Source organism: Muntiacus reevesi, chromosome 2, assembly GCF_963930625.1.
Source record: "Muntiacus reevesi chromosome 2, mMunRee1.1, whole genome shotgun sequence".
Classification (NCBI taxonomy): domain Eukaryota; kingdom Metazoa; phylum Chordata; class Mammalia; order Artiodactyla; family Cervidae; genus Muntiacus; species Muntiacus reevesi.
The window spans coordinates 186,609,359-186,891,785 of NC_089250.1; the positions used below are offsets into that span (position 1 = coordinate 186,609,359).

At 50.6% G+C, this 282,427-nt stretch overlaps 8 protein-coding genes across 15 annotated transcripts in view; 4 read left to right on the plus strand and 4 right to left on the minus strand.

The window, feature by feature from the left end:
- Positions 1 to 22,061: 22,061 nt before the first annotated feature.
- Positions 22,062 to 36,450, minus strand: TMEM114 (transmembrane protein 114). 2 transcript variants are annotated; one of them, XM_065920285.1, is made up of 4 exons: positions 36,231 to 36,450; positions 35,855 to 35,935; positions 23,890 to 24,027; positions 22,062 to 22,294 (listed from the first exon to the last, which is right to left on the minus strand). In XM_065920285.1, exons 1-4 carry the CDS (start codon positions 36,448 to 36,450, stop codon positions 22,062 to 22,064), a joined length of 672 nt encoding a protein of 223 aa, XP_065776357.1. The 2 variants fall into 2 exon arrangements, with proteins under 2 accessions (XP_065776357.1, XP_065776358.1); XM_065920286.1 differs by lacking the exon at positions 23,890 to 24,027.
- Positions 36,451 to 71,367: 34,917 nt separating this feature from the next.
- On the plus strand, positions 71,368 to 89,577 carry METTL22 (methyltransferase 22, Kin17 lysine). 5 transcript variants are annotated; one of them, XM_065924303.1, is made up of 12 exons: positions 71,393 to 71,465; positions 75,377 to 75,438; positions 75,527 to 75,669; positions 77,260 to 77,604; positions 80,827 to 80,984; positions 81,074 to 81,218; positions 84,970 to 85,041; positions 86,072 to 86,125; positions 87,017 to 87,097; positions 87,286 to 87,388; positions 88,190 to 88,358; positions 89,467 to 89,577. In XM_065924303.1, exons 2-12 carry the CDS (start codon positions 75,404 to 75,406, stop codon positions 89,542 to 89,544), a joined length of 1,383 nt encoding a protein of 460 aa, XP_065780375.1. In that variant the 5' UTR covers positions 71,393 to 71,465; positions 75,377 to 75,403; the 3' UTR covers positions 89,545 to 89,577. The 5 variants fall into 5 exon arrangements, with proteins under 5 accessions (XP_065780377.1, XP_065780375.1, XP_065780376.1 ...); XM_065924307.1 differs by having other exon boundaries at positions 71,395 to 71,465; positions 80,944 to 80,984; XM_065924305.1 differs by lacking the exon at positions 75,377 to 75,438 and having other exon boundaries at positions 71,368 to 71,465.
- A 14,287-nt stretch (positions 89,578 to 103,864) lies between these two features.
- Positions 103,865 to 190,616, plus strand: ABAT (4-aminobutyrate aminotransferase). 2 transcript variants are annotated; one of them, XR_010661626.1, is made up of 17 exons: positions 103,865 to 103,998; positions 148,583 to 148,697; positions 155,524 to 155,621; positions 157,396 to 157,425; positions 159,669 to 159,786; positions 162,679 to 162,728; positions 170,510 to 170,590; positions 171,165 to 171,257; positions 171,723 to 171,785; positions 172,755 to 172,818; positions 173,820 to 173,968; positions 176,501 to 176,638; positions 178,215 to 178,382; positions 179,855 to 180,001; positions 184,263 to 184,374; positions 186,065 to 186,283; positions 190,185 to 190,616. XR_010661626.1 is itself a non-coding variant. In XM_065924315.1 (16 exons), exons 2-16 carry the CDS (start codon positions 148,628 to 148,630, stop codon positions 186,184 to 186,186), a joined length of 1,503 nt encoding a protein of 500 aa, XP_065780387.1. In that variant the 5' UTR covers positions 103,865 to 103,998; positions 148,583 to 148,627; the 3' UTR covers positions 186,187 to 189,309. The 2 variants fall into 2 exon arrangements, 1 of the variants encoding a protein (XP_065780387.1); XM_065924315.1 differs by lacking the exon at positions 190,185 to 190,616 and having other exon boundaries at positions 186,065 to 189,309.
- A 6,026-nt stretch (positions 190,617 to 196,642) lies between these two features.
- On the minus strand, positions 196,643 to 199,242 carry TMEM186 (transmembrane protein 186). Its single transcript, XM_065924316.1, has 2 exons — positions 199,212 to 199,242; positions 196,643 to 198,071 (listed from the first exon to the last, which is right to left on the minus strand). Exons 1-2 carry the CDS (start codon positions 199,212 to 199,214, stop codon positions 197,436 to 197,438), a joined length of 639 nt encoding a protein of 212 aa, XP_065780388.1. The 5' UTR covers positions 199,215 to 199,242; the 3' UTR covers positions 196,643 to 197,435.
- Positions 199,243 to 199,387: 145 nt separating this feature from the next.
- Positions 199,388 to 224,139, plus strand: PMM2 (phosphomannomutase 2). Its single transcript, XM_065924308.1, has 8 exons — positions 199,388 to 199,542; positions 205,251 to 205,362; positions 207,575 to 207,651; positions 208,307 to 208,398; positions 211,355 to 211,454; positions 211,566 to 211,641; positions 213,577 to 213,692; positions 222,665 to 224,139. Exons 1-8 carry the CDS (start codon positions 199,456 to 199,458, stop codon positions 222,764 to 222,766), a joined length of 762 nt encoding a protein of 253 aa, XP_065780380.1. The 5' UTR covers positions 199,388 to 199,455; the 3' UTR covers positions 222,767 to 224,139.
- A 2,014-nt stretch (positions 224,140 to 226,153) lies between these two features.
- Positions 226,154 to 238,936, minus strand: CARHSP1 (calcium regulated heat stable protein 1). The gene is made up of 4 exons (XM_065924310.1): positions 238,801 to 238,936; positions 230,908 to 231,072; positions 230,122 to 230,244; positions 226,154 to 228,329 (listed from the first exon to the last, which is right to left on the minus strand). The coding sequence occupies exons 2-4, from the start codon at positions 231,063 to 231,065 to the stop codon at positions 228,167 to 228,169; spliced, it is 444 nt and encodes a 147-aa protein (XP_065780382.1). The 5' UTR covers positions 231,066 to 231,072; positions 238,801 to 238,936; the 3' UTR covers positions 226,154 to 228,166.
- A 6,290-nt stretch (positions 238,937 to 245,226) lies between these two features.
- On the plus strand, positions 245,227 to 254,836 carry LITAFD (LITAF domain containing). Its single transcript, XM_065919281.1, has 5 exons — positions 245,227 to 245,322; positions 249,187 to 249,225; positions 249,315 to 249,438; positions 254,381 to 254,522; positions 254,728 to 254,836. Exons 1-5 carry the CDS (start codon positions 245,227 to 245,229, stop codon positions 254,834 to 254,836), a joined length of 510 nt encoding a protein of 169 aa, XP_065775353.1.
- A 7,515-nt stretch (positions 254,837 to 262,351) lies between these two features.
- USP7 (ubiquitin specific peptidase 7) overlaps positions 262,352 to 282,427 on the minus strand; it is a 52,139-nt gene continuing 32,063 nt past the window's right edge. For both annotated transcript variants that reach the window (XM_065924311.1, XM_065924312.1), the window contains 26 exons: positions 281,648 to 281,756; positions 280,705 to 280,835; positions 280,217 to 280,271; positions 279,248 to 279,328; positions 279,058 to 279,148; positions 276,823 to 276,905; positions 275,006 to 275,115; positions 273,516 to 273,672; positions 272,661 to 272,805; positions 272,285 to 272,415; positions 271,506 to 271,640; positions 271,131 to 271,232; positions 270,868 to 270,973; positions 270,056 to 270,148; positions 269,899 to 269,966; positions 269,504 to 269,604; positions 268,470 to 268,623; positions 267,809 to 267,876; positions 267,294 to 267,402; positions 267,123 to 267,200; positions 266,091 to 266,191; positions 265,162 to 265,261; positions 264,422 to 264,541; positions 264,224 to 264,295; positions 264,012 to 264,102; positions 262,352 to 263,683 (listed from right to left, as the gene is read on the minus strand). In XM_065924311.1, coding sequence (XP_065780383.1) covers positions 263,577 to 263,683; positions 264,012 to 264,102; positions 264,224 to 264,295; positions 264,422 to 264,541; positions 265,162 to 265,261; positions 266,091 to 266,191; positions 267,123 to 267,200; positions 267,294 to 267,402; positions 267,809 to 267,876; positions 268,470 to 268,623; positions 269,504 to 269,604; positions 269,899 to 269,966; positions 270,056 to 270,148; positions 270,868 to 270,973; positions 271,131 to 271,232; positions 271,506 to 271,640; positions 272,285 to 272,415; positions 272,661 to 272,805; positions 273,516 to 273,672; positions 275,006 to 275,115; positions 276,823 to 276,905; positions 279,058 to 279,148; positions 279,248 to 279,328; positions 280,217 to 280,271; positions 280,705 to 280,835; positions 281,648 to 281,756 — 2,698 coding nt within the window. In that variant the 3' untranslated portion in view covers positions 262,352 to 263,576. The remainder of the gene's footprint in view (positions 263,684 to 264,011; positions 264,103 to 264,223; positions 264,296 to 264,421; positions 264,542 to 265,161; positions 265,262 to 266,090; positions 266,192 to 267,122; positions 267,201 to 267,293; positions 267,403 to 267,808; positions 267,877 to 268,469; positions 268,624 to 269,503; positions 269,605 to 269,898; positions 269,967 to 270,055; positions 270,149 to 270,867; positions 270,974 to 271,130; positions 271,233 to 271,505; positions 271,641 to 272,284; positions 272,416 to 272,660; positions 272,806 to 273,515; positions 273,673 to 275,005; positions 275,116 to 276,822; positions 276,906 to 279,057; positions 279,149 to 279,247; positions 279,329 to 280,216; positions 280,272 to 280,704; positions 280,836 to 281,647; positions 281,757 to 282,427) is intronic.

Sequence of the window (282,427 nt, forward strand, 5' to 3'; positions counted from 1 at the left end):
GAGAAGACTCTTGAGCGTCCCTTGAACTGCAAGGAGATCCAACCAGTCCATCCTAAAGAAATGAGTCCTGAATATTCATTGAGGGACTGATGCTGAAGCTGAAGCTCCAATACTTTGGCCACCTGATGTGAAAAGCTGACTCATTTGAAAAGACCCTGATGCTGGGAAAGATTGAAGGCAGGAGGAGAAGGGGATGACAGAGGATGAGATAGTTGGATGGCATGAGTTTGAGTAAACTCCGGGAGTTGGTGATGGACAAGGGAGGCCTGGAGTGCTGCAGTCCATGAGGTCGAAAAGAGTCGGACAGGAGTGAGCAACTGAGCTGAACTGAGAGTCAGCAACACTAGCTGCTAATAGGCTGGTGTAAACTAAGGGGTTTCACAGTTGGGAACAGCGGTTAAGATGGGAGGGGGATGCCTGGCCTGGACAGGTATGATTAAGCAGGTTTTCAGGGGCCAGGCAATTGCAAAGAGCATGACAAGGGTGAGAGAGATAAGCTCTAGTTTCTAGTATTGTTGTAAATCCCCACTTCCAAGACTACGTGACCCACATGATCCAGACTTTGCAAAGAGCAAGCTGAATTACAGAAGCAGAACAAGCAGGAGGTTATGTAAAATTTTAACTTTTTCTCTTCAGTAGGAATTCTTAACTCATATCAAAGTAAATAAATGCTTCTAATTGTATAACCTCTGTCACCAGTCAGTATATGTAAACATATATACCTATTAAGAGCCAAACTTCCTGTGATCACTCTATGTTTATATAGTCATATGAGAAACTGAATACACAAACAGACAATGGCCAAACCATATTTAAAGGGGAATTCTACTCTCCTCAGTACTCTGTAATGAGGTATATGGGAGAAACAAGAGAGCAGATATATGTATATGAATAACTGATTCACTTTGCTGTATACCTGAAAACTAATGCAATATTGTAAATCAAATATACTTCAATAACAGGACTTCCCCGATGGTCCAGTTGTTAAGATTCTGTACTTCCGAAGTGGGGGGCACAGGTTCAATCCCTGGTGAGGGTGCTAAGAGCCCACATGCCAAACAATGGGGCCCAAAAAAAAGCCTATAATAAAAATTAAAAATAAAATAAATAGAATTCTGACCCAGAGTCTACAGCAACCAGCCCATTCCATTATCTACACTAATCTGGCCAGGAAGCCAGCCTGCTCTCTATAAGTACATACATTCTATAGGTCAGGCTGTAGGAAGTTGGACCACTATCTCTAGCAACCAGTCCAGAAAGGCAAAACTTTGTAATACTTGGCCTCAAATGATCAGGAGTTGATTAATAACTGACATCTTCCCTAATTGTTGTCCATTCTGGCAACATGGGACTAACCAGAGAAGGTTAGATACACCCCTAACCATGCACATAAGATGCCCCACTTTTTAAAGAATTTTTTTAAATATTTACTTATTTGACCGCACCAGGTCTTAGCTGCAGAACTCGGGATCTTAGCTGGGGCATCTGGAATCTACATCCCTGACTAGGGATCAAACCCCAGGCCCCCTGCATTGGAAGCCTGGAGTCTTAGCCACTGGATGACCAGAGAAGTTCCAGTACATCACTTCTAAGTGGCTCATCCTCAACCTCCCCGTTCCAACATCCTCCAATCAGGGCACACCTGAAGCCTCCCCCTTTTTCTCCTGAAGGAGGAAGCAGAACAGGCTCTATCTTGAAAGCAGGACTCCATCTTGGGCCGGACTGTGGACTTTGAGCTATTTGCCCAGTGTCTATGGAGACGACATACCGACTGGAAAACCGGGCCCCCAGTAGGAAGAGACCCGGGGCTCTCCATCGCCTAAAAGAATACCCTAATTATCTGTGTAACCAAATAGAATCATACATTTCATTATGCTTATTGGGGTATGACCACAGGCCTATAGATAATTGTCCACTGTTAACAACCTAGGCTTAAGGCATATGAATCACGGGATAACTTTGATTGTATCTTTTTCCTTTGTTCAGACTAGTTTCAGGTAAACTTATATACTTAGGGTATATAAGGTTTTCACAAAAACTGGTCAAGGTCCTTGGCTAAGAGGAGACTGACTCTGCCTTGGGCCCGCCGGTGTAATAACTGCACTCCACTATCTGCACTGTTCTTCTGAGTGAGTTTGTTTCCCAGAACGCCTGGCTACAGCACTCCTACAAAGCTTTCCCTCTCCTCTGCCTGCCTTTGAGCCTCTGCCAAAACACAAAGGAGTTGCCCACCATCCCTTGTGTTTTGCCAAGCTCCGAATAAATAGCCTTTTCTGGTTCTCATCTTGTTGGTCTTTGTTTGTTTCCTCTGTTAGCCGGAGGAGCCAGAGGACAGCCATAGACAACTGAGCCCTGGGGAAAAGTGTCAGTCACTAAGACGTATCTGACTGTTTGCAACCCCGTGGACTGTAACCTGCCAGGCTCCTCTGTCCATGGACTTCTCCAGGCAAGAATACTGGAGCAGGGAGCCATTCTCTTCTGCAGGGAATCTTCCCAACTCTGGGATGGAACCTGGGTCTTCTGCACTGCAGGCAGATTCTTTATCATCTGAGTGACCAGGGAAGCCCTTACGGGTGGGGTGGTATCTAACAAGCATTTCATGAAAAGAGTTACACTTGTAAGACCCATGAGAGTATTTTTCCAGACTGTGTACAGACTGTGTACAATGATGGCTGTGCACATGTGTTCCCCGGCCCTTCTTTGTAATTTATGTTAAAGGACATGGGGCCTTGGGGATGGCAACTATGTTGGCAAGGGGAAGCCCTCTAGTAATTTTTGAGCTGAGACATGTATGATCGGTGAGTTAAAAGCACCATCTTAGCAGCTGTGTGGAGGATGAAGAATAAGAAAGAATAGGATGAGTCGACCAGGGTTTCTTTAAGGAGATAGAATGAGAACTCCAGACGAATCCTGTCTCCAGGGCACCTTTCCTTGTCCTGCAGTGCATTGGAGAGCCTGGAGCGCCAGGCTTTCATTCCTGATCAGAAAGAGTGGGGTCATTGTCTCCCCAGGCTTTCCCATTGTCTTAGGGTCTTGAGTGAAGCTACATGGAGCCCCAGGCCATAGTCATGGTTATTTAATTAGCAGGGTAGATTTTCAACAGGAAGTCAGGGGCATATTCACAGCTGAGAATCCCCTCTTAATTGCTGGGTGTGGGAGGCCCATCATTCCTTTGATGGGAGTGAGGCTTGCTCTTTTGACCTCCAATATCCTGCCTTGCTGGGGCCATGGAAGTGATTCCAGGCTTGGTGATTGGAAACCCAGGAATGAGACTCCGGCCCGAACATTTGGCGAGACTTCTTAAATTTCTTGAGAATGGGAAATGCACACTCCACACTCTCAGAGATGCTGCAAGCAAGACCTCCAGAAAACCCTGCATAAAACTCCATCTGCATGTGCTCAGTCGTGTCCAACTCTGCAACCCCATGGACTGTGGCCCGCCAAGTTCCTCTGTCCATGGGTTTCTCCAGGAAACAATACTGGGGTGAGTTGCCATTTTAACCCTGATCTCCCAGTAAGGTCAGATGCCCCCAAGTTTGATCCAAGCCTCAGCGGTTAGGAACGGCAAGATCCTGAGGATGCAAGCACCTCACCACTCCACCCCTCCACTTCCTCATTTATAAGATGTTGCAACGTGAGCATCTGCCTCTCAGAGTGAGATAGTGGATCTGAAGGACTTGGTGGCCTGGCCCACAGCAGATGCTGGTGACAGTTATGACACACACGTCTCAAGTTCCAGGTGACACTTTATGGCATCCTGAAGTTGAAGTCAGCAATTCCCAAATGCCAGCCCCTCAGGCACAAGAAGATCCACAGCAGCTCTTCATGACCTTTTATTCCCCATCACCTCCCCCAAAGAGTTTCAGACTTCTTTTCTTAATTGCTACCCCTCCCGTGAAATTTTAATAGCACAGATACACTGTACATTTATGGACTATAGTTCTTTGGAGAGGCAAAAACCATGAATTTTTTCACCTTTAAGAGCCAATTTTTCTCAGCAGAGATGAAATCTTAAATGCCTCTTTGACTCTTCTCCGTGGCCAGAGGGAAGTTAGCTAAGATTCACTGTATCGATACGTGTGCAAAGCATATACACACATGTATGGATGACGGTAGCTTTATTTTCATTAATAGATATGATAATGTAAAATATTTACATTTTGCATAGAAGAAGGACTGCTGCTGCTCCTGCTGCTGCTAAGTCGATTTAGTAATGTCCGACTCTGCAACCCCATAGACGGCAGCCCACCAGGCTCCTCTGTCCCTGGGATTCTCCAGGCAAGAATACTGGAGTGGGTTGCCATTTCCTTCTCCAAAGGACTAGTGTTAAATAAAACACCTCCTAATTTAAAAATTAAAAATGTCAACTTTCGCTCCTGTTAGGATTGCTTGGGGACTTCCCTGGTGGTCCAGTGGTTAAGACTCTGAGCTCCCAAAGCAGGAGGCCCAGTTCCACCCTGATCCGGGAATAAGATACCACTTGCTGCAACTAAAGATCCCGAGTGCCACAAATGAGACCCAGCACAGCCAAATAAATGCACATTTTTTAAAGAGAAGTTACGTACTGTGTGACTCCACTCATGTCAGTGTCAGGTGAGGGTATGCTCCTCGGTTCGGTCTCATCACAACAAAGACTTGGAGCGAGGGCATTAAAGCCCTCTGCGCGACACAGCTCTCAGGCCTTGGACAGACCATATCATAGCTCTCAGGTCACGAACAGACCGTGTTACAGCTCTTAGACAAATCAGTGTTACAGCTCCGTGTTATAGTTCAATTTTATTTAGAAAATAGCAGGAAAATCCATCCTCAAGACGTGAGGGCATGTAGACCCAAAGACATGAAGAGAAGAGAGTGGGGGAGCACCCCAGCAAGCAGGAGAGAGAGAGAGACCCCCGGCCCTTTGGCTCCTCTTTTTATATGTCTTTTCCTCCCCCCTGGGCCTGCCCTATGTAAATTGGGCTAGCCAGGGGTGCTGTTTGTTCTACCTGAGGTCCTCACTCTGGTCCTAGGACCTTCCTTTGTTCTATTTTCGAGGGCTTTTCCTTTTCTTGTCTTTTAGCCCCCACCATTCTGGACTCCTGTTTCCTATTCTAACTGCCTAACATCATCGTCCCTAAATGACAAAACTCTGGGATGGAAAATGGGACCCACATGGGGCAGTGGTGGGTAGCAGCCCCACCAACTCAAAAAGGGTAGCATAAGGGCGTTTGTTTGTGACCGGGGGAACGTTCTGCATCTGAATTCTAGTGGGGATGCAGGAATCTATATGTAGGAAGAAACCGCACAGAACTGCGCATCAGGGGCTTCCCTGGTGGCTCAGACAGTGAAGAATCTGCCTCCAATGCAGGAGACTCGGGTTCAGTCACTGGATGGGAAAGATCTCCTGGAGAAGGGAATGGCAACCTACTCTGGTATTCTTACCTGGAGAATTCCATGGACAGAGGAGCCTGGTGGGCTCCATGGGGAGTCCATGTGGTCACAAAGAGTTGTACAGGACTGCATGACTAACAAACACTTTCTCACACACACACACACACACACACGCAGAAGTGAAGTTTGTACTCCCTCTTGAATTGCACCAACGTCAACTTCCCAAGCCTAACATTGCGCCTCTAACAGGGTGTCACCCCTGCAATTCATGGGACTCTGCACTATTTTTGCAACTTCCTGTGAATCTATAATTATTAAAAAATACAAAGTAAAAGCCCCAGCAAAAGACGATGGCCACTATCTCAGGCTTCTCTGGAGCTCTCCAAGTCTGAGACTTGAAGGGGAATCCTCGCTGGGCCGGCACCAGCCCCTGCCCTTCCTGCAGCCCTGAGTCAAGGCTGACACAGCTCTCAGCCAGCTGCGCTGTGAGTCCAAAGCGCCTTTGATCCCTCTCTCTCCATCTCTCATCACTTATGCCGCCTGTGTTTCACACTCCCTGACTGATCTCCATTCTTTCATCCGGGCCCTTTGATGACTTAGCTCTGGTCACTCGCTAATCCAGCCAAGCTTCCTGCCTCCCACCAGGTTTTCTTCCATCTTCTCATCATCTCCTTTGTTACTGGCCCTTTGATGGGCTAAGAGGCCATGACCAAAAAGACCAGGGCACTGCGGGACTACTGACCACAGTTGGGGCCTCCCTCCAGCCTGAGGAACGTTAAGCTGACCCCCAGGGCTTTGGCTTACAGATTCCGCATTCCCAACCAAGACTTATGATTTAATGGGCACCATTCCATAATACTTTGAAATTGGAGTGCTGGGAAAATTCGGCAACAGGTGGTCCCTTCTGTGGGTACTTGTGGCCAGAGAACTCATCCAGGAGCATTAAAGAGGCTGATGAGTTTAAAGAATCAGGAGGTGGGGATTCACACAGTTTCATCACCACTTGCCAACAAGTGGTTACCTCTCCTGGAGACAGAAATAACTTGGTCTGGACCTACAGATGTGCTCCAAGCAGCTGATAAGACAAAGGTGGGAACGGGATCTGCAAACAGGACAGCACTCTGCAGATCAAATTTATGAGTTACTACACCAGGGACTTTCTTGGTGGTCCAGCGGCTAAGACTGTGCTTCCAGTTCAGGGGGCCTGGGTTCAGTCCCTCGTCAGGGAACTAGATCCCGCATGCTGCCACTAAAAGAACCCACAGGCCACAGGGAAAGATCCAAGATGCTGTGTCCTGCAATTAAGACCTGGCACAGTCAAATAAATATTTCCTTAAAAATTAAAAAAAATCAAAGCTAGTACCCTAGTTTCATCTTCTTTCTCTTCTGAGAACAGTTCTTTGCAGTTGCCTCACTGCAGTTCCATCAATGTCTGTCTGTCATTAGACAAACCGAAGATGTCCCACCTGAAGGCAAGGAAGCCGGAGTATCTACAAGCTCCACCCTGTTGTAGGTTGAGAGATGCTCCCAGGGGTCCTAACTCCCCCATGCTTTTACAGCCTAATCCAGGCATTAGGCAAGCAGACATCTGAGGACAGAGAGAGGGTCGTGGATACTAGATACAGAAAACCATCGGTCCAGAAGGAAATGGTGTCAGCCAAAACGAGACGAGTGGGCCCTGACGGTCTCTGCTGTAAACACAATATTCCAGAGTGCTGTTCTATGTGGCCTCCCCAGTGGCTCAGCGGTGAAGCATCTGCCTGCAGTGCCGGCGACAAGGGAGATGTGGGTTTGACCCCTGGATCAGGAAGATCCCCTGGAGGAGTAAATGGCAACCCACTCCACTATTCTTGCCTGTATGATCCCATGGACAGAGGAGCCTGGTGGGCTACAGTCCAGGGGTCACAAAGAGTCAGACACAACTGAGTGACTGAGCAGGACCACGACTGTTCTATGTATCTAGTGCTGCCTAACAAATCACCCCGAGACAGAGTGATCTATCACCATGACCACGTTTGTTTTGCCCGTGAATCTACAAGTCAGCAGGGCTCGATGCAGAGAACTAGTCACTGCTCCACTCAGCCTCAGCTGGTGGTACAGCTTAGAGGATGGGATTTGGAATCCTCTGGACGGTCACTCCATCACACGTCCAGGGGTTGATGCTGGCTGTTGCCAGGACCACAGCAGGGGCCAGAGCTGGATCACTGCAGATGGTCCCTCCACGTGGCTGCCTGGGCTTCCTCACAACATGGCAGCTCAGTTTCAAGGGCACGGAGAAGCCAGGAGAGGGGGAAACTGGGCAGAAACTGCACTGTCTTTTATGACCGAGCCTCAGAAGTCAAGCAACAGTACTTCTAGTGCCTGTTGGTTGGGGGCAAGACATGAGGCTAGCCCGTATCTAAGAGAAGAGGGGGACTCCCTGGTGGTCCAGTGGTTAAGCGTTCACCTTCCAATGTTGGGGATCAACGTTTGATCCCTGGTCCAGAAGCTAAGAGCCCACAGGCTGCAGAGTAACTAAGCCCACATCACAGCTAGAGAAAGCACGCATACTGCAATTAAGACCCAGTACAGCAGCCAAAACTTTTTTTTTAATTTTTTAAGAGAAAAAGAATCAGATTTCACACTTTCAGAGACTCTGCAGATGTATTTTAGAGCCACCACACTATACACTTCCATTCAGTTTTACAAACCCTGAGCATTTCCTCTCTGTCAAGCATTTTGCTAGATACCAAGGTGACAGAAATGGGCAATTCATTTGGAAAAGAGATTTTAAAAAGAACTCTGGAGTCAAAGTGTTTGGGTTCATTCCCGTACTTATCTCAATAGTAGTTTTATAATTTGCATGAATTTTTGATTAATGCTAATTTATTCAGTAATGATTCAGAAATACGTACGTTGTTCAAGAATGCTTTTGTGCTCAGGAGCCAGCGCTTATGGTGGGGCAGGTTGAGCACTGCACAAAAGCACCTCCCCCCTCCCCAAGGAACCAAGGTGGGGAAGAAATCCAAATTGCACCTGCTCATCAGACCATGTCCTGCTGCTGGGCTGGTTTGTAAAAGGGTGTTTTCTAGTTCCATGTGCTATACCATTCACCCCTACCTGGAGGGGGAATCTTTTATTTATTTACTCAAAGGTGCCAAAAAAATAGAACATAAATGACAGAAGCAATATTATAAAAAATTCAATAAAGATTTTTTAAAAAAGAAATTCCAAACATTAAAATATTAATAGATGTCATCACTGAGTAGTGAAGTACAGGAGGCTTTTATTCACTTTCTGTTGCTTGTGTGTGTGTTTCAAATTTTCTATAATGAACACATACTATTGTTGTGAAGAAAAAAGTAATAATAAATTCTTTAAGTCATCTGACTAGACCCACTGGACTGTACCTGTCAAGCTGTCCAGGGAATGGAGCAGAAAAATCCCCTTGAACTTGGATCTGACCCTAGATGCCATATTTGAGAGCCTAATTTGTGACCCTGAACACACTATTTCTTTCCTCTGGGAAAGTTTCTTTTTCATCTGTGAATGGGTGAACAACAACCCCCATCCTGGCTATTTTCTGGAACACCTAAAATCTCAAAAGAGATCTCAGAAGTGAGCAAGGTTTGGAAACGATAAGATGCTCTACAAATAGGAAGAACATTTCAACCCAAATACCCTCAAAATAAAGGCTAGGTCCAGCAGGAGCCCACGAGGATCAGAACTAGGGTGAGACAATGAGCCACGGGCCCTGGGTGCAAAATCTAAGACCCCCTCAACGACTCGCTCATCTGGATAAATAACGCTGCCGTGTCCTGCTTTTTTTAAAAAAAAAACTTTAAGCTTTTTATTTTGTATTGGACCACAGCCAATTCACAATGCCGTGATAGTTTCAGGGGGACAGCAAAGGGACTCAGCCGTACACATACATGTATCCATTCTCCCCCAAACCCCCTTCCATCCAGGCTGGCACAGAACATTGAGCAGAGTTCCCTGTGCTATACAGTAGGTTCTTGTTGGTTACCCATTTTAAATATAACAGTGTGAACATGTCCATCCCAAACTCCCTAACTACCCCTTCCCCCATCCGAACTTCCCCTATAAGTTCGTTCTCAGTTTATGAGTGTCTGTTTCGTAAGTTCATTTGTACCATTTCTTTTGAGATTCTACATATAAGGGCTGTCACATGATATTTCTCCTTCTCTGACGTCACTGCTGTGACAATATCTAAGCCCGTCCATGTTGCTGCAAATGACATTATTTCTTTCTTTTTAATGGCTGAGTAATATTCCATTGTATATATGTACCACATCTTCTTTATCCTTTCCTCTGTCAATGGACATTCAGGTTGCTTCCATGTCTTGGCTGTTGAAAATGGTGCTGCAATGAACATTGGGTGCACTGCTTTTTTAAGCCTCCAAACACCCAAAGTGAAGAGAGTAGCAACATCTTCAAATGAAGATGGGATCTGACTCAGCACCTCCACCAACCCTCACTCTCCTCACCCTGGTCTCGACCCTGAGACCTGGACTCTAGAGCAGAAGTGATTGGAGGTTTAGCGTCCAGGAGAGGAGGGGCCTGAACTCCAGGTCATCCTCCAGGTTTGGAGGTCGAGGCTGAGCCAGGGTCCAAATCTCCCAGCCTTTAACCAGGAGTATTTTCCACCAAGCCAAGTGGTGTCCCCGCTGCCAGGATGATGCTTGAGGAAGATGTGTGTATGTGTATGTGTCCCCTGTTCCCCACCATCAATACTAAAATCAACCCGAACAAGCAGGTGGCTTTCTCCAGAAAAGCCATGAGGCTTAAGGAACAGCTTTACCGCTGCCCCTGTTTCTCTACATTCTCATCCACATGTTGGGAACTTGGTGTTTCAATTCAAAGCTGAGCTTGAAGAGAGTGAAGCCCCTTTCAGAAGAAATAGCAAGCCCTAAGACGGCTTCACAGGTATCCTCTCTCCAGGACGATGAGAGATGCATTGGAGAGGGTTTCCATCCTCGACTCGCTCCCTTGGTGGAGGGTCGGGCCCTGCAAACAGCTGTTGCTGAGTTGCCTGCGGAACCTGCCCACTGCTGAACCCAGAAGGCTTCTGCGTCCTGGCTTCTCCTCTTGCCCTTCATCACAGCACTTGTCTCCCTCTGTAATTATGTGTGTGACATTTGATTAATATCTGTCTCCCCCACCCCACCCCAAGCCCAGGCTTCCTGCAGGCCAGGGTCTGCCTCCCTCCTGCTCACTGCTCCTCCCCCAGGGGGAGCGCGGAGTAAGGTTCCTGGACATATTTGCTGAAAGTATGAAACATGGAGTTAATTAAACCCGTGAACTAAGGCAAAGGCCGAGGTCTGGAAATGAGCAGAATACTAAGAACAGCAACCCCAGTTTACACTTTCAAATAAGAAGCCCGGTCTTAAGCTCTGTGCGGTGGAAACGCGTGTAATCGCCACAACTATCTCGAAGGCAGGTACCGCTCAGAGCTCTGTCTTAGGGCTGAGGAAGTGGAGACACGAGAGGCTTAAGCCGTTGGCCCATCACACTCTGTGGTCCCTCCCCGGCCACAGAGTCCAAGCAGAAATGTGAGGCTCATGGCAGGTGAACAGAGGGAGGTGGGAGTAGCAGACCACACCCTGATCTGCCTTCTTCCAGGCTTGTCCCTCCTCCCTCCCCCCAGTCCCTCCTTCTTGATGAGTCTGGTGGCCTCTGCTGGAATGCCCCATTGGAGCTGGGTCACAGACTCAGCGGGCCTCTCCTCTCTCACACCACACTGACCCTCTGAGCATCTCAAGGAGTGCAAAGGTTTACACCACCCTCGAGATACAGACTCTCCAAAGCACTGGACTGAGTAGTTCTCACCTGGAGCCACTCTGCCCCACCCCCCAGGGGACATCTGGCAATGTCTGGAGACATCTGTGATCGTCACGCCTGAGAAAGGGGTGTAACTGACATCTCCTGGGCAGAGTCCTAGACAGCGTATTAAAAAGCGGAGACATTACTTTGTCAACAAAGGTCCGTGTAGTCAAAGCTATGGCTTTTCCAGTAGTCATGTATAGATGTGAGAGTTGGACTATAAAGAAAGCTGAGTGCCAAAGAATTGATAATTTTGAACTGTGGTGTTGGAGAAGACTCTTGAGAGTCCCTTGGTCAGCAAGGAGATCCAACCAGTCCATCCTAAAGGAGATCAGTCCTGGGTGTTCATTAGAAGGACTGATGCTGAAGCTGAAACTCCAATCCTTTGACCACCTGATGCAAAGAACTGACTTACTGGAAAAGACTCTGATGGTGGGAAAGATTGAGGGCGGGAGGAGAAGGGGAATGACAGAGGATGAGATGGTTGGATGGCATCACCAGCTCAATGGACATGAGTTTGTGTAAACTCCAGGAGTTGGTGATGGACAGGGAGGCCTGGCGTGCTGCAGTCCATGGGGTCGCAAAGAGTCAGACACGACTGAGCGACTAAACTGAACTGAACTGGGTAGAGTTCAGAGGTCGGGCACCCCATCAATGCACAGGGTGGCCCCCACAACACACAGTGACCTGACCTCAGACGTCACTAGGGCTGAGGCTGGGAAGTCCCAGCCGATCTGACCCACTGTGCTGAGAAATATCCCCAGGAATTCCCTGGCAATCCAGTGGTTGGGACTCTGCATGCCCAATGCAGGGGGCACAGGTGTGGTCCCTGGTCCGGAACTAAGGTTCCACAGGCAGCAAAACACAGCCAAAAATAATAACAATTTGGAAAAAGCAATGTGCACTTTTGTGTGCTGGCATGTCTGACTCTTTGCGACCCCATGGACTGTAGCCTGCCAGGCTTCTCTGTCCCTGGGATTCTCCAGGCAAGAATGCTGGAGTGGGATACCAAGGGATCTTCCTGACCCAGGGATAGAATCCACATCTCTGCGTTGGCAGGTGGATTCTTTTTTTTTTTCTTTAATATTTATTATTTATTCGGCTGCTCCGTGTCTTACTTGTGGCATATGAGGTCTGTAGCTGTGTCATGCAAAACTCTTACTTGTGGCATGTGGGATCTAGTTTCCTGACCAGGGATTGAACCCGGGTCCCCTGGCATTGGGAGCTCAGAGTCTTAGCTACTGCACCGGCAGGGAAGTCCTGGGGCGGTGGATTCCTTACTACTGCATCACCTGGGGAGCCCTTTCAAAGCAATATATAATTAAATTTTTTTAAAAAAGGATTCCCACCTGCCTCCTGGGTGGGCCCACTTGGATGTCCCCTGGGGTCTCAGTGTCCTCCAGAGCGAAGTCATAGTTTGCACCTCTCCCCCAGCATCACCAGTCGGGTGGCCTTCCAGCATTTTCCAGTTCTGGAAACGCCAGTTCTGCTCACGTTACTATCCCATCTGGGAAACTGTTATCATCTGGGCACATCGGGCACCCACTTCAGAAACCCCATCACCTAAACGCCAGCTCTGAATTCTTCTTGCCTTCCCATCACCTCCGCCCACCTGAGCCCCCACGCTCCCTGCACCGCACCAGCCTGTCTGCTGGCCTCCCTGCAGCTTCACCACCACCCGCTCCGGCCCATCACCCACGCAATGAGCAGAGAGATCCTTCTCAAGCTTGAAAGTGTCGCCTCTGGGACCTCCCTGGAGGTTCAGGGGTGAAGACTCTGCTTTTCCAATGCAGCGAGCACGGGTTCAATCCCTGGTCGGGGAACAGAGTTCCCATATGCCACACGACTTGGCTGAAATATAAAAAATAAAAATATCACCTCCTCCATAAAAATCCCCATTTAGTACAGCATTTCCTTTTGGAGTGATGATAATGTTCTAGAATGAGACGGTGATGCTTGAATAACATTGTGAAGGTACTAAATGTCCCTGAATTGTGTGTTTTAAAATGTTTAGACTTTACACTGTAGATATTGTACCACAACTTCTAAAAAAACCTCCCCCTTGACCTCTGGGCTCCTCTCTGTGGCTTCCACAATCTGGCCTCTGCCTTTCCCTCTAGCCTTCTTTCTTGCTAAGCACTCAGATCAGTCACTGGGCTTTGCTGGGGACTGGAGCAGGGCGCGGGGGAAGTGGGGGCTTGCAAGCCTGAGATCTTGCAAGCGGAAACAGTGAAGCAGTGAGATTAAGGAAGCAAATTAGACTTCCCTGGTGGTCCAGTGGTTAGCACTTCATGTTCCCACTGCTGAGAGCCTGGATTCAATCCCCGGTCGGGGAACTAAGATTCCACAAGCAGTGCAGTGCGGCCAAAAACAGTAATAAAATAAATTAAAATTTTCAAAAATTCAAAAAAAAAATTAGAAGTTTCCCTGGTGGTCCAACGGTTAAGAATTCACCTGCCGATGCAGGAGACACAGGTTTGATCCTTGGTCCAGGAAGATTCCACATGCCAAGGGGCAACTAAGCCCGAGACTAGAGAGAGCTGCTGCTCAAAGACCACAAGAGATTAAAAAAAAAAAAAATGATGGTTGCTGGTTTTAGCTGCTGCTTTTGGGGTGACGTGTTATCAAGCAAGAAACAGGCAGCTGGTCAGCCAGCCTCGACCCGTGTCCAGAGCCAGCTCTCGCAGAGGTGCACACTCGGGCCATCATTTCCCCTCCGGAAGCCTCAGTCTAATTCCCCTGGTGGCTCAGATGGTAAAACTTCTGCCTGCAACACGGAAGACCTGGGTTGGATCCCTGGACCAGAAAGATCCCCTGGAGAAGGAAATGGCACCCCACTCCAGTATTCTTGCCTGGAGAATCCCATGGACCGAAGAGCCTAGTGGGCTACAGTCCATGGGGTCACAAAGAGTCGGACACGACTGAGCGACTTCACTTTAGCCTCAGTCTGCTTGTCACAGAAGAGAAAAAAACAGCACCTGCCTCCCAGGTGTCTTCAGACAGAAGAGAAAGTACGCACAGCACATGACAAGCATTACTAGTGTAGCAGCGGTTACTATTCTGATGCGTTCTTTAAAGTAATGATTTGGCTACACCGGGCCGTAGCTGCAGCATGTAAATCTCTAGTGGCAGCACGTGGGATCTAGTTCCCCAACCAGGGATGGAACCCCAGGCCCCCTGCATTGCAAGTGCAGAGTCTTAGCCGCTGGACCACCAGGCAAGTCCCTATTCTGATTTTTAGAACAACCCAGGTTATAGTGCCTGCATTCATTTCCCAAGACCACCATGACAAAGGACCCTAAGCAAAAAAGCAACAGAAAGTTATTCTCTCACAGTTCTAGAGGCCGGACGTCTAAGACCAAGGTACCAGGGGACTTCCCTGGCAGCCCAACTTTCACTGCCGGGGCCCAGCTTCAGTCCCTGATGGGGGAACTAAGATCCTGCAAGCTGAGTGGCATGACCAAAAAAAAAATTTTTTAATGAAAAAAAAATAAGAGCAAGGGTCAGGAGGACCATGCTCCATCTGAAGACTCCAGGGCGGGAGCCTTCCGGCCTTGTCCAGTCTCTGGAGGCTCCAGGAGTGCCTTGGCTTACGGCAGCATCACTGTCCACCTGGTCTCCCATCTGTGTGTCTGTGGCTTCCTATGGCGTCTCATGCCTGTCAGTGCAGGAGACAAAAGAGACTCGGGTTTGATCCCCGGGTTGGGAAGATCCCCTGGAGGAGGAAATGGCAACCCACTCCTGTATTCTTGCCTGGAGAATCCCATGGACCTGGTGGGCTACAGTTCATAGGGTCCCATAGAGTCAGAGATGACCAAAGTGACTTAGCACGCACACACACATGGCTTCTTTAAAAGACACCAGTCACTGGATTTACCCTAATCCAGTGTGACCTCATCTTAACTAATTACATCTGCAAAGACTCTCTTTCCAAATAAGGTCATGTTCACAGGCACTAGAGTTACAAGTTTTGGGGTATAACCTCGAACCCATGTGTGTGTGTGCACGTACGTGTCTGTTCACATCCGACTCTTTTTCGACCTCATGGACTGTAGCCCACCAGACTCCTCGGTCCATGGGATTGCCCAGGCAAGAACACTGGAGTGGGTTGCCACTTTCTCCTCCAGGGGATCTTCCCGACCCAGGGATCGAACCTGCATCTCGTGCATTGGCGGGCAGGCTCCTTACCACCGAGCCACTTGGAAAGCCCTTGAACCCACAGCGTGGTCCCTTTGCAGGTAGGCGACTACCGGAACACACAGCTCAGCTCTCAGGGCCTCATGGGTGAAAGGTGAAGGTCAGGTGTGGACATCAGACAGTCTAGGACACCAGCTGGTTCCATGGTGCAGAATCAGGACCACATCCTCGGTGAGGAGGAAAACCGACAGCTGGCTCCAGGAATCACAGGTGAGGCCTCAGCTCACCTCTCGGGCTCCCGCAGGCTGCTGCTTCCAGGCAAGGGCTCAACAACCCAGGAAGGCGCAGGGGGGAGCAAGCCCCATGAAGGAACAGGGAGGCAGGGCACGGCGACTCAGCTCTCCCAGCGCATAAATATTTTATCAGTCATCCCAGGCTTGTTCCTCCTCTGGGGCTCCGAGTATTCCATTAAATTAAGCATTTCTAATTGAGGAAATAGAAAGGAACACGGAAAAAATGCCAATGTTCTGAGAAAATCCCCATGTCCTCCTGATGGGGAGAGGTCTGCTCCCGAAGCTGTGGTTGGAATACAGGCAACTTAAGCTGGTTGCTGATGAAACGGCAGGATCTCCAGGGACAGTTGGATCAGGTGCCCTTGGGGTGGAGGGGTCCTCAGGAGGGTGGAGGCGGAGGCAGAAGCCCGTGGCTCAGTTCAGTGATCAGACCCGGGTTTGGTTCCCAGTCCCGGCCCATGACCTTGGAGTGTCCTTGGCCTCGCTGAGCTTCTGCAGGTGTGCATCTGACGGTGGGAACCACGGAGGACGACCACCACCCCCAAGTCCCACCCTTTGCAGAACAGCAGCGGGGGTCAGATGGGAGCCAGGAGCTCAGGAAGCTCTCAAGTGCTCCCAGGTGTAAGACAGTCACACCTGCTGGGTGACCCACCCTCGATGGTGCTCCCAGGAAGCTTCCAGAAGAGGCCAGAGCAGATGACCCGTGATTGAGCCCAGGGACATCTGAGCAGCCGAGAGGTGATGTGCTCCCTCTCCACTGGCCAGTCCTCCCGAGAAAAGCTCAGACCCGCCAGGGAGGTGAGAAATGGAGACCCGAACACCAGAAGGGACTTTCCCAAGTCACAGGTCCGGGAAGCAAAAGAGCGCGTTCCCAGGAGCAGAGCCCCCAGACTCTCGCTCCCGGAACCATGCTTTCTCCCTGCCAGCCTCAGCCCCACTTACAGAGTCTCTTGTCCCCTGGCTGGGTCCCCGCTTGTGAGAGAGGGTGACGGGGTAACGGCTGCCAGAGAGCCAGTAGGATAGGGGATGCCATTCCCCTAGGCGGGACTTCCTCGACCCAAAAGTCACATCCACACCTAGGGTTTCGCAGGACCTCGTGACAACCTGTTTGGCTGACTGGTGCGTTCCCACAGTGCCTGGCTGAGGACTTGGCATGAAACGGCTCTCAGGAGAAACTTGTGGAATTGAACTGGATGAAATGGGCTTGGGAGGATGATCCGTGTGTCCATTTTACAGACAAGAAGGCTGAGGCCTGGAGGGAGCCAGGGACTTCCCCAAAACCACACCCCTGAGCTGGAAGAGGTGCATCGGCTGTTCCTGGCCTTTCTCAGACCTGACACTTCAGAGCTCCCCAGTCTCAGCTGGGCTTTCTGCCTTTTTCTGAACCTCCCTCAGTCTCTTCCTGTTTCTCCCTCTTCTTTCTCTCTGGACTTGGCTCCTTCCTTCTCTGCCTGCTCTGCCTCCAGTCCGCTCCTCTCTGCCTCTCTCTGCACGCCTGCAAGCTCAGCTGTGTCCGACTCTGTGCAACCCCATGGACTGGAGCCCGCCAGGCTCCTCTGTCCTTGGGATTTCCCAGGCAAGGATACTGAAGTGAGTTGTCATTCCCTCTCCAGGGGATCTGCCCAACCCGGGGATGAACCTGCATCTCTTACATCTCCTGCATTGGCAGGCAGGTTCTTTACCACGGCGCCGCCTGGGAAGCCCCCTCTCTGTCACTACCTCTGTCTTTATCTCTTTAAGGGTGTTGATATGTTTCTCTGAGCCTCGTGTGTGTGTGTATGTGTCCGTCTGTCATTCTGTCCTTCTCTCTCCCTCTCCCTTCCCCTATCCTCCAGATGCTCCAGGGGCTGGGGTTGCCGGGGTGGTGGCAGGGGGGTGGTCCCAGTTGTAAATATTTGGGAAAGCGCAGGCTTCCTAGGTGGCACTAGTGGTAAAGAACCGGCCTGACAATGAACCACCCTGAGTCCAAGCCCCGCCTCCCCCTTGAACACCCTCATCGCCCGGGATGACGGGAGAAGCCCCTCCTCCGACCGCCCTCCGCCCCCAGACCAAAGGCGCTTCCGCAGGGGTTCTCACCCCACCCCTGCACGACACAGTCTCCCAGGGAATTTTTTTTTTAATACCAGTGCCTGGGCCCACTTTCGAAGTTTGGCTTCCTTTTGGCTCAGCTGTTAGACGTTCGGTTTTATTTTAAAGCCCCCAAATGATGCTAATGTGAAGCCTGTGGTGAGAACCGCTGTGTTAGAGCCGACGCACCTCTGCCCCCCCCCGACAGCAATGGAGGGGCTTCCTTGGTGATCCAGCGGTTAAGACTCAGCGCTTCCACTGCAGGGGGCATGGGTTCGATCCCTGGTCGGGGAACTAAGACCCTGCGTGCTGCACCATATAGCCAAAACATTGAAAATATATTCAAAATAGGGGTGGGATGAAATGGAATGCGATGAGATAGGACAGAATCCCAAAGACAGCTCAACCATGAAGAACCTCCTTATCATGGACCAGGGGGAACCCTCAGCCCACTTCCTCTGCCTCCTCCTCATCTCCCTAACTTCATCTCCTACCACCATCCCCCAACACGCCTTCCTTCCCTCCCTCAAACAGCTAAGCCTGTTCCCACCTCAGGGCCTTTGCACGTGCTGACACCTGCCTGGTCGACTGTTTCCCCACATGGAAGGCTCCTCTTTTGGGTCTCTGCACAAATGCCACCTCCTCCCAGAGGCCCTTCCTGACTGTCCTTCCGAGAGTAGCCCCTCCCAGCACCTTCCATCTCATGACCCTGTTTTCTTCACCGTGTGAGTTTCTCATATGCGCTGCTGGTTCACACGTGCGCCGTCGGTTTCCATGTAACTGCAGGGATCTTGTCATCCACGCCCACAGACGTGTTCTCAGACCCCAACAAAGATTTTGGCAGGTAACAGGTGTTTGGTAAGTGTTTATTGAATGAATGAGATTCTTTACAACTATGTGGTCAGTTCCTTGAGAACACACGTGCCCTCTCTTTGTAATTATTCCTTTTCGTTCCCATAGCTGGGTTTCTCACACTCGGCGCTTTTACAGGTGGGACTAGATCTTTCTTTTGGGGGGGGGGGGGGTGGTCGTCATGCCCTTTGGAAGTTGATCAATGGCCCTGACCTCCACCCACTGGAGGCCAGTAGCACCCGTCCCCAGTAATTACAACCAGAAATGTCTCCAGACACCCCCAAAGGCCCCAAGTGGAGAGGGAGAGGCGAATCTCCCCCAGTTAAGAACCCCTGCCCTGCAGTGTTTAACCCAGTGAAAGGCTGAGAACAAATATCCTTGGTCTGATTTGAATATCAAGTCCAGCCTCTGGTGCAGTTCCCTGATGTGACCAGCAGGCGGCAGCAGAGACCGTCCTCTCACCACCACAGTTTGCTCTCGCTTTTTGAAAATTTTTTCATCTTTCTCCCCAGACTAGAACCTGATTTTTCGAAATGCACTCACCCACTGCCACGGGGCCTTGTGACCAATCCACTTTATTTGCACTTTTTCAGACTAGACAGAAAGGGAAGCAGCAGCAGTGATTTGAACTCAGAAGTACATTGGAATCAGGTAGATGTGAATTTCAGTCCCAATTGTACCCCCTTTCTCTCCTTAGCTCCGGGGCTTCCCTGGTAGCTCAGCTGGTAAAGAATCCGCCTGCAATGCAGGAGACCCTAGTTCAGTTCCTGGGTTGGGAAGATCCGCTGGAGAAGGGATAGGCTACCCACTCCAGAATTCTTGGGTTTCCCTGGTGGCTAGGGAGACCTGGGTTCGATCCCTGGGATGAATCCCCTGGAGAAGGGAAAGGCTACCCACTCCAGTATTCTGGCCTGGAGAATTCCATGGACTGTATAGTCCATGGGATCACAACGAGTAGGACACGACGTGTGACCGTCACTCTCTCCTTAGCTTAGTCCATCTGTACCTCAGTTCTGACCTGTACGCACTTTGCACATCTCCATAGTCATTACCAACAGCCATATATTTCACCTGCCTCTGTCCTCAACCGTGTGGCAACTCAGACAGCAAGGGCTCGCTCTGGTTGGGTCACCGCCCCTAGCTCCTAGCATAAACGGCCGGCCCTCAGAGGTTTGTTGAATGACTGATTGATGGGTTCACTGGACAATGCAGGTGCATAGTAAACGATGACTCAATGGGTGTCAGCCGTGATGATGACCAGGCCCTACTAAGGATGATGACTTCATGATGATGGGCATGCTACAGTGAGGGGGAAGGACGGCACAGTGAAGGCAGTGACATCATGGCAAAAGGAATGATGTCATGGTGAGGATGATGATGTTATGCAGTTGATCTTAATGTTCTCATCTTATGGTCCACACCAGTGGTCCCCAAACCTGAACCATCTGCCCTTCCTGAGGAGTTTCTCTAACAGTTATTTTATTTTGTTTTTAGCCATGCCATGCAGCAGGTGGGATCTTAGTTCCAAGACCAGGGATCGAACACGCACCCCCTACGTTGGAAGCACAGAGTCTTACTGGACCGCAAGGGAAGTCCCTCCTGGGGAGTTTCTTAAACCTGCATCTCCCCAGGCCCTCCGCACATCACATGACTCAGAATCTTACAAGAGCAGGTTCTCAACCTTAACTGATGTTGAGTCATCAGAAGAGGTCTTAACAATCATCAACGCCTGGGCTGCCCCCCTGGAGACCATCAGCGCAGAGGTTTAGCCCCGGGATCAGGGGGTTAAGATGCCCTCGTGATGTTAATGGGCAGCAAGGCGACAGCCAGTCCTGACGCTTAACAAACTCTCCAGGTCAGTGTCAAACAAAGGGTGGTCCCAGCCCAGGAGTGTCTGCATCACCTGAAAACTGCTTCGAAATGAGCCCCCACCCAGACCTACCGACTCAGAGACCCCGGCCAAGTGGGTCTGAACTCCCAGACATGTGAGCAGCACTGCCCCAGGGGAGTTCAGACACGCAGCCACTCTGGGGGCCCCCATCCCCACGGGCCAGAATATCAGGATGAAAGAGGGATGGAATTTTCTGGAGGAGGGAGGAAGAGTTATGATTAGTCCCCAGAGATCACCCTAGCCATTGACCAACTCCTCGGGGACCTCTCAGCTCCCTATTCCAGAATGAACCTCCCCACCACGCGAGAAAAAGTCAAACTACAGTGATTTTCACCCCAAAGGAGCCGAGTCTTCTCTGAAGAGCATTCAGCGCCAATGGGGCCACGTAGGTGGGCACAGCCTCCCAACCAGACCCACTGGGGCCACGCCAAGAAAACGCCTTCCACCTCCAGTCACAGAACTGCTATGGGGTGTTGTTATTTCACAGAAGAGCTGTCAAATGTCCCCAGGACCTGGCCTGTGACAGCAGCCCTCCCATGCTTGCAGAAGCAACCCACAATCCCCACTGCTTTAGAGGAGACTCTGTGTGTGTGTGTGTGTGTGTGTGTGTGTGTGTGTGCGCGCGCGCATGCATGCTAAGTCACTTCAGTCGTGTCTGACTCTTCGCGACCCTATGGACTGTAGCCTGCCTGGCTCCTCTGTCCATGGGATTCTCCAGGTAAGAATACTGGAATGGGTTGCCATGCACTCCTCCAGGGGATCTCCCTGACTCAGGGATGGAACCCAGGTCTCCCGAATTGCAGGCAGGAGAATCATCATACCAATGAAACCTGTTCTGCTGAAGGCTCAGGATGGGACCAGGTGAGCATGAGCCTGGCTGGGGTAGGTAAGGCAGGACACGTCCACCACCTGGATGTTGAGGAGCCCGTGTCTTTGCGGTCTTCCCCCCGGTTTCCCACAGGGGCCTCCTGGCAGGTCCCAGGTCACGGGGAAGCCTGAAGCCCAGTGTCTGAGATGCAGCAACCTCCACACACACGAGCCTCACTGGGGTAAGTAAGGCAGGACACGTCCACCACCTGGATGTTGAGGAGCCAGTGTCTTTTCAGTCTTCCCCCAGTTTCCCACGGGGGTCTCCAGGCAGGTCCCAGGTCACGGGGAAGCCTGAAGCCCAGTGTCTGAGATGCAGCAACCTCTACACACACGATCCAGGTCGCAGCCAGTCAGCCTGAACCGCCCAGAAAAGCTGCGATGTCGGAGAATATGCCTCTAGCTCGCTGTGTGTTTTTCCAACACTTACCTAACCTCTCTGGTCCTCCATTTCCTTAACAGAGAAGAGAGACTCATCCAAAGGGCAGGTGTGAGGATGCAGTGAAGCCAGGGAAGTGCACGGAGGCTGCAGTGATGCAGGGGGCGCTTTTGTGGATCCTCCAGAGTCCACAGACACACACGTGCCTGGACACAGCATCCCCCACGCCAGGCGGCACTAACGTGACCGCCAGACGCGGGGCTCAGCCCACAGCGGCTCTCTGGTGGTAGCCTCGGACCAGGAGGGAGCCGCAGCCCGCCAGGACGGTGTCCCCGAGCACCGGACCCTCGAGCCGGAGCCGCCCCCCACCCCGGCCCCCCGTTCAGATGGCCTGGTCCTGCCGCCGTCTCAGGCTAAGCACGCGGGCCGCCACCAGGAAAGTGGCCCCGGTGAGCAGCTCGGCGACGCAGCTGACCCAGCCCAGGGCCAGGGACCAGCCGAAGCGGATGTCCACCTGGGCCAGCAGAGTCTTCTCCTGCAGGAGACACAGCGCCTCCCGGAAGGCCGCGGCCGAGTAGGCGATGTAGACGCTGATGCCAGCGAGGGTCACCAGGGCTGCGGAGGGGACGGAGGAGAGCAGATGGACCCCCACACGCAGCACCACCCCTCCTTCCCACTGCGGCCCGTCCTCTGTCCCCGCCCCTCCTGCCGCGGGTAACTCCTCCCCATCCATCTTACGTATAAGTGTGGTGGAGGGGGGTGTCCTCTGTCCAGGGGATGTCCCAGGCAAGAATACTGGAGTGGGTTGCCATGGCCTCCTCCTGGGGATCTTCCCCACCCAGGGATGGAACCTGCATCTCCCTCAAATTGGCAGGCGGATTCTTTACCACTGAGCCCCCTGGGAAGCCCCCATCCATCTCAGCTCCGGTCAATTCCCGGACCTCCCCCCCCCCCCCTGCCGCCCGCCCAGAGCTGGCCAAACCACCCCCTCCCACGGTTGCACAGCGCCTCATGGCGCTCCATCACTGCCCAGGTCAGAACTGGAATTTTGCATCTGTTTGTGAACCAGCTAATGTCCATCTGCCCCTGTGTGAGTCCCAAGGGGTCCGCGCTGGATTCCCCAGCACCCAGAACAGCACCCTGCACACGGCAGGTCCCCATCCCCATGTGATTAGGACCCGCTGTCCAGTCTCATCGCTGGCCCCAGGTAGCTGTTTAAACACATTAACCTCAATCTACATCTCAGTTCCATGTTGGCGCCTGCCACGTGCAAGTGCTTATTGCCTGGTTTCGTGGCAAATCAGAGATGGAGACTTCTCCTGGGGAGGCGCATTTGGAGAATTCATCACTGGGCAAACTATCAAGGCCGATATTCTTGATAATATAACAGTGGGTGGGAGGGAGCTTTATGGTATTCTCACCTCCAGGCACTGCTTCTGCTGTTCCCTCCATGGATTCCGAGTGTGTCTGTCACCCCTGTTCCTGTTTTGTGTTTGGGTTTATGTGACGGTGCAGGGTGTTTAGCTGCAGCATGCGGGGTCTAGTTCCCTGAGCAGGGGCAGAAGGCAGGTCCCCTGCATGGAGAGCACGAAGTCTTAGCCGCTGGACCACCAGGGAAGTCCCTGTTCTTGTTCTTTTTTTAAGGACCATTTCAAATGACCCAGGAAAATTCCCTACTGGCCCAGTGGTTAGGACTCCGCACTTTTACTGCCAAGGGCTCAGATTCAATTCTTAGTCAGGGAACAAAGACCCCACAAGCCATGCAGCGTAGCCAGTAAATAAGTAAATAAGCAGGAGGCTATAAAACTACCAGCTAAGTGCTAGATCCCATCTTTGAAACCCAGCCATTGCCGACTTGCGTGATTTTAATCAATCAAAGCAAAGCAATGTCTATCAGGATGGCAGGTGTGCATGAGACAGCACGTCTCCCGCCAGCCTGTGACCCTGACCCTGAAGCGCTCAGGACTCAGCTTCTTTTGTGAAACAGTGAAAACGATTCTCAGAACCTGCTCTCACCCCCAGGCTTCTCTCCTGGGACCTCAGACCCAGAGACCTTGGGCAGGAAACCCGTTCACCCCTTCCAGCTAGGAGATCACAGCGGGGCAAACCGAGCCCCAGAGGTGATGCGGTCTTCCCCACCCTCCTTCCTTCTGGGGGACCGTGTGCGGCCCCTTCTGGGACCCAGGGCCCCATGCCGGGCAGGCACCTACCTCCAAAGAGGAAGAGGGTCCCCGTGAGCACAAGGAGGCAGGAGGCTCGCAGGAGGAAGCTCAGAAAGCCCGTCATGCCCCCGAAAACCATGAGGATCAGGCTGAGTGGCAGCAGAATCACGAACGTCCCGTGCATGGCTTAGGAGAGACAGAAGGAGGCAGTTACTAACATCCTTCAATCAATCAGCAAACACCCACAGAGCACTTCCTGTGACCAGCACCCAAACGGTGGAGGGAGGCGAGGAAATCGCCACTAATACTGCCGATAGTGATGATGATATGGGCTTCCTGGTGGCTCAAGGGTAAAGAATCTGCCTGCTAATGTGGGAGACACAGGTTTGATCCCTGATCTGGGAAGATCCCACATGTGCTACAACTATTGAGCCTGTGCTCTGGAGCCCGGAAACTGCAACTACTGAAGCCCGTGCTCTGAAACAAGAAAAGTCCTGGAACCACAACTAGAGAAAAGTCCGAGCAGCAACAAAGACCCGGCACAGCCTGAATAAATAACAAAATTATAAAGAATCGTCATGATAATAATACGATTAATGTGCTGCTGCTAAGTCGCTTCAGTCGCGTCAGACTCTTTGCAACCCTATGGACTGTAGCCCACCAGGCTCCTCTGTCCTTGGGATTCTCCTGGCAAGAATACTGGAGTGGGTTGCCATGCCCTCCTCCAGGGCATCTCCTGGCCCAAGGATCGAACCTGCGTCTCATGCCCCCTCACTGACAGGCAGGTTCTTTACCACTAGCGCCACCTGGGAAGCCATGAAGCTCAGATATGCCAGGCTTTCTGCTGCGTAAGTACCGTCTCATTTAAATCCCATGCACCCCATAAGTTAGTATTGTCCTTGTTCGTTCGCTTGTTCACTCAGCACACGTGTTATCGAGTACGGGCTGGGTGCCAGGCTCTGTTCCTAGATTTGCAGATGCATAGGCGAATTCACCAAGACTTTTGCCGTGTGGGGTCAGCAGTGAACAAGTAAGTGACGAAGTTGAGAAATGGTGACAAATGCACGGGGAACGGCGTGAACGCCGAGAAGTGGGCAGGGCAGTGGCTCTACTGAGAAAGTGACGTCAGAGCAAAGACCTGAAGGAAGGGGGCAGGGCAGAGGCGCTACTGAGGAAGTGACGTCAGAGAAAGACCTGAAGGAAAGGGGCAGGGCAGCGGCTCTACTGAGGAAGTGACGTCAGAGAAAGCCCTGAAGGAAGGGGGCAGGGCAGCGGCTCTACTGAGGAAGTGACGTCAGAGAAAGAGCTGAAGGAAGGGGGCAGGACAGCGGCTCTACTGAGGAAGTGACGTCAGAGAAAGCCCTGAAGGCGGTGAGGGAGGCCGCCATGTAGGAGGGGCAGGAACTGAGGGACCACAGGGGAGGATGGAGCAGGGGGGGTCAGAGATGGGACGGGGTGTGCCCGCTGGGGCCTCCTCGGGGAGAGCCACGAGGGTGGCTGCGGGTGAGGGAGAATGAGGACGTGGGGAGGGGAGAGCGTTCACAGCAGCTCGAGTGGGGCTCAGGGCTCTGGAGCCATCGGGAAGATTTTTAATTTCCGAATAAGAGGGCTTCTCTGGTGCCTCAGACAGTAAAGAATCCGCCTGCAACGTGGGAGACCTGGGTTCGGTCCCCGGGTTGGGAAGATCCGCTGGAGGAGGGCATGGCCACCCACTCCAGTATTCTTGCCTGGAGAATCCCATGGACAGAGCAGCCTGGCGGGCTACAGTCCATGGGGTCACACAGAGCCGGACAGGACTGAGCGACTAAGCGCAGCGCTGAGTGAGACGGAGGCCACCAGACGGTCTTGAGGCCTAAGAGACACGGAGTTTAACTTCAGTGTCTACAGATCGCTCTGGCCGCTATATTGAGAGTAGCCAGCAGAGGGGTGTAGTGGGTTGAAAGAAGGCTCCCAAGTTCACCTCCAGACTTCATTTTCTGGGGCTCCAAAATCACTGCAGATGGTGACTGCAGCCGTGAACCTAAAAGACGCTTGCTCCTTGGAAGCAAAGCTATGACCAGCCTAGACAGAGTATTAAAAAGCAGAGATATCACTTTGCTGACAAAGGTCCGTCTAGTCAAGGCTATGGTTTTTCCGGTAGTCATGTATGGATGTGAGGGTTGGACCAGCAGAGAACACCGCCAGAGAAGATGCAGGAGTTCACATCCGGGAGGGTCTGCCCCAGCCATGCCCCCCACTCCCTTCCCAGTCACTGGAGGCTGAAGAGTGACAGGTAGTGGGGGCGGGGACTGAGCAGGAGAGAGGAGGGGGAAGCCAGAGAAAGAACCACTCGGAAAAGTGCCACCAGCATCCATCCCCTCCCCGTCCTCTGTCCCCAAACGGTATGTCTTGTGAGTACCTTCATTCCGCAGAAGCTCCGTTTTCACGTCTCTGACGTGGACGGTGCGCTGTATTATTACCATAAGGACAGTGTGCGTGGAGGAAATGCAGAAGCCCATAGAGCCCGGGTTAAATACACCATGACCCCACCAACCATAAAGATGATGAAGGTAATCATCCGGTCTGCCTTCCCCTGTGATCACACCCCTTGGTCTGCAAGCCCCTAAATGCCACCAGCCTTGGCGAGTCAAGGAGACAAGGCTCATCTCCTTCCTGGGGCTGTCACTCGACAAAACGTGATTCCAGGGGACGGGGACCTGGGGTCTTTCCTCCTTCACTCCCTCCCTCTTTTCCTTCCTTTCTTTCTCAAGGAAAGATCTTGGGCAAGGAACCACAACAGCTGGTGTGAAAACCGGGTTCTGTTAAGGCCTGTCAGCTGTATGGCACTGCCTCCAGATGCTGGCTGAGAAATGAAATCATTTCTCATTTAGAAATTAATGAGGTTTCCCGGAGTTGGTTCGTCCCCGCAGCCCCACGTGTGAGCTCCCCAGACACGCTGCCGGCTGAGTTCCTGTACATGTTCAATTAAATATCTGGACGAGAACAGGGCTCCCCCTGGGAGAGTTTTAACATTTCCTGCTGAAATTTTGGTTTAGTACTTTTTTTCCTATGTGCCTTGGTCTTTTGTTAGTTTTTTATTTTCAGGACTGCTGTCTGGGGACATAAATATTGATTCTGAGTTCTGTTCTACTTGGAAAGGTCCCCATCTCCAGGTTCATCTCATTCGGAAACAAATGTACCTCATTCGGAAACAGATGTCTATGGGCCCCACAGAGCCTGGGGATCAGCAGGGGACAAGGTCTCTGGCCTCACGGACATCACAGTCCAGGAAGGAGACAGACTCTCAGGAAAATAAAGGGTATGATTACAGACTGAGTGTCACAAAGGACATGAGCGTGATGATGAGGAAAAAAACAAGGTGGCCACGTCTATAGCTGAGACGGCTGTTTTAATTTCCTAGAACTGACATCATAAATTACTACAAACTAGGTGTCATGTATGGATGTGAGAGTTGAACCATAAAGAAGGCTGAGCACTGAAGAAATGATGCTTTCAAACTGTGGTACTGGAGAAGACTCTTGAGAGTCCCTTGGACAGCAAGGAGATCCAACCAGTCCATCCTAAAGGAAATCATCCCTGAATATTCATTGGAAGGACTGAAGCTGAAGCTCCAATACTTTGGCCACCTGATGAGAAGAGCTGACTCATTGGAACAGAACCTGATGCTGGGAAAGATTGAAGGCAAAAGGAGAAGGGGGTGGCAGGGGATGAGATGGTTAGATAGCATCACCGACTCAATGGATATGAGTTTGAGCAAACTCTGGGAGATAGTAAAGGACAGAGGAGCCTGGCGTGCTGCAGTCCATGGGGTCAAAAAGAGTCAGATATGACTTAGAAACTGAGCAACAACAGCACATGTCTTAAAAGCAGGAGGAATTTATTCTCTCACATCTAGGTGTCAGCAGGAACTTGGTCCCTGCAGAGGCTCCGGAGGAGACTCCTTCCTGCCTCTTCCAACCTCTGGTGGTTGCTGGCAAGGCTTGGCATTCCTTGGCTGGTGGCAACATCCTTCTGCTGTCCACCTCCATCTTCCTAGGACCTTCTCTTCTCTCCTCTGCAATTCTCCTTTTCTTACGAGGACACTTGTCATAGGATGTAGGTTAGTCCACAATGATCTTGAGAGCCTTAACTATAGTGGCAAAGATACTTTTTCCAAATGAGGTCCCATTCCTGGGTACTGGACTCTGTTAGGACATGGACACATTCTTCTGGAGGGTGATACCCTTCAATCCACTACAGTGTTGGGACTTCCCCGGTGGTCCAGTGGCTAAGACCCCGCACTTCCAATGCAGGAGCCTGAGTTTGATCCCTGGTCTAGGAAATAAGATTCCATGTGCTGCGTGGCAAAAACAAAAGAATCAATGAACCCAATCTGCTACAGTGTTTACAGTAGGAGCACAACACAGGAGAGCTAAGATTACCATCTAGAATTAATCATGGGCTTCCCTGGTGACTCAGTGGTAAAGAGTCTACCTGCCAATGCAGGAGACACGGGCTTGATCCCTGATCCAGGAAGATCCCACATGCCACAGAGTAGCTACAGCCTGGGAGCCTCAACTACTGAAGTCCAAGCACCCTAGAGCCCATGCTCCACAACAAGAGAAGCCACCGCAATGAGCAGCCCTCATGCCGAAACTAGAGCAAAGCCCTGAGCAGCACTGAAGACCCAGAAAAGCCATAAATAAATAAAATTATTTAAAATAATAATTCTGTTGGAGGACGTCGTTGGAAGACGACAAAGATGCAGTCCCGATCTTCCACGGAGCCACATTCTGGTGACAACAGATTCGAAAATTCACAAAAAATATAAAAATCCACTTCCTTACCAGGTATAATAGGACTGAATATCTCTGAGGATCTTGTGGAGTCTCCAAGTCACACTGACAAGGTTTGAAACTGAAGATAGTGACGTTTTCCCCTTTGGGAAATGGTTCCTGAGACTTTCTTCTTTTGCTAGTGCTTCTGATGTTGGAGAAAGATACCTCTCTGCTCTCTTAGCTTCTGCAATGGCTCAGTGGTTAAAAAAAATTAAAAAAAAAAAAAATCTGCCTGCAATGCAGGAGACACAGGCTAGACCTCTGGGTTGGGAAAATTCCCTGGAGAAGGGCATGGCAGCCCACTCCAGTATTCTTGCCTGGAGAATCCCATGGACAGAGGAGCCTGGTGGGCTACAGTCCATGAGTCACAAAGAGTCGGACACGACTGAGCACGCACACACCTCTCTGCTCTCTATGACAGAAAGACTATTACTTCTTTAACTACCCCAGGGCTTTCTGACCTCGTAAGCATTCCGGAAGCCTGCTCTGTCCATCAAGCTATTCTCTGAACAGTGCGATAATGGATCCTTCACGCAGTTATTCTTAGCATGAACATCTTGGCTTTTCTCTGGGGTTGCTTTTCCTTTGCAACAAAGCATTTCTGAATAAAATAAATCTCTTGCACCTGGGTACCTATTTGCTCTTGATGAAAAAAATGACCTGTCAATATTATTAGCATTATTAATTCTACATGGTAATCTTAGTTCTCAAGTGTTGAGCTCCTATGCGGGCAGTGGACAAGAGCGGGACTCCAGACCCAAGAAAGAGGCTAGGAATTTTCCTTCCGGTTTCAGCACACTCACATTATACCGAAATTACCCTCGGTGTAGCATCATTCTAAGAGAGTAGAAACTGCCTGTGTTCAAATCCCAGATCAACCAGTTACTGGGAAAACTTTGGTCACTTACCCAACCTCCCCGTGCCTTGGTTTCCTCATTTGAAAAGTGAGGAGGATAAATCACAGTACCTGCCTCATGGGACTGTTGTGGAGATTAAATGGATTGAAACATGTGAAGACCTCAGGACAGGGTGTGGCACACAGCACCTGCTCTTTAAGCACTGACTGTTATTCTTACTGCTCTTCAACCACTCCATAGAAAGGGGTCCCCACCTCCCTTTATTCCATGCCCCTGTTTTATTTCCTTTGTTACACCTACTATTATTTGAAACCACTTTATGTTTATTTAATCACTGGTCACCAGGTGTTTATTATCTGCCTCCTGCACTAGACACTAAGCTGTATGTGGAAAGCACCCCACCAGTCTCACCATGTTTTATCCCCAAGCATTAAGTCAAAAAAAAAAAAAAGAGTGTGCAATGATTAGCCCCATTTTAGGGCAGGAGGAAAAGGGGACGACAGAGGACAAGATGGTTGGATGGCATCACTGACTCCATGGACATGAGTTTGAGCAAACTCTGAGAGACAGTGAAGGACAGGGAAGCCTGGAGTGCTGCAGTCCATGGGGTCACAAAGAGCTGGACACGACTTTGCTGCTGAGTAACAACAACAAAGCCCCATTTTACAGATGAGAAGCCTGAGGCTCAGGGAGGTAACATGACTTACAAGGAGACAACAACTCCCCTCCTGTTTTAGGTAACCTAAGCTGGACTCTTAACCATCTCTGAGTGACTAAAACAACTATGCTGGACGCTTTGCTTATATGATCTCATTTCATCCCAAAGCAGCCCATTTATTTTTTAAATTTATTTTTCATTGCAGTAGAGTTGAATTACAATGTTACGTTAATTACTGCTGTACTGCAAAGTGACTCAGTTACACATATATATACATTCTTTTTCATATTCTTTTCCATTATAGTTTATTACAGGCTATTTAATATAGTTCCCTGTGCTATACAGTAGGACCTTGTTGTTTATAAAACAGCCCATTTATGGAAGCCTCTGATTGACCAGAAGTCACACAACTGGTAAGGGGGACCTTATCTATGATGAGGTTGACCCCACCCCATCGTGTTTAGAGAGGCACATGACTCAGCCTGGCCAATCAGCACACTCCTTGCCCTCGGTCACACTGATTGGCTCAGTCCTGGGCATGTGATCCGATCTGATCCAGTGAGAGACCCACCTGGAGTTGCAGAATGACTGGGCAGCAGTCTCCTCCTATTTTGGTTGCTGAGACAGGAGAGGATTTAGTTGAAAGCAGAACCCAGACAGAGGCAAAGCCCAGAGAGAAGATGAAAGAAATTGTTTAACTCTTTAGATCCTGGGAGGCTTGAGCTTTTCATTTCCATGGACCAGGAATTCCGCATTTTATTTCAACTAGTATGATTTGGGAGCTTCCCTGGAGGCTTAGCGGTAAAGAATCTACCTGCAATGCAGAAGCCACAGGAGATTTGGGTTCGATCCCTGGGTCGGGAAGATCCCTGGAGGAGGGCATGGCAACCCACTCCAGTATTCTTGCCTGGAGAATCCCATGGACAGAGGAGCCTGGTGGACTACAGTCCATAGGATCACAAAGAGTCAGACACAACTAAAGCGACTTAGCATGCATGTACATTATGATTTGAGTTTCCATCACTTACTTTCAAAAGGCTGATAAAGCTAGCCTGAGTGGCTCTAAACTGTGGCTCTTTTATCTAAACTGTGCTGGGACTTCCCTGGCAGTCCAGTGGTTAAGACGCTGAGCTTCCAATGCAAAGGGCAAAGGTTCAATCCCTGGTCAGGGAACTAATATCCCACATTCCATACAGCAGGGCCAAGAAAATATTTTTAAAATATAAAAGTAATAATAATAAACTGTGCTGAATTTGAAGACTGCCTCTCTTTGCCAAAAAGAATCCCAGTCCCTAGCCAGGGAACCAGACCCTTGACATCCCCAGAGCTAATCATGAAGATAAAATATCCAAGCAAGGTGAAGTTTTACTGGGTACAGATGCAAGCTGCCCGCGTGGGTTTTCTTGGAGAAAAAAATCAATGGTTCTTCCCATACACCCTCAGGGGGGTCTGTCTAGAAGGCTGACTCACAGAACATGCTGCGTGTCACTTGGCCTCTGTCCTCTGTGACTTTTCTTCAGGTCCAAAAAGGAACACAGCCTCTTTGTGTAATAAAAGAAATTGGCCAACATTCAAAACTCTTTCTGGGGATAAAGAGATTCTGGGGAAAAGCTGTGTCTGGGGGTGATTTTCAGTGAGCATGAGGTCTGAAGGGCCAGCCTCCTCTCTGATGGTACAATGGTAGTAAGAGCAGCTAACACTCGGTACACTTACAGGGCCAGACACTGCGTGAGGCTCTTTAAATACACTCTCTCATTTCATCCTCGACTGTTCTTATAAGGAGAGATGAGAGCTATTTTCAGTTTGCCCATGAGGGAACTGAGACTCAGGGAGGTCGAGGAATTTGCCCAAAGCCATCATGGACAGATGTGAGAGTTGGACCATAAAGAAGGCTGAGTGCTGAAGAATTTATGCTTTCGAATTGTAGTGCTGGAGAGGACTCCTGAGAGTCCCTTGGACAGCAAGGAGATGAAACCAGTCAATTCTAAAGAAAATGAACCCTGATTACTCATTGGAAGGACTGACATTGAAGCTGAAGCTCCAATACTCTGACCACCTGATGTGAAGAGCTGACTCATTGGAAAAGACCCTGATGCTGGGAAAGATTGAGGGCAGGAGAAGGGATGACAGAGGATGAGATGGTTGGATGGCATCATCGACTCAATGGACATGAGTTTGAGCAAACTCTGGGAGATAGTGAAGGACAGGGAAGCCTGGCATGGTCCAGGCCATGGGGTCGTAAATAGTCAACACGACTGAGCATCTAAACGACAATGACATGCCTAGCTGGCGGCTGAAGCTGGGGCTTAGGCCTGGGGCAGAGGGTGAAAAGATGCACAGACTGTGGACGTGGGTTTTGCCTGTTTCTCAAAACCCTGGACCACGCAGGGCTGCAGCATTATCAAGTTTCACGGAGCGGCCAGACCAGTGCTGACTGGTTAGCCATCCAGTCTACCCGTTGATATGATAAGTAGGCTGAAGGCCAGCATCCAGCCCAGCACAGGGCCACAGATGTGACTGCATCTAAGAGAGGCTGGAAGGACAGGTACAGAGGACTAGTGTTTATTGAGCTTTTAGTACGTGTCTAGCACATTTACATCAAGTCATTCTTTGATGCAACAGGGAGATCACATAAGAACCAGGCAGTAAGCGGGGTGCCAGGTAAAAGTCTATTTTTTCATCCAGCTAGTTCGTGGGATCCTGACCCCACACCCCTTTAGGGTTTGGTTATTCTCATTTGGATAAATGTGGAAACTGAGGTTCAGGCAGGTTAAGACACCAAACCCGGGATCACAGAGGGTCCTGGTAAAGGTCTAAGCTGGGCTTAGACATCCAGCCCTCAGTTTATGACAAAACTTCTTGATTATTCTTTTCCCCTCCCCCATGGGAAAACCCTCTTGTTTACTTGATTAAACAAATAAACAAAAATAAGCTGGGGCTTCCCTGCTGGTCCAGCGACTAAGACTCTGCACTCCCAATGCAGGGGGCCAGGGTTCAATCCCTGGTCAGGGAACTAGATCCTGCATGCCACAACTAAAAGTTCACGTGTTGCAACTAAAGATCCTGCATGCCACAACTAAAAAGATCCCTCATGCCACAGTGAAGACCCAAGACCCTACGTGTCACGACTAAGACCAGGTGCAGCCAAATAAATACATTTTTAAATTTGAAATAAATAAATAGGCTGCATAGGCATAATTTTCACATGCAGAGGGACATCCAACTTTGTTTTAAAGCAGTAGTAACTGACACAGCACCTCCTGGTTACATTCTCCAGCCTTCTCCGTGGACCAGAGCGATTCATTCAGAAGCCTGCTAGCTAACACATGACAGGAGTTTTTGAATGGGAATTCCTGATGATGCTTGAAATGCTCTGAGAACACCCAGAGGTCTTCCTGGTACAACTTGGAGCTGAGAACAGAGTTCGTGATAATCCCTTCCTTTCCTCCACACCCACCCCCCTCACATTCCACGCATCTAGCGGATATTTCCCTCAGGGGGACTTCACGAAGTGGTGTGCTGGTCATGGTTTAGTCGCTAAGTCGTGTCTGACTCTTGTGAGTCCATGGACTGTAGCCTGCTGGGCTCCTCTGTCCATGGAATTCTCCAGGCAAGAATACTGGAGTGAGCTGCCATTTCCTTCTCCAGGGGATCTTCCCAACCCAGGAATCGAATCCGGGTCTCCTGCATTGCGGGCACATTCTTTACCAACTGAGCTAAGAGGGCAGCCCATGGTGTGCTGGAGCTGGATTATATCAGAGTTGTTGTTCTGTCGCTAAGTCCTGTCTTACTCTTTGTGACCCCAGGGACTGGAGCACAGTAGGCTCCTCTGTCCACCATCTCCCAGAGTTTGCTCCAATTCATAACCATTGAGAATCAGTTAACTGTTAAGTTTTCAGAAATATGCAGAGCCAGTTGACATCATGTTGCCAGCTTGAAACTGACCAAAGTGGGAATATTTACTCCACAGAGGTTGGCAAATGCCACAAATCAAGATGCTCCCTTCCCACAGCAAGCCAATTGTTAAGCATTTTCCAGCACACCAGTGGACCTCACAGAAGCAATCTGGTTCACTCATGTACTCATTTATTCATTCAACAAACACTGACTGGGTTCCACCTCTAAAAAATAGTTTGCATTCACTCTCACACCTGCTCAGCCAATCTTAGCTCATGGGCTACTCTGTGCCAATGCTGTGTGTGCTAAGTCACTTCAGTCGTGTCCGACTCTGCAACCCTATGGACTGTGGCCTGCCCAGCTCCTCTGTTCATGAGATTCTCCAGCCAAGAGTACCGGAGTGGGTTGCCATGCCCTCCTCCAGGGGATCTTCCCCACCCAGGGATCGAACCTGCATCTCCTGCATTGGCAAGCGGGTTCTTTACTGCTAGCACCACCTGGGAAGCCCAGGCTCTGTGCTAAATATTGAGATTCCAGCTGTGGCAAGAGAGACATGGTCCCTGCTGGCATGGAGCTCAGTGTCTAGTGAGGGGGTCAGCTTTTAACTCTAAAAATGTCACACAACCTGTACTACGAGTCAGAACTGACCAAGACAAGCTGGCAGGATGGGAGCAGGGAGACTCCAAGTGGAGGCAATGGCATGTGCAAAGTCCCTGTGGCGGGAGGAAATGTGGCACCTTCCAGGAACTGGTGCATGGCCAACACAGCCAGAGAGGAAAGAGCAAAGGGGAGACTGGGGCGGGAGAGGGGCCCTGGCAGCCCTGGTGGGCCATGCCAGGGACTGGTCTTTATTCTAAGAGTTCCATCCCCAACCCTCAGTAAGTCTATCAAAAGCTGCCCATACTTTTCAAGGTCTGTGGAACTCAGTCCTCATTTCCTCATCATTTCCTTTCTATGGTACCTCTCTTTAGGCATGTTTCCTCTGTGGAAAAGTAAAGACTAAGATGGAGATGACAAGAACTTTGTAGGAAGGCTGTGGGGATTCAATGAAACCCGAAACGGAAAGCGTTCAGCTGCGGGTCTGGCCGCCTGTGAACTGAACCACGACTCTGATTTTCCCTCCTCCCTCCAGTGTTTATTCAACCCCATTTGCTTGCCCGAATTCTGTCCTCAAATCCCGCCGCCTTTTCTGACTTCGGAGCACCGTGCCAGGCTCTGGGAAGTCAGCCAGGAACAACAGACACGTGGCCCCTGGGGATGGGGAGCTGTCCTTTGCCTCCTGGTTTTCATCTCTCGGATCTTTCAGCCAATATTGGCTGCATCCTTGGTGCTGCCAAGTGCTTGTCCTGAACAGCGAGGAGGCAGCGACGGCTGATCACGGGGTGTGCCGGCAGCTCCCCAGGCTGGTTACGGGGTCTCCTCGGGCTCGGGTCATCCTCCCCCGTGCTGCGCGCCACTCTGAAATGGAACTGCGCACTTCCCCCTCGGTCTCGCCAGCTAGCCTGTGCGCCCCCTGAGCGCTCGGCCTGGGGCTTGGAGCGCAGCTCACCGAAAGCCTGCCGCCAACGTCTGTCGAATGAATCCCCCACCACACAACTTCACGCGTGGAGCCAGAGGGCCCCGCCTCCTTCTCCCAAACCCCTTCCCCGGCTCCTGCCCGTGTCAGAGGACACCTCGGCCGCCCTCTCCTCCGCAGGGCCCCCGGCCCCTGTTTGGATAAAAGCTCCCAAACTGGCGTCCAGCCCCGGTTCCGCCCCCGCCTCACCCCCCCGCCCCGGACTCACTGAGAAGTTGTCGGCTCGAGTCGCTGACGGTCACGTTCCCCTGCCAGAATGGGTTCATCAGCGGCGCGCACGGGCTCTGGACTGGGTGGGGCAGAGGAATCGGTGGGTTGGGGGGGGGGGGTGCCCGGGGGTTCAGACCCGGCCCGCCCCTTCGTCCCCACGTCCCTCCTGGATATCCCACCCGGGGGGTGTGGGAGTGCGGAGCAGCGGCGGACTGAGCCGGGCACCTCTGAGAGGGGCTATGGCAGCCCCAGAACCCCGGGTCACTCCCGTCCGGCCCCGGACCTCGCGTTTCGCGGTCTCCGGGGCTTGAGAGCCCAGTGCGTGCCAAGCAACAGGTCCGGCCACGGCCCGGACTCCCCGGGTGCCCCCTTACCTCGGCAGGTTCGCCAGAGGCCGGAGTGCGAGCTCAGAGGCTCGAGCTGGCTGCGATTGGCGGCCCCCGCCGGGCCCCGCGCCCCGGGGCCGCCCCGCTCCAGGCGCTCGGTGTCGATGATGTACCAGAAGTCAGTGCCGATGGCCGCCCCCAGGAGCACGAAGCTGAGCGCCCCGGTCAACGCCGCCGCGCCGGCCAGCGCGCGCAGGTGAACCCGCATGGCCGAGCCGCGACCCCGCCCGCCGCCCGCAGCTCCCTGCGCCCGCAGCTCGCGCGCCCGGGTTCTGGGAGCCAGAACTGGGTCCTCGGGACCTCGATCCCTCCCTCCGCCCCTGGCTCCGCCCCTCAGCCCCTCACCTGCGCGCTGGGACCTGCACTGCCTCCCCGCTCAGACCCCATCCCGCTCTAAAACCCCACCTCGATCTACACGCGCTGCCCAGCGCACCCCTTCGCCCTCGCTCCTCAACTGTTCGCAGACCCTCCTCGCTCCTATCCGCTCCCGCACTCTCCACGCATCCCAGCCGTTCCCCGCTCTGCCCGGCCTCTGCCGTTCCTCTCAGCCCTCCCCGCCACCTTACTGCCCACCCCCAGCTCAGGGAGTTTGCCCTCCGACGCCCTTCCCACAGCTCCGGGCTCAGTCGGGGAGCGCTCCTCTTCTATGCACAGCGCAGGGGCGTCAGCACAGGGCAAAGGGCAGGGTGGTGCGGGGGCGGGGGCGGGGGCGGGGGCGGAAGGCAGTCTTCCCCCAAACGGGGTGAGGGGGTAGGGGTAGAGGCGGGGGGAGTAGGAAGGACAGCTAGCACCTGTCCTGTTTGCAGATCATCCTCAATAGCCTCTCCCTCCAGCTTCAACCACTCTTTCTCCAAAATCTCCCCCTTCAGTTGATTTTTCTAGGCTGGCTACAGAGAAAAAAGATAGATCAGTTTTTTTATATAAAAGTTCTTTAATGGATAACCAACAAGGTCCTACTGCATAGTACGGGGAACTATATTCAGTATCCTATGATAAACCATAATGAAAAAGAACATTTAAAGAAGAATGTGTGTGTAACTGAATCATTTTGCTGTAGAGCAGAAATTAAGAAAACATTGCACGTGGAAGCAACAGAGGACTGGATAAAGAAGTTTGGTATATATATATATATGATGGAATATTACTCAGTCATGAAAAGGAATGCATTTGAGTCAGTTCTAATGAGGTGGATGAACCTAGAGCCTATTATACCGAGTGAAGTAAGTCAGGGAGAAAAACAAATATTGTATATTAATGCATATATATGGAATCTAAAAAAGATGGTACTGATGAACCTATTTGCAAGGCAGCATTGTCCATGGGGGTGGCAAAGAGTTGGACACGACTAACACTTAGTGGAGACACAGACATAGAGAACAGACTTGGACACAGTGGGGGAAGGAGAGGGTGGGATGAATTGAGAGAGTAGCATGGAAACAGATATTAATACATTACCAAAGGCAAAGTTAGAAAGCCAGTGGAAATTTGCTCTGTGATGCAGGGAGCACAAATCCTGTGCTCCGTGACAACCTAGAGGGGTGGGATGGGGTGGGAGGTGGGAGGAAGGCTCATGAGGGAGGGCACCTGTGTATCCCTGTGGTTAATTCACATTGATGTATGGTAGAAACCAACATGATATTGTAAAGCGACTAGACTCTGATTAAAAATAAATAAAATTTTGAAAAGGCCACATTGTAAATCAACTATCCGTCAATAAAAGAGAGTCTGGTTTCTAGTCTAGGCTCCTGGTCAGTTTTGAAAAGAGTAAGTGAAATGTTGTAATTTACATTTTTTAACATCTCACTCTCCCTACCGATTGTGGAGCAGAGACTGTAGGGAGATAGCACAGGAAGCAAGGAAGCCAGTTAGGAGCAACTTAACCAGAGAAGCACAAGAAATGTTTGGATGTTCAGGCCATGGTGGTGGCAGCCGGGAGTAGGTGGAGAAGTGAATAGATTATTTTTTTAATTGAGAGTGGTTGACTTGATAGGATGTGGTGATAGACTAAGGCTGACAACTACTCTTTTCCTTGTTTAATCGTCTCTACCAACACCGTCCTACTCTTCATCACTAGCATCCTCATCTCCATTAGCAGCGGCAGCACCCTGAACAGAGCCATCACCAGCAAGAACACGTGCTCCCCTTGATTTTACCACACCATTCTGCTCTGTGACCCCTTCAACCACCATCTGAGTAAGACTGATATCTCCCAGTAACCATCTCCTGAGTTATCCCAGGTAGCATAGTGGTAAAGAATCCACCTGCCAATGAAGGAGATGCATGAGACGCGGGTCTGATCCCTGGGTCGGGAGCATCCCCTGGAGAAGGAAGTGGCAATCCACTCCAGTATTCTTGCTTGGAAAATTCCATGGACAGAGGAGCCTGGTGGGCTACAGTCCATGGGGTCAGGGACTCGGACATGACTGAGCATGAACACACACAGTTAACCATCCCCACTAAAGATTTCACCTTCCACTCTATCATGTTACTATCGTTGTCTTCAATCACACCATCATCCAAAGAGTCCTCAACTGTTCCATCGACATTTGGGAGCCTAACTGAAGGTACAATTCAACGAGGTGGGTCCCAGGACCCCCTAATAACATCTTTACAGTTTAATCTCTTCTCTCTCCATTTCTCTACATCTTTCAGTTGTTGTCCTCTCCTGGCTTCATTCTTATTCAGATTCTCATTGGTTGGAACCCCAGAAGCTACTTTTTTCATCACTTAGCAATCCCAACAAAAAGAACAAATGTCTTTCTCAGTGGTGCAGGTCAGATTTCCGGGACCCCCATCTCTGATCCAATCTCTAGGAATGACAGGAGTAGAAGGCACCGCCTGGCCAAGCCTGGATCAATCACCCTCCTGCTCCTGGAACCAAGGGAGGGCGAATCGGTCCCATCCTCACCATTTGAGTTAAGAGGTGTCCTGGCTGCCAGATGCAGCAAATAAAAACAGAGGTACCCAGTTAGTTACATCTGAGGCCTTCCCAGGGACACCAGAGGTAAAGAATCCACCTGCCAATGCAGGAGACTTAAGAGATGTGTGTTTGGTCTCTGAGTCAGGAAGATTCCCTGGAGGAGGAAATGACAACCCACTCTGTAGTATTCTTGCCTGAAGAATCCCACGGACAGAGGAGCCTGGCGGGTTGCAGTCCATGGGGCCACAAAGAGTCGGACACACCTGAGCGTGCATGCACACACACACACACAGAGTTACATTTGAATTTCAGATGAATAATAAAATTTTAGTATAAATATGTTCCATGTAGTATGTGGGAGACCCTTATATTTTAAAATTGTTGTTGGACTTCCCTGGTGGTCCAGTGGTAAAGAATCCACCTGCTGATGCAGGGGACACAGGTTCGATCCCTGATCCAGGAAGATCCCACATGCCGTGGGGCAACTAAGCCTGAGAGCCACGACTGCTGAAGCCTGCGCGCCCTGGAGCCTGTGCTTCACAAGAGAAGGCACCACAGTGAGAGGCCCACGCCCTGCAACTAGAGGGTAGCCACATCCACCACAATTAGAGAAAGCCCGTGCGCAGCAACGAAGACTCAGAGAAGCCATTAATTATTTTAAAAAGAAAATAGAACTGCTGTTGCTATTTAATCTGAAGTTCAAATTTAACTGAGCATCCTGTCTTTTCTCTGGCAAACATAGCCGGCTCCCCAAAGGACAGTGAAAGTCGCTCAGTCGTGTCCAACTCTTTGCGGCCCCATGGACCACACACTCCATGAATTCTCCAGGCCAGAATACTGGAGTGTCCCCAAAGGACAACCAAGGCGCTATGACCACAGCCAGGAGAAGGGGCGGTGGCAGGGTGGATGGTACCCCCTCCACCTGGTACGGGCACTTTCCTTCACTGGGTCCCATGTCCCTCATCTCCATAAGGAGACCTTCTTCCATGCCCCATTGCAAAGATGACCTTGTTAGGCTTTGATCATTCTATTTTTTCCTGAGGATTTTGATAGAATCTACCTGAATCATGCTCAGTCACTGTAAAATGAACAGAAAGTAATGTTTTTCAATGAATCTGGGGCAGGGTGGGGGGTGGGCACATCAAACAACGGATGCTATGATTACACAGCCAGTCGGCTGAAGAGGCAGGATAAAACCGGAAGGCTTCCGAGGCAGAAACCAAACAAAGCACCACCTTTAGTATCAAAGCCATACACTGAACCCCAAGCTGGTAGAGAACGGCTTTGCACAGGGGTTCAGGAGGCTGGTCTGAGTCTTAAATCAGCATCCGTGTGAGCCCCGAGAAGTTGCCTCTCTGAGCTTCAGGTTGTTTTCTTTTTTCTCAGCTGTAAAAAGTGGGTAATCATACCCACCAGTCCCAGGAGGGCACTACGAGGGTGTCAGGATGGTGGGTGTAAAAGTACTTTGTGACCACGCTTCCAGTTAAGAATCCAACCTGCCAACGCAGGGGACACGGGTTCAATCCCTCGTCTGGTAAGATCTCACATGCCTTGGGGCAACTAACACAACGACTAAAGCCCGTGCACCCTAGAACCCATGCTCCACGATGAGAGAAGCCACTGCAATGCAGCTAGAGGGTAGCCCCTGTCGCCGCAACTAGAGAAAGCCCACGCAACAACAAAAACCCAATGTAACCAAAAATGAATGAATGAGAGAAAGAAAGTCTGTTTTCAAAAAAAAAAAAAAAGGACTTTGTGACGTAGGCAGAGTCATACCAATATTATTATTAGAAGATGTGAGAGACACTTTGAGAAGCAGAAAGGAGTGCATTTCAGACGTGCAAAGAACAAATATTTAAAAGAAACAGAAGGGCAGAAGGGAAGGAGGGAGGAAGTCAGGATGCTGGAAAGAAGGGTTTCCTTTCATTTGAAGCATCTAGTGTCATGGAAAAGCCAATATTTTTTTAATCTGTGAGATCTGGATTTGTGCAAGTGTATAGCCCTGAGAGTAGGGAAAACCACTAGACCATTCAGGTATGACCTAAATCAAATCCCTCATGACTATACAGTGGAAGTGAGAAATCGATTTAAGGGACTAGATCTGATAGACAGAGAGCCTGATGAACTATGGACGGAGGTTCGTGACATTGTACAGGAGACAGGGATCAAGACCATCCCCATGGAAAAGAAATGCAAAAAGGCAAAATGGTTATCTGAGGAGGCCTTACAAATAGCTGTGAAAAGAAGAGAAGAGAAAAGGAAAGATATTCCCATTTGAATGCAGAGTTCCAAAGAATAGCCAGGAGAGAGAAGATCAGCGATCAATGCAAAGAAATCGAGGAAAACAACAGAATGGGAAAGACTAAAGATCTCTTCAAGAAAATTAGAGATACCAAGGGAACATTTCATGCAAAAATGGGCTCAATAAAGGACAGAAATGGTATGGACCTAACAGAAGCAGAAGATATTAAAAAGAGGTGGCAAGAATACACAAAAGAACTGTACAAAAAAGATCTTCATGACCCAGATAATCACAATGGTGTGATCACTCACCTAGAGCCAGACATCCTGGAATGTGAAGTCAAGTGGGCCTTAGAAAGCATCGCTACTAACAAAGCTAGTGGATGTGATGGAATTCCAGTTGAGCTATTTCAAATCCTGAAAGATGATGCTGTGAAAGTGCTGCATTCAATATGCCAGCAAATTTGGAAAACTCAGCAGTGGCCACAGGACTGGAAAAGGTCCGTTTTCATTCCAATCCCAAAGAAAGGCAATCCCAAAGAATGCTCAAACTATCACACAATTGCACTCATCTCACACACTAGTAAAGTAATGCTCAAAATTCTCCAAACCAGGCTTCAGCAATACGTGGACTGAGAACTTCCAGATGTTCAAGCTGGTTTTAGAAAAGGCAGAGGAACCGGAGATCAAATTGTCAATATCCGCTGGATCATCGAAAAAGCAAGAGAATTCCAGAAAAACATTTATTTCTGCTTTATTGACTACGCCAAAGCCTTCGACTGTGTGGATCACAATAAACTGTGGAAAATTCTGAAGGAGATGGGAATAGCTGACCTTCCTCTTGAGAAATCTGTATGCAGGTAGGAACAGTTAGAACTGGACATGGAACAATAGACTGGTTCCAAACAGGAAAAGGAGTACATCAAGGCTGTATGTTGTCACCCTGTTTATTTAACTTATATGCAGAGTACATCATGAGAAACGCTGGGCTGGAGGAAGCACAAGCTGGAATCAAGATTGCTGGGAGAAATATCAATAACCTCAGATATGCAGATGACACCACCCTTATGGCAGAAAGTGAAGAGGAACTAAAAAGCCTCTTGATGAAAGTGAAAGAGGAGAGTGAAAAACTTGGCTTAAAGGTCAACATTCAGAAAACTAAGATTATGTCATCTGGTCCCATCATCTCATGGGAAATAGATGGGGAGACAGTGGAAACAGTGTCAGACTTTATTTTGGGGGGCTCCAAAATCACTGCAGATGGTGACTGCAGCCATGAAATTAAAAGACGCTTACTCCTTGGAAGGAAAGTTATGACCAACCTAGATAGCATATTAAAAAGCAGAGACATTACTTTGCCAACAAAGGTCCGTCTAGTCAAGGCTATGGTTTTTCCAGTGGTCATATATGGATGTGAGAGTTGGACTGTGAAGAAAGCTGAGCACCAAAAAATTTATGCCTTTGAACTGTGGTATTGGAGAAGACTCTTCAGAGTCCCTTGGACTGCAAGGAGATCCAACCAGTCCATCCTAGAGGAGAAAAGTCCTGGGTGCTCATTGGAAGGACTGATGCTGAAGCTGAAGCTCCAATACTTTGGCCACCTCATGCGAAGAGTTGACTCATTGGAAAAGACCCTGATGCTGGGAGGGATTGGGGGCAGGAGGAGAAGGGGATGACAGAGGATGAGATGACTGGATGGCATCACCGACTCAATGGGCATGAGTTTGAGTAAGCTCTGGGAATTTGTGATGGACAGGGAGGACTGGCGTGCTGCAATTCACGGGGTCGCAAAGAGTCGGACACGACTGAGCGGCTGAACTGAACTGTAGCCCTGAAGCCCTGCCTGCCTCGCCAGCCTCACACACCTGGACCTCGAACACATGAAGTTTGTTCCTGCCTCTGAGACTTTGCACGTGCTGTTCCCTTTAACTGAAATACTCTTCTCCCCACTTTTTAAAAAATATCTCAACTTAAAAATTACCTCTTTGGAAGTGAAAGTGTTAGTCGCTCAGCCGTGTCCACCTCTTTGCCACCCCATGGATTGTAACCCGCCAGGCTTCTCTGTCCATGGAAATCTCCAGGCCAGAATACTGGAGTGGGTTGCCATTCCCTTCTCCAGGGGATCTTCCCAATCCAGGGACAGAACCCAAGTTTCCGGCATTGCAGGCAGATTCTTTACCATCTAAGCCACTGGGGAAACCTGCTCTTTGGAAAGGGCTTACCTAATCCCCAAGTTAGTTTAAAAGCTCTCAGGATATGATGATTTATGATGATTCGGGTAGGGTTAATGCCCATTGTAGCTCCTTAGGCTCTCAACCATTTAGTGCATGCCTACAGCATCCACCTGTGTCTTTCCACGTAGGGACTTCTCTCCCCAGGTGAGAAGGCTGGAATTGTTGGAGAGTGAAGACCCCCAGAACACCAAGCATGAAAGAAGTTGGAGGATAAACAGCTTCAGCTATCTCCCTCCTTCAGGGAGGGAAAAGCTCTGAGGCCTGTTTTACTCCATCCCCCAGAGTTTCCCAGCAGGAGTGAACCCAGCCGCCCACGGCAGCGACCTCTTCAATTGAGAGCCTTCCTTCTTCACCTTAATTCCCTACTCTTGCACCAGTGTGTCCTAGGATCAACCCCCCAAAAAATTGCTAGTCTCAAATCCTTATCTGAGTCTACTTCAAAAGAAACCCACACTAAAACACATGATATCTTGGCAACAACTCTGTCCGCAGAGTAATTAATGGTTTTTGAGCAATGGAGTTGTTTTCTACCATCTGCTCTTTGGACATCCAGGCAGGATGGTGGATACTATAGGATGGCTCATCCAACACCAATCTGACCCATCTCCCCCTTCACTTTTCTAGGTACCTTCTAGCCAGTGGTGGCCATGTGACAGACATAATCCTAACCAATGACTTAGAAGCAGAGTCTGTTGGGAAACAAAAAAAGACCAGGCCCTGGAAGGAGAAGGCTTTTGATCCACTTGGGATAAAGATGTAATGTCTGGAAGCACAACAGCCATCTTGCAACCATGAGGCTAAACCTCCTAGTGAGTGGCGAAAACAAAAGATACAGAGTCTGAGGCTCTGATAGCATCACTGAACAGCTGCCCCATCCTTGAATTGCCTACCTCGGGAATTCTTATTAGAAGATAAAACTAAGCCCCAATCTGTTTAAGCCACCCTCTCAGGACTGTCTGTGTTTGCAGATGAATTCCTTGTGAACCTCTGCAGACACAGATTATGTTGGTCCTATCCCAAGTACATCACTGGCTTTTAGGTTAGTGCATGATACACAGTAGATGTGTAATAAAGATTTGTTGATTCAATAAATGAAAAGTCTTCCCAAAAGTCTCTTCTTGCAAGCACAGAGCTTATTTTGTGTGGCAAACTCATAAGGAACCAACTTGAGGTTTTAGACATATAGCCAAGATATTGGTACAGTTACTAAGATCACTACACTAAAAGGAAATGGCCTCTGTCTATTAAGTCTCATGAGGTCATGATGTTGTTAGGAGTCATTTGACTCCATGCACCTGACCTGTGCATAACCGTTTAAGTGTAAAACCTCAATCTGCCCACTAGAAACTTCCGGAGGGGCTGGTTGCCACTCTTCATATCCTATATGATGTAATTAACTTTGAATGAAAAGGGATCAGTAATGCATTGGTCTAATTTTCCTATCACATGTCTGGCATGATACCAAGAGATGAAGGCTAAGCAGCTCTTTTTCCATTTCAGAGAATCTCTTCCCAAATTGGAATAAAAATCCCTCAGCCAGAGAGAAACCGCCTCTGGGAGCAATGTGGTAGGGAAAGATCTAGGACCATGAGCCAATGCACCTGGATTCCAGCACCACCACGAGCCTGCTGAGAGATCTGGACTGGCTGCTTCCCCTCTCTGAGCCTCAGTTTCCTCATCTGTAAAAGAGGCTAGCACAAGTGCTCTTCTGGGAATCTATTCCTGCAACAGCTTACATGCTGCATCGCCACACTGTGGAAGGCATCACCGTGCACGCATGCACGCTTATGTGCTTGTTCAGTCATGTCTGAGTCTTTGTGACCCCATGGAATGTAGCCCACCAGGCTCCTCTGTCCATAAGATTTCCCAGGCAAGAGTACTAGAGTAGGTTAACATTTTCCTTCTCCAGGGGATCTTCCTCACCCGGGGATCGAACCCAAGTCCCTTGCATCTCCTGCATTGGCAGGGGGATTATTTACCACTGTGCTACCTGGGAAGCCCATGTATATAAGCAACCTTCTCCAGCATTCTTGCCTGGGAAATCCCATGGACAGAGGAGCCTAGCAGGTTATAATCCATGGGGTTGCAAAGAGTTGGGCATGACTTAGCAACTAAACCACAAGTAGATATACAAATTTGTAAAAGCCTAGGCCGGACTTGCCCAGGCTTGAACAACAGGAATTTTCCAGGCAATAATACATTTTAGGCATTCTAAGGCTAAACTGCAGGACACCTGGCTATTCTTTCTACCCTGTTCCCCAGACCAACAGCTACACATGCAACGTGGGGGGAAGAACTGGGTAGCTGATGTCCACAGGCATGCCAGGCCACTTGCCCCTGCAGTTTCTCATCATTCACACAGAAACAGTAGGTTAGCTAGAAGCTTCAACAGTTCAGCTGACGGGACTTCCCTGGCAGTCCAAGACTTCGCCTTCCAATGCAGGGGGTGCAGGTCCGATTCCCCCGCCAGAAGCTAAGATTCCCACATGCTTCATGGCCAAAAAAACTCCAAACCATAAAACAGAAGCAATATTGTAACAAATTCAATAAAGACTTAACTGAACATCCTGTGTGACTCAACTAAGACCCAGTGCAAGCTAATAAATAAATATTTCCAAAAAGAAAGTAAGCCAGAGGACTTCCCTGGTGGTTACCCAGCTGGTAAAGAATCCACCTACTCAATAAAGACAATGATCCACACAAAAAAAAATCTTTAAAAAATAATAATAATAAAGCGAGCACATTCAGGGACTTCCCTGGTGGTTCATTGGCTAAGACTCCATGTTCCCAATCAGGGTTTCATCCCTGTTCAGGCGACTAGACCTTACATGCTGCAACGAAGACCAAAGATCCCAGGTGACACAACTGAGACCAGTGCAACCTAATAAATAAATATTTCCAAAAAAAAAAAAAAAAAGAAAGGTAAGCAGGGGACTTCCCTTGTGGTAGCTCAGCTGGTAAAGAATCCACCTGCAATGCAAGAGACCCCGGTTCAATTCCTGGGTCAGGAAGATCCACTGGAGAAGGGCCAGGCTACCCACTCTGGTATTCTTGAGTTTCCCTGGTGGCTCAGCTGGTAAAGAAGCTGCCTGCAATGTGGGAGATCTGGGTTCGATCCCTGGGTTGGGAAGATCCCCTGGAGAAGGGAAAGGCTGCCCACTCCAGTGTTCTGGCCCGGGGAATTCCATGGACTGTATACTGAGTGACTTTTACTTTCCCGGGTGGTAGAGTGGATAAGAATCCACCTTGCAATGCCGTGGACACGGGTTCGATCTCTCTTTCGGGAAGATCCCACACGCCACCGAGCAACTGAAGCCCACGGGCCACAAGTACTGAGCCTGCGCTGTAGACAGCCCACCAGCCACAGTTACTGGGCCCCCGTGCTGCCAGCTGCTGAAGCCCACAGGCCGAGGGACTGTGCTCTGCAACAGGCGAAGCCCCTGCAATGAGAAGCCCACGCACAATGAAGAGCAGCCCCCTCAGTTCTCTATTCTCCCTCCCTGCTTCCATTCTTCCCCCTGTCTCTGGGGTTTTGTTCAGAAACACCTTTCCAATGTTAAGAAATCTCTCTTTTCTACAACAACCGAGGGAAATGAGGTGTCTAGACACAGGCCAGACGAGCCTGGCCTTACCCAACCTCGGCCACGACTTAAAGTCTGAGTAGAATCCCCCAGAGAATGTGTAGGCAGGGACTCCTGGGAGGGGCTGGACCGGGAAGGTGTGGAAATGTTCAGTATAAAAACTGTGTGTAACTTTTCTTCTTGGAGAAAAGGGGAAAAATTAAAGTTCTATTTTATCCAAGAGCTGGAGAAACCTCTATGAACCTTCCATGTGCGTTTCTTTCTAATTTTTTTTCTATGAATAAAATCGTGATAATAGCATTGATTAAGCTTTCTTTGGGGGCAGGGCCTTGCTCCAAGAGTTCTACACGATTTGCCCCAGTTGTCACGGCAGTTCTATGAGCTAGGTGCTGTACCATCCACAGTTAACAGGCAGGAAAATCCAGACAAAGAGAGGTTAAGCAATAAAATGATAAACAGAGCCAGGATGGTGGACAAAAATTACGAGCTTTGAGAGCAGACCACCAGGAGTTCTTTTCTTTTTCTCTAACTTTATGTATTCTTTGTGCAGGTAATATCGACACAAGTTGTGAAATATACAGGTTTTAAAATGCAAAAGGTCTAGGTACTTCCCTGGCAGTCCAGTGTCTAAGACTCCACGCTCACAATGCTGGGGGCTCGGGTTCGATCCCTGGTCAGAGAACTAGATCCCACATGCATGCATGCTCAGTCCCTAAATTGAGTCCGACTCTTTGCAACCCTATGGAATGAAGCCTGTGAGGCTCCCCTGTCCATGGGATTTTCCAGGCAAGGACACTGAAGTGGGTTGCCATTTCCGTCACCACATCTTCCCCACCCAGGGACTGAACCCTGCACTGGCAGGCAGATTCTTTATACCACTGAGCAACCTGAGCTTCCCCTAGCACCCAAAAGCCTCACCTGAGAGTTTGCATGCTGCAACTAAAGATCCCACATGCTGCCACGAAGATCAAAGATTCGAGTGCCACGATAAGACCTGGGGCGGCCAAATAAATAAATATCTTTTAATTCAAATGTTGTAGAATGCCATATCTGAAACACCTCCTTCCCTCTCCTCACTCCAGTCACCAGGTTCCCCTCCCCAGAGGGAAACCACACTTAGCAATTTCTTTGTATGTTTCCAGAGATGTACTGTGCAAGCAAATACGGTTTTGGACACATGTTTACCCGTGTGTGTCTGGGCACGCCATTTCATTTTGCACAAACTGGCAGTCTACTCTATACCTTGCTTTGTTAATTTAACCAGTTATCTCACAGGTCATGCATCAGGCAAGGGTGGGTTCTAAGTTATCACATGCATAATAGCTCTGAGAAGATATTTAACTAGTTCTTCCTGAAATAACACAGGTAAAAACATTTAGCTGGAGCCTTACCCATAGTAAGCACTCATGATATATGACCTAATTATTAGAATTTTAATCATGCTACATGCAGAGTTTTCTCTTCAACTGTCATTACATCATTCAGTTGGACATGATTTGCAAAAATATAAACCTCAATCTGCACCTTGCACTAGATAGAAAAATTAATTCCAAAGGGCTCATAGGCCTAAGTGCAAAAACTAAAGCTATAAAACTACATGGGGACTTCCCTGGTGGTCCAGTGGCTGAGAATCTACCTTCTAATGCAGGGGATGTGGGTCTGACTCCTGATTGGGGAACTAAGATCTCACACGCCACCGGGCAACTACTGAGCCCATGTCCTGCGACGAGGGTCTTGAGTGCTGCAACTGAGCCCCGGCACAGCTGAAAATAAATAAATATTAAAAAAAAAAAAAAAAAAAACTAGAGGAGGACATAGGAGGAAATCCTTGTGGCCTTGGAGTAAGCAAGATTTCCTAGGCAAAACACAAAGAACACAATTCACAAAAGAAAGAAGTGATGGTCCCCAGTGAGCCCACCTTCATGTAATTCCCCTCTTTGTGACTGTGGGTGAGACATGGGACTTGTGTCTAACCAGCAGAATGCAGCAAAGGTGGCAGGACATCATTTCTGTGGTTATAAGAGGCTGTGATGATCTTGCTGGCATGCTTTCTCTGTTTGCCTTCTCATCCTGCACGTTTCATGTTGCAAAGGCCCACATGGCCAGCAGCTATACATGGCCCTCCAGCTAAAGAGAAAATGAGACCCTTAGCAAACAGCTCTTGAGGAATTCAGTCCTGCCAACAACCCGAGTGAGCTTGGAATCAGACCCTATCTTGGTTGAGCTTTCAACTGAGACCCCAGTCCCAGCCAACAACTTGACTGTAGGCTTAGAAAGACTGAAGCAGGACTTCCCTGGTGGTTCAGTGGTTGAGAATCTGCCTGTCAATGCAGGGGACACAGGTTCAACCCCTGGTCTGGGAAGATGCCACATGCCACAGGGCAACCAAATCCATGCATGACATTTACTGAGCCGGAGCTCTAGAGCCCAAGTGCCCAGGAGCCTGTGCCCAGGAATAAGAGGAGCCCTCACTCACTGCAACTAGAGACAGCTCGAGTGCAGCAACAAAGACCTCGCTCAGCTCAAATAAATAAAAAGATTTAAAAAAAAAAAAAAAAAAGACTAAAGCAGAGGCCCTAACCTATCTACGCCTGGGCTCCTGATCCACAGAAATGGTGAGATAATAGAGATGCGCTCTTTAAGCCACTAAATTGGTGGTGATTTGTTACATGGCAACAGAAAACGAATACAATTGTCATGTTTCTGAAGAGCAGCCAGGGGCTGTGTGTTGAGGACCTTAACAAGGGCATACTCCTGATCCTGAATTTCCACTTTGAGAAGCAATTGCTCCAAAAGGTACATTCAAAGATGCTCATCACAGAGTTCCCTAGTCTGAGAAAACTATCTGATGTTTCATGAGGACCTGCTGTTACAGAGTCCAGGCTCGCTCTGCTTGCCACACGACAGGCCAATTAACCAAGACACGAGGTGTTGAGGCAAGGAAAATGACTTTATTTTGAAAGCCTGCTGACTGAGAAGACGGAAGACTAATGTCTCAAAATAACCATCTTAAGGGATCTGGATGCCATTAATCTTGCAAATGTCTCCTAGAATGGCCAGTCTCAGGGAGGGGATGTGTTGATTGCTTCCTTCCTGTAGCCATCCGCAGGTGGACAGGATCCCAGACAAAGGCATTTTGGTAACCTTCAGGCAGAGGGGCAGGGTTCCCTGAGGCAGGCTGTTGTGTATGGACAGTATACTTTTAGTGAACGGAAGCAAAGGTTAAAGTAAAAGAGACAGATCCAGCATGGAGTCCGTTCTTCTCTGTAACACTAATATGATGTGCCAGGTGCTCTGTATGTTTTACTTACTTAAGTCTCCCAACAGTCTTATTCTTACAACATTATACCTACTTTGAAAGTGAAAGTATTAGTCACTCAGTTGTGTCCAACTCTTTGTGACTCCATAGACTGTAGCCCACCAGGCTCCTCTGTCCATGGAATTCTCCAGGCAAGAATACTGGAGTGGGTAGCCATTCCCTTCTCCAGGGGATCATCCCAACCCAAGGATGGAACCTGGGTCTCCTGCATTGCAGGCAGATTCTTTACCGTCTGAGCCACCAAGTCAGAACACATTTACTTTACATACTAGCAGATGAGGTCTCCAAGAGACGAAGTGACTCACCAGAAACAAATCAGATAATGTTCATCCAATTCTTAGCACTGTGTCTGGTCAAAGGGTAAGTGCTCAGTAAATCTCACACTGTTTGTCCTCATTCAGTTTCAAGTTGCAGAAACCTAACTCAAAGGAGTCTAAACTCAGGGACTTTCCTTCTGGTCCAGTGGCTAAGACTCCAAGCTCTGAATGCAGGGGACCTGAGTTTAACCCCTGGATGGGGAACTAGATCCCATTTGCAGCAACTAAGACCTGGCACAGCCAACTTAATTAATCAAAATAAATATTAAAAAATATATTTTTTTAAATAAGAGTCTAAGCTCAAAAGAGCTCCTATAATTGGGGAGGTCTGGGTGGTTGGCTCCAGGCATGGCTGTATCCAGGAGCTGGAAGGATCTCTATCAGCAGGACTCTGAATCTTTACCGATCTGTGAGTGCTGCTTCCTTCTGCTTTTCAGGCCCTGTCCACCTGCTTCCTCCTGGCCTGACAACCCTAGGAGAACAAAAGCATCCATCTCCCCAAATCCACAGGCTAATCTGAAAGGAGAATCTGATTGGCCTGATTTGGTTCACATGCCCCTTGCTAGAATTACATCACCAGGAGGTTGGCGCTCTATGACTGGCCATCCAAAGTCACATGACCATCTTCCAGGGACAGGAATGTCATGATTAACAGTTCCACCCAGAACCCAGGTCCATAGAGAGATTAAGGAAGGAGTGTTGGGGACAGAGTGAGCATAGCTACCTCCATGTAGCAATTGTGACTGCAGCGTGGATAGTGAGGGAAGACTGGGGTCAGAACACCACCACTCTGCTTTGGACCTCACGTCCCTTCTATTATGTACGTCTCATCTCCAACCTCCCCACTTTAACCTTTTCACACTTCATTCTGTCAACTGGCCTGAAAAACACCTCCTCTGCCTGACAGTGTGCAGCGAAGAAGCGGCTCGTAAAAGAGCCTTGGTGAAGGGAAGCTGACTGGACGCAAAGGTCAGAGCAGGCGGGGTTGACTTGCCCACTGGTCCTTGCACGTCGGGGCTCCAGGGCTACCAGCATTGTCAGAGAGCTCAGGAGAGGGTCTCTAGAAGGCTGAGGGTCTTCTCCGTGTCCCTGCTGTTGCTGTTTAGTCATTGAGTTGGGTCTGACTCTTTGCAACCCCATGGACTGCAGCCCCACAGGCTCCTCTGTCCCTGGGATTCTCCAGGCAAGAATACTGGAGTGGGTTGCCATTTCCTCCTCCAGGGGATCTTCCAGACCCAAGGATCGAACTCGAGTCTTTTGGGTCTCCTGCATTGGCAGGTAAATTCTTAACTGCTGAGCTACCAGAGAAGCCCTTTCCACGTCCCTACCCAGATGATTAACAAAGCTATCACAAATCAGCAAACATTTACTGAGTGCTTGTTGTGTCCCAGGCCCTGTTAGAAATACTGTACCCACAGTGACTCCATCCTCGCAAAAACCCTATGAGGAATGTGCTAGCATTATTCCCACTTTACAGGTAGAGAAACTGAGGCACATAGAGGAAGCGAGGTAATTTGCCCAGAACCAACACTTCTAACCCTGCAATCCTGCTGCAAAGAGAAGTGAGGTGTTCAGAGGCCACTAGAAAGACGGCCATATTCCCCAGAAAGCTCTACTTTAAGTCAGGAGTCTTTTCATAGGCATTACCAATGATGCTCCTTTCTGACTCTTCACAGGGGGCTGGGGGAGGGGGTTCCCTGTCTGACCCTGGACATCATGTCCTAACACATGATTGTAGGTAAGGAAGATGCTGAATGGGATGCTTGCTCCTTGAAAAGCTATGACAAGCCGAGACAGTCGATTAAAAAGCAGAAACATCACTTAGCCAACAAAAGCCTGCATAGTCGAAGCCATGGTTTTTCCAGTAGTATGGATGTGAGAGTTGGACCATAAAGAAGGCTGAGCACCGAAGAACTGATGCTTTCGAATTGTGGTGCTGGGGAAGACTCTTGAGAGTCCCTTGGACTGCAAGGTCAGATCAGTCAGTCCTGAAGGAAATCAACTCTGACTATTCATTGGAAGGACTGACAGTGATGCTCCAATACTTTGGCCACCTGATGTGGAGAGATGACTCAATGGAAAATATCCTGACACTGGAAAATATTGAGGGCAGGTGGAAAGGGGGGCAACAGAGAACGGGATGATTGGATGGCATCACCGAATCAATGGACATGAGTTTGAGCAAACTCTGGGAGATAGTGAAGGACAGGGAAGACTAGCGTGCTGCCGTCCATGGGGTCGCAAAGAGTTGGACACAACTGAGCGACTGAACAACAACAAAATCTGCGCTAAACTCAAAGGCATCCTGCTCTCTGCTCGCCAGGACGCTTCACAGCAGAAGGACTTCTGAGGGCCATGATGAGAGTTCCTTGGTGGCGATCTGGGTGAGAATGTTACAGGAAAAAACAGAAATGAGTGAACAGTCTTTGGCATATACCAGCCAAACAGGCCTGCAGGAGTTAAACACGGTTGGCTAGTCTTTAGCTATCACTGCTAACGCTTGCAGCTAGACTTGTCCTTCACAAGGCTAACCAAAGCTAAATACTCTCAGACTCCTGTGAATTGTACTCTGCACCTGGCATTGTTCACCTCCTACACTCTCTGGTAGCATTCTGCATTTCAAAAAGAAGGTCAAGGGCCGATAACTTCAGGGACACTAGACCCAGCTGCTCAACCACCTGATGCCAGCTTTGGCAGTAAATCTGCAGAAGAAAAGAAATGCAAGACCTTCATTGCCAGAAGCCCCGGATATAAAACCTCTCCCCGCTTCCCACCGAGGGGCACAGTTCTTTAGGCACTAGCCTGCTCTAGTCCCTCTCTGCCTGGCAAAGGATAAAGCTACTCTTCGCTCGTTCCTTTGAAATTCTGCCTCCCTTTTGCTTTCAGGCATCGGTGCACAGTGAGCCAAGATTCTGGCAGCAAACCCTGCTGTTGTATCATGCGAGAGGCCACACAGGTAAACGGGTGGGCCTGGCTGTTTGCCAATAAAACTTTATGCACAAAAGCCAGGCTGGATTTGGCCTGAGACCAGAGTTCTGTGTGAACTCTTCAGGGACTGAAGAGAGACAAGTGTATTTATTGAGCAAATACTATAAACCGTGGACCAAACTGGGCTGTTGCCTTTAATCCCTGGAACCACTCTGTCATGTGGGTGGGCTACTTGTCCCCATTTTACAGATGGAAGAAACTGAGGCTCCAAGACATCAATAACTTGCCCACATTCATGTAGCTTTTTAGCAAAAGAGGACTTGAATCCAAGACTTCAAAGCCTGGGCCTTGGGGCCCATGGGGCACTGCCTCCCCTGGGGATGGCTGTGGATTCTGAGACCACGTACAAGCCCCTGTGCCCTTGTCTTTTGAAGTAAAATGCTGATTCAAGAGTTAATGACTGGGAAACATGAAGAGGTAAGAAACAAAGAATAGCTGTTGGCGCCGGGGGACTGGTAACAATTTAGACTCTAATTCTGCCCCTTAGTGGAATCACAGAGCTCCCCATTCCCTGAAAGCTACAGATAAAAGCCTGACACACATTCCTGAGTTGCTTTTGCAGGAAGCCGACTCCCTCCGGATGGAAACTGCTGACCACAAGAACATAGACCCTAGACTGCTTGCAGCCAGAAGGCTGATGATGCTTGAAGCTTCACCTTGATGCCAACCAATCCGAGAAATGTCCGCAGGCTGATCACGCCCCGCTCCTTGAACACTACACAACTCCTCACTCCCCACTCCAGGGGAGGTCACAAGGTCTTCAGCGCATTAGCCCGCTATGGCCCCCTTTGGCAGCAAAAGCAATGAAAGCTACTCTTTCTGCTACACCCAAAAATCTTGTCGCCACGTTTATTTTTTTTTTTAACTTTTGTTTATTCTTGGCTGTGCTGGGTCTTCATTGCTGCATATGGGCCTTCTCTAGTTGCAGTGAGTGAGGGCTACTTTTTGTTGCAGCGTGCAGGCTTCTCACTGCGGTGACTTCCCTTGTTGTGGAGCACGGGCTCTAGGGCATGTGGACTTCAGTAGCTGAGGCTCTCAGGATCTATATACTGGGCTTTGTAGTTGTGGCTTATGGGCTCAGCTGCTCCAAAGTATGTGGAATCTTCCTGGACCAGGGATCAAATCCACATCTCCTGTGTTGGCAGGTGGATTCTTTACCACTGAGCCACCAGGGAAGTCCCTGTCTCCAAGTTTCTATTTGGCACCAAGGAACAGAGGCCAAGTTTGGGCAACAGTTCCCATACGCCATCCCAGGTCCCTTGTGGGTACCCGCCCGATACCCGCCATAGCATCCCAGCCTCTGGATCCCACTTTATCCCAGACAACGTGAAGCACCTCCTGCTTGCCTTCCTGCCAGCCCACCTTCCCAGAACCACCCCTGCCTCCCAAGCTCTCTTGTTCTTTCCTTCTCCACTGAGCTCAGTGCTGCCCTGAACTGCAACACGTTTTCCCAACTGGGAACGAAGAAATCGAAATTTTTGTTTTTGCGCAGAAGCTGCCCTTTTCAACCGTGGCTAAAATTCCCCCACAGAACAGGAAGAATAGCCATGGTCATGCCAAACGTCAATACTTATTGAGCTGGTACCACAGCCAGAAGCTGGCTGGAGAGAAGAGGGGCAGACCACAGCACAGCCACCTCTAGGAGCTGACAGAAGGAAGCCCAGGGCCCCCTACGGGAGCACAGAGTCCCCTTAACTCAGCCCGGCGAGAGGATGGGGAGGGATGGAGAGCTCCAAGGATGAGGAGGTACTGATTAACGGCCAAGGCGCAAGGGAGGGCATTCTGGGTACCCAGAGTGAGAGCGTGGTCTTTGCAAAACCACCAGCACCCTGATATGCCTGGCACAGCCGGAGTGGGAAGGGACTGCTCGGTGGGCATGTGGGGTTTGAGGCTGCCCAGCACCCTTCTCCTTCAGACAATGGTACCCTAGCTTTTCTTAGGGGAACTAACTGCTCCATTGCGCAGTCTTAGGGGACCGTCAATCAAGGTGCCCTGTTCACTCAGGGCAAGGTAGACCAATCAGATGCTCCTCTTTCTGAAATCTGCATTGTGAATACAGAACTTGATGAAGGAAAGTGCTTGAGGCTACAATTACCCCCATTTCTAAGGTAACGCCTTGAAGCAGGACCCTTTGCTTAAGTTCTAAATTTCCCGAGCTCTCTGGATCCTGCCCCTCTGAAGGGCTGACCTTCCCAGCTTTTCCATTTGTTTGATGCTAGAGTCCCCAAGCACATGGTCACACTTTTTAGTGTATTTCTGCCATTGCTGGTTTCCAGGGCTTCCAACCAAGCCATCAAGCAGAGGTATAGGGCTGGGACTTCCCTGGCGGTCTAGAGGTTAAGACTCCATGCTTCCAATGTGGGGGAGGGGGGCGGCTCATGGGTTTGATCCTTGACCAGGGAATTGGGATCCCACATGCTGTGTGGCGCAGCCCAAAATTTTAAAAATAAAAAAGAAGAGGTACAGGGCTATGGGTTTCCCAAGTGGCTCAGTGGTAAAGAATCCGCCTGCCAGGCAGGAGATGCAGGTTTAATCTCTGGGTCGGGAAGATCCCCTGGAGAAGGAAATGGCAACCCACTCCAGTATTCTTGCCTGGAGGATCCCATGGACAGAGGAGCCTGGTGGGCTAGAGTTCATGGGGTTGCAAAGGGTCGGACACAACCAAGCACGCGCACACACACACAAGGCTATTCGAGGTCAAATGCCCCAGGAAAGCAGCAGTGGGTCAGACACTAGAGGAGCGGGTCTGCCGTCACAAGGTCATCTTGGATCATCTCTTGGGGCCCTACATCCAAAGGTTCTTGTAAGAAGAAGAGGAGATGTAGGCACAGAACAGAAGGCCACACAAAGACGGAGGCAGGGACTCGAGTGATTCGTCTACAAAGCAAGGAACGCCCAGGGCTGTCGGCTGGAAGACAGGCGTGGGGTAGATCTTTCCCAGGGGACTTCAGCAGAAGCCTGGCCCTGCCAACACCTTGCTTCTGGACTTCTAGCCTCTGGAATGAAAGAGAAAGAGAGAGAGAGAGAGAGAGAGAGAGAGAGAGAGTGTGTGTGTGTGTGTGTGTGAGTGCGTGCGTTTAGTCGATAAGTCATGTACAACTCTTGCAACCCCACGGACTGTAGTCTACCAGGCTCCTCTGTCCATGGTATTTTCCAGGCAAGAATACTAGAGAGGGTTGACATTTCCTCCTCCAGGGGATCTTCCTGACCCAGGGATCAAAGCCGGGTCTCCTGCATTGACAGGTAGGTCCTTTACTGCTGACACACTGGGGAAGCCCAATCATGAGAGAAACTCCTTCTGTTGTTCTAGGTCACCTAGTTTGTGCTCCTTTCTTAGAAGGGCCCTTGGAAACGCCTGCCCTTGCCTCAAGGAGAGAGAAAGATTGCCACGTGACTTCTGCTGCGGGGTTCCCTGTGGGGTCCGGCTGAGGATGGCGTCCCGCCTGACCTCGCTCTCCTGCTGGCGTTCTCGCCTTCCCTGTCCTGTCTCCATCACTCCCTTTCCAGTTTCTCCCGGAAACACTTCCTTGATAAATCACTTGCCCGTGAATTCTCATCTCGGGGGCTGCTTCTAGGAGAACCTGATCTAAGAGGGGGAGGAGGGGCAAGGATGAGACTGGCACTGAGGCTGCCTGACTCCAGAAAGCTGGAAGCACATTTTAGAAGATTCACTTGACTTTTCCGAACCACTGTTCAGGGTTGGACTGAAACGGAGCAGGACCCTATGGTCCTTGCCCTGTCCCCCCATACCATGTCCTCTGCCTCCCTTCTGTCTGTGCAAAAACTTTAATCAAAGGGTACGTTTAATCAGAGAAGTGAGAGATTCAGAAACAAAGGAAAACAGTCAAAATAAAAAAGGAAACTAAATAATAATGGTGTAGTCATTAAACATAGTCAAGGACCTTTAGTTCTTTCTCAAGGGCTATAGACAATATTCTGAGTCACATCCTGCGAGTTGTCCTATAGTTACTAAAATACCAGGTAGAGAAGTTAACTACATAGTGAGTAGACTGTACCCAGGACATGAGCTGCCACAATTCTGAGAATTAACCGCAAAGAAATGGGAACAAATAGACTCTGGAACTGAAGATTAACTGTACCTAAAACAACAGATCAGTCCTGGGTGTTCATTGGAGGGACTGATGTTGAAGCTGAAACTCCAATACTTTGGCCACCTGATGTGGAAAGCTGACTCATTTGAAAAGACCCTGATACTGGGAAAGGCTGAGGGCAGGAGGAGAAGGGGACGACAGAGGATGAGATGGTTGGATGGCATCATGGACACAATGGACAAGGGTTTGGGTGGACTCCAGGAGCTGGTGATTGATGGACAGGGAGGCCTGGCGTACTGCAGTTCATGGGGTTGCAAAGAGTTAGACACGACTGAGCAACTGAACTGAACTGAAAACAACCAAGATGATGCTGGTCAGATCACCAATGACCAATCTGAGGATGACTGTCAGATTCTGCATGTCTATAAAAGCTCATGCCCCACTAGTTGCCAGGGGAGGGAAAGTCAGCCTTTGGACAGATGTCCACCACCCTCTGCCCCCCCCACCCCTGCCAGATAGTGGCCGGCATCTGAAATAAAGCCTTTCCACCAACCTGGCCTGTTTATTGGCTTGTGAACGGTAAGCAGCCAGACTCCATACACTGGGCCAGCCCCCAGGAACTGAGTGACTATGTCTCTCTGAGCCTCAGTTTGCTGGTCTGCAAAACAGGGCCAGTCTTGGTGTCTCCCTCTTAAGGTAGCTTGGAGAACAGGAGATGATGCGTGTAAGCATGCAGCAAGCCTCCGAGCCAGGGTGCTGTGTTCCTCACTGCTTCATGGGTCCAGGGTGGGTGTGTCCAGCCGAGTGCAAGTTCCCAGGCGAGGGCACCTGCATCCAACACAGGCTCTTGAAGGAGGCCCTGGGAGACATGGACCTTCCACGAGCGCTCTGCCACTCTGTATTGATTAGATTTGGTTCGCCAAATGTTCCCGAGATAAAAGGATCTGATGATGGTGAGCCATATGATCAAAGCGGCTCTGTGAGATCTAAAGGCTCAAGGAGTGTCATCAGCTAAAAAAGAGAAATTTCGAGTTGGAGAAAGCAGGGGAGAAAGATGACAAAGGCTGGGAACAGAATCAAAGGGGTCCATCTGCAACCTGACTCTCCAACAACTCTCCACTCCTGTTCTGGGGGCAGGGGTGCTACCTGAGGGTGGTGGTGGGGGGAGCACTGCAGGGGAGAAGGCATTAAATCAGCCTGTCCTGGTTCTCCCAGAAGGAAGCCAATGCTCAGAGCAGTCACTCAAAGTCTCACAGGTCTACTGGAGTACAGAGCCCAGAATCTCAACCCCTGCCTCCCTTAAGCTGCCCGAGACCCCTGCTGACCCCAATTCTGTGTTTTTCCCCTAACCCCCAGCCTATTCCCTATCCGCCAAGTCTGGCATTTCAAACCAAAACATGTTCTAGGAAGTCCTTATTCAATATAGCCATGACCCCCAGAGGACTCTCAGAAAAGAGAGACTTCCCTGGTGGTCCAGTGATTAAGACTTCACCTTCCAGTGCAGGAGCTGCTTGTTCAATACTGGATCAGGAAACTAAGAACCCATGCCTCCGGCCAAAAAACCAAAACATAACACAGAAGCAATATTGCTACAGACTCAATAAAGACTTTAAAATGGTTCCACATTTTTTAAAAAAAATCTTAAAAACAAAAAAACAAGAAGAGAGCATGTCTCTAAGAGAGGAGCCATGGGCATCCATCAAAGTCACCTGAATGTTGAGACCATGACTGCCCACCTGTGCGTCAGATTTCAAGGCACTGGGAGAAAAAGGAACTGCAGTTCAGATGCAGAGGTTCCTGGGGCTACAGATTAGGGGTGGCGGAAGCAGTTTGCAGGGGACATACTGAATCTAAATCTCTGTAACTTTCCATTCAATTTTGCTGTGAACTGCTCCCCAAAAAATAACATGCATTTTCTTCATGTTTTAAGAAAAGAAGGATGGGGAGAGAAAGAAAAGGAAAGGAATGGACGCTGGGCCCATGACTTAACCTCTCTGACCTCTTTGTAAAATGAGAACAACACTTCTCTCATAGAGTTGTTGTGAGAATTAAAAGAGATTTAAAAATGTGAGATGCCTGGCACAGCCTCCATTGGTTCGGGAATTACTAACCAGGACATGGCTTGGAGTTCCAGATTTGTTGCCCCTCAGCTAGCAAAGATCAATTCCTGCCCAAACTTGAAGGAAACAGATATACATTAAATAAGATGAAATAGGAACCAGAGAGGAGACCCACCGAAAGAGGCTGTTGGGGCAGAGACAGTTGAAAAGCAGCTCTAGGGCTTCCCTGGTGGTCCAGTGGTTAAGAACCCGCCTGCTGATGCAGGGGACACAGGTTTGATCCCCAGCCGGGGCAGATCCCACAAGTTGGGCAGAAACTAAGCCTGTGCGCCATAACTACTGACCCCGAACTGCAAGAGCCATGCTCTGCAACAAGAGAAGCTACCACAATGAGAAGCCCGTTTACCGGAACAAGAGAGCAGCCGCCCGTGCGCTGCAACTTGAGAAAGCCCACGTGCAGCAATGAAGACCCAGTGCAGATAAAAATAAGTAAATAAAATGCTAAAATTATAAGAAAAAGAAAAGCAGCTACAAGATAATTTTTTAAAGGGAAGAAGGAAGAAAGGAAAGAAAGAAGCTAATCCTTCCCTGGGTCGGGGGGATGGTATATTAGGTTCCCCCCCACCCCCCAATACTGCCCCCGCTATTCAGAGGATGTACCCCCACTAACTAGACCCCACTGATTCCACTGCTTTGCTACCTACAATAAAGGCCAAGATGTAGCGATCAGATACCTCGTGAGGAGACGGCCACAACCAGAAGAGGGAGGGAGCCTTGCAGGGAAGAGAAGATGCCATTCAGGGTCTTCCCCCAGCATCCTGGGTCCTGGGGTAACCTAGGGGGAAAAGGAAACAGAGCAGGCATGTGACCCTTGGAAATATTCATTACTCTTGGAAATATTCATTACTCTCCCAAAGTCAGACACGGGAAGAGAACAGGGTGACTTCTTAAGCTGATCTCAAAAAAAGAATATTTTGATCCACTCAGACGGGGATTTTCTTTTCCCCGCCACGCACAGGGAATTGGTGGAGCGTCAGAAGGCAGCTTCTCTGAAGCTACATCCTCCCATGACACGCGGGGGCAACAGAGCCTCCAGAGGCGCTCCGGAGGTCCCCAACCACTCTTCATCCTGCGTAGCGCCGCTTATTGCACGCCAGGTGCTCAGGATAACAATGAGCCAGGCAGGCCAGGTCCTGCTGTCTCACATCTTACATTCTAGTGCAAGAGACAGATGATAAACAAGGAGAAATTAAATAGCAGGTCATTCTGGAGTGCCACATGCTTAGAAGAAAATAAAACAGGTGTGCAATAGAGTTACTTGAGTGGATGGTTGGTGTTGTTTAGCTACTCAGTCATGTCCAACTCTTTGCGATCCCATGGACTGTAGCCCGCCAGGGCTGTCAGAGGACCCCGTGGCTGTCCTCTGTCCATGGGATTTCCCAGGCAAGAATACTGGAGTAGGTTGCCATTTCCTCCTCCAGGGGATTTTCCTGACCCAGGGATCAAACCTGCATCTCCTGAGTCTCCTGCATTGGCAGGTGGATTGTTTGCTACCGAGCTACCTGAGAATATGGAACTGAAGGTTAATTGTACTTAAAACGATCAAGATGATGCTGGTCAGACCACCACAGAACCAATTTCAAGATGACTGTCAGAGCTCATTGTGCCATTTCTATAAGTACCCCCTCCTTCTGTCTATAAAAGCTCTTGCCCACTGGTTGTTGGGGGTATTGGGGTGGGGGAGTCAGCCTTTGGACAGGTGTCTGCCCTCCTCCCAGTTGCCAGTATCCAAAATAAAGCAAACTTTCCTTTCCACCAACCTGGCCTCTTTATTAGCTGTTGAGTGGCGAGCAGCCAGACCCCCACTTTTGGTTACAGGAGGGCGCAGATGGGCACAGGGTTTGTTTGAGGGTGATGCTCCTTTTCTGGAATTAGACAGTGGTGCTGGCTGTGCAATGGTGTGAATACACAAAATCCACCCACTTGTACACTTTAAAATAGTGACTTTGATGGTATATAAGTCATCTCTTGGGCTTCCCAGGTGGCTCAGTGGTAAAGAATCTGCCTGCCAACCAAGCAGGAGACATGGGTTCGATCCCTAGGCCAGGAAGATTCCCTGGAGAAGGAGACAGCAACCCACTCCAATATTCTTGCCTGGAGAATAGATGGGCAGAGGAGCCTGGTGGGCTACGGTTCATGGGGTCGCAGAGTTGGACACGACGGAGCAACTAAACAGCAGAAGCAGCAGCCTGTTATATCCTGGTTCATTCTAGCTGCTATCACAGCACATTTCAGCCTGGGCAGCTTGAAAACAACAGGAATTTCCTCCTCACTGCTCTGGAGGCCGGAAGTCTGAGAGCAACGTGCCAGTCTGGTCAGGTCAGTGTGTCTATCTTATCCCTCAACTGTCTTTTCCCCAAGGGTTTTAACATCCACTGATGGTTCTCATCTGGATCGGTCACTATTAAGGTGACTTTTAAGAGTGACTTTCTATTACTATTCATCCTTCTGTCTACAGTTTCTCAGTGAAGCTTTCCATCCATGCCCTCCCTTTAAAAAGTCTTTGAGGACTTCCCTGGTTGCTCAGAAGGTAAAGCGCCTGCCTTCAATGGGTTCGATCCCTGGGTGGGGAAGATCCCATGGAGAAGGAAATGGCAACCCATTCCAATATTCTTGCCTGGAAAACCCTATGGTTGGAGAAGCCTGGTGGGCTACAGTCCATGGAGTCACAAAGAGTCGGACAGGACTGCACAACTTCACTTTAGCTATTCATCGTATAGTATCCAGTTTTTAAAAATAATAATAATAAATTTTTAAAAATAAAAAGTCTTTTAGCTTCACTATGAATTCATGGATTTTTTAAATATTTATTTATTTTGGCTGTGCTGGGTCCTAATTGTGGCATGCAGGATCTTTAGTTGCAGCATGAGGGATCTTTTTTTTTTTTTCAGTTTCAGCATACAAACTCTTAGTTGCAACATGTGAAAACTAGTTCCCTGACCAGGGATCAAACCTAGGCCCCCTGCACTGGGATCAAGGAGTCTTAGCCACTGAACCACTAGGGAAGTTCATTCATGGATTTTTCTTTTTTTACTAAAGTAAAATTCATTTAAATACATCGTTCTAAAGTGTACAGTATAGGTACTTATCTGAACCCTGGCCCAGTGATGAAGAATCCACCTTGCAAAGCAGGGGATGAAGGTTCAATCCCTGGTCCAGGAACTAAGATCCCACGTGCTCCGGAGCCATTAAGCCAGAGAGCCACAACTACTGAGACCGTAGTAGCTGAACTACAACGAGAGAGTCCGTGCACCACAGCCAAAGATCCCACATGCTGCAACTGAGACCTGATGCAGCCAAATGAACTTTTTAAAAAATAGAGTGTACAGTTCAGTGGCATTTAGTACATTTACAATGTTGTACAGTCACTCTATCTGGTTTCAAGCCATTTTCATCACTCCCAAAGGAGTGACCCATTAAGCAGTCCCTCTCCACTTTTTCCCTCTCCCCCGTCCTCGGTGGCCATTAGTCTGTCTATTGTCTCTGTGGATTTGCCTTTTCTGGATGCTTCATTATACTTGGAATCATATAGTATATGTGTGGTCTTTTGTGTCTGCCACAGTTTACCGAGCGTCACTGTCCATCCACATCGTAACACATATCAACACTTTCATTTTAAGGCTGGATAATTTCCCACTATATGGAGAGACCACATTTTTTTTTTTTTTTTTTTTTTTTTTTTAATATTATTTTATTAGTTGGAGGCCAATCACTTTACAACATTTCAGTGGGTTTTGTCATACATTGACATGAATCAGCCATATAGTTACATGTATTCCCCATCCCGATCCCCCCTCCCACCTCCCTCCCCACCCGACTCCTCAGGGTCCTCCCAGTGCACCAGGCCCGAGCACCTGACTCATGTATCCCACCTGGGCTGGTGGTCCGTTTCACCATAGATAATATACATGCTGTTCTTTCAAAACATCCCACCCTCACGTTCTCCCCCAGAGTTCAAAAGTCTGTTCTGTATTTCTGTGTCTCTTTTTCTGTTTTGCATATAGGGTTATCGCCACCATCTATCTAAATTCCGTATATATGTGTTAGTATACTGTAATGTTCTTTATCTTTCTGACTTACTTCACTCTGTATAATGGGCTCCAGTTTCATCCATCTCATTAGAACTGATTCAAATGAATTCTTTTTAACGGCTGAGTAATATTCCATGGTGTATATGTACCACAGCTTCCTTATCCATTCATCTGCTGATGGGCATCTAGGTTGCTTCCATGTCCTGGCTATTATAAACAGTGCTGCAATGAACATTGGAGAGACCACATTTTATTTTTCCATTTTTCAGCCGATGGAAATGTAGGTTGTTTCTTTTTGCTACTATGAATAGTGACCTACCAACACTCATGTACAAGCATTGGCCAGAATGTTTGTTATCACGCCAGGAGGGCCTTCACCACAATCATGCTGGCACCCTGATCTCAGACTGCCCGCCTCCAGAATGGCCATTGTTTATAAACCACCCAGTGTATGGTATGCTGTTACTCAGTTTCAACAGACTGAGACACGTTTGTTTGAGTGCCTGTTTACACGGATTGCTTTTATTCAGTGTCACGTTTCCTTCTCGCCAATATATATTCGCAGAGGCCCCTGTGTTCAGCCACTCAGTCGTGTCTGTTTCCACGTTCTATTTCACTTCTTCTCACAGCAGCGCTTCAAGGTAGGTGGTGTTATCATCTGTGTTTGAGAACTTAGAAACGTAAGTTTCAAAGAAGTAACTTGCCCGAGTGCCTAGCATGTGAAAAGCTCTCCACCGTCAGGCATCAAATGAGTGTCTATGATTACTCAGTGGCCCAGCTGGCATTTGAACCCAGCTCATTGCACACCAAGGTCACCTAGGTGCCTCTCTACAGAGCCAGGAACCAGAGGGGCGTTCACTGTGCCTGTGTAGCAGCTGCTGCCAGAAGCTGGTGGGAGGTGGGGTGGGGTTGGGGACAGAATTATAATCACCTGCTCTCAGCAGATCCAGGGGAAGCGCTGTCTCTCCAGGAGGACAAAATCTAGGGCCGATGGGGAAAATGTATCAAGCGTTTGGTAAATGCATGACCTTTGGAAACGTGGTGACTCTGAATACCCAGGCTAATAATGATCACCTAATAGCAATTTCCTGCAAGCTGGTTTCTTTCCGCACATCTGGCAGTCCGTCCGCTTTCCTCCGTTGCATACATGATCTGTCATTAGCCCAGGCGGTGCGGGTGATGTGCACTCCAGGATATGGGAGTTAGCACAGTAACCCTTGCATCGCCAAGCCTAGGGGAGCCTCTCCAAAGGAAAAGACATGCCTGGGATGCCAGAAAGGGCTTTCTCACTCTAAGGCTCCATCCAACAGACTCACGGGGATGTTTCGGAGACCTGAGAGTCTGCACCCCAGCTCTGCCACCCAGTGACCAGCATTTTGAGCAAGGCACCTCACCTGTCCGAGCTTCAGGGGTGGTTGTGTGTGTAACTGAGACTCAGGGGCATGGGGGGCCACCTCTCCCTAACCTGCAAAGCTCTGCAGAGAAGGGCAGCGTCTCCTTCCCGCTTATTCTAAGCATCTGCGGCTGTGTCACAAGTGAAGGTAAAAGTGTTAGTCGCTCAGTGATGTCTGACTCTTTGCGATCCTCTGAACTGTAGTCCACCAGGCTCCTCTGTCCATGGGATCCTCCAGGCAAGAATACTGGAGTGGGCTGCCATTCTCTTCTCCAGGGGATCTTCCCGACCCAGGGATTGAACCCCGGTCTCCTGCATTACCGGCAGATTCTTTACAGTCTGAGCCAACAGGGAAGTGCTGTGTTGCAAACTACCCCCAAATATAGTGGCATGATGCCCCCAGGGGTCCCCAACCTCCAGGATCTAATCCCTGACACTTTGAGATGGAGTTGATGTAATAATAATAGACATAAGTGCATAATAAATATAATGGGCTTGAATCATCCAGAAACCATCCTCCCAGTCCGTGGAAAAACTGTCTTCCATGAAACCAGTCCCTGGTGCCAAAGATGGTGAGGACCACACAGACCATAAGAACATTTCTGTTACGTTTATGGATTCTGTGGGTCGGGATTCAGACAGAGCAACATGGGGCTGGCTTTTCTCTGCCCCGCGATGTCTAGCAAGAGGACCCTGATAGCTGAGGTGACTCACAGCTGGGAGCTGAAAAACAAGGTCTTCAAGCATCCTTTCCAAGACATTTCCCACTGGGAGTCAAATTATGTCCCCTGCCCCCCACTCAAAAATATGTTCAAGTCCTAACCCCAAACCTGTGAATGTGACCTTATTTGTTAATAGGGTCTTTGAAGGGTGAGCAAGTAATTATGAGGTCACACTGAATTTTGTTGTTGTTGTTGTTTAGTTGCTCAGTCCTGTCTGACTCTTTGTGACCCCATGGATGGTAGACCGCCAGACTCCTCTATCCATGGGATTCTCCACGCAAGAATGCTGGAGTGGGTTGCCATTTCCTTCTCCAGGGGATTGTCCCAACCCAGAGATTGACCCATGTCTCCTGTACTGACAGGAGGGTTCTTTGCCACTGAGCCACCAAGGAAGCCCCATAATGAATTAGGAGGCCCTGATCCAACAACTGGTGTCCTCAGAAGAAAAGATGTAGAACAGACACATGGGTAATACGGCCATGTGAAGATAGAAGAAACCGTGTGATTGCATCTGCAAGTCAGGGGTCACCAGGAGTCACCAGAAGCTGGGAGAGAGGCAAGAAAGGCATTATAGACTGAATGTGTTCCCCCCAGATTCATATGTGGAAGCTCTAACCCCCAACATGGCTGTATTGGGAGATGGGGCCTCTAAGGAGGTAATTAAGGTTAAATGAGATCATAAGGATGGGGCCCTGATTTCATAGGATTAATGTCCTTATAAGAAGAGACAGCAGGACTTCCCCAGTGGTCCAGTGGTTAAGACTACCCTTCCAATGCAGGGGGGTTTGCGTTCGATCCTCAGTTGGGGAGCTAAGATGACACATGCCTTGTGGCCAAAAACCCCAAACATAACACAGATAAAAATGGTCCACATCAAAAAAAAAAAAAAAAAAAAGGAAGAAGAGAGACACCAGAGAGCTTTCCCCCTTTCTCTCTCCTCACACACTCAGAGAAGAAGTCATGTGAGGACACAGTGAACAGGTTGCTGTCTGCAACCCAAGGGGAGATTCCTCACCAGAACCCAGCCATAATGGCACCTTCATCTTGGACTTCTGGCCTCCAGAGCTGTTAGAAAACAGATTTCTGTTGTTTAAGCCACTCAGTCTATGCTATTTTGTTACGGAAGTTCAAGCTAACACATGACGATTCTTCCCGAAAGACTTCAGGGAGAACTCAGCCCTACTGACACCTTGATTTTGGACTTCTGGCCTCCAGGACTGTGAAAAAATAAATGCATTTTGCTTTAAGCCACTAAATTTGTGAAAACTTGTTACAGCACCCATAAATATTAATACATTTCCATTTGCAGGGCCTGGCTGGATGGTGAACAATCAATCAAGCTGAACCTATTCACCAAAGGGTCTCACCTGCCCCCTTAAGGTGTCTGGCATGTTTACCACCTGAATGAACCACAGACAATATAAGAAATAATATAGTAGACCTTCATACAATGCAGGGGTTGGGGGAACCAAGCTTCCGCACAATAAAAAATTCAAATATAACTTTACAGTCTGCAGATTGAAACAACCATGGATTGTGTCATACCACAGTACTTATTAAGTGAAAAAAAAATGCTTCTCTAAGTTGACATATGATGCACAGTTCAAACCCATGTTGTTCAAGGATCAACTGTAATAGTCTAAAAGTACTGTGGCTATATCTTGAGTGCTCACAGCGTGCCAAGGATGATGCTAACTGCTTTACAAGCATCATCCAATTTTTCCCATGCAGATATGGACAAATTCAGTATGAGTTGCTGATGAAAACTAGCAGCTGCTCCTGCCTCCAAGGCACTCACAACCTGGTGGGGGAGTCACGAGCGCTCTGATGGGGAGAGCGGAGAGGACTGGGCAGGCCCAGAGACTCGTCAACATGAACTGGAGAAGGAGGAATCAGGAAAGTCTACCTGGAAGAGGTGACCCACAAGCAGGGTTTCCACTCTGCCATAACTTAGTGTAGGGCCCTTGGGGCAGATCTCTTTTGGACTTCATGAATGGGGAAGGGACAAAGTATCAGGGGCCAAGGACTTCCCAGCTTCCTGCTTAAGGAAGGGTCCCAATAACTGCTCTATAACACTTCCCCTTACATTCCACTGCCTTAATCCCATTGGTTTAACCCCATGACTTCACTCTACTGCAAGGGAGGCTGGGAAATAGTTTTTAATTTAGAGGACTTTCCTGGTGGTGCTAGTGGTTAAGACTCCATGCTTTCACTGCAGGGGGCATAGGTTCAATCCCTGGTCGGGGGACTAAGGTACCACATGCGGCCTGGCGTGGCCAAAAAAAAAGGATGAGAAGGAAAAAATAACACAAAAAAACTGACGGAGAGGCATGTGCCCAGCAAAATATTATACAACTACAGGAAAAGATGAGAATGGATACTGTCCATGCCTCAGGGAGCAAAGGTTAACAGGATCCAGAGAGAAGAGTTTGAACTTGACCCTGAGGATTGTTAGGAATCCTGCAATGATGGGAATTCCCTCAACATCACAGTGAGGGACCCAGACCCCCAGCAGCTCTCCAGCTCCCTAACACATCCCATCCCTCTTTCTTTCTCTCTTTCATTCGACAAATTGAACTTTCTGAGCAGCTCCAATATGCCAGGAGTGCCTGGGTGGGGAGAGATGGTTATTTTAAATCGAATAGTCAGGGAAGATCTCGCTGAGAAGAGGATGCCTGATCACAAGTCCAAAGGAGGTGAGGGAATGGGGCAGGGCAGATGGGTGTCCTGGGGAGATGTACCCTCAGTGAGCAGAACAGTCAGTGCAAAGCACTTGAAAGGGAACATGACTGATCAGGGTGGCTGGAAGGGAGCAGAGTTGGGTGTGAGATGGGAAATGAATGACCGAGAGAATCCTGGCCTCCCTTCCTGCCCAAGGTAGGGGCCTCCAGGGGTTTGAACAGAAGACAGATGTGATCTGACTTTTGTTTTTAGAAGATGACTCTGCCTGCTTTGGGGGCTTCCTGGTGGCTCAGGAGATAAAGAATCCACCTGCAATGCAGGAGACCCGGATTCAGTCCCTCGGTTGGGAAGATCCCCTGGAGAAGGGAATGGCAACCCACTCCAGTTTTCTTGCTTGGAGAATCCCCATGGACAGAGGAGTCTGGAGGGCTACCCAGTCCATGGGGTCACAGAGAGTGGAACATGATCGAGTGGCTAACACTTCTGCTTTCTGCCTGCTCTATTCTCACAAGTTTTTAAATAAAACAATTCCAGAGCTGTCTACACCATCTTCCTCAGTGACCTTCTAGCACCCAGACATTCCCTGAGAACCCAAACAAGACTAGAACAAGGTCCCAAGATGCACAGACAACTCTCCGCGTACTGTCCCAGGGAGTTCAGGAAACAATGTTTCCCTTGAGAATATTTATTTATGTTGCTTGGTCACTCCATTGATGCCATGCCCAGTTTTATCCATAAAACTTATGTTAATGCTCTGTAAGTGAAGTAAAAGTGTTACTTGCTCAGTCGTGTCCAACTCTTTGCAACCCCATGGACTGTAGTCCGTCAGACTCCTCTCCCTGGGATTTCCCAAGCAAGAATACTGGGGTGGGTTGCCATGCCCTTTTTCAGGAGACCTTCCCCCCCAGGGATGGAACCCGGGTCTCCTGAATTGCAGGCAGAATCTTTACCATCTGAGACGGGGGGAAGCCCATGAATTACGCATGTGTGCACTCTTTACATCTGCAGTCCTATGTGCTTGGAAATCTACTCGATGTACAACGGCTGTATCGGATTTCATTTCCTATTAAATGCCAGTTAACACGGAGGTTCTTAATTCACCTGATGTTGGAGACCTGATGAGTGAATGAATGAGTGAAATGAGTACCAGCTATTATATTAATGAGTACTAAGAGCAAGATGACACCACACTTATGGCAGAAAGCGAAGAAGAACTAAGGAGCCTCTTGATGAAAGTGAAAGAGAGTGAAAAAGTTGGCTTAAAGCTCAACATTCAGAAAACTAAGATCATGGCATCTGGTCCCATCACTTCATGGCAAATAGATGAGGAAACAGTGGAAACAGCGACAGACAATTTTGGGGGGCTCCAAAATCACTGTATATGGTGACTGCATCCATGAAATTAAAAGATGCTTGCTCCTTGGAAGAAAAGTTATGACCAACCTAGACAGCATATTAAAAAGCAGAGACATTACTTTGCCAACAAAGGTCCGTCTAGTCAAAGCTATGATTTTTCCAATAGTCATGTATGGATGTGAGAGTTGGACTATAAAGAAAGCTGAGCGCCGAAGAATTGATGCTTTTGAACTGCAGTGTTGGGGAAAACTCTTCAGTGTCCCTTGGACTGCAAGGATATCTAACCAGTCCATCCTAAAGGAAATCAGTCCTGAATATTCATTGGAAAGACTGATGCTGAAGCTGAAACTCCAATACTTTGGCCACCTGATGCAAAGAACTGACTTATTTGAAAAGACGCCGATGCTGGCAAAGATCGAAGGTGACAGGAGAAGGGGACGACAGAGGATGAGATGATTGAATGGCATCACCGACTCAGTGGACATGAGTTTGGGTAAACTCCGGGAGCTGGTAATGGACAGGGAGGCCTGGCGTGCTACAGTCCATAGGGTCGCAAAGAGTCGGAAACGACTGAGTGACTGAACTGAACTGAAAAGCAGGATAACAATAATTAACAAATACCTTGCATAGGTTTCTTGCATAAAGAATTCTGTGGACAGAGGAGCCTGGTGGGCTGCCATCTATGGGGTCGCACAGAGTCGAACACGACTGAAGCGACTTAGCATGCATGCTTGCCTTGGAGAAGGATATGGCAACCCACTCCAGTGTTCTTGCCTGGAGAATCCCCAGGACAGAGGAACCTGGTGGGCTGCGGTTTATGGGGTCGCACAGAGTCGGACACGGCTGTAGCGACTTAGCAGCAACAGCTGCTCTAGGTTAACAGCGCAGGTTCTAGAGCCGTATTCGCCGGTTCGAATCCAAGCCTCGCCACTTAGCTGGGTGACCTTGAGCGAGTTATGTCACGGCTTCTTCACTCGCATCCAACCCAGGCCAGCTACCATCTCGCCAAACCCGGGCAGGTGAGAGCAAACCTGTGCAGGTGAGAGCAAACCTCTGCAGGCGAGAAACGTGCTTCTTCCGGGCCGCCCCTGACAGCAACGCTGGCGCGCATGCGCGATTCGGCAGGTGGGCGTGGCCACGAAGCGACGCAAGGAAGTCTTACGCGCAGGGGGTGGGGCCGCGCCTGCGCAGGCCGCCCCACCATGGCGGCCGCCTGAGCACAGTGGTGAGACGCTCTGGGGGCACCTCGGGTTGCGGCAGGCGGCGGGTAAGCCCTTTGGAGGAGCGGCGGCATGGGAAACGATGCAGGTGGCCTTCCGGCACCGAACCTGGCCTTGAAGCGCCAGCTCCCCCACGGACTTGAAGCCTAAGCCACTCAGTCTCTTTTTCCCTAAGCGAGGATGTGGGGGGAGGAGTCCCTGCCTGCCTGTGGGTTTCCGTCTGGGGTCCAAGAAGCCCCATGGGTTTCGGATTAAGAAGGGACGACGATGCCCGAGTTGTGACTCCTGGTTGAGAGGGCGCGCGTAGCCCGCCGGCTGGAGTCCTCAGAGGCGGCGTGACAGAGGGAACGAAGAGCCCTAAGGACCAAGGACCCTGGAGCCCCTGACTCTGACCCGCGCCGTGGCCGGGGCCAAGTCTCAGCTCCCTAGCCCTGGCCCTTGGCTCCGGAATCGCGCCCAGTTCCCGTCGTTGATGACTAGGTGACACCTGGCAGAGAGAGAGCCTGGGAGGCAGGCAGGTGTTCCAACCCCCCCAGATCCCGGCAAACTGCTTTTAGCGGTCACCCTTGACAGGGTTAGGATGACAGCGTCGGCGTCTGGCCCCCATAGCCTAGAAGAACCAAGGACACTTGTCAGCAACTCCTGTGAGAAGAATCTGCAGCACGAAGGAGGGGGCGGAGGTCCTATCTGCAGCTGGGGTGTCCTTTCCCACCTCCCCAATCAGGAGAGGGGACTGAAGCCCATCCAACCCCAGAATTCACAGACCAAGACCATGAGTCAGCTGTTCCTAAGTAGAGATACTGACTATTGCCTTTTCCCATCTTCCAGCACATCCTTTAATAATTATTCTTATCAATGCTATAATGATGAAAGTGAAAGTGAGAGTCACTCAGTCCTGTCTTAACTCTTTGCAACCCTGTGGACTGTAGCCCCACCAAGTTCCTCTGTCCTTGTATTTCTTCAGGCAAGAATACTGGAGTGGGTAGCCATTCCCTTCTCTAGGGGATCTTCCTGACCCAGGGATCAAACCCTCCTCTCTTGCCTCTCCTGCACTGACAGGCAGGTTCTTTACCAGCTGAGGCACCGGGGAAGTTGAGCAGTTACTATGTCTTGAACCCTGAGAGTGATCATTGTCTCGTTTAATGCTCATGTAGACCCTGAGACGGGTCCAAGGTGCCCCTATAATTCCCAGAGATCTGGTTCTAGGAAAAGCCCCTTAAAGGGAATCCCCTTTACCTAGTACTTCATTGTAGAGTGTGTTTCCTAGTAGGCTGGGGCAGGTTGGTTTTCAAAATAGGAATTTCAAGGAATCTAGATTGTACCACCTGAAAGCGCCCAATCTCATCTGATCTCAGAAGCTAAGCAGGGTTGGGCCTGTTTGGCACTTGGACGGGAGAAATTTCAACTGCAGGTTAAAGGAGCTTATTTTTTTGTCTATATTTAAAAGTATTGGTGTATAACTGCAATGTTACATCTTTTAGTCGTCAGGGAGCCAAATCTGCCTTTAAAATGTTTGGTCATGGTTGGCCTGCACTGTGTTTAGAGTAGATCCCCTTCGTGGATCCATCCTAATTTTTCCAGTCCTCATTGTTTGAGGGCTTTTGCCTGTGAGGCAACAACTCTCCCCACCCCCAGCATTTCTCCTCCATCACTTTCTACACCATGAAATCTTGCATCCATTTATCAGATTCACAGCTTCACCTCACAACCCACTAACTTGGTGCAGGTTTATCGCGTCAGATAGAAAAGCCAGCGTGGAGTGACTCTTTTACAGTAAACGTTTGTGTTGGTACTTTTGCTTCCCCGTGGCAAGTGCTTAAATGTAGGAACTCAGTTATGTGGACTCAGATTATAGACCATGGTGGCTTATGACGATCCCATTTTCCAGCTGAAGGAATGGAGGCCCAAGAGGTTTCATGATATTTGTGGGGCACACCGCTAGTGCACACATCTACCCAGATAGGAGTGGTTCCTGTAGGGGGTCAGGGATTGTGGCAGGTTTGTGTCAAACACCTGAAACCAACCCCATGACAAGAAAATTGTGGGGTTTATTTACAATTGCTCTGCACCAAGGACTCTGCTCAGTGCATGACACACACCCTCCACATCCTGCTGCCCCCACCCCGCAAGCTGAGAATATAGCTGAAGAAACTGATCCAGAGAGGTGAAGTGATTTTCTCAGGGTCACAGTGAGGAGGTTGGAGACAAGCTTTAACACCCGCTCCGCCCAGCATCACAGCCCTAGGCTCTGTCCACATGCTGCTGCTGTCTGATGCTTTTTGCTGAGGTGGAACATTTGATGGAGGAAGAGCCTTCCTGTTTTTCTTTTTTTTTTTTTTTTTTTTTTTGGCCATGCCTAATGGCATGTGGGATCTTAGTTCCCTGACCAGGGATCAAACTCACCCCCTGCATTAGAAGTGCAGAGTCTTAACCTCTGGACTGCCAGGGAAGTCGCAAGCCTTCCTGTTTTGTTTTGTTTTGTTTTTCCCACATTTTAGAAAAGTTTATTTTTGTGTGTGTATGTTGGTTTCTGCCAAACATCAACATGAATCAGCCACAGGTGTACTTATGTCCCCTCCCTCTTGAAGCTCCCTCCCACCTTCCTCCCCACCCCGCTCCTCTAAGTTGTTCCCAAGCCCCAGTTTAAGTTCCCTGAGTCCATACAACAAATTCCCATTGACTGTCTGTTTTACACATGGTAATGTAAGTTTCCATGTTAACTCTCTATACATTCCACCCTCTCCTTCCTCCCTTCCCCACCCTCCCCGTGTCCATAAGTCTGTTCTCTATGTCTGTGTCTCCATTGCTGCCCTGCAAATAATTTCATCACTACCATCTTTCTAGATTCCATATATATGCATTAGCATATAATTTTTTTTTTCCTGACTTCACTCTGTATAATAGGCTCTAGGTTCATCCACCTCATTAGAACTGACTCAAATGTGTTCATTTTTATGGCTGAGTAGTATTCCATTGTGTATATGTACCACAACTTCTTTATCCATTCATCTGTCGTTGGACATCTAGGTTGCCTGCATGTTTTAGCTATTGTAAATAGTGCTGCAGTGAACACTGGGGTACGTGTGTCTTTTTCAGTTTTGGTTTCCTAAGAGTATATGCCTAGGAGTGGGATTGCTGGGTCATGTGGTGGTTTTATTTCTAGTTTTTTAAGGAATCTTCATATGTCTTCCATAGTCCAAGCCTTCCTGTTTTTAACCACTTTGCCTCCAGCATGGTTTTCCAAATTTTAGTTATTGTTGGGTCACCTTCATAATTCTTCAAAACCTATATATCACCTGTACAATGATTCCTTTAGTTGATTTTGCTTTAAATCCACTCACTTTTTTTAAAGTTTAAAAAGAAGATTTTAAAACAAATGATATGTGGGCAGCTGGAGTCAGTTTCTAGGAAGAGAAAAGATTATAGGGAAAAAACTACTCAGTGTGACGTGTAAATTGTGATTAAATACTGTTTTAAGAAAAACTAGCGGCCAGAGACAAATTGGGTGACTAATGGAGAAAACTGACCATGAACTGGGTTTTAAATGATATAAAGGAATTGTTAGTTATCTTAGGTCTGCTAATGGTCTTTTGGTTATGTAGGAGCATGTTCTTACGAGACAGACAGATGCTGAAGAATTATTTAGAGTTAAAAATGTCATGATGTCTGGAAGGTGCTCAGTTCAGGGGAGAAAAAAAACCTAGATAGATTGATCATGTATGATAGTGTGCATGATCATTGAATCTAAGCAGTGGGTATATGGCTGTTTATTACACTGTGCCCTCAACTTGCTAGTATTTGAAATTCTTCACAACAAAAAGGTTGGAAAAAATAAAAAGGGTAGGAAAACTGTTTTCAGTATAAATGGAAATTTGGATCCCTTGCCACATATAAAAGGTTACTGTGAAAGTCAACACAGTGCTAAACAGAGTAACAGCTCTGTTTATTATCTCGCCAGGGCTCTGAGACATTCACCTGCAGGATTATGAAAGGACTGAAAAGAGAAGCCATTCTTCCAGGGTGACCGGGAGCACTCTGCCCCCGGGGTGGGTCGCTCGCACCGCTCCTTCCGGGACCTGCTGTCTGAGGACTTGCTTTCGCCCCTCAGGTGCTGCCGTCCATGGTCACCGGCTCCCGCGCCCGCCATGGACGAGATCACCTTCAGAAGCGACACTGTGCTGTCAGACGTCCACCTGTACACCCCGAACCAGCGGCGCCTCATGGTGCGGCTGAACGGCATGGGGCAGCCGGGTAAGCTGCCGCAGCCCGGGAACCCACTGTGTTCTGTGTTCTCACCAAAAGGATAAAAGGACGGGGAGGACCAGCTTGTCTGACTTAACCCTCGCAGCACTTCTTAGGAGCCCCTATCTCACAGAGCAAGCACCACCCCCCCCAAGCCCCTGCCGTGTGCCAGGCTGGATGCGATGCTGGGAAAGTGGAGGGGATGGGCTGAACTCTGCCCTCGGGGAGCCCACAGACCAGTCGGGGAGACGTGGCCCTCTCCCAGGCTGGCTCCTCCCACCAGGGCCCCCTGGTTTTCTTCCCACACACCCTCCCCCACTCCTCTAGCCCAAGGGATCTTTTCTTTCTTTCTTTTTAATATTTGTTTTTATTTAATCATTTGACTGCACCAGTCTAAGTTGCAGCACACAGGATCTTTGCTCTTCTCTGCTGCATGCGGGACCTAGTTCCCTGACCAGGGATCAAACCGGGACCCTCTACACTCAGAGTGCAGAATCTTAGCTGCTGGATCACCAAGGAAGTGCCCCAGGGGATCTTATGAAAAGTACAGATCACACCACTGCCCAGATTCAGACCCTCCGGTGGCTTCCCGTGCTCTCAGAATGAAACCAGAGTCCTCACCTTGGCCTTTGAGGCTCAGCCTGGCCCCTGCCCAAGTGTCCACACCTCTCTCGCCTGCCATCAATGCCCAGCAGCCACTTCTGGGTCCTTTCTGTCCCTCCCACCAGGCACACACCTTCCTCTCTGAGCACCTTTGCGCCTGCTCTTCACTCTGTCCAGAACATTCTCCCCTCCCTCCCTTGCCACCCTCCCCAGCTCCTGTCACCCTGTGCTTGCTTATTTTTCTGTCGCAATTAGTTACTCTCGCTTTCCCTCCTGTCCCCGTTTGGATTCCAGGATTCAGGAAACTGGCTCAGAACAGAGGAGCTACTTGGCCCGGGGGTCAGACAGCAGGGGCAAAGAGAACTCTGGCCCGGGACTGTCCACTCAAGTCCTGGCACCCCCTTCCTCCAGCCTGGCACCGTACTCTTACCGAAACTTGTCCCAGTGACTCTCTGGGCCCCAGGTGGTGAGGGCCCCGGCATCCGTGTCCCAGCCTCCGGACCTCAAGGCAGGACAGAGTTGCAAGGAGGGCAGTGGCCCAGGGGTCGGGGAGACTGGATTTGGATCCTGCCTCAGCCACACCCACAGCTGTGTGACCTTGGTCAGCTCACTTAACTTGTGAGCCTCAGTTTCCACGTCTGTAAAATGGAGCAACACTGTTGGGTTCATGGCTGCTGTGAGGAGTAAATGAGAGCACGTGAGCTGAGTGCCTGCAGTGTAGGTCAGAATGTGGCCTCTCTGAGACCACAGCTTCACAGCCGAATCACATGGGGCTTTTCTGCTGCCGTCACAATGTCTCCACCTGGCCCTTTTCTTTTCCACTGTGGTTTATTATGTGACAGTAAACATCGTTCCCTCTGCTCTGTGGTAGGACCTTATTTGCCTCCCCGCCTCTCCCCACCCCGCCCAGCCTTTAAAACTCTTTCCAGGTGGAAATTGAGGAAAGGAAATAGGAAAGGAGACAGTGTAGAAATACTCTGTGTGTTTCGCTTTCAGTCTTCCTGTCCCAGTTCAAGCTTCTGTGGGACCGAGACTCTCAGACTGACTCAGGGGCCGAGGGTAGCGATCACACAGAGGGGACCCCTCCCGCCGGCACCGTCTGCAGCCACGTGGGGGCCTCCCTCCAGGTGGGGGCCGACACCACCACCCCAGAAGGGTTGGCGGCTCAGCTGGACGAGGACGGGGACTTGGACGTCGTGAGAAGACCCCGGGCTGCCTCCGCCTCCGAGCCACCAGGGCCTCCGAGAGACAAGGTACATCCCATGATCCTAACACAGGAGGAAGACGACATCCTGGGAGACGAAGCCCCAGAGAGCAGCCCCTACAACGTCATCAAAATAGGTAAATAAAGGGCCGCTCACCTGCCACCAGGCCAGCGCCACAGTGGGTCAGAGCACACGGCCCCCTGAGCGCTGGCCGGTCCAGGCATCGCAGGGCGGGCCGGGTCAGCAGCACCCGAGCACGGACACTGGAGCCCGCCGGGGAGCATGCCAAAACGTGGTCAGATCCCCCTCCTACTCCAGACTCCTCAGTGGCTCCCATTGCCCTCAGGACACAGTCTGTGAGCTCAGCTTAGCTTGGCCCGCCTCCCCAGCCTCAGTTCCCACACCTCCCACCCTTTCACCTTCCGTGCGCTTCCTCACCTGCGCGCCTCCGCTGAAGCGAACCTCCGTCCTGGAGGGCCTGCCACTCCCCTGCTTCCCTGGCTGACACGTTCCCCATTGTTGTAGTTCGAGTCCCAGCTCGGCAGTCAGCTGTTCCAGAAGCCTTGCCGCTGCCACTGCCACCTGCCTCGGCATCCTGAGTCCACACGGCTGCCTGGCTGTGGGTCGGGGTTGTCGCTGGAAGACTGGGCCAGCAGGGGCGAGCAGCAGGGAGCCCTGGCAGATTCCAGAGCCGATCGGGGCAGAGGAAGACGGAGAGGGAAGTAGGTCCATAGTCAACCTGGAGGAGCAAGTGGGCCAATCAGATGGCCCGGGGGGTGGGAGCTAGAAGCTGGGGGCGCGGGGCGGGAGGGGGTCTCAACGGGCCCTTGGGCAGAGCCCAGAGCATCCACACCTGCCCGGGGTCAGGGCAGAGGGCATTGGTGGAGCAGGGATTTTGATCTCCAGAAATGCCAGAGGTGGAAAACAGCCAGGGCAGGAAGTAAGCCAGCAGTGCTGAGGCACCTGTTGTGTTGTGATGTCCACCTTCATCACCTCAGTGGTCTTCACAGACCCTCTAGGGCGTGGTTCAGATGAGGAAGTGACAGGCTCAAGGCTGTGCAGTTTGGGGCCAGTGAGGGAGGTTCTGAACCCATATGGACCGTCTCCGCAGGCAGGGCTCCAGCCACCCCCGCCCTGCTCGTCTGTGGGGAGGAGCTCTGATTTAAATCTGTTCATTGAGATCTAGAATCCAGGTGGTGCCTGAGGTCCCAGGTAAGGGCCTCCCTCAATACTGGCCCAGGTCAGGGGCATGGGGTCCACTGGACTCTCTCAAAAACCCTAGCAGAACAGCCACTCTGAGTGATAGCAGCCTGGTCAGCGGTCCAGCACACCGTGACCAAGCGCCTGCTGCTCCCCAGCCAGCTGGTTCTAGATCGCCCAGCGGGGCCCCTTCTCTCTTTCCTGTGGGTTGTCTCTAGTCCCTGCGGCCCTCCCAGGGATGAGTGTTCCCATTTCCCAGAGGAGGGAGCTGAGGCTCAGAGAGGTTGAGGAACTTGCCCAGGTCACTCAGCTATTTGGTGCAGAGCCTTGACTCTCACCGGCTCTGTCCGACCCCACCACCCGTGTTCCCTGCCCACGTCGTATGACCAGAACGCTGGAAAGTTCTGTTGTCAAAAATCTAACACTTACTCGTGGACCAGCCAGGAATTCACAGACACAAGGTTCCAAGTAAGTTATGAGCATTTCCCCCATTTTATAGATAAAGAACTGGAACCCAAAGAGAATGCAGAAGAGGCAGGGCTGGAACTTGGGCTGTCGGATCTCGAGTCACTTGCCTTTTCCATTGTTCTGAGACTCACACAAGTACTTTAACCTCAGAGCTCAGTCTTCTTTTCTGTGAAATGGGTGTAATCTCCCCTGGTTGTAAGGAACAGAGGGAGCTGGCCCACATAGAGCTCTTAGTACAGTGCCTGGCACATAGTAGGTGCTCAATAAACATGAGTTGCCGTCAGCTTCATTCCTGGGGACCAATCTGAGTGCGCAGGAGGGAGATAGCTGAGGAGGAGAGTCTGGGTTCCCACAGACCTGGAGACTGTCCTGACGGGCCGGGCACCCCTCAGACACTGAGAATATTTGCCTCACCCCCTTTGCTAACCCTGGGGTTTCTCATGGGGCCTCCCAGGTGGCTCGGGGGTAAAGAATCTGTCTGCCAATGCAGGAGACTTGGGTTTGATCCCTGGATCAGGAAGATCCCCTGGAGGAGGAAATGGCAACCCACTTCAGTATTCTTGCCCGGAAAATCCCATGGACAGAGGAGCCTGGTGGGCTACAGTTCATGGGGTCACAAAGATTTGGACGCAACTGAGCTACTGAGCACGCATGAAAGTTCCTCAGGCTGGGCTTTTATGCTCTTACGAGGCCACTGGGATTGTTTAAGGGTAAACTGGCTTTCCCATGAGGCAGGAGCTCACCACCCTTGACCCTGGTTAGGGAGGCCTTTGAGCCCACAAATGAGATGATATTATTTCTGCATCTTGTGAAGGAGCAACTCATGGCTCTGGTCCTGAGGTCAGTGACTCATGCCACAAGCCAGGTCTGTGACTGAGCCTGGGTCACCCTCAGGTCTGTGAGTTCAGTCCACGTTCTCGCTCAAGGGAAGCCAAGCACCCCTTAAATGCAGCCAGAGGCAAAACTTCAGTCTAAGGGACCTCTGGGAGAAAAGACTAGGCTCAGACTACCGAGATCCCCATGGGAATGTGCCCCTGGCTTGGCCAGGCAGACTGGAAGGAGGCAAAGAAAGATGGAATGAGGCCCCTCTGCGGGGGAACCCGAGTCACAGGGGGAGAGTGGGCCAGGGACAGTGCAGGGGCTGCAGAGACTGGGGAGGAGGTGGGGTGGGGTCTTTGGACTAAGGGTCCAAGGCAGCTGGAGAAGAGAGCCCCCCGGGAAGGCCTCTTCTCACACACACACTCACACACACTCGCCCCTTCAGCCTTGCTGTTTCTTCTCCCAGCCCTGCTCCCTGCTCCTGGTTTGATGTGAGCCAGGCTGCCCTGCCATGCATGTGTCCTGGTATTTGATTTGCTGGCCATCACCATCTCACTTAAAGATGCGAGAGCCGGTTCTTCTCTAACAGGAAAAATGTTTTCCGTCACTCTTTCTTCTTGACCTCATAGTTCTGTGCTCCATCCCGACCCCACTAACCGGCACTAGATTGTGTCCTGTGTTTGAGAATACTTAAAGTGGAGTGTGGGGTGTGTGTTGGTGGTTAAGTTGGGCCAAGTCCTCTTGTGACCGGAGTGTCCCGGCTGCGGTCTGGACTTGAGTCCAGGCTTCAGTGATCTGAAGGAAAGGAATACTCATCCCGCCCTGGAGGCTAGCAGACGGCCGCATGGCCTGTTTTTCTGCTGCTGTTTAGAACACCGGCCTCCAGCCCCCGTCCCACCGTGTCAGCCACCTCGCCCGCACCTGTTGGTGTCCTTTCCATCCCTGTTTTCACAGTGGCCCTTTCTCTCTTGGTTTCCGCCCCGTCCAGAGCACACCATGGCCACCTCCCTGGAGGATGTTGGCAAGCAGGTGGGTAGGTCCCGTCCTCTCCCCGCGGCCCTGCAGGGTCTCTTGAGAGCCTTAGGTCACCCGCTGTTCCTGCCCCCTCTCCCCTCCAGGTGTGGCGGGGTGCCCTGCTCCTGGCAGACTACATCCTGTTCCAGCGAGACCTCTTCCAGGGTCGCACGGTGCTGGAGCTCGGGGCGGGCACCGGGCTGGCCAGCATCATCGCAGCCACCGTGGCGCAGACCGTGTATTGTACAGGTAACGCCCCGCCATCCCGGGCTATGGGGGAGCTTTTTCTTCACAAAGGGTGTGCTGACTGGATAAAAGAGGGAGGGAGGGAGACTGGGAATCTGACCTTGGCAGCTCTTGATTCTGCCCTTCTCCCTGTCTGGTTTTCTCCACCCTCTGCTGTTTTCCCAGCAACTCCAGCAGGTTCAGGACCAGCAGCTTGGCTGGTACCTCTGCTCACACCCCCTCAAGAAAGTAAACATCTCAGAAATCAGGAAGAGTGTACCTCTCATAAGGCTTAAAGATGGGCTTCCCAGGTGGCACTAGTGGTAAAGAACCCGCCTGCCAAAGCAGGAGACATAAGAGACACAGGTTCAATCCCTGGGTCAGGAAGATCCCCTGGAGGAGGGACTGGCAACCCACTCCAGTGTTCTTGCCTGGAGAATCCCATGGGCAGAGGAGCCTGGCGGGCTACAGTTGCAGAGTTGGCTATGACTGAAGTGACTTAGTACAAGGCTTCAGTTCAGTTCAGTCGCTCAGTCGTGTCCAACTCTTTGCGACCCCATGAACCGAAGCACGCCAGGCCTCCCTGTCCTTCACCAACTCCCGGAGCTTACCCAAACTCATGTTCATTGAGTCGGTGATACCATCCAACCATCTCATCCTCATCCTGTCGTCCCCTTCTCCTGCCTTCAATCTTTCCCAGCATCAGGGTATTTTCTTATGAGTCAGTTCTTCACATCAGGTGGCCAAAGTATTGGAGTTTCAGTTTCAGCATCACTCCTTCCAGTGAACACCCAGGACTGATCACCTTTAGGATGGACTGGTTGGATCTCCTTGCTGTTCAAGGGACTCTGAAGAGTCTCCTGCAACACCACAGGCTTAAAGACAGTTTATTATTTTTATCCTGATTATAGAAATCTTGCCTACTCTCTTGGACAATTTGTAAAACAGCAAATAAATTTCCTCATAATTTCACAATCCCCAGATAGTCAGCAATGTGCAGGTCACTGCATGCCACACATGGGAAACCTGGGGTGAATGAAACAGATCAAGTTGCTGTACGCAGGAAGCTTCGGAGTCTATTCTTTAACTGTGTAAATTATTTTTTACAATATTTTCCTTTGTGTGTACATGCTCCCAAATAACTTAGATCAAACTACATATGTTCAGTGCCTTATCCTGTCGAAAATGTCGGAAAATAGAAAGCACATTTTCCGTTGTCATTAAGTTATTGATAAATAATAACTTAATGGCTGATTCATGTCAGTGTATGGCCAAAACCACTACAATAAAGTAATTAGCCTCCAATTAAAATAAATAATTTTTAAAAATTAACTTTTAATGATTAAGCAGTATTTCATCCCTTTTCTGTCTTTTTTTTTTTTTTAACCATTCTCCTATTGCTGGACATTTTGGCTGTTTTCATGTGGTATGGTTTTGTTTTGTTTTGTTTTGTTTTTTGCTTTGCTTTTGCACTGCAACCAATACCTTTGTGCCTCTTCAGCTGATGATCCTTAAACCAGATTCTTGGAAGTGAGTGGGACCTTTCTTAAGCTTTTGATGTAAGTGTGTTAGTCACTCAGTCGTGTCCAACTCTGCCACCCCATGGACTATAGGCTCCTACTCCAGGCTCCTCTGTCCATGGAATTCTCCAGACAAGAATACTGGAGTGGGTTGCCATGCCGTCTTCCAGGGGATCTTCCCAACCCAGGGATCAAACCTGGGTCTCCTGCATTGCAGGCAGATTCTTTACCGTCTGAGCCACCAGGGAAGACTGTACCTACTTGTTAATGTACTTAATGATTGCTTTTTAAAAGCTTTATTTTGAAATAGTATTAGATTCACACAGAAGTTGCCAGAACAGTACAGAAAGTGCCGTGCACCCTCACCCCAACTCCTACCATGATGACATCAGGGGTCACACCTGCAAACTGACACAGGGCAATACCTCCAGCTACACTCCAGACTCGGCCGGGGTGCTTCCTTGGGGACAGTCTACCAGTTTGTAAGAAAGTAGGATCTCAGCAGGCGATTATTATTAATGTTCTTCTTTTTTAAATCTTTAATAGCCGCTAGGCAGAAAGTGGTGTCTGCTGACACGCTTTGTGTTTCATCAGATTCTTAGTTTATGTTTCCGTGGCGCCCATCTTTTGTGTCTGGGCTGAGAAAGGGTAGGCCTGGGAGGGAGGTGTCCTGCTCAGATACCCTGTGTCAGCCACTGGTCAGGAGTCTGCAGCAAGGCCACTCTGTGGCTCCTGGACAGCTGGGTGTAAATGGCCAGTGAACTTCACAGAAGTCAAGCCACCGAGCAGCACCGAGGGCTCTGCTCACGCCTGGAGCCTGACACCAGCATCTCATCTGTTAGTGATTATCTTTCCCTTGAGAGAACGTGCCTTCAGGCAGCATATTACAGTTAGTAAGGCCTTTTCGTGAGCGCCAGCACCTGCAAGCTCACAGCGACCCCAGGCAGCCTGTCAGCATCCCCTCTTTCCAAACGGGAGGGGCTGAGGTCAGGTGGCTGGCCCACAGTCACCCGGGGAGCCCCTCGGGGCCGACCGAGGGGTGGAGGGCGGAGGCAGCCCCAGGCTCTGGGTCCCCCACCCCCACTCAGCCAGCGCTGCCTCTCTCAAATCCACTTGGCACGTTAGAATCCAACACGAGATCTTCTGACGAAAATACCATAAAGGCTTAAAAACTGCTGACCCAGCTCTGTGCTGCCAGGAACATCCCTCAGTGTTCTTTTCCCAGAGCCCCAGCAGCAGGGACAGGGCTTCCCACCACCCCCACTCCCACCACCCCCGGGCTCTGCATGGTCCCTGGGTAGAGACAGTGGTCCAGTCCCAGGGAGGTCTGGGGGAGGGGGAATGGAGGGGGGTGCTCCATGGTCAAGGAAAGCCAAGGGGCCAAGGAAAGCCATTCACAAGGCTTCCCGTGCACTCCACATGCTTGCTGTCCTGATTGAAAAGTTAATTTTGGCAAAGCACCGCCCTGGCCCCCTTCCAGGGCTCACTGAGCTACAACTCAGTTCTGCTCAAGTGGCAGGAACCCCTGCCTGGTCAGAGCAGCAGGCGGGTGGGGAGATGCAATGGTGGCGACAGTGAGTCAAACCCCACGGCGTGGCTATCAGCCCACCTGACGCTGCTCTGTCCCCACCAGTCACATCCAGACGCCCTCCTGGCTCATCCATCTGCTGGGGCATCAAAGAACGAACCTTGATTTGGAGTCAGAGATGCTTGGGTGCAGACTTTCCTGATGGTCTAAGGATCCGCTAAGGATCCTGCCAGTGCAGGGTTTGATCCCTGGTCTGGGAAGATCCCACGTGGTGCAGAGCAGCTAAGCCCCGGGCACCACAGCTACTGAGCCCGTGCTCTAGAGGTACTTGGGTTCTACTCCCAGCCCTGGCTCTACCCAACCACATGACTCGGCCCTGGCCACTTCGTCTGTGACAGGACCATGACGCCAGCTCAGGGTCGTTAGAAAGGTCAAGGGTGGACTCGGGAAGCGCGTGCATGTTTCATGAGCTCTGAAGATGCTGGGAGTTCTTATTCCTCCTCTCTGGAATCTGAAGTCTGCCCCACAAGCACAATCTTATTCTCTAAGGAAGAGATCATGAGAAGGAGCCTTAAGGTGAACATACTTCATTTTGGCATGAAACACACAGGAGGAACATTGGTTTCCATTTTGCACATCTGCCGCCAGGCCGTGGACAGGAGCTCTCTGCAGGCGGGAGCACAGAGGTGAAGGGCCGGCGCTTCATGGTTGCCCTTTGTCTCCCCAGATGTCGGTGCAGACCTCTTGGCCATGTGCCAGCGAAACATCGCTCTCAATAGCCACCTGCTCGCCTCTGGAGGTGAGGTCTGCTGGGTCCCCGCCTGGGAGGGGGGCCCCTCTGTCTGGCAGGTGGGCCAGACACCCAGAACTGGGGCACCGGGCGGCAGTTTCCCCCCAGACAGTGGAGGCAGCAGACGTCCTGGCCTCGTGGCCCTGCAGGTGTGCGATGGCTCTGTCCTTCCTCCTCTCTGCCCACGCCTCCACTGCGCCCACCTCTGCCCTCTCCTCCCCGCAGGCCATGGGGCCCCCGCCGAGTCTCCCCAGCTTCTTGTCTGACTGCTTCCCTCCCCGCTGAGCATCTTCCAGGGGCAAAGTCTGAGCTCCTCCTCTGGCTCCTGCCCCCTCTCCTGACAGCACACCATCCAGCCCTGCGCCCAGAGAGCCACAGACTCACCTCACATGCCCTTCCTTCTGCCCGGGGTGCCCCCTGCCCCATCGACCTGATCACCCAAAAGAGGATGCTGCTGATGAAGTCGCCACCTGTGCACACCCCTCCCTCACACAGCCAGGGGGATTTCCCGGACTCGGACAGGGTCAGCCGGTCCCACAGGCTTCAGACCCTTCAGAGATTGCCCGTTGTTCTTGGAGCAGAGACCCAGCTCCTTTGCTCATCTGGATCCTGTGGGATCTGGTCTCTGCCCATTGGCAGTCCCTACCCTACCTCCACTCTAGACATCCTGGCCTGGCTGGAGACTTGGTCTGGAAGCATGTCCTGTTCATATCAGCATCTGCTGCCCCCTGGTCTCCTGGGACAGGGACGTGCCTCATGAGACTGCTCCCTGGGCCAGCACCAGGCCTGATGCTTAGCGTGAAAAGCATGGGATGGGGGACTTTCCTAATGGTCCAGTGGTTACTATTCCATGCTTCCACTGCTGGGGCCCCAAGTTCAGTCCTTGGTCAGGAAATCACAATACCACAAGCCACACAACATGACCAAAAAAAAAAAAAAAAAAAATAGTGGGACGGGTGGATCGTGAGGTGAAGTGTGAGGTTTGTCTTCCCTGACTGTGCTCAGAGTTTGGGGAGTTCCGCTTGCGTCTGTTTTGCAGGCGGTGTGGTCAAGGTCAAGGAGCTGGACTGGCTGAGAGACAGCCTCTGCACGGGTGCGTGGCCGCCTCGCTCGGGTCCCTGTTCATTCCTTCGTGGCTCCTCGGGCTGCCTCGAGGCCGTCCGCCCTGTGGCCTCGGCTGACCAGCAGGGCCCTGTGTCCACTGGCTGATGAGCGACAGCTGCCCTCCTTGCTGCCCATGCCAGGCGCCCCACACTCGTTCTGTCGTTCGGGCTCACAGCATCACTGTCCCGTCTGTCCTGTAGTCCCTGGGTCACACGGGAAGACGGGTGCTCAGAGAGGTTCGGTGCTTGCCCAGGGCCACAGGTACTGGCCGAGCAAGGTGTGAACCCAAGCCTGTGGGACTCCAGGGCTGAGACCATTTGCCTACAGGAGTCAGCTTGTGGAGGTTCAGGGTCCGCTGGGCGGGGGAGATTGCTAAATTTTGCTTTTTAAGTTTCTTGTACAGACTAATTCACATTCACACCCTTGCTCTTTTTCTTGGTACAAGAACTTTTCCTGCCAGACGTGGGGTGAGGAAAACCATTGCTGTTGCATGCACCCAGTGCACTTGAGGTCCCTCGGTCCCCCTGACAGTTCTGTGAGGGAAGCCTTGTCAGGCCCATCCTAGCATGAGCACCGCAGCCCAGAGAGGTGAAGCGTTTTTCTCAGGTCACACAGCAAGTCCACGGGGCCAGGAGTGCCGAGGACAGAGGGGCAGCCCCTGCTCTGTTCAGGCTGCCGGCCGAGGAAGCAGGTCTGGCCCCTCGTGGCTGAGGCAGGCCCGGCAGAAGCTCCTGCTGGGATTCAGGGCTGCCTGGCGGTGCCCGCTGTGCCCGCTCACCCACCCCGGCTTCTTCTCCTAAAGCCTACTGCAGTCCATCTCGGTGAGAGCTGGTGGCCCGCAGAGCAAGGGCTGAGCCCGCGGTGTGCTTCCGCTCCACAGACCCCGAGGCCCCCTTCAGCTGGTCCGAGGAGGACATCTCCCACCTGTACGGCAACACCACCATCCTGCTCGCGGCCGAAGGTGAGGTCGCCTCTGCCTCACCACACATGGTCCTTGGGGGGTGGTCCTCAGGGGTGACCTCCCGCCATGGCTCCTGCTGCTTTCCTTCTGAGCTGCAACTGATCACGTCCATACAGGTTCCGTCCCGGGGTCCTTGGGTTCCGCTAAGGGATCCTCCTCCCTGACGTTTGCCTGTTTTCTTCCCTCAGTGTTTTATGATGACGACCTAACTGATGCTGTGTTTAAAACCCTCTCCCGACTGGCCCACAAGCTCAAGAATGCCTGCACTGCCATCCTCTCAGTGGAGAAGAGGTGAGCTCCACACGGGCCAGGTCACCCTCGCCTGCCACATGCGTCCATCCCTGTCGTCCTTGTCCCTTCCTCATCCAGCGCCTGCTCTCCCTGACACACGCAGGCTCATGTGACCCCCACTCAGCAGCGTGTGTGCTGGCACCCCCGTTGCACAGTCACGGGGAGGAGGCTGAGACTTCAGGGAGCTGGAGCTCTGGGGACCCATCCAGGCCCCGCTGGGCAGGGGCACTCCGGAGCCCAGATGCATGGCCGCAGCGTTCGCCGAGGCGCTCCCTGTCTGTGCCCCGCGCCCCTGTCCTCCCCGATTGCACTCACAGCCCCTCCAGGGCGCTTCCCCGGGAGGTCCTGAGATGCTAGAGCTCCCGTTGCGGGAGTGACCCTCATGGTAGATGCAGCGCAGGGCCCGCTACACACATTTTCCTCTAATTCATAAGCTAGCCCACAGCTCTCCTGAAGGCAGTTTAGAATCGATAGCAAAAATCAAACCCGAGCAGACTGACCGACCCAGCAGCTCAGCTTCTAGAACCGACCCTGTGGCCACGATCGCGGGTGGGCCCAGAGCCATCCAGTCGGGCACGGCTGCTCCCGCAGCTTTTACACAATGAGGCCCAGGACGCCCACCTGCTTGGTCCCCGTGACCTGTGGCCCCTCGTGGACCCGATCACTTGTTTTGAACTTGACACCTGACCCTCTTCCAAGGCTTCCTGCTCAGCACGCGGAGGCGCTCGCTTAAAGTCCGGCTTAAAGGGAGGGACCGAAAGCGCCGGGGGTGATGGCGGCGCTCTCTCTGGTTGTGCACAGGCTGAACTTCACGCTGAGGCACCTGGACGTCACGTGCGAGGCCTACGACCACTTCCGCGCGTGGCTGCGGCGGCTGGAGGGGCTGGCTGGCGGGCGCCTGCGCTTCGCGGTGGAGCCGGTGGACGCCTCGTTCCCGCAGCTCCTGGTGTACGAGCGCATCCAGCAGCTGGTAGGTGCGCGCCGGCGCCGGGCTGCCGGCTCTGGGCGAGGCCGCGGGCCCCAGGCGCCGGAGGCGATGAGCCAGCGTCCAGGTTGGGCCCGGCCCGAGCTGTAGCGGCCGATCGCTGCGCTGGGCCCTCCTGGTCTGGCGCGGTGAATGGTCACCCGGCTTTAGGGCACGTCCTTCCCCGCGGGCAGTGCGGACTCTGGGGGAAGCCGGCAGGCGGGGGAGGGGGCGTTTGGTTGGGCCGACGGCCACTCTCGCCGGCTGGGGGGGTGGCTCTGATGGCCCTGGGCCCTTCTAACTGGCAGGCGGGGTCCTCTCCCGTGGGCCTCTGAGCGGTCACCCTGATGACAGGCGCCAGGTGCTGGCTGCCTCCCCGCCCAGGCAAGGTGAATTCCCGGGAAATGGCAGCAATGTGTGCTCGGTCGCTCAGTTGTGTCCGACTCTGTGTGACCCCATGGACTGTAGCCCACCAGGCTTCTCTGTCCTTGGTATTCTCCGGGCCAGAGTCCTGCAGTGGGTAGCCTTTCCCTTCTCCAGCGGATCTTCCTGACCCAGGGATCGAACCCAGGTCTCCCACACTGCAGGCGGATTCTTTACCAGGGAAGCCAGGGTTAACCCTACAGGCACATCACTTCCTATTTCAGTTTTAAAACCAGCACTGGGGGGAAATTTGGAAAGTTTAAAATTCCTTAAAATACCCAGGAGCTGAATTCATCGAAGTCCCAAGGGCTTCGTTCCCTCGGCCCCTTGTCTGCAGCCGCCCTTTCTCTGGGCCTGTGGAGACCAGGCCTGGCTCCCCCTCATTCTGTCCCACCAGCAAGCACAGCGTTGGGCACGCTGCTCCCAGAAGCAGGAGCTGTGAGACCTGCTGCCATCCCCGTCCCTTAGACCACGGGGCAGCCTCAGCCTCTCAGATCCGTGCCAGGGCTCAGCACGCAGCTCCTCCACGGAAGAGCCCAGAGCCGCCAGAGGGGCCGCCTGTCCTCCCAGTAGCTTCCACGCTGCCCAGTGTTCACCTCTTGTTGGGGCTTCTCTTTTGCCAATTTACACCCCTTTGTGAAACTAAAGTCTTGTTTGCTCACCTGGGAATCCGTCCCTCCGTTTGCTGCAGGAACTCTGGAAGATCTTTGTGGAACCAGTAACAGAGCCCATCGTGTCTGTAGACACAGCTTCTCGACCGTTCTCGTGACATTTCTAATAAAATTGAAAGCTCACAAAGTCATGTGCTTGAGAATTTTATCATTGATTTTTTATCATTTAAAAAATATGGTAAATGGATCTTCTATGACCCAATATGGTTTTAACTCTTCATAACCAAAATCAGGGGCGTTTGGAGCAGACGTAAAAGCTACTCCTTTGGTCCCCCTGGCTGCCCAGGGTCCAGCCTCCCCAGCCATCTGCCTCGTGGGCGTTTCCCTTCCTCGGCCTGGGCTGGTCGCCCCTCCCTTCTCTCCACCGTGTGGCACCTGCACAGGTGTCTGTCTGTCTGTCTGGTCTGTAACCCGCTTCCCTGGGCCTCACCTTGTCACCTCCGCTCCTCCCACCACCTCTCTCCCTCCTCCCTCCTGCTTTCCAGCTCGAGTCCCACAGTCCCTCCCCGCGGTCCTCTCCCCCCACCCCCTCGGTGCTCCTGCACACTTTGCACCGCCCCCCCGGGGGAGCACAGACCCACCCCGATGCCCCTCCTGCTCCAGCCCAGCCACCCCTGCCCACGTCGCTGCCCCCCAAACACAGGTCCCATTTCTGTCCTGACACAGTGGGCCAGGCTTCTCCAATCTCGATTCATTTCATTTCCCAACCACTCTACTCTAGTAAGCCAGAAGCCTGGTTAGACCCATTTAGTGGTTAAGAAGACTAAGGCTCTTGAAAGGGAAAAGTCTCCATGAAGGCAGGGACCTGTTTGTCTCACACGCCAATCCATTGCTGATGTCTGACCCTGACCCAGAGCAGGGGCTCAGTACATTTTGTGGAATTAATTGTTTGGAAGAATTGTCGCTTAGAGTGCTGTCTTTCAGTTGTGGGTGCTCTTGCTTTTGGGACATTTGGCTAAGTTTGGAAGCATTTTGGGTTGTCACACCTTGGGGAGATGGGTGCCCCCAGCCAAGGAGGCTGCTAAACATCCCATACTGCAGGACAGCCCCCACAGCAAAGAACAATCTAGCCCAAAAATGGTGGTGCTGCCGAGGCAGAGAAACCATGACCTGGAAGAAGAGGATCAGCTGCTTTAGGAAAGAAAATAGGCTTCGGTTGAACCTGCCGTGAAGGCGATGCAGGAGAGTGAGTCCCAGCCTTTCCCACCAGGAATGGAAGGAGATGTACACGCACCATCTTTAAATCTTATAAAGACCTTGAGAGGCAGAAGGATCCCTATTTTAACTGTGAGAAATCTGGAGTTCAGAGAGGTTAAGCAACCTGCCCACCACCACACAGCTACCATGTGGCAGAGTCAAGCTCCCAGCCCAGGCCTATGTTCTCCGCGCATCCGCAGTGTGGTTCCCAGACCAGCAACCCCGGCTGTGCCGTCTCCTGGGAGCTTGTTAGACATGTAGCAGCAAGCCCAGCCCAGCCCAGACCCAAGTCAGACCTGCATTCCGACAAGACCCCGGGCGATTTGTGAACACAGAGGTTTGCGAAGCCTTGCCTCTGAGATCTTCCCCTTTTCCAAGATTACTATACACACAAAAAAATTTCCCTGATTGTTAATTGGCTATACCCCAATACAAAATGTTTTGAGTTTTAAAAAATTGAAAATTGAAAAATAAATTGAAAATTGAAAAAAAAAAAAAAACTTCTCTGATTGACTTGCCATAATCAAGCAGAGTAGCAGATCAAGACAGGATTCATTTATATTTTGATATGGATTTCTGATGTAATTCCACAGTGATAAGACTGTATAATTTCAATACCTTTAGACCGTGAAGTTTTTGCACCTTGTTTTATGTCCCTGGATATGTTCCAGTGTCTCCTGGTTTATAGTCTATGGGAACTTGAATAGAATTTGTATCTTACTGTTGTGTGAAAATTGTATAAATCTTAATTATGTTGAATTGGTTCACAGTGCTTTTCAGGTCTACTATATCCTACTTTTCTGTCTGTTCTAATAATTTTTAAGAGGTTGATACTGAAACTCCAACTAAAAATCTTAATTTATCTACTTAAATAATTTTAATATATAGTGGAGCTATATGTAACTTGAAGAGGAAATAACCTCTTGATGAAAGTGAAAGAGGAGAGTAAAAAGGCCAGCTTAAAACTCAGTCTTTAAAAAACTAAGATCATGGCATCCAGTCCCATCACTTCATGGCGAATAGAAAGGAAAATTTGGAAGCAGTGACAGAAGATTCTCTCTTCTTGGGCTCTAAAATCACTGCAGATGGTGACTGCAGCCATGAAATCAGAAGATGATTGCTTCTTGAAAGGAAATCTATGGCAAACCTAAAAAGCAAAGACTCACTTTACCGACAAAGGTCCATATAGTCAAAACTATAGTCTTTCGGGTAGTCATGTATGGATGTGAGAGTTGGACCACAGAGAAGACAGAGCACCAAATAATTGATGCTTTTGAACTGTGGTGTTGGAGAAGACTCGAGAGTCCCTTGGACTGCAAGGAAATCAAACCAGTCAATCCTAAAGGAAATCAACCCTGACTATTCACTGGAAGGACTGATGCTGAGGCTGAAGCTCCAATTCTTTGGCCATCTGATGTGAAGAGCTGACTCATTGGAAAAGACCCTGATGCTATGGAAGATTGAGGGAAGAAGAAGAGAGTGACAGAGGATGAGATGGTTGGATGGCATCACCAATTCAATGGACATAAACTTGGGCAAACTCCGGGAGATGGTGAGGGACAGGGAGGCCTGACGTGCTGCAGTCCATGGGGTCGCAAAGAGTCAGACATGGCTTGGCGACAACAATGACTTTCATCGTTTAAAAAAGAAAAAAAAAAAAAAAAGACAGGATTTATTAATAATAAGTGTTCAAAACAGCACTACCAGTGACTTTCCCAGCACTCCTGGGGACAAACCTATCAAGGTAATTGACACCAAGCGATAGAGTTGTCATGCTTTTCACTTGGTGCATCAGGGGACATGCTTTTATGTGCAAACCACTCAGCCTGAAAGCTTCCTCTGAGTGGAGCCCGGAATTAATCTTGATTCACTATAATTCAAAGCATCATCAGATTTTCACTCCTCAGAGTCAAAATGCACCCTTATCACCGTGTTTTACAGCTTTGCTTGAGCTTCTGGAAGTGCCTGTTTGGCAGTGATATTTCAGAATCATCAGACCATCGAGATGTTGTACTAGGGTAAGGAATTAATCCAGGCCATTGGACTCAATTTTTGTTTTGGACATATTCTAGCATTTTCAGAAGATATACAGCCCAGGGAGGGGACTTGATGGTTCAAGCCTGCCTGGGAAATATTTGGTAAAACTGACAAACAGGAATGATACAGGCCCAGCACTTCTCAAATCCTATGCATGCGAGTCACCCAGGGTTTTGACAAACACAGCTTCTCAGTCCCGATCGGGGCTCCATGCTACAATTTAACAGGCTCCCAGGTGACGCTGGTGCTTCTGGTCAAGGGACCACAGGTCATCCCTGGTTGAGAGCACAGACTCTGGGGTTGGGCAGATCTGGGTTCAGTCCTAGCTCTGCCATGGACCAGCCAGGTGACCTTGGACAAACAACCTAGTCTCTCTGAGCCTCAGCTTCCTCATCTGTAAGATGGTAAGACCCCATTTCATGGAGTTACTGCAAAGATGACATTAGATAAGCCGAGGAAGATGCACCAGGGGACTTCCCTGGTGGTCCAGTGGCTGAGAATTCGCCTTGCAGTGCAGAGGACACACGTGTGATCCCTGATCAGGAAACTAAGATCCCTCATGTCCTGGAGCAACTAAGCCCAAATGCCACAACTGCTGAGCCTGAGCGCCACAACTAGAGTTGTTCCCATATGATACAATTCCACACACACAACCGAGGCCTGACACAGTTGAATAAATAGTTAAATATGTATATATTTTAATTTTTTTAAAAAGATGAACCGGGGAGGTTTTTACTAGATGGCAGGTATTGGCCCAATGCAGACTCGATGGGGTGGGAGCATTTTCCATTTGTACACTGTGGCCCGCATGATTTGGTCTGATTGTCATCTTCTCCTGCTGGATGGAATCACCGAGAGCCGTCTCTTCCTATCCGTGTCAGTAAAAGGGGTGCTGGGAATTCCCTGGCAGCCCAGTGGTTAGGACTGCATGCTTTCACTGCCATGACCCGGGTTCAGTCCCTGGTGGGGGAACTAAGATCCTGAAAACCAAGCAGTGCAGCCAGAGGGGGGGGTGGGGAAAACAGACACAATAGCTGGACAGAGAGCAAATCTGAAGAGGCGCATTGAACAGACCTGCCTAAAATCCCCAGCTCCGTGTTATACACAAAAGTCACTTTGGAGGACTTGGGTGGCCTTTAGGAGGAACAGGCAAGTCACCCTCGACACTGCCGGTAGGGGAACCTGCTTCCTGGGAAACAATCTCGGGGCCCAGGTATCTCATGCAGTATCAGTGGCCCCCAACCTTTTTGGCACCAGGGATGGGCTTAATGGGACACAATTTTTCCACGGAGTGAGGTAGTGGGCGAGGGGCGGGGGCTTAGATGGTTTGGGGATGAATCAAGTACGTGACATTTATTGTGCACTTTATATTTCTATTATGATTACACCAGCTCCCCCTGAGATCATCAAGCATTAGATCCCAGAGGTTGGGGACCCCTGTCATACAGGGTGGAGCTGAAGTGGGATGTCGTGTCTGCCCATCTGTGGTGGGACCCTCATGTGTGGGGCTGATCATGCGCTGGCGGGCCGATCCTGGCCCTCTGTGACTCTGATACTAAGCTCCTTACAGGCACCCCAGCTTGCTGGTCTCTATATCAAGGTGACCCTTAGGCATCTGGGCGCTCAACTGCAGCAGCTGTCCGGGGTGCCCCGGCACTGGTCTCCTGATGGGATGACAGTGCCATGCATGCAGTGCCCGCAGCCTTCTAGAAAGCTACACAAGAGTGGTATTAGATCTCAGGAGTATGACTGCAGGGTCAAACCCGGGCTCAGGTGCTGAGCAGGTAGTTACACCACAGATGAGGGAAGAAGGCAGCAGTTCACCCTTGGTCCCAGCGAGAACCTGGGAGAGGCTCCTCATTCTGAACCATTTCCCATCTAGCATGGCGGTACAGTGCCTCAAAGCCAGTATCCATCCATTAGTGATTCTTCCCTGAAACACTGGAGCAGCCAACTGGTGGCTTTGAAATCCACAAACTGTTTTTAAATCTGCAAACTTTTAAACGATGTTACAGTCTCTCTCTCTCTCTCTCTCTCTCTCTCCCCCCCTCCCCCCGCCCGATTCCTGGGTTGGGAAGATCACTTGGAGGAGGGCATAGCAACCCACTCCAGAAGTCTTGCCTGGAGAATCCCATGGACAAAGGAGCCTGGCAGACCACAGTCCAAAGGGTTGCAAAGAGTCAGACACAACTAAACAACTAAGCATGCACACACACAGTGTCTCTACCAGCAGACTGAGAACTCAACCAGCTGGCTTTGTGCATTTTAACCCTCTGTTAAAGCCACAGGCGATTTCACTGGTGGTCCAGTGGCTAAGACTTTGAACTCCCAATACAGGGGGGCTGGGTTTGATCCCTGGTCAGGGAGCTAGATCCCACATGCCACAACTAAGGGTCTGCATGCCGTAACTAAATACTGCACATGCAACAAATACCCAGCACAGACAAATAAAATGCTTCTAAAAAAATAACACCGCAAAGGGCGAGGTCAGCCCCTCAGACCAAAAAGAGACCTGTGGGCTTGGGTGATGGAAGAAGCCCTAAAGGCTCGGGCCTCTGTCCCCTCACACTCTTCTCGTCAAAACAATCTGGCACCTGGTGACTCTGGTTTCTGTGCTGATCAGAAAATGTTGACGGATGATTGGAAAGAGCATAGGAATCAGAGAAAGAAACAATCCCACCTTTGATGATTATACCCATAGGAATAAACCAGTGCAGTGCAGTGGACAAATGAATTAATGGAAAAAAATCAGTCTCTGTTGATTGATAGATGCCTGATCCAAATGGATCTTGAGTTTGTTTCCCATAGGGAAAGCTTGCTGATTTTAAGCAGCAGAGTTATAATGATTACAATCTAACGTTATTCTTAAGCTGCCCTCTGTATTGTGTGTGCGAGTGTGTGTTAGTCACTCAGTCATGTCTGACTCTTTGAAACCCTCATGGACTGTAGCCCACCAGCTCCTCTGTCCATGGAATTCTCTAGCAAGAATAAACTGGAGTGGGTTGCCATGCCCTTCTCCAGGGGAACTTCCCAACCCAGAGATGGAACCCAAGTCTGCCGCATTGCAGGCAGATTCTTTACAATCTGAGCCACCAGGGAAGCCCGCCCCATATTGTAAAACCTTAATTAATTAGAACTCAACCTACTAAACTTGCTTCCCCATCACTTCAAGGCTCACACCACTGGGAGGTAAGCATAGTTTGGGGACTTGAAAAAGAATCGTACATAGCACATAAGTCCCTAAACACCTGGGCAGTGAGGAGCCACCTAGAAAGATGGTGACCTCAGAACATGAGAAAGCCTGAGAGAGGACTTCCCTGGTGGTCCAGTGGTGAAGACTCCCCTTTCCAATGCAGGGGGCACGGGTTCAAGCCCTGGTAGGGGAATTAAGATCCCACCTGCTGCAAGGTGCAGCCAAAATAAATAAAGAGAACTCTTTAAATTAAAAAAAAAAGATTGTTTAAAAAAAGAAAACATGGTTTAGATAGATTGGGAGTTTAGGATGGACATGTACACACTGCTATATTTATGAGATGACAAGGACCTACTATATGGCACCGAGAAAGCTGCTCAATATTCTGTAACAACCTAAATGGGAAAAGGAATTTGAAAAATAACAGATACATGTATCTGTATAACTGAATCACTTTGCCGTGCACCTGAAACTAACACAACATTGTTTGGTGTTTTTTTTTAGTAAATTTTTAAAAGTAATTAACACATATTGTTAAGAAGATGAGATGCGACAGAGAATGAGATGGTTGGGTGGCATCATTGATTCAATGACTTGAGTTTGAGCGAACTCCGGGAGACAGTGAAGGACAGGGAAGCCTGGTGCGCTGCAGTCCATGAGGTCGTAAAGAGTCAGATGTGACTGAGCAACTGATCAACAATACATATTGTTAATAAACTATGCTCCAATATTAAAAAACATAAAACAGACCTGAGTAGACTGCTCCTCTGGGAGATTCGGATGAATGAACCGCTTGGGAACCAGGGCTCCCCGGCCTCCCTGCTCGGCCCCAACCTGAGGTGACAAAGGAGGTCTGAAAACTCCTTTTCTCCTCCCACCTCGCCTCCGAGCTGGCCCCTGGAGGCCTCTCGCCACGAGGTGGCGCCCCAGCCTCATGAATCGACAGCAGGAACTGCAGTGAGGAATCCAGGACACAGTCGTCTGTCCCCTTGGCCACTGGCAGCCTCTCCCAAGCGGACCCCAAGAGTCACGGGGGGACTCTCTACCCAACCCACACTACATTATCCGATGGCACATTAGTTCCAAGAGCGGCCAGCACCCAGCTAAGCCCATACCCTAATTCAGATCAAGCCTGGCTTCCTGGTGGCTTGGATGGTAAAGAATCTGCCAACAATGTGGGAAACCCAGGTTCGATCCCTGGGTCAGGAAGATCCCCTCTGGAGAAAGGAGTGGCTACCCACTCCAGTCTTCTTGCCTGGAAAATCCCATTGACAGAGGAGCCTGACAAGCTACAGTCTTTGAGGTCACAAAGACTCGGACACTACTGAGCGACTAACACACACCATGGCTCTCATTTATCAGCCCACCAACCCTGAACCCATTTTACAGATAGGTAAGCTGAGGCTCGAAGAGCACATGTAGGCTGTCTGAGGTCACACGACTCTGAAGTAACAAGAGTGGGATCTGAGCCCAGGTCTGCCTGGCTCTGTGGCCAGCATTCTTCCAGTTACCCTTTTGCCCGAGGTGGGGACTGTTTGTCTGAAGGCAATCAGGAACCCTGTGGACTAGAGACTGTGTTATGACATTGTGCTGGGATAGAGCCGAGGGTCTGATAGGCCAGGACCGAGATGTGACTCTGCCTCAGGCCTTAGGAACCAGTGGACATCGGAGCCACACAGGACCATTCCTCTGGGGCCAGAGTGTCTGGACCAAAGAGTCAAGCTCAGAAATGGGTCCTGTGGGCAGACTGAGGCATTTCTAGCTTCCCCCTTACCACAAGAGAGCCTGGAGCTGATGGTTTGGATGCAGGGGTCAGGGACAAAAGGAACTGAGCCTTCCTTCCCCTACCCTCCTCTGCTGGCGGCTCCTGAAATGCAATAAAGATGGGTGGCTAGAGCGTGGGCCTGGCGTCTGAACTGGGCTCAGACCAGCCCAACACTCGTTTCTCTGAGCCTCGATATCTGTGTCTCTTAAAGATGGTACTTGATAAGCATGTAAAGCATGTGGCTCACCACCTGATTCAGGAGAGGCACAGAGACGGCGGTCATCATTTTCACCTTCATCACCACTGCCATCACCATCACCATCACTCTTACTAATTGTTCACTGTCGCATTTCTATTAACTGCCTGTCTCAGTGGGGGATGGAAACTCCCCAAGCAGCTAATGATGTAAAACCACCTCACTTGTCGAACCATTTTGCCTAAGTGTTATTTGACTGACAGGATGGGTTATTTTGGGGAGGAAAAAAAATCGTTCGAGCTCTTGAGTGCACCATCCCTGAAAGGTTTCCACGACAACGCACCCCTGGATGTTCCAGGGGGAAGGCAGCCCTGTGGGGGAAGAGCGAGAACGAAAATCAAGAGATGGGGAGGGGTCCCCCCACACCTCCTATTTTTCTGGCTGTATTTGTAGAGCAGGACGCTTTACACAGGTTCTCTACACCTCATCACGACCTTCAGGACTAAGCACTATTACATTTTCCAGATGAAGAAACTGCAACTCAGAGAGATTAAAACTTGCCCAAGGGGATGTTTCCTGGCAGTCTGGCGGTTAGGACTCCGAGATTCCACTGCAAGGGGCACAGGTTCGATCTCTGGTCTGGGAACTAGGATCCCACATGCTCCGTGGTGTGGTAAAAAAAAAAAAATTATGTATATATATAAACAGTGTTTCTCTGGTAGCTCAATGGTGAAGAATCTGCCTGCTGATGCGGAAGACTCAAGTTTATCCCTGATTCGGGAAGATCCCACATGCCATGGAATAACTGAACCTGCTCACCACAACCACTGTGCTCTAGAGCCCAGAAGCTGCAACGGCTGAAGCCTGAGAAGCCAGAGCTGTGTTCCTCCAGAGGAGCCGCTGCAATGAGAAGCCCGAGCCCTGGAACTAGAGAGCAGCCCCTGCTCACAAGTAGAGAAATGCCCTCGCAGCAGCAAAGACCCAGCACAGCCCCCCCAAAAAAGCACACACAGAAGGCTTGCCGTTTGGGGCCAGACAGCTCTTTGTTGCGGCCCGTCCTGTGCACTAGGGACCCTGAGCAGCATCTCAGGCCTCCTTGCATTCGGTTCCAGCAGCGCCTCCCTCCTCCCCTGCTCGTGACAACCCAAACCCGCTCCAGACAGAGCCAGGCATCCCAGGTACTGACCCTGGGCTAGGTTAATAGTCGTTCCTTACACGTGTAGGACACACTCCATCTGGAAAGCTCTGTCACAGGGCCTGCCTCCTGGGATCCCATGGGATCGTGTGACTTTGAGGTCTTTTAACAGTAAGGATCCTGAGAACTAGGGGTGAGCCCCGTGCTTGAGCCAGCAGACGGACACAGGAAATCAAGGGGAAACAACCGTCTAACCTCCTTGCTGGGCAGACACATCTTGCAGTACCACCTCTTCTTATGGGCAAGGAAACAGAAGGTCAGGGCTTCCCATGTGTCTCGGCAGGAAGGAATCCTCCTACCAATGCTGGAAACGCGGGTTCAATCCCTGGGTCAGGAAGATCCCCTGGAGAAGGAAATGGCAACCCGCTCCAGTGTTCTTGCCTGGAGAATTCCATGGACACAGGAGCCTGGCGGGCTACAGTCCATGAGGTCGCAAATAGTCAGACATGACTGAGCAACTAAACAAAAAACAAGAGCAAAACTGAGGGTCAGAGAGGAGGAGCGGCCCCAGGGACCCCTGGGCCTGTGAGCGGCAGGGCTGGGTGGGCACCCAGTGAGTAGTCTCCAGTACAGCCTCTAAGGGCTCCAGACCTCAAAGGTCACATTTGTTCACATGGAACCATCCAGCTTTACTTGCTGTGTGGTGTCACAGACTCGAGGATGGGCTGAGGCAGGCGAGGGTCACGGGCATTCCGCTCGGGACCCAGCATGGTAGATGTCAGGCCCTTGGTGACACATAGGACCGTGGCATGGAGGGGAGGGCTGTCACCTGCTTGTGGCTGCAGAGGAGAATGGAGAATATGTCAACGTTATATGCTGCAACGAAGATGGAAGATCCCTCCTGCCACAACCCGGAGACCTGGTGCAGCCAAATAAATAAATATCTTTAAAAAAAAGATATTAAGGAGTTCCCATCCTGGGTCTCAAAAGACACTCCTTGGAAGAATAGCTATGACAACCTAGACACTGTATTAGAAAGCAGAGACATCACTTTGTCGACAAAGGTCTATCTAGTCAAAGCTATGGTTTTTCCAGTAGCCATGTACAGATGTGAGAGTTGGACTATAAAGAGGTCTGAGCACTGAAGAATTGATGCTTTCAAACTGTGGTGTTGGAGAAGACTCTTGAGAGTCCCTTGGACTGCAAGGAGATCAAACCTGTCAATCCTAAAGGACATCAACCCTGAATGTTCACTGGAAGGACTGATGCTAAAGCTGAAGCTCGAATACTTTGGCCACCTGATGCAAACAGCTGACTTATTGGAAGACTCTGATGCTGGGAAAGATTGAGGGCTGGAGGAGAAGGGGGCAACAGAGGATGAGATGGTTGGATGGCATCACTGACTTAATGGACATGAGTTTGAGCAAACTCCGGGAGTTGGTGAAGGACAGGGAAGCCTGGCATGCTGCAGCCCATGGGATCACAAAGAGTCAGACACGACTTAGCTACTGGATCTCAGTCAGCCCCTGGAAGACACCTGGAGCCCCAAGCGGCCCCACAGGAAAACCATGGGGCTGTGGGAAATGCAGGCAAAACTAAGGTGAGCAGGGCTTTCCCCACCTGCCAACAGTTTTCTTCGCAAGTGTTACAATGAAGCTATTTGAGAATCAGCTTGCAAAGCACCTGGCTCTAAATATCCTTCTCACAGGCTCCCCAAAGCAGAAACAACACAGCACCTCCTGAATGTCCCGTGCCAGGCCCTAACCCACAGTGATGCTCCAAACGTAGACGAATGAATGAATGAACAGATGAATGAAGACGACGCCACCCACTTTGTCTCCCCCCATTGCCTTAGACCAGGGCTTGGCAAACTTTTCCTGAAAACGCCAGATGGTAGATATTTTTGGCTTTGCAGGCTGTATGGTCTCTGTTGCAACTGCTCCTCGGCTCTGCCGTGGTAGCACAAAGACAGCCACAGACCTCCAGAAGTCGGTGGGTGCGGCTATGTTCCAGTAGAACTTCATGCACAATGAAATGTGAATTTTATGCGATTTTCTTGCCATACAAAATATTCTTCTTTTGATTTTTTTTTCTACCATTTACAGTGTAAACCCCATTTTATAGACCAGCTTGTGGGTCTTGTTAACTGATGGTGGGTTGCATTTCACTTACACTTTTGCTTTTTGTTTCTCATGTTAACTATTTGTTCTTAGTACAAAAGCAATGTGTGTATATATACACATATATATAGTTATATAGAATAATATAGTTATATAGAATAATTAGAAATTAGTAACATACAGATAAAAGTATAGTCACCCACAATTTTAACATGCAGAGATAACTACTTCTACTAGTGGGCACTTATTTTATTCAGTCTGTTGATCTATATATCATCTATATTGGTGCTCTCCAGTGTGATAGACAGGGGCTTCTCTAGTGGCTCAGTGGTAAAAGAATCCACCTGCAATGCGGGAGATGCAAGTTCGATCCCTGGGTGGGGCAGATCCCCTGGAGGAGGAAATGGTAACCCACTCCAGTACTCTTGCCTGGAGAATCCCATGGATGGAGGAGCCTGGTAGGCTACAGTCCACAGGGTCGCAAAGAGTCGGACACGACTGAGCGACTTCACTTTCACTTTAATTTCAGGCAACAGATGTCCTTTCTGAGTACCTGTTGTACTTATAAGTACTTATAAGTCGTTTCCAGTTTTTTGATACAAGAAACGAAATTACAGTAAACCTACTTTATCCCTAAACTTTAGCACCTTTCATTGTTTTAGGATAAATTCATAGAGATTTAACTGCTAGGTCAAAGGGTAAGCTTATTTTTCAGATTTTTTGAATAGGAATACTCAGCTTCTTCCCAGAAAGGCTTTGAACATTGATATTCCCTACAGCAATTTATGAAATTGTCCACTTCCCTGAAACCTCCACAAATAGTGCTAATGATAATAATAAAAATGAGGCCATTTTGGTAAATGAAATTTTCCATCTCTTTAACTTGTCTTTCTTTGGCAAACCTTCCTCCCTTCCATATTTACTGACCGTTTTATTTCTTTGGACAGTAAAAGGGATTATCTGCATGGCTTGGGTTTTAAGGAAAAATTTCTAACCCAGGCCTCATAAAGTTCTGCAAGGTGACAGCATCAGCATACCTAAGGGACTGGCAAAGCTCTCGGTTTTAGCAGAACTGTTGTTCCGTGCTATTTTCCAGCGATTCCTTTGTGTTACTCCTCTTTTTGGCTGCACTGGGTCTTCGTTGCCGCACTCAGGCTTTCTCTAGCTGCAGTGAGCTGGGGCTACTGTCTAGCAGTGGTGCACCGGCCTCTCACTGCCGTGGCTTCTCTCATTCTGGAGCCCAGGCCCCAGAGCTCGCAGGCTTCAGTAGTTGTTGTCCACGGTGTTAGTTGCCTCTCTGCATGTGGGATTTTCCCAGAGCAGGGATTAAACCCATGTCCCCTGCACTGGCAGGCAGATTCTTAGCCACTGGACCACCAGTAAGCCCTCCTATTCTTACTTATTGTTTCTTTTGGTCCCTGTAGTCACAGACCACACTAGAGGGCAGGTGGTTTGTTCAGCAGTTTTTAAACGTATTTGTTTGCTTTGGGGTGCTCAGTTGCTTTAGTCGTGTCCAACTCTGTCACCCCATGGACTGTAGCCCACCAGGCTGTTTTGTCCATGGGATTCTTCAGGCAAGAATACTGGAATGGGTTGCCATTTCCTCCTCCAGAGGATCTTCCCAACCCAAGGATCGAACCTGAGTCTCCTACATTGCAGGTGAATTCTTTACCCACTGAGTCACCTAGGAAGACCCCCCCCTTTTTTTTTTTTTGCTTTATATTTATCTTAATTCCCAGCACTATAGTCCTGCTCACCTAATCAGAGACCAGGCCGCCTGGATTCATGGAAGGCAGGACCTCAGGGTTTTGCAAGATGCAAACAGACAAAGGAAATAGTTACCTGATCAGGCTGAGTGGGGAAACCCAAGCTGTATTCTTTCCTGGCATTTTGAATTCAGGAACAGCTATTCATCATGAGCACTGGTGAGCTCTTGTTCTGATGGGTAGTTTCCTGTGTCTTTGATTTTACCATTGAACGACTGCATCCTCTTTCCAAATACCTTTAGAAAGCTACTGGGTTAGGAGTCATTCACACTTTAGTATTATTTAGTTTTCATATAGCACTTTAATTTTTGTGAAGGCAGTTTCATCACATCTACCCTCTCACTTGTGCTCATGAAGGGGGTGTTATCACTGCTGTCTCCACTATTGAGGATCAGAGAGGCAGAGTGACCTGCCCGAGAACGTGCAGCAGGAAGCATGGACTCCTAATCCAGTGATCTTTGCACTGCCCCAAGGATGCACTAGCTGGGAGCTGAGAGCGAGAAGGCCCCGAGCACTTGCACGGAGGGAGGGTGTGCGTGGGGGGCGGGGGAGTCGGAGGGGGACCCTATGCTCTTTCTCCCTCCCTTTCTTACGGAACCTTGTCTAACTCTGAATCTAGGTTTCCGGAGCCCGAGATCCAAGGCGCATGGTGCAGAGGGAGCAGCTACACACATCCGCAGACCCCAGTATCCAGAAAAGGGGCAGGAGGCAATTAAGGTCTAGGTTAAACCAGCCTATAGAGCCTCCCCTCCTACCCCCCATTTCAGAGACGGACTCCCCACACCCCAGCTCGGCTGAGGCTTCTCGCCGCCGCGGTCACAACCCGGCTCCTCCATCCTGGCCTTCGCGGTCCCTCCTCCGGGCCCCCGGTTCCTCCGCCCCCGGGAGGCCGGACTCTGCCCCCGGCCCGCCTTCCCCCGCCCTCCCGGGGGCGGTGGCCCGTGGCGGGCGCGCTCATTGGCGGCGGCGCGCGCGAGGGCCGGGACCCGCAGCGCTGATTGGCCAGCGCGGCTCGGCGGAGCCCAGGAGCCCGGCGAGTCGCTGGGGGAAGCGGGGCAGAGACCGGGCGCCGCCTGAGCGCAGGGCGCGGATCGCTCAAGTCGGAGCGGATCGGAGTCCGCACGTTGGAGCAGAGGCCTGGAGGTAAGGACCAGGCGCCGGGTCGCGTGAGGCGAGCCCTTGCGCGCGAGCTGAGATGGAATCCTTCGGCCCTGCCCCCCAGGGAGCAAAAACGGGGCATCTTCTCTTAAGAGACCGAGCCCTCATCTTTCTGAGACGCGGGCCCCTCTCCCCCGAAAAGAGAGAGCTGTCCACCGTCCAGAGAACAAAATAGTTTCCTTTTCCCTTCGGAAATGGGCCCTTCCTTCCTGGCCCCCCGGCTCTAAAAATAAGATTGCTTTCCCCACATTCCCCCTTGGAATGGAACGTGCTTCCCTCCGCCCCCAAAGTGGGTTCCAGCCTCCCCGGGTTTCTAGGGCCCATCATTTCTTTGGAGACGCATGCCTCTCCCCCGTCCCTAAAAAACTAAGTTTGGATTCTTCTCCCCACCCTCCCTTCTCAGCTCGGAGATAAAGGGGTGCTTCCTCCAGGAGGGAAAATAAGCCCCTCCCTAAGAGAGGGATATCGCTGGCCAGAGACGCTGCATGTAACCCTCAAGTCCAGTACAGACCTCCCTGTGCACACACGCCCCAACTCAGAAGCTAGACTCAATTCCCTATCTCCCCCCACCCCAACCCCTCTTCATCCATCAGAGAGAGAAGGTTGATTGCCTCGAACACCTTCACACTTAAGGCATTTGGAAGATTACTCCTCTTTCTCAAGATGTAAGAGGAGGGGTTTTCACATTCAGAAACAGGGCAAGGGTTTCGGTCCCCGTCTGGACCAAGCCACACAGCTCACCCCGCCCCTCTGTAACCTTTCACACAATCCCATCCCATTAACTACCCCCTACCCTGTCCTATCTCTCCCACCTCTCTACTCCACCTAATCCCATCTCTCCTTTCCTCTCCCACCGTGGCCAGAGACAAGAGCAGACTGAAACCCTTAGAGCTGGGCTCCTCAGCTAGAGATGGTTCCCGGAGCCTCCAAACTGTCACCAGAGATGGCCTCTGAGGCAGCAGGACCAGTGAGGACCCCCCCCCCCAACACACACACACACACATACACAAAGGACTGTGTTCCAAATATCCTCCCCTGAGACAGCCAACCCCTCTCCTGGAGAAGAGGGTGTCCATGCAGAGAGAAGGGCCCCCACTTGCCTCTTGGGGCTCCCCCTTCCTAGCTCCTGTGGGCATTGCCCGCTGGAATTCCCTAGGCCTTTAGCCAAGAGAGATGCTGCAGGAACCATCCATCGGACTGGCTTTGATGAAGCTGGACTAAGGGACAGGTTGGTGGTGACCTGACAGGGGCAGGGAGCTGCTTTGATCCGGCCGGTCAGAGTAGGGGGTGGCGGCAGAGGAGGAAAAGCAAGGAGCTTTGCTTTGGAGCTGCAGCTGAGAGGTGGAGAAAGGAGAAGTGTGTGTCCCAGACGCCCAAAGAGGTCAGCCCCGAAAAGAGAGAAATGGTGCAATCTGGAGACCTTAGACCTCCCAGGGACTCGAGACCAAAGATCTTGCTCCTTCATTTGACAGTTGAGCAAGCAGGGGCACCAAGACGGGAAGAGACTTGCTCAAGGTCACCTAGCCAGTGGGTGGTGAAGCTGGTCACAGCCTCTCTGGGACTTGTGGGCCGGCAGGGTCCGGAATACTACCTCCCGTCCTCACATTTAGAACCAAGGTAGTTGGGCACCAGGCTCCCCAACTCGTCAGAGGTGGTGCAGAGGCTCTGCCAATGTCACTCCGCTAGGAGGGGACACAGCTGAAACTCGGTGCTCTCCCCCAGCAGGCCGCTGCACAGAATCTATCCCCAGGCCCCTGCACTTCCCCACTCAGCCCATGGCATCGTTTTATTGAGCCAGCTGCCACATCTAGGCTTGCCAGAATCCAGATGGACTCAGGATGGCAAGTGAGATCAGGTGTATTAGTCTGGAGCCGATGCTGCTGCCGGAGTATCTGTTGCAGGCGAGGCTTGCTCCAGGCTCTTTGGACAGCACCCCCCACCCCCGCAAAGGAAGTCACAGCCCCTCCCCCCAGGGGCCCCTCCCTCTCCATCCCTGCCTTTTCCCTGTGCCCCAAGTTCTCTGCTGTCATCTCCCATCCTAGCTCAGAGCCTACTTCTTTTCCTGAGGCATTAAACCCCCACGGAGCAGCAGCAACCCAGTCCCTACAGATGGGAGGGTCTTGAGGTGGGGACTCCCCCCTGCCTCCAGCTGAGGGCTTGGCAGTGCTCCAAGTTGGAGCAGGGATCCAAGTTCAAGGTGCCAAGGAGAAAGTTCACAGTATGAAGGAGAAGCATAGTGCAATGGGGGTTGAGGGATCCATCTCTGCCCCCTCTATTCAGGGTCAGAGCCCAGATTTGCTACTTCGTTTGTGTGTTGGTGAAATTATTAACCTTTCTGCAACTAATTCCCTTAGCACCCTTATTAGGGTAAAATGAGTTCGTCTTGGTAAAGTACATAGCATATGGCAAGTGAGGGGAAGCAGTGATTATGACAAGTCATAAAACCTCTAAACCTGGGTAGGGAGCTTATGCTTTTAGGTAAGACTTATGGCTCACAATGTAGATCATCTGTCAAGCAGCGAACAGTCTGCTCTTGCTTGGAGACTAGGATGGTGTCTTCCCAGAGAGATGGTACAGGATGTGGAATGCACCCCAGACCCTAAAGTCAGATGGAGCCGGGGATCTACTTCCGTTACCGCTGGCTGGGCAACCTTGGGCAGGTCATCCGCCTCTCTGAGCCTCAGTTTCCTCATCTTTGAAATGGGCTTGTTGGTGGGGGGAGGGGCTAGGCATTAGATAAGAGATAGGTCTAGAGCAGGGTTTTCTTTTTTTTAATCAACCATGTTGCCATTTGGGGCCTGATCATTCTGTGTTGCAAGGGGTGGGGAGGGGGGCTGTCAGTGCATGGTAGGGTGTGGAGAGGCATCCTTACCCTTTACCCATAAAGCCAGTCGCAACCACTTCTAGTGACAACTAAAATCGTCTCCAAGCATGTCCTCTGGGGGGCAAAATCCCCCTCCTCACATTGAGAACTGCTGATCTAACGTAGATACTCCACTCATAGCAGATGATTGACCTTAGGAGAGCATCCTTCTTACCCAGGCTCCTCGTTCCACTTTGTGCATCATAGAGGTTGTGTGTCAACTGCTGAGCCTCCTGATTTTGAGGGCAATATTAACCCCTCACATTTCAACAGGAAAATCCAGAGCACCTGCATGTGCGTAGGTTTCCCATTTTACAGGTGAGCAAACTGAGGCCCAAGGAGGTTAAAGGACTCTGCTAACAGCATTACCCCATCCCTGCTAGAAGTCAAAGCAACTGTCCCTGCTGGAAGTCAAAGACAGTTTTAGAAATAACCTAGTTCTGGAGCCTTCTCAGTTGCTTTAGCAGTCTCAGAATTTTAACTGCATGCTCTGGGGCCCAGCCATCCCACGATTAAGAAAGAATCTCCTGTAGAAATGCTAGGCCAACACAGGAATGTTCACCCAAGGGCTTGGCAATCCAAGATGGGAAGGGGTTCCATTATGTGGGAAAAGGAAGCCATCTTTTTAGGAGAATGGGGTGGAACTATGTTCCTGACCTGGAGAGATCTCTAGGACATCATTTAGTGAAAATGATAAAGTCACAGGATCGATATATAGGTATTTTAGTAAGTGTATGTACATACACATAGGGAAGTGAGAAATGTGAAAGGGGCCTCTGTGTGTGTGTGTGTGTGTGTGTGTGTGTGTATCTATCCATGGGGGAGGAAGAGGAAACAGGATCCTTCAGCCAGCTTATCGTGCATTAAAGATGAGCCGGGCACAGCCCCCAGAGGTTGAGACTTGATCAGAGTCCTCCAGCCACGAAGATGGCAAGGGATGACTGCGTCCCGAGTTCTGCACAGCAGGCTGGGGCTCTTTCCGCTGCCTGGCCCCCAAGAAAGAGAGGCAGGCAGGGTCTGAGGACTGGACATTCCTGCACACCCAGTCCCTCTTTCCTGGGAAGTGGTCATGCCAGAAGCTTCCAGTGACCAAAACTCAGGCCTTTGAGCTTCCTTAGAGTTCTGGGGCCAGGAGACGGAAATCTGGGGGCTCCTGTCCACAGGCTGAGCCTCCGCCCTGCCCACGGGGGATTCTTGTCACCAGCGTCTTGGTGGGGCCTGAGGTCACACTGACCAGAGCTGAACTGGGCTTCCACCAGCATGAGGCGGGCTTCCCTGGTGGCTCAGCTGGTAAAGAATCTGCCTGCAGTGCGGGAGACCTGGTTCAGCCCCTGGGTGGGGACAATTCCCTGGAGGAGGGCACGGCAGCCCACTCCAGGATTCTTGCCTGGAGAATCCCATGGACAGAGGGGCCTGGCGGGCTGCAGTCTATGGGGTCACAGAGAGTGAGCGACTAACACTTTCACTTCACTTTTTCCCTCACAGCATGACGGCCTAGGCGTTAGTGTCACATTTTCCCACCTTTAGAAAGGCAATGGTAGTTGAAAGGAAGGAGAGAAGGAAGGAATAAAGAAAGAAAGGGAGAAAGCGGGGGAGGCAGACGGAGGTGCACTGGTAGCGCGCAGCCCTGGGTCACTGTGAGGATGGGCTGAAGCCCTTGTTCAAACCCCTGGCGGTCCCTCTTCAGTAGCGTGAGCCCTCCTCTCCCCATCTCTCTCTCCTTGCCTGCCCTCCTTGCCAGGAAGCCGGGGACAGAGGCATCGTGGGTGACAGCTGGGGAGCCTGAGGGCTTCCAGAACACCCGGCTGGCTGAATCACCAACCCGCTCCCCACTGCATCCCCGCAGAAGGTCCAGGAGGAGGTTCCGAGCTGTGTGTCCTCCTTTGTCTCCACCATGTCTGACTAGCCTCGCTTTCCTAGAGGCACCAGGCATTTTAAACTGTCTTACCCGTTCCAGGAATGGCATCGCCTGATGCAGCCTCTAATCACACATTCTCTGTCTTGGGGTCGACTTCCCAAGGGCAAATTGCACTCCTTCAAAAACTGTCTCCCTGACCCTTCCCGCCTCCAGCCTCCCCACAGCGAGGATCCTTTTATCCTCAGAACTGAGCGCTTAAACTTCTGAGGCTTCCTTGGGTCTGTGACTGCTGGCTGGGTTTCCTCTCTGTCTGTATCCCTGGGGTGTAGACATGTATTTGAGTCTCTTTCACTTCCATCCTGGATGCAGAGCACCGTTCCTGGCACATAGTAGAGACTGGATGAGCATTTACTGCGCAGTGTGTACAAGAGAGTGCTTGCATACTCCGTTGTATCCGGCTCTTTGCCATCCCCATGGACTGTAGCCCCGTCAGGCTCCTCTGTCCATGGGATTCTCCAGGCAAGAATACTGGAGTGGGTTGCTATTTCCTTCTCCAGGGGGCCTTCCCGACCCAGGGTTTAAGCCAGCGTCTCTTGCATCTCCCCCATTGGCAGGTGAATTCTTTATCACCACGCCACCTAGGAAGCCCCAGGTGATTGAAAAAATGCGTGTGGGATCTTAGTTCCCCAACCAGGAATCAAACGCATATCCCCTGCATTAGGAGTGGAGAATCTTAACCACTGGACTGCCGGGTAAATCCCTTAATAATTTTAAAAGGTACAATTCAGTGACATTAAGTACTTTCACAATGTCATGCAACCGTCACCTCTCTCTAGTTCCAGAACTCTTTTATCATACCGAAAGGACACCTTGTCCCCACGAAGCAGTCACCCTCCCTTCCCCCGGCCCCTGCCAACCAGCCATTCATCTGCTTTCTGATTCAATAGATTTGCCTGGCCTGACTGTTTCATATAAATGGCATCATCCAACATGTGGTGTATTGGTTTGGCTTCTCTGCGGTATCATGTATCAGTACTTCGCTCCTTTTCATGGTTAAATAATACTCTATCCTGTGGATTATACATCAGTTGGTTTATCCGTCTGTCAGTTGAGGGACATTTGGGCTTCCGACTTTTGAAGGCTATGAATGATGCAGCCGTGGACATGTGTGTACAAATTGCAGCTTAAAGATCTGCTTTCCGTTCTTTGGGGAGTGGAACTGCTGGGTCACATGGTAGCTCTTTACTTAACCTTTTGAGGAACCGCCATGCCAGACTCCACCATTTTACAAGCCCACCAGCAATGTGTGAGGGTTCCAATTTTTTCCACATTTTTGTCAACACTTGTTATTTTTCGATTACTAGTATTACAATGTATTACCTTATTCTAGTGAATATGAAGCGGTATCTGATTACGGGGGATGGTTTTAATATTTTTTCTTACTTTTTCTCACTGTGGTTTTGATTTTCGTTTCCCTAATGATTAGTGATATTGAACATCTTTTCATGTGCTAATTGGCCTGTTATGTATCTTCTTTGGGGAAAGGTTCATTCAAGTCCTTTGCCCATTTTTGAATTGGGATGTTTGTCTTTTTGTTGTTATTGTAAGAATGCTTTATATACCTAAATATATCTTTGTCTTACCATTTCCTCTTGCATTTAAACGTTTGCTTAGCCCCTGGGGGTCAGGCCCTGTCTCCTGACTTTGGGATGTCAAAGTGACTACGGTACAGTTCCTGCCCTCAAGGGGTTCCTAGCTTAGAGCAAAGTTTCTTTTTCTTTTTTTGCCACACTTTGCAACTTGCAGAATCTTAGTTCCCCAACCAGGAATTGAACCCAGGCTCCAGCATTGAAAACACCAAGTCCTAACCACTGGACCACCAGGGAATTCCCAGAACAAAGTGTTTTTACTACACTATTGCCACGGCTGGGGTGGGGGTGGAGGTGGGTGGGGGCGTCCTATGTACTATGGGGTGTTCACCCGCATTTCCGGGTTTTGTCCCCCTCAATGCCAGTACACGCTTACCTCCAAGTTGTGACCAGCAGTAATCTCCCCAGACATCCCTAGATATCCCCTGGCTGAAAGTCACTGGTTTAGAAGCTTAGACAGGCATGTCTGTCTACAACTTCTTGTGCCTAACAAGTCATATTTCTTGTGCCTAACAAGATGCCTGGTGGGCGTTCACAACTTATATGTTGGATGTGGAGGGATAGATAGATGCAATAATGAATGCAATTTACAGGGTCTGGACATGTGCCTGAAATTCGATTATGTGAAACAGAACACTGTTCTTCCAACTGGAATATTCTACCCCTTTCTGCCTAGCACAGTGGTTCTCACACTTGCACATCAGAATCCTCTGGAGGATGTGTTAAACCAGAGGTCGACAGGTCCCACCACCAGAATTATCACTCTCTTGAGTCACCGGCCTGGCCCAACACTCCCAACCTGGTTTCCATGTCCCTTGGGAACCCTGCCCCCAACTCCCCCGCTTGCCAGCCTGTCCACCCTCGGAGCCTCATAGTCTTAACTGTCAGCCTCGCCCACTTGGCACTGACATTTATTACTGAACAATCAGCAACCAGGGCTTCCCCAGTGGCTCAGCAGTAAAGAATCTGTCTGCAATGCAGGAGATTCAGGAGACGCGGGTTCGAACCCTGGGTCAGGAACATTTCTTGCAGGAGAGAATGGCAACCATGCCAGTAATTGTGCCTGGAAAATGCCATGGATAAAGGAGCCTGGCAGGGTACAGTTCGTGGAGTCACAAACAGTCAACGTGACTGAAGCGACTGAGCACACATCAGCCACATACTGGTTATCTGTCTTTCAACCACGGCACGGAGACTTCCTTCCAAGCTGGGACCCACTGTGTCCTGGCATCTTGCTACTCCAAGTGTGGTCCAGCGCCCAGTGGCATGACATCGCTGGGGAGCTGGGGGGAAATGCGGGCGCTTGGGCCCCACCCAGCCTCCTACAAAATGCAGTCTGCAGTTTAACACTATCCTGGTGGGATGAGGGGGTTCGTGTGCACCTTCAAGTTAGTTTGGGAAGCTTGTCCTTGGCCATCTCTGTAACCTCACAACTCAGAGCTACCCCCCGTAGCTTCACTGATGTGTTACCTTGACAGCACCTGTTACACTGTAAATGGTGCCTGAGCCGGAACTTCATCAGGGTGTTCCTGGCCATCGTATCTCTGCCTGATGTATTTTACCTCTTGGGATGCCTGAACTGACCTTGCTTCACCCACTGGAAAACCAGAGGGGCGGCGTCTTGCTCAAGGTCACGCGATGACCATAAGGCAGAACGGAGAGATGGCCATCGGTTCCCTGGAGGGGAGCAGTTGAAACCCCCACGGTGGCGACACATGAAAATACTGGGCCGGAGGGTAGCGTTTGGAGGCTACTGGGGTGCTTTTCACACGTGGAGAGCTGGGAGATGATTTAAAAGTGGGCCAAGAACAGGAACTGAAGTGGCATTTTTTTGTTAATTAATTTGTTTTTGGCTGTGCTGGGTCTTCGTTGCTGTGCGGGCTCGCTCTAGTTGCAGTGCGCGGGCGTCTCATTGCGGTGGCTTCTCGTGTTGCGGTCACAGGCTCCAGGGCACGTGTGGGCTCAGGACCTGTGGCTCTGAGACTAGGCTCTCAGGCTCAGCAGTTGCGGCTCACGGGCTTAGTTGCCCCGTGGCACGTGGAGTCTTCCTGGACCAGGGATCGAACCCATGTCCCCTGCATTGGCAGACGGATTCTTAACCATTGGACCAACAGGGAAGTCCTGAAATGGTATTTTTTTTCATTTATTCAGCCAGTGTTGGTTGAGTACTTTGTAGATGTCAGACATTGGCATCTCGTGTATGGTATTAACAGGAAAACAAGGTCTCCCTCTTAGTGGCTTCTGTCTAGGTGGGCAATCTAGCAATCTGCATTCATTCATTCCTAAGTGAATGTGCCCATTGTTGTACAACTCCCACTTGTCTTATACACTAATGGTAGGGGGTGTGTGTGTGTGTGTGTGTGTGCGCGCGCGCGCATGATAAGAAGAGACAAATACCCCGCTTCCACACCAGAGGATCTTCTAGGCTAGCTGTCAGGATGTGCTGTGTGTGCTAAGTCAGTTCAGTCGTGTCTGACTCTTTGTGACCCCATGGACCATAGGCCACCAGGCCCCTCTGTCCATGGGATTCTCCAGGCAAGAATACTGGAGTGGGTTGCTGTGCCCTCCTCCAGGGGATCTTCCCCACCCAGGGATCAAACCAGATCTCTTATTGTCTCCTGCAGTGGCAGGCAGGTTCTTTCCCACAAGTGCCACCTGGGAAGCCCAGCTGTCAGGGAACAGGCCCATAAACAGCCAGTCAGAGAGAAGAGTACCAGGCAGGTGGGAGTAGATAGAGGGAGGAGCTCAGAGGAGGAAGAGGTTCTCTGTCTCTGTACCTGGGCATGCTGGGAAAGAAACTTCTGGAGGAAAAGGCAGAAAAGACAGGAAAGATATTCTCAACAGATAAGACACAAACAGGGGCTCACAGACTTCATGGAAAACTCTTAAAAGAAAATCTTCAGGAAAAAATAAAAGGGGGATGATAAAACCATGACTCCCTTACAGATCCAAAGACGAACACTTAATGATTCTGTAAAGCTCATTCAATGAAAGAACCAAGCAGATGTTGGAAGAGGTTCAAAGGGAAAGTCAAATAAAGCACAGTTGTCTATGGAGTAAAGGAATGGTGAAATGCATTGCAAATGGAGGCAAGAAAATGACTGGACAAGACAGAATTGGCTCCTCTATGAGATTCCTGGGCTTCCCAGGTGACTCACTGGTAAAGAATCTGCCTGCTAATGCAAGAGACATGGATTCAATCCCTGGGTTGGGAAGATTCCCCTGGAGGAGGAAATGGCAACCCATTCCAAAATTCTTGCCTGGAAAATTCCATGGACAGAGGAGGCTGGCAGGCTACAGTTCATAGGGTCACAAAGAGTTGGACACAACTAAGCGACTGAGCACGCACACACATCAGATTCCTACAACTTAGAGTTGAAAAAAATAGCTTGAAGATAATGTAATGAACAAGGCTAGAATCAGATATCTTAAAAGTTTGTGTGGTATGTAAACAATGCATAGTTTTCCACTGAGATGCCTTTTTTAATACAAAACCAATGTTCAGAGGATGGGGGAGGTGTTTGGCAGAGGCTCCCCAGAGTGGATGGCTAAGAAGAGGGGAGCTGCGAGAAGGCCAGATCATAAACAGCCTGGTGACCCTTGATGCTGAGTTTAGACTTGACTCAGAGGCCCCTGGGGAACCTGGAAGGGTTTTAAGTAAGGAGGTGACCTGATTTGATTAGCACTTGAGAAATACTCTTCGGGAAGCTTCATGGAGAGTTGTCTGACTCTAGGAGGAGCCTGTTTGTTAGAAGATGAGATGGTGGGGGCTTCACGTAGAGTAGGGCTCAGCAGATTTTTTTTTTTTAAAGGGATAGATAGTAAATATTTGAGGCTTTGTGGGCCATAGAGTTATAGTCACAACCACTCAACTGTACCGTGAAATGTAAATGAATGGATGTGTTTGTGCGCTAATAAAACTTTATTTACACAAACAGGCTGGGGGGCTGGATGTCTCCCACCTCCCAACCAGTTTGTCAATCCCTGACCTAGAGCGGCTAGAGCTGTCCAAGGTTTTGATAGGCCTCCTGTATCCCTTTCTCTAGATGTTTAGAGTCTACCTGCAGCTATTGGCCAGGCTTCCCTGATGGCTCAGCAGCTATTAGTGGGAGCCCAGGGACACGGGTCCCCTGACTTTTTGTGTGGGTTCCCTGAGGGAATCAGACAATCCTGGGGGCGGATCCATGGCCTTTCAGCAAAAGTTTTCGGGACCTCGAAGCTCCTTCAGGGCAAGATTAGCTGAATAGCCTCTTAAAGCAGCCAAAAGAGCAAGCCACCACCACCTCAGCAGGGCCATTCCCGAGCGAGATCAGAGCCTGCCTCCCTTCTCCGTGCCCAGAGCTGTAAATAGCTCTCTGCTGGCTTTGCAAGCCGAGCGCCGTTCTGGGGACAGGCTGGAAATGAGCACACCGGGGAGCATTTGTGCAAATTACTGCCTGCATGCGGATTTGCATGCCTGGCATTCTGCCCCAGCTCTAGGTGCACAGTCCTCCCAGGGGCTGCAAACGGGACTCAGAAAGAGCCATCCACAGAAAAGCATGGATGCCACAACCTAGGGTCAGGGTCCCAGAGGGATCCAGGGCAGGGCTGCCAGGGTAATGATGAGCTTCAGGGACAAGAGGAAACATTCAGAGGACCCTGGGCAAGCTTTCAACGTAGGCTCTGTCCATCCTATTGCAATGACCCATAAACACTGGCAGTTCATATTTGCTGAGCATTCAGCGGGTGCTAAGGCTGTTCTGAGGGTTTCATGTGTATCTGCTCATCTCATTGCTCATAACAACCTAAAGAGGAAAGACTGATCAGGTTTCAGAGGTGGGAAATGCAGGCTCAGAATAGATGCTTGACTTCAGGCTCTCCGTAAAAACATCAAGTCTAGAGAGAAACCCAGGCTTACAGACCTGGACCTCTGCTAACACTAAGCCACATGGATGCCGCTGCTCTCTCTGGCCTCAGTTTACTCATCCATCAATGGGAATAATCTTGTCTTATCCTTTGATGATCACAACAGAGTTTGCGAAGACCAGCTGCGATGGCAAACGGGAAAGCAAGGTTTGAAAGTTCAAAATGGTGAATAAAGCTAGCAGTGAGTGGGTTCAAAGTTCAGAGCACTTCCAGAGGCAGCCAACAACTTGGATCATTTGCAGTAATTGATCAGATTCAACCCTGTGCAGCCCCTTGACATCCTGCTATGGGCTTAGGTTGGAGTCTTGCTTAGATGTTCCTTTGGGGTCAAGGAAAAAGTCCTATGTTTGGAAAGCCGCTGTGTTGCTGGCCTCCTGAGCTCTCTGGAGGTTGTGACTTCTGGGTCTCAGTTTCCTCATCTGTAAAATGGCAACAGTACTGCCTTTTGAACTAGCATATTGGTGGTTATTAGGGCTTCCCTGGTGGCTCAGTGGTAAAGAATTTGCCTGCCAATGTAGGAAACTCAGGTTCAATTCTTGGTCTGGGATGATCCCTTGGAGAAGGAAATGGCAACCCACTGCAATATTCTTGCCTGGAAAATCCCATGGACAGAGGAACCTGGCAAGCTATAGTTCATGGGATCACAAAAGAGTCAGACACAACTGAGCAACTGAGCACGCACACACACACAAATTAGAAGATAAGAGTGAGTGATCAGATGCTTTCTACCTGCCAGGCACCGGGTTCTATTTGGAGTATCTCATTTAAAACTTTCAATAATCCAGGTGGGAATGACCTTCTTTGTGGATGTGGAAACAGAATCAGAGAATTTTAGGTTTCTTGGCCAAGGTCACAGAGAAAAGAAGGGCCAGAAACTGGACATGTGAAACATAATTCAGCCCCATAGCAAGACTAGTATAGTGTTGTCATGAACATTCTAGAACAAAATGGTTGCCCCATTTAGACTCTGCCAACTGTGTATATGAGGGGTTCCCTTCCTCCATACCCTCTCCAGCTCCAGCACTTCAACTTGCTATTATATTTCAGCCACTCCAGAGGTTGTTTATTTTTTTAAAAACATTTCACTACTAACTGAATTCATCACCTTTTCTATATTATGTATGTTGACTACCTGGAATTCCTGTTTTATGACGTGCCTATTGAGATCGCTTGTCCATTTTTCTTTGCATTTGTCTATTTTTCTTTTTCTTATAGATTTGTAAGAGTTTTCTTAATCTTTCTGGATAAAGATCCCTCTGCCAGTTATGTGTTACGGATCTTCTTCTACTCTGAGGCATGAATTTACTTTTCAATGGCGACTTTGGGTTATTGGGATTTTAATTTTTACGTAGCTCATACTCATCTTTTTTTGTGGTTTTGGGTGCTAGTTCAGAAATTTAAAGTCATTCATGTTGCCCTTCTATTTTCTAGAAGCTTTCACATTTAGTTTTTCATATTTATCTCTATTGTCTGCCTGGGGTTGATATTTAGGTATTGATTGAGGTAAGATCATGATAAATTTTTCTTTCCATATGAATAATCCCACTGAGCCAATATCACAGACTCTTTTATTAATTAATTAATTAATTTTTGTCTGTGCTGGGTCTTTGCTGCTGCTTACGGGCTTTCTCTAGTTGTGGCGAGTGGAGGCTACTCTTCATTTCGGTGGCTTCTCTTGTTGCAGAGCACAGACTCTAGAGCGCAGGCTCAGAAGCTGTGGTGCACGGGCTTAGTTAGTCTGAGGCATGTGGGATCTTCCCAGCCCGGGATTGAACCCATGTCCCCTGCACTGGCAGGCGGATTCTTATCTCCTGGGCCACCAGAGAAGTCCTAGGGTTGCTTCTTTGCAGGGGACTCTGTTACCTCTGTAGTAACACATGGGTCCTCTGGGCTCATCCCACAGTTCCTGGCTCTGAGCATCTTGGTTTTGCTGGCAGTGGAAGTGACAGTTTTTCCTCGCAGGCAGCCTGAGTTCTACTGGCGGTAGCATCTGCCAGGCTCGACATCAGGTCTGGAACCCTTCTGTCCCCAGCCAGCAAGCATGTCCTGCCTGCTGGGCATGTGCAGGACGCGCCTGATGCGGGCCCTGCGCCACGGCCTTGAGCCAGTGATATCCATTCATCGTCATCTCTGCTCATCACCCCACAGATGAGCAAACAGCAGCCCAGAGCGCTCAAGCCACTGGCGTAAGACCACACAGCTTCCAAGGGGCAAACGTGACGGTTTTCTTTCTTTTTTTAAATTTTATTTATTTCTCATTTTATTTTTGGTTGTGCTGGGTCTTTGCTGCTTTGCACAGGATTTCTCTAGCTGTGGTGTGTGGGGGCTGCTCTCTAGCTGCTTCTCATTGAGGTGGCTTCTCTTGCTGTGGAGCACAGTCTCTAGGCTCGCAGACTTCAGGAGCTGTGGCTCGTGGGCTCTAGATCGCAGATTCCATAGTCGTGGTGCATGAGCTTAGCTGCTCCGTGGTATGTGGGATCCTCCCGAACCAGGGATCGAACCCGAGTCCCTTGCATTGGAACGTGGATTACTATCCACTGTGCCACCAGGGAAGTCCATGACAGTTTTCAGCTCGCTACGGATTTTATTTTCTAAATTTGAATAGTACTTTTTCTCCCTCTTCCAAATGGTGGATCCGATTCTTCAGGAATTTTGACTGAAGAATTCCAGCTTTGTTTTGAGTCTGGATTCTAAAATATCCCCAAATCTCTGCCCAAGACCCCCTCATTCTGCCCTTGGCACTGCTTTTTCAATTTTGTACCCAGCATGGGGTTTCGTTTCTTCCTGCACCACGTAGAATAATTAAGAAGATTTTAATGTGTCAAGATACATGTCTGCTGGGGTTTTTTTTTTTTTTTTTTTTAATGTCTGCTGGTTTTTTACGGAACTGGAGGAGTGCTATGTATGCCATCACTTAAAATCTCATTAAATGGATCCATCCCTGTTTTGGGAGGGCTTCCCTGGTGGCGCTAGTGGTAAAGAACAATGTAGGAGATGTAAGAGACTTGAGTTCAATCCCTGGGTCGGGAAGATCCCCTGGAGGAGGAAGTGGCATTCTACTCCAGTACTCTTGCTTGGAGAATCCCATGGACAGAGGAGCCTGGTGGGCTACAGTCCACGGGGTTGCAGAGAGTCAGACATGACTGAAGTGACTTAATACGCACTGTTTGGGGATGGGAAATCCAGACAGAGCTGACAAGATTGATGATGTTTTCATGAAACTGGGCATCTGTTGTGTTCCTTGTGGGTTCTTATGGCAGGAATTTGCTGGCGAGAGGACAAAGAAGCAGGAACTTTAGAGTCTGTAGAGATGGTGTAGTTTTGGAATAAGGATCGGCTTTCCCCCTCCACAGCGGGATGTGTGGGAGGTGGAGATGACTACACTACCAGACTACAGATTTTCATTAGTCCCTCCATTTGCAAACACTGCTTCCCATACTGGCTCCCACTTCTGTACTGAGCACCTACTCTGCACGGCGGCGTGCTGGGTGCTGCAGTTACCCTCTCCTCTTAGTTGTCGTTTAGTCGCTAAGTCGTGTCCAACTCTTTGCAGACTGCGAATTCAGACCTGGACTGCAGCCCACCAGGCTCCTCTGTCCATGGGATTCTCCAGGCAAGGACACTGGAGTGGGTTGCCATTCCCTTCTCCAGGCAATCTTCCCGACCCAGGGATCAGACCCACGTCTCCCTCCTTGCAGGCTGATTCTTTACCACTGAGCCTCCGGGGAAGGTCATCTCAAAGAGAAATAAAGCAACTAGACTCCAGTAAAAATTAATTAAGAAAGAAAGCTGACCTTGGGCCACGTCCGGGCTGGTGCTCACGGACAGAGAAGGAGAAAGAAACTCTGGAGGCCACCGCATCCTAACACCTGAGTTCCAACTGGGGACCCTCAGGGGGTGAGTTCACACAGCTCTGTGCCCCATTCCTCACCCACACGGTGCACTCCCCGACCTCCTCCCCGTCTCCCACCTAAGACCGTGCTCCTGGAGCTGGTACTGTGAACACTGGCATACATCTGTGTCTACCCTGAGTTTGTATCCAGGAGAACTTTTTTCCCACATCTCTTCAACTCTGTGAAACGAAGAGTCCCAGGTTTGTTTGGGGACATCCTTTGGAAAGAAGTGGCATGTCAATGCCACATGGTTATCGGGGTAAGTTGCTGAGTCTGCAAGGCATCTCCGCACTTGAGCTGGCGTTGGAAGCGAGAACTCCTTGGAGACTTCTGTGAAAAGACAGGAATGAGAAGCAGATGGTTCCTAGTGGCTGTGATAAGAGGCCAGTGACTTACTGTACTTCTCATTTTCTGCAGGAGCCAAATGATGGTAGAGATTATGTTTCTCCACAAGCATAGTATCACCCCATCACACTGCACTCGTGATTCTGCAGAAAAGCAGGCCCGATGGTCATTTATTCAATACAAGGTGGGGGGATGAGACGTACTTAACCTTCCGTGGGTCTCAGTGTCCCCATCTGCAAAAAAGCTCTGCCTTTGCCTCACAGGATGTTTACGAACACCAGCGAGCAGAGAGCACCAAGGGGCACTTCGGCTTTCTCGGCCTCGGCTTTCTCATCCACTAAATGGGAAGAAGCCTTCCTTGTTACGGAGCGTTATTTTTCTGTGCTGGGTCCTCGTCGCTGTACACTGGCTTTCTCTAGTTGTGGTGCACGTGCCTGTCATTGCGGTGGCTTCTCTCGTCGCAGAGCACGGGGTCTAGGGCTCAGTAGCTTCAGCACTCGGGCTTAGTTGCCTGAGCATGTGGGGTCTTCCCAGACCAGGGATGGACCCCGTGTGCCCTGCATTGACAGGCGGGTTCTTAACCAACGAGCCTGACATCCCAGCCCCTGAGGTGTCCACATCCCAAGGACTGAGCGACACTCAACACATAAATTATATTTCACATCAACAATAAGAGAGAGGAGAAAGGGAGCTTACATCCTGGGGCAGGGAGACAGATGTATCCATGAACAAATGGGAAACAGCGAAGGGCCTCAGTGAAAATCAAATTCCATGACTTGAATTAGTGGGAGTCAGCAAGACCATGTTAGAATGAGACCGTAAAGAAGGCTGAGCACCAAAGAACTGATCCTTTCGAACTGCTGTGCTAGAGAAGACTCTTGAGAGTCCCTTGGACATCAAGTAACTCAAACCAGTCAATCCTAAAGGATGTCAACCCTCAATACTCATTGGAAGGATTGATGCTGAAGTTGAAGCTCTAATATTTGGCCACCTGATGTGAAGAGATGACTCACTGGAAAAGACTCTGAGCACAAGAGGAGAAGGGGGTGAGAGAGGATGAGATGGCTGGATTGCATCCCTGGCTCAATGGCCGTGAGTTTGAGCAAAGTCCAGTAGATAGTGAAGGACAGGGAAGCCTGGCGTCCTGCAGTCCGTGGGGTGGCAAAGAGTCAGACACGACTGAGCAACTGAAGAAAGAAAGAGAGGCCTCTCTGATGGGGTGGTTTCTGAGCTGTGAAAGGTGCCAGTCATCCAGAGACAGGGAAGCATGTTCCCGGGTTGGGGGCTAGGCTCTGCGCAGCAGGTGCACACAGGACCCAGTCCTGGATTTTGAGGTTATAGTGAGAAGGTTGGGTTTTATCCTCTTTGCAATCAGACATCGTTGACAGGTTGTTAACCAGGGAGTCACGTGATCTGCTTCACTTTAAAGCAATCCCTCTGGGTTCAGCCCTCGCTCCAAAACTGGTCCCTGGTGCTGGAAAGTTTGGGAACTGCTGCTCTTCCGTGACCTACAGTATTTACAGCAAACGATACTGCTTTCCAGACCCAAGAGTGATGTACAGGTTTTCACTTAAAATTTTTTCTGGTCAAAAAGCAAGATGGGGGGCTTCCCTGGTGGCTCAGTGGTAACAAATCCACCTCCCAGTGCAGGAGACACGGGTTCGATCCCTGGGCCCCGAAGATCCCACAAGCCACCGAGCAGCTAAGCCGGTGCGCCACAACTATTGAGCCTGTGCTCCGAGCCTGGGAGCTACAGCCATGGAAGCCCGAGCGCCCTAGAGTCCGGGCTCAGTAGCAAGAGAAGCCACCGCAATGAGAAGCCCGCTCACGGCAACTAGAGAGGAGCCCCACCTTGCCGCAACCAGAGAAAAAGCCTGCGCAGCAACGAAGACCCAGCACAGCCAAAAATAAATAAACAATTTTTTTTTTTTTTAAAGCAAGATAGGGACTTCCCTGGCGGACCAGTGGTTAAGACGACACACTTCCATTGTAGGGGACTCTGGTTAGATCCCTGATCAGGGAACCAAGATCCCATAGGCCACGCGGAGCAGCCAAAAACTAGGGAAACCAAAAAAGCAAGATCACGTCAAGGTGGGTGTGGGGGGGTCTTGTAAATGTTGGTAAAGACAGAAAAATGGGGCAGACAGCAAATGCTGGCTCGGGAGAAACACACACCTCCAGCACTGCCGGTGTGTTAGCAGGAAAAAAAGCCCACGGGTGGCTCGGCCAAACCCGCACATGCGTGCTTTCTCTACAGAGTGAACGCTGAACCTGGATACGCGTGCGTCACCGTTGTATCCTAAGGAGGATAGGATCAGTCTGTGGTTTCAAAGCTTGGAAAGCCTGGATCAGTGTCGGCTAACTTGTTCTGGAAGGGCCAGATGGCCAGTGTTTTCCGCAGTGCGGCTATGTGCTTTCTGTCGCAGCCACAGAAGCGAACAAGCAGAGATGGGTCTTCGTTTGCAAAAATCACGCAGCTGGCCGCAGTGTGCAGACTCATAGCCTAGAATTTGAGTCCCCGGGCCGCCAGGCCTCAGCACGTGCTCTTGCCTGGCCTTCCAGGAATCCCAGATTTCCTTTCCCAAGCTCCCCTTTCCTTCTGTGCCTTGGGATGAGTCTAAGTTTCGCGTTGTGGTGACACGACGTGCCCTGCGCTCCCTGACCCTGCTGACCTACTTTCAAGTATTTTACACCCGGGATCAGAATCCAGTTTGACCTGGTTCAGTGCCAGCGAACAAATGTCCTCTTTGGAGTCCATCTGAGAGATCATCTCTTTCCACACCTTCGGAAACCAAACTAAACGTAGATCAATGTCCCAGTGCTTGTGAGGCTCTCTGTGAATGCCAATAATGTCAAGTTATCCAGTACTTATTTTCCTGTGATTACATGTCTAGACACATTGGGCTGCCATCAACTGACGCTGCCCTAGCTCTGTGTTATAGTATTTTCCTGTGTATTATTAGAGAAAGAGAGTGGCTGCTTTCAGGTCATTAACGATGATTCAGAAAATACCAAGAGGTGGAAAAAAGTAGACTTCTCCATAGCCCCATATCCAAGGCAAAACGGTGTTGAACAGAAATTTCATTTCTCTCCAGCTTTCTTTTTTCGTGTATTGGTTTATGGGCTTGTTTTTGCGTCTGTATGAAATTCTAGCCAGACTGCATATAAAATTTTATGGTCTTTTCGCTCTCATTTACATCACTTCAAAAATTGTTCCCCTGCCTTTTTACGTGGTTTTCAGTAAATAATTGTCATATCACAATTTATTTGAGCAGTCCTTTGCTGCTGGTTGTTTACTTCATTTTTAGTGGTCCGCTCTTCTAAAATACACTGTTCTGAACAGAGCCCAGAACTATTACTTTATTTAAGATTGATTGCATTAGCTATGTTTCTGGGGGTGGAATTATTTGGGATTCAAATATTTAATATCTCTTGACTCTTTGGGGCTCCATTGTTTTCTAAAAGTGTTGAACCCAGATACTATACATCACGATCTGTTTGGAGAGACAGCAGGCATGATATTCTGACTCTCAGATCGGAAATGCAAATAACGTTACTCCCAGGTGCTTGCTTGCTTGCTTGGTCCTACCTTCTGGGTCTTGTTTTAAAGAGAGGGAATTGACTCCATAGTTAACACACACCCTTAACTTCACAGGTGCTATTTCTTGAGTTTAACTGTGTGCTAGCAAATTGGCCACGTTTCTAGAACTTCTAGACTCTTTGGATTAGGACTTTACACACAAGAAGATGTCATTAATTTTTTTTCTTTTCCATTTTAGTTGACTTTAAGATGTTGAATATAGTTCCCTGTGCTATACAGTAAGACCTTGTTGTTTCTCTATTTTATACAAAGTAGTTTGTATCTGCTAATCGCCAACTCGTAATTTATCCCTCCGCCTCCTTTTCCACTTTCGTAACCATAAATTTGTCTTCTATGTCTGTGGCCCTCTTTCTGTTTTGTAAATTTCATTAGTATCATTTTCTTAGATCCATATGTAAGTGATATCATATGATGGATATCAATAATTTTGTAATATAATTGTGTCATTTTGGAGAAGTTTGTTTCCTTCCAAGTCCTGAGCTCTCTCATCTATAAAATGGGAATAGTAAGAATCCACTCAATACATAGTGCTCGTGTGACAGGCACTGTGCTGGGGATGCACCCCTTCTCTGGAGAATGGGGAATGGCCTGGAAGACAAATACGCAGGGCTTCCCTGATGGTCCAGTGGTTAAGATTCCAGCTGCCAGTGCAGGGGACCCTGGTTCAATCCCTGATCTGGGACGATTCCAAATGCCACAGGGCAACTAAACCCATTCAGCAAAATTGCCGAAGCCCACGCTCTCCAGAGCCCATGTTCCGCAACAGGAGAGGCCACCACCGTGGGAAGCCATGCACAGCAGCAAAGATCCAACACAGCCCAAAATAAATAAACAATAAAAAATTTTTCAACGGAAGATACACAGATAAATGCAGATGTGCAATCTGTGATAAATGGGAAGGAATAATAACACAAAGAGCTGTGAGAAATTCCAGCAGGATAAGCATATTTCCATGAGGTTTAAAAAAAAACAAGCTTCTCCAAGGAAATAGCATGTGATGTTGGAGACCTGTGTGTGTGTGTGAGAGAGAGAGAGAAAGAACTCAGATGTGTCCAACTATTTGCGACCCCTTGGATTACAGCTCACCAGGCTCCTCAGTCCATAGTGTTATCCCAGGCAAGAATACTGGAGTGGGTTGCCATTTCCTCTCCACAGCTCCAGTATTCTTGCCTGGGATAACATTATGGACCGAGGAGCCTGGTGGGCTGTAGTCCACAGGGTTGCAAAAGGGTCAGACTCGACTTAGCAACTAAACAAAAACAACTTTATATATAACCTTAAAAAAAATTGTATAAACTCTCTAAACAACATGATGCTGTCATCTTACCACTTTTCATATATATCCTTCCATACTGAAATTCCCCTAAAAACAACTGGGTTTACCTCATTGTCACTAAAGAATATGAAAAAGGAAACAACAACAACAAGAATACTGGAATGAGTTGCCATTTCCTTCTCCAGAGGATCTTCCTGACCCAGGGATGGAAATTGTGTCCCCTGAATTGCAGGCAGATTCTTTATAGTCTGAGCCACCAGGGAAGCCCCCAATAGGATGTACAATTAACTTTAAAATTTCATCTCTTTCCCTTTTTTGGTAACATGTTAAGTAGGGGGAAAAAAAGTTTAAACAAGGATATTCAGTCATTTGAGAATGGCTCAGTTCTTTTTTTCTTTAATTTTTATTGGAGTACAGTTGATTTACAATAGCTAAGTGAATCAGTTATACATATATCAGCTCTGATCTTTATCCTGCCCTATTTTAGATGTTAGGTATTCTATGAATTTCCCCATGATTTATATCCATTTTATTTATTTTTAAAATTTTATTAAATTATAGTTGAGTTAATAGAAAATTTTAAATTACATACCTGATTCGCATTTAGAATTGACCCTTGACCGACACAGATTGAACTGCACAGATTGTTTTCAATAAATATAGAAACTAGAGACTTCCCTGGCAGCCCAGTGCTCAAAGACTTGGCCTTCCAGCACAGGGGATGTGATTCAGTCCCTTGTGGGGGAGTTAAGGTCCCACATGCCTTGCGGCCAAGATATCAAAATATAAAACAGAAGCAGTATTGTAACAAATTCAACAATGACTTTAAAATAATGATTCACATCAAAAATATCTTTTAAAAATATAGCACCTATATTTTCACTTTACAGGTCTTTGAATTAACTAAGCGTGGTGGAGATTTGTGCAGGATTAGAGCTCACATTATGTGGAATACAAAAAACTGGGGTTTGAATCCTGATTCTATCCATATATGTCAGCTTCCTGCCCTTGGGTGAGTCATTTATTAGTTCTTTTGTTTTTGAGGCAGAGAGAGTGCTAGGCAGATTTTGGGCTGTGGGGGTCGGTGACCATGACCCCCATGTTGTTCGACGGTCAGGTGTCCATTTTTAACTACAGTGGTCTAAATGGGGCTCCCCACGTGGCACAGTGGTAGAGAGTCCACCTTCAATGCCAAAGACACAAGAGATGCAGGTTTGATCCCTGGGTCGGGAAGATCCTCTGGAGAAGGAAATGACAACCTGCTCCAGTATTCTTGCCTGGAGAATCCCATGGATAAAGGAGTTTGGTGGGCTTCAGTCCCTGGGGTAGCAAAGAGTCGGACACGACTAAGTGACTGAGCTTGCACACACACAAAGTTCTGATTTAAGAAGTAGGAATGATTAAGGAATGAGAAAATTATGGACTCTGCAGCCAGAAAGATTTGGGGGTACCCGGGTAGCACCCCTCTGTAGGTTATCAGGGAAGCTTGTTAACCTCTCTGTGCCTCTTTCACATCTGCAAAATAAGAGGGAAAATTCCTAACAGAAAGGAGTTGTTTTGAGGCTTAAAAGAGATTACATAGGAAAAGTGCTTACCTCAGTCCTAGACACAAAACAGGTGCTCAGACAGAAGCGACAGGTACAGCTTTGGTTCCAGGTGCTTAGGGGTGTTGGGCATTCAAAAGTGGGCTGAGCACACTATGGAGAACAGTATGAAGGTTCCTTAAAAAAACTCACCATTCAGAAAACTAAGATCATGTCATCCAGTCCCATCACTTCATGGCAAATAGATGGGGAAACAATGGAAACAGTGAGAGACTTTATTTGGAGGGGGGGGGCCTCCAAAATCACTGCAGATGGTGACTGCAGCCATGAAATTGAAAGATGCTTGCCCCTTGGAAGAAAAGCTATTACCAACCTAGACAGCATATTACAAACCAGAGACATTACTTTTCCAACAAAGGTTCATCTAGTCAAAGCTATGGTTTTTCCAGTAGTAGTGTATGGATGTGAGCCTTGGACTACAAAAAGAAGTAGAATTGATGCTGAAGAATTGATACTTTTGAACTGTGGTATTGGAGAAGATTATTGAGGGTCCCTTGGACAGCAAGGAGATCCAACCAGTCCATCCTAAAGAAAATCAGTCCTGAATATTCATTGGAAGGACTGATGCTGAAGCTGAAACTCCAATACTTTGGCCACCTGATGCGAAGAACTGACTCATTTGAAAAGACCCTGATGCTGGGAAAGATTGAAGGCAGGAGGAGAAGGGGATGGCAGAGGATGAGATGTTTGGATGGCATCACTGACCCGATGGACATGTCTGAGCTCAGGGAATTGGTGAAGGACAGGGAAGCCTGGCATGCTGCAGTCCATGGGGTCTCAAAGAGTCGGATATGACTGAGCGACTGAACTGAGCTAAAAAAAACGTAAAACTAAAGTTTCCATGCCATCCAGCCATCCCATTCCTTTGCATCCCAATGTTCATAGCAGCACCATTTACAATAGCCAAGACAGGAAAACAACCTACATGTCCATCAACAGTCGAATGGATTAAGACGATGTGGTTCATGTACACAACGGAATACTACTCATCCATGAGGAAGAATGAAATAACGCCATTTGTAGCATGCACAGAGCTAGAGGTTGTCATACTAAGGAAAGTAAGTCAGAAAGAGAAAGACAAATACCGTATAATACCACTTATATGTAGAATCTAAAACACGACACAAACGAACCTATCTGTGATACAGAAACAGACTCACACACATAGAGAACAGACTTGTAGTGACCAAGGTGGAGGGGTGTGGGGGAGGGAAGGCCTGGGAGTTTAGGATCAGCAGATGTAAACTATTGCATATAGGATGGATAAACAACAAGCCCATACTGTATAGCACAGGGAACTTTATTCAGGATCCTGTGATAAACTATAATGGAAAAGACTATTTTAAAAGAATATACATATACACACACATATATAGGTGTAATTGAATCACTTTACTATTCGGCAGAAATTAACACAAGATTGTAAATCAACTATAAAAAAAAGTGGGCTGGGGCTTCCCTGGTGGCTCAGTGGTGGAGAATCCACCTGCCAATGCAGGAGACAGGGGTGCGATCCCTGGTCTGGGAAGATCCCATGTGCTGTGAGGCAGCTCAGTCCCGGCGTCACGGTTACTGAGCCCGTGCTCCGCAAAAGAGGAGCCACTGCAACGAGCATCCCACGCACTGCAACTGGAGAGCAGCCAGCCCCCAATCGCCACAACTAGAGAACAGCCCACGAAGCAACAAAACCCCCACACAACCAAAAATAAATAAATAATTTTAAAACAACTAACAATAATAAAAAGAAGTGGGCTGAGTAAATCTGAAGGTAGCTCCCTGGGTGTAGCAAGATGGCTTCAGCATGCTGTTTTCACCTCCATCACCACCTTTGATCTTGAGAACCACCCTGCAAGGTATAGTCAGCCCCTTGCAGAGCTGGGGAGACTGAGGCACTGGGGCCCTGCAAGGTCCGAACATGACCTCGGACCAGGTGTCTTCCTGTCAACGCCCTCGTGCTCCCTTGAAACTTGCCACACGTCCGAGGTGTGTTCCAGTTTTTGCTTCACCCTCTGGTTATGTATGGTGCTAGTGGTGAAACAACCCGCCTGTCAATGCAGGAGACTCAAGAGATAAGGAAATAGCAACCCCCTCCAGTATTCTTGCCTGGAGAATCCCGTGGGCAGAGGAGCCTGGCGGGCTGCAATCCATGGGGCTGCAGGGTCAGGCATGACTGAGCAACTAACACACACTCTGCCGTCATCCTGGAACAGGGAAGAAGACCATCATCTAGTACCAACTAGCCCCTGCAGGGCTGACCTTCCCTGAGGGTGCAGTGGGGGTGCTGTGTGTTTTCTGGGGAGGCTCACAAAGCGGGAAGGCATTTCTCATGAAGAGCTAGTGTTGACATTTGTGACTGCTCATAAAGTCATGTTCCCCAGACGCACTGGTCCACTTAAGTCTCAAACCAGTGTGATACCCAAGTCTCAGAGCTGCTGGGGGCTCAGGGGACATTGTTCCATACTGCTCCTTTGCAACTTCTTTGGCTTAGATTTTGATCAGTTGCTCTCCCAGATATTTGTAGAAATGTGTGCAGCCTCCAGCATGATCAGATAGTTCATGATGATCAATCAGCATGGAGAAAGCAGAGGGAGAGTGAGGTGGCAGCCGGGAGGCCAATCAGAAGGCTGGGGCAGCCGTGCACCTAAGACACGATGGGGACCACAACTGGGACAGGAGAAAGAGGAGAGGGTGGAGGCTGGAGCTGGTGTGGAGGGAAAATGCCAGGGCGTGGTACTGAGTGGAGGGAGGGAGGGATCAAGGCTGTGTCTCGGGTTTCCAGCTTGAATAACTGGATAGTGGTTATACTTGCTGAGATGCTGAACACAGGGAATGGAATAGAAGCGGTGAAGGGGTGGAAATGATGGTTTTTAGCTGGAAATGTTTCGAGCTTAATGTGCTGGTTGGAACAAAGAGGAAGATTCAGGGATTGGGGAATCATGTGTGGAAACCATGAGCGCACATGAGCACTCCCAGGGATGAATGGATGGATGGATGGATGGATGGATGGATGGATGGATGGGTGGACAAGTGGGAGACTGGGTGGGTGGATGGATGGAAGAAAAAATAGATAGGTGAACAGATGGATGGATGTAGAAGTAGATTAGTGGGAGACTGGGTGGGTGAATTAATGGAAGAAAAGATAGATGGGGTGAAGGCAACTGGAAGTATGTAGAAAAACTGATTTGTGTAATGATCTCCAAAAATTTCTGATATAATTTGAATTTTTTTTAAATCAATACTCTGATACTAGTTTTGAGTTGTGGCTCATATATATCTAAATCTGAACATTGTCTTTCTATTTCCTTTTCATGTGAAACTTGTTAATTATGTATTATACAAATATTTTTCTCCTAGATGGACCTCGGAGGCATGTTGCTAAGTGAATAACTCAAACAGAGAAACACGTATACTGTATGATCTCACTTATATGTGGAATCTAAAACAAAAGTACCCACCAAGCTCATAGAAAAAAAGGTCAGACTTGTGGTTGCCAGAGGCATGGGGTAAAGGAAGAGAAAACTGAAGGAAGGCAGCTGAAAGTTATGAACTTCCAACTATAAGACAAATAAATACTAGGGATGAAATGTGTAATGATGACAATAGTTTACACTGCTGTATAATACACAGGAAAGTTGTTCAGAGAGCAGATCCCAAGAATTCTCATCCTAAGGAAAGTTTTCATTGTATCCATGTGAGATGATAGATGATAACTAAACTTACTACAGTGATTATTTTACAGTATATGTAAATCAAACCATAATGCTGTATACCTTAAACTTAGTGATGTGTGTCAGTTATTTCTCAATAAAACTGTGAAACCTTTAAAAAAAAAATAGATGGGTGAATAGATGGATGGATGGATGAGTGGGAGACTGGGTGGGTGGCTGGATGGAAGAATAGATCGATGAGTGAATAGATGGTTAGACAGATGGGTGAATAGATGGATGGGCAGATGGATGAATGAGTGGATGGATGGATGGATGGATGAATGGATGAGTGAGAGACCGGATGGATGGGTGGATGAATAGATGGATGGATGGGTGGGAGGATGGATCGATAAATGAATGGGATGGATGGATGGATAAATAGAAGGATGAGTGGGAGACTGGGTGGGTGGATGGATAGAAGAAAAGATAGGTAGGTGGATGGATGGTCAGCTAGATGACAGACAGAAATCTAGATTTTATTCTATTTAGATTGAATCAGGTGGAATTGCTGTTTTGGTTGTTAAAAATGATCAAATATTTAATTTTTGCAGGCTGAAGCACTTGAGGGGGAAGGGTACTGATGTCTGCAATTTACTTTGAAATGCATCAACAAATCAGGAGGGTTAATGGATGGAGAGAGGGGTAGATGCTGTGATGAAGTGATTATGGTAAAAACGTTAACAGCAGAAGCCAGGCTGTGGGTGGACAGGTATTCAGTGTCAAATTCATCTTTGCTGTATGTTGGGAATTTCCATAATAAATTCAGGGGAAATGTTTTCCAATGGTCAGATGTTGACATTTTCGTGTGGTTTCACCGGGTGTTTACTCCTCATTTCGCCAAAAGATCCTTGCAGGTTTCCTTTCTGTGTCATGAACAGATCTGCCTTGCTGAGACTCCTCTGGCCTTATTCTTCCCAGAATTGGGGGCTGGGGGCAGGGGTCGTTGTCCCCCACACCACCCCCAAAGTTCAGGTTGAATTGCCCCAACGTGCTGATTACCGCTCCAAGTTCGCCGGTATCTGGCTTGTAATAATTATAGATTTCCTCTGCGATTTGAGCGCATTGGTTGCCACGGCAACGGCGTAATAGCTCAACTGAAGCGCTGTCACGGTGATTTAGAACCAACCCGTCTCTCTTGCAGCCTCCGGTCTGGGCGACCCCACCTCCTTGCCGTCGTCATGGCAACTGATGAGCAGCATGTGATGGAAAGCTCTGGGCTCCCCCCACTCAACCTCCCCATCTTGTGACCATTGCCACGCCCTCTTCTGGCCCCCGCTGTGGACAGGCACTGACCCCAGCTTGGGCTGTAACGGGGAGGCTAGAGTAATCCCGCAGACCCCCTCCCAGAGAGGGGGGTCAGATGGACTGTAAGGACCAGGGCAGCCGCCCCTCCCCCTGGCCCCAGAGCCTGACCTGGCGCCTCCCAGAGCCCCTCCGGGCTGTGGCCCCGACACAGGCTGTTTCTGCCACCACCGTCCAGGGGAAGCCATTTAGTCTTCTGCAGCCTTGGGTTTGTGCTTTGTAGCTTCAGGAATTCCTGAGCTGGCTAGAGAAAAATCAAGAGAGAGGCTCCTGGAAGGGGTCAAGGCGACAAAAACAGCCTATTTCAGAAAGTCCCAGAGCATTTGGTTCGTGTGGATCTTTTCCTTTCTGCTTCTATGCTGAAATCTCTCTCTCTCTCTGAATCCATCTTTCCACCTCACTCTCTCTCTCCCTTCCCTCCTCCTCACCTTCTCCTCATCCCTCTCCTTTAAGCGCTTGCTAGGAGCCAGCTGAGCGCATCCTTTTCCAAAGCTGCTTTGCTTCGGAGGCTCCCTGTTCCCCCTCCAGTATCTGAGCCAATGTTCTGGGGACAGCCTGGGAGTCTAGAGCATCCTCCCAAGGGGGGATCTGTTACCCGGCGGCGCCTCTTAGGATGAACCAGCTGGCCGCGTCCCTGAAACTCTGCAGGATGGCATAGAGGAGGCAGTGTAAGCAGGCAAGAGCGGGGCTTGCTGCAGGACCCTGACGACCAGGCACTGTGAGTGCAGACGTGTGTGTGTGTGCATGTATTTGCATGTATTGCATGTATCTGCTGACATATGGAGGTGTGTCACTGTTATCTGTGGTAGTGGGTGTGTGAGTGTGTACCCCGTGGCACATGGGCAAGTGTGCCTGTGGGTGACTTTCTATCTGAAGGACACACAAACCTTCATGACAGATTTTTCAAGGATATTTTGCGAAGAGAACGTGGCAGGATGGGCCCTCCTATTTTAATTTTTTATTGAAGTATGGTTGACTTTTTTTTTTTGATGAATGAGCCCCTTTCACATGATAACAAGATAAACAAAAATGGATGTTAAAATGCTAAGCAAGGAATTGAATTTGCATCAGTAGGTTGGCAGAACCACTTCTTAATGCATCTGCCTTCTGGCCCTAAAAAATGAAGTGAGGGTCACCTTGAAAGGGCATTTTTGCTCAAGCCCCCCCCCAAGAGATCCTTGCCTTTTGTCATAAGGGCTAAAACAGCACACACGTGCACACACACACATGTACATACATACACGTACACACACACACAACTTCCTCTTTGAAACTCGAAGGCTCAGGGAGCCCCTTCAGGGCACATTTCGCTTTCTTCCTCCATGAGACAGGAGTTTGCTTGACATGTGGGGGGCTTATGACAAAGAGGTATGGGAAACTTTGGCTGGCAGCATGCTCACAGTGTTCATTTCTGTGGTCGATTAGAAGTTCCTTTTGTATTTTTTGACCGAAGCAGCCCAGGCCTCAAGAGGCAAGCAGGTTGAGAAAGGGAGATTTGATTTCCAGGGCAAGATGTGGGAACCCTGGCAACTTGCCGCTTAAGATTGAGCAGTTGGTGCGTGAGGGCAGGCGGCCGCGTCGCCCCCTGGAAGGGAATTCTTTGTGCTTCTCCGCTCCTGAGTGTTTGGGAGGCTTGGCGGCCAGTATCTGTGGGTGAACGCTGCTGGTGGGCTGGGCAGTGCCCTTGGCATCTTGAAGGAAAGGACAGATCCGAAGATAAGGACCAGCCTCAAGAAGTTTCCAGTTCATGTAGGCACAGACCCTGCTTATTCAGCACCTTGCCCTCGAGGCCTGGTTGCTACTTGTGATTCTGAGTCGCTGCCCTCATTCTCCTTTGCCACGGCCTCTGTCTGCAGAGGCCCCATCACCCTGGCCCACCTGCCAAAGCTCTAATCACCTTTAAAGATCCTCCGTCACTGCTTCCGGGAGCCTCTTAGACCCAGGTAGACCTGATACCCTACATCCTCCTCAGCAGGCCCCCAAGTCCCCTGCACCTCTGGCATCAAGTACCCTGCAGACCGCTTTCTGCATTTACCCATGAGCTACAGTTAATTTTCCAAGGAGTCAGAAAAATACGAAGACATTCAAAGTGGCCAGCCTGGACTCTTAAAATATCAGTGGCATGAAAGGCAAAATGGCTGAGAAATGGTCCCAGGTTAAAAAGAGATGAAAAGAAAGAAAAAAATGAGAGAGAGAGAGATGAAAGAGCCTTGCACAACCAAGTGCAGTGATGAATGGTTCCCAGGGGGAGTTTGAAAAACAGAAAGAGCCGCCAGAAATGTTTTGGGGACAAATGGGGAAATTTGAATACAGAAAATATTTGATACTATTATGTAAAGAATCCGCCTGCCTGTTCAGGAGACACAGGTTCTATCCCTGTATTGGGAAGGTCCCCTGGAGAAGGAAATGACAACCTGCTCCAGTATTCTTGCCTGGGAAATCCCATGGACAGAGGAGCCTGGCAGGCTACAGTCCATGGGGTTGCAAAAGAGTCGGACATGACTTAGCAACTAAACGGCAACAAATTATGTCAATGGTGAATTTCCTGAAGGTGACATATCTTGTATCTCAGATCATATGTACTGAAGTTCTATGAGACAAAGTCTCGTTTTCAGGATGTACAGGCTGGAGGATTTAGGGATGAAATATCACAGAGTCTGCAAGTATTTCTCAAAGAATTCAGAAGAGAGATAATCAGTACATAGACTGATTGATAGATGGGATAGGTACGTATGTGGCTCACTGTTAATGGTTGGTGATTCTGCGATTACAGGTGGTTGTTGAGCAATTTGCAACTTTTCTGTAGGTTTGAGATGGTTTGAAGCCCCACCACATGCTGGATATTCTGCCTAGCTCAGTCCATGCACTGCCTTATATAATGCTCAGAGCAGCCCCAGGATGGGGGAGCTCTGTCATGCCCATTTTCCAGTTAAGAAGACAGAGGCAGAGCCTGATTCCAACCCCAGCCAAAATCCACACAATGCCACTGCTCTACCGCCTCCCTTCTGGGGAAATTATAAAGGGTAGCAGTCTTGCCCACTTTCAGTCTGAGTCTGAGTGACTTCACATCTTCACTATGGTGTAGAGGTTAGCGCTGGATCTAGAGCCAGCCTGGGTTTGTAGCCTGGCTCGCCTATTTAGTGGTTCTGTGTTTGGGGGCAAGTCACTTAACCTCTCTGTACTTCCATGTCTTTTTTGGTAAGGGAGGATGGTAATTGTAACTGCTTCAGAGAGCTGTTCTGAAAATTAAAAGCACTAGTATGTGTAAAAGCCTGAAACAGGGTCTGACCCAAAGCAAGTGATCCCTGGTGGCTCAGATGGTAAAGAATCTGCCTGCACTGCAGGAGACCCGGGTTCGATCCCTGAGTCAAGAAGATCCCCTGGAGAATGGAATAGCAACCCACTCCAGTATTTTGGCCTGGAGAGTCCCGTGGACAGAGGAGCCTGGCCGGCTACAGTCCATGGGGTCACAAAGAGTGGGACACAGCTGAGCAACTAACACATACACACACACACAAGTGATCCCAAATATCAACAATGTTTATTGTTGTTGCTATTACTATGATTCTTGTAACCCCAGCGCCTTGCCTCAGCCTGTGATGGTTAACCCTAGAGGGGTCTTTCTCTTCCACACCCAGGCCTGGCTTGCTTTCTGGACCCTAGCAGTCTCTGCAGAGATATCAGGCTGGGGTGGGGGGTGTGGTAAGAGGCCATCTTATCCCACCTCTTCCCAGCAGAACTGCCCTCCACAACTCACCTGAGAACCAGTTACTCAGCGTGCCGTAAAGACCTCCAGGGAAACATACAGCAGTTGGGTCGGAGCCCATAAGCCCAGGAGTTCACCAGAGCCTGCAAAGCCCATCCCCAAAGGCTGGAAGCAGGCGCCTGTGATTTGTCTGTTGGGGGTCACTCTCACGGCTTGACGTTTTGGGGGCGACTCCTCAGGGTGATCAAGAAAGAACCTCGATCAGGAGTGTTTGTCCATTCCCTCGTAGCCTTTTGTGAACCAGATGTTCGCACACTTGAAAAGTCATCCTAGGAGTGGACTGTGGGGACCGGGGGTTGGGGGGGGAGGGTTGTGTCTCCGTCCTGAGCCGCTGGGGTGGATCTTCAGTCACTCTGGTCCCCCTCCACGTCCCCCTTTCAAGGGGTGGGAGAGGAGAGGACTGTTAGCATAGTGACCACAGAGCCCAGGCTGCCTCGGAGGGACCCTGTGCTCAGAGCGTCCAGCATGTGACGTGCTGCTTGGTGGGGAGGTGATGGGACGAACGAACCGGTCGCTCCCTGTCAAGGGATGCCGATGACTCTCATCACAATGGGAAATTATCTTCTTTGTTTACTTATTTATTGTCTGTCTCTTCCGCCAGAACAGAGAGCAAGGGCTCTGCTCTCTGGTCCCACCACCCTCGCCTGGGTCCTTGGGATTTGCTGTTGTGTCTTTAGGTGACAGGTGGTCGGGAAATAGAGCCTCATGGCAGACCCGTGAATGAATGAATGAGTGAATACATGCATTTCACAGGCTAAAGGCAGAGACAGGGATTGTGAACAGATTGTCACAGTACAGGTGAACATGCTTAAGAATATGTGTATAAATCCGTGGCTAATCTAATCATGACAAATATTAACAGCTGGAACAAGGTGATAGGTAGAGCTAAGTTTGTCTTGTGTGTTTGCTTTGTTCTTGGGGAAGGTGGGCCCACATCATTCAGCTTGCAGAATCTTAGTTCCCCAACCAGGGGTTGAACCCGGGTCCCCTCCAGTGGAAGCTCGGAGTCACAACCACTAGACCTCCAGGGAATTCCCCTGAAATGTTTTGTTAAATAAAAGAAAAGAATGATTGCTGAGATTTCCCTGGCGCTCCAGTGGTAAGCAGGGGGTGTGGGTTCCATCACCAGTTGGGGAACTAAACTTCCGTGTGCCTCAAGGTGCGGCCAAAAAAAAAAAAAAGGAATGATTGCTGGAGAAATACAGATGAGTGGCATCTAACCCTGAACTGAGAGTCAGGAAGGCTTCTTGGAGTAGGTGACCAGAAGTGGCCACTCTGAAAAAGCACCCAAGATTCAGGGAATACCCACAGTGGGAGGGGGCAGAGAGGACAATCCAGCAGACAGGATCTCGTGAGAGATGACCTGGAGGCAGCAAAGAGCAGAATGTATGTGTGTCAGCGCCCAGAGGACCAAGGTGGGGTGGACATACAGGTTGCAGGAGCAGAGTGGGGGGTTACCGGATGAGCAGCTGGGCTTTATCCTTCGGGTGGCAGGGAGCCAGGGAATGTTGGGGCACCCATGTTGTATGAAAAACTAAGATGATTTCAATATAAAGCCTTTAATTCGTTCCTACAACCCTTACCTTTTTGCCTGGAGGATACCTAGGGGTTTTGTACTTGTCTCAAAGAGTATCCTTCCCCAGTGGTTCAATTTGGTAAAGAACCCGCCTGCCAATTCAGAAGATGCAAGAGACTTGGGTTCGATCCCTGGGTTGGTAAGATCCCCTGGAGGAGGAGGAAATGGCACCCCACTCCAATATTCTTGCCTAAAAGAGAATCCCATGTACAGAGGAGCCTGGCAGGCTATCCATGCGATGGCAAAAGAGTGGGACACGACCAGGTGACTGAACAGAAGCAAGGAGTATCATTTTAGAGATGTGTTTTTTTACTTAGCAAGTTTGTTTTCCTAAAATTGTCTAAAGGCATAAAGTGGAAGCATTTTTCTCAACGGGAGGTAAGGTGGAGAATGACTGCTGATGACAGAAACCAAAGGAGGTTTGGACACCTGGGTGGGTTTCTCCTCCAGGGAGCATGCCAACCAGGATAAATTCCATCCCAGGTTTTTTGGGTTTTTTGTCTTTTTTTTGGCGGTGGGGGGGGAAGCTGTGCCACGAGGTATACAAGGCTACCTCGGTGGCCCAGCAGTAAAGAATCCGCCTGCAATGCAGGAGTTGTAGGAGACGCAGGTTCAATCCCTGGGTCGGGCAACCCACTCCAGTTTTATTTACTCTGAATATCTGGCTCTATGTGGACAAAAGACAGGAGAGGCAATCGATGTTTTGCACTTGTTTGACACTCTACCTTGCACATTGATAATCACCAGCAGCTGGGATCAGCCTTCCTCCCCAGGTTCAGGTCCCAGCCCTTTCTTTGGCGCTCTTTTTGTTTTGTCCTCGCGGCCCCCATCCTTTCAATAAACAAGCTAAACAATGCATTGCAAGCTGTAGGGTTAAGAGCTTCAGCCACCTGCCCTCTGGTACCATGGGAAGGCTCCCTAAACAGACAGGCTACGTTTGATGTCTTAGATGCTGCCAGACTGCAGGGGGCGTAGTGGGAGGTGGGTAAGACTGGCATGAGGATCTTGGAAATCAGCCCGCATTCAGAAAGCCCTACTTTGATGCCCATCAGCAGACAAATGGATAAGGAAGCGATGGTACATATACACAATGGAATATTAGTCAGCCATTAAAAAGAATTCATTTGAATCAGTTCTAATGAGATGGGTGAAACTGGAGCCCATTATACAGAGTGAAGTAAGCCAGAAAGATAAAGACCAATACAGTATACTAACACATATATATGGAATTTAAAAAGATGGTAACGATAACCCTATATGCAAAACAGAAAAAGAGACACAGATGTACAGAACAGACTTTTAGACTCTGTGGGAGAAGGTGAGGGTGGGATGTTCTGAGAGAACAGCATTGAAACAAGTATACTATCAAGGGTGAAAGAGATCACCAGCCCAGGTTGGATGCATGAGACAAGTGCTCAGGGCTGGAGCACTGGGAAGACCCAGAGGGATGGGATGGAGAGGGAGGCGGGAGGGGGGATCGGGATGGGGAACACATGTAAATCCATGGCTGATTCATGTCAATGTATGGCAAAAACCACTACAATATTGTTAAGTAAATAGCCTCCAACTAATGAAAATAAATGAAAAAAAAAAAAAAAAGAAAGCCTTACTGATTGGCCAGGGTCACCTGATTGACGGCCATTGTGCCAGTCAACAGCTTGACTGGTTCAGAAGATGATGCATTGGGGGCGTTTTCATGAATCTGTCCTTGGATCTCCTCTCCTCTTCACTCTCTCTCTCCTGCACCAAAATTTTGAAAGCATAGGCTAGAAGAATTAGGAAGCAAGAAAAGGTAGGCAAACTCTTGGTCATATATTGATTTTTTTTTTTAAATTTTGCCTTTTGGCCATTCCACATGGCATGTGGGATCTTAGTCCCGAGACCAGGGATTGAACCCACTCCCCCTGCATTGGCAGTTCAAAGTCTTAACCACTGAACCACCAGGGAAATCCCTCATATACTGATGTTTGAAATGTGCAGGCAGCATCCTCTGTTACCTGGAGCTGTCCTGAGTGCCGTACAGTCTCAGAGATGTTGCTTCTTGCACACCAAGGATCTTACATGCCTTAGGGTAGGACAGAGTGCTTCGTGGAATTCAGACCTCTGCACCCTGAAAGGGAAGGTGGGATAAGAATTGGGATGTAGGGAAAGTGTCAAGTGTGGGCTGAGGTTGGAAATGAGTGCAAGGCCAAAAGATGAAGACTTTCTTAGGTCTTTCCTGCCAGTCCAGTGGTTAAGACTCCATGCTTCCAATGCCAGGGGTATGGGTTCAATCTGGTCAGAGAACTAAATGTCCACATGCTGCAGCCAAAAAAAAAAAAAATACACAAAAAAAGATGAAGATTTTCAGGAAGACTGCAAACATTGACAGCTATTAAGTTTTTTTGTCCCTGTAAAGGAAGTGTATGTTGGTCTCAGTTGATTGATGAGGTTTCTGGGTAAAGACCACAACCACCAATCTGGTAATATTCCCAGATCTTGGTCTTCAAGCCCAGAGGGCCCTTGTTCCAACCCAGCTCCATGATCTCTGGCTGTGTGTCCTTGTGCAAGTGTCTGAACCTCTCTGAACCTGTTCCCTCACCTGAAAAAAAGTGGCAAGAGTAGAATTTGCATTTGGAGAGTAGATGAGATAGCATGGGTCATGTTTGGCACACCAGGCATTTGTTCACTGAATCATAGCAAACCCTCCATCACACATCAGCTCCTTTGAATTTCTGAAGCTAAGGCATTTCTAAGGGATTATAGGAATACCGTCAGGCATATGTGGTAACTCCGATCACCAAAAAAGTGTTTCCAAGTTGCCCTCAGTGCAGACCTGGGAGAAAATAAATGGCTCATTTGTAACACACTGTGGTATTTTGCACCCTCAGCAGTTCCTGGAGTCCTTAAAACGATTTGGTTTCTCCGAACAGGAAACATGTCTCCTCCCATCACGCGGACCTTATCTGGTGGTTTTTGCCGCCCCCCCACCTCTGCCCTCACCCCGAGCGGGAACGTTGGGTCCCCAGGGCAGAGCAGAGCACGTGCTCAGTGGACAGACACCTGGTAAACACTCATGAAACTGAGCAAACAGCCTCCAGTCCGCTGGCCCAGGCCGGCTTGTGCAGCATTGGCACAGATCTTTCCCAACCCAGATTCTGTTCTCTCACTCCTGCTCCCTGTGGGGTCAGAAATCCGAAACTCACCCAGCACTTCCAGGACGTGTCTTTGCGCTTGTGTCCTGCCTCCAGAACGAAACCTCTGCCTCTCCCATTCAGAGCTTGGATTCGAAGCCTTGTCTGTTCTTTTCTCCCTTCACTCTATTCTAGAGACACCATGTCCATGCTGCCTGCGTGCGGGATTTAAGTTCACCTTATTCTTCCTGACTTCCTTTCCCTCCTGGGGCTTCCCAGGAGGCTCCATGGTGAAGAATCCGCCCGCTAATGCAGGAGACACAGGTTCGATCCCTGGATTGGGAAGATCCCCTGGAGGAGGGCATGGCAACCCACTCCAATATGCTTACCCAGAAAATTCCATAGACAGAGGAGCCTGGCGGGCTACAGTCCGTGGGGTCACAAAGAGCTGGACGGGACTTCGTGACTGAGCATGCAGATCTTCTTCCTGATAGAGCCTCGGGGGCTGGGGCAGTGCGGGCAAGTGAACTGGGAGACAGAAACCTAAGGATGGAGAGATTGGGGCAGGCCAGCTTCTGTCTCGTGGAAGCTAGATCTTCAGGCTCGAGCAGAGCCAGAGATTTGCACGCGCACATGGTCCCTCGCAGGACGTTAGACTGTGGAAGAAAGGCCTTCCCTACAAGGTGGAGGTTTGTTTGGAAACTGAGAATGTGGCCTGCGAGGAGTGGTCTCTTCTACATCCTGTGTGCAGGCTTTTGTTGGCCAAATTCTATGCCTCATGACCGTGTGGGTAGGTTTTGTTCTTCCCATTTCACAGATGAGGAAACTGAGGTCCCAGTGAGCTGAGCAACCTTTTGGTTTTCTTTTTTTTTTTTTTTTTTCGGGGGTTGCCCACAGCATACAGCTTGTGGAATCTTAGTTCCCCCACCAGGGATTGAATCTGGGCCCTCACCTGGGCCCTCAGCAGGGAGAGTGCTGGACCACTAGGGAATTACTGAACTGAGCAACTTGCCCAGTCATCGAGCTACTAGATGGCACGTTTGGGCCCAGTCTCTGGCTGACATTACTTTCTCAACTGCATGCTCAGTCTGTCTTAGGAGTCAACACTTGCCCATTTCTAAGAACAGTATTCCTCTCCCCTTATTACAAGTCAGTGATGATTGTATGGTGTTCCACCAGCAGGTTATAGGGAATCATGAATTCATGAATGCAGGGAGGAAGAGCCCGGGTCTGTTTTGCAGAGAAAGCTGGGGTGGGGAGGGGGGCTGGAGGAGGGCAGCCAGGTCCGAGATAAAACCTTCTGTCCCAAGGCCATCGTCACAGGCCCTTGAATGGGGCCCTGTTAGCCATCTGCAAAGGCCAGGCCTCTGGCTTTATTGGTTGCCATGGTGACCCCTGGCCTTGACAATGGAGGCCCACTTAGCTTGAGCCCGTCATTGTATCCCATTGAGTCTGCGGAAAAGCCGACAGTTGGGGCTGCAGACAGGGAAAGGAATGTCCCCAGCCTCTGCCAGCGTTTCTGTCTCCGTTCCAAGAGTAGATAGAAAAATGAGAACAAGTGTTTGGGGGGGCCTCAGAGAAGTCCAGGGGTTCCACCTCCAGCCAGTGACACATGCGAATGGTAGAGAGATGAGTCTGTATTCATGGGATGGTTTTGGAGTGTTTAGTATGTATTCAATGATTGTTTGCAGCGCGCACTGGGGCTGTGGACAGCAGGGACCGAGTCCCGGGTCTCAGCTCACCCTCAGCTAGTCCATGAGCTAGGTGCAGTTGTTCTTGTCCCCCTTTTACAGGGGAGGAAGCTGAAACCCAGAGAGGTTCTCAAGGTGCTCAAGGTCACAGGAGGCAAAAGAGGCTGGTTTCACATCAAGCACCCTGCACCCCAGCTCCCCAAAGGGCCACCTTGGTCTCCATTTTCTTCTCTTCTTTTTCATCTTTGGAATGTTTAACTTTCAAAGCCATTTCCAAGGACTTGGGGGCAGTGCAGACCTGGGTCGAATGCAGGGTCCATCATCTACCCCTTAGGAAGGTGGTTGTAACCCTGCCTCGGGACCGTCACCAATGCCCAGGTCACACTCATGGGTGTCCCCAAGGGAGGGAGTGTCATTGATGGAGAGCTCCCCTGATTCTCGCCGGCAGCAAGGGTCAGAATCACTGGCTTTTGAGCCCCAAGACCATGGGGCGTCATTCACCTCTGAGCCTGTCACCAGACGTGAACACAAAATGTCACACAGAAGGTATGGTGCACACAATAGCTGAGCCATAAGCGGCAGGCAATACTGTGATTGTTGTTGTTCAGTCGCTACGTCCAGCTCTTTGCAACCCTGTGGACGGCAGCATACCTGGCCTCCCTGTCCTTCACTATCTCCCAGAGTTTGCTCAAACTCATGTCCATTGAGTCGGTGATGCCATCCAGCCATCTCATCCTCTGCCCGCCTCCCCCACCACCTCCTCCTCCTGCCCTCATTCTTTCCCAGCACCTGTGTCTTTTTATTCTCTATGACTTTTTATTCATAGAAAAAAAATCCGAAGATTTTTTTTTTTGCCCTTTCACCTGAATTCCTCTCGCCCTATTGATTTAAACATTGCTTCTGCCCAGCCCACCCTCCAAATGCACCAGGAAGATAAGAGGCAGTAGAGAGAACTAATTAGCATTTTAATTAAAGGAACCGGGATAGGATGTGGTGGGTGGAAACCCAAGGACTCCAGTATCTGGTGAGACCAGGGTTTCAACTTGTTTTGACTGAAACGCACTCTGAGAAACAGATTCTTTGTAGGGTCTCCACGTGTCTGAAACAAAGGTCACCACCCACCTACCTCGTGCTCTGATGGTTCCCATTCTCTTAGTTTACTGATCGATTGAAATTTCTCTTTTGGTTCTCATCATGGCAAGGAGAAAAGTTCCTGTCTGATGCTAGCCTGCTTTCAACACCTGTCTGAGAGCTGCTCGTCTCCATCCTAGCAAGAAGATGGGGCCCTCTGCAGAAGATGGGGCCCGGCAGAGGCTGGAAACCTTGGGCAGTGAACCGCATCCAGCTTTTAATTTGACAACCTGCCTTGATTTTATTACATTCTTTCCCCAATCACTTTTATTTGCAGCAAATGAAACTTTGAGGGAAGGATGCTGTGGAGTGATTCGTAGGGGCCGTTGTTGATCAGTTGTTCAGTTCTGTTCGACTCTTTTCGATCCCATGGACTGCAGCTTGCCAGGCTTCCCGGTCCTTCATTGTCTCCCAGAGTTTGCTCAGACTCATGTCTATTGAGTCAGTGATGCCATCCAACCATCTCATCCTCTGTCACCCCCTTTTCCTGCCTTTTATCTTTCCCAGCATCAAGGTCTTTTCCAATGAGTCGGCTCTTGGCATCAGATGGCCAAAGTATTGGAGCTTCAGCATCAGTCCTTCCAATGAATATTCAGGGCTGATTTCCTTTAGGATTGAATGTTTGATCTCCTTGCAGTCCATGGGACTCTCAAGAGTCTTCTCTACCACCAGCTGTAGGAAAGTAATTTTAAATAGGAAGGTTTAAAAAGCAAGTTGATCTCAAGAAGTACATTAAGTGGGGACTTCCCTGGCAGCCCAGAGGTTAAGACTCTGTGTTTCCACTTCACAGGGCATGGGTTCAATCCCTGGTCAGGGAGCTGAGATGCCACATACCACGTGGTGGAGCCAAAAAGACAAGGATTTCAGGGACCAGGGGTGCCTGGCAAGCAGCCTGTTTTCCATTCAGAGTCGGGATTTCTTCCCCACATTGGTCCCAAGCCTCAGGGTGGGCTGGTGCTCAGAAAGCTCCCCCTCCAGCCTGGGATCCCTCAGGCCACCCCATCCCTTTTCCAGATGTGCAGCAGATTGCAGAGAGGGTGGCAGGGGGACCCAGGTGGAGAGGAGGCTGGTACCACTTCTGGGGGCCGGGGGGCAGTGCTGCAAGGAATTCTCCATAAACTTCACCCCAGGTGCTTCTCAGGGTCAGAAGTGGCCTTAGAAACAACGTGTCCAACACCATTTTACACACAAGGAAACCAAGGCCGGAAGTGGAGTGTGTCTTCGATTCCAGAGCCAAACAAGGTGGTGGACAGGCAGTGACTCGGTGACTTCAGAGTTGGGGAAGGGGAGTATTATTATTAAATTGCTGTTTTAACACGAATTTCAGACCTGCTCACTAATTTTATGTTTTTGTTATTATTATTTGTGTTTTTGGCTGAGCAGGGTCTTCATTGCTTTGCACCGGCTTTTTCTCTAGTCGAGAAATGTGGGGACTACTCTCTACTTGCCATGTGGAGGCTTCTCATTTCAGCGACTTCTCTTGTTGCAGAGCATGAGTTCAGTAGTTTTGGCCCGAGGGCTTAGTTGCTCCTCAGTTGCTCTGTAGGATCTTCCCCAACCGGTGATCGAACTCATGTCCCCGGCATTAGCAGGCAGGTTCTTAACTACTGGACCACCAGGGACGTCCCTGGATTTACCTATTCTCAAAGTTTCAGACATAAACAGAATCTTACAATAGGTGACCTTTTATGTCTGGATTCCTGCACTTACCATGTCTTTAAGGTTCATCCATGTTGTTTCAGTGCTTCTTTCTTCCCTTTTTATGGTGAATAATAATAGTCCATGGCGTCGACGAACCACATGGTGTTCATCTCCTCATCCCTCCATGCACGCTGGGCTGTTTCCACCTTTTGGTGATTGTGAATGGTGCTACTGTGAACACACATGTTCATGTTTTTCCTCAAGTTGCTGTCTTCGTTCTTTTGGGTGTATACTTAGAAGTGGAATTGCTGGACCATGTGGTAATTCTGTGTTTAACATTTTGAGGGACCCGTAATTCTCAAACCACCAGCTCTAAGGCTGGGGGTTTAGGAGCTGGTCCCTGGCTTCTTCCTCGCCATCAACTCCCACCCCACTTGATGTTCTCCACTCAGCTCATCCCAGCAAGTCCCCCTCCCCAACTCATCGATGACCCCATCATCTCATTAACATACTGAGTACCTATTCCCTCCTTGCCCTCTGGGACTTGGCTGAAGAGGTTCCTTCTGGATAAGACAAGAGCAGTTGGCACCTTCTTTCCTTTAGAGGGTCTCTAGTGGGTTCCATGTGGTAATTAGCAGATTTTCTTTTTCTTTTTTTTTTAATATTTGTTTACTTGGCTGCGCTGGGTCTGTTGCAGCATGCAGAATCTTTAATCTCTGCTGAAGCATGTGGGATGTTACAGTTGCCGCTTTTGGGGCTAGTTCCCTGACCAGGGATAGAATCCGGGCCCACTGCATTGTGAGCATGGAGTCTTAGCCACTGGACCACTGGGGAAGTCCCGGGACCTAATTCTGTGCATCTTCCCTTTCACTGCTCTGAGATATCATGCCTGAGTCCATGGGCATTCCACGTCCTTTCATGCCTTTGAGCATTAGCTCAGCTTCTCAGGTGGCCCTAGTGGTAAAGAACCTGCCTGCCAATGCAGGAGACATAAGTGATGCGGGTTCGATCCCTGGGTCAGGAAGATCCCCTGGAGGAGAGCATGGCGACTCACTCCAGCATTCTTGCCTGGAGAATTCCGGGGACAGGGGAACCTGGCACGATACGGTCCATAGAGTCGCAAAGAGCCGGACACGAATGAAGAAACTTAGCATTCATTTCCTCATTCATTACTTCCCCTTTCTTTCTATGGCTTCTGAAACCTTGCGGCTTTTCAAGGGGCAGCACCCCCACACACACCTAGAATTAATTTCTCTGTTCCTCTGGCAGCTTGTTTATACCAGCAAAGGTACAGATTCCATTCTGTCTTATGCAGAATTAGCTGTTGACAGTGAACTGGGCATTTCTTCATCTACGTATCCTGCCAGGTTATTTTAAGGATTTATTGACATGATAAGTAAAGCAGTTACTACATTAAATTCTCCTGTTTTCTCCCCCTCATTCCTCTGACACTAAATTATGAGCTTTAGAAAGAGAGCAGCATTTTATTCATCTTCGTTTTCGCCTGTGTCTAGATAATGCAGTGCCTTTCGTGAAACGGGTACCTGATTAATTTTGTTGATTGGATTAGTGTGCCAGAGAAACTGAATGAATGACATCAACTCTTCTGATTGTTGGAAATATATTGTGCTGAGAACTAATGTCTGATAGAGATCAGGTTTCGTTATAAGGTCAGTTTCAACTGCGGGCCACTGAAATGTCAGCGAGATATATTTCCCAATGTGACATTTTGTAATTGAAAGTGTACGGGTGTGACTTTCACTTTTGCAGAGCACTCAAATGTGAACATTTGAGTTCTCCAAGATTCTCGAATTTTCGAACACACACCTAATGGCAGTTGAATGGTGTGGAGTCCTTAGTGCTCCCACTTGAGACGAACAGTCTTCAAAAAGGAGAGACAGCAATCGCTCTTTCTGCCTCGTGTTGTTGTGCTTAGTCGCTGAGTTTTGTCTGACTCCCTGCAACCCCGTGGACCGCAGCCCTCCAGGCTCCATGGGATTTCCCAGGCAAGAATACTGGAGTGGGTTGCCATTTCCTTCTCCAGGGAATCTTCCCAACTCAGGGATTGAACCTGAGTCTCTTGCGTCTCCTGCATTGGCAGGCAAGCCTTTACCACTAGCATTACCTAGTTACCAGGCTGCTAAATTAACAGGCTTGCATTGAGTTGGCTGTTCTGAAATAGGTCAAAAAATCCATTGAGTTATCACAGAAAGAGTCTGGTTTCTCAGTTAATTTATGGTCACACTTTCCAAGACCATGCTTTCCTCAATAATATTTTCTCAGGTGAAAAGCAGCAAGATTTCCTCTCTTAACAGGATCATTTGTATTCATCAAGCCCCTTGCTTCTATAGTTAGGTGTTTTGTTAGTCACTGAATTAATCCATGTTGTCATGAGCAAGGGTTTGGGGTTAGGCAGTCCCAAGCAATCCTGTGATCAAGGCCAAATACCATGACCTCTCTGAACTTCTATCTCCTCATATCGGAAATGGGGAGATACCCTACTCCCTGGATGGTTGAGCAGATTGAGGGTGATCAAATACCCTTCAAAACAGTCACTTCTTGGAGGAGGAAATGGCAACCCACTCCGGTATCCTTGCCTGGAGAATCCCATGGACAGAGGAGTCTCACAGGCTACAGTCCATGGGAGTCACCAAGAGTCAGATGTGATTGAACATGCACACACATTAATTGAACGCATCAATATGTTTTTAGAGAGGGATATGATCAATTAGTTTGAGAAGCACTGCCTTGGGGGTCCTCTGGTCTCACTTATTTCTTTCCCACACATGGAGTTGCTAGTATTTCCCACCCTATCTCTTTTGACTTTTTTTTCTTTTTGGTGGCAAAGGGAAATAATAACATTTCAGCAAAAGATGGAAAATTTCAAAATCACTCCTATTCAAAGTTTCCAGATAATAGTGGTTTCCATTGTGTGTCTATGTGTTCCTTTCTAATCTTTGTCCACATGCAAGATATATTTTTTCATAAAAGCCTTCTGTTACAACATTAAAAAAAAAAAACAAAAAACCAGTCCCTTCCATCCTGGAGGATTCTGGTGGCTCAGATGGCAAAGAATCCATCTGCCATGCAGGAGACCAAGGTTCAATCCCTGGGTCAGGAAGATCCCCTGGAGAAGGAAATGGCTACCCTCTCCAATATTATTGCCTGGAAAATCCCATGGACAGAGGAGCCTGGTGGGCTACAGTCCACGGGGTCACAAAGAGTCAGACCCGACTAATCACATACATGCCACACCATAGCAGAAACCAACACAACATTGTCAAACAACTATACTCCAATAAAAATAAATGAATGAATGAATAAGTAAATACCTATTCAATGAGAATCAGAAAAAAATAATAAATGAAGGCATCCCATATTCATGTGATTGCCGTTTTTGTGAATTCTTTAAAAAAAAAAAAAGTAAAGTAAAGCCTGAAAGTTCCACATCCTGGAACCCTCTTGGTCCAGAACACACCCGGGATAGTTGGTTGTGCTGGAGAAGCCCACCCCTCAAAATGGGCCCCGGGTACTGCCCTGGATCTGCAGAGTTCCCAGCGACCCAGCCACCAACATTCTGTGTGTGAACAGGGCGGGGTGGCCTCCTGGCCTTCCCCACTGAGCGGTCACCAGGAAGTCTGCTCTGGAGTTTGCTCCATCTGAGTTTTTCCATCATGTAGGACGAAGGCTGCTTTACTTATCCAGGGGGACGAGGCCCTCTCGACAGCTTGCCCACAGAGGGTCCTCCAGCCAACTCTGTCCTCTCTGTTTTTCCATCTGGAAAGTGGGTGTAATAATCCTACCTAGATACAAGGTCAAGAAAAACACAATGTGGGGTACTTCCCTGGTGGTCCAGCGGCTAAGACTCCAGCTCCCAATGCAGAGGGCTCAGGTTCCATCCCTAGTCAGGGAACTAGATCCCACATGTCACAGCTATGAATTCATATTCTGCAACTAAAGATCCTGCATGCTGTAACTAAGACTCAGCGCAGCCAAATAAACTAAGAAGATATTTATTTAAGAAAAAAACCACAAGGTGAACAGACTTTGATTTGAAGTGTATATACTCTGGGGAACACCCCCCCCCGCCTCCGCCAGTGGTTCAGTAGTTAGAACTCTGGACTTTCACTGCCGTGGCCTGAGTTCAATCCCTGATTAGGGAACTAAGATTGCGCAAACCACACAAAAAATTTTTAAAAAATAAATAAAGTGTAGGACTTCCCTGATGGTCCAGTGGTTAAGAATCTGCCTGCCAATGCAGGGGATACTGGTTCAGTCCCTAGTCTGGGAAGATCCCACGTGCCGGGGAGCAACTGGGGCCAAGCACCACAACTCCTAAAGCCTGTTCTCCTCAACAAGGGAAGCCACTCCAATGAGAAGCCTGCATACCACAACTGGAGAGTAGCCCTGATGGCCGCCACTAGAGAAAGCCCTTTAGTTTCGAAGCAGGGAAGACCCAGCAAAGCTAAAGAAATAAATTATGATTTTTTAAAATCATAAAAAATAGAGTGTACCTTCTGCATGAAAGCAAAGGATCTGATATTAGCAGAACCTCTCCACCATGTGGGGGAATGGTGGGGAGTGGGATACTTGGTCAGCAAGGGCGTGGCCCCTGTTGGCCTGACTCTGAGTTTCTGGTTTCTTTTAGGGCCGGAGCGTGTGACAGGAGTCACTGTTCCCAGCGGAGGGGACCATGGCCTCCATGTTGCTCAGCCAGCGGCTGGTCTGCAGCTTCCAGCACAACTACCGCCTGTTGGTGCCGGGTAAGCCCTGGGGGATCTTGGCAAGAACTGGTCCTAATGGAAGATGCAATCCAGACTAGGGACTTAGGGGTCCAGAAGAGTTCAAAGGGAGCTGCTGTCCCACCCACCCCCATAAAACTGTCCTCTTGGCCGCTCCTCCCATCTCCAGCGTGTGCTCCTGTGCCCAGGAGGACAGTTCAGCAGTGGGCAGGGAGCTGATCTGCCCTGGAGCCGCTCTGCTCGCCCCCGGAAGCCAGCAGGGCCCAAGCCATCCCCACAGGGACCGCTGGGGGAAACACAGAGCTAGGTTTGCTGCCCAGAAACAAGGAAACTACAAAAGCCCTTGTAACTCACCTACAAGCTTCAAGGGCACTGGAGAGTGGGCCCTATCCAGGGAATGGCCACCCTGCCCCTCCTGCTCCCTTACCTCTGCTCACCCCGCACCCGAATGGCCAGCAGCTCATGCTGTCACCCCACCCCAGTTCAGTTCAGTCGCTCAGTCGTGTCCAATTCTGCGACCCCATGGACTGGAGCACACCAGGCCTCCCTGTCCATCAACAACTCCCAGAGCTTGCTCAAATTCATGTCCATCAAGTCAGTGGTGCTATCCAACCATCTCATCCTCTGTCATCCCCTTCTCCTCCTGCCTTCAATCTTTCCCAGCATCAGGGTCTTTTCCAATGAGTCAGTTCTTTGCATCAGGTGGCCAAAGTATTGGCATTTCAGCATCAGTCCTTCCAATGGGTATTCAGGACTGATCGCCTTCAGTATGGACTGGTTGGATCTCCTTGCAGTCCAAGGGACTCTCAAGAGTCTTCTCCAACACCACAGTTCAAAAGCATCAATTCTTCAGTGCTCAGCTTTCTTTATAGTCCAACTCTCACATCCATACCTAACTACTGGAAGAACCATAGCCTTGACTAGATGGACCTTTGTCAGTAAAGTAATGTCTCTGCTTTTATATGCAGTCCCTCTCAGATGCTTCCATTTCTCTCTGCCTCTCTGAGTTCAGGCGGCATAGCCTAGTGAGCACCCTGCCTGTATGATCTCAGGAGACCTCCCTCCATAGGTCCCACAAGGAAGGAAAGTGTGAAGCCCAGTTTACAGATGAGAAAACTGAGGCTCAGAGAAGCCAAGTCACGCAGCCCCTTGAATGCAAGTCAGATGTGGGAAATAGAGCCCACTGGCCCAAACCCAAGGGGTGGACTTGGAGACACAAGGCGCAGCGAGAAGCAAGGCTTTAATGATGATGTTTCCAGATCAGGCGTCTGGGGGGCAAGCACACCCAGAGTCATTAGAGTGGGGTTTTTGTCCTCTCGGCACGCAAGTCCCTCCGCCAGTCCCTCATGGTTGCATACTATGGGGTTAACAGTCTTCCTGAGAAAGTCACCTGGATTTATTACTCCCCCTTCATCTGGATTTTCCCACGCAAGTATCCTAATGGCTATTACGTCAGCAGGCTGTCCCTCTAGGCTAGTTGTCCTTGAAAATGGACCACTTTAATATTATCCACCCCCTCAATGTTCCTCCTGGGCTTCTCTGGTGGCTCCGTGGTGAAGAACCTGCCTGCCAACGCAGGAGACGTGGGTTTGATCCCTGGGTGGGAAAGATGCCCTGGAAAAGGAACTGGCAACCCACTCCAGTATTCCTGCCTGGGAAATCCCATGGAGCCTGGCAGGCTGCAGTCCTGCCAGGGGGTTGCACAGAGTCAGACACGACTTAGCGACTGAGCATGCATGCAGCTTGCCTCCCAGCAGCTCTGGGAGAAGGACGCTTGCGGTAGCCTGCTTCGGATGCCTGCCCCTCCAGGTTGTCTCCAGTTCTCAGATCACGATGTCACCTTCTTATTGTGTGTCCCATCTGCCTTCTGAAGACAAATTGTCGGCGCAGTCCTTGGCCTCCTTGTTGAATGTTGCAGGCATTTGTATCTTGAGTAGGATAAAAAGCAGGAGTGTTCTCTCCTCTCCCACAGGTTTTATTTTTAAATAAACATTTATCTTGGAATATTTCAGATGTGTAGAGAAATTGCAAAGACAGAGCAAAGAGATCCCACATGCTCTTCACCCAGTTTTCCCCAGTCTTATCCTCTTTCATCACCAGGATTGTCATTGCTGAGGAACTGACCTTAGTACATTGATCTGAACCAAACTCCAGACTTGCCTGTGAATTTCACCAACTTTTTCTCAGGGCCTCTTTCTGCTCCAGGGTCCAATCCAGTTTCATTATCTCCTCTGGTCTATGAGTTTCTCAGTTTTTCCTTTTTTTTTTTAACCTTGATAGCCTTGAGAAGTTACTAGTAGGTTTTGAGGGTTTGTTGTTTTTTTTTAATTAGAAGATAAGCATATTAATACTTACCCCTAATTACGTAACAAATAAACCCCAATGATGCAGGTCTGTTGTGTTCCAAGTAGAAGGGAGAGTCATTAGCACCCAAGATTCATCAGGTCTTAGCTGCAGCTCATGGACTACCTAGCACAGGCTTAGTTGCTCCACGGCCTGTGGGATCTTAGTTCCCCTGGCCAGGGACTGAACCTGCATCTCGCACATTGGAAGGCAGATTCTTAACCACTGGACCAGCAGGGAAGTCCCAGATGTTCAGTTTAGTTTTTAACAAAAGCAGAGCAGATAACTCCAGTTGAACTTGATCTTGACTTTGGCTAGGCTCACATACAGAACCCTTGCTGTTTGGGAAAGTGACATGCATTTATTACTCTCAGTAGAAGATCTAGAGGACATTAAAAACATCAGATGGCAGTCTGGAGTTAAAAACTGACTCTGTGGATTGGCACAGTCATGGAGGGTGGCGAGCATCATTATCAGACCCAGAGAATTGGGTTGAATTTACCCGCCCTGCCTGATCTTGCCTGTCAGGGCACACCCCTGCCCTCTGGGTGTTCTATTTTATTCATGAATGAAAATATTGAATCTTTCAATGTTGATTAAAACTTCCTCCTCCTTTTGGCAGTAATTTGCCTCTGGGGAAGTGAGTTGTTTTGCTGAGAATGTTTCATTTCAAAACCCACACTAGATGAGATGGACTATACATCCATGATACTCACAGCATCTGGGAAAGGGGAGGTCCAGTGGACAGACTGCCAGCTTCACCACTTTCCATCTGTGTGACTTTGGGCAAATTAATTGACCTTTCTGAGCTTATTGTCTCCTTTTTAACATAATACTCATAATAACATTTGCCTCCTATGGGGTTGTGAGGATTATGTGAGGTAATCCATGGAAATAACTCGGAATAATGTCCAGTGTGTTCATCATAAGTGCTCAATAAATGGACATCTGCTCACACAGCTTGATAGAAGGAACCCTGGAAAAGGCTTTCTTGATCATTCAAATCCTATTCTTTTTTTCCTGTGGTTTATGGCATTACATGTCATCATTAAGTGTTGTATTGGCACTTGGTCATTTTTCCTCTACAAAAAGTCAAAATTGAGATATAGTAAGAAAAGCACAAGTTTTCTGGACTCAAATTCGGGCCTTGCAAAGTCACTAGCTATGTGACCTCAGGAAATTTGCTTAACCTGTCTGATCCTCATCTGTGAAATGGGGACAGTATCTTCTCACAAGAAGGTTGTGGATTAATTAAAACAATAGGTGAGGGGCTTCCCTGGCATTCCAGTGGTTAAGACATCAACTTCCAGTGATGGGGGTGCAGGTTTGATCCTTGGTCAGCGAGCTGAGATCCCACAGGCCTAGGGGCCAGAAACACCAAGACATAAAACAGAAGCAATATTGTAGCAAACTCAATAAAAACTGTAAAAGTGGTCCACATTTTTAAAAAAAGTCTTTAAAAAAAGAATAAAATAATAGGTGAGCATTTGCCTGAATACATGTGAGCTTCTCCATCTTCCTTTTTCCGATAGCACATTTGCAAAAAAAAAAACTCAGCAGGCTCTGATTTTCAGCATTTCTGCCCAGCATTTTTGGCCCGCTCCCATCCACACCCAGAAAGACTTGGAACACGGTAAGAACCAGTGCATTTCCTGACCCAGATGCATCCTCCTCGCCCCTGGCCTTGGCGTCCCCGTCTCCTGCCCCATCAATCTCCGCTGTGTCTCCCAGGTCCTACCCTGACCCCGCCTCCCAGTCCTGTTTACTCATGGTCCCGGCATCCTCCCGGGGACCTCACACACTCCACCTTGTCAGGATCCTTTCAGCTGCAGGTCCCACTGCCAACTGCCTCCACCCCTGGTATTCCCGCTTCCCAACCCCTAAGAAATCTGATTGCTACAATGCCATGTCAAGACATTTTCTGGAGAGAGGAAGAGAGGACTTGTGTGTCCTCCTGAGAGGACGACTTACTTCTTATAGATTTTTCACTTTCCCCCCTTTTCTGGAAACAAAGGAAGAAGGGCAGGTTAAGAGCCCTATTTATCCAAATAGACCTGTTGAATGCAGGTCTAGTTGGAATCAGTCTTGATCAGTAATGCTGAGTTCAGGCCAAGGAAGAGAGAAACAGTTGAGTGTGTGTGTGTTATTTTTTTTTCTTTAAGTCATCAGTATGGTCCATGATTTTTAACTCTCTGCTGTTGGAATAAGGTCTTTAGGAATTCCTTTTTCATTTTAAGATCAAACAAAAGATAATAAAAGCTGGTATCTTCATGCCTGAAAATCAGGGTGGTATTGGATTTTAACTGGATTTTATGTTCAAAGGACTCCACTTTATTGCATATTAATTCAGAAACCTTCTTTGATAATTCAAGCAATTCTGAAAAATTAAGAATGAATTTATGTTTTCTAATATCATGGCTTTTTATAGTTTGGCAGGTTTTGTGTGTGTGTGACAGAGACGCTAGCGTATTTTTAGTATTAGTTGCCTCTCCTGTGTAATGCAATAAATAACAACTACCCCTCAGGGCTGTGGAAGGATGAAATAAGATCACATACATGGTTTTTTTTTTTTCTTTTTTTAAAAAATTGATTTATTTTAATTGGTGGCTAATTACTTTATAATATTATGGTGATTTTTGCCATACAACAACATGAATCAGCCACAGTGCACGTGTGTCTGTCCATTCTGACCACCCCCCACCTCCCTCCCTACTCCATCCCTCTGGGTTGTCCCGGAGCACCAGCTGTGAGGGCCCTGCTTCATGCATTAAACTTGCACCGGTCATCTAGTTTACATCAGGTAATGTACGTGTTTCAATGCTATCCTGTCACATCATCCCACCCTCGCCTTCTCCCACGTAGTCCAAAAGTCTGTTCTTTACATCTGTGTCTCTTTTGCTGTCTCACATATAGGGTCATTGTTACCGTCTTTCTAAATTCCATATATATGCATTATTTTATACTGTATTGGTGTTTTTCTTTCTGGCTTACTTCACTCTGTATAATAGGCTCCAGTTTCACCCACCTCATTAAAACTGACTCAAATGTGTTCTTTTCTATAGCCGAGTAATATTCCATGGTGTATATGTACCACAACTTCCTTATCCATTCATCTGCCGATGGACATCTAGGTTGCTTCCATGTCCTAGCTATTGTAAACAGTGCTGCGATAAACATTGGGGTACACGTGTCTCTTTCAATTCTGGTTTCCTCGGTGCGTATGCCTAGCAGTGGGATTGCTGGGTCATATGGCGGTTCTATTTCCAGTTTTGTAAGGAATCTCCTCACTGTTCTCCATAGCGGCTGTACTAGTTTGCATTCCCACCAACAGTGCAAGAGGGTTTTCTTTACTCCACACCCTCTCCAGTATTTATTGTTTGTAGACTTTTTGATGGCAGCCATTCTGATGGGTGAAGATCACATACATGATTTATATGAAACATCTTATTGTTTAGTCACTAAGTCATGTCCGACTCTTTCTGTCCTATGGACTGTAGCTTCCTCTGTCCATGGGATTCTCCAGGCAAGAATCCAGGGATTCCTGGCAGGGAAAGCATCAAAGTCCTAACCACTGGACTGCCAGGGAATTCCCATCTCCTGGATGATTTTTAATTGACACAACTTAGGGCACAACTCGAGGCGATGCCACTGACCTCTAATGGCAGGTGGCCAGGGATGCAGCTAAACATCCTATAGCAACACCCAGGGCAACCTCCCACAGCAAAGAACCGTCCAGCTCACAATGTCGGTAGTACCAGGGCTGAGAAATTTGAGTCTATATATATATACACATATGGAGCAGACACGGGTTTGATCCCTGGGTTGGGAAGATCCCCTGGAAAAGGAAATGGCAACCCACTGCAGTATTCTTGCCTGGAAAATTCCATGGACAGAGGAGCCTGGCAGGCTACATAGTCCATGGAGTCGCAAAAGAGTCAGACATGACTCAGCATGCACACACAATACATATGGATATAGATTAACTTTTTTTACAAAATTTGGATTATTTTTATTATGGATACATAATATTCCCAATATTCTGCTGCCCATGAAAATGGTAGGACATGGCACATTCTGTTTAGTGACCCTCCTTTGTTGGACATTTAGATTGTTTCCTCTCTGTTGTTGTTAGAAACAATGCTATGATGAATATTTTTAATCTACATCTTTTTGCACTGGTCCAGTTATTTTCCGGATGAATCCTGAAAACTGAGGTTGCTTAGTCGAAAAGAATAGGAAGTCGGCATCACCTTAGCCTCACAACAGTGGGATGTGAGCATGCCTGCTTGCCTACAGCATCACTGGCACCAGGCTTTCCCATTTCTTGAAATCCTCAGGGTGCTTGTGGTACCCATGTCTGACCACACGCAGAGTTCTGGGATCATCAGGCTGGCATGGGTCTCAGGCCCTGGCACTGCCTCTGCTGGGTACTCCCAGTGTTGTGAGGGCAGGATTCTCGTATCTCCTATACTCAGGGGTTTCTCACTGCCTCTGTTTACTGCAGGGTCCAGACACATCAGTCAGGCTGCAGCCAAAGTCGACGTTGAATTTGACTATGACGGACCTTTGATGAAGACGGAAGTCCCAGGGCCTAGATCTCGGGTGAGTTGAGCACACTTGAGTGGTATGTTTCAGAAAAGAACAAAAAGGGTCCACGGGGCAAGAACACAGCCCCACTGAGGGCCCTGTATCCTTAGCTGCTTTCAGAGAGTTCACCGTTAGAGGTCCAGAACTTTAAACCAGGCCATCCTTCCATAAGAAGTCAAAGAAGTCTTCTTAGAGGATATGTATCAGCTATAAATTGCTACAATAGTGCTGCATAACAAACAGTCCTAAGAGCCTTAACAGTATACAAGTTGCTCATGCAACTGGCAGTTGGGTAGGCAGCTGTGTTGGGCTCATCTATGTGCCTGAGGGATGACTGGCCACCAGTTGATCTAGGTTAGGCTTGTCCTGGGTCAATGTGGTAATGTGGCTCAGCTTCATGGGTCTCTCGTATTCCAGCCAGCCAGCCTTTTTCTCATGGTGATGGAAAGGAGTGGTTGCTATAGGTCTCTTGAGCCAGGCTCCCCACTGACCCACCATCACTTCCACCTCTTTCTGTTGGCCAAAGCAAGTTACGTGGCTTGTTTCTGAGTCCAGAGTCAGGCGCTGGGGCAGAGCATCCCACCAACGGTAAAAGAACCTGACCGTGTGATGTGGCACAGGGTGTGAATGACAGATGCCTCCCTGAGGTTGATCTTGAAGGGCCACAAGGAGGAATCGGCAGGAGTGCATTCTGTTCTAGGCAAGGGGAATGGTGACAAGCCCGCAGGGTGACAGTGCATGGTGTGTGAGAGCTTTTGGGCAGCTCAGAATCCCTGGAATAGATGTTGGAGACACAGATAGATATGGCGAGGGGTGTTGCAGCTTCTCCCCAGAGAAGCTACAAAATCTGCATACACCACACTTTGCAAGAATGGTGAACCTTGATTCTGTGTTGTGATATGCAATACTGTTTCTGATGTTTGCATCTAAAAAATAACAGTGTAAACCTTTATAGTACAAATTTATTTTTTTCTCTGCATATTTTGCAGGTTTTATCCACACACAATGTCTTTGTTTTTTTTAAATTCAAAAGATGTCTCTTTTGACATTGAAACTATTTAATAAAACTAGAAATCTTTGTGCTGATGTAAATGATTGTAGCTATTTTGCATGGTCCTTTGCTAACAAAAGAAGACTTTTTTCATGCATATTTCTATTGGTAAGGGGTGAATTTTAATTTAATAACAGTAAGATAGCTGGAATAAATTTCATATTCTTATCTGAATATTACTTTGCATTTTTACATGGAAATATATGATTTTATGATACTAATTGCTAAAGTTTACTTTCTGTGACTTCTTTTCAGAGATGAAATCTTTGTAATAGTAAAACCCCTAGGTTATAATTCCCAGTTGCTATGTATAATTGTACAAGTGATTTATGGAATGTTCAGATTATAATTACAAATGGTGCAGATTTCTATTTTCCTAATGGTGTGTTAGAGCTTTTTTTCCCCCCCTAAGTGTAAAAAGAACCCATGCTTTTCTGGACATTAGATAAATATCTTCAGCTCAATTTTTTTTGTTGTTAAATGTTTTAGTTTACTTGATTGTTATCTTTGAAGTGTCCAGCCCTCCAACCTGTCTGTTGTACTGGCAATTGAACTGGCAAGAATCATTTCCCACCAACTATTTCTTTTAAGGATTTAAAAAAATATATGTATAATATTGTTGACTAACTATTAAGTTATTGATATGAAGGGGGGAAAGCCCCAAGACTTGGGAAAAGATGAAAGATTTTAAGCAAGCATGTGTCCTTGCTATGATGCTTTTTTTCTTCTCTCCTGCAGGAGCTAATGAAACAGTTGAATATAATTCAGGTGAGTAGGGATGAAATAGCCATCCTATCTTTGCTTGTTGGTTACAACTTAATCAGTGCTGGCTCTTTTTATAAAACATGCTTTTGTTCTAAACCTTTTTCTTCTAATTTCATCTTTTCTTCTTTGACTCGTTGGGTTGGTTTTTTGTTTTTTTTTTAATATTTATTTAGTTATTTACTTGGCTAAGCTGGGTCTTAGTTTCAGCACGCAGGATCTTAGATCTTCTTTGCAGCATGTGGGATCTTTAGTTGTGGCATGTGGGATCTAGTCCCCTGACCAGGGATTGAATCTGACTCCCCTGCATTGGGAACACAGAGTCTGCGATTGCACCACCAATGAGGGGTGTCCCATATTGGTTACTTATATAGTGTAATTCCCACATTTTGGTGAACTTCCCAAACTTCTGAGATTTCTAATGTCCTTCAACTGGGGTTGGAAACCTTATTTTGAATGATTTCAATTCTTGGAAGTTTATTGACCCTTTTTATGGCCTAGCATTTGGCCTATTCTAGAAAATATTCTGTATGCACTTGAGAGGGACATACACCCTGCTCTTGTTGGGTGGAGTGTCCCACACGTTTTTGTGAGACCTACTGACTTTGAGCGTTGTTCACATCGGTTTCCTCACTAACTCTCTGCCTGGTTGTCCTATCCATCGTTGAAAGCCAGGTTCTGAAGCATCCAACTAGTCTCAAAGAATTATTGTTTCCAGTCAGTTCTATTAGGTTTTGCTGCATGTATTTGGGGCTGTATATCAGGTTTCCCAGGTGGCTCAGCGTTAAAGAATCCGGCTGCAATGCCGGAGACATGGGTTCGATCCCTGGGTCAGGCAGACTCCTAGAGGAGGCAATGGCAACCCACTCCAGTATTCTTGCCTGGAGAATCCCAGGGACAGAGGAGCCTGACAGGCTTCAGTCCATGGGGTCGCAAACAGCCAGACGTGACTGAGCAACTAAACAATATCAGCTGCTTACATGTTTATATTCTTCCTTGTGGACAGACCCTTCTGTCATTCTAAAATGCCTCTCTTTACCTCTAGGAACATTTTATTTGTTTAACAGTTTTATCTGATATCACTATAAAGCATCCAGCTTTCTTATGATTGCTATGAGAATCATATATCTTTTCTTATTTACTCTCAACCTAATTTGTATTCTAGAATCTAAAATATAGCTCATGTAGATGGCATATCACTGAATCTTTTAATCCAGTCTGATAGTTTCCAATTTTTTTATTGACTTACTCAATCCATGCACAGTTAATGTTAATATTGATGTAGCTGTATTTATAGGTTCAGTTTCATTTTCTGGTATTTTTAACTTATAACATTTGTTTATTTGGCTGCACTGGGTTAGTGGCGTGTGGGATCTAGTTACCTGACTAGGGATTGAGCCCCGGCCCCTTGCAGGGGCAGCAAGGAGTCAGCCACTGAAGCAGCAGGAACGTGCCCAGTTTTATTTTTTGTTCTCTCTCTTCCTCTTGTCTTTTTTCATTCCTCACCTTGTTTTCTACTATTATTTTGGTACATAATGTGAAAATCTTCTAGTGTACCATTTTCATTTCTTTCACTATATAATATATATATTATATTATCAGTATATAATCACTATAGTTTTTAGTTTTCTTACATGCTAAGACTTACCATATACATCTTAACTTTCCAAATTTTCTTCAGATTTATTTTTCAATCTTTTTTATTGGGATATATAAAACACAGACAGAAAAAAAAATCATTAACTACATACCCACAGCATAATAAACAATTATAAAGCAAATCACCTATGTATTAATAACTACCAGCAGGGCAAAAAAATCCAACATTGCCAACGACTACAGACACCATCCATATGTCTTTAAATGGTCAGGACATGGTTTGAACCCAGGTCTCCTGCTCTGCAGGGGCTTCCCAGGTGATGCTAGTGGTAAAGAACCTGCCTGCCAATACAGGAGATATAAGAGACACAGGTTTGATCCCTGGGTCAGGAAGGGCATGATAACCCACTCCATTATTCTTGCTTGAAAGCCCCAAGAACAGAGGAGCCTGGCGGGCTACAGTTCACGGGGTCACAAAGAGTCAGACACGACTGAACCGTCTTAGCACGCATATTCCTGGATTGCAGGCAGATTGTTTAATGTCTGAGACATCAGGGAGGCCCCTTACTTCAGCAGTTCAAGCTTAGTTCTGAAAGACTGAGGGTCTAGGGAATTTCAGTGAGCCTGATCCAGTCTCTTCTTTCCCCAAGAATGCAGAGGCTGTGCACTTTTTCTGCAATTATGAAGAGAGTCGAGGCAATTACCTGGTGGATGTGGACGGCAACCGGATGTTGGATCTTTATTCCCAGATCTCCTCTGTCCCTATAGGTAAGAGCTGGAAAATAAATCCTTGGATGGAGCTTCTCTCCGTGTGTTAGTCATGGTTATCCAGGCTTCAGTCACTCCTTCCAAGAGACACATCCTTGTATGTGTGGCCAGACACTTCCCTTAAGGGCAGAGGAAAAGAACAAGTTGTTTGCAGAGGGTATATTACAAAAGGAACTTTACATGTCTTTTCTCATGTACTCCTCCCCCAAAACCTGACAAATATGGGTCTGGGTAAATATACCCATTTTGTAGGTAGATGAGCAGAGCTTGGCAAGAAAGCACAGGTAATGTGAACCCATGTCCAATATCAGCAGTCTTAGGACTCCTGGAAGAAGATCGGAGGTGGGGATTCAGTGCCAGTGGTTACTTAAGGGAGAGCTGTGGGGGGAGAGGGGGGAAGGGAGCAGAGAGCGGAGGGGAGAATAAGAAGGATGAGGTCTCAGCCAGCGACCAGCCGCAGCCTGCTTCCCCGGGGCGGAGGGGGTGGGGCTCTGGAATGTGAATTGCACCCCAGAGTCAATCCCAGACCAAAGCGAAGGGGCTGGTCTTTTGGTCCCCCTGGGCCAGTCGGGTCATTGCGCATCAGCTGCCAGAGGGAAGGATGTGTCATCTTTCAGGCAACGCAGCTTCCATTCATCAGGGGCAGTTTGCCAGAGGAGGTGTCTGGAGCCACTATCAGTGACCCCTCCCCCCCAGTATACATACGCACAGAGCGGCTGGGAGAGGGGTGGCTGGCCCGAGAAAGGATCTCTCTCAGCAGGCTCACCTCCTGGCCATCCAGGGCAAGACTGTCCTACTGCAGGAGGGAGAGGCAGGGCTGATGGGCACATTTGCAGCTTGGCTGGCCCATGTTTCTTTGGTCGATGGAGTCCTCACGGCACCCGCCAGTGAAGCCTGTCCCTTCGTGGGTAATGCTAGAGCCCCCACAGCTCCCCACCCGCCTCCGTCCCCCTCCACTCACCTGCTTAGGGTCTTTCCACAGAGATCCGCCCCTCCATTAGGTTTCCACGCCTCCTCTGCTTTTGCCAAGTTGGGTCCCTCAAACCTATTTATTTCCCATGAAGATGAGATCCAACAGCAGTCAGATGACTCACTGTTTCTGGTAAGTTCATCATCCGGAGATGCCTTGGGCTCTGAAGGCGACTTGGAATCTGAGATTTACAACTCTCTCTCTCCATGTCCCTCCAGAGTGAAAGGGGTAAAATCTCACATTATCCTGGAACCATGGGCCAGTCTCTTCCTGGCTAACCCCTACATACTCCTCACCACCACCCAGGGCTCCTTCAGTTCAAATCCCCAGCCAGCCAGCATCTCTGTGGGGCTGGGGGAATCGGGCTAATCAGACTGGCAGTGGTTGTTAAAAGAGCAGAAGTTCGAGGGCTTCCCAAGTGGCTCAGTGGTGAAGAAGCCCCCAGCCAGTACAGGAGACACGGGTTCGATCCCTGATCCAGGAAGATCCCACATGCCCTGGAGCAACTAAGCCCCTGTGCCTCAACTTGTGAACCCAAGCTCTAGAGCCTGTGCTCCGCAACAAGGGAAGCTACCACAATGAGAAACCCACGCATCACAACTAGAGAGTAGCCCCAGCTCTCCGAAACTAGAGAAAAGCCCACAGAGCCACAAAAACCCAGAGCAACCCAAAATAAATACATAAATAAAATTATTTTTTTAAAAGGCCAGAAGTTCTTAAAGTTCTGTCTCTGGCCACCTTTATTCCTACACTGTAATCATTGAAATAATTTTTTTTAACTAATAATTATTGAAAATTTCCTGTCTGGCATAGTGTCTTCCAAGGGTTTCCCAGGTGGCCCTATTGGCAAAGAACCTGCCTGCCCATGCAGGAGATGCAAGAGACTCGGGTGGGATCCCTGAGTCGAGAATATCCCCTGGAGAGGGGAATGGCAACCCACTCCAGAATTCGTGCTTGGAGAATCCCATGGACAGAGGAGCCTGGCGGGCTACAGTCTATGGGGTCGCAAAGAGTTGGCTGAAGCGGCCTAGCCGCATGCATGGTGTCTTCCGTGCTCTCTCATTTAATCCCTACAGCCATCCTATGATGTCGGATCTTTTAATATCACCTCAGGCCCATCAACAGGGAGTCAGGTTTCAAGGGGTTTCAGGGTTCCCCCAGCCACCCAGGGAGCCCAAAGCTTTGCATCAATGACTCTGCCTCCTAAGCGTACTTCTATAAGAGCAGCCTTCAGACAGCTGCCCCTGCCCTGCGGTGTGGGGGAGCCCATGACATCAAAGACCTGGGTGTGCAGAGACTTCCCTGAGGGTCCAGTGGTTAAGACTCTGCGCTTCCGCTGCAGGGGGTACGGGTTCAGACCCTGGTGAGGGAGCTAAGATTCCACGTGCTGCTCGGTGTGGGTGAAAAAAAAAAGCCCAGGCGTAGGATTTCCTGATCAGAGGGGCTAGCTCTGCTTTCGTCTTTCTTTTCTGCATCTGTGGCTTAACGTGACTCCCTGACACTGCCTTTATCTAAACTGAGGCAGAAAAGTCATCAACATCCAGGCAGCGTAAGAGTCAGAGCTGAAAGACCTCTGGCCACAGGTCAGTTGGAAAAAACCCACACTGTTCCTTCCTTGAGGAACAAGCAATTCCCAACCTTGGTCCCAGCACCCCTGGGCGTGGGATGGGCGGTGGAGAGACAGAGGAAGAGGAGTGTTAATTACTCTCTCCCCTGGTCCTCACACCACTGCCCAATCCACACCCCCTGCATCCAACAGAGTGAAGCCACAGGGTTTTTCCTGGGCGGGTCCCCAGAAATGGGCCTTTGTATGTGAAGAGGGTTATAGGGTTGGAAGGGAAGGAAGGGGGCAGGCGATGGGGTGAGGGGCAGGGGACCCCCGGATACGATGCTAGTTTCTAACTGTATCTTCCTCTCCCCAGGTTACAACCATCCTGCTCTCATGAAACTTGTCCAACAGCCTCAAAATATGGTGAGTGCCCGGGGTTGCGTTCATGAAGATTCAGAGGGTGACTGGGGCAGCCTTTGGAAATGGTCTATCCACTGAGTCCTCCCTGAAATATTTGTTGAGTCCATACAGTGTGCTAAGGCCTTGGAACACCTTGCCAACACAGTGCCCTGCTCCCACAGAGGCAGCCAGTTAACCACACACATAAGCAGAGAATCGCAGCCATACGAAGCGCTACCAAGCAAGGCAATCAGTGCTGTGTGGGCATGAGACAATGATCATGGTAATAATGAACAATAATTAAGAGCCTAATACGTATAAACACTGTGGCCGGCACAGATCGAATATTGCCAAGTCCCTGAGGCGGCTGCTTTTGTTATCCCTGCTTTTACAGATGAGGGAACTGAACACAGAGAGGTTAAGTATTTGTCCAAAGTCACACAGCCAGAAGAGGCGCTGGAAATAAAAAGCCCAAGGGAGCTGGGCTTTTTAGGGATGGATGGGCTGGGAGTTGGGGAAGAGTGGTCCCTGTAGGGAGTGGAGGGTGGGAGGGAGAGGTGCAAGGGACTTCAGGATCAAAAGAGGGCAGGGCAGCCGGATCAGAAGAGCCAGGAAGGGTCCAAGTGTGACTGGGGCGGCAGGCAGGGGCTGGGGGCACTTTCCCATGCTCGACATTGCTACCGTCTGGGGCTGGATTCTTCTCGGTGGTGGGGCCGTTGATTGATGACGCTGGCAGTGACACGCGTGGGGATGTGCATACACACTAAGTGTACTGTGTGTGTGTTTGGTCGCTTCAGTCCTGCCGACTCTTTGCGACCCGTGGACTGTAGCCTGCCAGGCTCCTCTGTCCATGGGATTCTCCAGGCAACGCCCTCCTCCAGGGGATCTTACCGACCCATGGATGGAACCCAGTCTCCCTGGGTTTGCAGACAGATTCTTTACCATCTGAACCACCAGGGAAGCATACTACTGAATGAATTTTCCCCTGTAATCCAGTGTTTCTCAACTTTTTCTTCCCATTATGACTCGCTTAAGGAGCCTTTTTTTTTTTTTTTTTGGCTGCACCTTTCTGCATGTGGGATTTTAGTTCCCCAACCAAGACTTGAACCCACACCCCTGTAGTAGAAGCACAGAGGCTTAATCACTGGCCCACCAGGGAAGTCTCTCAGGAGGCTTTTTAGGCATTATTTTCCTAATTGTCCTCCCCAGCCACGAAACGTTAACACCACCCTGTTTTAGTTTCCTGTTGCTGGCATCACAAACTACTACCACCAGCCTAGGGATTTAAGACAACAGCCATTTATGGTCTCACAGATCTTGTGGGTCTAGAATCCGGTGAGCAAAGCTGAATGCTCTGCCTAGCAGCTCACGAAGCTGAGGTCAGCTCGTAGCTGGAGGCTCCAGGGGAGGATCTGCTTTGGGGCTCTTTCAGGTTGTCGGCAGAGTTCATTTCACGTGGTCCCTCCACCATCAGGCCAGCAACGTATGATCCAGCCCTCTTTGTATCCCTTCTCCGCCTCTACCCTGAGCAAAGGGCTCGTGTGGTTGCACTAGACCCACCCAGAAAATCTAGGACTGTCTCCTTTCTGAGCTGAATAGGAAGCTTAATAACATCTGCAATGCTCCCTCTGCTGTGTAACTCATTCACAGTTGTGGGGAGGGGATAAGAGTCGGGTGTCTTCTTGGAAGCCATAATGGTGCCCACCACACACCTATGATACATGGTATATATATGTGTGTATGAAGAAGTGTGAAGTGTTAGTCACTCAGCTGTGTCCGACTCTTTGTGACCCCATGGACTGTAGCCCACTAGGCTCCTCTGTCCATGGAATTCTCCAGGCAAGAATACTGGAGTGGGTTGCCATTTCCCTCTCCAGGGGATCTTCCTGACCCTGATCGAGACTGCATCTCCTGCATTGCAGGCAGATTCTTCAACGCTGCAATTCTTTAACCATGGAAGCCTCCCCTTACTTCTAACAGCACATAGACAGAATCGTACTGTGTGTTCTTTTTATCACGTCTGGCTTATTTCACTCAAAATCCATCTGGAGATGTGTCCTTTGGCTAAAGGGTATCCATCTTCCTGGCTTTAATTGTTCCATTGTGTGAACTGTTCCATTGTGTGAACGCGCTGTAATTAGCATCCTACCTACCGCAGATGAGCATCTGAGTCACTTCCCACGAAGGCCACTGCTGTGGACCTTCCAGTGTGTCTGCTGGTGACACAGTCATGCGTCCCACGATACAAGGTGCGGACAAAACCAGTCCATCTCTGCAGCAGTGTGCGCGCATGGCCAGCCTCGGCAGATCCTCAGATCCCCGGACATTTATCCGTCTGGCTACTTCCCAACCACCCCCCGCCCCAGGCGCCCTGTGTCGTTAGGGCTCCCATTTCTCTCAGAGTGTGACATCATGTCCACACATAAGGGGTGTGATTCCCAAAATGAAATCAACGAAAGACAGGAGGACTGAAAGCCTGACCCCGGCAGGAACCAGCTCCCCAGCTTTTTATATATTTTTAAAATATTTATATATTTGACTGTCTTGGCTCAGCTGCAGCACATGGGTCTTTGTGTGTGTCATGCAGGATCTTTGGTTGCACTGCACGGACTCCCTGGGCTTCCCTGGGGTTCCCTAGGGAGTGGCTCAGTGGATAAAGAACCTGCCTGCCAAAGCAGGAGTCGCAGGAGCTGCAGGTTTGATCCCTGGGATGGGAAGATCCCCTGGAAGAAGGCAAGGCAACCCACTCCAGCATTCTTGCCTGGAGAATCCTACAGATAGAGGAGCCTGGCGGACTACAGTCCATGCGGTCGCAAAGAGTTGGCCACGGCTGAAGCGACTGAGCACGCACACTCTCTCTAGTTCAGTGCGCAGGCTCTAGGGCACAGGCTCAGTAGTTGCGGCAAAGCTCCACGTCATGCGGGATCTTAGTTACCCCGGGAGGAATCGAACCCACGTCCCTGCACTGCAAAGAGGATTCTTAACCACTGGACCAGCAGGGAAGTCCCCTCTCCAGCCTTAAAGAAGCAGCGGAAGATAACAGGAAAGAACTCCGCTCCTCTTTACCTGTGGGTGGGTGTGCCTGCCTGGGAGGGACCTGGGGATGGTTCTCACCTCCGATGGGTTGACAAATTCAGGGGCTGCTCTGGCAGAAGCCTCGTCCCCCCGCCCCCCAAACCCAGGGTGTCTGGCGAGGCCTGTTGGTGTCTCCGAGCGTGTGTTTACATTCAGAGCCCGGCTTTGTTTCGAAACGTTCTGCGGATCCCAGATGCCTCAGCAGTTGGTGCTAAAAAACTGTGTCAACAAACACACCAGACACATTTGCCGTGTCAGCTGCCTCCGGAGGCAGAGTGGCCCCAACAGCACGTGACTTCCAGGCCCAGGGATTCTGATTTGCAGGGGTGGGGGGTGGGGGGATGCCCTGCATCCACCTATCCCTGCCCAGAACCTGGACGCCACCCCTCATCCTCCCTTCCCCCACCCAGGCAGGGACCAGTCCTAACTCCCCCTCTTCCACTTGGAGTTTCCCATCAGCCCCTCTCCATCTCCCCTCCCACCTCCACGTCCATTCTCACCTCCTCCAAACCATCCTCCAAACTGCTCTGTGCCTGGAACCCTCTCCTGGTATCCACTGCCTTCAGGATGCCTCCCAGCTCCTCCTCTTCACATGCAAAGCCCTTTGTGATCTTCCTCCTGATTCTTCAGCCTCATTTCTTTCTTTTTTTAAAAATTAGCTTATTTTTATTTTTCTGACTGCACTGGGTCTTCATTGCCGCAAGTAGACTTTCTCTAGTTGCAGCGATCGGGAGCCACTCTTCCTTGTGATGCGCAGGCTTTTCACTGCAGTGGCCTCTCTTGTTGCGGAGCACAGGCTGTAGGCACAAAGGCTTCTGTGGTTGTGGCACGTGGACTTGGTTGGTCCTGTCATGTGGAATCTTCCCGGAGCAGCGATTGAATCTGTGTTCCCTGCATTAGCAGGCGGATTCCCATCCGTTGTACCGCCAGGGAAATCCCAGCCTCATTTCTTGGCATCTGTTCACTTAATGATGAATGGAGTACCTACTGTGTGCTGGGCACTGTCCTTGGTGCTGAGCTTGATGATGCGATCACAGTCTAGGTTACAGTCCAGAATAGTCTGGACCAGTGTCTGGATCACAGATCAGATCTGCCTAGATCACCACCTAGACCATAGTCTGGATCAAGGTCTAGATCACAGTCTGAGCTGATGGTGTTCTTGCAGAGGGCTGGGTGTGGGACAGGGAGACTGGCACAGCCTTAGAGAAGTGACCGTTGACCGCCGCAAGCTCAGCAGAGTACATCTGAGGCGTCAGACAGGACGACCTTGATTGACGTCTTCCAAACTGTTAGCGAGAGATGCGCTCAGGTGGTGCATGGTGTTTTACCTGTCCTGGGCAGGCTACTGCCAAGTCACTGAAGTCCTGAGATGATGCTTATCAACCCTTGCATACCCCAACCACATCATCTATAATTCATGTGCCAGGTCACCTGGACCTAACCAGTTGCAGTTAGAGCTTCTTATGTCCCCGGGGCAGCCTCGTCACACTGCTCACGGGTTATACAGTAATTACCGGTCATGTCATATGCCTGGTCACTGCAATGAATGATGAGTGCCGACTGACATCCGTGGTGCCTTGGCTGGGCTGGCCATAGGGCAGCTGACCTTGTCAGCTAAGACATCAATGTGACCTCCACGCCTTTCTACCTGCGTGATTCTGTCCTTCAGGACTAGCTCCTGCCTCATTCATAGGCTGTGTCCTCTCACTGGCTCCTGACGAGCACCCAGGAAGGCATCCTCATTTTCTCAAATAAGGACCAAAGAGGTTAAGTGACTTGCCCCAGGGTGCACAGCCACTTAAACCAAGCCCATTCTCCTCCTTCTGCACTTTATAGCTGCTGAGTCTGATGGCAAGGATTCTAGAAACCTGTCCTCAATTGATTCTGCTACCCAGAGTCCCAGATACCTTCTGTTCTTAATGGATGTCACGCTTTGCCAAACAAGAACACCACCCCCACATCTCGCCTGGGCCCAGAGAGGCAGTCAGCCCGGCCATCTCCTCTGTAAGCCGCTTCCCCCACTACCTGTGCTGGAAATTCACCTCCACCCTGAGCTCATGATGTGTTTGATTTCCTCAGAGGCACAGTGACTGTGTGTGTGTGTGTGTGTGTGTGCTCAGTTGCTCAATTGTGTTCGACTCTTTGAGACCCCATGGACTGTAGCCCGCCAGGCTCCTCTGTCCATGGCCTCCTCCAGGCAAGAATACTGGGGTGGGTTGCCATTTCCTTCTCCAGGGGACACAGCGAATGGCTTGAAGCCAAAACAAAAGACCGCTCAGAGGCTCCCACAGGCCACCCAAGGTCTCCAGTCTCTGCCAAGCCTACTTACCAACAGCATCTATAGTTTCAGGTGGAGGCTGCCTGCAGTGTCCGGCAGAGGCTGGGATCAGAAGTCAGCCAACCTGGGTTTGACTCATGGTTCTGCCTCTTTCTGTCTGTGTGACTTGAGGCAGGTTGCTTGACCTCTCTGGTCCTCCATTTCCCCAGCTCTACAATGAAAAGGGTTAACTCCCCCCACTGCTTATCCTCGACCTAGCCAGCTAGTTGCTGCTGAAAAAGAAAAACCAACAGAGGCACAAGGCTGCCATGAAGTCCAGCGGGCCACACCGAATCGCAGGAGGATGGGTGCTAGGGCCCGCCTGTCCTTGAGTTTCCTCCTGTTTGGATTTGCACTGAGTTTGTTTACACAGCTGAATCCGAGAGAGAGGGGTGCGTGAGACTTTCCAGGCTCAGTCAGTCCTTCCTTCCTTTTTAACTCGACTCACAGGATCTTAGTTCCTGGACCAGGCATTGAACCTGGGCCCCTTGCATTGAAGGGCTTCCCTGGTGGCTCAGATGGCAAGAGAACCTGCTTTCAATGCAGGAGATGTGGATCAGGAAGATCCCCTGGAGGAGGGAATGGCAACCCTCTCCGGTATTCTTGCCTACAGAATTCCATGGACAGAGGAGCCTAGTGGACTATAGTCCAGGGGATTGCAAACAGTCAGACATGACTGAGCAATTAACACTTTCACTTGCTTTGAAAGCATGGAGTCTTAACCACTGGACTGTCAGGGAAAATCCCCCAATCCACTTCTTGATGACCACAGTGATGACCTTATTCACTGTGCAGACCCACTCAGACTCTTGCTGACCCTTCAGGGGGCACTGGCTGCACCTGGAGAGACAGATCAGCTCTGTTCTTATCCCCATTTGCATTTCCATTTGCATCTTTTCCATAAGGGTGAACACAGGTTGATACATTTATCAACACCCACAAAAGGTACAGGACTCAGTGAAGCCTAACATACAACTGTGGCCTTTCCACATGCCATTTTACCAGCAATACAACATTGTCATCGGCTAACGTACCTTCGTTTGCTTAACCTAATTTTGGCATTTAGAGTGGCTCTCCCTTTTGTTGTTAGTGGTTCTCCTTTTTGCTTCCTCGTTTCCTGGGTTTCAGAAGCGAGTGTCTATATAGCGTCGGGTGTGCACAGTTGATTTCCTTACAGAGGGAATCCTTCTCTGGACCCACATCTGTCAAAAAAAGGAAGTTTCCTAACACTGCCTCTCTCATAGGCAGCTCTTTCATTAGCCAGCTCCTACATCAGATTGCTCCCCTACGCCTCACTCTCTTTAAAACTTACAGCTACTGAGACCTCTTTCTTTCCCCATTTTTTTTTAATTAAAGTACAATTCACATGAAGTCAGATCCATCCTTTGCCATATACAGTTCTATGGGTTTCAACAAATGCATACTCTGGAAATTCCCTGGTGGTCCAGGATGGTTCCACGGCAGGGGGCATGGGTTTGATCCCTGGTCAAGGAACTAAGATATTACAAGCCACCCGGTGGGGCCAAAAAATAAATAAAACTTAAAAAAAATTTTTTTTAACATTTCAAATTTATTTGCTAATTTTTAAAATAATTGTATTTATTGTTTATATTTTTGGCTGTGCTGAGTCTTCATTGCTGTGCAGCCCTTTCTCTGGTTGCAGGGAGCAGGGGTGACTGTAGTTGCAGTGTACGGGCTTCCCATTGTGGGGCTTCTTCTGTTGCAGAGCACAGGCTCTAAGGCATGCTGGGAATCTTTGGAAAAGCAGGCAGGCAGTTTGTCAATGTGAGGCTGCTGTCAAGGCATCCTTTTAAATAAAACTTTTTGGTGTTGTTCAGTTGCCAAGTCGTGTCCTACTCTTAGCGACCCCATGGACTGCTATGCCAGGCTTCCCTGTCCTTCACTGTCTCTAGGAGTTTGCTCAAATTCATGTCCACTGAGTTGGTGATGCTATCTAACCATCTCATCCTCTGTCGTCCCCTTCTCCTCCTGCCTTCAATCTTTCCCAGCATCAGGGTCTTTTCCAGTGAGTCAGCTCTTCGCATCAGGTCGCCAAAGTATTAGAGCTTCAGCATCAGTCCTTCCCCTGAATATTCAGGGTTGATTTTGTTTAGGACTGACTGGTTTGATTTCTTTGCTGTCCATGGGACTCTCAAGAGTCTTCTCCAGTACCACAGTTCAAAAGCATCAATTCTTCAGCATCAATTCTTTCTTTATAGTGATAGTGCAATACCCCAGCCAAGAAACTGACACTTTGTTTTCAACCCAGAGCCATCCTAGTGGATTTCTCTAAAAGTGCAGCAGAATCTGTCATGCCTGGAAGTGTGAAACACATCCACTCTGAAAACCATCCCCGGTGGGTGGGACCTGGGTCAAGCAAGAAATCATGGCTGGCATTCTGGGTTTTTTGCAGAGCACGTTCATCAACAGACCTGCCCTCGGAATCCTTCCTCCGGAGAACTTTGTGGAGAAGCTCCGAGAGTCCCTGCTCTCGGTGAGTGACTCCATGGAGACAGACCGCCAATGTGAGGACCCACCTCCGCCTTCCCCACCGCTAGCCCTTTGCTCTGAACTCCAGGAGGCCAGAGTAACTGGGAAGGAAAGGGTTGACACCCATAGCAATTAAGGATGGAGTGTTTCTGCATTAGTCTCACTCTTCCTGCTGTTTCTTTCAGGATAAGTCTTTCTAAATTTTTCTTTGCGAGAATAGCTGGGATCCCTCGTGTGCTGGGGGGTGGGGTGGGGGAAAGGGAACCCAGTGGAACTTAAATTAGCATGGGTCCTCCCTGACTTTGGGTTTCAGTGGCCACAACGATCAGTGTCCTTCGGAATCCTGACTTCCCACCTGTAAAAATGTGCAGGCGGTGGCAGGGAGGGCCATCAGGCCTATGGGCTTTATTTACCTTTTCTCCTCTCTGGCCTCCAGCGCCCAGGCCTTTCTGGGCTTCTCGCTCACCCTCCCAGTCTGACTGCATCCAGGACCCCATACCTGGTTCCTTGCCCGCATGTAGCAGCCCAGCTGGAGGGAGGAGGGAGAGGGGCGCCCACGACTGTTTCCCTCCCCACAGGTGGCTCCTAAAGGGATGTCCCAGCTCATCACGATGGCCTGCGGCTCCTGCTCCAATGAGAACGCCTTCAAGACCATCTTCATGTGGTACCGGGTGAGGTTTGGGGCATGCATGTGTGTGCACGTGCGCACGCACACACACACACACAAAGGCTCCTCAGCCCCCAGCCGCACACTCAGTCCTTGTCCAGTTATTCACCCCAGTTGGCTGGAATATTGGACATCAGTGACCATGTCCAAAATCCAGGGAGGGCCACTGACTAGTCAAGCCTTTCTGAATATCCCAGCAGAGAATGGTACAAAACCTCCCCAGTGTGCCTGGAATAACATACCATCTCACAGATCTTCACTGTTGCCAACAGAACAGGGATGAGCCTTATCCGTCCATCTATTTCATCACGAGCACTGTGAACAGTCTGTGCCTCCATCCAAACGTGTAACATCAACATGTGTGAGCAGCTCTTGAGAAAGCACCCCCTCGTTGCCTAGATGGGTGCAAAGCGGCAGCTCTCCCTGCCCCAGGGCATCTCTGAGAATCTTTTCTGTTCCATTGTGTCAGGGCAAGGAAAGAGGCCAGTCGAGTTTCTCCAAAGAGGAGCTGGAGACGTGCATGGTCAACCAGGTGAGCCCAGCACCCACTCCGCCCAGTGCGTGGGGTCCTGTCCTCCTCAAGTCGGGGGGGTCGTCTCGGTTTGTAAAAAAAAAATGCAACATCTGTGAAGTGCAATAAAACCAGCTGCATCTCATATCCCATTTGGAGATGGACAAAGGAAAACGACGAGAGGGTATGCTGGAGTTTGTGGGAGAAGGTGATGGTTTTTCCTGGGAGTCTTGGGGACCCAGTGGAGTTGAGCCAGGTCAACCTCCCAGAGACTCAGGGGCCCCCAAGGTGGCCTCTGCAATGTCCCCAGCGGCTCTTTCTGAGTCACCTGGAGGCAGGTCTGATTTCCTTGCCAAGTGGAAGGTTAGAAGGCAGTGCTGCTGTGCCATTTGCTTAGGACCAGGAGAGGCCTAGGCATTCGTGAATTCCTCCTGCGCCCAGAGTCAGCCCTGGAGGGCCAGGGAAAGCTGGTTTTCCTCCCATCCTGCTGGTCCAAAGCCTGGGCGTGTCCTGTGAGGGGCCCAGCTCAGCATCAGGTCATAGGAGGCAGGTACCACCCCCACACCTGGCCCACCTTCGGGCTGTGGGAACCAGAGCCACCGAACCAGGGAAAGGAGGGGTGCTGGGAGGAGCTGGAAGAGCCCGTCGATGGACGGCCGGGGTGGTGATGAAAAGGAGAAAGGGGGGTGGTGGGGGCCCTGGGGCAGCACGCCCACCCACCTTCAGGCTTGGCCGAGAAAGATGGGCGCCCGTGATGCAGAACTTGTGAGAAGACAGAGGTTCAGAAATGTATCTCATGAAACCTCTTGATTTAAAAAAAAAGAAAAAAAATCCACAGGCTGGATACTGACCTCTGGTGTCCAGTTTGTAACTTCCACCTGCGAGGGGACCCCTGGTTCTCCTGAGACTTCATGCTCCTCGAGGCCCACGCAGGCAGCCGTCTAGGTCCCTGGCTCACAGTCCTGACCAATGGCTGTTTCCTGGTTCCAGGCCCCCGGGTGCCCTGACTACAGCATTCTGTCCTTCATGGGTGCTTTCCACGGGAGGACCATGGGTAAGGAGGGCCGTGGGATCCGGAGGCGGCAGGTAGAGTAATAACAACAACACAGTGATCGCTGCCTCTGACCGGGCATAGCAGCTTTCGCTTATGGTCTCCTTGATTGCACACCACTCCCTGCAGACTAGGGGTGGCTGTTCCCACTTTGCAGATGTGGAAACTGAGGCTCAGCAAGGGAAGGAACATTCAAGGCCATTCAGTGGCAGAGCTAGGATTTAAACCCTTGCCTCTCTGCCTTCAAAGAATTAGTCTGTGATAAATCAGAAAGCAACGACACATATACACACACAAAGACACAAGCGTGCGCCTTCAGCTTCAGGATGTTCCCAGAACTGGGGTTCTGTGGGCACCGGGTCTCCCCAGGCTGCCCCATATCATTCTCAAAAACAGTCCGGCAGAAACCAACACAATGTTATAAAGCAATTTTACTCCAACTAAAAAGTAAATTTAAAAATAAATCAAAAGCATTTGCTGGAGTCCTACTTTATTGAAGGTACCATTCACTGAAGGCACAGCAGTACTGAAATGAAAAAAGTACAATCTTTGCCTTCAAAAAAATCTAATAATTAGATAAAGACTTCGGGAATTACGAGTACATCTTGACCTGCCCGAAAGTTTTTATAACTACTGTGATTAAAACCATTCATGAAAATTTAGAGAGACCGTGTGATGGATTTGTTGTTGTTGTTCAGTCGCTAAGTAGTGTCCAACTCTTTGCAACCCCATGGACTTCAGCACACCAGGTTTCACTACCTCCCGGAGTTTGCTCCAATTCATGTCCATTGAGTCGGTCACATGATGATGTAATGAACTGGTGATGTAATGATGTAATGGATAGACGTGTTAATTCTGTTTATGAGAAGCCCAATCTTCATTTTCTGTGATCCAAAACATAAAATTTAATAAATTCACAAACTTTGAAATTCTAAAAAAAAAAAAGCAACAGTCCACCCTCCTTCCCCGAGTCAACCTCTCCTCTTCTGTTCTGCTGGACTTAGGTTGCTTAGCAACCACGCACTCCAAAGCCATTCACAAGATCGACATCCCCTCTTTCGACTGGCCCATCGCACCGTTCCCACGGCTGAAATATCCTCTGGAAGAGTTTGTGAAAGAGAACCAACAAGAAGAGGCCCGCTGTCTAGAAGAGGTAACACCCGGACCCTCCCAGTCCTCTCAACACCCCGTCCTGACCCTCAGCACCCCAAGAATTAGCCCGGATAAGAGGAATACACACAGTGTCTGGGGATCCATGTGGCACTCCCTGGCTGGGACAGAGGGATAGGGAGCCACGCGTCCCAATGTTCCATGTTAGGAAAGGTAACGAGACACTGGTTTTGCCACGCAGCCTCCACCACCCGGCTTCTGGTACCCACTTCTGTATCATTTAAGTTTCTTTGGGGACAAGCTTCACTGACTCCAGAGTAAGAGGAAATGAACTGATGGAAGGACTATGGGACAGCTCATAGGAACCACTGTGTGTCCGTCTTCTCCAGAATCCTGGGGCTTTGGGGGGAGCCCTGGAGGTTGCAGGAGGTGGGGGAGGGACTAAGGATGGGCGACCCTGCTCACCAGGCCTTCACTTCAGCCAACAGCCCCCCCTTGATCTGTCGCAGATATTAGGGTTCCATGTACGACGTTGAAAGGATTCTGTTTTTTGAGGGGGGAGGTGGGGAGTGGCTATCATTCTTCAGATTTGGATTTGAGCTCAAATAAGGCTGGTTTGCCTCTTACCCACATCTTTCTTTTGAATTAATAGGTTTCACCTAGTAGGTGTGAAGCTAGGTGCTAGGTATTTCGTTGTTGCGGTGGTTTAGTCGCTAAGTCGTATCTGACTCTTGCAACCCTATGGACTGTAGCCTTCCTGGCTCCTCTATGGGATTTCCCAGGCAAGAATATTGGAGTGGGTTGTCATTTCCTGCTTCAGAGGATCTTCCCAATCCAGGGATCAAACCCACAACTCCTGCATTGCAGGCAAATTCTTTACCTCTGAGCCACCTGGCTATTTAGTGGTAAATAAAAGAAGCAAGATGATGGAGTCCAAGCAAAATAAGACCAGCCACATGTCCCCACAGTCGTCGTATTTTTTTCTAGTCATCACATTTTTAAAAAGTGAAAAGACCTGAGTGATTAATTTTAATAACATTTTATTGAACCCAGTGTATCCCAAATATTACTGTGTCAATATGTCATAAATATTTTTAAATTATTGATGAGATGTTTTATATTCTTTTTTTGTATTAAACCTTCAAACTGCCGGGTGTATTTTAGACATAAAGCACATCTCATTTTGGACCAGCTGCATTCCAAGTGCTGGATAGACGTGTGTCTCTTCTGCATCCTATCAGAAAGTGCAGACTAGTCAGAAGCACAGCGCTAGACAAATAAATGAAAAAATAGTCATGCAATGGCAAATTGCAAATGACAGTCTGAAAGCAAAGAAAAGCATCTTACAACTTTCTTCGGGTCGTTGGCGAGGCAGAGACCAGAATTACATCATCCACATAGATAATTTTTCTTTCATTCTGCATCACAGAGAAAGAATACCCTTGTTACTCTATCTGGGTATGTGGTTTGGGTTTTTTAAATTAAGTATAATTATTAAATTATTAATGAAGTATCACAATTACTGTTCCTTAATTATTTATAAGATGATGCCTGTTTTAGAACAAGACTCCAAGAAATATAACCACTTGGGGAAAATCAGATGCTTTTCTTACTACTCCATCACTGTTAACAGTTAAAACTTTTTTTTTTCTTGTAATGACCTATAGGGAAGGAGAATCTGAAAAAGAATATGTGTATGTGTTTGTGTGTGTGTGTATGTGTGTAACTTAGTTTGCTTTATACCATCAACTAACAACACTGTAAATTAACTACACTTAATTTTTTTTGAGTGATTTTAAGGTAGAAGGGCACTCATTTCTCCACATACTCTCCAGCATTTATTGTTTGTACACTTTTGATGGTGGCCATTGTGACTGGTGTGAGATTGTAACTTACTGTACTTTTGATTTGCATTTCTCTAATAATTAGTAATGTTGAGCATCTTTTTATGTGCCTGTTGGCCATCTGTATGCCTTCTTTGGAGAAATGTCTATTTAGGCCTCCTGACCATTTTTTGATTGGGTCATTTGGTTTTCACTGAGTTATGTGAGCTGTTTGTATATTTTAGAAATTGAACGCTTGTCTGTCACATCATTTACAAGTATTTTCTCCCAGTTCATTGGTTGTCTTTTTGTTTTGCTTATGGTTTCTTTTGCTATGCAAAAGCTTATACATTTGATTAGGTCCCACTTATTTATTTTTGCTTTTATTTCTATTGCCTGGGAGTCTGGCCTAAGAAAATGTTGCTAAAATTTATGTCAGGGAATGTTTTGCCTCTGTTCTGTCCTAGGAGTTTTGTGGTGTCGTGTCTATATCTAAGTCTTAAACCATTTCGAGTTTACTTTGTGTGTGGCATGAGAGTGTGTTCTAACATCACTGACTGCCGTGCGGCTGTCCAGCTTTCCCCACTCGCTGAAGGGAGACTGTCTTTCCTCCACTGTATATTCTAATGATAAGACACCATGACATCCTCAACATAACTCCCAGGGGCCCACTGCACCCCCCATGCCCATCCTCCTCGGGGGCTGCCCGAGAGCCCCCTCGAGCCCTTGTCCCGGCCCCCTTTGGAATCCAGGTGGAGGACCTGATCGTGAAATACCGGAAGAAGAAGCGGACGGTGGCCGGCATCATTGTGGAACCCATCCAGTCTGAGGGCGGAGACAACCACGCGTCGGACGACTTCTTCCGGAAGCTGAGAGACATCTCCAGGAAGGTCAGTGCTGGGGCCGTTTAGTGGTTTTCCAGAGCAACAGGTGAGCCTGGACTCCTTGTAAACGTCCAGATGTTCACAGGCTACCTGTGGGCTTGGGGGATAGAAATCTTGGGGCTGACGGCAGGACAGGGAATTCTTCCCTAAAATCTTCTTCCAAAGTCAGCCTCCAGCCTGCCGTGTTAGTTGGTGGTGGTGGTTTAGTTGCTAAGTCGTGTCGGACTCTTGCGACCCTGTGGACTGTAGCCCGCCAGGCTCCTCTGTCCATGAGTTCTCCAGGCAAGGATACTGGAGTGGGTTGCCATTTCCTTCTCCAGGGGATCTTCCCCACCCAGAGATCAAACCCAGGTCTCCTGCATTGCAGGCAGGTTCCATCTTAGGGAATGCCCAAACAAGAGAACGTCCCAGGGAAAGCCTCAGCCCCCTCGTCCCTTTTCTTTGAAGGGATACTATCTCATCTTTCAGCCCATTGTGGTTAACTCTCCACAGAAACCAAATGAACAAACTTTATTTTAATATCATGTCTATTTTCGGCTTCCTAGATGACCCTGTGGGCTTCCCTTGTGGCTTAACTGGTTAAGGATCCGCCTGCAATGCAGGAGACCTGGGTTCGATCCCTGGGTTGGGAAGATCCCCTGGAGTGGGAAAGGTTACCCACTCCAGTATTCTGGCCTAGAGAATTCCAAGAGGGGGTCCCAAAGAGTCAGACATGACTGAGCAACTTTCACTTTCAAATAACCCTAGTGGTAAAGAACCTGCCTGCCAATGCAGGAAACATAGAGATGTGGGTTCGATCCCTGGGTAGGGAAGATCCCCTGGAGAAGGGAATGACAGCCCCCTTCAGTATTCTTGCCTGGAGAATCCCATGAACAGAGGATTCTGGCTGGGTACAGTCCACAGGGTTGCAAAGAGTAGGACACAACTGAAGCATTTAGCATGCCCGCATATCTATTTTAATGTGTCTTGCATGTATAGCTGGCCCATCCAAGCAGTCAGTTTATGGATAAAGGTTTTAAAAATTGATTTAAACACAGATGCTAAGTAAATAATAGTCCAGGCAGATTTCCCTTGTGGTCTACTGGTTAGGACTCTGTGATTCCACTGAAGGGGCAGGGGTTCAATCCCTGCTCCAGAAACTAAGATCCTGCCTACAGCACTGTGTGGCCAAAATTTAAAAAGGAAAAAAATTAAGACCAATAATAATAATAGTCCGGGTGCTGAGCAGAGCTGGCAAACATGGCACCTGAAGTTTGGGAAACGGGGCTGCCTTACAACTGGGACACGCCTCCTTCTGAGCACGCTGGCCTGCTCAGGGACCACAGCCAGTGGTTCAAGGAGCATTTGATGTTCCAATTTTGTTCCAGTTGGGCAGTGGGAGGCCACGTGCAGACACAGCCCTGCAGGAACTGACTTCCTAAGCCTTGGTTTGGTTTTTCACAGCCTGAGAACACGGGCTTAGTGTGAGGTTCAGAAAGCAGTGGCTCTTGGGCTGGATTCTGGGATCCGGGTCCGAGGTGGGCGGATCCGAGGTGGGCGGGTCTACCTGGTGTTCATCTCTCCCTAACCCCGCCTCCGCCAGCACGGCTGTGCCTTCTTGGTGGACGAGGTCCAGACTGGAGGAGGCTGCACTGGCAAGTTCTGGGCCCATGAGCACTGGGGCTTGGATGACCCAGCGGACGTGATGACCTTCAGCAAGAAGATGATGACCGGGGGCTTCTTCCACAAGGAGGAGTTGAGGCCCAACGCTGTGAGTGGGGACCCTGCCTGCTTGCCCCCTCATCTTTGCTTTCCAGGGCAGGGGGCGCTGCTTTCTCTTAACTGCTGCTTTCTCACCAACAAGGCACTCAGTAAATATCTAATGTCTCACAGAAGTTTCCAAAGCCTTATTTCTCATCAACGTAATTTAAAGGCAATGGTTACAGCTCTCTCTGCAGGGTTGACTTTATAGCAGTCTATCATCAGGTTCCTAATTTTTCTCTCTGTGCACAAGCAAAAATATTGTCAATAGCTGCTGCCGTGAACAGAGCCTTTGTCTCTGACCCAGTTCTAAATACTCTGCTTGTACTTTTAATCCTTACAACATCTAACCAAGTAAATGTTATTTTTCTCTGCCATTTTGCTAATGAGGAATCAGGCACAGAGAGGTTAAGTAAGTTGTTTAAGGTCACACAGCTGGTTAAGTGACCAAGTCAAGATATAAAGCCAGAGCTCATGCTCTTAACCACTTTACTGGAATGCCATATGTACATACAGATTCTCTCTCTTTCTCTCTCATACACACACACACACACACACACACACACACACACACACACACAGAGTCATCAAGGGCCCAGGGTCCCTCCTTCCATCATTCCTGCATGTAGCTTCTACCCTCAAGGTCACCTCATGATCCAAAATGGCTACTTGGGCTCCAGCCCTCAAGTTTCAGCTCGAGGCAGTAGGAAGGAAAAAGGCCAGGACAAAGTGGCCCACTTCTCGTCTTTAAGTAGCCTCCCCAGAAATCCCACAACGTTTCTGTTTCTACCGCTTTTGCCTAAGATCTGTTCACGTGGCCACTCTTAACTGCAAGAGAGGCTGGGCAGTGTGTTTCAGTTGGGCTGCATGGATGCCTGAAAGAGGAGTAAAGCGAGCAGTCTTTAAGGGTCAGGCTGCTGTCAATCCACTCCTGACTCCACCAAAGTACTGTGTTTTCACAGATAAATCACTTAACCTCTCAGAACCCCAGCTCATCCTTTATAAAAATAAGAGCTGTGGTGATGAGGAGCCAGCTGTCTGTTTCCCCAGGGCTGAGGGGTTTTCCAGGGCCTGGATGAGTTGGTGTCCCTAATAGTAGTAACTATAAGACCCACAAGGACTTCCCTTGTAGCTCAGTCGGTAAAGAATGAGACCCAGGTTCGATCCCTGGGTTGGGAAGATCCCCTGGAGAAGGGAACGGCAACCCACTCCAGTATCCTTGCCTGGAAAATCTCATGGACAGAGGAGCCTGGTGGGCTGTAGTCCATGGGGTCGCAAAGAGTCAAACACGACTGAAGTGACTTTAGCACACACGCATAAGACCTACAAGGTTGCTGTGATGGAGAAAATTTGGTGAGACCATGTGTTATCCTCCCAGCCCTTAGCAGCTGCTCGTTGATTTGATCTCTCTCCTCTTAAACGGGGAGGAGTGTGTCTGAGGGTATGTCTGGAACCTTCCTGATACCCCGTGTCTCCTTCTAGCCTTACCGGATCTTCAACACATGGCTGGGGGACCCGTCCAAGAACCTGCTGCTGGCCGAGGTCATCAACGTCATCAAACGAGAGGACCTGCTGAACAACGCAGCCCATGCTGGGAAGGTCCTACTCACGGGACTGCTCGACCTCCAGGTACTCCGCCACCCAAGCCCCACCCCAGCCCTCCAAGACCCCTACCCACAGCTCCCCACGGCCCCCAGGGCAACAGCTGAGCCCTTCAGGGTGGCATCACACCCACTGCCCCAGCAATTCTGAATGGGCTGTGCCATTTCTGTAGGGAGCACCTTCCTACTCCTCATTTCCAACCTTATTCCCAGTTCCTGAGCTCCAAGTTTTCTTCTAACATCCTCCTCTGAGTTCAGACATCCCTCCTTTGAGAAACTGCCCCAACTCTCCTCTCTCCTTCGCACCCGTGCACCGCCTGTTCCCTCCCCTGGACCGTCTTCTACACCCTGGTCACTCCATAGTGGTGCTCTCCAGGGGGACAGATTGCAAGCTCTTGTCGTCATTCAGCCGTGTCCGACTCTTTGTGACCCTGTGGACTGCAGCACGCCAGGCTTCCCTGTTCTTCACCATCTCCTGGAGCTTGCTCAAACTCATGTCCATCGAGTCGGTGATGCCATCCAACCATCTCATCCTCTGTTGCCCCCTTCTCCTCCTGCCTTCAATCTTTCCCAGCATCAGGGTCTTTCCCAGTGAGTCAGTTCTTCGCATCAGGTGGCCAAAATACTGGAGTTTCAGATTCAGCATCAGTCCTTCCAATGAATATTCAGGATTGACTTTCTTTTGGACTGACTGGCTTGATCTCCTTGCAGTTCAAGGGACTCTCAAGAGTCTTCTCCAGCACCACAATTCAAAAGCATCAGTTTTGCTTACAATCAAGATTGTAAGCTATACACATAATTTCAAAGGTCCTAGTAGCCATAGTAAAAGTTAAAAAGAAGGAGGTGAAGTTAATTTGAATAATTTGACCCATCATATCCAAAATATTATTTCAACATGCCATCAATATAGAAAATAACGTGATATTTCACATTCTTCTTCTCATAAGTCTTTGAAACCCAGTATGTATTTTACATTTAGTTGTTCAGTCACAAAGTCATGTCCTACTCTTTGCAACCCCATGGACTGCAGCACACCCGGCTTCCCTTTCCTTCACTATCTCCCAGAGTTTGCTCAAAGTCAAGTCCATTGAGTTGGTGATGCCATCCAACCATCTCATTCTCTGTTGCCCCCTTCTCCTCCTGCCCTGAGTCACCTAAGGCACATCCCAATTTGAACTCATATTTCAACAGCCACATGTGGCCACCTCATTGGACAGTAGAGCTCTCTTTTATAATTATTTGCCTTTGTTGTGTCTCTTCCCTGCACAACACACTCTCCTAGATTTGAGGGTGGGAGATGTTACTGGGAGGAACCACAGTGTCTCCAGGACTGGTCAGTCCAGCCCAGTAGTTAGGAGGAGAGCTGACCCTCCCCAGATGGCTGGACAGAAAGAGCCCTTCCTTCCTCCGGGAGCTTGAAGCATCTAGTCCCTGGTGAGCTCAGCAGAACCACTGATGATGATGGTGATGCTAACAGTGCTGTTGATGTTGAAGGGAGGAGGGACGGTAGTGAGAGCAGCCCCCACTGATTGAGACCCTGCTCCGGCCAAGTCCTCTAACAGGCGGCCTCATGCATTCCTGGTTAAGTCCAACAGTAATGTTATTGATGTAGACACCACTGTTATCCCCATTTTACAGATGAGGAAACTGAGGGTTGGAGAGTTATTAACTTGTCCAAAGTTACACAGCTTCTACTGTGCCGTTTCTTTCTTTCTTTTTAAAATGTATTTATTTATTTGGCTGCACTGGCTCTAAATTGCAGCACACAGGATCTTTAGTTGCAGCACGTGGGATCTAGTTCCCCACCCAGGGATGGAACCCAGGCCCCCAGCATTGGGAGTGTGGAGTCTTAGCTTCTGGACCACCAAGGAGGACTTCCACTGGGGTTTGAACCTGATTTTGGTGACCTTCAAAGTCCATGTTCTTTGCCAGTGTTCACCTCTGACATGATCAAAGACATCATCCTTCTAAAAATTATTTTTCCATCAATTGAAAATTTGCTCTGTGCCAAGCATTGTGTTAAGTGCGTTATCTCATTTAATCCTCAGAATAGGATTACTCCATTTTAAGGGAAAATAAATGCAGGATCCTGCAGTTACATTTAAATTTCACAAGTCCAAAGCCCAGGGGAGAAAGGTAAGTACTAGACTTGGTTCCCATCACAGGGAAGAGGTAGGAGCTTCAGGGACCAACTTCCTCCTCCCCGGATAGGGATGTGAGAGTTAGCAAATTACAATACAGGACTCTCAGTTAAATTTAAAAGATGGGAACTAATTTTTTTTAGCACAAATATATCCCATGCAATGTTTGGGACATACTTACACTGAAAAATTAGAAGTTGCTTGTCAGGGGCTTCCTTGGTGGGTCAGTGGTAAAGAATCCGCCTGCCAACTCAGGAGACATGGGTTCCATCCCTGATCTGAGAAGATCCCACATGTTGGAGCAACTAAGCCCATGCACCACAACTATTGAGCCTGTGCTCTAGAGCCCTGGAGCCGCAACTGCTGAAGCCTCCCTGCCTACAGCCCATGTTCCGCAACAAGAGTTAGTTCAGTCGCTCAGTTGTGACCCCATGGACTGCAGCACACCAGGCTTCCCTGCCCATCACCGACTCCCAGAGTTTGCTCAAACTCATGTCCATCGAGTAGGTGATGCCATCCAGCCAGCTCATCCTCTGTCATCCCCTTCTCCTCCCACCTTCAATCTTTCCCAGTGTCAGGGTCTTTTCAAATGAGTCAGTTCTTCGCATCAGGTGGCCATAGTGTTGGAGTTTCAGCTTCAGCATCAGTCCTTCCAATGAAGGAAATGGCAACCCACTCTAGTACCCTTGCCTGGAAAATCCCATGGACCGAGGAGCATGGTAGGCTACAGTCCTGGGGTCGCAAAGAATCAGACACAGCTGAGCAACTTCACTTTCCTTTTTCCTTTCCTTGTACGTGCTCTAGAGATATCTGTTCTTCACAATCTCAGATCAGGGATAAAGATATACAACGCACAGTCCTCAATGTCAAACCTTCAGGCCTTTCATGACTCTGTTTAGCCCTTCAGCTAGTGACGTCCTTTCTCAGCAACTCCCTCAAGGCTCTGGGAACAGTCACTAATGGCTTTCCATCAGTCACATCAGTACTTCAACATCTTGTTTTCAAGATGTTTTTCCACGATGTACTTTTTACTGCTCCCAGCCCTTTGCCTGGGGGTGATGAGAAAGTCATTCTTATTTTTCAAAGAAGCCCTGTTAATTATAGTACAGACCTGCGCATAGCATATTCCCTACAGTACTCCGCAGCAAGAGAGGCCGCCACAATGAGGAAACCATGCACCATGAGTAGAGAGTAGCCTTCCACACACCAAAACTAGAGAAAAGCTCACACAGCAAGGAAGACCCAATACAGCCAAAAATAAATAAACAAAAGTTAAAAAAGAAAAGAAGTTGCTTATCTGAAATTTATCTGGGTGTCCTGTATGTTTTTCTGGCACCCCTAAGCCAGGACAAGTTGAAGTTAGAAAAATATAATTCTCATTTTCTGGATGGGAGTGGGGAGCTTTAAACCCAGGTCTGCCTGATGGCAGATGCTGAAGGGGTTAAGTGTGGCTGCTGAGACAGCTGAGCCCCTCCAACTGTGCTGCAAGTAGCTCGAAGGAGGATTTCTTTCTCTTTTCTTGGACTGGATTTGCATTTAGACTGAGGCTGGGTGGGAGCAGGTGCTAGAAAAAGCCTCTGGGAAGGATGGAAGCAGAAGGACCTTCCCTTCTGCTGCCCATTCCTTCCCCCGTTGCCAGGGTGGCAGGGGAAATGTCAGACACTTCTTTGTCCCCTGGGGGGACAGCTGGGCCCCCGTTGCAGTTGTCAGTGCCGGAGTGTGGACGTGCCAGGGCCGGCCGGGTCCTGCAAGGATCCTGTTGTTCTGAGGCTGTCCCTGCCCTGAGCCGAGTGGCCGTGAGGTCCACGGGGACTGATGGCTGCCTTGGCTTTTTTTTTTTTTTTTACTGACCTGGGTCTTCGTTGCGCGTGGACTTTGCTCTAGTTGCGCTGAGCAGGGGCTCACCTCTAGTTGCAGCGTGCAGGCTTCTTATTGCAGTGGCTTCTCTTATTGCAGACCACGGGCTCTAGGATGCAGGCCTCAGGCCTTGTGGTGCATGAGGCTTAGCTGCCTTGTAGGACATGGGATCTTCCCGGACCAGGGATGGAACCCATGTCCCCTGCACTGGTGGCGGATTCTTAACCCCTGGACCACCAGAGAAGTCTTGCTTTCCTTTGCACTGATGCCGGCCTTGTCTCCTGACTGCAGGCCCGGTTCCCCCAGCTCATCAGCAGAGTCAGAGGGCGAGGCACCTTCTGCTCCTTCGACACTCCAGACGAATCCGTGCGGAATAAGCTCATTTCAGTAGCCAGAAACAAAGGTAAGATAGCCAGGCGGGGGGAAGTGACCACAGTTCCTGGTCAGGGGCCCAGTGGGGGCACAGAAGGTGAACCTTCACAGGACTAAAAATAGTCTCAATCTCCTTTCTCAAAAGAAGAGAAAGTTAGCAGGAAGCGAGCTTTCTTTGTATGTTGATTCATGTGGCAATATTCCCTGAGGTAAGTGGTGCCTATGCTGGAAAGGATCAGGAAACCTTCCTTCAAGGAGCTTTCAGTCTAGCAGGAAGGGGTGACATCAAAGAGAATATTTCAGAAACAACCTATTACAGTTTTAAGTCCTAGGATGGAAGAAAAGGAGCTAGAGAGAAAATAGCTGGGAAAAATGTCCAGGAAATCAGGGAAGGCTTCCTGGAGGAAGTGGCATTTTGCTGGATGAATAGCGGTTGGCCAGGTGAAGAAGGTGAGGAGGAGCGTTTTGGGCAGAGGGAGGGAGGTGTTCCTTTAGCTGGGTGAGATGGGGCTTAGAGTGTGACGTGGGACAGAGGCAGCGGCGGGTGAATCAGGTTCAGGTGGATGATGTTCAAGGTTCCCGACTTTCTCCTGAGAGCTATGGGAGCCCTGAAAGTTTTAAGTGGGGGAGATCAGAGTGCCTGCTAGGTGACTAAGCTGGTATCTTTCATGTGGACCATCTTAGAGGATCCCAGCAGCAACCCTGAAGGGTAGGATAATTCATCTCTTGAATGAAAAAAACAAGTCTCAGAGACACTGCGCAACGTAGGCAAGGACCCCCATCTAGTCAAAGGTGAAGTCACCCTTTAAAATAAGTACATTCTGGGGATTCCCTGATGGTCCAGTGGTTAAGACTCTGTGCTTCCCCTGCAGGAGGCACGGGTTCTGTCCCTGGTCCAGGACACTAAGATTCCCGCAGGCCATAAATAAATAGATTTTTAAAATAAAGTAAGCAGATTCCAGGAACTCCCTGGTGGTCCAGTGGTTAAAACTCAGCACTTTCACTGCTGGGACCACAGATTCCATCCCCGGTTGGGGAACTAAGATCCCATATGCTAAAAAAAGATAACAATAAGCAGATGCCGTCTCTTGGCCATGCTGACCTGCCCACACTTTTGTAATTTACTTCTTTTTTTCATAATTGTATTTATTCAGTTACTTTTGGCCGCACCCAGGCTTTCTCTAGTTGCGGGGAGCAGGGGCCACTCTCCAGCCGCGCGGTGCAGGGGCTTCTCGTTGTGCTGGCCTCCCTCGTGGTGGAGCACAGGCTCTAGAGCACACGTGGCACACGGGCTTATTGCTCTGTGGCATGTGGGATCTTCCTGGACCAGGGATTGAACCTGTGTCCCCTGCACTGGCAGGCCGATTCTTAACCACTGGACCACTGGGGAAGCGCTGTCATTTAGTTCTTTACTTATTTTCTCTCCCTGCCGCACGGAGTTCCCAGGAGGCAGGGACTTGGTCTCAGGGTTTCTCCATCAGCAGGGCGAGTTTGGGGCAACAGAGCTGGCATTCACAGTTGGGAGGGAGGGAAGAGAGAAGGGTGGGCAAGCCGGGCGATGGAAGAGAACAGGAAGGAAGGCTGGATGGGTGGCTGGGGGAAGGATGAAACAGTCCAGATGGATGGTAGCACCCCTGTGTGACCGCCCCCCGGGGGACCCCCAGCAGGTGACTCTGAGTCCGAGCCCCTAACCACCCCCCACCCCATGCCTCTCCTTCCAGGCCTGATGCTGGGGGGCTGTGGCGACAAGTCCGTCCGCTTCCGCCCCACTCTGGTCTTCCGAGATCACCATGCCCACCTGTTCCTCAACATCTTTAGTGACATCCTGGCTGACTTCAAGTAAAGAAGCCCTCTCCTCCACGCTCTGAGGACGGCCCGACCTCAACCGTTGTCCAATTGATTAGTTCGCCTAATTCATGTTTTCACTCAAAGTTTCAGAGGTGAAGGCATAAACTGGAGGGTTACTCATGAAGAGGAGGGGATGTCTCTGGTGGCTTAGGGGCAGGGAGGGGCTGGTTGGGGTCTCCGTCTCCGCGGAGCCGGTGGCGCACATTGATTTTCAGCTCAGAGATTCTGCTTGAGCCCTGGACTTAGTCTTAGGATGGTCCCCGGAGGTCCTGGCCATGTAACTGCCCCCCGGGCACCCCCACAATACCTTTGGAAGCCAGTCAAGGGAATGACACCTGCTGCTGGGGCTGGCGGCCGGGACTCCTGGGTTCCGTTCCACTCGTGTGACACATTCAGAGAGGGGAGGATGCTGGTTCCCCTCCCCTGTCCTATGCAAACAGACTCGCGTCCCCCTCACCCCCCTTCCCGGCCCTGGAGCTCTGAGCATGTCCCATGGCAGTGCAGTGATGGGCAGGACAGAGCATGGGAAGGCAGGATGGCAGGGACATGGGACTGAGCTTCGGGCTGTGGGAAGGGGGTCTTCTGGCCACTCCCCCGATGCATCTGGGGATACCTCTCTAAACTGTGAATTCTCTCCTTGATGGGGCTTCGTCCTCGGAGAATCTCTGGGCGGCATCACCAACAGGTCTTAGTCACCACCCTCATTCCCCAAGTCCCCTCCCTCCTGTTAGGCATCAGCCTGGACCTCCCTCCTGGGAAGGAAAGCTGTGGCCCATCACCCTGGGACACACTCCCGGGAGTGTCAGCCCAGGCCGGGGACAGCAGAGACCCCCCCTTTTTCCCGTCCCCCTGGCATCTGGGGTCTGACTTTGGACCCCTGGTCCGGGGGGAAACCTTTCTCTAGCTTTTGCTCATCCACCTCTGCTCCACATGCGAGCAGCCCCCCAGGAACGGCTTTGCTGCTCCATCAGAGGGAATTGGTTCCAGGACCAGGTTTCTTCTTGCGGGAGGCGTCACACATTTTAAGTGCAGAGCTCCAGGCAGGAAAACACAGCCTGTCAGGGCATGGCAGTTCCCTTGTCGTCATTGCTCCAAGTCAGAGGTTTTCCCGCCAGGCGTGAGTGTGAGAGAACCAGGCAGGTGATGTTTAGAGGCTTCACTGGATAATGGCTGAGGTTCAGGGGGGTCTCTCCTGGAGGTGAGACAATTGTGCAACTAATTTGACTTCAGATGCTCCTAAAACAGAGCAGCAGGTCGTCCTAGAGCAATGAGGTGTGGCTTAGCAGGTAGATGAAGGAAGTCCGTCCAAAAGGAAGTCACTTGGGTCTCCCCGTGCTTTGGCTGACAGTTTTGGGGAGCCAGGCAGATCAAGAATCTCAATTCAGCACTTTTCTCTTTTAATAACTAATCATCCAAAGATCTCAAAGTGCTTTGGTTTTTTCTTCCTGCTTCCACTGTTGAGCAGATTTTGTCATCAACCTATCTTTGCCGAGAGTGAAAGGCAAACTCACATGCTTAACAAGAACATGGACAGATCCATAAATACTGGTTCACCCCACATCCTGCATTATGTGCTAATCTTGCTTTTTAAGGAGCTCTGCTGTGTCCCAGGGCATGTGCACTGACAGCTAAATGGAGTTCCCTATCTCTACAACTTTTACTCACCTGTAGATTCATTTGTTTATCCAGTTATTCATTCATGAAACTTGCATTAAATACCTGCTCTGTCCCAGGCCAAGCGCTAAGCACTAGAAATCCAAAGGTGAAATAAAACCTAGTCCCTGCTCTCAAGGGACTCACCCTCCCATTGGGAACAAAAGACTCTTAAACCAACAATCAATGCAGAATGGCAAGTGCCATAACAGCAGTATGTATGGGAACATCAGGAAATCAGAGGGAGTGACCTGATCCACCTAAGGGTCAGAGGAGGATCCAAGGAGAAAGTGACATTTGAGCAGGGTTTTGCAGGATGCGTAAGAGTTCACCTAGCAGACAAGGCAAGGAAATGTTGCAGAAAGGGAACAGCATATGCAAAGACACATCCGTTCACAGCCTCACACCTTTCACAGGGGATCCAGATTCCACAGGCAATATCCCAAGATTCAACGCCTTATTTAACAAACAAGCAAAATGCAAATCAAACCATACTTCACATATGCTCTCTCTTGAGAACCTTAGCATCAGATCCAAACATATAGTGAGGTTCCTAGAGTCCAAAAAGTTTTTAAGCCAGTGCACAACCAGAAATATGGCTCTCTTTGGTAGAGAGAGTGGCTCCAGTATTTTGTTCTCTCGCCATAGGGCATGGACAGATAAATCAAATCTTTTTTTTTTTTTAATCTGGAGGGTCATGACCAGACTTATTCACTCCTTACCAAGGGAAGTTACTTCTTGGAAAACTTTTTAAGCCATTTATCAGCCAGTTCTCGCTGACTCAGGGCTGAGTGAGTTCCTGAGACATCCTCTTTTGGGGGTGGGGGGTCTAGCTGAAAGAATTTCAAAATAAAGATTCTCAGCAGTGTTCAAGAAACTTGTCAGAGGTTAGTGGAACACAGGGAGAGCAGAAGACAGATGCAGAAGAGTTTTTGTGACCTATGGTCTGGAAATGAATCCATCCCACATTAGTGCAGAAGAGTCTGTGCAGAAGAGTTTTTGTGACCTATGGTCTGGAAATGAATCCATCCCACATTAGTGCCATGGAGTTTAGTACGTGTCACTAGGAAATCTCATCCATTTTACAGAAAAACGAGGTCCAGTAATAGCAAATCTTAGCACATCCTCACTTTTATTATAAATGGGTGTTTTTTTTATAATTTTTACTGACACTCAGTAACCATGCAAAGTTGTGCACAACATTCATCTGTCTATATATCTGTACGTGTCTGTATCTATCTATATATCAGCTCATGGTAGAAAACCATAGCTAGGGAACCTAGCCAACTTACCTGCATACAAAGTGATCTTGTTTACAGTATTCTGTTGACAGTGCCAATAAATGATAAAGAAATTAACATGTCACAATGTAACGGATGACCCTATGCCCAACTCCCATGAATTCAACCTGTTTCCTGTGTTAACCAGTATTCTTAAATTAAAAACAAAATGTTTATAATGGAAACACCTGCGTTTAAGTGGCCTTTTTGGTTAGAAATGGTTTTGGGTTAAGGACTCATTTGACAGGTTCTTATTAAGCACATATGATATACCTCTTCGGGATGTTGTGGGGGAACTCTGTGCCCGCGTTAAATCTGCCTTGGGCTCAGGAAGCCTGCTGAGGCCACTCAGTTCATCAGAGTTCACCCAAGGTATACCACGTGTTGGGGGTGGACAAGGCGTGGTCCTCAGCTCACCTGCTGTGGGCCTGTGTAAGGACCAGGACACAGGAGGATGCTGTTCGTGAACAAAGCATAGGCCCAAGGCAGGGTGGAAGTTAGGCCCCTGAATTCAACTTCACGATTGAGTGAGAACTGCTCCAATGACTCAGAGGAGGGGTAGAAGGCATTCCAGACCAAGAGAACAGCTAGCTGAAGGCTGAGTGAAGCAGGCAGGTCTGTGGCGTTCGGCATGACTATATCACAAAGACGGGGAGATGGGAAGAGCCTGGAGACCAGGCCAAAGAAAAAGGCAGGGCACGGATCCAGAGAGCCTTCTGGGCTAGGCTGGGCCTTCCACACAGTGATGGAGCCACCGAAGGTCTGGGGTAAGGGGGTAATCAACATGCATTCTAGAAGGAATGCCCTGAGTGTCCCCTTTGAACAACAGGGAGCCTGGATGACCAGGTGGGCATCTGTGGCCATCGAGGTGACCGGGTGGCCCAGCCAGGACAGCAGTAACGGGCTGGATGGGGAGAGGTCGCGCACAGAACTCACAGAGTCCAGGTCACTGACAGTCCACACTAGATACCTTGTGCTGCTTCGTTTTTTAATATTTTTTAATTTACTTGGCTGCACCAGGTCCCAGTTGCAGCACGTGAGATCTTTTCATTTTTTTCAGTTGTGCCATGTAGGATCTAGTTCCCTGACCAGGGATGGAAGCCAGGCCCCCTGCCTTGGGAGCGTGGAGCCTTAGCCACTGGGAAATCCCAACACTGGATGTACTTTGGAGTCGCCCTAAAGAACTTTGTAAAACCCCTAATGCTTGTGCCCCACCCCAAACCAATTCAACTGCATTCTTTCTGCCACCGCTTGAGGTGGTAAGTGAAGGACCAGTTGGAATTAGCCCGCAGGCAAGTGCAGCGTGGGAAAGCAGGGAAGAGATGCTGAGTCAGCACCTGTGAAACTAAAACAGTCTGCCTCTTCGGTCCTCCTGGTGTCCTGACCTGGAACCAGGCAGGGGTCGTGGGCTCCTGACTCGCTTCTGCGCCCAGCTGTCTCCGTACCCCTACACAGCCCTTATTTTTCTCACGTGGAAAATGTATGGTTTGGATCACAGAATTTCCAATGTTCCTTCTCGCTGGGACACCCAACACGTCTATGAAATAATTGGACTTGGAAAGTAATATTTACCATTAAATGTGCTTTTAAGAATAATCACAGGTAATGATAATATTTATCATTTGTTTAAGCATCTGCTACAGGTAAGCATATTCTGCTGAAAGTGAAAGTGTGAGTCGCTCAGTCATTTCCGACTCTTTGTGACCCCATGGACTATAGACCTCCAGGCTCCTCTGTCCATGGGATTCTCCAGGCAAGAATACTGGAGTGGGTTGCCATGCCCTTCTCCAGGGGTCTTCCCTACCCAGAGACGGAACCTGGGTCTCCTGCATGGCAGACAGATTCTGAAGTACCATCTGAGCTACCAGGGAAGCCCATATTCTGCTAGGGCTTTGTAATTGTCACAACACCTCTATGCATGTGGTAGCCTGTTTGTAAAATGAGAAGCCTGATGTTCAGAGAGGTTGGAGACCCTGCCCAGCATCATACAGCCTGGAAGCAGGGATTTGAGACACGGGGTGGGAGGGGGTGTGAGTGCGCACACTCCGTCAACATGGGGTTGCTTGAGGAGCGACCACTCGGGACACTTCTCTCTGCCATTCTGGCCACTGGCCTGAGAAAGTGGACTTGAACTGGTCAGCATTAGTAAGCTCCTGAATGTATATCCCTCAGGCAGGTAGGTGGAAGGTGCCAGGATGTCTGTTAAAAAGTTACTGTTTCCATTCTTCTGTCCTTCCCACATGTCCCCAGAGGCAGGCACACAAGGCAGGAGAATGACTGATCAGCTGCTTTCTAGCTGGGCGAGCTTGAGCAAGTCCCTTCACTTCTCTGAGCTTCACCCGCAGAGAGAGACTGATCATGGTAATGCAGCTGACACTTACTAAGGGCTTTCCTGGACTGAGCACTATTTTAAGTGCTTTGCGTGTAGGAAGTCAGTCCCTTCAACCACCTTCGGGGGTGCTTTTAGTGTCATCAATTCACAAAAGAAGAAACCAAGGCACAGAGAGCGATTATTGACTGGCCCAAACTCACAGCCTGGGAGTGACAGGGCTGGGGTTCCAACCAGCTAGGAGTCTTGCTTCCAAACATGGTGCTTTCCATATTCATGCAGCTGCTGGCTCTCCAACTCCAGCCCTTGCTGGGGGGATTCAAGAAAAGCATATAATCATCGCCTGACACGTAATAGGTGCTGAATACATGCTGGTTCCTTTGGCCACTTGATCTCCAAGCATGGAGTTCACACATAGCTCTAAATATAAAATCTATGTCCCAACAAGGAGACAAGTCCCACCAGGCCCCAGGGTAGATCACAACAGTCAACCGGGAAAATGGATGCTTGTCTCTAGGGTTGGTACAGACATGGCCAGATGGTATTGGCCCTGCCTGATTAACCCTCAGCAGGCAAGAATTTACAGCTGAATGAATACTACACAATCAAAACAAGGCCATAAAAGTTGGGATTCTGCCCAGGTTTCAAAAGGACACTGAAATGAGTCCATTTAGGACTCATTTAGGACTCATGAGTCCTGAATTCTTAAAGCAGCCAAGGGCAAGCTCCTAGTTATTTGAGTAACTTGCCCCAGGCTGAGCCCCTGCAAGCAGCTAAGCCCATCAGATCTGTTTTGGGGATTGCATTAAATGTGCCTGTTGATGATGGGCTGGGGGTGGACTACCTGGGCCTGTAACAAGGTAAGGCTCAGTTTCAATAACCAGGAGAGGAAGGACAGGGCTTCCCAGGTGGAGCTAGTGGTAAAGAACCCGCCTGCCAATGCAGGAGATGTAAGAAACTTGGGTTGGATCCCTGGGCGGGGAAGATCCCCTGGAGGAGGGCATAGCAACACACTCCAGCATTCTTGCCTGGAGAATCTTTATGGACAGAGGAGCCTGGTGAGCTACGGCCCATAGGGTCACAAAGAGTCGGACGCAACTGAAGCGCCTGAGCACACACGCATGCATAGTAAGGACAATAGTTCCCAGCTATGCACACTGTGAATGCCCCTGGCTGCAGCTGACCTCACCAGTCCGGAGGACCCCCTGTCTTAGCTCAGGCTGCTCAAACAGGATACCATAGGCAGGGACATCCCTGGTGGTCCAGTGGTTAAGACTCTGGCTTCCAATGCAGAGGCATGGGTCCCATCCCTGGTTGGGGAACTAAGATCCTAAGACCTCACATGCACACAGCACAGCCAAAAAATATAAAGTAACATTAAGAATAACAACTTTAAAAAATAAATACTAACAAAAATAAATTTTAAAAAAAGAATACCATAGATAGGGCAGTATAAACAGCCAACATTTATTTCTCACAAGTCTGGAGGCTGGAAGTTCATGGTTGGGTCCTTGGTGAGGGTCTCTTCCTACCTGTCCTCACAGGGCACTGATTCCATCATGAGGGCCCCACCCTCATGACCTCATCTAACAAGAATCACCTCCTAGAGGCCCCACCTCCAAACGCCATCACACGGCATGGGGGCTATGGTTTCAATATATGAATTTTTAGGAGGGGACACAAACATTCAGTCCATAGCAACTACCATGTGAAAACAGACATACTACAGGTCACCCCATTTCCTGTTGTTTTGTTGCTGTTAATCTGGGGCACCGGGACAGCTCCTAGGTACTGCCCTGCTGGTGCACTGCAGAGGGCCTAATCCATTTCTGTTGCCACAGGGTGATCCGGGATGGTAGGGGGCTGGGGTTGGGGGCGGGGGGCGGCAGGAAGTGAAGGGGTGGAAAGATGCATTTGCTCTGTGCGCCCTCTGCTGGTACTGTGTGAGCAAACCACACATCCTGGAAGTGGACTGAAGTGAAAGCTCGGTCATGTCCAAATCTTTGCAACTATGCAGTCCATGGAATTCTCCAGGCCAGAATACTGGAGTGGGTAGCCTTTCCCTTCTCCAGGGACTGGACCAACCCAGGGATCGAACCCAGGTCTCCCACATTGCAGGTGGATTCTTTACCAGCTGAGCCCAAGGAAAGCCCAAGAATACTAGAGTGGGTAGAGGTGGCTCTTCCTGCCAAAACTGGTAAGAATCTGGGCTCTCATCTCCCACTGCGCTGACACTTCTGGGCTATGACTGTCAACCTAGACGCGGATGGGAATCACCATCACCTAAGGAAGCTGGGCATGGGCCTGGGCATGCGGGCCTGCTCAGTCATGTCCAGTTCTTTGCAACCCCATGAACTGTAACCCACCAGGTTCCTCTGTCCACAGGATTTTCCAGGCAAGATTACTCGGCAATGGTTTTTTTTTTTTTTAAAGGTCTCCAGGTGACTCTACACATGGAGCCTGGACTGAGAACCTATTCTTTGGGGGTGGGGGAGGAAATGGCCAAGGGAAACAAAATCCACAGAGGCATGTTAGTCTGGCTTCCCATCCTGGCCATCTATTTCAGAAATTCCCAGCCTGGCTGCATTGCAGAATTAGCCTCAAGCTTGACAAAAAGACTCTGGGGACCCAACCCTGGATATAATCAGAAACTCCAGGGCTGAAGCTTGCTCAGGGAAGTGCTTACAAGTATCCCAAGAGGCCTATTTGAGTTCATTTTGGGTTTTAGTAAGTCAAGGTCAAACCATTAATGCTTAAGACATTTTATAGGAACAGACTATCAAATGGCACAGTCTTGAGAAAAGAGGCTCACAGGTATTGAAGGCACTTGATGAACAGGTGAGGGAAAGGTACAGACAGGCACCGACTGTTCTAGATAATTATATAATCAAGTCTTCTGCATAACTGAATCCTCACTATAAACTTTTTTTAAAGACTTTTTTTTTATGTGGAACATTTTTTTTGTCTTTATTAAATTTGTTCCAATATTGCTTCCATTTTTTGTTTGTTTTGGCTTTTTGGCTGCAAGGCTTGTGGGATCTTAGTTCCCCAACCAGGGATCAAACCCACGCCCTTGCATTGGAAGGCAAAGTCTTAACCACTGAACCACCAGGGAAGTCTCCATATGATAACTTCTTGAGGGTAAATGCAGAGCAAGAAACTGGAAAAGGAGAGACTTTTATGTAGATATCTGGGGAGAAAGGCTTCCAGGCAGAGGAACTGTGTCAATACAAAGGCCCTGAGGCTGGAGGGTGCTTGACTATTGGAGGAGCAGCACGGGAAATACAGCCAAGTGAAGTGATCAGTGCAGAACTGTGGATGAGGCAAGGAAGCTGGGGGAAGGGGCCAGGCCATGCTCCAGGCAGGACCTATAGACCCCAGTAAGAATTTCAGCTTCTATAGAAGTGATGCAATCCTCTTTTTTCAAAGGATCACTTTGACTGCTGTGAGAACAGGCTCTATCAGGGTAAGGATGGAAGCAGCAGGCTGCAATAATCCAGAGGCTACAAAGGCAGCTTGGATTAGGGTGGCGGGGCTGGCGGAGGTGAGAGCAGTCAGGTTCCGGCTGCACCTTTAAAGTAGGTATAAAACCATCTGTCAATGGAACCACATGCCACTTACCCTGAAGAGTCGGCACTTCTGAGTGGGTCTGAAGCCCTCTGGGACCCTTCAGGCCCACCACCAGGCTCTGGGTCACGCATTCCACTGCACAGCCCCTCTACCTAGGGAACCCAAAGACACACTGTGGCTGACAATGGGGGTAAGGGGAGGTCTGGACAGCGTCCCCAAACATCTGAGACACACAATCACAGCCACACCCCCCCGCAGACCATGGCCTCCGACTGGCAGAAATTAACACAGAGGAAGAAACTGGAAAAGGAGAGACTTCTATGTAGATACCTAGGGAGAAAATTAACAGAGGAAACAACAAATCCATGATAAGCCTAGTCCTATCACTTGCATCATTAACTAAAGATAAATACAAATTAAAGCCGCTTCCTCTTGTTCTTAAGTGTTCCCAAGCTTTCACAGTTCTCCCCCTTTTCTCTGACCATCAAAGCTTCCCCACAGTGATGTGGATCCAAATCAGGGTCCTCCCTGAGCAAGGGTACCCATCCTGCTCCTGTCCAGGGCAGAAGGCCCTTGCTGCTCCCGCGGCCTGCCTCCTCACACCTGGGGTGCCCTTCAAGGTCCAGGCCCCAGGCCATCTGCACCTCACTCCCCCACTCACCCCCTGCTGCTGTTCTGCTTTGGACCACCCCACTCTTCTCTTGCCTTGCACATTTCCCCATCTCTAACACACACACACTTAGCATCTGTCCTCCCTCCCCACCGACACTGTCAGCCCACAAAGGCCCCAAATCCCCTCCTTTTCTGAACTACATATGATGCCTTATACCCAGCTGACTTGGAAGCCTGTGGTAACAAACTATGGGTTTTTTTATTTATTTATTTATTTTTTCTAGCCATGCTGAGTCTTCAATGCTGTTCAGGCTTTTCTCTAGTTGCAGAGAGTGGGGGTTGCTCTCCAGCTGTGCTTCTCACTGTGGTGGTTTCCCTTATTGCAGAGCAGGTGCACCAGGACACGTGGGCTTTGGTAGTTGTGGTTCCCAGGCTCCAGAGCACAGGCTCAGCAGCTGTGGCGCATGGACCCAGAGGCTATGCAGCACGTGCAATCTTCCTGGACCAGGAATCAAATCGAGCCTGAATCTTCTGCCCTGGCAGGCAGACTCCACCACTGGGGTACCAGAGAAGCCCCAAACCATCTTGAATTACATGCTTTACTTGCTTCTGTGAAATGCAGTAGATTAAGAAGATCTAACTTGGTGCAATGGTAAAGAATCTACCTGCTAATGCAGATGACCCAGGTTCTATCCCTGGGTCAGGAAGATCCCCTGGAGGAGGAAATGGCAACCCACTCCAGTATTCTTGCCTGGAAAATCCCATGGACAGAGGAGCCCAGTGGGTTACAGCCCGTGGGGTCACAAAGAGTGGGACTCAACTGAGCACGCACATGAAAACAAACGTGTTTCATGTTATCATGATTATAAAGTCATCTTTCTCAAAATGCCATTTTTCAGTCTACACAGAGGAAGGAAACCTCTCCAAATATTTGATCTTTATCACATTCTTTACAGCAATGAAAAATGGAAATCATTTAAAGGACCAGCTACATTCACTCAGTGGAATATTTTGCAATTACTGATTTTTTTTTTTTTTTGCATAAAAAGTATTTAAAAGAATCAAATAATCTGGGACTTTTGTTTTTATGTATTTGTAAGGTATACTCCCCATTTTTTTCTAATTTTGAGATCTAATTGGCATATATCATTGTATTAGTTTAACATATACAATATAATTATTTATATATATATAGTAAAATTACAGTAAGTTAACATCCAGCATCTCGCAGTTAACAAGGTTTTTCCCTTGTGGCTATTTTAAATGATCAACCCCTCCGGCCGCTGGGTGCACCAGGGGGCGCAGCACAGGGCGAGCGAAATCCCTCCCCGTAGCCTGGGATCCCTTCAACGAGCCACCAGCTCTGCATTAGCAGTGACACCCAACCATCCCAGGAGACCAGGAGGATTTTTTTTCACTTTACAGACGTGAAAACTAAGGTTCTGAGAGACTTCATAACCTTGCCCAGGCGCGGGCTTTGAGAACTGACAGAACCCAAGTCCCCCACACCTGTCTGATTTCACAGCAGAGGACAGTTTGAGCAAACCTGTCATTGCTTCCTCTGAGAACCTGCCAGAAACTTCTGGCCATTATCCCGATGCCACACGCAAGTGCAGGGAAGAATCGGCACTCGGGGCCTCTCCTAAACCCGGTTACTAACGTCTACCTTGTGAGTTTTCTTACCCCAGGGGCCCCGGCAGAAGTTTCCCGGCGGCGCGACCCCGTCCTTCAGCCCCGCCCACACCCTTTGCCTCCCCACTGGAGGCCCGGCTCCCGGCATCCACTTGGGCGCCAGGCCATTCACTTGAGCGCGTCCAGCATCCCGAACACTTGCGTAAACCGGTCTTGGTCCAGGACGCGCCCGTAGCGCAGGGTGAGGTAGAAGGTCTGTTTCCCACTGTATTGCTGGATCCGCACGAACAGCTCTTGGGGCCGATCCGGGCTCTCCGTCATGGGGATCACGTCGGCCACGGGGCAGTAGGTGTCCTGTCGCCGGCCCCAGAAGGTCAGGTGGGCCACCCGCAGCACAGTGCCCGCCTCGTTCACGTACAGGATGCCCACCAGCCTCCGGAAGAAATGGCTCATCCAGTACAACATGGCCAGGGCGAAGCCGGCGACCCCGCCCGCCAGGCACAAGGAGCTGAAGGGCATGAGGCCCTGGGAATAGCAGTAGAGGCCCGGCGGCAGGGCGGCCACCGTCAGGGCCGTCTGTGCCACCTTCAGCCGAGACAGGTACCCGAAGGCCTTGATGGCGTCGAACCGGTACACCATTTGAAACTTCTCTGTCTCTGGGCCCGGTGGCTTCTCCTTGGAGGGGGGCGTCCCGCTTCCCAACCCCCTCCTGGGATCCTGCCCACCGTAGCAGCACAGCCGGTGGAGGGGCCTGCCCCACGCGGCTGGCCCTGGCGACCGCGCCACAGCTCGGAGGAGGGCAGCCTGGAAGGGAGACAGGGAGACCATTTCTCTCAGGGAACTCAACCGTGCGGATCACTCAAGGGACAGGTGCAAAGCCCCTCACACGGAGGCCAATCCTGTGAGATCGGCATTACTGCCAGAGACGGAAAGAAGGGTAAAGCCAGCGGCTTTGTTTGCTGTTGTTCAGTTGCTAAGTCGTGTCTGACTCTCTGCGACCCCATGGACTGCAGCCCATCAGGCTCCTCTGTTGCTTACCTCACAGATCTGCAGGAAAGCTGTGCACCACGGGAACCAATACTTCTACTTTACCACGGAGGAAACCAAGCCCAGAGAAGGCAAGCAATGTACCCAAAGACCCACAGCCAGTCGGTGGGGCCGAGTCTGATTTTTAAAAGCGGTTCTCTTTCCTCCAGGCAGTTCAAGTAAATATGGGAAAGGAGGCACAACCTTCATTCATTCAACAGTTAACCTGCAAAAGGACAGCTCTACGCTGCCACTGAATAATCCATAGCCTGTGTGACATTTCCCCAGGCAGGAAACGCCATCAGTGTCCTAGTGGGGAACAAACCCGGGAGACAGTCATCACAATAACTTTCCAATTCTTGGTCAGATTAAAGCGTTTTATTGGGGCTAAATGAAACGCTAATTCTTGGCCTAGACTGAAAAGGGATTGAACGAAGGAATTAGGGAAGGATGGAGGCATCAACCCGCAGCGCTAGGGTTTCATGAGGCGCAGTTTCACACCTCGAACAGTGCAGTGAAAAATACTTTGGGCGGTGGAGTCAGATCTGGGTTCCAATCCCGACTCCTACAGTCACCAGCTGTGGATCCTTGGGCAAATTACTCCGCCTCTCTGGGCCTCAGTTTCTTCATCTTTCAAAACGGGGATACAGAATATACTGAATGTGATGATGGTTTGAAAGCCTTCAAAACGCACTTGATGCACTCCGAGTGCTCAGTGAGTTTTAGTTATCGCCAGCTGTAGGTCCACGTGACCGGAGGGCAAAGTAAGGCGGGAAGCAGCAAATTAAAACCCACGCGGGATGTCCCTCTGGCAGATTCTCCGAATGAGAACCCCTGGCGTCTGCATACTTGCCCCAGGCCTGCCCCGGACCCCCAAAGCACGTCACCTCCCTCGCTCCCCACCACCCGCTTTCTTACCATAGTACCGCTGCCCGGTGCCGGAAGTGAATCCACCTGCTCCCGGAACCGCTAACAGCGTGTGTTGGGCCCTAATAGGACAGCGGCGCGTTGCGTTCTGGGATCTGTAGTCCAGAGCACATCCCAGTCCCGCTAGTCGCCGGCAGTGTGCGAGTGGATTCTCCTCCTCCCGACGTGCCCTACGGCACGGGGGCCGGACCCGGAAGTTCCGGGCAGGATTCCAAGTGCCAGCGAGTCCTGTTTGATGCGCGTGGAAACTAGGGTCATGGCTGCGCCCGGCCCAGCGCTCTGCCTCTTCGACGTGGACGGGACCCTGACGGCCCCGCGGCAGGTAAGAGGCGCCCGGTGGTAGCCGGTGCAGGGCCCCCTACTGCTCCCATACGGGGCTAACGACCGCCCAGGTAGGCAATCTGGGGCGGCTAGGGACCGCCCACCTCCCTTGGAGCGACTGAACTCTGCTGTGTTCCCTGGAAGGCTGAGACGGAAGCCCTAACCAGATCTTCAAGACCCTAGGGTGCTCGGAGACATGGGACAGGCCGAAAAACTCTAAGAGAGCAAGGAACTTGTGTTGGCTTGGAAAACGCAATTCTGGAATCTCACCGTTAGCCCTGGGTGTGAAACCCAGCTCAGCCCCTTTTCCAGCTTGCATGCTCTTCTCAGACGTATCACTGTGGTCTGTGCCTGTAGCTTGATGTGAAAGACAGATTTCCAGGTCAGACAGGCCGAGTAGAGTCTCAGCTTTACCTCCTGACAACTATGGGACCTTGAGCAAGTCACTTAACCAGTCACTTAATCTCAATATCTATGGCTTTAAGTGGGGAGGTGACCTGTTCCTTGAGGTGTTTGTGGGGGTGGGTCGAATGAAATCGTGTAAGTTCATGAAAGCATCTTGCAAACGGTAGGCTGGGTTCAGTAATACTCAATTAGTATTAGCCACCACCACCACTGCCTCCTCCAGCCCTGCGGTGGAGTGGGGTGATGGATAAGACCTAGATTACTACAGGCTGTCTGTTGGGAGTGTCCTTGGACTCCTGGGAACTTCTCTTTTCCAGACTTTGTTGCCATGGGCACAGATCTTGTGATGACGCTCACTCTGACCTCCCCCTGGCACGAATCAGTCACTGAACAGCGGCCCTTCAAACTTGGGACTGGTTCCAAGTGGCCTCGCTGTCTTCGAGTTCTGTCTCTACCCTGCTTGGTTCCGGCCGGATGGTAGCAGTGGTGGGTGCGCTCTGGAATTCACATGGAATGTATGTGACCTTAGCCGCATCATTTTACCTTTCTGAGCCACAGTGCTATGTATCTCGTGATGATACTCAATTGCAAGTTCTCCAAAGGCCCTTTTTGACTCTGAGATTCCACAATCCACGCACACTTGTAAGTTGTTAAAAACCCATAGTGGTTCAGAGCCACGGTCAGTAATTCATTGTTTGTAAAAGGCCAGGTAGCAAATACTTTGGTGTTTGCCCACCATATGGTCAGTAGTAACTACTCGACATCAATGCAGAAGCAGCCATCGATCATACGTAGATACTGTAGCTGTGTTCCAGTAAAAGTGCTGCTCAGCTTGGCTCTTTGGTTGTAGTGATCTTGGGTTTACATTCCAAGACTTTTTACACAATATCATTAGAGCCTCTTAACCTTTCTCCCTCTTTCATCCCAAGTAGGGTAGTTATTTCCATTTTAAATTAGGAAACAGACACAGTGAAACCATGACCCTGGTTTCCGTACAAGATCTGATGCAAGTCTCTGGGTCTCAGAGTTTTGTTTGCTAAGTTTGCCATTTTCTGCCAAGGCTTCAAGGTGGAGGCTGTTCTGGTTATTAGGTGTGCCATTCAGGAATGTGCTTCTGATTCCCTGTAGCAATCAGGAAATATAAGCACAAAGTATGAAATAGCAGCAAAACCAGGCAACCTGCAGTGTATTCCCTTGAAACATTTGAAACGTTTCTTTGGTGAACATGATTTTTACACTTAAAAAAAAAAATCTAAATTTTATGCACTGGGTGCTCCAGGTAAAAAATAAAGCTAATTTAGCAACAGATCTGCATTATACAATCTTTCCCTTCCTCAATAAACAGCATTCTCAAACACTGATAAGCACAAGGCAATCCGAAAGCAATCAAATGGATTATCTTTTCTTGCAGCTGCTGAAACAGGATATGACCTAATCAGGTAAATCTAACCAGTGGCGTCCAGAGCTTTGCGCATTTCACTGTGCTAGTGGAACGTTGCTGTTCTGAGTGCTTTCCTAAGAAATGCCATTGCATCTAAAAGCAGTTGAGACTTAGAAGCCTGCAAAGAGAAGCAGGGCATAAACCTGGGTGGACTGTTTTCCAGCTTTCTGTCATGAAAGGCTTCAAATGTACAGAATCACTGGGGAAAAAAACAGTACCCAGAAGAACCATATTCACATCACTTAGATTCAACAATGATTGGTATTTTTTTAATTGGTTTATTTTTGGCCACATTGGATCTTTGTTGCTGCCCGTAGGCTTTCTGTAGTTGCCGCGAGCAGGGGCTACTTTTTCTTGGGGCGCTCTGACTTTGGGGTGGCTCTTTGCAGAGCACAGGCTCTAGACGCATGGGCTGCAACAGTCGCCGTGCGTGGGCTCAATGGTTGGGGTACATGGGCTCATTTGCCCCACAGCATGCGGACTCTTCCCAGCTCAGGGATCGAACCCATGTCTCCTGCAGGTGGACTCTTATCCACTCTACCACCAGGGAAGTCCTCACCCTCTTTTTTTAATCTCTGCTGTATCACTTCCAAAGCTGTAGTCGTAACGGTACTTCACCCCTGATTATTTACACCTGCAGCTCTTGAGGACAGGGACCGCTGTTGTAAGCACAGCTTGGTGATCACACCTCAGGAAACGATCAGCAGTGCCCTAAAGTGATTTTATACAGGGGTCAGTCAACTTTGCTCTGTAAAAAGCTGCTTGTGACCACAGTCGAGCATCTGAACTCCCCCAGCCCCGCCGCAGGAGGTGGGAAATGGTTGAGGCTTGCACAGCTGCTCACCCCTGTAGTCATGGTTGCAGACACCACAGAGATGAATGGGTATGACTGTTGCAGTCACTGTACAGAAACAAGCAGAGGGTTGGTTCTGGCCTGCAGGCCTGGTTTTCTGACTCTTCCTCTGCTCCTTAATTTTCCTTAATTATCCCTGAGAAGTCTTCTATAATTTTTTTTTCACATTAATTCCAAGTTTTGGGCTTCTTGTGTTTTGTTTTGTCTGGGATGACTTATAAAGAATTCCTTGAATTTATCACAAGAGTTACTTAGAAACATTATGACCCAGTCAAAAATTGGGCAGAAGACCTCAACAGATGTTTCTCCAGAGAAGACAGACAGATGGCCAATAAACACAGGAAAAGATGCTCAACATCACTCATTATTAGAGAAATTCAAATCCAAACTACAATGAGGTATTGCCTCACACCAGTCAGAATGGCCATCATCAAAAAATCTACAAACAATAAATGCTGGAGAGGGTGTGGAGGAAAGGGAACCCTCCTACTCTGTTAGGGCTTCCCTGGTAGCTCAGCTGTTAAAGACTCCTCCTGCAGTGCAGGAGACCCCGGTTCAATTCCTCGGTCAGGAAGATTGGCTGGAGAAGGGATACGCTACCTACTCTGGTGTTCTTGGGCTTCCCTTGTGGCTCAACTGGTAAAGAATCTGCCTGCAATGCAGGAGACCTGGGTTTGATCCCTGTCTTGAGAAGATACCCTGGAGAAGGGAGCATCTACTCACTCCAGTATTCTGGCCTGGAGAATTCTTTGGATTGTATATGTATAGTCCATGTGGTCGCAAAGACTCAAACACAACTGAGCGAGCAACTTTCACTTTACTTTCACTTCCTACACTGTTAGTGGGAGTATAAACTAATACAGCCATTATGGAGACCAGTATGGATGTAAAAGTAGAAATAAATCTACCATATGATCCAGCAATCCTACTCCTGGGTATCTACCCTGAGAAAACCATAATAGAAAAACACATATGTGTCCCAGTGTTCATAGCAGCACTGTTTACAACAGCCAGGACACGGAAGCGACCTAGATGTTCGTTGACAGATGAATGGATAAAGAAGCTGAGATACATATATACAAAGGACTACTACTCAGTCATTTAAAAAAGAACGAATTTGAGTCAGTTCTAGTGAGGTGGATTAACCTAGAACCTGTTATACAGAGTGAATTGAGGCAGAAAGAGAAAAACAGATATATTAATGTGTCTATATGGAATCTAAAAAAGTGGTATTGATGAACCTGTTTGCAGGGAAGGAATGAAGATGTAGATATTACAGAGAATGGACTTGTGGACACTGGGGGAGGGAGAGCATGGGGTGAATGGAGAAAGTAGCAACAACATATAAACAAGATGGATAGCTGGTGAGAAGTTGGCACTCTGATGACCTGGAGGAGAGGGAGGCAGTGGATGTGTAATTATGGCTGACTTGCATTGTATGGTAGAAATCAATACAACATTGTAAAAAAAATTTTTTTAATATATTTAAATAAGTGGAAAAAAAGGCTTCTCCGTGCCCCCACACACAAAAAGAAACATGGCAACAGTTTTGCTGTGTGGTTACTTTCCTCCATATCTCTCTCCTGTGGTGGGGGCTAGTAGAGATGCTCGATTGTGGTCAGAAGCAGCTGGGTTTTATTTCCTGTCGAGAAATATTTGCTGCCACCTGTAAGGGAGAAGGTGCCTCTCTGACCCATGCATGTTGAGCATGTCTCCTGGCTGACCTGCCAGGCCATTCAGCTCATTAGTGCTCACAAGGGTCCAGATAAAAATAAATGGTACCCTTTGGCTTCTGTGTGAAGGTGGAAGTGTCATGTTTGTTGTGAGTGTTGCATTTTTAATGTTCTGCAATCACAGGGATCTTCCCCACTTCCTCCCATTCTGACCTCATGTCTGAGATCAATGCTTGGGGGGGCCTCTGGGGCCCATTTTCAGTCACTGACTCAGAGGCCACTAGACTGTTCACTAGGTCAAGATTCCACCAGAAGATGTGGAAAAGATTGCAGTCTCTTAGAAGCCCTTCTGCACAGTTTTATTAACCATATGCATGTACTACTCTTAAAATAATGCTTTCTAAAGAAAAAGAGAAGATTGAACTCTAGATGTTTTTGTATTGGAGTTAAGTGGAATTTTTTGCTTTTAGTTTCTGGTAGCTTTATTTGTGAAGATAAGTGTACAGTCACAGCTTTATTTATGAAGATAAGTGTCCGTGTAAGTGTACGATTCAGATTGCCAGCAGCAATGAAACAAGGGTTTAAAAGATACTTTGTGGTTTACCCTAACACAGGGATATCGCTTCATCTCAGTTTAAAATTTATTTTGAATTAGCACATGAGTTGAAATTAGCAACAACTTGAATCCATAAATGCAATACAGTGTAGCATTTAAAAGGAGTGGATCTATGTGCATTCTGGAAAAATCACAACTTAATACTGAGAAAGCAAGTCATTGTGCAAGACATAGAATGAGTCCAAAAAGAATGTTTCAAAAAGTAGAGCCTTTTTGTATATGTGCCTACAGACAAGTGTATAAATGCACAGGGAAAAAAAAAGCTGGAGCAAAACATAACAGCTGTTACTGTATTATTTGTGTGTTTTAAGGCAGGTAAAATTTTTAATTTAACAAGTCTTTTTTTCTGATAAACTTAATGTCCCAAAGTGAAGTCACTCAGTTGTGTCTGACTTGTTGTGACCCCATGGACTAATGCCCACCAGGCTCTTCCATCCATGGGATTCTCCAGACAAGAATACTGGAGTGGGTTGCCATTTCCTTCTGCAGGGGATCTTCCCAACCCAACAATCAAACTCGGGTCTCCTGCATTGCAGGCAGACTCTTTACCTTCTGAGCCACCAGGGACCCCCCCAATGTCCCAAAAGCACAACCAAACAGTTGGTCTTACCTGTAGATGCAGAAGCAGATAGACAAGTAGGAGAGTAAAGATTGTGTTACTCTTGGGGGTCTTAATCTCCTGCATGTCTCCTGACTGTTTATTTTCCTTTTTGAAATGCAGAAAATTACCGAAGACATGGATTGCTTTCTGCAAAAACTGAGGCAGAAGATCAAAATTGGCGTTGTCGGTGGGTCGGACTTTGAGAAAGTACAGGAGCAACTGGGAGATGACGGTAGGCTCTGCGTTGCTCGTTAGGTTTGGTCAAAGAGTAACTTCTTGTGAGGCTATCGGGACCCATCGCCACTTAGTGTTGTGGTTACAACCCTGAACCCTCCTGCCTGTGGGGCATCCTTCCTGCTTCCTTGTTGGGGGAACATTTTCTCTGCCCTTCGTTTTTCTCTGTTTTTTTTAATCCTATACATACATCTCTGGAGCTGCTGGTGAAGCAGTTGGTACTCAGACACGTGGACAGAGGGACCTAGAACCGTGGGTGTCTGTGTCTCGGCCTGGAATCCTTCTTGCTGATATCCGTTAACTGCCTTCCTGGCCTCAGTTTGGGCACCATCCCGACATCTTGCTCACCTGGGTGTTGAGAGGTCTTGTGGGTCTTCACGCCCACCTCCGTTGTCCTATCGCAGTGTTTCCCGGAGTCACCCAGGCTCCTCCCCCACCTAGGGAACCAGAATCCAGAGCCCCGGACCTCAGGAAGCTGGAGACTGACTCAGTAGGTCCGTGGGGCCTGGAATCATACTTCAGCGACTGCCTTCGGGAGATTGTAGGGCTGCTTATGTTTTATGTAGTGCTGAATATTGGAGACTGCCTGCTTATGTCTGTCTTGAAGACTGGGACTACGGATTATTCATCTTCATGGCCCCAGGGCTGCTGGGGTGCCTGTGAGAAACAGTGGGTGGAGACCTAGAGAGCCTGAGCTTTCTCTTTGGCACCATTGATGTCTGGGGCCAGGAACTCTCTCTTGTCCGGTGCGCTGGATGCTGCTGAGCGGCACCGCGGCCTCTGCTCACTTGATGCCAGCGGCGCCCCCTCACCCAGGATGACAGCCATACACGCCTCCAGACACCGGAGATGTCCCCCGGGGCAGTGTCACCCCCAGTTGAGAACCACTCCTCGAGATTTAATACCTTCCAGTGCAAATCTGTGTGGGGTGTATGTACCAGACCGGTTACTGAAAGAGTAATCTATGCAGTCCCTTTAAAGCCCTCAGTTCTGGGCTTCCTTGATGGTCCCAGTGGTTCAGACTCCATGCTTCCACTGCAGGGGTCGAGTCCCTAGTTGGGGAACTAAGATCCTGCATGTCTTGGGGTGCAGCCCAAAACAGAAGCTCTCTGTTCCTCTTACACTAACTGTCCTTGTAGGTGCTCTGTTTAGAAATGCCATAAACAACATGTTGTTTGTTGTTTAATTTAGTCACTCAGTCATGTCCGACTCTTTGCGACCCCGTGGACTGTAGCCCACCAGGCTGCTCTGTCCATGGGGGTTTTCCCAGGTAGGAATACCAGAGTGGGTTGCCATTTCCTTCTGTAGGGGACCTTCCCGATCCAGGGATCAACCCTGAGTCTCCTGCACTGGCAGGCGGATTCTCTACCACGGAGCCCACCTGGGAAGCCCATATAAACAACATAATGGGGCACATTAAGACCATGTTACCTGGTCCTGATTGCCCATTATGCCTCTGAGCAGGTATTTAACCACAGGCTCAGAGAGGTTTTGTCAGTGTAGGACAGTGTGTTACCTTTCAGAGTGTGAGTGGAAACACCAGATTCAAAACAGTCATGAGCCAGAAGAAACTGAAAGATCCACCTGTATGAGAATCACCTGGGGATCTCGTTCAAATGCAGAGCTTGGCCCCCACCCAACACACCGTGCCTGAGAATCTGCACTATAATACGCGCCTGAAGTCTGAGACCATCCAGATTGATACGGGCTTCCCCTGTAGCTCAGCAGTAAAGAATCTGCTTCCGATGCAGGAAATGTGAGTTCATTTCCTGAATGGGGAAGATCTGAGGGAATGGCAACCCACTCTAGTATTCTTGCCTGGAGAATCCCTGTGGACAGAGGAGCCTGGTGGGCTACAGTCCATGGAGTCACACAGAGTCGGACATGACTGAAATGACTTAGGATGAACGCAGGCAAGATTGATGTGGGTGGTCTTAAGAATCACCTGAAGAGCTTTTTTTAAAAAAAAAATCTTCTGATTCTTAACCTGGCCCTGCAGGTTCTGATTCAGAAACGCCGGGAGCATAGCCTCAGATTCAGCAGATTTTCCTCACTGTTCGGATTTTTAAGGAGCTTTATTCCACCCTCCCAATCTGTTAAGATAGGTCAGTACTGGAGTTTAGCAGTTTTGTTGGCCATGTGTTAATGAATAAATAGAAACACAGGGTTCAATTCATTCCGTTCTAAAGTTTCTTTTGTTTTATTGGCAGTTATTAAAAAATATGATTACGTGTTTCCAGAAAATGGCTTGGTAGCATACAGAGATGGGAAACTCTTGTGTAAACAGGTAGGTTTGCAAGTATCCAGACTACGAAAGACTACTAGTCAGATGTTTTCTGGAAAGGTACTTGAATGCCTCCGGGGGCTGAGTGGTAATGAATCTTCACCCTCGTTTTTTACGTGTTGAACCATGTGACGATTACACATTCCAAATTGCTAACTTAATTTTTATAATTGCTTTTTTAAGGGTAATTAATCTAATATTTCTGTTATGGTAGCAGAGACCAGTGCAGGCTGCCTGCTACGGACATTTTATACGCAGTCCTATGTAGCTCTTATTACCATTAGGATCATTCTGTTCAGACAGAAGAGGAAACCGAAGTGAAACAAATATGTTTTCTATCCGTATCTGCAGATATTTTAATGGAATAAAAGTAGCAATGATAAACTCTTTGGGGGCTTCCAGGAAGCACTTTGAGAGATAACGAACATAAAAATCTTGAGTAATGAAGCAGGAAATGGTTTTGACTGTAGCCCTTTATGGTTTGCCCGATGTTTTCAGCAAATAAAAACGGGAAAGGAGAAAGGCAGTGTGGGTGTCGCCCACCCCCGCCAGGTGACCGACCTTCAGCCCACGGTGGCTGAAGACCTGGCTTGGCTAGAAAGCCGTTTTGAAAACATCGCCCGCTGTGTCAAGTAACATCAGCATTTTCTTTATCTAGAATATTCAAGGTCACCTGGGTGAAGCCCTAATCCAGGATTTAATCAACTACTGTCTGAGCTACATCTCGAAAATCAAGCTCCCGAAGAAGAGGTGGGTTTGCTCCTAGCAACGAGGCGCCACTGGAGTGTGGCGTCACATCCTCTGGCGGGTTAGGGCTTAGTTAACTCCGCAGCGCAGGGCTTACCAGGGGTCAGCGGCAGCCTCCTGTGAGGCCAGCAGTGGACGAATGACTATATAAACGATGGCGTGTCCACATGACAGGAATTGAAAGCTCGATGCTGTCAAAGGCTGCCAGTCGAGGCACCTGCCTGTGACCCAGCAGCGTGGGAAAAGCATCAGCCCCAGCTGGGGGCTCAAAGCTAGAGGCCCCCAGGCCAAATCCCCCCAGAGCCAAGTTCGCTTGGCCCCTGCTGTTCAATACAATCTGAATTAAGTGCTACCGTTTTTTAATTTTTATCCATTCATTCATTCATTCATTTTTGGCTGTGCTGGGTCTTTGCTGCAATGCATGGGTTTTTTCTAGTTGTGGCGAGCGGGGCCTACTCCAGTTGCAGAGCAGTGGCGTCTTGTTGCAGAGCACTGTGCTCTAGAGTCCGGGCTTAGTTGCTTCAAAGCATGTGGAATCTTCCCAGACCAGGGATCGAACTGTGTCCCCTGCCTTGGCGGGTGGATTCTTAACCGCTGGACCACTGGGGTAGTCCCAGTGCTGTCATTTAAAAGTCTGGTTTTAAATGTCTGGGCCTCTGGCTTCTGTTGCATCTGAAGACCCAATGGTTCAGGTCCCGCCCTCAGCATGGCAGCAGCTGGGAGGGCACAGGGGCAGTGCTGACCCCCGCCCCCACCACCATCTCCAGCCTTTCACAGGCCGTTTATCTCATTTTTCTGGCCTCTCTAGACATTGATTTATGAACCTACCTCTTGCTCTGAAAACTTATCATCTCAATTCCCATTTTTAAATAATAACAGTAACATGCACACATGCCCACAATTGAAAGAGTGGCAGGAAATGGACCTGATGCTAACAGTGGCTGTTTCTGGGTAATGAGGTTACAGGTGGTTTCTTTGAAATACTTTTCATTTTCTTCTGTTAGGAGGTGAAACATTTCTTAAATGGCAATTAAATTTCAAGACATGCTGCACTTTCAAGACTGAATTCCTGAATCAGGTGGCCCTACTCAGCTCCTCCTCTCAGAGGGCAGGGCTTTTGGTTTTCTCGTCTTTTCTCATCTGTCCCAGGAAGCAGAGTGGATGAGATAGGTGGGCCCTCAGGTCCATTTTTGTTGGAACTGGGAGGTGACCTATGAGCGTTCGTTACCCTATGGTGTTGACTTTTGCATAAGTTAGAAATTCTCCGTTGTAGAAAGTATCCCAGGTCAATTCAGTCTTTACTTTGGGCTAAGCGTTAAGGGAAAATAAAAAGAGGGTAAAATCCACTCCCGTTCTCAGAGAAGATGTCGTCTAGTGAGAGAGACCAGCATGCAGAGTTGCGACTCTGAATTAGTCCAAGGTTCCCGGTGGATTCAGGAGGCAGAGCCGAAACCCTCTTTGAGCAGCGTTTGCCCACGTTCCTCGTGAGCCTCACTCTGTGCCCCACTTAGAGCGGGCAGGTGCAGTGAAACATCAGATAGTCCAGATCTTCAAGGGGGAAGTGAATGCTTGATCAACAGCCTGAGTCCTGGTGTTAGAACCCATTCAACAATGCATCAGCCGCCCTCCCTGCCTCGGGAATGAGAGTAATAATGTGTCCTTGAGCTGGGGAAACAAGAGCTCTTTTTCTGACAGTTTAGGACCCACAGGCCTAGGATCCCCCACAAATGATAACCATTGCCCCTGGACCCTCGTGTACATGTAGACAGTGCGGGGACCGGCCGGGCTGTACAGAGTCCAGGACAGCTGGGTGGGGGTTTGGAGCAGTGTCTCCAGCGCACACACGCTTGCCTCTCTCTGCAAGTGGAGCACAGCAGGGGAGGGTCCCGTGAGGGAGATTTCACTTTCCTTGATTGAGTATTCATTGCTACTCAGTTGGCAAAGTACTTTTACAGAAAGATTTCAGGAGCTCCTTTGGGGGCTTAGAGCGAGTGCCCTTAGCCCCCTTCTGAGGCTCAGAGCGGTGCCCAAGCTCACCTGGTAAACTGGCCTGCCAGGCTCACCTGGTAAACTGTGGCTTGCCTTGGCCTGGAATCTGGTCCCAGCCCCACGCCTGGCGCTCGGCCTCGCAGAAGCTTTACTGAGCTCACCCGAGATCTCGGCAGCGTTTCCTGTGTTGCTCTGCTTGGTGAAAAGCAGCATGTCATTAGCTCACTGGCCGAGGCGTCTGGGTAGATACTTTCAGGTTCCTCGGGGAGCGTGAGAGCTTGTCATTGTTTCCGTAACTTTTTGCTCACTGTGACAGTCTCTGCCCAAGAGCAGCACTGTCCAGCTGAAATGTAATATAGTTTTTGAGCTTTCTGCAGTGCTGGGTTTTTTGTTTTTTAGGAAAGAAAGGAACAAGTGAAATTAGTTTTAACATGCTTTATTTAACCGAATATATCCAAAATACAGTCATGTCAAATATAGTCGATGTAAAGCGTTATCAAGACCTCCCTGGTGGTCCAGTGGCTAAGACTCCACGCTCCCGATGCAGGGGGCCACGTTCGATCCCTGGTCAGGACACTAGGTCCCTCATGCTGTAACTAAGACCCGGCTCAGCCAAATAAGTAAATGTTTTAAAAGATAAGTAAAGCATTTTTAGTGAGGATTACACTCTTTCACATGAAATCTCTAAATGCTCGTCTCCAGTCGGATCAGCCACAGCTCAGGGCTCACGGGCCACGTGGGGCTGGTGACGGCCCACGGCCCAGCACAGCTCCTCCACATGTTGATTACACCCGCCTCTGCCTATGGAATTGCCCACCTCTTAACCTGTCTGTCAATGTATGACAAAACCCACTGAAATGTTGTGAAATAATTAGCCTCCAACTAATAAAAAAAAAATTAGCCTGTCTGTCCTTCTGCCGTGTTGCTCAAATGTGTCTCCGAACCCTTCTCCCCTTCCCCTCCCACCCAGGGGCACTTTCATAGAGTTCCGTAATGGGATGCTGAACGTGTCGCCGATCGGAAGAAGCTGCAGCCAGGAAGAACGCATTGAGTTCTACGAGCTCGATCAGGTGAGTCTTCCTGACATAGCCTGGGTGTGCGAACACATGGTGTGCCTCTATGTGGCCGAGAAAGCCACTGTCTACTGCACTAGACTCTCGGTATCTTTTTGTCTTCCTCAGAAAGAAAAGATAAGACAAAAGTTCGTGGAGGACCTGCGAAAAGAGTTTGCGGGGAAAGGCCTCACGTTTTCCATAGGTACCATACGTCAAGGGGTTCGTGCCGGGAGGTGGCTGTGGGGTGTGCTCTTGAACTTGGACTCAGTCTTGAACTTGGACTCAGTGCTCAGTTTGCTGATGAGCAGCAGGATTTTACGGGTGGCCCGTCCATAAGGGGGAAAGCACTCACCTGGGACTTCTCCGGCAGTCCAGTGGTTGAGACACTGCACTCCCAAAACAGGGGGGCATGGGTTCGATCCCTGATTGGGGAACCAATCCCACGTGTCGCACAGCACAGCCTCAAATAAATTTTTGAAAAATAAAAACCACTATCCTGCAAAATCAGCCGTAGCAGCAACTTGCCAGGTTAGGAGATGATTTCCAGGCTGCTGGTTCTGAATCCTCACCCGTCAGGATTCTTCCTCCCTAAGCTTCTCCTGTCAAAAATGAGAGCATCTTGCTTGATGAACTGTGTGTGATGAAGGGGCTTCCCAGGTAGCAGTCACTCATGGTAGAGAATCCGCCTGCCAAGGCAGGAGACGCAAGAGCTCAGGTTCAGTCCCTGGGTCGGGAAGCTCTCCTGGAGAAGGGAATGGCTACCCACTCCAGCATTCTTGCCTGGAGAATCCCATGGACAGAGGAGCCTGGCGGGGCTACAGTCCATGACTGAGCACACACGCACACGTACATGTGTGCCTTTGATGAAGAGTGAGAACTTACCCGCACACCTTTGAGCCAGAGACAGCACGTGGGTGACTCCGTAGAAGAGAGATGGGATGGGGCAGGGGTCGGAGGGAGCCTGTCAGGTCAAGTAAGTCGAATGTGTCTGAAATCCTGTAATGTGGGACCAGCAGAGAACCTTAGAAGTCGCTTGGGCTGATTTTACAAATCAAGAAATGGGGCCCAGAAAGGAGAAGGCGCTTGTCTAGGTTCCTGCAGCTTCTGCCGACAGTGACCAGCCAGCGTGACCGTCTGTGTCTGATGCAGAGCCCTCCTGCAGCGCCGGGCGTCTTCGCCTTGCACTCAGGTGGAACACGCCCAGCTTTAAGCAGGCGGGTTTCTACTGTCAGTGCTGTTGAGCCATTTCTTTTTTTTTTTTTTTTTTTTTTTTTGAGCCATTTCTTAAAGCCCTCTCTTTTCACCAGCCCTAATAAGTGAACGTACACTTGCCAGAGAACTAGAGCTGCAGAGGAACTCTGTAAAAGATGAGTGGGTGGACTGTTAAGTGTCCTGAGAAAACCTTGAAAGGGTTTTGTGTTGCCCATGAAAGCTGTGTGGAAAATCGCCGTCCGTGGGATTTTCATTTTCCTGCACAGCAAGCTGGGTGCATCTTGCTGTTGCGAGGGTGCCCCGAGAGCGCGCTGTGGCTGGAGGTGAGCAGGGCTGCAGCAGGCTGTCGGCCGCTTGCACACCGGCCTGCCTCAGCGTCTAAGCCTGCCCTGCAGAGGCAGACCCGGTTCTCACTCTGAGTCAGCATGATGCGTCTCTTTCAGACTTCAGATTTTTAGATTTTAAGTGAAATGATACCGGGGGCAGGGGAGGCATAATGCCAAAATTAATTTCTAGGGACTTCCCTGGTAGTCCAGTGGTTAGGACTTGGTCTTTGAATACAGGGGTGGCAGGTTCTATCGCTGGTCAAGGACCTAAGATCTGCATGCCTCTGGGCCAAAAAAACAAAATGTAAAAGAGGAGCAACACTGTAACAAGTTCAGTAAAGACTTTAAAAATGAGCCATATCAAAAAATATATGTATATATCTATATCTTAACTAAAAATAAAACAACCATAGCAACAATTATTTAAAAAAAAATTCCTAGAAGCTACCCCTAAAGTGTGGTAATTAGCAAGCCAGGGTAATAAAAATCAACCCTGGGGCTCCAGTTACAGACTAGTTTGAAGGGCACCTTTTTTTCAGTGGCACATCATTAACTTCCTTTGCATCTCTGGCTCCTGTGTCTCTCTCCTCGCTCGGCAGGAGGCCAGATCAGCTTCGACGTCTTCCCCGACGGCTGGGACAAGAGGTACTGCCTGGGACACGTGGAGAAGGACGGCTATAAGACCATCTATTTCTTTGGCGACAAAACCATGCCAGTGAGTATGGAAGTGTGTTAGCAGTCGCATTGTTCAGTTTGGGCTGGGGGAAAGGACAGACAGAGGGGCTTTTTCCCCCTACCACGCACACTTCGCCTGGCAGCCTGGCTGACCCTGGGTGGCGGCTTCTGTCCTACGGGATGGGGGTGATGGAGCCCCCTCTTCTCTGCACTCAAGACACCTGACGCCCCTGGAGGTAAGGATAGAGCCTTCCAGTGTGGTGTTGAGTGTCGCCCGCCTGAGCTCCTTCCAGAACAAGACCCGGGGCTGTCATCATATTCTCTTTGCATTTCGAAGCCCTTGCCTTTTTTACTTTTCACCGTATTTTCCCCCAGAGGCATTCATCTTGATTAGGCGCGAGGAGCCCTGAATGGTGGCAGAACGGGAATCTCATAGGTCTGAGGTTCAGGAGAGGTGAGAGGTGCAGGGTCAGATGTAGGCATCACTCACAGGGGGTAGGGGGCCGTCCCGGGGGCACAGTCAGGAACCCCCTGTCCAGGACTGAACCTGAACTGGAGGCTGAGAGCAGAACCCGGTGTGGAGAGACCAGTGCCAGCCGAAGGCATTTCCCTGGAGCCTCGGGGCTCTCCTGAGGACAGGCAGGTCTGCTGTTCCACGAGGAGGGCTTCCAAGGTGGTGCTAATGCTAAAGAACCCGCCTGCCAATGCAAGAGACGTAAGAGATGGAGGTTCGATCCCTGGGTCGGGAAGATCCCCTGGAGGAGGAAATGGCAGTGCTCTCCGGTATTCTTGCCTGGAGAATCCTGCGGACAGAGGAGCCTGGCGGGCTACAGTCCATGGTGTTGCAGAGTCGGACTTAGCACGCACATTCCACATGGGCCTACCTTTTTTAGTAAGATCTCCACGTGCTAGTCTTCCCGCAGGAAAAGGTCTTCCAGATAGTATAGTCTCAAGTCCTACTTTCCAAATTATAAGTGGGGGACTTGCCTGGCAGTCCAGCGGTTAGGACTCAGAGCTTCCACTGCTGCGGACCTGGGTTCAATCCCTGGGTGGGGAACTGAGGTCCCACAAACTGAGTGGTGTGGCCAGAAAAAAAATTATAAACCTGGGTCTCAGCGAGGTTAACCTTCCCAAGGTCACACAGCTAATGATAGAGCTGGTGACCCCAGAGCCGGCTGCCCACTTTTTCAGTGAGTATAGTTCCCAGTCCACAGACCGTCTCTCCAGCGGGCAAGCTTCTGTCTCGTTCCCCAGCGAACACCGTGCTTCTCAGGAGCTGTATCAGTGAGCCTCTCAATGATGGAGAGAGAAGGTTTATAACCACCTCCTTTTGTTGAAATGCTTTGAGGCAGAAGTGCTTTTAAATTCACTCCTTGGGGGAAGAAAGTCACTGTCTGAGGCAAAGCAAGCAAATGACACTACCCCCAGGATCTAAGGGAGGGCCAGAGACTTCCCCCATCCCCCCAGCTTTGAGCCGGCCCTTGCAGTCTGAGAAGCGGGCTCTTAGATGGGCCAGGACAGATAATTCTGTGACGATGACCGTCTTGCTCTACGTAAACAGCCCTCTGAGTCCTTAGTTGGGGCTTTGCAGAGTGGAATGCACTTCTTGAGGTAATCAGTAAGCAACTTCTTTGGGGAATTTTTCATATAGGAATTAGAGAGTTTTCTGTTTAACCACTGCATTACCACACATCAGTCTGTTTTGTTGTTTATTGATGTTGTTTTAACTTTTATTGGAGTATGTGCTGTGCTTCGTCACTCAGTCGTGTCCGACTCTTTGCGACCCCATGGACCATAGCCCGCCAGGCTCCTCTGTCCACAGGGATCCTCCAGGCAAGAATCCCAGAGTGGGTTGCCATCCCGTCCTCCAGAGGATCTTCCCGACCCGAGACTTGATCCGGGGCCTCCTGCACTGCAGGCGCATTCTTTACCAGCTGAGCTACCTGGGAAACCCTCACGGGAGTATAGTCACTTTTTAATGTTTTGTTACTTTCTGCAGTACAGCAGTGAATCAGCTATATGTATACACAATCCCCTCTTTTTTGGATTTCCTTCCCACTTAGGTCACCACAGAGCACTGAGTCCTGTCTGACTCTTTGTGACCCGGGCTGTAGCCCGCCAGACCCCTCTGTCCGGGGGATTTCCCAGGCAAGAACACTGGAGTGCATTGCCATTTCCTCCTCCAGGGGATTTTCTTAACCCGGGGATTGAGAAATCCCTGTGTCTCCTGCTTTGGCAGGAGGATTCTTTACCACTGACCTCTTTTACACATAGTAGTGTATCAGTTACCTTCTTTTTTAATCTTACCTACCTCTAAAAAATGGGTACTGTGAAATGGAGGTACCCCCCCACTCAATTCTTAATTAATAGGCATTCATTGTAGAAAATTAGAAACAGCACGAGGACGAAAGAAGGCATTGGTGAGACACAGCTGACATGCTGCCCGGCCTTTTTGCATGTCTGTACATGACCTCAAATGTGGCACCTGGCATGTTGTTTCGTTTCTTTTCTGCTTTTGTTCTCAACATATTTCATTCCTGCCCCCACGTTAGGGAATATTTTTTGAAGACAGACTTTTGATGGCCGTATAACATTCTGGCGTTTAGGCACAGTCTATTGACCCATTTCCCTAGGAGGCCCTTTTGGGTTGTGGCTCTTTGCTCTCGTAACGAACACTGTGGTGAACCCTTCTTGCGTCATCCTTAGCCCTCTTCTCTGATCTTCTTTGTCAGTGGTTTTCTTGGAAATGGGAGTTAGCAGCCCAGCCATCTAAATCTCTTAACATCATGACACGCGGAGCAGTTCAGATACTAGCTTTAAGCATCTTTTTGTATTCAGTGATAGACATTTTGAAAACTGTTTTTCTTTGTGCTGGGCAAATGTTTTTGCTGGCTTCCCGGGAGCTGGCACCTGAGCTGAGTACTGGGTGAAAAACCATTTCCCTGCCAAGCTCAGCAGACTCAGTTTCCCTCTGATGGGATCTGACATTGTATGGGGTCCCCCGTGTCTTCCCCAACCCCCAGCCCACCCTGAGCACCTCCAGAGAGCAGAGGGGAGAAGTAAAAGGCTTGCCTTTGCTTTTCTAAACTCTTGTCAGTGCTGGAAACCCTCTCATCCTCGCCAGCAATCACAACAACCAGTGTCCTAAACCCAGCTCCGAGTTCAGGTTAAAGGCCCTGGCTCCAGCCTTGGGGGGCCTCAGTTTGCTGTGGGAGGGAGACAGCCAGGGCTTGGGAAGATGACCCAGCCGCTCTGCCTGGCTCTCTGGGGGGCTGCCACACCACCCCCAGCCTTCCTGAATTACCAGGCAACAGTGCTGCTTGTTTAATGCTTTTTGTAAAAAACATCTTGACTTTAAGTCACTGCAGCATGAAAACACATCTGAACCCTTTGTGAGCATTACCCACTAATGGACTTTGCCTCCATAGTTCCTCTCTGGTTAATTCAGCTCACAGTTCTCTCCTCCGTGTGTTGAAATGGCTACAGAGGGGCCGGCCCAGCTAGGACCCCGCCCTTCGCAGGAGGAGATGGAGTAAACACAGCTCAATGCCAGGTAGCCTGAAACAGCTAGAGCAGTGTAACAGGGTGTGTTACTGTCTAAAGACAGAGGAGTCCTCTCACCTCACGTTTGTGTGTCTGTGCCCACGGGGAGTCTGAGAAGATACCCCAGAAACAAATTCCCGAGTTAACTGGGGGGGGCAGGGGCGAGGATGGGAGAGGGACTGCCCACTGTGACCAGATCCTATTCTTTACATTTCTGAACTGCCTGAAGGTGCTGTCTATTGAAAAATAAAACTTTAAACTGTCTCATTGAAAAAGGGAAGAAGGCGAAACTTTTCAAGTACTTCCTCAGCGCCAGACCCTGAGCTAGACACTTCCATGGGGTCTCCCCCGTCCCCACCGCAGCTGGGAAAGGCGGGAGCCCCACGGAGGGTCAGCCCCTGAGTGGGCTCTGGAAGCCCCTCCCTTGTCATTCTCTCCCCTCACTTCCAAAGCAGTGAGATCACTCTGCCTTTAAAACCCGTGTGGTGGAGACGGGCAGTGGGCTTGAGAGCACCCAAACCTGCGCCCCCAGAAGCCTGGCTCAGTGACCGAAAGCGAGTCTCTGTCTCTTTCTGGGCCTCGGTGCCCTGGGCCGTCCACTGGGGCACGGGTCCCCTTCTGAAGGCTCGAGAACAAAGTGAGGTCTTAACAGGGGAGGCAGTGGGGCAAGCCTGGCCTGCATCCAGAAGCCAGCGCCTTTAAGGAAGTTAGGATAAGGCTCCCTGGGGCTGAGGGCTCTGTGTGAGTCTGGGGTCCACGGGGCGGATGACGCGTCACCATTGGGAGTGGTACCCAGCCACCCTCGAGATGCTCGTAGGTCTTCAGCCGCAGTCAGGACCTCCTCGCTGTGCCCAGCACCTCGAGGCATCTCCTGGACCCCCAGCGAAAGCACCGTGTCCTGGGGTCAGACCCACCTCACTCATGGCTCCTTTCTCTGGTGAAGTCTAAGGGCCAGGTCTCAGGAAGCTTGTGGCAGGCTTTGTTAGCAGGGTGACCGGAGCCCCCCGGAGGCTGGACCAGATTAGAGGGTCTCAGCCCGGCCGAGAAGACCCCTGTGCCCCCGCGGAGGGGAGCAGAAGCTAGAATGGGGTTCGGAGGAGCCACGGGTTCCGGGTGTCCACCGGGGACCCACCTTCCTTCCAGACACAAGAATCCACGGCCTCCTGGGTCCAGAGGACCAGACGGTGGCTGAGTGGACCAGGCCCGAGGCAGCAGTGGCCCCCGCCCGCCCCAGCGTTCCTGCTCAGAGCGGTTCCCCAGGGGGCACTGGTGTTCACAGCATCCGCTTCCTGAGCCAGGACCCCTCACAGCTCTGAACCCCATTTTATGGATCAGGGGTGGGGTATGCCAGAGCCATCAGCAGACCAGAAGGTCAGTCACCCAGGGACTAGCCCAACAGTCAGCTCGCTTTCCACCACCCCTGGCCTGGTCATCTTACGTGTGCATGTTCTGTTGCTCAGTCGTGTCCGACTCTGCGACCCCATGGACTGTAGCCCACCAGGCTCCTCTGTCCATGGGATTTTCCAGGCAGGAATACTGGAGTGGGTTGCCATTTCCTCCTTCAGAGGGCCTTCCTGATGCAGGGATCGAACCCACGTCTCCTGCATCTTCTGTGTTGGCAGGTGGGTTCTTTACCACTGAGCCACCTGGTCATCACTAGATCTGAAACCCCTGGTTCTCGGCCCTGGAGGCACATTGGAGTCACCTGATTCCTTTCAAAACCTCGTGTCCCTGGTGCCAGGCTCTTATTACTTTTTACCCTGTTTACTTTATCCTAGGGAAAAAAAAATCAGTACTATTCTCTAAGGGCATTCATTTTCAAACATTAAAGTTGTTTGAGATTGTGGTCACATCAGTCACTCAGTCATATTCAACTCTTTGCGACCCATGGACTGCAGCACCCCAGGCTTCCCTGTCCATCACCAACTCCTAGAGCTTACTCAAATTCATGTCCATCGAGTCAGTTATGCCATCCAGCCAGCTCATCCTCTGTCATCCCCTTCTCCTCCCGCCTTCAATCTTTCCCAGCATCAGAGTCTTTTCCAGTAAGTCAGTTCTTCGTATCAGGTGGCCATAGTGTTGGAGTTTCAGCTTTAGCCTCAGTTCTTCCAATGAATATTCAAGGCTGATTTCCTTTAGGATTCATGGGTTTGATCTCCTTGCTGTCCAAGGGACTCTCAAGAGTCTTCTCCAACACCACAGTTCAAAAGCATCAATTCTTCGGCACTCAGCTTTCTTTATAGTCCAACTCTCACATCCATACATGACCACTGGAAACACTATAGACTAAACGGACCTTTGTCGGCAAAGTGAGATTGCTCTCACCCGCAGCTAGTCCTCACACCAGGAGAACAGCACATGTGGCAGTTAGGTGGGGAGCCCCCAGGCCCACGGCCTGGTGCCCGAACCCCGGGCGCATGGCCCTCAGGTGGCTGGAGATACCCTGAGGTGGGAGCTCTCAGAGTTATCCGGGCCTCTGGCCCCCCATCTTTGTTCTTTCCCAGTTTTACTGACGAATTTTTAAAGCTCCTGCAGTGGTTGTCACCCGCCGCCAGGGGGCGAGTCCCTGGTCTCAGAGGCCTTTGTACCCCTAACAGGTAGAGACTTGCCAAGCGCCTGTTGCACTCCCGGGGGTAAACATCCACGTGCAGCCGCAGAGCCCGGCTATGCAGTGGCGGGTGTCCACGCAGCCCAGACCCCCTGGGAGTCACGTCGAGTCTGTCGCTCGCGGGAACCCGGGTCGGGGACGCTGAGCCCTGCTCCCCCTCTTCTTCTCCAGCGTCAGGATAATCAGGTTTCACTGGAACCCTCTCCCCTGCAGCCCAGACCTTGGCCTCTCGGGGATTAAATATTAATGGGCGACCTGGGCTGAGCCGGGGCCTCTCCTTCGGGCCAGCCAGGTTCACCCCAACGGAAACACGACTGCTTATTCATCCTTCCGCACCCTCCCTCCCTCCCTGTTCTCCCGGGAAACCAGAGCTTTGTTCTGGCGCTTGGGGGAAGCTGAGTCCGGTAACAGCGATGCATATGTAAAGCCAGTTCTGAAATTTCCACCATTTCCTGTCCTCCGAAGTGTTACTACCGAAGCCGTATTTTTCTCGAGGGCGGTGCCCTCACTAACTCGGTGTTTGGGTTCTGCTTCTCCGGCCTCCTTCCGAGTCTGGCTGGCGAGGTCTGTGCCGCCCAGGAGAAGCCCGCCGCGCTCTGAGGCCAGGTCCCTGGCGGGAGAGGCCTGCAGGCAGTTCCGCTTTCACAGATGATCTGACTCTCTGGACCCTGGCTTCGTTACAAGCCAGTGGCTTATACCGCAGTGGGGCTGACTCAGATCCGGAGACAGCTGCCCTACCTGCCCGCCCCCCCCCTCCCCCCGCCATCAGGGCGGAGGATGGCCGTGCCAAGTGAGGCTCTGGGGGGCACCCAGCTGTCCCCGCCTGGGACGCCCTCCCCAGGGGAGTGGGCGCGGCGGCCTTGAGCCTGGTTGCCCCAGAGGTCCTGCTGCCCAGGTAGTGTCTTCCATCGGGCTTGCACCCTGGCTGGTGGCAGGCGCCTCCTGACTCCTGCTCCCCCGTTGGAGTCCTCACCCCCCGCCCCAGCCTTCTCCAGAAGGACCCTCGCGACGTGAACCTGACCATGTGAAGCCTGGCTCCCCGGAGGCTTGATGTGGACCCCGTCCTCCCAGCCTGGCCCCTCCCAGTGGGTTCTCAGCGGCAGCCTTTCCCGGATGGGCGGTCACTGTCTTCTCCGTCGCCTCCCTTCCTTCGGCCCTCGGCGCGGAGGCCCCTCCCCGCATTCTTCACAGCCACCCGAGGAGCCTCTGGGTCGGTCTCCGAGACCAGCACGTTGCCACTGTCCCTCCAGCTTCCGAGCCCGGGCCTGGTGGGTAGTGGGCACTGACCGCGGTTTGATGGTCTCCCCGTGAAAACTCAGCCCTCCCTCGAGGGTGCGTGAGCGTGTCCCTGGGGAGGCTGGGTGTCTGCACACGGCCGGGCTGGGTCTCCCTCTGTCGTCAGCTGTTGCTGGGCACCGTGCTGGTTTCCCCACGCCCCGGGGGGCCTAAGAGGAGTCTTGCATTTCCTAGCAAGAGTTGGTTTCCCACGTACTTGTTTTGTTGTTTTTTAAATATTTATTTGGCTGCACCAGGTCTTAGTTGTGACACTCAGCATCCTTAGTTGAGGCCTGTGGGATCCAGTTCCCTGACCGGGGATCGAACCCCGGGCCTCCTGCTTTGGGAGCGCGGGGGTCTTAGCCACTGGACCACCAGGGAAGTCCCACACATGTATTTGTTTAGGAGATATTGGCCGTGAAGTGGGAGCTGGCTGAATGACCAGTCCTCTTATGGAACATAAATTGGTGAGGCCCACGTAAGGCCCGGCCAGCTTCTGGGAATGCACCTGCCCCAGCGCAGCTCCACCCGGGCCGGTAGCCGACCCACGTGGGTCTGTGAGCCTCACCACCTCCGCCTTCTGCTTGGGGGTGGCTGGTTCTTACAAAGATGAGAGCAGCTGTAACTTCAGGTGTCAGTCGTTTAAAAAGTTGTCAGGTTTTTTTTTAAGATTTTTGAGTTAGGCTGCTTATCCACCATTATAAGGAAAGCGTAGGAATTTCCATGAGATGGAAAGCAGGGGCAGGGCCGGGGGTTGTGGAAGCATCATTTCCCTGAGACAGGTGTGACTGCAGAGGGGGTTTTGGCGCTGGCTCTGGGGGGGTATCACAGTCATGGACCCCCTCCGCCCGGCATGCCTGGGTCCTCCAGACACATGCCCTCAACTCCTGGGGGCATAGTGGGCGAGGGAAGCAAGAAAACCTAGGGCCCGGTGCTCGCTGAGCCCAGGGGCTGCCCCGCCTCAGGCAGGGTTCCGCCACGATCCCCCCTTCACATATGGGGAGCCACCTGCAGCACCCCCGTCGCCGGTGCTAGAACCAGAATCTGAGCCCAGGTCAGCAGGCTTGGGATCCAGCCACGTGGGCCTGTTGAAGCTTAATAAACCACACTCAGCCCCTCTGTCAGGCCAGCCACATGCGTGGCCAGCGTCAGCTCAGAAATGGACCGTGTCCATCGTCCCAGGAGGTTCAAGGGCAGTGCAGCTCTGGCCCGTCTGCCCTCCCCTGTGACCTGTTAGGAACATATGGGTGCGGTTACAGCAAATTGACAGCGGCGAGACTCCTGTCACCTGCTCTGCCTGCTTTCTTAATAGAAAAATAAGCCTTAGACAGGTCTTCGGGAACATCGTGATTGCTTGCACAGGCATAATTACATGTTCCTAAGCTGAAGGCAGTTCAAGGGAAGGTGAAAAACCTTCTCGGTAGCAACTGTGCCGGGTTGTTCCTCTCCTGGAATGGTAGCTGCAGAGATGCTCCCAGTGAAACGCAGGGTCCCTCATTTCTCTGGTGGTCCCAGGCCCTGGGGTGGCAGGGGCCGAGGCCCAGGACAAACCAGGCGGTGCCTGCACCCACCTCATGTCTTTACAGGGCGGGAATGACCACGAGATCTTCACAGACCCCAGGACGGTGGGCTACACGGTGACGGCGCCCGAGGACACACGCAGGATCTGCGAGGAGCTCTTCTGCTGACCGGCCTGCTCCCCGTGGGAGGCAGTCCCCCCCAGCCCTCCCTGCAGTCCTCACTACGGTCCCCGCTCGGCAGGGGAATGGCCCTCCGTTTCCAGGACCAGAGGAAAAGGCTTGTCAACAACGGTTCCAAGGACCACCTCCAGCAGAGTTACATCCCCACCCGAGTCTCCAACCACCCCCACTCCACGCCGATGTGTGCAGTCACGGTGCCCCCGGGGGTTTTGTTTTTAAACTTTCCCCATCGTTCTAGAATGATCCAGAGAGAATGAAAGGAGTGAGCCTGGACCCTCCCTCTTCATGGGCCTTATGGAAAATGTAACAGATGTTCATGCCTGCACCCCCTGCATCAGCACTGGAAGGGGGACTCTTGTGATGAGAGAGGACGTTTATGATGAACCGAGCCCAGCACAGACGGTTAAGACATTTCCAGAAACAAAGCCCATTGAGTGTCTGCGCCGGCCCAGTGACCACTGACCCCTGGGACTTCGCACATCACTGGCGGAGGACTCGGGGTAGCTCCGTATCCACTACACGCTGAAGTGCCCGCTGGCTCCGGGGACATGGGCGGTGGAACCAACAGCCCTGCCAAGAACTGGCACACAGGCCGCCCCGAGATGCTGCTCTGAGCCCCGGCCCCGCGAGTGCCGGGGCCATCACACTTCACCCGAAGGGCCTCCTCCTGAGGGATCTGGGAAGGGCCTAAGCTGCTAACAGATCTGGAGCCCGGTTTTTGGTCTTTGAATAATAAGCCCGCCCCACCTCCACACCCCCCCACACCCCTGCCAGCCCTCCCTCACCCAGACTTTGACCCCGGGGCTGGAGCAGCTAGCTGTTAGGCCTGAAACCCTCACTCCCCTCCTCCCTCCTGCCTCCTGCAAGTTCCTGTGTGGCTGGAAGGACGGCAGCTCAGGCCCTCATCCAGAGCACGGACGCAAGCTTTCCAAGTAAACGGTTCACGCATCACTTTTCAGCTTTGGTCCCTCCAGACCAGGGTGGGGTCAGTCCAGGCAGGACCTCTGCTGGGGACTCGCAGACCTGAACCTGAATCTGGGGGTGGGGGAACTGGAGAGGGGTGTTCTGGCACCCCACTAGTTGGTCCCCACCAGGTGTCTTCATCACAGAGGAACCTGGTTCCCCCTGAGCCTCTCCCCAGCCCGGCTTGTCTTAGCTCGGAATCGGTGAGTGCAAGCAAGAAGCAGCACCAGGCTGGAGCTCAGCCCCCACCCGCCTGCCCTTGGTCACGCGCTAGGGTGACCGTCTCAGTGACCCCCAGGACTCAGCAGTCCTGGGGCATCTTTCCTGGCTGGATTTTACAAATGATACTGTAATGATCTTTCAAAATGAAAAGTAGAAATTAAAGTGATTTTATTGGTTCCTGTCTCTCATTGCAATTACCGTTTTGCCCTCGGGTGGTTCAGTGAGCCAGTGCCTACTCAGATTCTGGGGGAAGAGCTCAGCCCTTTGGGACCTGAGAGTCGCTCTTTTTGACACAGCGGTTTCCACAATGTTGTGGGATGGTACCTGCAACTGGCAGAGACCTTTCCTCCACGCTTCTCTGTCCTCTGGGTTAGTATCCAGTGGTCCGTACAAGTCCCATAACTTCTTATGTCAAAACATAAAACAGCTGAGTCTTACTCAGACTGTCCCAACCCTTATAAGAGGTGGAGGGTGTGCTGCTTCTCCGCCCTGCTTGGAGCTCCCCTGGGCAGGTCCCGAAGGCCAGCCCCACCCCCACCCCACAGTCAGAATTCCCTCAACCCGCTTCCCGTTGTCCAAACGACTTCGGACTTCCCGCCATCCTTCTCTGGCTTCTGTAGTCTTATCCCAGGTCAAGCCCAGCCCAAGCTCCCCCAGTCATGTCATCCATCTCTTCTTTCTTTAGACATTCTCCCAGGTGGCTCAGACGGTAAAGAATCTGCCTGCAATGCAGGAGACCCGGGTTTAATCCCTGGGTCTGGAAGATCCCCTGGACAAGGGAATGACTACTCATTCTAGTATTCTTGCTGGGAGAATCCCATGGACAGAGGAGCCTGGCGGGCTACAGTCCAAAGGATAGCAAAGAGTCAGACACAACTGAGCATGGATGCTCAGATGGGATTATAGTCCCCACCACACACATAACAACCAAATTGACTTTACAGGGTAGCGCTCAGAAGAGTGGGAGCCATCACTCACTTCATCATCCCCAGAATGATGATGAGAAAACCCTGTGAGGCAGGACTGTGAACCCTGACAGGTGAGGGTAAGTCCCTCCCTGCCTTCGAGGTTCCAGGACGGTAGACACTGTCAAAAGAAATGTAAATACAGTAGCTCAGTGTTGAGCAAGAGGGAAGCAGGGAGGTCACCCCAGGTCAGCCTGGGGCTGTTAAGAAAGCTTCCCACCTCCCTCTTCCCCTTCCCCAGCACCCCCCCCCCACCGCCTCCTTTCCCAGCACCCCCCGCCGCCCCCTGCCCCAGCACTCTGGAAGCTGACCTGGGCTCAAGGGCATAGGAGACCTCAGGGGGAGACCATGCCAGCAGCTACTGGCGGCCAGGAAGGCCCTTATGAACCTCGGTGAGGAGCTTGAACTTGACCCCTAGGGAGGGATCTGCATGACTCTGGCAGGTCTGTCCAGCTCCCGGGCAAGGAGTGACTGGAGGCCCAGCCGAAGAACCAGTCGGGCAGACGTCTGGATTCTGGGTGCGACTGGGTGAGGCGAGGCGGCCTCGGTGGCCCAGAATCACTTCCTCTCCCAGGGCTTCTTTCCTCCCCAGGCCTTATGAGGCCCCCTCAGCCTCCACATCTGCCCGCCCTGCCCTCCGCAGACGCCAACACCCCTTTCTGCAGCTCCTCCTGCCCCCTGCGCCCTGACTTCCACCGAACCCTCCCTCATGCTAAATGCTGGCTCCAGCCTCCCCCTGAATGGGTTCGATGGGCTGGTGGTAATTTTTCCTAATGTGCTCTGACCATCAGTATGCTCTTATGTTAAAGATGTTCACCTGCACACCACCCCAAAGTCATCACCCACCTCCCTAGCCTCTCCTGCCCCCTGCATCCCCCCCCCACAATCCCCCCATGCCCTTGGAACCCCAAACCTGGGCCGCCTCCCCTGTCTGCATCAACAGCGAAATGCATCAACAGGGTACTTCATTGCAGGCCAACCAAGCGGCATTTTCTGTCGTCACGAAGCTGCATCCCTTTGCTCAGCTCACCTACACGTGAGGGTGCTAATTAAGGAACAGGGCATGGATGATCCCATTTTCTTACTCATCCCCCAGAAAAAGACTGAATGACTGTATCAGCCTCCTTTGGGGAGACGTGCCCCCCCATCCGCCCCCCCCACCTGCTGGCTTCAAGGAAGAACTCCCTGTAGCCAGATTCCACCTTAACTCAGAACGCCACTCTCCTCCGGCAAAACAGTTTATTGAGAAAGGTGCTGGTGAGAGGGAAGACCTGGAGTCAGGAGTCCGGTTCCGTTCCCAGCTCAGTCGCCAACACCATCCATCCTCCCAAAGACTCTTGGATAACTCAAAGATTGTGCTTTGAGTGGGGAGAGGTCCCTTCCAGCCCTCACGACACAAATATGTAATCACCCAGGAAGAATGGAGCATTTACAAAGGAGTCTCCCCCAGCGAGAGGACCCACAGGTCACCTGGAGGAGCAGATCTGACTTCCAGCCCACTAGTAGGTTGGTGGGGTCACGTGGAGCCCCAACCATGTACCAGGGTGAGGACAAGGCAGTGGGGTCACCTGGGGAAGCGGGTGGCAAAGATGCAGACTCTCAACCTCAAGGATGGGTCTTGGGGGGCCGTGACTTCACTCAAAGTGTGGTCCATACCCAACAGACAGGGGTCTCCAGGGGCCACCTGGGGACTGTCCAAGGCTGCAGGGGGGACGGCCACTGCAGACCAGCAGAAGGCAGAGTGGGCAGGGCCCTTCAACAGGGCACAACAGGCTGGGAAAAAAGATCAACTTCCTTAACTGTGACGTTTCACCGCACACTTGTAACCAATACTTATTAGCCTACTTAAAAACAACTCCAGTGGCCATTTCATGATGTATGGAAATACCAAATCGCTGTGTTGTGCACAGGGAACTAACATTGTGTTGTAGATTAGTTGTACCTGGAAAAAAACACACACAACCCCATTGGTCCTCAGCAAAATAGCTCTGGCCTCTGACCCCCTTGCAGAAATTCAGATTTTAAGACACTGTATGAGGCCCCACCATCTTTCAAGGGCTCACCTCCCTGCGTTGCCAAATAGACCCTTGACTACAAATTTCATGGGTGTGGCCACATATCTCAAGACCTGTGAAATATGTTTTCCCCATATTTACCAGCTATTTCTATTTTTAAATCACAACTAAAGCCGAACCAAGCCACACCAAAGGAAAGCCTTAAGGATCTGTTTACTGGAAATATCCACAAAGGTCTGCAATGTCAACAGCAAAGTGCAAACATAACTGGCTCCGGTGAGAGCTTAAGTTCTTAAAAAAAAGAACAATCCTAAGCGGTTCACACCAGTTTTCCAGAAAACTCCACCAAAAGCATATTTCTCCTTCAACTTGTGACTTTGCCAGACTCCCAGGAAGCAAACCACCTGCTCTTTTCTAGATGGATCCCGAGACAGGTCCGTTTGGAAACGAAGACCTTCCCCCTCTCCACACTCCCCACCCCTCCCCACCACCTCCCGGATGGATGGCTGAGCCAGAATCCTCAAACAAAGACAGACAGGACCAGGCTTCAAAGAGAAGGGACTCGCCTCTGAGCACACAGCTGCCACATGGAGGACTCAGGCTTGCCAGACGCCCAGCTGTTTCACCTCCTGCTGCAGAGGCAGCAAGACCCCCGCCCTCCCCGCCCCTAGCCCCTTGGAACAACCAGCTGAGAACCGGAAAAGTCTGCTCTGCCCGGGGCCAAGGAGAGACTCACGAATGGGGGCGGGGGTGGTGCGCGCGCTTGGGTGGGAATTCCTCCTGGGAAATCACGCAGGGTCCATGTCGCTACCCAGAGGACCAATCTGGGGATTCTCAGCCTTCAATTCCGGGGCGGGGGCGGGGGTGGGGTTGTGGGAGGGACTGCGGGCCAGGGAAGCCGCCCGACCCAGCCCCTGGGTGGCGCTCAGACTCTCCACTCAGCCACCAGGGAGCGCCTCTCCTTTTTCAATGCTTTTAATGTTTTTCAGATGGTGAGATGTTGGTTGCGGTGGTCGGAGGCTGTGCTGGTGGCCGAGGGCACCCCCGTGCCTGCCCCCATCTCCAACCCCTTCCTCCAGGAGACTCTTAACAGGGACCACGCTCCCCCCCTTTCGGATGCCCCATCTCAAGCGGTACAGTTGTCCTCTCCCGTCTGGTCCTGCCTCCTCCTGCCCTGGGGGTCTCCCCAGAGCGCCGGGGGGCCAGGGTGCCTCCGGTCGCTCCTAGGAGCTGACGACGTGGCCGGACCAGGTCTCGTGTTTGGTGCCCGGCGCCAGGTGGGTGATGACCACCTCCACGGCCTGCAGCTTCTCGTTCTTGGGCGGGATGGAGCACATCTTATAGGTGACCTCGTCGCCTTCCATGGGGACGTACTCCCCCTCCACGCTGCGGGGCGAGGAGAGACATTCAGGTCTGACGCTGGGAGAAGCCAGACGCCGGCCCTGGGGCAGGAGGTGACCCCCTCCCTCCGCCCCGCTTCCCACCAGGCGGAGACACCGAAGCCCTCGGTCGTGACTGAGGGTCCCCTGAGCCAATCAGCTCCTTTCCCGGGAGCCCCGCCCCCAGGGATACTCTCAGGGCAGTTACACGTGGGCACCTTGGGGCTTATGGATGGAAGAGCCAGGAGAGAAAGTCTTCAGCCTGAGAATCAGAGTTGGAGGATGACCCCGCGGGGGTTTCCTGAGCAGCAGCCCAACCCCCCGCCCGGTCCAGGAGTCCTGGAAACCGGGCTGCACCTGATTTCTGGTTTCGGTTGTTCAGCTCCTTAGAATCCCACGGAGCTTTCCAGAAAGTCCTTTTCCCTCTCTTTCTACAGGACATGAGTCACCACCTCACCCGGAATGAGGAGGTTCCCATCTTGATGCCGCCTTGGCTTTACCCAACACCCCCACCCCAGGGGAAATATCCCCTTCGGATCCTTCAGGCCAAGTCCGGCCAGCTCTCCCCTGGGACTATATGGCCTTGACTGAAGAATCACATTGTAAATCGCGCTGCCCTCTTTGCTGTGGCCACCAGGAAGCTCAGGAGTAAAGGTGAGGCGTTGCTTTAGCACCGTCCTCATGTCTACACTGTACAGCGGGTCTGTGAAGACCAGGCGTGTAGGGACGTTGGAGGAGAATAAGAAAACATAACTCTCCCATCTCAACAGACATTTGCAAAAGGAGCCTAATTTCAAAACATGGTTTCTACATATTGTCAGGCCTGCTGTGTGGGGTACCTTACCTGCCACCAACAAAAAGACTGGGGGTTGCTGAGGTCAAAGATGGGGATGGGGTAGGGGGGCCGATCAGGTCCCCACAAATCTGCAAGCTGCTTCAAAGAGGTGGTGCCCAGCCTGCAGGGCGCCCTCCAGACCGAAGGCCGAGGATGTGTGGGCCCCACCCCGGGCGCCCCCTCCCTCCTCTCCCCGCCAGGGTTTCCAGACACTCAGGAAGGAAGGACATCAGTGAGCAAGTGGCAGGAGAGAGGGTCCAGCCCCACACTTCCTTCCGGGAGCAGAGTTCAGTCAGCCCCCATGCTCACCAGGGCAGGGCCCCCGGGGGAGTGCAGGCACCCACCCCCAGGCCAAACACAGGCTCACAGGACTCACAGGGACACCCGTGCCTGCCCACCAGACACACACAGGCACTCAGACCCACCCCCAAGTGAAAGTGAAAGTCGCTCAGTCATGTCCGACTCTTTGCAACCCCATGGACTATACAGTCCGTGGAACTCTCCAGGCCAGAATACTGGAGTGGGTAGCCTTTCCCTTCTCCAGGGGATCTTCCCAACCCAGGGATCAAACCCAGGTCTCCCGCATTGCAGGCAGATTCTTTACCAGCTGAGCCACCAGGGAAGCCCAAAGAAGGTTCTCAACTCACATGCACATACATACAGAGACGCACACACACAGAGAAACAGAGAGACACACACACAGAGACACATGCACACAGACATATGCAAAGAGACACACACGTGTGCGCACCCCCCCACACACACAGTCGCCTGCAGTGTCTCACACACTGCCACCACCACATACAGGCTCACACCCCCAGCCCTGAACACTGTCACGCAAGCCTGGCCCACACAACCTCATCACACTTGGCACCCACCCAGCAGAGTCACACACTCCCCCTGCCTCCTCCAGGCCACAGCGCCCACCCCAGCCCCAGAGCACCCCGATCAGCCGCTGACTCACTCGGAGATATGCAGGAAGATGTCAGGGCCGCCATCAGCCGGGGTGATGAAGCCGTGGCCCTTGGACCGACAGAAGCATTTGCAGACTCCTTTGTAGACTGGGCCCTGGGAAGCCCGCACCGTCCTGATAGAAGGCAGGGAGAGCATGAGGGGCCCCCACCAGCCCTCTAGGACAGCGCCCTGCTCTCAGGGGCACACCCAGCTCTTCCCAGTTCCCACCCACAGCTGTGCCTCAGGGCATTCTGGGCAGGGCCACCATGTACAGTTGTGCAGGTTGCGCACTGCACAACTCTGGGAGCCATTCGCCGAGAACCTGGTGACAGTGACTCTCTGCATGACGCTGGCAAAATTTTTCAGGCCTCAGTTTCCCCGTGTGAGTAAAATCCCCCTGAGCATCCTTCCCTCTGAAGGCTAACTTAGCAGCAGCCTCCACATGTTGGCCTGAGCTCTACACCTGCCAGGCACCGTGTGAGTCCCCTGCAGTACAGTGGCCACCCTGCTACTGTCCCCGTTTTGCAGCTGATGAGGTCAAGGGCTCCCGGGGAAAAGGGGCTTGTGTGTGGTTAAAGCCCAATGATCTAAGACCCCAGCGATTTTCCATCCCTGGCCGCCCTCATCCCTCACCCGCAGCTCACAACAGGCTCAAGAGGGGCCTGGGGGTGGCGCGGTGCAGGGTTTATGAGGTGCCTGCCCAGCTTCCCACCATCAGCCCTTTCCCAATCCCCAAGTTTCCCATGTCATAGACAGGGACTCAGAGGCGACCTGTCTGGAGAAGCCCGAGACTCACGCTGAGAAGGTCCTGGTGCGGCGAGTGGGCAGCGGGCTCGGCACCACGTTGCCCCGTAGTGGGGATGGTGAGCGATCCCGGGCCTGTTGGGTGTCCAGCAGCCCAGCCGAGGACTGATGGGTGGGGGGCTGGGATGGAGGAGGAGGCTCAGATGACATGGCTGACCTGGAGAGAGACGGGGGCCTCTCAGGGACTCACGCCTCCTAGGGGGGCTCTCCAGATGCCTCCCCATGCTCACGCCGGACAGTCTGCCATCTGAGACTCGAATACTCCTCTGGCTGTGGAATGCAGTCTCCAGGCTCACTCAGCGAGGACGTCACCTGCTCCAGAAACACGCCCGCTCGTCCCAGTTGGGGCAGGTGCCTGGTCTGCGCTCCTGTTGCAGCCATGCACCTCCTTCTGTTGACAGCTCCGCACAGAAACGCCGCGAGGACACCACTGGCCCCCTCTTTGTCCCCAGGACCCACAGCACAAGGCTTTGGCACACTCGGCGTGCATGCGAACTAAGCTGCTTCAGTCGTGTCCGACTTTTTGCAACCCTATGGACTGTAGCCCACCAGGCTCCTCTGTCCATGGGATTCCCCAGCAAGAATACTGGAGTGGGGAGCTATTCCCTTCTCCAGGGGATCTTCCCGACCCAGGAAATGAACCCAAGGCTCTTACATCTCCTGTATCAGCAGGCGGGTTCTTTATCACTAGCGCCAGCCAGGAAGCCCTGGCACACTCAGGCACTTGGTAAATTCTTGTGAAAGGGAGGGAGGGAGAGAGAGAAAAAGGAAGGAGAGAGGGAAGGAGGCAGACAGGACAGGCAGGAATGCTTCAATGCCAACTGCCTGGATGAGGACTCCAGCCATTCATCAAACCTTTCCCGACACCTGTTAAGTGCCGGGCACTATGGGGAAAGGGAAGCAAAAAAGGGACCCACACTCGGTGCTCCTTCAGGAAACTCCGGGACACAAATCAAAAAGGGCTCAGACCCCAAGTCAAGTCTGCATCCAGGAGGAAACCCGGGGCGCAGGGGGAGTGGGCAGGAGCACTTCAAAGGCAGCATCTCCGGCCACCAGGCCCCTGACTCAGATCCAGGCCTTGAAGTTCATTTCCACCCAGCCCAAGTCTCTGATCGCTGCTGAGAAATGGAATTCCCTCTGTGACCCCTAACACACATCAGAGGCCAGGGCCAGACCCAGCTGGAGAGAGAGGACTCTAGAGCAGTATGTGGCCGCTGTACCCAACTCGCTGGTGGCCTTGGCTCAAGGCCATGAAGAAAGAGCCAAAGACCAGGAGCCAAAGGACCTTGGCTGAGTCCTTTCCGCTGTCTGGGATCAGCTGCACTTTGGTGCAGCTGGGTGGGCGTCACGCAGCACCTGCTCAGGGTTGGTGTTGGGGGTTCAGGTGGGGCAGGTGCGGGCCCCCCAGCCCCAGGAAGGAGAGGAGCCTGACTCAGATGTCAGCCCCCCTTCATTCCCAGGATGTCACCCCCCGCCCATTCACAGGGCGTGGTAGGGCAGGAGCACCTCCACTGAGTTCTGCGAGATTCACACGAGGTTTTCACATTTAAAACACGAGCTATCTTTTAAACATCCCAGAGCTTTGCCCCCACAAGCAAGGTTTCCAGGTAGGTTTGAGAAAACTAGCAGCTCCGGCAACCAGAGCCTCCAGTCCACCTCCCCATCACTACCCCCAACCCCCGCCACCGCCCTGGCTTTCCTGATCTGCAGGCATTTATGTGGCCCAGGGCACCAGCTTTCAACCTGCATCGCCCAGCGGCACCCCTCTGCCCCCAACCCAAACCGCCTGAGAGCCAGGCCTGATTCCTCGGGGGACAGGCCCACCTCTGCCCCCCAAGAGGACCAACCGGCTCCCTCCATGTGGCCCCGCAGCCCCCTACACACTCCCCTTTCAGGACTCAGCTCCGTCTGGCTGGGAGGGGAAGCAGCCAGCTGGCTCCCTGGAGGAAGTGACATAGTACCTCCTGACCCTTCTCTCAGCTGCGGCCGCGGCCAGGGAGGACCGCGAGTCCCGGGAGCCCCCACCTCAGACAGGCCCCGGCGGCTTGGGGTCAAGGCTCCGGCATGACCCACCAGCACAGGTCATAGAGTCCTAGAATGTTCCAACGCCTGGGGTTCTGGGAAGGGGGGCCAGTCCAGAAAAAGGGAGGGCCCCACACCCAGGACAGCAGGTGGGAACCACGGGGGCCTGAGGACACCAGAGTGAGGCGGGGAACAGCCCTCCCCGCCCCTACCCAAAATCTCCCTCTTTCCACTGCTGTCAGGCACCTCTGACTTTAAATCCCACCCTTCCAGCTGTGTGATCTTGGGCAAGTTACTTGACCTCTCTGGACCTTGGTTTCTGTATCTGGAACCTGGAGATTTTTTTTAAAAGTCCTGACTTCACACCAGCATCAGTAAGTTGAAATGACATAATACATGTTTTAAGCATTCTGCACACCCTCCACCCAGAACAAGTGAGCATTTAAGGATCAGCTACAATTGTTATAACCGTCATCATAAAGTCATTCAACAAACACGCGCCTGATGGCAGGACCTGTTTATGCCAGTAGAGACACAAGACAGCAGGACTTCCCTGGTGGTCCAGTGGTTAAGAATCCACCTGCCAGAGCAGGGGACACCGGTTTGATCCCTCCACATGCTGTGGGGCAACTAAGCCCATGAGCCACAGCTACTGAGTCCAGGCTCTGCAACAAGAAGCCCACACACTACAAAACTCATAAACAAACAAACAAACAAGAGTGGGCCATTTGTAAAACAGAGGGCGGCTCTTCCAGTGTGATAAACAACCTGTGCAAAGGCCCTGAGGGTGGCAGAGGCAGGTGTGACTAAAGGCCAGCAAGGAGACTGGGGGTTGGGGGGTCACTGGGGAAGGAGGGGTGAGAGGCAGGAGATAGGTGGGTGGAAGGGCAGGCCGGCTCACGAACTAGGGCATTATCATCATCCCCACAGGTCTCCACTCTTCTTGCTCATGTCCATCCGTCTGACTGTCCCCCCGGCCCCTGCCATGCCCACCTCCCCCTAAAGCAGGTCTCAACTGGGGTTCCCTTCTCTCTCCTCCCCAGCCCCTTTGACTCTCCCAGGACACCCAGTCCCGCAGAGATGCCAACAGAAGCCCCCGGCTTAGGGACAGTGCAACCTGAGGGCAACACGGGGTCCCTCCAAGTCCTGGGCCCCAGCACTGGGGCTGGGACAGAGCAGGGTCCCCCTGACCAGCCTCAGGACCGGCAGCCCGCACTGGCGTTCACGTGGTGGGGCTGCGCGCATGCGCACTTGGCAGTGGGAGAAACTGAGGCATGGAGGGCCACAGAGCCTCCAGGAGGGAGTTGGGAAAGGGAGCTGCCGGCCTGGGAGACGCAGGGGCTTCAACCACCACCCTGCCCGCCTCCAGAGGGCCATCCATGCAGAGCACAGCTGAGGCAGGGGTAGACCTGGACGGGAGCCAGCCATGAAGGGCTTCTGTGTGGGGAGGCATGGGTTAAAGTCCAGCGATAAGGAAACCAGCTGGCGGAGGGAGGAGCCAGTCACCTAGGAGCCGGCTCTGGGGTCAGCTGCTGCCCCCAACCCCCCCACAAACACAGATGGGGGTGTTGAGTGTGCAGCAACGCCAGGGGGAAGCTGGCCCTGGAGGAGGCAGGGCCCACCCTACTAGCCCCTGCTCCGGGGCCTCTCACCTCCCTACAGCTTCATCCACTCCCTACAGCTGCCCACAGTCTGCAGAGGGTCGCCTCAGGCTGAGGCTCTAGGCCAGACCAGAGATAGGCCTCAGGCCTGCAACAAATTCAGACCAGGTGTCATGCCCAAGGCCTGTCACAGCTGCTGAGCATGTCTGCATGAGTGCATGCACATGTGTATATGTGTGTGGCTGTGAATGTGGTGTGTATGTGTGCACATGCATGAGAGTGAAGCCAGGCACACAAGCGCTTGCATACATATGAGCACCAATGGACTGGGCAGGGAGGGGTGGAGGAAGCCACCCTGCCCCCGGCACCAGCAAGGCCTTTACCCTGGGAAAGGGCAAGAAGGGGGCCTCAGCCCAAAATAGCCTGGGAATTTCCCACAGGCCCTGTGGGTCGTCCAGGAAGGTTCACAGAGCCCAGCTGGGCACCAGGCTCTGGTCTTCCCAGCCCCTCTTCCACCAACCCACAAATACAGGGACTGGAGACCCACCCAGTCCTGCAGAGCCCCTGCCTTCCTGCCCTCAAGCCCCACCAGTCACATCGAGGGCAAGTCTGAAGCGTCCCTGGTGGCCCAGTGGATAAGAGTCTGCCTGCCAATGCAGGCGACACAGGTTCAATCCCCGGTCCAGAGGAGCAACTAAGCCCGTGCACCAAAACTATATTGAGCCTGTGCTCTAAAGCCCGGAGCCACAGCCGCTGAAGCTGCAGTCCCCTAAAGCCTGTGCTCCACAACAAGAGAAGCTAAGCGACAATGAGAATTCCTTGCGCCACAACCAGAGTAGCCCCCTCTCACCTCAATGAGAGAAAAGCCTGCGCAGCAAGACACAGCACAGCCAAAATAAAATAAATAAGTAAGGACAAGTCTGTCTGAAGCCACATAACCAGTTGCTGACTCCAGGAAGGGATCCTTGGCAGTGCTTTCGGTCATTTACACTTTAGTGAGATGTTTGCAGTTCATTTCACAAGGCTCCTCCATTCTTGGTAGCTTTCAGGCCCTTGAGGGCAGGAAGATAGCGGTGGGAGAAAGAACTGAGCTTCTTTCTCAGCCTGGCGGCAAAGCCAGATCTCATCAAGCCTACTCTGAAAAATGGGGTGTGGAGCCTTCCCTGGATTTCTGGATGGGGGAGGCCAGGGCAGGGCACCATGTTCAGATACCTCCTAGCCAGGGGACCAGGCCCCTGCTGGCAGGTGAGAATGAGTTCCAGGCCACACGATGGGAACAGGACAGAACACTTTCCTAAGACAGGTATGGGGTCCCACATTCTGCATTTCTAAGGAGCTCCCCCCGGCAAGGCAAGACTGATACCGAGTAGTAGTGGTTATAGGGTTACTGGCCCGGCCCACCTCTCAGCCAGCATAATGGGGCACCAAATGAGTCACAAAGTCACCCTAGTCCACCAGGTGCCTCACCGGTAAACTGAGGCAGAGACGCCGCCCTTCCCCTCTCCACCTCCAGCCCCAGAGCCCCAACCCCGCAGATTGGGGGCACTTGGGCCGAACGGGTCAGTAGGACAGCGGGGTCCCAGGAAGTAGGAAGAGGTTCAAGAAAAGAGCCCCGAGGCGGGCTTGGGCCGCATTCCCCTCCGCTGCGCCCGGGGAGAGCGGGGCTCAGATGGGGGAGAGAGGGGTCGGAAGGAGGGGGGGAAGAGAAAAGGGGAGGGGAGGGGCCAATGGGCGGGGCCGGGCTCGGGGCAGGAAGGGCGTGGTCACGGAGGGGGCGGGGCTCGGGCCAAGGAGGGGCGGTGCCAGGGAGGTGGGCGGGACTGGGGCCAGGAAGGGCGGGGCCAGGGAGAGGGGCAGTGCCAGGGAGAGAGGAGGGGAGTTGGGATGGGGGAGCGGAGCCTGGCAACGGGAGGTGGGAGGGGTCGAGATGAGGAGGGGGCGTCGAGGGGATTTGCGGGGGCGGAATCAGGGGAGGGGGCGCGAGGGAGAGGCGGCCTGGCTGGAGCTGGCGGCGCCCGCAGCAGAGAGAAATACGAACAAGACACCGAAGTGCATCTGAGATGCCCATGCCCGGGGTGGGGCTGGGGGACTAGCCCAGCCGGGAACTGCTCAGCCGCCCCGGAGTGCTGGGAAGAGGCCGGAAACCCTAGGACCAGCGACCGGGAAGCCGAGGCGCCCTCCGTCACAGCCCTGCCGTTAGCGTGCCCGGCCCGGCCCGGCCCGGCCCGCCCGGCTCCGGGCCTGGGAAGCGCCCAAGCCCCTGTGGGTAACTCGAGGCCGATTCTGCAACCCCATCCCATCGCCCCCACTTCCAGCCTTCCTGTATTCCATCTTCGCCTCCATCCAGGGTTTCGATCAGACCTGAGTCTCAGGTCTAATTGTGCTCTCCGCTCCCTCTGTGACCTCCCCGACAAGCGACCTCCCCGTTCCCTGCCTCAGTCTCTCCATCTGTCAAAGGGGACGGTCCTGGTGTAGCCTCCCAGCCCGGCGGACGGAGGGTGTTGTACAGGAGGGTGCCAGATACAACGGCTTCAGGCAACAATAGTCGAGCCGCTAATGGTAGCACTGCCAGGCTCCGGCCGTCTAGAATAATCCCTCCCACGTCCGTCTCTGCTGATGGGACACAAACCGAATGCCCTGAATGCCCTGACTTTGCCACTCGGTGAGACAAAGACCGTTCCTCTCCCGAGGGGGCCTCCCTCTTTCCCGCCCAGGCCTCAGAGCCCGGCGATGGGCCTGGCTCAGCTCTTCCCGAGCATCTACTCGGGGCCGGGCTTCGCGATGCTACAGGCCCTGTTTCTGCTCTGTTGGGGCTCCGGGGAGGGTGATAAAGACCGCAGTATTGAGAACCCGCGGCCATCAAGGCCGCCCGGGAGAGGCAAACATAGAGGGGATTTGGAGAAGGACCCTGGCCCCGAGGAAGGGGCGCCTGCTTCAAGCCCTACAGGGGCCGTGAGGAAGTCATTCCTGGCAGAGGGGTCTGCAGGGACAGGGAGGGAGGGCGGGTGCCAGAAAGGGGCTGGGACGGTCTGTCTGGGGGAGGGAGATAACAGAAAACTCTGGTGAAGAGTTTAGGACTGAAACGACATCGAGGACATCAACAGGCGATTTTAAGCCCGGGGTTGATTTGAATCTGTTTTTACAAGTTCCCCCTGCGTTCAGGGTAGAGAAGAATATTGGAGGGGCAAGACTGGGAATGAAGAGACCAAGAAATACATATATATTTTAAAAAAGTAAGTAAAAAATGTAACAGTAGCTAAAGCTCCCGCACCCCAGTCCTGGGTCAGCTATCTCCTTTTATTCTCACACACCCCGTTATGGTAGGGAAACTTACATCCCCAGTCTACGGATGAGGAAACGGAGGCTCAGAGAAGTCTTCTATGTTGCAGTGAGACCCTCCCGCCTGTGGGAAAGGAGATCGTGCCTGGAGGGGGCTGAAATCCGGCCCCCCACACCACTCCCAATACATACATCCACTCCAACCCCAGATAAGCTGTTGGGGGCTTCCTTTTTAGAAATCAAAACAAAAAACCGTTGCATTTCCGGCCTGAAAACTTGGGCTGCCAATGAGGCCGGCAGGGAGGGAGCCCGTGGGCGCGGGTGAAGTTTCTCTGCAAGGCCTCCGGGGGCCCCCCCATCCAGACGCAAACACCCCGGGTGAGCGCCCGGCAGCTCCTCCTCCCTAGAGGCGGCCAATCGCACGGCGCCAGGATGTCCCCGCTCCCTCCCCAACCTCCTCGCCAGGCCTGGCAGCGGTCCCACCGCCGAGCCCGCAGCTGGCGCGGCCAGGCCTGGCTGGGGGCTGGCTCCACCTCCCCGAGCGGCGCCCCCGCCCCGCGCGCCTCGCCCCAGCGCCTCGCGAGTCACCCCATCCAGCTCCATCCAGCGAAAGCAAGGGGAGGGGTGGGGGTGGGGGCCCGGGAGGAGGAGAAGAGGGTTTTTTTCCTGCACCAAGAAAACAGGTGGCCAGGCGGGACATGCAACCAGACATCCGCGCCAAATCCCTCGGGCTGTTGCCACACCCACCATCCTCCAGGCGGGGATGAGTAACCCGCGCTGCCCAAACAGGCCACTGCCGCCCGGCCATTTCCGAGGGGCCCAGAAACCCAGCCGGGGAGCTGGAAGACCCTCCAGAGTGGGGATGAATGGGGGGCAGCGGGGGCAGAAGAGGCCGAGGTCCCATGCCGGAGGTTCTTGGGCCTCCCTCGGGGCGAGGGCACCCCCACCACGCCCTTTCTGGGGTCTCCGGAGAAGCTGCCTACCTGACTATCCGCTTCGCTCCACCAGGCGCTCAGCTCCAACTGCGGGGAACCGAGCTGGGGAGGGGGCGTGGTTGGCAGGGCGGGCTTGCCGCGCCCGCCCCTGGCCCCGCCCCCTGGAGCTCTCGGCCAATGGGGCCGCGGCCTCGAGGAGGGGCGGGGCGGGCGGGACCAGTCCCTACGGGACCTTTGTGTCCGCGCGCGGGACTGGCGGGAGCGCGGGGCGCATGGCCTGGGGTGGGTGGGTGGGGGTGGCCCGGGCCCTCGTCTGTGCTGCACACCCCCGGCCGGAAGTCTCCCGTGAAAAAAGGAGAGCATCTGGTCGTCGCGCCCGAGCGAGTCCCTCCCCACGCCGACGGCGTCGGATTTGGTCCCCGACTCGACCTTCGCTCCAGAATCCGGATGGACCCCGGGCACCTCCTCCGTTTTAGCAGAAAGAAAAAGATACAAGAATGACGAGAAGGGATGAAGAGAGTGGCCGAAGGGAGAAAAAGCAAACCAAAAAAATGCAAAGAAAGAAAGAACAACAGCGAAACTGGGAGAACTGATTTCGTTCCTTTTGTTTTGTTTTCAGTCTCTGCTCCTTGAGTCCTCCGCGTCTGCAGGTAAATGAACTTACTCCCATCTTACAGGAGGGAAAACCGAGGCAAGACAGGTGACCCACCTCCTCACACCCAGCAAGTCAGAGCAGTCCCTGAAACGAAGCTCAACCCTGGATGGAGGCTCCGGCTGGTAGTTGAGGGGCGGCATGCGGGGAGGGATGCTCTTAAATGTCTGGGACAACAGGGTCTAGGGACTGGGGTGGCACAGGGGTCCTTCCTGGAACCCACCAACTCTCCCTGCCTCTCTTGTATAGTCAGGTTAGGGGTTCCCTGGAGAAGAACACAAGCATGCTTCCTTGACATAAGAGAAGCTAGTTTTGGCCTAAACTGTTTTGTGATCTGAAGCCTAGCCACAGTGTTTGTTCTTTAACCGGGCTTGGTATTAATGATTTTAAGGGAAGTGAAGGAATGCAGGAGCAAGGGGAAAAACAGTCAAGAAACAATTCAGCCATAAAACAGACACCTCCTCAAAGGTATGATGAAGATGTTGACCTTCCTGGTATCTATCAGCTAAAACTTGGCCTCTGTTGACCTTTGCCCGAATTTGATGCAGTACTGTCCTCTGCTCAAGCCCCTTCATGAATAGGCATGTACACTTAGCTTAAAACTTCCCCAGGACTTCCCAGATTGTCCAGTGATTATAACTCTGATCTTCCGGAAGGTCAGGAATTAAACAGACAGAAGGACATTCCTGAGAGTGATGAGAGCATGTGCAAAGGCCCTGAGGTGGGAAGGAGTGTGGTGGGGCTAAGAGAGAGAGAAAAGGGAGCATGGGGTCAGAATGCGCTAAATTCAAGGGTCTCAATTAGGGACTGAGGGCAGCCAGGAAAAAGCTTAAGGCAGGTGTGAGTGGAGACTCCTCCCTCCAAAGTGTGTCTCATGTCCGCCCACTTGTACCTATTTCTTCCCCCCATGACTTGAACCTCTCCCATCTCACCAGGAGCAGCAGCCTCCACCCAATTGCTCTACCTTCCCCCTAACATCCATGCCCACGCTCCAATTTTCTTTGCAGCAGGCAGAATGAGCTTTCTCAAGCATTTATAAAGTCAACCATTGTTAAAGAAAAGATCACTCATGACACTTGTTAAAACGGTAAGGCAGACTTTGTTCAGGACTATCAGGATAAGTTAGGGACCATCAAAAAGCGAGGATGGTTTTGGCACAGATTGGGCTCAACTCCAAATGCAGCAGGGAAAAGTGGAAAGTTATAGCCAAAGTGGGTTGGAAGCACGATGGATGGAAAATTACTAGGGAGAAAAAAACATCACGGGTCAAGGATGGTTCTAGATAAACTAGCTAGCTAGGATTCTTGCTGAAGGCAGGTCAAGGTGATCAGAAATCACCTCCCCCTACACAGCCACATCTCCCCCACTAGCAACATCCGCACTAGTAACATTTACTGGTTACTACTGACAACTGAGGTATCATTATCACCTGCAGCAACAGGAGGGCCCACCAGTTCCACATGGTCAATTCAGTGAAACTTTTTTTTGCTGCTTCTGGGGATTTTGCCCAGCTGATAAGGTTAGACAAATATTCTGGGGCATTTCCTGTTTCCTTCTAATTCTTCCATCATTTTGAAGAGTCACTATATCTTCGGGATGTTTTGGTGAGCGGGGCAAGTGACCCCAGCCAGCTGTGCTGGGCTAGGATTGCAAGCTCTGGGGCCAGATTGTGGGTGAACTTAGCTCTACCAGCATCTGGATCTGGGAACACTTTCTTCCCCTGCATCTTCTCAGGCTGCTTCATTCTGGTCATTACAGCTCACCGAGGGGACCGTCCATCCACCCTGAACTAAGTGCGTGCCCACCACCAGTCTGTCCCATCACCCATGGTTACCATTCACCCTTCACCCCATGTGAATATTGTCAACTACAAATTGGCAGCGGCCATCTAGCTGTCTCATGTCTGACTCAATGGACTTGAGTTTGAGCAAGCTCCGGGAGTTGGTGATAGGGAAGCCTGGCGTGCTGCAGCCCATGGGGTCACAAAGAGTCGGACACAACTGAGCGACTGAACTGAACTGATCTACCTATCTACCTCTACAACGAGTTAAATAACATGCTGTCACAGCTGCTGACCTTCAACACCCGCTAAAAGGAGTTCAGGGTGGAGAGCAGGAAGGAGGCGCTCTATGCTCTGGGAAAAGCTGGCAGAACAGGTCTTCAGATAGTTAAATATTTTCAGGAGCTGATTTTAGGAGCCCAATTCTTGCATCTCCTTGTATCTAGAGAAGCACTGAAATCCTTTACGGTGACGACTGCTCCTTTTGACTACCAAAAGCCTCACGAGACCAGTAGAAACCTTTTGGAAATGTGTGTTTGATTACATGTATTCCCTCTTCACCAAAATCCCATATATACTGAAGTTACCCCCCTGTCTCTTTGGAGCAGTTTCTCAGAGCTCTCTCCCAGGCTTCAGTCCTCATTGTGCCCCAAATAAAACTTAACTTACAACTCTCACGTTCTGCATTTTTTTTAAGTTGACAATGAGGTATTGATGCACACGCAGACAAGGCACATACCACACACACACCCATATCCCACCCGCCACACACACACACACATCACCTATGCAAACACACACAGATAAAAACATGAAAAACCTCATACTCTCCCACCACACAGCTTTCTGGGTTCTCCCCCAAACTCCAGACCCTCAAAGTTTTCTGGATCAGGAGACAGTCCCCCTGCCTCCTCCTCCAGGCAGACCTCAGGGTTCAGTCTCAGAGTTCTGAGGGCAGAGAATGGGAAGTAGTCGTTAGGAAAGAAGTTACCCCTATCTGGGATGCCCTCTCTTCAGAGAGTGGGCCTCTAGTGGTCCCCAGGGGACAAGAATTCCTCCCTCTCGACCCCCTGCCCAGGAAGCGATGAAACTTGGAGTGGAGGCACCTACAGTGGGCTTCCCATGTGGCGCCAGTGGTAAACAGCCTGCCAGGCAATGCAGGAGACATAAAAGACGTGGGTTTGATCCCTGGGTTGGGAAGATCCCCTGGAAGAGGGACTGACAACCCACTCCAGTATTCTTGCCTGGAGAATCCCATAGACAGAGGAGCCTGGCAAGCGTGGGGTCACAAAGAGTCAGACACGACTGAAGCGACTTGGCAAGCTCACACCTACAGCAGCCCGTCTACCTCCCATGCCTCGCCCCCAGCTCACCATAAACAGAGGAAGAGAAAGCAGACAGGGGCTGGAAGTGCAGCCCAGAGACGTTAGGTGACATCCCAGTATAACCCAGGGCTCCAGGCTCTCCTTGCTGACTGATGACCCCTCTGATGGGCAAGAGGAGACGGACAGGAGGACTGGGCGAAGCACAACCCCTCCCTAGACTAGAGCTTCTCCAGCTGCCCCCCGGCCCTGCCCACACCCCCCAGCCCCTTGGGAACCCAGCCTGGCTTCCATCACTTGCACAATAATTACAGTCACCACTCCTTCCTCCAGATTCCTTCTTCCTTATCTCATCACTTCCCTGCAAGAGCTGGGCCCTTCTGGGAAGACAATGAGCAGGAAGGAAAAAAACGTCCCATCTCCCTTTCCCCTTGAGCAACCCCGGCTGTCAGAGTTTTTCTTTCTGCAGGGCGTAGAGAGGGTGAGGGTGGTGTCGAGGGTCACCATAAGGAGAGGACCAGGGCCCCCCAGGAGTCCCAGCTGCCAGAACTCCAGGCTCACTCCATTCCCAGGACGGCCTGTCCACCGCTCCGCCCCCGCCTTGGCTTTGGGGACTCTGCTTATTTCACATATTATTGTCCTGATTGTTGTTGTGCAGCCGCTCAGTCGTGTCTGACTCTTTGTGACCCCATGAACTGCAGCACACCAGGCTTCCCTGTCCTTCACCATCTCCCTGAGTTTGCTCAAGCTCATGTCCATTGAGTCGGTGATGCCATCCAACCATCATAGCCTCTGTTGTCTCCTTCTCCTTCTGCCTTCAATCTTTCCCAGCATCAGGGTCTTTTCCAATGAATCAACTCTTCACATCAGGTGGCCAAAGTAATGGAATAGAAGGTAGGCATGGATCTTTATCCATGCTGACCCTTGCTGGGTCAACCAGCAAGGTAAAACTGTCTCCTTGAATCTTCTTAAGACCCTTGTGTGCATGCTAAGTCACTTTAGTCGTGTCCAACTCTATGCAATCCCACGGACTGTAGCCGGCAAGGCTCCTCTGTCCATGGGATTCTCTAGCAAGAATACTGGAGTGGGTTACTATGCCCTCCTCTAGAGGATCTTTCTGACCCAGGGATCGAACCCACATCTCCTATGTCTCCTGAATTGGCAGGCAGGCTCTTTACCACCTGTGCCATATGGGAAGCCCTCCTAAGACTCTTAGCAATAAGTAATTATTATTATTACTTTTGATGCTTTTGAACTGTGGTGTTGGAGAAGACTCTTGAGAGTGCCTTGAACTGCAAGGAGCTCAAACCCATCAATCCTAAAGGCAATCAGTCCTGAATATTCATTGGAAGGACTGATGCTGAAGCTGAAACTCCAGTCCTTCGGCCACCTGATGGGAAGAATCGACTCCTTGGAAAAGACCCTGATGCTGGGAAAGTTTGAAGGCAGGAGGAGAAGGGGATGACAGAGGAGGAGCTGGTTGGATAGCATCACTGACTCGATGGACATGAGTTTGAGCAAGCTCTAGGAATTGGTAATGGACAGGGAAGTCTGGCGTGCTGCAGTCCATGGGGTTGCAAAGAGTCGGACACAACTGAGCGACTGAACGGAACTGAACTGACACCCGTTTCACAGAGGAGGAATCTGAGGCTCAGAGAGGTGAAGACTCCTGCCCTGGGTCACACAGCTGGGAAAGGCAGAGCCCATGCTTTAACCGTCTTCTTCCTCCTCCCTGCCAGATCTTATGTAGGGGATGCAACGGTGAAAAACAAACAAAAAACAACAAAAGGTCTCCTCCAGGAGCCCTGAGCTTGCCCTCATGGAGCTGAAGTTTTAGGGTCAACAATGACCAAGCCAACTAAACAGGAATGGGACAAGCCCAGGAGGAAGTACATGCTGTCAAAACTGAACCAGTTAGGCTGATGCAGAGTGGCTGGCTGATCACAGAGAACTCATCCTCCGGAAAAAGGCCTAGGTGGCGCCCAGCCAGGCCTCAGGCCAGCCTCACGCGGCCTGGGTGTGGAGGAACTGGGGTCTAAGGGGCCGTGTGGCCTGGGGCAGGCCTCAAGCCCTCCTGCAGCTTGTCCTGAGGGGGGACGAGGTGGGACGGGAGTCTTCAGCCCCAGGGCAATATGAAGGCACCCGGCCAGCCCTAAAGGGACGGTGGCAGGGGCGGCTTGGCATCCTCAGCCTCCCTGCGCGGGACGGGGTACCTCTCCGCCCCTGGAGCCCCGAAAGAGGAAGCGAGGCTGGCTCGCGCAGCCTGGTGCTGCCCCCTGGTGGCGATGGCTGGGATGACCGGAGACCGAGAGCAAGGCGCATCTTCATTTCCCACTCAAGAGTGTCTGAGCTCAGATGCACCAGCGTCCCAATCCTGCGTTATGGGGACCATCGTCCCCAAAATCCCCAGAGAAGGAGGCAGTCCCCAACTCCATCCCAAGACGTATAACTTCAAGCCTATGCAAAGCCCCCTGCGCTCTGGGTCGTAAAATCGGAAGGATTTTAAGCCAAATGGGGTGGGCAGATCACTCATTCATTCACTCACACAGTCAGTCTGTATTTGTGCAGCTCCTCCTCTATATGCGAGCTGAGGCATGCAGAGGGCAGAAAGCAGGCATCAAACCGCAGACCATAATGCGCACAGAGATATAACGTGCTCCGAAGGCGGGGGGTGGGGGGGGGCGGCGGGGGGGGGTCAGGGGACGTAGTGAGAAGAGGGAATGGGCAAACGCATCAGCACGTGGCGGCAGAAAGGACTGAGCAGGAACGCCTCGCTGGCTGTTTCAAGACTCTCGGGTGTGAAAACCATGGAATCGGTAAAAGAGCTGCAGAGAGAGGGGTTCAGAGGGCCCCCCGCGGGGGAGGTGGAACTGGTAGACGCTCTCCAGACCGCAGGAAGACAAAATCTCTGTGGGAATCAGGAAAGGGCTTCCTTAAGGCGCTTTTTCTCCATCGGCTGAATAAAGTTTGTAACAATTAACACATCTAATGTGATGTAAGTGGCTCTGATACACCAGGCACAGCTACCTTCATGCCCATATTCTCTGCCTTCGCAGGCGGCACCTACACCTTTACTGCGTCTCACAGCTTGACCTGTTTCAGAACTTCAAATATATAGGCTCACAGGAGACATACTCTTCTGAGTCGGGATTCTTGTGCTCAAAATCATATTTTGAGACACATTCATCTTGCTGAGTATACCAATAGTTCATTGTTTCCACTGCTGTGCAGAATTCCTTGGAATAAATATACATGACATGATGATCCACCCACCTGTTGACAAATATTTGGTTGTTTCTAGATTTTTGGCTATTAGGAATCAAGTTACTATGAATTTTCTCATATAGGCCTTTTTATTTTTTTTGAACATGTGTTTTTATCTCTCCTGGGTAAAAACCTGGGAGTGGAAGGATTTCCCTGGAGGCGGTCCAGTAGTTCGGACTCTGCACTTTCACTGCTGACGAGACAGGGTTCAATTCCTGGTCAGGGAACTAAGATCACACAAGCCTTGCAGCATGACCAAAAAATAAAAACATAAATAAATAAAGACCTCAGAGAGGAATTCCTGGTCCCAGGGGTGAGGAGGTTTGCCTTCAGGAGAAACTGCTGTTTTTTTTCAAAATGTTGAAGCATTTTACACTCACACCAGCAACGTAGGAGGGTTCTAGTTATCTTGAATGCTTGTCAACACTCGGGATTGTCTGTTTTTAAATAACCAGTGGAGGGACTTCCCTGGTGGTCCAGTGGTTAAGACTCCGTGTTTCCACTGCAAGGGGAGCAGGTTCAATCCCTGATAGGGAACTAAGATCCCATATGATGCACGGCCAAAAATCAATCAATCAATCAATAACTAAGTGAAAAGGCTCCATTTCCCTCCAACATATTTATAAGTAAAAAATAAATTTTAACCATTGGTAACTCTGCCTTTTAATTTGCATCTCCTAGATGAGTAGGGATGCTGAGGATCTTTTAATGTGTATGTTGGTCATTTCTGTATCTTCTTTTGTGAAGTCTGGTCGGGTCTTTTGCCCACTTTTAATATTGTGAGCTTTTTTAGTTATTGAGTTGAAGGAGTTCTTTTATACTCTGTATACTTGTCCTTTGGCCTGTAAATATTTTCTCCTGAACTGTAGCTTGCCTTTTTATTGTATCTATAGATGGTATCTTTTAAGAGGCAGGTGCTTTGATGAACTAGTCTTTCAAGTTTTTCTTTTACAGCTTGTGCTTCATGCCTCGTGGTGTGTAAGAAATCTTGATACGTGATCACATTTGTTAGCTTTCAGTTGCTTTCCATTTTTTGGTGTTGCTTTTTTCTTTTTGATATACTTCCTTTTTAATTAGTAAAAATAATGGTATGTTTCCGAAGTCAAACTCATGAACAAGAGAGAGAGAACCGGCTTCCATTTTCAACATTAACCATCTCAGTTCTTAATCTTTTTTTAATTTCTTCTTGGAAATTATTTATCTCCCTCTCCGTTTGCTTACACTGAAAGGAGTGCTATATATAGGGAATTCCCTGGTGGTCTAGTGGTTAGGACTCAACACCTTCACTGCTGTTGTCTTGGTTTAATCCCTGGTTGGCAAACCAAGATCCCACAAGCCACATGGCAATGACCAAAAAGAAAAAAAAGGAGTACTATATATACATAAAAACACATATCTTCTTGTTTGTTTTGGGGCAAGATATCCTGGAGAGGTTGCTCCATAGTAATATATAAAGATTTTCCTCTTTTTTCTCTTTTTCCCTTTCTCTCTTCCCTCTCACCCTTTATTTTGGGTAGCTGAAGAGTCCCTATATGGATGGACATTTACGTTATTTCTAGCTTTTTGTTGCTACCCTGAATAGCCTGGTGCCTACCTCACCTGATATTTTCACTAGTCTATCTTTAGCAGTCCGTTGGGGTCACAGAGAGTCAGACATGACTAAACAACAACAACACATCTTTAGGATGGATTTCTAGAAATAGTATTGATGGTCAGAGGGTCACTCATCTGTAACTCTGTTATGTACGTGCGCTCAGTTGCTCAGTAACACCCAAAATAATTGCCACCCCAGGGACTGTAGCCCGCCAGGCCCCTCTGCCCATGCAGTTCTCCAGGCAAGAAGACTGGAATGAGTAGCCATTCTCTTCTCCAGGGGATCTTCCTGACTCAGAGATCGAACCTGAGTCTCTTATGTCTCTCCTGCTTCGGCAGATGGATTCTTTACCACTGTGCCGCCTGGGCATTCTGTTGGATATCACCAACACCCGCTTCCAGTTCTTGTATGGGAAAACTTGTTCCCGCCCCTTCTCATTCACCATGACTTTTGCTTTCTGCCAATCAGATGGAAGCAGGGCTATCTTAGACTATCTTGGACATTCTGGGGGCGTAATGAGAAGCCGTGGAGTTTACAGGTCAAGCAAACAGACGTCCATTCGTGACCTAACCCCGGCTGTGCGCTGCCTGGCTGTGACCCTAGCTGGAGCTGGGAGCCAGCCCCAGCGTGGTGGTTGCCCTCTACCATCGGGACCATCTCTTCCAGCTGTTTCCTGTCACCAGTCATCTCCCAATAAAATTGCTGGCTTTACTCCCTGCGCCGAATCCGTTAACTGGGTTACAGCATTTGATCCCATAACAATCCTATGAAGTAGCTATCTTACCCCCATTTTACAGATGGGGAAACTGCGGGATGGAGGGTTAGAGATAGTTAGGGTTTTGCCCAAACTCACAGCTAAACAGGCTGGAGAGGTAGCTAGACTCTGAGGTGACATATAGACTGACACGTTTGTGTGCGCATATATACCTGCGTGCTTATCCACACAACTGTGTGCCTGTGTTCATACACACGTGTATGTGTGTACTTGGGTCTCTGTGTGTATATATGTATTTGTGTGTGTGTGTGTGTGTGTGTGTGTGTGTGTGTGTGTGTATTCCCAGGTGATGCTAGTGGTAAAGAACCCGCCTGCCAAGGCAGGAGACTCAAGAGAAGCAGGTTCCATCCCTGGGTTGGGCATTTTCCCTGGAGAAGGAAATGGCAACCCGCTCCAGTATTCTTGCCTGGAGAATTTCATGGAGAGAGGAGCCTGGCAGGCTACAGTCCATGGGGTTGCAAAGAGTCAGACACAACTGAAGTGACTCAGCACATGTATATATACACGTGTGCACTGTGTACATACACCTACCTGCGTTTCTAAGGAAGATGTAAACATCCTCACAGCTACACCTCTGTGCCCATGGGGTGAATGAATGAATTGCTCACGACAGAATAAGTAGCTCTTTCTTCTTTGACCGTGCCATGCACCACCAAACCAGAGATCGAACCTGGCACCCAGCAGTAGAAGCACGACTCTTAACCACTGGACCAGCAGGGAAGCCCCTGGATTCATATTTTTTTTTTTTTAATATTTATTTATTTGGCTGCACTGGGTCTTAGTTGTGGCCCACGGGCTCAGAAGTCCCACGACAAGTGGGATCTTAGTTCCCTGACCAGGGATTGAACCCACGTCCCCTGCATTAGAAGGCAGATTCTAAACCGCTGGACCACTGGGGGAGTCCCCTGGATTCATATTTTTAAGGCTCCCACCCTGCCCTCTGACCCTGGCCAGTTTCCGATGGGCCGGCAGCGTGGGAAGGGGGCATCACCTGATCTCTGAAGATTTCTCAGGCTGGGCCCGTGGAGACCCCGCCCCCTCTCGCAGGGACTGGCGACAAAGCCCCCCAATCCCACCCCGGCCACTGTGAGGACACACATCACAATGGCTGGTCCACCCGAGCCAGGCCCAACAAGAGGCACTGGGGTGACCTGCACTCCCGCCCCCTGCCGCAGCCAGGCTGCAGGATGGGGGCCTCCCGAGGCCAGCACCAGGCCGCTCCGAGCTTGGAACCCAAAGCTGCCCAGACACCACCGCTGGAACAGACCTCCCGGGCCCCAGGAGGGTACTATGCCCAGGGTGAGGGTCTCCTCACTCAGGTGACACGCTGACTGCAGGGGGCCCCAGGCAGGGGCAGGGAGGCTACGGGTCACCTTGCTGAACTGGGTCTGATTGCCGTCCTCATCCCACAAGTCACGCTGCCCCCCACCCCCCCGGGGACCACGAGACCTGATGGGGGCAAGGTGGGGCCCCCATGGCCTGTACCCTCAAACTATCCATAGACTGATGACGCCCGCATATCAGGTATGACGTGCCCCTCCACTCACAGCCCACCCAGGGGCCAGAGGCAACCTGGAATGCCCTGGGGGGGGGAGGGGAGGGAGGAGGGTCCTGGCCACGCTGCCATGGCCTCAGGTAAGTCCCCAAACCTCTTTTCTCATCTGAGAAAGGGTTTTGGGAGGGTTCAAAGAGATGATGAATGTAGGGTTGGGCAGTCAGTAACCGGGTTTGAGCTCAGAAGGACTTTCCAGCTGATGGTCAGGTGGCTTAATTCCTGACCTTTAGTTTCTGCATCTGTAAAATGGGTACAAATTCCAGCCCAGGCAGGGCTGCAGGGACCAGATGGGCAGGAAACCACCACTGCTCCCACAGAGCCTACACTGAGTGGTGAGAAGTGGGGAGGGGCTTCCTGGTCTCCGATTGCCCCCACTCTGGGAGGAGGCATGGGTGGGGGACGGCCCAGGTGCCCCCCTCCAGCCTTGAGACTCCTTTCCCAAGAGGATCAATTACCCATGCAAAGCCCTGGAGAGGTTTCCAGTAAAAACACACAGGGTCCCCACCCATCGCCCACACTGGTTAAGATTTGGGGGCTCCCCACCTCCCCTCCAGATCGCCCTCTGGATATCCGGGATCCCAGAATTTCCTCACCCAAAGAGCCTCACGCCTGCATCCAGGGCCTGTGCGACGAGGATTCCCAGGGCCCTGGGGGCAGACTGAGGGCTGACTCCTGGGAGGCGAGGGGCTGAGCCCCTGGTGGTCAGGTGGGAGACAAGGCTGAAGAAGGAGGCCAGCCTGGAGCCCAGACAGTTCTTCTTGGAAGCAGCAGATGGGATGCTGCATCTTCTGGAGCTGTCCTGACCAGAGACAAGGGACATGGCACTTAGGATCCCATGCTCAGGAAGCAGGCCGACTTCAGTTCCATCCTTGACTCTGACGTTTGTGCTGGGTGACCTCAGGCAAGCTGCTTAACCTCTCTGAGCCTAGCTTCCACATCTGCAAAATTGAAATAATGCCACAATCTACCGTATTGGTGTTTCAGTGAGAGTAAACAAAGACAGACATGTGAAGTGTTCAGCACAGAGTCTGGCATATAATAAAGGCTGATTATGAAAGTGTTAGTCACTCAGACGTGTCTGACTCTTTGCACCCCCTATGGACTGTAGCCCGCCAAGCTCCTCTGTCCATGGGATTCTCCAGGCAAGAATACTGGAGTGGGTTGCCATTTCCTTCTCCAGGGATTACAAAAAGAAGGAAAGAAAGAGAAGGATAGATTATGGGGTCTGCATAATTTCTGCAGCCTCAAGTCCCTGACATTGCCTCCAAGAAGAGCTTTGCATCCTAGGACACCCAGAGCACAGTGGGGTCAGAAATGCCTGGGTTCAAATCCAAGCTCTTCCATCTGCTGGCTGAAATACCTCTGGCAACTTGATCCATCCCGCCAAGCCTCAGCTTTCTCTCCTGTAAAATGGGTCCCTGCCTCAGACCAGCCAAGTTTTCAGCTCAGCACCTGGCACTCAGCCAGCCTTCCAAGGGTCTAAGGGTGTTTTTCCTTCTTTTCTCCTCCAAGGGCCTCCTCCTTATTCTCCTTCGCCTCCAGAACTTGGAGGGCCTCTGCCTCCTCCCCCGATGTCTGTTTACCAAGGTGAGTGCTCCCGCTGTCCCCCCATCGCCCCCTCCACGCCTCCTTCTGCAGGCTTTCCCCATCTCACACTCCGCACTGCCCTGACCACTCGCCAAATCTGTCCGAACAGCACCTGCTCTGGGAAGCCCGGCGTCCTGCTCCCAGAGCGGTGTGATCACCCCTCCCCCCAGCTGTGACCCCCACGCTGCCCACAGCCTGGAGCCCTTCTCTCTAACATGCAGTCATGGGTGGAGGGGGCTGGGACACAGTAGGTGCTCAGGAAAGGTCTATGAAAAGAAGCCCTGTTCTCGACTCTGTGAATCCATTGCTCTTGAAACCAAAGAGGAGAGGAATTCAGACCCCACTCACCCACCCACTCAAGCTTGTAGGGTCTGGTCTTTGGGGAGGTTTATTTATTTATTTTTTTGGCTGCATTGCATGGTGACTTGTGGGATCTTAGTTCCCTGACCAAGGATTGAACCTGTGCCCCTGGCAATGGGGGCGTGGAGTCCCCACTACTGGACCACCAGGGAAATCTGGGGGTGGGGGAGGGATTTTTAAGTAAAGAAAAACCTTGAGAGCTGCTGGGCTGGGCCATCAAGTCCAGTGGGGGAAGAGAGAGCTTTAAACCGGGGTCACCCCCGTCTAGCCAAACGTAGTTCTTTCCCTTGGTTTCCTGCCAAACTAGGGGTGGGGGTGGCACCCCCACATTAGAGCTCAGCTCTCCAAACCCCAGCACCCCCTCCCCTCAGCCCCTCGGGAACCTAAAGTCTGTAAGGGTCACAGGCGCCTCCTCACAACTCAACAGTCCACCCAGACTAGACGTGAAGCCTTCCGTCTACAGCGTGAAAACTCCCTGGAATCCTATTTGCTTAACAAAATATTCAGCCACTACCAAAGACTTCACCTGTACACACCCAAGATTGTAGAAATGGTTGTTGTGTTTAAAAAAGCTAAAAACAGATCAACTTTTTTTTCTGGAACCCCCACCACAAAAAAATGCTGTGCCTGGGTAAGAAGAGGCAAAAATACCAAAAGGAAGAGTTTGGGGGGGTTGTTGTTTGGGGGAAGCTTTGTTTGGGGGAAGCTACTGCTTCCCCAAGGGTGTCACTTAGAGTTGTTGCTTTTTTAAAATAAACTGGATATAGTTGCTTTTTGAGGCAGCTTCCCAGGTAGTCCTCACGGTAAAGAACCTGCCTGCCAAGTAACAGACACAGGTTCGACCCCTGGGTCGGGAAGATCCCCTGGAGGAGGGCATGGCGACCCACTCCAGTATTCTTGCCAAGTCTTGCATGGACAGAGGAGCCTGGTGGGCTACAGTCCGTGGGGTCCCAAAGAGTCGGACGCGACTGAGTGACTGAGTATGCAGGCATGCTTTATCGTGATCATTGTTTTCTGCCCGCACGCAGAGTTGCTTTACAATGATTTAGTTTCAGGAGTACAACGAAGTGAATCAGTTAGTTATACGTACAGCCTTTTTTTTAGATTCTCTTCCCGTATAAACCATCACAGAGTATTTGAATCGAGTGCCTGTGCTGTACCGTAGGTCCCTATTAATTATCTATTTTATACAGAGTAGAGTGTATATGTCAAGCCCCATCTCCCAATTTATCCCTCCCCCCACTTAGAGCTTGCAGAATCAGAAGCACAATTGAACTTAGAACAATGTACAACAAACTAAGAACAATTGCAGCGTCAGAAGCAGATACTGGCTAACTTAAGTGAATGCACCCAAAGGGGAATATATGGGTGAGAACTCACAGGGCTGAAGGGACTCGGTTCAAACACAGAGACGCCCCTAAATTCCCTAGTCCTTGGGGGTGGGAGGCCTGGAAGTCTTTTTTTTTTTAATTTTTTATTTTCAATTATTTTTATTAGTTGGAGGCTAATTACTTCACAACATTGCAGTGGGTTTTGTCATACATTGACATGAATCAGCCACGGAGACACATGTATTCCTCATCCCGATCCCCGCTCCCACCTTCCCCCCCCCCCCCCCCCGCCCCGATTCCCCTGGGCCCTCCCAGCCCACCAGGCCCGAGCACCTGTCTCATGCATCCCACCTGGGCCGGTGATCTGTTTCACCATAGATAATATACATGCTGTTCTCTCGAAATATCCCACCCTCGCCTTCTCCCACAGAGTCCAAAAGTCTGTTCTGTACATCTGTGTCTCTTTTTCTGTTTTGCATATAGGGTTATCATTACCATCTTTCTAAATTCCGTATATATGTGTTAGTATACTGTAATGGTCTTTATCTTTCTGGCTCACCTCACTCTGTATAATGGGCTCCAGTTTCATCCATCTCATTAGAACTGATTCAAATGAATTCTTTTTAATGGCTGAGTAATATTCCATGGTGTATATGTACCACAGCTTCCTTATCCATTCATCTGCTGATGGGCATCTAGGCTGCTTCCATGTCCTGGCTATTATAAACAGTGCTGCGATGAACATTGGGGTGCACGTGTCTCTTTCAGATCTGGTTTCCTCGGTGTGTATGCCCAAGAGTGGGATTGCTGGGTCATATGGCAGTTCTATTTCCAGTTTTTTAAGAAATCTCCACACTGTTCTCCATAGCGGCTGTACTAGTTTGCATTCCCACCAACAGTGTTAGAGGGTTCCCTTTTCTCCACACCCTCTCCAGCATTTATTGCTTGTAGACTTTTGGATAGCAGCCATCCTGACTGGCGTGTAATGGTACCTCACTGTGGTTTTGATTTGCATTTCTCTGATAATGAGTGATGTTGAGCATCTTTTCATGTGTTTGTTAGCCATCTGTATGTCTTTGGAGAAATGTCTGTTTAGTTCTTTGGCCCATGTTTTCATTGGGTCATTTATTTTTCTGGAATTGAGCTTCAGGAGTTCCTTGTATATTTTTGAGATTAATCCTTTGTCTGTTGCTTCATTTGCTATTAAGGCCTGGAAGTCTTAACTGAGCGAAGCCCCCAAGCCCTGGAGGCTGGTGGGTAGGGGGTGGTGCAAGGGGGAAGCTGGGCCCATCGGGATGGCCTGGAGAACCTGCAGGTGGGGGATGGGCCCCCTGTGGTGGACACAGGAGGAGGGGAACGGGGGTGGGGCGTGGGGTCTGACAGGTCCCTCCCCTCCCCCTTCCCCAAGAACTGTTCAGGGTGCCGAGGCTGCTGTCCCCAAATCCGGTACAGTTCACGTGTCCATACTGCATGAACCGGATCATCACCGTGACCACGCCGGTCCCGGGCGTGCTCACCTGGCTCATGTGCACCGGCATCTTCATGGCCGGGTGAGTGGTCCCCCCTCGCCTCCAGCCGGGCCCTGGGCATCCGTGCCGGGAGCCTGCTGGGTTGGGGCGGGGGGCTAGCATGGGGCGCGGAGGGAGGGGTGGTTTCCTAGCCCACCTTGCCGGCCGGGCAACCCCAGGGATGGGGTGGGGGGCTCGCAGGCTTGGCTTGGCCCCCTGTGAGTCCTCGCTGCTTCCGAGGCTGCAGGTGTCTCTTGGGCTGCTGCCTCATCCCCTTCTGCGTGGACAGCTTGATGGACGTGAGGCACACGTGCCCCGTGTGTCTGCAGGAGCTCTTCCTCTACAAACGCCTGTGAAATAAATGCTGATTAGGTGACTGCTGTCTGCCCGCGTCTGTCTGCAGGGGGAGGCCGGGAAAGCGCTGGCACACAGGAGGTGCCCAGGCTGACTGAGCACTGAGGGGCTGACCGATGGCGTGCCTACTGGCCCTCCCTTCTCAGGCTCCACCCTCTTCTTTCCTTCCCGACTCTTGCCCATCAGACTTCTCTGCTGGCTCAGATGGTTAAGAATCTGCCTGCAAATGTGGGACACCTGGGCTCGATCCCTGGGTTGGGAAGATTCCCCTGGAGAAGGGAATGGCGATCCACTCCACGATTCTTGCCTGGAGCATTACATGGACAGAGAAGCCTGGTTAGGGCTCCCCTCCATGGGGTCGCGAAGAGTCGGACACGACTGAGCGACTAACACTTCTTCCATCAGTCAAGCTTCATCATCTTTGTGACAACGTCTCTGCAACTCCAGCCAGAGAATCTGCAGGACCGCACCTGCCCTTCATGCTGGCAGAGAGCCTGTGAGCTCCGGCAGCTAAATCCTGCATCCTTCGGGCACTTTGCCCTCTTCCCTACCTGCCTGGGTACCCTTGGGGGTCAGGGCTTCCCTTGTGGCTCAGCGGTAAACTATCCGTTTACAATGTGGGAGACCTGGGTTCGATAACTGGCTTGGGAAGCTCCGCTAGAGAAGGGGACGGCTACTCACTCCAGTATTCTTGGGCTTCCCTTGTGGCTCAGCTGGTAAAGAATCCACCTGCAATGTGGGAGACCTGGGTTGGATCCCTGGGTTGGGAAGATCCCCTGGAGAAGGGAAAGGCTACCCACTCCAGTATTCCGGCCTGGAGAATTCCATGGACTGTATAGTCCATGGGGACACGACTGAGCGACTTTGACTTCCCGACCTGCCTGGCCCCTCGGCAGCCCGGGCCCTCCCTGCCGCCTCCCCTGTCCAGCAGTGATGCTCTGGCCACGTCTTGCGCATCCTCTCAGCACACCCTGCTGGCCTGCTTCCCCCGCGGGGTCCTGTCTTGAGCCCGTTCCCTACTCAAGCCGCTCCTGAGGTTTCCCGTTCTCACCTCCTGTTCCCCACAGCCCTCGCTGGATGCCCAAAGGCCCCCCAAACTCATCAGATCTCCAAATCACTCCTCTTCCCACCCCCTCAGGTGCCCCTAGTGGCTGTGTCTGGCACGGCCACCTCTCTGCATCACCTCCTCTCATCCCAGAGCCCTCAGCCCCTGCCCTCTGCCCTGCAATTTCTTAACCTCCCCGCTCCCCTACCCCTCTCTTCCTTAAAGGAGGAGAGAGCCCCTGATGGCGTCTCGCAGCTCCCAAGCCTTGACCACTCTTCCCGGTCCTCCCCTGTGGCCGGTGGCTGGCAGAGTAAACGTGATGATCATGGGCAAGAATTAGGAACTTTGGCTCTGACACCGCCCAGTTAGTACTCACCACCCTCAATACCAGGCTTCTTTTTTGCATTTTCATTTGTTTGTTTATGTTTGGCTGGGTCCGGTCTTGGTTGCTGTGTGCCGGCTCTCTCTAGTCGGGCGGAGCGGGGGCTGCTCCTCCTCGCGGTTCACGGCTTTCTCCCTGTGGTGGCCTCCCTTGCGGTGGAGCTTCAGTAGTCGTGGCCCCGGGCCTGGTGGCTCTGCAGCAGGTGGGATCTTTCTGCACCAGAGATTGAACCCGTGACCCCTGCACTAGCAGGCAGAGTCTTAACCATTGGACCGCCAGGGAGGTCCATCCTGGGACCAGACTTTTAACACGGGGCCCCCTTGAGGCCATTTGTGGCTCCTGCTCCCCTGGGCCCCAGCCAGCCAGAACCAAGAGGGCCCATTCCCCCGAGCGTTCAGACTCTCCCTGGCTTCTTCTGCAACTCTCTGCCTGCCCCCTTCTCTCTCCGCCAATTCCTTCCAGCCCCATCACTGGCTCCTGGGTCTCTGTCACTTCCCCAGACCCCGGTGACCCCAGGTCCTGGCGGGGACAGGTGGGTTTTTGGGAGCTGGGATGAGGGAACCAGTCTTTCCAAATCTCTGTGCCCGCTTCCCAACAAGAGGTTTAATCCTTTAAATTCCTTAAATTCCCTCGAGGCGAGAGTCAAGCAGCTTTTCTGTCCTGGAAGCTATGCAGGAATCTGGCAAATACTTAGGATGTAAAAAGGTCCCAAGTTGGTTTCTGAGCGGGACCCCTCCTGGGTACCGTGTTGCTGGCCTAGGGGGCAAGGCCAAGTGGGGGATGGGCTGAACAGCACAATGAAGGGACATTTTTTCAAGAAGAATTTCTATCGTAGCATGGAAACATATACATTGTGCATACGTGCGTGCTGAGGGCTGATTCATGTTGATGGATGGCAGAAGCCAACACAATACTGTAAAGCAATTATCCTTCAATTAAAAATAAATTTTAAAAATAATTTGTATCATAGGGCATCTCCCCTCTGTCTTTATTATTATTATTCTAATTTTTGGCCACACAGCACAGCTTATGAGATTTTTAATTTCCTAACCAGGGATCGAACCAGGACCTCCAGTACTGAGAGCTCAGAATTCTAAACACTGGGTTGCCAGGGAATCCGCCGAAAGGGATGTTTTCAGTTTTGCAAAATATAACAAATATTACTCCCTCCTCTTTTCAATTAAAAAGAATTTGCTAGAGAAGGGGCAGAAGTGGGAGAATTGAGAGGCAGAGGAGGACGAGTAGTCGGTGGGATGGTCACTGAGCTGTGGTTTATTCACCAAGACGCAGCAGCTGCTTCCGCCCTGCTCAGCACCGTCTGGGAAGGCAGATGCAGAAGCTGAGGCCAAGAGACGGCCAGTCTGGATCCAGTGTCCAGGCAGGCAGCCGGAGCCTCAGCTCTGCCAGCCCGAGGCTCCTGCACAGGCAGAAAAGGTGTGAGGGTGGGACGGCGTGTGTGGAGAGCAGAGACGAGGCGAGGGAGCTGGCGTGGAAGCACCACCACGTGGCCTTGAGGTGGTTGGCCCTGCTGGGATGGCGCTGGTGGAGCGTGTCACACTAGCAGAGGGAAAGGGCCAGTAGGGGGATGGATTTCTCTGGATCTGGGTGTCAGCCTCCACAGAGACACTGGCAGCCGTCCCTCTGCTCCCTCTCCCCAAGATGCCCGGCCTGGAAAACCTGGGAGAGCGTGGCACCAGCGGCCAGATGGGAAGCCGGCTTCCACATCCAAAGCGGGGAGGGGGGACGCATCCAAATGGGTGCTTATGAGCGCACCTCGAGGCATGTGGAACTTCCCCGACCAGGAATGGAACCTGTGCCTCCGCCCGGCCCCACAGAGGGAGCGTAGTCTTAACCAGCGGACCACCAGGGAAGCCACTGGGACTTAAGATTTTCGGGGTTAGAAGATGAAGCATCTGGGCTTCCCTGGTGGTTCAGTGGCGAAGAATCCGCCTGCCAATGCAGCAGACACAGGGGATCCCTGATCCAGGAAGACCCCACGTGCCGAGAAGCAGCTAAGCCCTTGTGCCTGCCTCCGCTCCTGAGCCTGTGCTCTGAAGTCTGGGGGCCACAACTACCGAGCTCACGTGCTGCAAATACAGAAGCTTGCTCACCCTAGAGCCCATGCTCTGCAACAAGAGAAGCCATTGCAACTAGAAGCCCACACATCCCAGCTGGAGAGTAGCCCCCCACTCACTACAACTAGAGAAAAGCCCATACAGCAACGAAGACACGGTACAGCCAAATATAAACAAGGAATAAAAGTATGTATTTATGAAAAGATGAAGATGAGGCATCTGACACAAACTAGGCGTCCAGCCCTGAGAAGCAACTTCTCATCAGGACGGGGGGCGCCAAGGGGACCCCCTGTGTGTACCGACCACCAGAGAGGCCAGGCGGGCTCACCCACCACCATGACCCCGAGGAGGGGGTGTGGACCTGGGACTTGCTCAATCTCTGGCTTGGAGGCCCATAACCCCGCAGAGGCACCCAGGCCAGGCAGGCCGGAGTCACCGGGCCTGCCTGGCTCTGCCAGAACCAGGCCAGGACCTGGACCCGTCTGCAGAGCTCCAGCCGGCGGTCTGATCCTGTGCCCATCAGACAATATGCCGGGTTTTGCTCGGATCTCCAGAGAGGTCCACGGGCAGGAGCGTTCAGTCCCATGGCTGTGGGTGGTGTCCTGGACCCTCCTTGATCGGCCTGCTTCAGTCACCACGGTCCAGCCACGAGGCCCTGCCCAGCTCCCCAGCAGTGCTCCGTGAGCCCAGGGAGCCACTCCAGGCCTCTCTGACTCAGACTGCCCAGTGTCAACTTAAAAAAAAAATCCAGATTTTTCGGCTTCAAAATCTGTGCACAGGACATGGGTTCAGCAGGTTTCGGACTGTCCCCTTGGCCCAGCCCCTGAAGTCCCCGTCATCCTCACTTGCTGCCTTGGACGACTTGACCTAGACCACCGTTCCCACTTCTTAGTCTGTTTATTTTTTGTTGTTGCTTTTTAAAAAATATTTATTCGGCTACATTGGGTCTTAGTTGTAGTGTGCAGGCTTAGCTGCTCCAAGGCATGTGGGATCTCAGTCCCTGAACCAGGGATTGAACCCGCATCCTCAGTACGGCCAGGTGGATTCCTAACCACTGGACCACCAGGCAAGTCCCACACTTGATGTCCGAGACCTCGGTTCTGGGTCCCCAGACCTCACTGTAGACCCAGGCTGGGGCGCATGGGGGACCCCATTCTCCCCCTGAGGCTTCCCCAGGCTCCTTCTTCATCTGAACCGACCTACGGGGCCGGCCAGGAGGGGCCAGGGCTCGGGCTGGGGGAGGTGGAGGAGGTTGGCCCAGCCTCTCTTTCTCCCAAAACTCTCATCTTAAAGTGGGGTTCCCTCCTTCCAGTAGGGAGGCCAGCACTCAGAAAGGGGTGGCAGTGAGTGTGGGTCTCAAGGCCGGTTCTGCACTCAGCAGGCCCTGCGTGCCCAGCCCGGGGGCTTCATTCACTCCCTGTCCCGGTCACTCAGGCGGCCAGATGTCTCCTTGCTAACCCATGCTGTGCTCAGGGCTGACAGCCGTTATCAGGACCCTTGCTCTGGTTTTCCCCCCACAGAAGAGACAAACACCCCCACCCCAACACAGGGGCAGACTGAGGGGCCCAGGGTGGGAAGCACTGGGGACGCCTCCCGCGGCTTCCTGCCAGAGGCGCCGCAGGGTCGGGAGAGCCAAGCGCGGCCGTGCTGCCATCCCGTGTATCCACCGCCTGCCCAACCCGGGGTGGAACGAACCAGCCCAACAGCAGCCCCAACTCGCACGGTGCTGGGTCTGAACTGATGAGGGGCCGCCTCTCTGCCGTGGTTCGAGGCTCCACTGGGCTCTGAGTGCAGGTTCCCTCCCACAGCATCTCATGAACTCTGCATGCGAGCTGACTCTTCAGTCGTGTCTGACTCTTTGCGACCCTATGGAGCCTGCCAGGCTCCTCTGTCCACAGGATTCTCCAGGCAAGGATACTGCAGTGGGCACATGTATCAAATTGGCTCCATCTTGCTGTGAACGGGGCTTCCCAGGTGGCGCTAGTGGTAAAGAATCCACCTGCCAATGCAGGAGACCTGAGATGCGGGTTCCAATCCCTGGGTGGGGAAGATCCCCTGGAGGAGGGCATGGCAACCCACTCCAGTGTTCTTGCCTGGAGAACCCCACAGACAGAGGAGCCTGGAGGGCTACAGTCCACAGTGTCAGAGTTGGACACAAATGAGAGACTTAGCACACACACACCATCCGGGATCCCTCCACTGATGGTGCCTGCCCGCCCCGCTCCGCTCCACCCCGGCGGGTCAGCGGCCTCTCAGAGCTCAGCTGAGAAGGGACCCTGCCTCTGAACATGCAGACACCACTCTGATCAGCCCGCTCCCCGGCTTCCCAGAGGGCACGAGGCACTGAAGGAGGACCTTGGGGAATTGGGCCCTTATTTCTCTGGGTTCCTGCCCTGCCCATGGATGCCTCCATGGCTTCCTCTAATAAGGTCAAGAAAACTCACGCACTAATGAGGGCTTTATGTACTAACTCAAGACAGCTTGAGGGAACTCATCACTTTACCACTACATAAAGCGAGGACAATCTGGTCGGGACGCCTCAAGTCACATGTGGCCATTTACAACTAAACCAGGGACTTCCCTGGTGGTCCAGTGGTCAAGAAACCGCCTTGCAGTACCAGGGACTCGGGCTTGATCGTTCCCTGGTGGCTCAGTGGGTAAAATATCTGCCTGCAATGCAGAAGACCAAGGTTCGATCTCTGGGTCAGGACGATTCCCTGGAGAATGAAATGGCAACCCACTCCAGCATTCTTGCCTGGAGAATCCCATACACAGAGGAGCCTGGTGGGCTACAGTTCATGGGGTTGGAAGAGTTGGACACGACTTACTGACTAAACCACCACCACCGGGGAAATAAGCCTGCGCCACATTGAAAGATCCTGCGTGTCACAGCTAATACCTGACTCAGCCAAATAAATTTTAAAAAAATCAGTGATGAAAACTCTCTCTCTGCTACTTCAGCCACATGTCAGATACTCAGTGGACACCTGGGGTGCATGGCTATCTTCCTGGGCAGGGACACGGAGCATCCCACCCCCCACCCCCCGACACCATTTAGGTCGTTCTATTGAACAGTGAGTGAGTGGTCAGAACACCAAGGCCTAACCTGGCAGAAATGCCAGCACATGATCAGTTGCTCAAGTCCTGACTCTTTGGGACCTCATGGACTGTAGCCCACCAGGATCCTCTGTCCATAGAATTTTGCAGGCAAGAATCCTGGAGTAGGTTGCCATTTCCTACTCCAAGAAATGCCAGTATCACCCAACCCACAAGGTTGATCTATAGTTCAACCTTGACATTTGAAATGGATGTTTGCAAACAGTCTGCTCCTCTAACCAAGGAGACCCTTTCTCCCATGGTATAGCTTCTGGTAGCAACAGGAACCTCCAGCCCCTCAAGAACATTACACTGTGGTTCTGGGGTCCCCAGGAGAGGGGTTACTTTCAGGTTCAGCCCCATCCCGGCGGCCCCCATCGGTTTTATGAACTTGGACTCAAGGCTGTGACTGGGAGGGAATGGAAGAGAATCGCATGCAGTATATGCTGACTGCCCACACTGTGAAATGGCCTTTGATATAAGCCTTTTAAGAACTTGGGAGTTTCAGTGACCCAAGCCTATAATCTATTGTTGGCCAAAACCTAAAAAAACAAAAAAACCCCAATACTTTAATAAACATTCAAAGTCAGGCACCTGGGGAGTGACTTTCTGCAGGAAGACAGCACTGTCTATGGTCACTATGGGGACCCAGGCAGGATGGGTCTCCTCCAGGTGGAGAGCAGCCCGCGGACACGCTGCGTCAGGGGGGGACGCAAGGCCACCTCCCCCAGACCACACCTTCGGCCATTCCCGTATTATGGTCATCTTAATGTACTCGACTCCAGCCTGGAAAACCTTCATCTCTGAAGCTTCAACAGGAGGAGAAGGCAAGAACCTCCAAAATCTTGCCATGGAGTGATAAAAGGTTCCCCGGGTCTACCTGCAGGGATAGCTGATGGCTCCACGTCAACTCACTAAATTATCATTTTTATAGAAAATTTTATTCAACATACAACATTTTCCAGCAAAAAGGCAATATACAGGAAGAGTTGGTGTACACTGCTGCTACAGAAACAAACAAAAAAATACTGGAAAAGGATGAAAACTAAGTGTGATCTGCTGATTCTATTTTACTGCACTCAAAACTAGACACGCGGCTGGCGTCAGCTCCAAAAGAAACGGCCGGACTGAAAGAAAACCACACACGATGAACGTCGACATCAGCGGGGGCCACTCAGTCACCCGACAAAAGCCACCACCTCCTCCCCGTGGTCAATTGTACATGTTCATTCATTAAATATACAATCTCATTTTTCCTTTTTTTTTTTTTGCTCTTTTTTTATTTAACTTTTTTTTTTCTTTTTTTTATACAAAGTCAACAGCTTGCAAACACCAGTGGGCATATCCTCTTAGCTAAAAGGCCCTCCTTTCTTGGTTCCGTCTGTCCCATTTGAAGGAGACGAGTCTATCTATTTATAATTTTTTCACCTGCTCAAATGAACTTGAGATCATTAGGTTTGCCCAGAGGCAGCATAGTACACCTTAATTGGATTTGAACAGTGTTTTTTTTTTTTTTTCCCAATTGAATAAAAAGACCCCAAAGTGTCTGGTCAAGCCTGTATTCGGTGCATCCGCTCTGCAAACGGGCTGTGGGACGCGGGGGCTGATGGAAGGGAGGCGAGTTTATTGGAAAGACCCAGGCAGCTGGGGAGACCCAGGAAGGGGCGACAGGACACCAGTGAAGGAAAGAGCGCTATTTATTAGGTTGTGAATTTCTGTTTCGCCTTTACAGATGCACAAAAGGTCATTGAAAGTATAACTGAGGGAAAGACGTCAGACGAGCCTAACAGAAGACTTCCTAGCTGCGGGCTGGCGGCTGGGCCCCGGGGAGGGGGTCAGCCGCGCCCGCCCAGCGCCGCGCCCGCCGGCCGCTCCCCGACACGCTGACAGCGCCTGGCATCGTGGTCACCGTAAAATAACTCTCATTGGCATCCAAGCTTTATAAAAACACCTTCATTTTTCTCAAAAAGGGCAATCAATAGATACAGAGAAGCCAAACTGAACAGCCTCAACAAAATAAAATTAACACCAGCAGCAAATCCTCTTGCTGAAGACGTGGGGTGGTGCTCGTGCACCAGAGTTCTCGGCTGTTGGTAAGGGGCACACCCACCGCGGTCCGCCTCGCCCGCCCGCCGGGGAGGAAGTCAGTTATGGATTTTGATGGCCTTTTCAAGGTATGTGTAGCGACTCCTCTTCGGGGCTTTGTTGAAGTGGTCGAGCCCGAGCCACGGCCGAGGGTGAGACATGTTACCTGGTGGGGAGAACAGATGGTCGGACCACGGAGCCAGCGCTCGGGCCCTGCGGTCAGGAGAGGCCAAGGGGCCTCCTGGACAGCCGGGACCCCACACCCTACCAAGGTCACGGACCCCGCGCGGCACCGTCAAGAGCCCCCGCCACCCCCCTCGCCGTCATGTGATGCCCGCCAAGGTCACCGGAGGCAGGCTGCTCTCCCTCCCTGCTCCGCAGAGGACGAGAACGAGACTCACTCCGCAGCCAGGAACGGGAGGCCTGGTCCTCGAACCCGGGGCCACCTGCCTCCTGGACCCTGACGACCTGCATCTCTGCGGGAGGGCTCTTACCAGGCTGAGGCTCAAAGTCTTTCAAGTTTACTTCATACTCATCTTCGTTTATGTACTGATGTCGGCCCATCATCACAATTGCAAATTTAAACTGACAGACAAAAACCGAAAACTCCATTATTGCAAACAGTGGGGAAACTCACACCTCTGGCAAAAAAGCAGTCAGGACTTTAGCCTTCCACCCGACAAATGACTCGCTGACATCCAAGTACCTTTTCGAACTCCTTTTCCTGGATGTCCAGCAGACTCTGAATCCGCTTCATCACTTCTCTGAAATGCTCGCCCTGCGGATGACAAAGGTGGGTGTGCTCACACGGCTCATGCCCGCCTGCGCAGCTGCCCGGGCTGGAGTCCCTGGCTGAGTGGGGCTGACCCGGAGCACCCGGCTGGCCAGCAGAAGGACGCCTCACCTGGTGTATCCTCAGCAAGAACGGGATCCCGAATGTCCCAAACACCTCCTTGTGGAAATGAGCCACCGTGATGAGCATCTCGTTCTCCTTGTCGATGTCTACCTGGTCCAAAGGTATTTCCTGGGGACATACGGAGTGGACAGATGTTCAGTTAAGGCCAACACAGCACTGCACGTTTTAATTCCGAACCCTTGACTTGCTCTTCCAGCAAGGAAGTGAGGGCAGATTTTTGCCACAAGGTCACGTTAGGGGCTCGTGAGAATGATGAGGATTTAAAGTCAGAAGAAAGACCTCAACCTCAAAGAAAATGCCAGGTTTTAAGAGACCAAACGATGAACTCCAGCTACTGTGGCAATCTAAGCCACTTTACAATTAACAGGGCCCAGGTTTCTGACTAGACGCACTTGGTGATCCCCCTTTGAAATCAATTTCTAAGGGTGAACAAGAAAGGCATTGGGAGTCGGGGGTGGGGCTTGGGGACAGATGGACAGCAGTGATCACTGTCCAACAATATGAATGCACTCATGTCACCAAATGAAGGGGACACTTGAAACAGTAGCTGTTGGGGCAAGTCTACTGTACCAACATTATAAATTTTCAAAACCTGGAAGAATTAACCCCAGGGATGGCAGCACGTTCTGGGAGTCACTGTGCTACCTGAACAAGCTGTGGCCCCCACCTCCCGTCAGGTCACAGCAACCCCGACTCCCTAACCCCCGCACCAGTCAGAGGACACGCACCTCTATTCGAAATGTTCGACTCGTTGCAGGAGATAAACATTCTAATAGTTCATCTTCTTGATGCACACCAATAATTTTGTAGCTTACAATTTCTAGCAGCCTGTGCAAAGCAAGGAAGAAAATAAACTATACAAACTCACAGGGAAAAAAACCAACAAATGGTTTTCTACAAGGGTTTTATTACAAAGTTATGCAGATCTCCTTGTCCTTATGAAGATCTGAAGTGGCAAAAGCAGGTATCCGTGGGGAGCAGACAGAACACTGGCCGGGGGGTCCCTCGGAAAGCGTTGTAAGGACAGTCTGAAGCGGACCCTCGGGTCAGGGTCAGGGCCAGGGCCGGGGAGGGGCCTGTGCAGACCTTTCCCGTAATGGTTCCAGACTAAGCAGGGTTTGTGACATTCTTCTCACTCATTAGATAATAAAGGCCTCATTCTTCCATTAATTTTGCAAAGAAAACATTGTGGGGACCAACAGCCTGAAGGACTATTTCATCCTCCATGCTGCCCGGAAGACAAGGTGGTAAGAACAGCACCCAACTCTCGGAAATAAAAACTGATCATCAAATCTGGTCTTCTTCCCTCAGCCCGAACACAAGACAAACGGAGGAGGAGCGACCCGATTTCTCAGGCACACGCGAAGCCCGAGTTTTCCCGTTTCAGCTATCTTTCTGCTTGAGTTCACTCTTCCTCTGCTTGGCTTTTTCTGCCTGAATCTCCCTTTGCATTGCTGCTAGTTAGTGTCAAAGAGTCAGGGAGGGAAGACGGGCGAAAAGCTGTGAAATATTTTAAAAAACTGCTGCCAAGGACAGACAGCAAAGCTGAGTGCGGTGATGATTCGTCAGGGGGAGGGGACTGGTGGGGTGGCGGGTGGGTAGCGACGGTGTGGTTGGGCTGGGGCCGCCCCCACCTCCACCTTCGGGAAATACTCGCCTAAGTTTCCCTGATGCCTTCTCGCCGAGCTCCACAGCCTTTTTACATTCCTCTAACAGGTCCCGGACACACCCGTGCTTGTCTGGATATAGTGTTATTTCCTAAGAAATGACAAGATCACGGCTTTAGGGAAACCATAACACAAGCGGGGCCTGTGCACTCAGCGTCAGCACCTCCCCACCAACCTTCACACAGACCGTCTGCCCAGCCTGGACCCGCCCCACACTGCCGTGCATCCATCAAAGGCCATGCTGAGGCAAAAAGCTCACGGTTCCCAGAACAGCTCCTCAGGAATCTCTCCCCTGGAACGGTCACTAAGAGCCTGTCCAGTTTTCAACACTGAGACAGAGGACAAGGCCCAGGGTGGATGTTGTCTCCTCCACCCGACCGCGGCGCATGGGTGACAACTCTGATGGTGTGTGGTCCAGGCTCCTCTCCACCCGGTGGGGCCAGAGAGGTGGACGGCTAGGGGTCTGACCTTCCAGAAGAGCCACCTAACATGGGCCGGGGCGCCTGCGAGGTGCCAGAGGAGAGGTTGCTGGCCCCAAGGCCGAGCATCCGGGCCCCCGACGGTGACCACAGTCCCCAACACTAGCACACCATCACTGCTGCAGCCCCGGGTCGGGGAGGGCAGAGTTCACCCCAGCTCCCATCCAGTTCTCAGACTCTGGGGCAGGGGCTCTAACACACGCTGCAGCTTATGATCTTTCTTTGGCTGTTTTAGTTGTCAAGGGCTTGTTGTTCAGCCGCTTCAGTCGTGTCCAACTCTCTGTGACCCCATGGACTGTAACCCACCAGGCTTCTCTGTCCATGGGATTCTCCAGGCAAGAAGAATGGAGTGGGTTGTCATTCCCTTCTCCAGGGGATCTTCCCAACCCAGGGATCGAAACCCACATCTCCTGCTCTGCAGGCAGATTCTTTTCCTGCTGAGCCACCAGGGAAGCCCTTTGACCCTGTTACCAGGAGTTTTTCAAGGCCTGAGAAACAATAAGCCACAATAAAAATAAAATCTCATACCACGAAAATACCTACCTCTTCCCTAAACTGGCTGTTTAACCATATACACTTAAAACTTCGCCTGTTCTCGAAGTCTGTGATTTTCATCTTAAGCTGTTAAAAAAATAGAAAGGCATTTTAGACCCGTCCCAACAGAAACTCAAGTCTTCTCTTTATGACCCACGGTACGTTAACTTGGGCTCATACCTGCTGATAGTACAGTTTCTTAGGTTGTCTAGGCTTGAAGAACTGTAGCAGATCTCTTAAAGTACCTTCATAATTATGTCTAAGAGGATTACCTGGGCCATCCCTGTAACTACACAAGAAAGCAGTACATCAATACAAGGCTTGTTTATTTGCCTAAAACAAACACCCATGAGTGAGCATCAAAGCAAACCTCTGCCCTGCCCCCTCGCCCTGACATGTGACCCCCATCCCCGAGTCCTGTCCCTGCGCCTGTCACTCGTGAACGTCTCTGCACGGTACACAGAGGCCCGGCTGGGACAGACCCAGCCGGACACACGGGAGGGGAGGCGTGTGGTCTCTAGAGTAAGGCAGGCTTTAGACGAGGCTGCCAGATATCCTGAGCTTGAAGCAGCGTGGTCTGAAACCAGGCGAGGCGGCCGGCAGTGGGCCACGTCAGTCGGGGGCTCCGACTAACAGACGCGCCACGGAGAGCACGCGGCCAGGACCCGGCGGTGGTGTCTGCGCATGCGGCTCACCCTTGAGACTTGAAGAACTGCAGCAGCATCGGGTCGGTGTTGAGCCTCTGAGCGACCGTCTTGGCTACCTGGGGGGAGCAGAGAGTGGAGCTTCCATCCGCGGAGCGGACTGAGCCCGGCCCATGCACTCAGCACTGACTAACTGCTCAACGTCCTTAAGCAACAGGGCATAAGCTGCCGGAAGTTAAATGCCCCAGAAACTCACTATTAACAGGAATAAACTAGACTTCTTAGTATGTCTCCATGGGAACAGCATATCTGAGGAAGAAAACCTTTAAAAGCACTTTTCACTTTTAATGGAGAGGTCTATAGATTTGTTTTCTTTAAACTATTATTTTAATAGCTCACACTTGGCGTATTACAACTGAAGCAAAGTTGTTGTTAAAATTATGATCTCTGAAAGCACCTTATGCCGAGGGTACAAAGGATCTGGAGGAGGCCGTGGCCGTGGCTGGGGGCAGGGGAGTCAGGGGGAAACTGCTCCTGGTCCGCGGCACCTTCAGCACCAACCAGCCGGGAACGGCAGCTTCCTCAGACGGCCGACGGTAGCCCCTCCCCCAGAACCACATCCACCGCACAGCCTCACTGGCAAGAGAGTTTTAACTTAAGAACCTAGTCTTCCTGGTGTGGAATCTGAAGGGAAGAGTGTTTGATCCAATACCTGGAAATAATTCATCCTATTTGACAGAGTCACCACGAATCCAGGATCGTTGGGGATCGTTTTATCACAGAAAATCACATCGACACGGTGGTAGAGGTCCCGGAAGTATTCCTTTGCAGTGGGCAATTCACTATTATCATTTTCGGGGTCATCCCTGGGGAAGGGGAGAAACACAGACAATCGAAGTCCAGCCCAAGGTTCACTGCTCATTTGTTTTAAAAAAAGCATCGTCTCCCACGTCACAGCAGCACCGAGCGCTGCGGATCTGAACTCAGGCCAGTGTTTCCCGAAGCTGGGAGCCTGCCTGGCCACCAGGAAAAAGGGACCGCGGACAGAAGGTGTGCCCTGAGCGGCACAGGGCAGCTGCTTTCCGCTCCTGATCTCACTCCCGAGACAGAACGGTGCCTCTGGACAAGGGAGAGGACTCGGGGCGCACGGTGGGGCCCACCCTGCCGGTTGTGTAGGGTCTCCTCCCTGACCAGGGCGTGGTGGGCTGGCACTTTCCGTCAAAGGGAGCGGGTCACCACTAAACCTACAATCCTCACTGCCTGGCCCTTAAGGAGCAGTCTGCTGCCCCACTCTTGCCCCCGAGTTTGGAGGCCTCCCCGTGGCCAGGGTCCAGGGCTGTCCAACCCCACCAGAAGGCCTCAGGAGGCGGCCGTGTCGCCAGGCTGCCTGCAGACCGCACGCCTGCTGGGTCTCACGCAGACAGACTCAAGTGATTACCTGAGCAGGTGCAGGCTAAGGAATTTCATGTTTTCAGGAAAAGACAACACTTTTGCTATTCCATGAAGACCTCTGTCCCCCTGCAAATAGTTATCATGCTCACTGTCGCCATCTTTAGAAACTAAAAGCATCCAGTGAGGAAAAAGCTCACCACCCCAGACTCCCAAACTCAAGAAGAGGCCAGCTGTGGTCAACACGCTGCCAACATCAAACAAAACATGACTCAGGGTCTAGAGGTGATCTGTTTCCTGGTTCCAGGACTTTGGATCTTTGTGCAAAGAGAGAAAAACCCTTCAAAGGGTACGTACTTCTGAAACACTATAATATCACCATCCATTAGCTCATCGAGGGCTTTGTCAAGAGACACATCATAGTCCTGAATTCTCTCTGTTAAATTCGGTTTAACTTCCTGCAGTGAAAGAAATGGTACGGTTATAACGCAACACCTGTCCATTGTTTAATATGGTCACCCGCTGTATGTCCTTTCTCTACACCCAATTCCATTAGCTCTACATTTTTAATAATAATTATCATGGACCCCACAGAAGGGAAAGTCAGACGAGGACAGAGAGAATCCTGACTTGACACCACCCCACTTGGCTGTGGTCTTCACAATGCAAATTCAGGGGGAGCCACACAGACAGGAGCCGTCCTTCCCACACCAACACCGACGTGAGGATTACAGAAAAATAAGGATCCAAACCTCATAGAGGATAAGGCTAGTATCCTGGATAAATCCTGCTCTGTCACACATAACCGGGAGCAAGTCACCTGGGTTCAAGAAAAATGAAGAATCCAAGGCTGCGACATGTGGCGACTTGAGCAAAACCCGCTCAGAAGGCGACCGCAGCCGAACTTACGTATTTTACAGGATATTGGTGTGTAGATATGCCCACAGTAATTCAAGCTCCGTGTTTTGGGATCGTACATCTTCAAAAATAACATCACATCATCTGCAAGGTTAACAAAGAGGCTTTGTTGGGATCTTCCAGTCAGTGCAATGCTAACAAACATCCGCAGTCAGCTTTATTGACAACCAAAGCGACAGCGTGTAGCACTGACAGTTACTGTGCGCCAGGAGGGTTCTTAGGGCTGACCCCAGGACTGCAGCGTAGTTTCAAACATCAAACCCACGGAAGCGCTGCATTTGAAGCAGAGAAAGTAGGAAACCTAGTTTCGAGACCAGATACTCACTAGCTACCAGGGGATACCTGCTCAGGGCTGTGTCTGCGTTTCTGCCAGACAAGTGAGCACTTGAAGCAATACAGAAGAGCATGCCCAGACCCACCTGTCTGCAAATAAACCTGGGCTGCAGCGGGGTTCCCGTGCCCAACCTCTGGGGCCGCCTGGCCGCTTCAGTGGCAGGCAGAGGGTCACGGCCCACAAAGAGCCAAGTATTTACTGCCGGCCCTTGACAGCAACCCTGCTCCATCCTGTCTGTCACGTGCAGAGCAGGGAACACGACCCACAGCACGCGGCTGCCACCTTCTCCTCACCCGTCAGCTACAGCCCAGTCAGTCTCACTTGACCTGACCACAGAGATGTTAGCCAGCATTCTGGGGACTAGTGAGATTTCTCTGCGAGGAAACGCTTAGCCCTGTGTTTTGAACGATGGTCCAGGACTCCTAACTCCGCCCCTGGGGGTGCCAGACTGGGCGAGGGGGGCACTTACGATCTTTATCAAACTTGGGTAGCGTGGCTCCACTAGCAGCTAGCTCTGGATCGACAGTTTCCAGGAATATCGTCCAGGGGTTTTCATTATCACTGAGCTCAATCATCTATTAACAAGAGAGAGGCCGGGTTTAGGAGACAAGTGGCTGAGGGCGACAGACTCGAGCAACTGACAAGTCCAACCCCGTGCCACCGGACCACAGGCGACACGGCAGGGCACGCGGCGGGCACTGCACACGCCCAGCCCGGCCCAGCCACGCTCACCGTCTTGCTGCCGTCGGCCTCGTTGTCCAGCATGGCCGGCCGCTTGGTGCCGTTGCTCCTCGCCTGCATGGGCCACAACCGAATCTGATCTTGCGGGAACCCCTGGAAGTATTCACAGTTCAATTAATCGAAGCACAATCACTTTGTAGTTTAATTTGGGATCAAGGTGACAGTTCTATGATTAGAAGGGAGAGTGATGCTGACCCCTCTCCCCGCTGGTGTGGGCGGCGGTGCGGAGGCGGCAGGGGAGCCGCTGAGGGCACGAGCGGAAGGGAAGGAGTCCAGCAGCACCCGGCCCACCCCTGGGTTGGGGGTGACCACCCACGTCCGGGGGTGGAGGAGGGAAGAGGACCGCGTGCAAGGGCACGCACTCACCATGGTCTGAGACAGGTTCTGGACAAACTCCGAAAGCGAGGAGTTTTTCAGCACTTTGAACACAGTGTATCTCACTTTTTCTTCATCATACATATCGTTCCCTTGATGGCCACAAAACTGGTCCTCTGCGACGATCTGCCAAGAGGCGTGGAAACACAGGGCATGGTTTACACCCAAAAGGCAGAAGAGAACCAGGCCACGCAGACAGAAGCCAAGGTTCCAACGCTAAGAGCAAGAGCGACTCGTCCTTTGCCTTCTTCAGAAGACCCACGCAGAGAAACCCCCAATGACCAAGCATGAAATCAGATATTCATTTATTTAGGAAAGACCAAACCCTATATTTCCATGCAGCCATTCTAAACTCATCCACAAGCTTCAACTGCAAGTTCACCTGGGTGACAGAATTCCCAATTATAGAGCCGGATGCACACCTACCTTTCAACTTGATACAACTTCTTGTTTTTTAATGGCAACTAAATCATGAACCAAAATCAGCCCTCGCCCTCCCCTGACAGCACTCTCCCGGCCTGGCCTCCTCATCCAGGCCCCGCTCACCCGCTGTTCTCCAGTCCCCTGCCCGTTTCATGAACGCTCGCACACGGCTGCCCTCTCCGGCAGCTTGAGTACCTCTCCCATCTAAGCCGCCCCCCGAACTGGAAACAATACTCCCAACGGTCAGGGGACTGGCCCGAGCGTCCCCTCAGCTCCGTGCTCACAGGGCACCGTGCTCAGGAGGGAGCCCCAGGTCCGCGGAGCGGCCATGCCGGCGGGAGGCTGACCTGCACTTGCATGTAGAGATGGGCCTCCTGCCGCTCCTTCCGCTTCTGCGCCTCAATTCTCTTCTCCTCCTGCAATCGTTCCACCAACTGCTGAGGGATGTCCTGGTCGGTGACAGCTTGTAAAACCTCACCTGGGGGACAAAGGCACCTGCCTTCACCTCTGGGCGTTACGCTGGCACAAACAAAGCCATCCTTCAGGGTAATGCCGCTCTCCCCCCTCGGTCCACATGCAGACCCACGGGCGCACGCCGGCTGCTCCCAGGGCATGCCGGGAGGGAGGCGGGGCAAGCCGCAGTCTGGATGGGCGGCTGCAGCTCAGGCGCGCGGTCAGGAGGGGAGCGGCCGTGAGGGTGAGGGCAGGCGCCCGCGCACTCACTGAGCTTGGACTCGCGGATGTAGACCAGCATGTAGGCGTTGGTGCAGTGCCGCACGGACAGGTCGTCGTCGTGGCCCCCGTAGTTGTGCTCGATGGCTTCCTCCTTCGTGCACCTGGACACCACGTCGTCGTCAAACTTACACCACTGTGACGGGAACGACAGGGGTAAGGCGCACGGAGGAGGAGGCAGCGCTTCCCTGAAACACCTCCTCTGCCGCGGGCGACCCACAGAATCCTGCCAGCGCTCTCACCTTCCTCGTCCCAAACTCCGGGGGAACTGCTGACATCCACCCACAGGCAGTTCTTACAAGGTGCTCAGATACCAGCCCGGCTTCAGCTCAGGCTCCATCTCAGTCCACCGGGCAATAATGCCTACGGCTGCAGGTTCTACACCTGGCCAGGGGGGCCCCTCCATCAAATCCCCTCCTGGTGAACTAGCAGGGCTCGACCTGCTCTGTTCCTCGCTGGGCCTGGACACAGACCCCCAGACCCTCATCTGCTCTGCCTGATGAAGGTCACGTGATGGGATCCACGTGAACGAGGCAAAGCCAGAGCATTCATTATGCATGGCACTTGCGGGAACAGGCATCGGTCGCTGCCCCACCCTCGAGGGCCACAGATGACAACGGTCAAACGGAAAGGGATCCTGTCAGGTCCAACTTCAAATACTAAGATGTATATAAAAAGGACAATCACAACTTAAATCCACTTGAAAGTATCAGCAGTTAACACAGATCAGAACGTGCAGACACGTCAGAAGCCAAGAAGGAATCTTTGGCCGCCAAGGCCAAGTCTGAAGCATCACTGAATTCCCACACAGCCTCCCGACCACCCGACCCCCTGACCCATACTTACTTTGCCATCCCCTTTGGGGTTGAGATAAACCACATAATGTCCACCATGATTATCTCCACTATGAACCAGGACCGCATGAAGAATGTAATTTGCAGGGTCTTTAGGATCAGTTTTTTGCAAAAATTCATCAAGTGGTAACTGTTCAGGAAATTCAAACCTATTTAAAAACAAAACAAAACATTTAACGAGAAATCTAGGTTTCACTTCAGGTGAGACACTTCACCTTAAGGTTTTATTTGCCACCAGGCCCTCTTACTTCCCTGGCCCCTTGTTCCGGGGAGAGGGCGGCGTTTGACATGCAAGGTCCCCAGAGCTCCCTCAGGTGACTTGCACATCGACACGAATCTGAGGCTTGATTTGAGAAAAATGCCTGCAGAGTACCGATACACCTATCGGAGTTCCCCAATTCCAGGATGTTATGACAGAACACGCTGCCTTTTCTAGGAGGCGGGTATCTCCGGGAGGACTGCAGTGGGAGGCAGAGCCAGCCCCACACCGCCCTCAGGGACCCGGGGCTAGCACCACACAACGTCCCGCCTGTCAGAGGTCAAGAAGCAGGACTTCCACGTGACAGCTCACGGCGTGAAAAAATGTCGGCAACTGACTCCAATAAAACCAGGATGAAAACCGAGGTGAGGGCCCAACGAAGCTCAGCAGGTTAGATGGGCCTGCAGGCCGCTGGTTTGCGAGCTCCGCCGTCTCAGGGCTCACGGGAGGGGCAAGGACAGGCTAGCAGGCCCAGCTGCTGCAGGCGATGTGGTCGAGCCACGCCCTCCCAAGTCTGGGGGTGACTGGCCAACGTCCAGGAGGCCGGTTACTGTCAGGCTGTACCCTCTGACCGAGGGGTACAAAGTCACTGCTCCAAGTTCTGTCTGCTGAACCAGACAAAGCTGTGTGGGGTACCAATCTTCTACAGGTGCTTGAAGGGTCTAGAAAACACATGGAGCAGTGGGGGGAGCACACCCACCTACACCAGCACCCCTGACCAGTCTGGCACATTCTGCAAGTCGATACGAACCCAGAGATAACAAACCACTGGAGAATCCTAGGTAAAGCAATAGAGGAATATCAAGCCCCACTTCTAGGGCAAGCAGAGCCTAGGCAGCAAAAAGCACCCTCCCCGGGGCGTCATCTGCCTGAGGTGGACAAAGGGGCTCCCTGAGCAGGAGACAGGGGTTTGCAGCCCCTGAAGCCATCCCTTCAAAAGGGCAGATCAGACTTCCCTGGCGGCCCAGTGGCTGGGACTCCGCACTCCTAATGCAGGGCGCACGGGTTCGCTCCCTGGTCGGGGAAGATCCCACAGGCCCTAAGGCTCGGCTTCCCAGTGCACTGCACCCCACACCCCCCACAAAAGTTCTCGGGACAGCTTGGTAGAGCAGGAACCTAACAAGAGAGGAGACCGAGGACAGACAGACTTTAACACAGCACCGAGACTAGCCTCCGCTTGAGGACGCTGGGCACATCCTACCTCTCACAGCCCTCTACATTACCTATCATTGATCTTGATGTTTTGGTCCGTCTGAGGATCATACATAAATCGCATCAGTTGCAGATGTAACACTGGTGGCAATGTCAGGAACTTCACTCCTTTTTCTGCCTCCTAAACATTGAAAAAGAAATGCAGGTTTAGTTCACCTCCGGTTACTTCTCCCAGCCACCAAAGCGATAGCATTTCACAACAGGATGGGAACACAGGGGGGACGTCTGCTGGGGAGACAGGTACAGGGGCCTTTAAATGCCCTACGTGGGAGATCTCCTCTCAGACCGCATCACACTCTCTTACTGCCCAGGGACAGGGACGGCAACACAGTCAGTAGACACTGAAATTCTGGAGAAGTGTGAGAAAATCAAATGGAAGAGAAGGGCGTGGTGGGGCTCAGGAGAACAGCCTGTGAGCGCCGCCCTTCCTCAGGGCAGTCAGTGCCAACCGGTTCACTCCCACTTCTAAACACACCCACTCTTGCTAACAGCAACGTCCCCTGCCTGCTGGCATGGCCTCTGCCCAGCCCCTGCCTCACTCCCCCGTCTCCGCTCTGCCTTAGCCAGCTCTTTCCTCACTCAAAGCAGCCTTGGCCAAATCCAGCCGCCATCAGGCCTTCCTTCTGAGCTGTGAACCTTACTTCCAAAACCGGTGAGGAAATGCCCACCTGGAGGAACGGGTGTCCACAAGCAGCCACACCTATGTGGCAATGTTCTCTGATGTACATTCTTGTATTCAGAGAACAGGGCAATTCTGGGAAGAAAACCAAAAACCCAGGAACCTACTGCCACACAAAGGAGACTCTGATTCTAATATACATATTTCCCATCCAAGTAGTAACCAGGCCCGACCCTGCTTAGCTTCCGAGATCAGACGAGATCGGGCGCGTTCAGGGTGGTATGGCCGTAGACTAACGTACATATTGCTCACCCAGACCCCAAAACATTCCGCGTGGATTAGGGCGGTTCTTGTGACTCGTGTTTCCTAAGCATATCCAGCAGCATGTTCCCTCAGAGACTTACTGATCTACAGCCCAGCACCCCGAGTGGCCTGACCCAGCAGGACAGCAGGTCTGTGACCCACTGCAACACGGGTTCACTCGCGCACACACTGAATTAGCAAGCTTGGTAAACACGGGACAGTCTGAAACACTCAGGAATTAGCTGAGTCAGTCAGTGGAGATTACGAGGCTGGGTGGCTGGACCCACGTGGACGCTGCTGACCCACCGAGCAGCCTGACCCGCAGCCTGCAGAGGCCACAGGCCACGCCCTGTGCCCGCAGACTGTGCTTGGGCCACACCCTCAGTGCCCCGCAGAGCTCCCGCAAGGCCGGGTGGCAAAGAGGCAGGGACACGAGCGCTTGTGCAACAAACGAGAAATGCGCTCTTCATGCTGGAAGTCAGGGTTCTCAGAAAACCAGCAAAGAAGAAAGGCAAAGCACCATCACCAGCAGCCGCCAAACGGGAGTCTCGGTGACTGAGTGGCTCTGCTTGTGCCCGGGAGACAGCGGCGTTCCGAGTCGGAGGATGCGGTGAGGTCACGGGCAGCGCTGGATGGAGTGGGAGGGGCAGGGGAGGCGGGTGATGGTCCCGCCTCCGATCCACAGCAGGCTCGGCCACCTCCTGCCCACGGCATCTCCAGCCCTACACCAGCGACATGACCAGCTCTCTGCTGTCTCGTCCAGACTGAGGAACACAACCCTTCCGCGCGCTCCACACCAGTGGTGTGTGGACAGATCCTTAGTGGGTCTCCAGTTGGCGGGAAAGCGAGGGGTCTGAACACGGAACGCAAGGACCGGAGGGGACACCAGCTCACAGTCTCAGTTACCTGCAGGCCGTGCTCCCCGGCGTCGTATTTATTGTCACCGTCCAGCTGTTCTACCGCCACATAGTCCACAAACGATTCAAATACTTTCAGGAGAGAGACAGAGAGAGGAGAGTCAGCCAAAGTTATCACTGAAGCTTCAATTATATCATAACCAACTGCTCAATTCAGGTGCCAGAGAGGAACGAAAATATCAAGCACCGCAACCGTGAACACGAACTCCCAGCTCTGCGCCTGCACTGACCCAGGGAGAGGTGTATACTCTTAAGCAAACTGAGGGTGCTGCTGAGTTGGCCAGAAAGTTTGTTTGGGTTTTTCATAGTATCTTACAATATCATCTTGTCTTATGATCACATGGAGTGGATGTTTGACTAATAACAACATCAGCAACATTAGAAACAGCCAAGAATGCGGCCACGTGTAACTCTCAACAGTAGAACCTAAGTGTGCTCACCCCTAAGTTTAAAGCACAGATGCTGGTGAAATAATGGGCGAGTTCACTGACTAGATGGGGCAGTAATTCTCTCACAATATCCATGCACATCCAATTAGATGGATACTCGATAACCCTTTATGACTGCGTCAGTTATACCACCGTTAACACTGAAAAGGAAGAACGCAGAATTCATCCAAGGATGGCAGCCAGCGGACCAGCAGAGGAGTCTAGAAACAGGCCTACACAGATACGCAGGGCTCACTGCTGACAGGGGCAGGCAGAGCACCTCAGGTTCACACTGACCCCAGGGGAAAGGAACTGCTCTGGGTGGGTTGGAGATCGACAGAAAAGATAGAAGAATTGTCTGATGACTTCAGGGACAGCACAAAAAGCAAAGAGCGAAACACTGGATTTCACAATTATGAAATTCTGTTAAACGACTAGACGGCAAGAGCAAACAAAGTGAGCCTCCAATGCGGGAAGAGCCCCAAAACCCAGCCCAGTGTCCCGAGCCCACGAGGAACCAGCCGCACGGACTGGTCTTTACTACATGGGCAACCACCACCTTCACACACTGGGTGATGGCAATGTGGGACCCCCACAAGCCCGCCAAGGCCCGGTTCACTGCCCGGACCTTCCAGGCGGCAGCAATGGGGAGGGAAACCCCAGAATCTGAGAGAGTGTGGGGATTACAGGGGCCCCAGGCAGCTGGCCTCTGCAGGATGGAGGGCCCGGGAGAGCCAAGACTTCTCTGAGAGTCTTACTGAGCACTGACCAGGGAGGGACAGTCCCCACAGCTCACCCCGGCCTGCAACAGCCCTGCTCCCTGCAGCCACAGTGAGAAAGCCACACAGGGACGGGACCTCGGGCAGAAAACCTGCCAGACGCTGCCTCCGCTGTGGGGACAATTGAACACCACGGTTGCAGCAAGAGACCACACTTAAATAGGCCTCGAAAGCATCAACTATCTCCATACAACTGAAATACGCCCCAGAACAGAGGTGAAGAACAGCCAACACCTGACAAAATAAAAATCATGACAGCTGGCATCTGATGAAAGATGACTGGACAGGCAATGGGGCTGGAACTCACAGCCCGTGATGAAAGACAAATTGATGGAGACAGATCCAGAAATCACAGGATTAGCAGACGTGGACATCAAGTAACCGTGAACTACATTCCGCACGTTCCAGAAGATATCCAAATCACCAAGGAGCTTTTGAAAAGGTGGACTCTCCCTGACTTCCAGGCAAAGGAAAATCAAACCCAAGAGAGCACCATCTTCCACCATCCTGATGACTGACTGCTCTGGAGTGGACGTGGAACAAGGGCTCGCAGCGTGCTGGGGAGTGACAGGGATAAATGGCTGCATCCTGCTAGGCTCGAAAAGAATGGTTTCCAAAGACCTGTGTTATATCCCCAGAGTGGAATACTACACAGCAAGGAAAATGATCAGATAACTGCTGCCACAAGTGTATGGAGGGAACATTGAGAAAAAGCAAATCGAGAATTAGAAGACCATGTTCTATGTGCTCCCGTCCTTGTAAAATAATCCAGCAAAGGATGTTAGAAGCCCAAAGCTTCTCAGGAGAGGTGGGCAATGACAGCAAAGGGCCAATGTCTTACTTAATCAGCAAACGTTTTAAGTTTCTTGACTTGAGTGGGGTTACCTGCGTGTGTTCATGAGGTACGTTCATCATTTGGGCCATTTTCTCTATAGTGTATTTCAGTAGAAACTGCATGATCAATGAAGCATTATAACAAACCATGAAAAGGCCGTGCTCTATGCACACAGAACTCACTGTTTTTCTTCCCTTTTATGCTTAGCTGGATGTCATAATAATCTTCTCTTCTATCGGACCGGTAGTCTACCTCTTTACACTGGATGTAAGACTGCAAGCAAGGAAAATAAGGTGGCTTAGGCACTCAGCGTCAGAACACGAGCACTGAAAAGTTTCTACAAGTCATTCTTCAGAACTGGTAATCACATACCACCATCTTGCCTCTGAATAATTTAGGTATGGTGCCTTCTACACACGTGCCTTTCATCTTGTTTTCCACATTATCAAGCAACTGGAAGAGAAAGTTTTGGCTTTCAGAAAATGTTATGCATTATGCAGTAATTTGAAACATGACTAGGAAATTTCAATGGTCAAAAAAATTCTAGACTATAAATATTATGACCTTTAGCATGCAATTATCAAAAACATACAAAATCTTCTTTCTTGGTTGGATATTTACAAAAATAACTACATGCAACAGTTGAGATTAACCCTCTATACAGCCTTTGGAATGAATTAGTAATTTGTAGTGCCTTTAGAAGCATTTTTTTATATTCATTTTTACCTCTGTGGAAAAGCATGTAAATTGAGCACTAAACTTAACTCGTATTGGTCCACACCAAGAGATTAATGAGGTTGAGCCTGTCAACAGGATTGACTGGTTTGTCCATGGATATTTAATGAACTGGATTCAATCCAGCTAGTGCTGCAAAAAAGAAAACACACCTTGCCCAGCCAATCACCTTGAATTGCCATTTCACGTGTGTGTGTGTGTGTGTGTGTGTGTGTGTGTGTGTGTGTCTTGCATCACGACTGGAAGAGTGGGTACCTGCTAGTGACTAGAGGCGGTTTGGGGGAGAGTCACCCACACAGAGGTCTGCCTCAACCAGGACTTGTTTCTTGGGTTACTAACTGGTAGATTATGCCAATTTAACACATTAACAGTCCACTGCCTATACTGTTTCCCCTCACACTTTCCTACCAAATCACTTGTCTTTCTGGCCTTTAAATGAGATACGTGCCATCTTTTCTTTCTAGCATAGTCCTGGTCCTCAACAAAGATGGGCATAACTGGAATTACAGTGACTAAAGTAGGTCTGAGGTTTTGTTTGGTAACAACGTCTGACAGTGCTTCAAAATATGAAATGTAAGAGGAAAAAAATTACGGGAGGAAACTCACCACTCGACAGAGCTCTTGAACATCGTGTTGCATGAAGCTATCTAACGTTTCCCACCTTAGAAAGATAAAATGAATGTACATTGAAACTTCTAAATTTCACACGAGAGTAAGTTAAGAAACTAAACCGTATCACCAGTTATCATTCTTAAACTAATTTAGAGGATTATTTTGGAGGGTTATAATTCAAAGCCAAGTTGAATTTTATCTCAACACCAAAACGCTCACAACTTTCTCTTGTTCTGAAAGTCTTACTGCATGGGGAGGTCATGTTTGCAAGTAAACGCACAGAAGCTTGAAGACCATACCTATCCTTTTCCTGACAGGTAAACCTAAGTGGTGCATTAGTTCTCAAGCAAAATTCTAAAAGCCTCCATTGACAAAGAGGTCAAACAAAGAACACTGGTAAGATGCGCTGACGAGACTGCGTGCCTGTGCTCCGCTCTCAAGCCCTCTGCGTCCACTAGCTGGAAAGGTCTCCCCACACGCACCCGAATGACTTGGTCAGCTTCTTTGTTCCTACGGGCTTATCGCTGTGCTGTAACTCGTAGAACACTCTCTGCAATGCTAAAGGGACACTTTTGGATGAATCGTCGCCCTCTGTTGGCATCATGTACACAGCCTAAAGAGAAGCAATTCAGAAGTAAAAATGGAATCTTATGTGAAAGTATCATTTTTAATACCACAACGACTAAGGTAGATGGGTAGGGCTTCTCACTATCCCCCCAAAGAGCCAGAACATTCTTTGGACAATCATGGACATCTTTAGAGACAATCTAGAAGTTACAAGAAACTGCAAAAAGAATTTTAAAGATTACTCATAGCTTACCATCCAATGAGAATCACTTCTATTTCATACTTCTTAGAGCAACATTTTTAACTTGACATGTAAACAAAAAAGTTGATGAAACCTTCAAGGCTACTGAAATTATCCACACTCAGCTAGCCTCTAATCTAATCCTATCAAGGTAATTAATGCTTCCTGGAAGACTAGTGTGATGCAAATAGTAAGTGACAGCAGACCCGGCAATGGGTCTGTGCTATTCTCATGACCTTCCTAAAGTACAAATAACTATCCTGTTAGATTTTACGTTTTATCTATAAAAAGTGAAAAATCAGATTCCTGGCCAGTAGTCTTTCAACTCATCAACTTCCATATAAAACTTTTCATATCTTGCTACTACTGACTTTCATATTTTAAAAAAAGCTTGATTATTTCTAGCCCAATAAAGTTGGGTTTGCTGACTATACTAAGCTTTTCATCACACTACTTGGCTTCACAAGTATCTGGACAATGAGGAATGAAGCTACGTGTAACCGTGAGGCAGGGCCCTCTCTGGAGACAAGCCTGGGGCCGGGCTGTTCTTGCCCCAGAATCCTGCAGAGAGAAGGCAGGCTGGGGAAGGTTGAGGGAGACAAACACCATCCATTTACCTTGCGTAGCTGGTTTGTGAAAAATAAAGTCTGCAGCAGGCTGTTCATGTAGCAAGTCGCTCCCTGATTCTTTAAGCCGACGTAGCCCGTGTGCTTCTTTGAGTCCCACCTGTGAGACCAGTTTGAGGTTCAGGGAAGGCTGCGCCTCCACGCTTCTGCCACGTGTATGGGCAGCGTGGCTGGGGCTGGCTGCTCTGTGCAACCACCTCCGTCCGCCCCACTCCTGACACGGGGTGATGTCCAAGCACCCGCCTCCAAGCGAGTAACTCGTCGCCAAGCCAGGAGTCCTGCTCACCCGGCTCCCTCCACATGTGTGGTCCACTCAAGTGCGGGGACTAGTGGGAACTCGGTCTGACTGGAGCGGTTGCATGGCCATCATGTACCCAGAGCAGTACTCCCACATACGAGCTAGAGCTAAAGTCTACTGCTATCAGACAGGTTCCCTCGCACACGCATAACACACACGTGTAGTTGGTGCAAGGTGGGAACCACCGAAACCCTCTTTCTGTAGTGTCACATACATGGGCAAGGACGGGTATGCCGACAGCGTCAGACCTCAACTCCCGGAGCCTTTTCTCTTGAGTCCGTTGTATCGCTGGCTGCTTAGGACAGTGAACAGTCTGCAGCACCCCCACAATCCCCCGTAGTAACAGGAAGCAGAGGAGCCCTCCCTCTCTGCACACATTATGCGAACATGTGCCCAATGCTAGATATTTTCTGTGAGGTCAGCGTCAGCAAAGACTCTGACACTGCGGCTATTAGGTTTTCTTGAGTAAGACA

What these genes read in the sequence shown, in the direction of transcription:
- METTL22 (XM_065924303.1), top strand. Translation starts at nt 75,404, where the DNA reads ATGAAAGGACTGAAAAGAGAAGCCATTCTTCCAGG. An exon ending in GAACGGCATGGGGCAGCCGG is followed by an intron (nt 75,670 to 77,259) that starts GTAAGCTGCCGC and finishes TTTCGCTTTCAG; the next exon opens with TCTTCCTGTCCCAGTTCAAG. An exon ending in CATCCTGCTCGCGGCCGAAG is followed by an intron (nt 87,098 to 87,285) that starts GTGAGGTCGCCT and finishes TTCTTCCCTCAG; the next exon opens with TGTTTTATGATGACGACCTA.
- LITAFD (XM_065919281.1), top strand. Translation starts at nt 245,227, where the DNA reads ATGGGCAAACGCATCAGCACGTGGCGGCAGAAAGGACTGAGCAGGAAC. An exon ending in GTGTGAAAACCATGGAATCG is followed by an intron (nt 245,323 to 249,186) that starts GTAAAAGAGCTG and finishes CCCCTCTCGCAG; the next exon opens with GGACTGGCGACAAAGCCCCC. An exon ending in CCAATCCCACCCCGGCCACT is followed by an intron (nt 249,226 to 249,314) that starts GTGAGGACACAC and finishes CCCCTGCCGCAG; the next exon opens with CCAGGCTGCAGGATGGGGGC.
- TMEM114 (XM_065920285.1), bottom strand. Translation starts at nt 36,450, where the DNA reads ATGCGGGTTCACCTGCGCGCGCTGGCCGGCGCGGCGGCGTTGACCGGG. An exon ending in CTCGAGCCGACAACTTCTCA is followed by an intron (nt 24,028 to 35,854) that starts GTGAGTCCGGGG and finishes GTCTCTCCTAAG; the next exon opens with CCATGCACGGGACGTTCGTG. An exon ending in GACCCTCTTCCTCTTTGGAG is followed by an intron (nt 22,295 to 23,889) that starts GTAGGTGCCTGC and finishes TCCCCTCCGCAG; the next exon opens with CCCTGGTGACCCTCGCTGGC.
- ABAT (XM_065924315.1), top strand. Translation starts at nt 148,628, where the DNA reads ATGGCCTCCATGTTGCTCAGCCAGCGGCTGGTCTGCAGCTTCCAGCAC. An exon ending in TCCGAGAGTCCCTGCTCTCG is followed by an intron (nt 170,591 to 171,164) that starts GTGAGTGACTCC and finishes CCCTCCCCACAG; the next exon opens with GTGGCTCCTAAAGGGATGTC. An exon ending in CCATCTTCATGTGGTACCGG is followed by an intron (nt 171,258 to 171,722) that starts GTGAGGTTTGGG and finishes CCATTGTGTCAG; the next exon opens with GGCAAGGAAAGAGGCCAGTC.
- PMM2 (XM_065924308.1), top strand. Translation starts at nt 199,456, where the DNA reads ATGCGCGTGGAAACTAGGGTCATGGCTGCGCCCGGCCCAGCGCTCTGC. An exon ending in AGGCCTCACGTTTTCCATAG is followed by an intron (nt 211,642 to 213,576) that starts GTACCATACGTC and finishes CTCGCTCGGCAG; the next exon opens with GAGGCCAGATCAGCTTCGAC. An exon ending in TTGGCGACAAAACCATGCCA is followed by an intron (nt 213,693 to 222,664) that starts GTGAGTATGGAA and finishes ATGTCTTTACAG; the next exon opens with GGCGGGAATGACCACGAGAT.
- CARHSP1 (XM_065924310.1), bottom strand. Translation starts at nt 231,065, where the DNA reads ATGTCATCTGAGCCTCCTCCTCCATCCCAGCCCCCCACCCATCAGTCC. An exon ending in CGCACCAGGACCTTCTCAGC is followed by an intron (nt 230,245 to 230,907) that starts GTGAGTCTCGGG and finishes GCCTTCTATCAG; the next exon opens with GACGGTGCGGGCTTCCCAGG. An exon ending in ATCTTCCTGCATATCTCCGA is followed by an intron (nt 228,330 to 230,121) that starts GTGAGTCAGCGG and finishes CTCGCCCCGCAG; the next exon opens with CGTGGAGGGGGAGTACGTCC.